The 243,793-nt window shown below is 40.1% G+C and overlaps 2 protein-coding genes across 3 annotated transcripts; one reads left to right on the forward strand and one right to left on the reverse strand.

Moving 5' to 3' along the window:
- Window positions 1–115,814: 115,814 nt before the first annotated feature.
- grin3a (glutamate receptor, ionotropic, N-methyl-D-aspartate 3A) lies at window positions 115,815–172,187 on the forward strand. Its single transcript, XM_074618840.1, has 10 exons — window positions 115,815–117,318; window positions 129,564–130,333; window positions 145,118–145,787; window positions 147,199–147,582; window positions 148,557–148,702; window positions 152,906–153,021; window positions 155,368–155,519; window positions 160,810–160,971; window positions 161,341–161,411; window positions 170,776–172,187. The coding sequence occupies exons 1-10, from the start codon at window positions 116,533–116,535 to the stop codon at window positions 171,341–171,343; spliced, it is 3,825 nt and encodes a 1,274-aa protein (XP_074474941.1). The 5' UTR covers window positions 115,815–116,532; the 3' UTR covers window positions 171,344–172,187.
- Window positions 172,188–176,758: 4,571 nt separating this feature from the next.
- Window positions 176,759–238,863, reverse strand: plppr1 (phospholipid phosphatase related 1). Of its 2 annotated transcripts, none has more exons than XM_074617919.1 (8): window positions 238,672–238,863; window positions 218,574–218,683; window positions 203,225–203,413; window positions 193,440–193,572; window positions 187,824–188,074; window positions 184,920–185,096; window positions 178,779–178,910; window positions 176,759–178,205 (listed from the first exon to the last, which is right to left on the reverse strand). In XM_074617919.1, the coding sequence occupies exons 2-8, from the start codon at window positions 218,631–218,633 to the stop codon at window positions 178,173–178,175; spliced, it is 975 nt and encodes a 324-aa protein (XP_074474020.1). In that variant the 5' UTR covers window positions 218,634–218,683; window positions 238,672–238,863; the 3' UTR covers window positions 176,759–178,172. The 2 variants fall into 2 exon arrangements, with proteins under 2 accessions (XP_074474020.1, XP_074474021.1); XM_074617920.1 differs by lacking the exon at window positions 176,759–178,205 and adding an exon at window positions 178,316–178,456 and having other exon boundaries at window positions 238,672–238,825.
- Between the last annotated feature and the right edge of the window lie 4,930 nt (window positions 238,864–243,793).

Raw genomic sequence — 243,793 nt, forward strand, 5'->3', positions numbered from 1 at the left:
CCCCGGGTGTTTAATGTCAAAGGGCCCCCACCACAAATTAAAAACACAAGCTGCTTGTAAAAAGATTGTTGGAAATTTCTTACTCTTTTATATCATTACATAAACACATGATTATGTCCCTTCATAACATATACAAATGTTAAATCCCCTGACCCTGGGTCTGTGTACAATAATCCTGTTAACCATTAATTTATTTATATTTTACGCCTTTGAAGTTTGTGCCCACACCAGTAAAAAAAAAAAAAAAAGGATGTCAAATTATTAGCATTGCTTTTCTCCATTTTCTCTTTTTAAATGCCCACTAGCAAGCTGGGGCCCCTGGGTGCACACCAAGGACACCCGGACAGTAGACCCTGCCATGATGATAGCTGAATGTAAGTGAGTTCTATTTCATGGTGTCCACGGTTAACAGGCTTAATTAAATCAGTGGCATTATTGAATAATAATCATTTATAATCAACCTTAATTAGTCGATTCGTGAACATGAATGAGAATAAATGCCTGTGTGTGTCACATGAAATAAATGACAATAATCCCATTAAAACGGATTGGATAACCGACAAGGTCACATCGACGGCCTAGAACAGACATGGATTCAATAAACCATATAAACAGTGTGTGTGTGTGTGTGCCAGTTAGTGGGTGCATGTGAAAACACCTTATAGAAGAAAGCAGAATTATTGATTGTAATGCTGCTGCTGGTGAAATGGTAATGGCCAGATTGAAAACATTGATTCTGTGAGAAAAGACTGTCCTTGGACAAGACAAGCTGAGGGACGGATCATCTGATCATCTGTCCCCGTCGCGCAGTCGCATCTGTGGGCGCGCATACTCACCAAAACACGTATTGTATTCGTTGATATACACAAATCCAGGGACATATTTTAGAATCACTTGAGGACATGAGCCCAAATTCCCCCCAATGCAATTTTGACCGGACACCAAAAAAGAAAAATAGGTCTGTAATAATTTGGATTTTTCAAATGTTATTTATTCAAGTAACTTTTCAATTTAAAATTTAAAAAAAAAATGTCACCCCAACATGGCGGTCAAAATGCTGTTTCAATGCCTTCTCCACACGGCAATAAATACAATTCTGGTGCAGAGATACTACATTTATTATCAGTTTATTTTTGGCTGGCCTGAAGGTTATCAAATTTGGTTAACACTTTATAATAACCATTATTTATAAATGGTAAATTGATAATTAAACTTAGTTAATACTTTTTTTTACCGTTAACAAACAATGAAATAATAATGTATGCTAATATTTAGTAATGCTAAAATGTGTTATTTTCTCATTAGTTTGTGTAATAAATATTTTACAAATAATATATTGTATCATAGCTGATAAGAGACGACGAAAACTACATTCTGATTACATTAGTAAACTATTAAGTTTATTTTTGCACACATAACATTTGATATACTGATTACCACATTTTAAACCTTTAATTTGAAAAACCATCTATAAACATTACATATATAGATGAACCAGAAACCAATTATTAAGCATTGACAAAGTATCATCTATCTAAATAATGTTTCTAGATGCTTTACAAAGTATTTATTAACCATTTAACAAGGTACAAACACATACACTTTCACAAAGCCTGACAGCAGAGCTCAGGGCCTCAATACAGATATAACTGTTTGTTTGATGTATGAAATGTGCACTGTCAGCATAAACCTGACATCAGATTAGATCAACTTTGTTGTCCCTTGACTCCTTCTTTAAAAAGAAAAGAAAAATCTACTTTTATGACATTTCTGCTTTATTGGTTGGTGCCCGACAGACTGAGACCGCGAGAGACAGGATGACTCAAGACGGAAAACTGCAAAGTTTTCAGTCCCAGTGCCAAAGAGCAACTCGGAGAAAGTTTAATGCCAGTTCAGTTCCTCCTGAGATGTCCAAAAAACACATTAGCACATGTAAATAATAAATCATGCACTATCTGCACAAGGACACCGGTCCGCAGCCTCAATTCTCAGAAGTCTGTCACCAACCTTCAAAATAACCACAAGGATGCTCATATTTTTGCTTTTTTTTGGACACAATCCAGATCCCAAAAATGCTAGATGATTATTTTTATTCTCAGTTCTCAAGTAGTATAGCTACCTATCTACCCTGTGTAATGTCAGGATCTTTTTTAATCTTTCAGCAACACACCTTTAGGTCTGTTTGAGCAGCGTTATTCGACACAGACTTAGTTATAAAACTGTGCTCAGAATGGCAATACACTAACTTGGCTGAAGAGACATAGCCACAGGTAAAAGGAAAGCTCCATATTAAGTGATTTTAAGTGTTTATGACTACAATCTTTTTTGCTGTAGGTGTCGTGTGGTGAGTTACTAAGATGACCCAAACGCAGAGTACAAGCAGGACAGGAAGATTTTTAAATAAAAGCGAGCTTTAATTCAGCTGACAAACTCCAGAACTAACAAAACAAGGAGGGGAACAAAGTACAAATGAAAACACACCAAAAACAAACTGAGAACAAAAACAAAAAAACTACAAACCAGAGGGTGCGAGAGTCACGGGCAGGAGGAACACTAGGAACACGGAGGACAAGGGACTGGGAAGACAAGTACGAACCAACAAGGACAGAGGGGAAACACACAGGCTTAAATAACAGACAAATTACACACAGGTGAAACAAATCAGGGCGGGGCAGACAATCAACCACAAGGCGGGAAAACAGACAAAGGAAGGAAGTAAACCCAGACAAGACACAGGAGGAGTGAATCACCAAAATAAAACAGGAAACACCGGAAATACATACAAATAAACCCCATCCAAAACCACAACAGTTCACCACAACAAGCTGGCACAGCCAGAACACAACAGTAGGAGTCACACAGATAGCAACACATTGCAAGCCAAGCTTCGGTAACATGCTGACGTAACTTTGCTGGTGATGTTAGCTTTCATCAGGTCTACATTTGTGGTCATATGCGATGGGATAAATTGAGAGAAGGATCAGAATTGTGTAGAAAAGATATTTTATTTGTTAGAAATGTTTAATTAAGGAGGATTTAGAGGCAATCCTTTCAGTGAGCAGTTGCACAATAATTAACACTCAACACCTGTGGGCTAACTGATATATTTTTTTGAGTATAATATATATGAATAAGATTAAGATGGGACAGGAGATCCATTAAATAGCTCCATGGTGGATGTAGATACTTGGCGTTGCTGTAAGGAAGAACAGACTGTACTGAAATATTGACATGTGAAGTGACCCACGGGATTCTAAAGAGACATGTTGAAGGTTGAATCTGGGTTTACTGGATGTCGTCAGGTGTCAGAAAAGCAAAAAAATGTGGGCAACACAGTGAGACTGGGTGGCGTTATTCTCAGCCAGTAACAGCCCATCACAGTCAATCAAGGCAAACCCTACACAATATTGGTATTTATGAAGAATCATTCTTAAAATCGCCACAAAATAAATACTGACTTTGATTTTGAGCAGAAATTGAATTGATTTTTATATCCACTGTGACTCAATGTAAACAAAGCAAAACAAAAAATCAGCCATGGTGGTTGCTGCTTGGTTGAAAATAACCTGCCTACTGCTAAATAAGATAAGTAGTTGCAGTGTACATCAGCAAAGGGGATAGTGCAAAAAAACATGATGCATCAGCTAACATAGTAAAAAAAAAGAGCTAAACAAAGTTTTACAAAATATGAACCATTTAAATAGAAGAAAGTATAAAAACAGGAGAAGTATTTACAGTATTGATAATAAACAGACTATTAACTAAATTGAACAAGTGGAAAATGATATTGCACAGTGAGAATGAATGAAATTCCACCTGAAAATATCAGGTTATTGTCAGTTTTTGGTGTGTAAGTGTAAGTGGTCTACTGGGAGCAGTGCTGGTTGTGGAGTCTGACAGCTGCAGGAAGGAAATAGCGCTCCTTCACACACTTTGGGTGGAGCAGCCTGTCGCTGAAGGAGCTCTTCAGTGCTGAGATGGTGTCCTGCATGGGGGTTGGAGTCATTCTCCATCATGGATGACATTTTAGCCATCATCCTCCTCTCTTCCACCACCTCCACTGTGTCGAGGGGGCATCCCAGGACAGAGCTGGGCATCCTGGGATGCCCCGTCGACACAGTGGAGGTGGTGGGTTGTAAATATAAAATGTTGTCTGTGTTATTAATAATGGAAGCTTGGTGTACTCTATAATTCAGATAATCTAGCGATAAGTAGTTTGCTGATGATGTTTCTTTTTCCCACCCCTAAACAAATCCAACCTCCTAGACCCTTCATTAATTAATGATAATTCATTAACCGGTATCTCCATCTCTATTGTGTTGGGGTTAATTAAGGGCAATTACACAACAGTGCGAGCAGAAGCTATTAGAAAGGTGTTCTAAAATGAAATACCCATGTTTATACATATTTTCCAATAACTTAGTCTCTTTTAATTAGAGATTTTTTTCTCTATATAATCCATCATTACACTACAATGTTAAATGAACGTAAATTAATACAAACATAGTGAACTTCTAGAGGATTATAAACTGTTCAAACTTATATATGTGGCAGTGTTCAAGTAGAAAATATGCCACGAGGGTCTGCGTTGGTGAGGGTGTGTTGTTACAGGTGTCGGTATGGTGATAAATTTTAAATTTTGAAAGGCCATGAGTTAGAGTCCTGAGTTTCAAGGCTTATTGGACGCCAAGACGCTCTCCAGCGGTTAATAATATAACACGACTTCTGGAAAGTTATCGCAGTGACTTGAGGTAAACAGTAGAAAGAAGCTATTGACATTTTGTCAACTGCATTTCTGGATAACGTCATATTGTGTTGTAGCAAAAGTTGAGCCAGGTTCAACTTTTTTGTTGGACAACCCTAAGTTTTTTGATGGATTTTTTCTTATTACAGAGCCCTCTATGTTGATACCACTGCTTCAACCCAATGCTCTCATTGAACTAATGCACAGGTAAGTATCACAAGTAATTATGTCCTTAATGGACGATTTGGCACCTCATGATTTGCATTCAAACCCGAAGTTCAGTTCCAACGTAGGGTGTGTGCCATAGCAAGACAGAAGGGGGTGTGGAGGTTTGTGGTGTTAGAATGGCATGTGGCAAGTTTGATTTTCTTGCAAGAGACTGGAATTCATCAACTGTCCCAGACCTGCAATTAATTGTTAAATTTGCATTGGCCATAATGATCTTTCCCTAACCTTAAAGTGGCAGTAGGCCGTATATGTTTGGCATCATTGGGCAAAAATTCCATGATAACCTTTCAGCATATTGTAATTCAAATGTTCTGAGAGATAACTACACTTCTGCACCTCATCATGGCTCTGTTTTCAGGCTTTACAAAAATCTAGCTCGTGACGGGAGACTTTGACCAATCACAGGTCATCTCATTGAGAGAGCGTTCCCATTGACTGTGCTCCAGTCATGCGACTGGAAGTTAGCGTTCCTTTACCAGATTTCACCATGGCGGCGGTGTCACAAAATTTTTCATTTTACAGCTAAACCGTGCACTACAAGATGATTCTAAAAACATTTGAGGCGAGAAATAGGCATTAACATAACATAATATTGATTCATCTTTGATCAGCGCTGCTTAGTTTGGTCGGAGTTCGTGAGTGATTTACAGCTGGCTCTCATAGACAGCAGGTGAACAGCAGACCTCCGATCAGCTCTTACTGCTTGTTTTCCTCCGGTCTGTGAAATCTTGTAGATGCCGTTAGGAGCACCGGAGGACACAGAGGCACATGAATTTTTTCAGGTTACCTGTTTCATGTACTACTGTCAGGATGTAGCGACCGTTTTATAAAAATAACTTTTTTTAATCATATTTGCTCCAATCTCGCCTACTTCAGCTTTAACCTATTTCGTTTCCTAACCCCAAACATATCTTAACCAGATGTTATATGTCATAAACACAATCTTCCCTTAAGCTTAACCCTACCAATGTGCCATGAAAGCAAGCATTTTAAAAACATTGGTAACGGACATTGAACATAATCCAGGGTACTGCAGAATTGTCCTATATTGTAATTCATGTCTGGCATTAAGGTTGAAATTATGAGGACTGTCAATGTGTCGACACAACCTTTCCTAACGTTAAAATAATTGGCCAGACTGGAAATTACAATTTGACTTGTGCAAACAAAAACTTGCCCCGTGATTGGCAATTTGTCCTATGTTTTGTTCCGTGGAAATTTGGCTGCGGTTTATCCACAAGTCTTTTATGAAAACCGCAGTCTCTCACTTTGAAAGGAATACGTGCGATAACAGAATAACAATTTTCCTGGCGAGGCTGGCAGAATGTTCAGTTTATTTGTGATCCAGATGAGGCAGTGATACTATGTTAATGTCCTACTCTTAGGGCAATTAAGCATCCCGCTGTCTTATCTCCTCTCTCTCTGCCAGCCATTTAGGCAATTATGTGATTAGACAGGGATCGAGCTGATGACTGTCTGACTGATAGAAATACTGTAGTATTTAATGACCCTTCCTTCAGCCCACATATCCACATTCAGACATGCAGAAGAATGCAAGGAAACACCCACATGCTCACAAATGCAAGCCAGTACAAAGCGCACACATACGGTCTAATGACATTCCTCTCATCGGGTTTTCTCTCAGCTTTCTGTCAATACAGCCCTTTCACAGCTACGCTAATTAGATACAAAGGCTATAACAATATTAGCCTGCTTTTGTACAGAGAGGCCACTAACACTATTAGCATAAAGCAGCTAAGAGTTATTAAAACAAGGGACCTAACAGAATTAGCGTAGGAAGGAGCAGTTTGGTTTGATCTGCTGCTGTGTAGACACTGCTCATTTAAGTAAATGATGATTTATGTAGGGGGCTGACAGTCAGCATGCACTTTATACATTAACACCCACATTCTCTTAGCCATCTATGCTGACCTGAAAGAATCCCGAATCACCAATCAAATGCAACTTTTAGGAAATATGTGTGGTTGATGATCTCAACATGCATTTGAACAATTTGTAATATAGTTTCAAGGACAATGAGTCATACGTTAATAGGCTTTGCATACAGGTACATAATGTGGTGTTGCAACACACTGGCAACATGAAACACAGTAAGAGTAGCCTATAGCCTACAGGCATTCTGGCGTCTCCGTGAGGCCGTATTATACCACATTTGCATCAAGAAGAGTATAAATAGCACGGCATTTTAAGGACATTCCACGTGTCATGATAATGAAGCTTATGCGTACATTCAGTCAGGAAAACTAGGGGTGCAATCTCATTCATTCTCATTCATTCTGGGTCTCTCTCTCATGGGCTATTACTATGTCAGCCGATTATGGGCGTCTCTCTTTTCAGTGACCAATCAGATCTTGCCATATCTCCCTAAACCAATCACATTGTTGCTGTCAAAAGTTTAAAAAACGTTCTCCTCTATGCTGTTTTCAGTGTCAGTATCAGCACAACCTGATGTGACCATCCACCACCCCAACACCTCCAGATTCATCCAATCAGAGCAATCCTGCTCCACTTCATTCATCGGATCTGCATCAATCTTCACTACCACCATCACCAGTGTCTAGACCTGGGGGGAATAATCCTAAATCCAACTACGGCATCACTTCCCCCTTATTATGTCACATTGGGTCTAAATCGCCAAAGACTGTTACTATTCATAAATTTGTGCACTTTGTAATAAATCACCATTCAATTCATACGAGTCTCTCCTGATTGAAATGTATATTAAGCTTTTTGTGTGTCATTTTCATCTATGTTAAGGAACATGCTACTGTTAAGCAGGTATAATGGTTCCAATGTTCATAATTTTAGTTTAGTGTGTATGCTTACATTTTCAAATCAGCACAAAACACATAGTGCAGCTGACGCTGATGGGAATGTCATTACTTCTACAGGTATTTAGGATTTTGACCAGATGATGCTATTTGTGGAAAAGTTAGGGGATCACCAAATTGACCTCTGTCCTGAGGGGAACATGAATGTCTGTACCAAATGGAAATCCATCTAATAGTTGTCAAATATGTCACTAAAAAACAAAAATGTCAACCTCATGGTGACACTAGAGGTAAAGCCAAGGGATAACAAAATCATCTTCTGGGCACCATGAGTGTCTGAACAAAATTCCATGGCAATTCTCCCAATAAAATACTAGCCGAGATGGACCAAAGTGGTGGACTAACCAGCAGATCAACAACATTGTGAACCCTAAAAGCCACTTTTAGGGTTTACTCTTCAATGCTGCAGTATTTAGTTTTGCTAAAAATGAATGTTTGAATGTGTTACTCCTTGTAAGTCCAAATCAGCAAGAAGTTGTCAGCACTATTAAAGAAAAACTGCATGCACACACACACATGCCTGTCAGCTTTTCCTTGCATCCTCTGCTGGAGGTGTGTGGGCAGTCAGAGTGATGGTAATCTTGACAAGGATGCCAGTTGTAAACCTCTAAACTTATTGAAATGCAAGAGACAAGGAGCAAAGGAAGAATGGGACGCTGGGGACAGGAGGAAAGGATCAAAGGTTTGACATTAAGGTAGATGCTTAATGAAGCAAGCAGGAAAGAAAAGGAGGAAGAAGAGCTGGAAAAAGGGGAGGGAAGTGATGCAGACATGAGTGAAGAAATAGTATAAAAAAGGATGAAACAAGATGTGTGAAGAAGACAGGAAATGAGAGGGGAGGACGGAGAGGAGACAGAGAAGGAAAGGGATTTTTTATTTTACATCTCAAACTTTAGAGGAACTAGGATTTGTTAAATTACCACATCTTTGCCACACTAATAACCAGTTTCCTTCATTGAGGATTTATAAATGCATTATGCACTGTGGTTTACACTCAAAAGACTGATGCAGAAGGCTGCCTAATATTGTAGATTTGTTTATCACATCTTGAAGCTTTGCATAATTCAGACACTGACTTTCAGATGGTGATACCACTCAAACCAGCAGCTATAATGAGCTCCTGAATTTGAACTGACAACTCTTTAATTTTCATAATATCTCTTTTGGCAACTTTAAATGACATAATTTTAACAGCCATTGCAGTGCATGCCTTAATAATCTTAAAATGAGAGGTCAACCTGAAGAGTCTGATTGAGAAACATCTGCACCCATGCTTCCGTTACAGGTAACAGGAGGAAGAACAGGAGGGTAGCAGGAGGAGGTGACGGCTGAGGGGAACAAAAGTAAGAAGAAAAAACAGGGCAAGATAGGAAGAATGTGAAGAAAAATTAATGTATAATAGCGGAGACTTCAAAGATCATGTTAGTTGAAATGAGAACGGAGTAAAAAAGATGATGTCTTAAACATATTAGGACAATCTCACCAGTGATCCGAGTTTAATTCTCTGCAAAGCATGAAGTAATGAAGGCAATGAACAGAAAATCAATCAGCGAAAGACTTGATGCCTGTCGAAAACAGAAGATGTAGACAGAGTGCTTTCAGGTCTGTCTTTAAAAAAAATTTTTAAAAAAAAGATCCTGACACAGAATTACAGAAAGCCAAAAAAGTAACCTTATTATAAATTTTTAGGAGACTGACAACGTTTTAGTAGAATCAATTGTTTTGCAGGATTCAGAACACTGGATTGCTTAAGTAGCTGTCTGCTTTTTGACACTTGCTTTAAAGCTATACTTTATAAATATGCACATACATTTAGATTTTCTCTGTGTTACATTTTGTTTACTTTTTTATAAGAGGATGCCAGGGTTATTTAGGAGAATACACTATTATCACAGTTACTACCTAGTAACTTACTGTACAGCTTATAATTGCCTCGGCCAAGGAGGTTATATTTTCGGTTTGGTACGTTTATCTTTTTTTGCAGGAGGCTTACTGGAAAACTACCAGCCCGATTTTCCTGAAACTTGTTGGAAGGGTGTAACATGGGTCTCAGTGATGGCAGCCTGAGAAGATACTGCATGTTTAATCATGAAGTAAACATTATATACTGAAATAAAGGGGTGACATTTATGATTTTGGCTCAATGGAAAGACGCTGGGATAGGCTCAGTCTTTGGTCAAAGGTTGTAATGAAGTTATTCTGCGTGATAGAATACATGCTGTTGTAGTAGGTCGAACACAGTTCACTATATATGTGCAGGTCACACACATGTAATGCTTTCATATGTACATACATTTAATGTTTCGACTAAATTTACGGGCCTAATAAAACCCTTAATTTATTAACCTTTTATTTAGTGTGACATTTTACTGAAAACCTAAGAGCTTTTATTTACATACTTAAGGAGCAGAGAAGCGTGTTTCCAGAAGTGACTGTGTCAGGCGGCCTGTAATGAGCTTTGCTTGCATCACCGCTGTAGAACCAATTAGCTTAAAAGGGGTCTAGTAGACTGACTATACTGGATGGATCACTAGTGTACTGATGTGTGCTTGAGTGTGTGTTCGATGTGTGTGTGTGTGTCTCGGGGTGGGGTCACATGTCATATGCTTGTGTGTGGGCAGGAGCTGTAGTGTTGTGTCAGCACAGATATATTACCCAGATTTATGCTCTCTTGTCAGAGACACACACACACAGACAACCCCCTCTCTCTAGGTCTCTCTCTCTCTCTCTCTCCAAGAGCCTCACACTCGTTTCTGCAACTGTTGTGAAATCAGAAAAGCCCAGCATGTTTCTGAAATGATCAGGGTTTCTTTGTCCTCTTATCAAAATATATCAAAAATAGTATTGCTGCTCTACTGCTCACACAGTTACAAAGTATATATATATATATATATATATATATAAATGAATAAAGTAAAAAAAAAATTAATTCAATATAAAATAAAGCATAATGACAGAAAGATCAAATACAAAATTGACCAAAACATTAAGAAAGGGAAGAAGATCTATAAAAAGGCTTGCTTATAAATATGTATTTTTAGAAGACGCTTAAAACAATCCAAAGATTCAACACACACTCACTCCAAACTCATCAAGTACCGCCATTTGGTCAATGCCCCTCGGTATTGGAGACCGACGCACGGGGTACCCCTTTTGCGTTACTTTTGGACAGGTCAGGGACGGTGTGTCAATATATTGTAGGTATATGTATAGTGACCTTTCAAAATAAACTTCCGTTTTCACAGGAAGTTAGGTTTTGCGAAACAACCACTTAGTGAAGTTAACATCAACCAAGACCGTTTCCTAAACTTAACTGACTTGCGACTCACGTAACTGCAGAGACTGGAGGGGCTGGAGCCGATCCCAGCTGACATTGCACGAAGGCAGGGTGCACCCTGGAAAGGTCGCCCAACAATTAACTTAACCTGCATGTCTTTGGACTGTTGGAGGAAACCGGAGCACCCAGAATAAACCCATGCCAACACGTGGAGAACATGGAAACTCCACACAGAAGGGCCCCAAGCCGGATTCAAACCTGTGACCGTCTTGCCGTGAGGCGACAAGTGCTAACCACTGCACCACCGTGCAAGCCCAATCTAATAGATTGGGCAAGATAATTCCAGGAATATACAGAAAGAAGACATTTAGGCAATCACTTGCAATGTTGGTGACCACCAGTTTAATTCAATAATTACAAGCAGAAGTCACATTTAGATAAAATTGATGTGCTGTGTTGCTGAATATTACATCCTCTCACTTATTCAAACATTGATGATCAGATGATGAACGTTTCATAACAGTGAGTGTGGAAGGAGTACACTGTAAAAGTGAGGACATTTTAAAAAGTCACTATCTTTGATTAACAGCCCCAGAAGGCAGAGAGCAGCGCAAACTGCTCCTCGTATATCAGCTTCCCCCAGTGCTCAGCTGGGATAGTTAAACATCACTATACATGGGCAACCAGTCAGCTAAAGCAGTTGGGAAAAATAAAAGAGGAAAGCAACCAGAAGAAGAGCAGGCTGGAGAGCAGATACGACTATAGATGGGCAGGTAGAAAGACAGGTAGAAAGACAGGATGATGGGATTTTAAATATGTATCAAGTAGTCAGGTAGTCAGACTATTAAAAAGGTTAAAACACGTTAATTCATTATATCATATATAATAATATAAATATGTAAAACGCTAAATCACATATACTGCTACGTCTCATTATGATGCTAGTCATGATCAACTTGAATGTATTAGTTATGACCATACTGAGTGATTATTGGCTCTATATACCTGCTAGTGCTCATTGTACTGTATCGCTGGTTCTGAGTGCCTAATCAAATCACTTCAAACAGACTGTTTCAATCACAACTTAAATGTCACAAAGCCACGAGTCATTCACTTGTAATGAAATAAAACATTGACCTCCAGCTGTGTCCATTCGTGATCATGGAAACGTTTCTCAACTTGACCAATCGCAGTGTGGCAAGGCAATGAGAGTGTAAAGAGGGAATGTGATGATTCAAAATCATACAGACCCAATGTATAAAAGTTGTTCTGAGTGCGGTTAGAATTATTGCTTCCTCCTCAGACGGCAAGTGTTTGTCTTTATACACTGGCCATGGTTATCTCTCTAGCTGAATTGAGGCACTTCATTAGCTGTATTGCATTTTCCATTTATCATATTTAATTTTAAATCAGTATAGATCACTCTTCCAGTCTTGCCATAAGATTCATAAATGAGGGATTTCATTCCCACTAAATAATGAATGGATTTTTTGATAGCATTGTCATGGCGATGCGTATTAATGAATATGTGCATAGAGGAAAGTTCAGTGATTAGTGCAGAGTAACATCAGCTCTCTAAGTCTACTGATCTCACAGAAATATGGGAAAATCACCATGACCTCTTAATGTGGCATTACGTGGTGGTGGCTCGTCATCTGTTAAAATGACATGCCTGTACCCAACATATTCTCATACAAAGGTTTGCATGACGTACATTTCTGCTTGTTACATGCATACAGTCTTTTCAAAATAAACTTCTGTCTTCGCAGGAAATTTAGGCAAGAAAGCTACTTGGATAGGTCCGGAAGTGCCGATTCTTAAGTGCGCAACATACGTGACAAATAAATCAATGTTGACTTCTGGTTTCACAAGGAACACGAAGGTAAGTCTCCTGGGCGAAATTCTGGTATTTTTTGACCCACCCATCCACACCGACCTCCTACCTATGCGGGATTCGCTGCAATTTATATTTCCTGGTTCACGATTACGTTAATTACACAGCAATTGATTTCATGAGATATACACAAATTACAGTGCATTACTTTTCGTAGGTATAGCTATGAACATGTGTATGAGAACAGCCTGTGGTACCACAGAAACAATGCCAATAGAAAGTCCATTAGGATTATTTGTTGTGGCGGACACACAAATTCCCAGGTTCAATGGAAATACGTTTTGGCCAATGTCTTAGGAGGTCGGGTGGAGACCAGTGTTCATTATGGTGCCATGCAATTTTTTGACGACCCATTATTCCGAAACCCCAGTTTCCAGACATTCCGTTTTCCAGACATTCTGTTATCCAGACATTCCGTTATCCCAAACAGAAGCACATGGCAAATTATTATGCAAAATACATCATTGGAAATTCCCGGTTGCAATATTTTTTCTACTATGGCGAAGGCATGACCCACCCTATTCTGCCTGTGATTGGCTTCCCCCAGATATTCTTACCCTAAACCTAACTCCTCATGCCTAAACCTAACCAGCCCAACCAACGTAGGCATTCAAGGCGATGAGTAGACCTAATATGAGGCAGAGTGGTTGGACATGCCTTCTCCAAAAAATCGTGAAGGTCGATAACCTCATTCTGCATAACAATTAGCCATGTGCCTCTCTGTTTTGTTGCACAGAGAGTGTGTATTGTCATAGAAATGGGCCTTCGGACCATGAAAGCAAATAAAAATCCAATGCCAGTATACTGTGTATACAGTATACCAGTGTATACAGTATGTGATATAGACTTATACGGACTTCCAACGCACTTCTAATATGGAACATACGCATAATGTACTTTTTGTATGGAAAATATGTGATTTTATTATACTTTGATAAATATTATAGAAACAAAATAAATGGCTAACAACATTGGTATTAAAATATTACAATGGAAATCTATCTTTCTCATCTGAACATCAAAAAGCCATTCTCTGAATATGTTAACAGTGCTGTGTTCAAATGTAGTTGTTCTTTTTTTTCCAAGTTGATCTCAACAAAAATCTCTCAAATCAAAAACAAACACAAACACAGTCTAGACATACAGTAGGTAGAGCTGTTTTTGAGTGTCTTTATAGGTGTGTGTTTATCCAGTATGTGTGTGCTGCTGTTTGGGCTCCCTACCTGAGCTCCATGCTGACACTGACATGATGCAGATACAGTATTTGTTCCGCATTAACGTCTTTAAACACCCTACCACTTCCCTCGCACACACATATTTCTGAGTGTCTGACAACAGACTGTAACATTCAGGATTTCGGGAAAGTCTTGGATGCACCAGAGCTGAACTTTCCTTATTTCAAAAGAAAAGATATTAAAATTACAAAGTCCTGCTGTGCTGTGGTGTCACCTGCTGTTTCACGGTTTTAAATCTTGGCGAAAACACAGAATTAAGAGAAGGAGACAGGGAAAAAGACAGAAAATGTTTGCCATATTTGAAGCAGTCGTGGGACCGTCTAGAGTTCAGACTTGTTTTTCTTCTTCTTTAATCCACTGCCATAAAGCAGTTTGGAGGGAGGCAGGGGGGAGTTGTCAATTGGTCCATTGGGAATTTGACCAAAAGCCAAGAACAACCAGCGTGAGCCTTGGCGGGCTGATAGCTGCTGTGCCTTACCAAATCAATTTAGTAAGCAGTAACATTGTTAAATCAAATCATAACAAAGACTGGAATATTTTTTTCATCTAAAGCAAAAAAGCTCACTTTGTACTTTTAAAGGTGACTCAAGAAAGTGTTTCTAATGCATTTCTTCCAGTATTATTTATCTTCTATTAACATCTCAGCACATACTGAGCCATGTTTCTGCAGTGTTAGTTGCTCTTCATTGCACCATGCGTTCATGTTTCTGGGTTTCTAAAGATAAGCGTTCCTTCAACCTATTGTTGTTTCCTCAGGCTCCCTTATACGCTGATTTTTACCTTATCTTATCTGTCTTAGTTGCAGATATAGTGTAAAAAATGCCTTCAGTTCTTGCTTATTCTCTGTGTCTCTGGGGTGCAGCTGCAGAATCCTTCATCCAGTGACGTGGAAGTCACGTCGTTGGGGGCAAGGAATGATAGAAGTAGACTAGTGCTACTTCAGCTTTGGTAGCTGAAAACGCCCTTGTTCTCTTCACTTGTATTGTAAACTAGTTATGTTTTCAACAGCGAAAGGGGCATCCCAAAATACGAGTGCAGAGGACGTTATGGACGATTATTTTTAAAGTGTACATTTTACAGTGTTTCGGCTGACTCGGATATTCAGCCGGAGAGAGGCAGCAGGGAGGATATAACCGGCGGGGACCCTCCAGAACTTGAGCTGCCGAGAGCAAACACCGACTGGTGGAGTCTTTACTCAAATTGACATCTGATGCTAACAGAAATGGGATCATTCTGCTGTAATGAATGTGAGCGTGGGCAGTTTCTGTTGGTCGCTGTCGCCGACGACAACGCAGAGAGAGCGAGTCATGTGTGCGTTACAATGCATGAAAAGTTTCTTCCTCACTCGGACACAGGTGTGCTGGAGACCCTCTTCAAGAACCCGAAGATTAACTGAACTACACAACCAAGACCAGCAGTGCGATTTTATGGGGAAATTTTGTCATTGGAATTTGCTAATTTAATGGTCTCCCTCCGAAGAAGAAGGGTTGAGAACCGCCAACGAGCAGCTAGCAGAACAACTGCTCGGCCAATATATTATCACTCCCAACTCGTCAAATACTGTCGCTTGGTCAGTGCCTCTCGGCATCGCAGACCGACGCATGGGTTACACCTCTTGCGTTTGGATGGCGTGTCAACATATGCTCGTTATATGCATAGTGTCGTTTCAAAATAAACTAAATAAACTTCACAGGAATTTAGGTTGAGGCAACACAACTACTTAGGTAGGGTAAGGAAACGGTCAAGGTGGAAAGACTAACCAGGTTTGGGGATTTTTAATACGATTATGTTCAGTTTGAATAAAGTGTGTTTTTGGATAAGTTAACAAGGCAGTTAAGTCTGTCTTAGTTTGGTGTAAGATATAAACTTGAATTCAGAAGGTGTACGGTTGTATTTTTCTGTTTATGTGTAAGAATATTTCCTTCATTGACATTTTGTGAGTTCATTTATCAGATGTACTGTAGCAAACTCGCCGCTTGCACGCAATGCATCCTGTTACATGTATGCACAGCCGGCACGGTTCAGCGAGCAGGATAAATCAGCTTTCTCGGTCAATATAGCACACGCTTGGGAATTAATTTCTTCAGTGGACTTCATTTACCATCAGCACTTTTTGGGCATCCATATGAAAAGGTGGCATATTGTCCCTTTAATGATACATTTCACTCACAGTGAATCATAGCATGGCTGTAGACTGTCACTGCATGTGTAGACATACAAGTGTAGGCTGAATGTAAGTGTACAATATGTTAGCACACACACATTTAATCTTTTGTCACAGGTGTAAACACATCATGTACTTCACTGGGACTTCTGTGTGTAGTGTATGGCAAGGGGATAAAGATAAAACAAATAGAAGTGGCACAAGATATTTCACAATAAGCAACCAAACTGGAATAAACATGATGTGACAAGGATATAAATCAGCTTTCTGGAACTGCAGTTGACAGTACTCTATGAAAAAAAAAAAATCAACGGAAAAAATGCCACAATCTGAAGAGGAAAAGGATACACTTTGTTTTGCACTTGTCAATGTTTTCCATATTTCCTCATGTATAATACCTGTCCAACAAGCTTATATATATTCAATGGAAAGCCAGGTTTGTGAGACAGTTGTGCTGATGAGCAGGGGAAAGTTGTGCTTGTGTTTTTAGAACTGCAGAGTCAGATGTATCATGAATCCCAATGGAAATCAATCCATCTAGCTATCTAATAAAAGTGAATTTTATTTATAGTTCAGGCTCCCATATAGTCAAATTCAGAGTGGAGGAACTTTTGATAATGTTAGCCTTATCCTGCCGATCATTGTTGAGCGCTGACTTTCTCTGTGTTGTACTCTATTCGGCATGTTGAGCTCTGTGTTGTTTTCATATTGTTAAGGTGGTGCAAAATGCAATGGCATGTTGCTGTATGCATGCCTTAGCATAGATGAGTGCGTTTATGTGTGGACAGGTATCCTGCCAACAGAGATTGGCCTCCAAAGAAAAACAGCATCAGTTGACATTGGGCCTCATGCGGCAACATTCTCTTAAATTTCTCTTTTATTTCCTGAGAAAAAATATGAGAAGTCAACTCCAGATGCACCAAACATTCTTAACCATCCAAATCTGCTCTTACCCAGGTGTGCTGGATGATGAATCCCACTTGATCGTAAATTGGAGGTCTGTGGACGATTATTAGCATAGGTAAACACTACTGTATATAAGGAAAGGTGTTGTGCCATGTGCAAATACTTTGCACAAGCCCAATAATTGGAGAGATGCCACCAAAAAAAAAGGCTGTAAGAAGAAGAACTGAGGTACTGTTAAATAAACTTAAAGTAGATATGATTGGTGTTAGAGGTAAAATCAAAGGCCTGGATGGCGAAAGCATCTAAGAGCAGTATGTTCGCCATTCAGAAGCTGAACGCACGCCGTATCATCCAAATGTTTTTATAGTCTTAATTGGGATCAATGGACCAATAGTATTTCTTTATCCCACAAATGTAATAATACAATCATTATAATTACTCTAAAACATATAATAATCTAAATTTGATTAGTGTATATGATATTAATGTTTTTTGTTTTTTTTAAATGTTCCTTCAATTTAAAACTTGTTTCCTTGTGTTGGACAAAAGACTTTTGGACAGTGAAAACAAAATGTTATTTTCCTCTTATCTTCTTATCTAGTGCTCTCAACCATGCGTACAATTTTCTCTTACCCAAGAGAAGAGGAAAAATAAGAAAACAGTGAATCCCAGAAATCAATGGGTACCAACAAAATGAGAACAAATACGAACAAAAATAAGAGGAAATCTGTTCTTATATATCACATGCACACGTCCCAATGTGTGTCAATGTTCAAATGACAAAAGAATTAGGACTTTTGTCTGTTGGGAGCAAAAAGAAATACATGTTATATAAGGTTGTTATGGAACCACAAAGCCTGCAAAGGAAGGAGGTCGGGATGGTTGGATGAGTCAACAACATGTCTGACTTTAACACGGGGGACTGCTGTTTATGTCCTGTTTCCTACTAACAGTCAACGATGGCCCAGATCAGAAGACGTGTAAATGTGTAACTCTGGAAGGCAATTCCTACAGTGTCTTTTCCTGTTCAATTTGGAGCACATGCAGTGCCAATAAATATGGGCATAGAAGATCATATATATCGTTATTCACCTAAATCAGCCTCACATCTTGATGCCAAAGAGGCCAGGAATCGTCTTTGGTTTGCTTAATGAGTGCACACTATGCAGCATGTCCATTAAATCCAAAAAGTAAATCATACAATTACGTTATCATGAGCTGATTAAAAGCGGCATGCATATATGTACAATGTTGTGTGTATGTAGTTTATATGTGTGTGTGTGTGTGTGCTTGTAATTGAAGAGATACCATGAAGGATGTGCGTGAACCACATTACTGTTATCAGGCATTAGCACTAATGGGATTTCACCCATCACAGGCTCTTTGTGATTACAGTTATCACCAATGGTGACCCTTTCAAACCTCCCCATGGCCCCCATAACACAAATAAACAAACTCAAATACACTCACACACACACATCCCAATCCGTCTAGCTCTGGGCTCTACAAACCTCAGTCCACTAAACTGTCATTGCAAGGTTCAGACTTTTTTTGACAGGAGGATGTCAATTGCAATTCTCAGACAGAGTTATAGACTCTCTCTCACAGACAGGTAGACACACAGGTAGTCAGAGTGAAAGATACAATGACAGACCGTAAAATAGGAGACAGAAATAAACAGATACACAGCAACTCCACTAATCTGACAGATACGCCAACAGACATACCCACACACCACTGCACATAACATTTAGTTTGGCGTGAAGAAACATTTTTAGAGATCGCGCTGTTCTGGAGGGACTAATTATATCACCGGATCAGTTAAATTTAGTGGATGAGGAAAGTGGAGGCACTGAACCACATCTTTTAAAAATAACATTACTGAATGGAAGACATGAACACACATTGCCAAATTAGCAACTTACTTAATAAAACTCTATATTTTGTGTAAGGTTTTTAATGTGGTGGACCCTTACAACCGGGACAAAAGCCAGCAGGATTGAGGTGTACAGTGGTAAAGTGAGCAGCAACAGACCAACCATGATTTTCCAGAGCTCGGATTTTTAATTGTGACTATGGACAAGTTACAAAAATCACAAAACTCAACAATGGTTAACAGGCAGATGGACAACAAAACTGGGTAACACGAGATTCCAGGATTGCCTTTACACTAGACCTGATCCCCCCCTCGCTCTCATACAAAACATTGCTTTTCCCACCTGGCATATATACCTGTGTTTCATACCAACAATGAAGGGCACATACCCACTCCCACAATTAATTTAACTTCAATATAACCTTAATATTTACATATACAACATACAAATACATATTACATAATACAGATTCAATAATTTGCATGATAAATGGAAGATATATCCAATGAAAGCCAATTTAACAAACAAACCCCTCCACCCAACTCCCCTCTCTCCTCCCTGGCACTTGGTTCAGCCTAACAAGCTAATTGAAATCAGCTGGAGACCTGTGGCTGAAGTTTCAGGAGGTAGGCCTCAAAGAGAGAGTTTCCCAAAATAAAAGCACAACATAATAACCTGAACTTCCTGTATTAGTGTGTTTTCTTGAAATTAACAGTCAATTGACATGTGTATGTCTTTTCAACTCCAGGGTCTGAAAAATGAAGCCAATGAGGAAGTGCCTTAAACTTGCATTTTTTTTTTAATGGCCAGCCGGCAAAAATAAGTCTGATTGTATATAAGTCGATGAGAAAATGACCCTACTTCTCACTTGATTTATCACCTCAGTAAACATTGCAAACATGAGTTTATGGTCTCAGTCGCTAGTTTCAAGTTTTCCTCAATAGAGCACATTTAGAGTCAAATAAACAATAAAGCAGGGTATGTTTTGGTGTGTGGCTACTTTGTGATTGACAGGTCGCTACCAAAGCGTTGTCCGGTCTGGGAGTTGCCCGTGTTTTCGTCTTACAACTTTAACCCTTTTACAGTTTGTTTCCAGCTCTTGAAAGTTAATTGCAACATTTTGGTCGCCTAATAATGTCTATTCAGCATTTGGTTGCACTCCACTCTCTCGTGTCACTTCTGGTTGAAAAAAAACAACATAGCGACGGCCAAAATGCAGAACTCGAAGACTTCAAAGTGGCAGTCCACAAACCAATGGGTGACGTTATACCTTATATACAGTCTATGCTTTTCCTCTAGCGTTACCATGAGGTGGACAATACTTGTTGTTTTGAGTAAATTTTCTCAGCAACTACTGGATGGATGGCAATGAAACGTAGTACAGACATTCATTCTCCCCTCAAGATGAATGGTAAAAATGTTCCTCTGACACCAGGAACATTTTGGTTTAGAGTTGCTAGCCTGGCTGTTAGACTCTTAGCCTTGTTTGAACTGTAAGGAACATGTTAATGTTGTGACTCCCAACATATTTGGCAAATCTGCTGCCACTGCATACTTTTGTTCACTTGTAACCATAGCTCCCTCTCATTGTGAACATATTGATTTTTTCAAACAAAGGTGTAACTAATAACATGATTTATGGCTGCCTTTCATGTAGGTGTGTCAGTTCCAGACCCCTGACATTTTGCATGCAGGTTCACTGGTACGGTATGGCTTACATGGCACATTGAGATGGAACGAAGCAATCATTATCGATATTTTAAATTGCTCAGCCTTCATATTTCACTTGATACCACCCCCTCTGATTATGGTGACTGTGACATGATCTCTGGGAAGGATAGAGTGAAAACATTAACCTACAGCAATGACCTCTGAACAGCAACATGTCATTACAGTAAAGGTCACTTTAAGAACACCATGAATAAAACCTGCGGGGCTTATGACCTACAGGTTAAGAACTGCTAACAAAAACAATTATACCAACATATGCAAGAGGATGACAGAATGCAATTTGAACACTACAAACTATGGCCTCTCTGACAAAGTCTGAACAAAAAAAAAATTACACAACCTATTTAAAAGAAAATGTTGTGGTCCGTCAAGTGGGCGACCCATTAAAAGTAAGTGACAGTGTTGACGGGTGGGAAACTGGTGAGGGATCATGTTCTTGTCACAGCACTAGCGACTCCAACTGCTCGGCCACAGTACCTGTGGGGAAAACTGACAGCATCTGGAGGGATAGTGTGAGCTTCTGTGTGTGTCACATCCTCCCAGGAAAGCTCCACTCTGTCAGGTGAAAAGAAGTAGCTGTCAACTCTGTGTTTATCAAAGGAGACACGCGGCTGTCCAAACCCTCCGAGGAAACAACAGTGGGAGTTAGAAATGACGACAACTCCACAGTGAACAGGGCTTCGGTCATTCCAAATTGGGAGAAGAAGGGTGGAGGATGAATTGGTTGATAGTAAGCATTTATCCACTTTGTGCAAGAAATATATGAATTTCATTGGATTTGGCAGAGGTCTATTACATAAAATCCTAAGAAGCACCAAAAATCCGACAGGTCTGGTCACGTCGTGAATCTCCTGTCTCCTTCTCTGGACGCCTTATGAACCTGTGTTAAGCCCTAATATGATGGCTCGGCTGGGGATGCAAACTGCTGTCTGTTGGAGTTTGAATGCCAGAGGGCAAGAGCCTGGTTGTGGACAAGGTATCACAAGAGTCTGCCAAAATAGATAATAAGAGCCATTAGCAAGGCGTCTGGCTAATATATGTAGTTCTAGGATAACAGGGTTGACTACTATGGTCTGTATGTGTGCACCACATGGCAGGTCATTTTGATTCAAAAGCCCCTTACTTACAATAACTGTGTATGTTCAACCTGAGCAGTCCAAATGAGAACGCTTACTCCCTTAAAGGCTAGGTTTTTTTCATCAAGCCTAATGCAAAGCGAAATAACAGCAAAGCAGTCTATAACCATACCAGTCCTCACAAATATATCACAAGGGGTATATCTATTCTGCACTCCCCTCAGTTAGTTCATAGTGTTCCAGCTACTTTATTAGACATTAAATAAAAAGTCAATGTTCTGAGTTCAAATTGTATTTATTGTGGGTGTTTTTTTCTGTTCAAGAAAAACTTCCCGGTGTTAATGAATTGACTGGTTGCACACTGAAGAATGCACAAAGCCAGGAATTCCCGTGCGAATCCTCAACGATAAATTCGATCAGACGTAGAGATGCCCTTTAAGGTAAATGTTTTCTTAAACCAATTATCCGGAGCAACAATCACATAGTGGTCAAATCTTGGCCTAAAACAGACCACTTCACTCAATTTCTTTTTTTTTTAACAATCATTACAAACTTGGCTGAGGCTTGTGAACAAGAATGTGTCCTCACACACAAAAGTTTAGTTGTGTGGAGATAGGGAAGTAGTCACTGGTGTATGGATCAGTCTCCTACAAGAAGAAAAACACAGTAGAGCACCACAGGATCCAGGTTGTGGGACGTCACCCAATCAATTACTTAAAATAATGTAAGACCATAGACTTTGAAATGCATCAATCATAATTTGTATAACGAAAAAAGGTAAATACAGGGTGCGTATATAAGCAGACTGTTCTCATATGCTGTTCGTACTTAAAGAGGACCTAATATGCCTTTGTGCTTTTTCCCCTTCCTTTAGTGTGTTGTATAGTTTTTTTGAGCATGAAAAGGTCTGCAAGGTTACAAAGCCCAAAGGGAGTTACTCTCTCCCAGAGAAACACTGCTCTTGAACTGCCTGAAACGCCTTGATCGAAGTCCAACCTTTTCTTCCGTAACGTGGTGATGTCACCAAAAAAATACAATTAAATCAAAGCTAGTTTCGAGAGAAGCTGGAGTGGTGTCCGAAGAGTTTGGTTCGGTTGACCAATCACAACAGAGTGGGCCAGCTGACCAATCAGAGCAGAGCATTTTGGGATGGTGGGCAGGGCAGGAGTTGTTGCATAAACACCACAGGTCCTTGTGCAGGCGCACTGATCGCTCATGTTACTGGACATTCGTAGGAAAATGCACAAAAAATAAAACAACTTTTTGTAAGATATCATTCAAACTGTTGTATGAGGATACATTGATGCAAGTGAAGATTGTGCAACAGATTATCTAAAAATTCTGTGAAAGTTGACATCTCTGCAACAATTTCTGCCTTTCTTTAGTGAGAGAGGAAATAAAAGGTCTTAAAGCTTTAATTCAAACAACATAATCACTTAGCGCTTGATTTAGGAAGCGTTAAGTAGGTCTGTGATAGGGACGGTTGATCTGTTCTCATTCAGACTTGGCCTATTTCATGTGTGCATTAAGGATTTTTGAGGCTGGCTTTGCTTGCACATGGCTTCATTCACACTACTGGTTGGAAATGGCCCTGGGTGGTTCAGATATATATTTTGTTCATTGATATAATTTATTTAAGTGAGAATGTTTCAGATTTTGAGTTTATCTGCCTGCTTAGGATCACGCACACATGGTCACTCTGGCCACTGCTGTGGTTAAGGTTTGGTTAAGTTTAGGGACAAACACTTATTGGTCAAGGTTAATAAATGATCTTGGTCATGGTTAAAAGTAACATTAACTGGTATTAATTGAAATGGAAATGAACAGCACCCATATCAAAGTCACACGCTTTTACTCATGCATTTAACCCTGACCTCTTCACCAAGGGGTTTCAGTGTGCCATACCCCCCGCCCCTTGTTCTTGGCATTTAATAATCATAATGCACATGGCTTCTAGAGGTCAGATAATGAAGCAGAGGTCTCTAAGGCATTTTAGCAAATGTTATGTCATGAGAACAATTTTAAAATGACACATTACATGGATGAAACTGCAGATTGCCTGATGTGTGGCAGGCATAACATAGCAGAATATTCCAGCCGCTCTCTATTTTCAAACCATCATCAGTTAAATAAACAGTTACTTGCCTCTGAGTCAACTAGCTCTTTGTTATTGGAACTCAGGGGAGCGGGTTGAGGAATGCAGCTGGATAACTGTAGCCAGCTGCATTGTGATGTGTTCCATTCACGGGGACTGTGATGTGTGTTTTTTAGGTAACACTTCATTTTACAGGTCTGCAAATTTCATGGCAATTCGGTTAGAATTAGCAAGTAATCTGTTTGAAATTTCTTTGGAATTACTGCCAAATTACCCCAATATTTACTTCAAAATGTATCAAAGATTACTTTATTATAAACATTATTTAATAATTATATTCCATTATTTCCCAAAAGCTGGTGATTTATTTAATACATTTCCAGGAAAAGAAAACAAATATGCTTTATTTCCATGTCTGCTGGTAAATAGATGATAAATAACTTCTTTGAAATTTCTTAAAAAAAATCCCTGAATCATTACATTAGCTACCAGGTTACATTTGTGTAGACAATAAGTCACACAATGGTGAGGTGTGTATCTGATCAGAAGTGTCTTCTATTAGTTTCGGTTTTCCACCTTCGATGAACAGCAGCGCACAGCTGCTTATCAAGCCTAAGGGTCCTATTTTAAACCCTTATATGCTATTTCAGCATATAAATAATAAAGAATGTTTGAGGTAAATATTGTGGTAATTTGGAAGCAATTCCAAAAGACATTTCAAAGAGGTTATTTGCTAATTATCACCTATTACCATGAAATTTGTGGACCTGTAAAAGGAAGTTTTACTGTTTTTTACTTTATTCAGTATGTGTCATTTCTGTTCATGTATACTCTTTCAAAACACACCTGATTCAAGTTAATAGCAAACCCTGTTGTGAAGTGGTGAAGACCAAAAAGGTTCTAAAAATGACTGTGTCAGACAGGAAGTGCTCTGGGGGAACACTGGTAGCTCCGCTGGTGCTGCCCCGAGTGCGTCACTAACAGGAATGCTACAATTTGAAATGGCAAAACTGACTTTTTGATCCCCTCTCGAGCATTGCTCAGCTCCCTTGAACCAAGCCTGGATGTCAGTTTGATGACTGCATGGGCAGGATATAAAGTTAGCAGTGTCAGAGGACTCTCTCCTGGATACAGCATTTTAATAACACCCCATACTTGTAAGAATTTCCTCAGATAGATTTCTTATTATATAAGCAGGAGAATACTTTCTATAATCTGTTTTTTTATACATTTTCACAGAATTTCAAACAATATGTGAGAGGACATTATCTGTGTTCTTTCTCTCTCTCTCTCTCTCTCTCTCTCTCTCTCTCTCTCTCTCTCTCTCTCTCTCTCTATTCTATACTTTGTGTATTCATTCTATGTCTGCATGAGATTTCCCATAATTGGGTGCATATTTATAATTGCTTGGGGTCTGAGATTCCTTGATAGAACAAGAGGGTTGTGAGCACTCAAAAGAGGTTCTACAGATAACACAAAGGAAGAGGAGTGACGTGAGGAAGAGGAGAGGATGGGGGAAGAATGGCAAGATGCCTTCTGAGATTGGATTTCTGACAGGACAGGGAGAGAAAATAAAAAAAGCGAGGAGGTGAAAGGGGAGAATGACAAAGTCATCTTACTGGAGAGGACTGGGTGAGCATCCTGACAAGAAGGGTCACTTGGGAATCGGAGTGAGGAAATGGGATCAGGGAAGGAGGGGGAGAAAAATGGGAGGAATATGAAGAGAGCTGAGAATGAGAGGTGAGAGGCGAATTCAGGTGAGGTGCCATACAGAATAAGTGTTGAGTGAAGAGGAAAGGGAGAAATGTGGTGGCAGGGTGCGAGGAGGAAAGACAACAAGGTGAAAAAGGGCAGTGTATGAGGAAACATTTGCATTGAAATAAACCTTTGCTGAACTTTTCTGGTGGGTTCTGACGGAATCATAGAATATATACAGAATCTAAAATAAGCAAAACAAAAGAGAAAACACGCTCATCAAGTCTCTGTCCATGGTGCTGAAACAGTTGCCCCCACTTGGTGTCCGACATTATTCTCAATTTATTACTTTAATGTTCTTAAGTGCGTTCCTCGCAAAATCATGCACTGATATATTTTGAGATTTTGGGCTATTAAGCTTCCGTCTTATTTCAGACTAGTGGAAAGAAAACACCGAAGATACACATTTAGGTGTTTACTACATTTTGTCTATTTACGTCTGTAGTTTTATTCTACATTCACCAAAAGTTAACATTAGATAACAGCTCATTTGCATATTTAAACATACATTTTCAGAAAACCTTATAATACAAAAATGATTGTCTTGATGTAAGTAATAAGCTGGGGAAGTTTAATGGTGATATTTATCAGTTATTTGTTTTTACCCTATTCACCTGTAGTAAAATCATGGGTAAAATGGAGTTGTTATGGCTGTTGACAGTATTTTCTGATTGATGGAGTGATAAAAACCTTTGACTCTAATATGTCATCGATATGAAACAATAATTTTGAACCAAGCTTTATCCAGATGTCTGTTCTGCAAATGTATGCAAATTAACACATATTTGATGAGAGAATGCCTCATTTGCATATTTAAAGATAACATTTCCGAAAACTTCAATACAAAAAGTAATTTTCTTAATGTAAGTAATCAACTGGGGATGCTTCATGGCGCTATCTATCATTTATTTATTTTTTACCTTATGAAACTTGAGCGAGTGACTTCACTCCAGTTCCTGTCTTTGTCTCTTCCTACGGAGCTGAAACATTCAAAGGCAGTCTCTGCCTTGGTTCCTCTTTAGGTAAAGGGCAGTTCGATGCTTTTAATCTTTTATCCCACAGGGAGCAAAATGTCCTTCCTTCAAATTGTGGTGCAGCTCATATGAACATGTATAACTGGATGCAAGAATACATTTTTGTCAGATAACACTGTAACAAATAGCTCACATATGTTATCGAACACACTGACGCTGATCCATTTTAAGCCTCTTCTTGTATTTATTTTGCTGTGTTTGCCATCTCTAAAATTGACGGCTTTGTTTTTTTTTTTTAAATCCACCCCACAGGAGAGTTTTGCGAGACCTTCCCGAACCTCTTCTTGGTAGTATCATCAAAACAAAGACAAAACCGAATAATGTTTCCCCGCTAACCACTAGACCCCGTATTACGTCAATGTAAATGTATTTGATGAGATCATCACAATCAAACAAGCCCCTGAGACCGGTTCCTTGGCTCTAGACAACAGTAACTTGGATGCATTCCTACAGCGTCACAATGGTCAAGTAAATACGAGTAAAAGAGTGGATAGCTTCAACAATAATAGTGCACTGACAAATCTGAATGGAAAATGTAAAAAAATAATATCCTACTATAAATGAGATCACAGGTTAAACACACTGTAGACAGAGGGTGTAAGAAAAACTAAATCAGAGGTCACACAGCCAACGGTATATAACATAAAACACACCAAAAGACATCAATAATGCAAGAAATGAATAGTTAATATATTATTTATCTAATTTTTCTTTCCTCTTACATAAAACACGTGTAGTGGACGTAGCATTTAATATGCAAACATGTCACAGGAGGCTCAGTTTATCTCTTTGTTCAAACTCCGCTCATTTTGTATCTGTACTACTGGAAGTAATCTCTCTTGAAAAGCCTCTACAACTATGCAGAAACACTAGTTCACCACTATATACAGGGCTACAATCAAGAGCCTAGATGGCTCAGAATCAAGTCCCATTTTCATTTTTTATAATTTCTTTTTTTTTTTGTCTCATTTCACTGAAATACACGTGTGTGTGTTTGTGTGTTTGTATTACCCATGTTGTGGGGACATACATCTGTTTACACAGTCACATTGTGGGGACTCGCCTTCCTTTTGGGGACAAAATGCACATTCCCATAATGTAATCATTACATTCCAGTGTGTGTGTGTGTGTGTGTGTGTGTGTGTATAAATGTGCATTTGGAAAATTCTGAGCCAAAGCAAGATAGATGCTAGCAAGATATCCTCTTACTTGCCTTTTTCTTTTGGTTTGTTTGTTTGCCGGGCGCGTCTTTGACCTACAGATGACAGTGTAATGACAAGTGTGTAAGGCAGGTCACTGTGTGATTTGTAGACATTATTTAAATTCACTTCACTCTGTACTTTGAAGCCACTGCTGAGGTCATTTGGCTTGTTTCATAACAGCAATCCACAGTGTAAAATTGTCAAAAGTGTTATGGAATTAAATACACTTGAATTAATAAAAATTGTATTTGAATTAAAGATATGTTTTCCCACGGGTAATATCGGCCTCTAAAATATGCACTACTTGTTTGGCCTTGCAGCATGTTGTTGTCTGTAACATTGCGGTGAGATGGGTGAAGTTATGAGTCCACAGGGAACCACTTTTCTCAGTTGTTGTTTCTTTTTTCTCATTATTTTTGAGATAAAAGACAAGCTGTTACTTTATCCTGACTGTGGTGAGAGCTTTATTTTAGCTGCAAGTATTTATATTTTATCTTACCAATGGAGCACTTCCTCTACACATCTGCCGAGTCTTAAACAAACAGACTGTTTAGTGGACTGAGGAAGGCATCTGATGAGGTTGTGTGCTGCAAAACAAAGCAATATTTGATTTCACTGTAAATAATCTCACCTCTCTCTCTCACACAAACACACACACCCACACATAGAACAGCTGTTAGTGCTAAAACTGCAGTAGTAAATTCCCACATCATAAATCTGTTGTTTCTACTCGTGGAACAGGTGCCATGCTCTACAGCTCACATGCATCACCACTGCAATCAGCAAAAAGCGCATCAAACACATACACACACATACACACAAACATGAACATGCAGGCAAACAGAAAAAAGTAGACGGTGCATACAGTCAACACAAATTAATTTTCCTTCACTTTGATTAGTGGAGCTGCATGCCCGTATGCCAACCTGCCACACTATAACGCACCAAATGACATTTCAAATGATCACAATCCAGCATCATTAACTTTATCCATGATAGTGCAGATATTCATAAACTTAAGGGTAGACTGGGTCACATTTTCCACTAATGGGAAATAGTTAGTTTCAAAAGCCACTTTAAGGCTCCATTATGCATTTTTAAATATTAACAGTAAATCAAATGCCTTTCTGCAATTAGACAGAAAATAGATCTCCCACTCTCCTCCTCTCTGCAGCTTTCAGCAGTTTTCAGCTTCTCTTGGCTTTACAGTTGGGATTACATGTACACTGCATGGTTTAAAAAAAGTCCAACATTTTGCTATGCTCAGAGCTAGTGACGTAGAATAAAAAAGTGAGAGGGAATGCAAATGGTGGGCGGGTCCAACAAATACAGGGCTTTCAACCAGGAGATTGGTGTCCGTGTCCCAAAGTGTTGTTGATATATTTTGAAGTAACGTTAGTGACGTTTGTGACTTCTTTTCCATGGTTAAGTTACGTTGTTGAAGTACATATTTACCTTAGTTTACATACTTATTTAAAGCCCAACCATGATGCTTTTCCTCAACCTAACTAAGCGGTTTTATTGCCTAAACTTAACTGCGGCCATAGTTTTGTTGCCTTAACATTACAATGACCGTTTCACTGTAGCTATGTGGCATTAAATGACACGCAAAAAGACATTTCACAGGGTTAAGCCCCTGTCGTATAAATGACGCGCGAAAAGCCTAAAATGCATTATAATGACACTCGGAAATGTTGTGCCATTTATACGCCTACCCATGATATTGGGTTGGTTTCTCTTGCTCTCCCAAAGTCTTTACTCTATGCTCCACCTGGATGTTACTGTGTGCCACAATTCCAGCCATTTGGAAAACATTTTGTATGGTGGATTTCTGATTGACTACTTGTATATATAGTAGTAATAGCCATTTGTAAGTAGTTCGTACAGGTTTGGTTACATACCTAGTTAAAAAAAAATATTCTATAATGCAATTCCATCTGTTTACAATCCAAAAGCATTGTGTGCATCCTTGGGGTCTGACAAATGCGTTAAGTGCATTTCCTTCCACATAAAACATTTGCAAAGCCGATTTCTGAAAATAATTCTAAATCCAGCCTCCATGATTACGAGCTTGCGTCTTCTTCATCCCTGTCTTTGCTGGCGCATTGCAAGATCTTGGCATATTAACGACATCTGTTGATCAGTATAATGCTATGAAAACATTGGCAGGAATGTGTATTGCGTCACCCATGTGCGAACAGATCCTTGTAAACAAAACTGGGACACACTCATAGAATAACAATTCCACAGCGCTTCAAGATGTCTCAAACTCCACAGGGAACATTTAATGTTCAGTAGTTCCTTTAAATAATAGCTTTAATTGTGCCTGTAAATTTGAATACATATAAACTAAGATTTTGTTAGAGAGTGCTGCATATCATTTTAAAAGCGTGCTATAAAGTGGTAATAAGTTACCTAGCTATATAAATATTGGACTCAACTCAGGCTGCACACTTACATTTTACAGGCATATGTGCTACTAAGTTAGAAAAAAAAAGGGAGGCAGTTAAAGTTCTCCTTCTAAAATAAAATCATAGCCAATGCAGATGTAAAGAAATGTTCAGGGAGTCTATAGTATGTGTGCGCTTTTGTGCATGTGTGTGTGCGGCCCATTGCCATATTGATCACTTTGAAAAAGCTGCATGATCATGGATTGTGGTTTATTTGAGTATGAGTCTTCCCTCCCATACCATCTCTCTCACTTAAAGTATGCATCTGGAAGGGGAAAAGAGAAACTGTAGGAATGGGGGACACCGTAGAGATAGACAAAATAAAAGGAAAGGCAGGAAAAGAAAAGAAAAAGCAGAAATTGAAAGAGCGGCAATTGAAGTGAAAAGAGATAGAAAGGGGGGAAAAGAAAAGAAAGAATCATGGCTTCTGAACAAGAGCCAGATGTAGAATTAAAATTCCCTGTTTTAGTGTTTAGTATGCTGAACACATCGTGGATCACTCATCACTATCCAACCGCCTTGGCACTCGGGCAGCGCTCTCTCTCTCTCGCTCCCCCAGTCTTTGATGCCAGCTGAGCTGGAGAAAGGGTTGGGACATGAGGAGGGGGCTGGGGGAACCGCACAGTGCAGATGTTAAGTGTGAAGTAGAGCTGACGTGCTGCGTGCAAAATATTTCACGAGTTTAACCCTGTGGGCTCACGTGGAGGAGGAGATTGTTGAGCAAAAGCTTGCAAAACAAGAATTGGTGCATTACTTTGCAGATGAGGAGTGACACACACAGAGACTCATCAGGCAAAAGCTTTCTGGCTTTCGAGGTGATTTGGGCTTTCAGCTTATATCAACTTGAAAGCCTACAGACAGATGCAACATGAATATTGGAGAGGGACATGCTGGCACAACGCAGAGGTCACCGGGGGCTTATTACTTTTTCTTGCATTAACATGTGGCATTTCTGCCATTTTTATTTAAAATGCTGAACTTCCTTTGAAAAATATTGAAAAAAGAAACACTTCAGAGCAACATATTTACAATTAGGTTATGGCGTTATGAATGGATGAACAGTCAGCAAGGGCTACTGCACTTCATGGTGCACAGCACTTGATTATCTACTAATCACGTCAGTTCTATGCTAAGCAGCATCTAATTAATCCTCAGAGGCACTCAAATCCCCTAATGCCCCACCATAACCAACATGATATATGGTAGCTGTCATGACCAATTGTGCTAATTAGTATATTGATGAGATGAATTCATTCATTTGTACTGTAAATATTGCACTTTTAACAGACTTGTTCCTACATATGTTATGGTATTGAACTCTGTATCTCTGTGTAGCATACTAGGTCATGTACCAAATTAGTCCTGCACAATTGGTTAATGCATTTTTTTTTAATTCAGATCCATTCCTGCATATTGTGAGAGGAAGCCAGATGGTTTGTACAAATGTGATTATAGGACGCTATTAGGTATAAACTATTGTAAATTATCCACATGTGCTCAAACCAACTATAACACCACAGAGAGCCTGGAAAAAAAAAACTGAGCACACACACACACTTCATATACTCATATTTGAGTGCTGTCACAGTGGGCATCTTCTATGGGCCACTGGTGCTATTTTAGGCCTCGCTTAAAGCTAGGGTTGATATTCTTGAGAAACTAGCAATAGTACGTTAGATTTTTAAAATGATCCAACAGAAAAAAACGCGCCCAGTGTTGCCAACTATTTCCCAATGAAAATAGTTTGCAGCACTAGCTCCAAAAGTTGCAAAATCTGGCGAGAAAGTCGCCAATTCGGCGACACTGACAGTTCGTCCCTTCAGGCCTTCCTCCAAAGCCACTCCCCCAAAATTATCATTGTGAACGTAAACAAAAAACACGGCTATTTTGAGTACTCACAGCTGTCAAGCTTGCAGCTTGCGGAAGACTCTGGTGACACGCAACGAATGCGCGCAGGTAGGCAAGTAAGTGGTAGACAGGCAGGTAGCCCGTCAAATCATTTCATTTGTCCCGAATGGACAGGCTTATTACAGTCCTGCAACTGTGGATATATATATTTTTTTTTTGTCAGAGCTTTTGATGTATTGATTGCTGTCGTGCTGAATGGTTGAGGGATGGGAGGGTGGTTCAATTTGCTCAACTACAGCCTGGGCATAAGGCTTCTTGTGATGTGCTTTTCTAATACTCCCACAGCCCAATGTGAGCCAAGCCATCATCATTGTCCACATTTCCTAATCAGCTATAAAGAAATAAAAAATAAAAAAAGGTAGTGAATCGTTTACGAGGAGTTTAGTTTCCCAGAGGGATCGTTGAACAGCTCGGTGGAGCTCAATGGTGCTAATCGGCATGGCAACAGACAAGATAAGATGGCATCTCCGCCTTGCCTGACAGCTATTATTATAACCCTGTTAAAGAAAGCTACAGTCGTGGTAATCACAGCCCGGCAGAGTCCGGAGGATGAAGATGTTCTGTCTGTGTTTTTTTGTGTGTATGTGCGTGTGCATGCCTGAATAAGTAAGACAGAGACAACACAACAACAGGGAGAAGTGAAAGAAGGTATAAGAGATAAGGAGAGAGAGAGATTTATCAAAGGACACAGACACCTGTTTATGTTCAGTCTACCAAAGTTGATTTTTCTGACAGGCTGGAATTCCAATTAGTACACAGGGGAATGCAACTATTGGTAAAAACAATCCAATTATTGTTTGCAGCAGATGTTCTTTCTAGAAAACAATACGCAGTCAGAGACTGTTTAGTCATTAGCGATGTGGCCTCTGGAGCAACAACAATATATGGTTAAAGTAAATGTCCCTAAATCCCTGCACACCCCCAGTCTATATTTCCCATTTCTAACTGCCTGTCTTTGTCTCTTACTTTTTTATTTCTTTTTTTTTCTTTTTTTTCTGTCTATACAAAGATAGCAAAACAATATGAGGCTAAAATATGAGTCACCACCGGTGTAGTGGTGTATCAGGCTCGATGTCCGTCTCTGCAACCTTATATATTGATATACTCATGAATTTCATTAACACCAGTTCATTCCAACACTCTCCCTCCAACATCCGTTTTCTAAGTCAATGTTTTAATATTTCTGTGTGATAAATGATAGTATTTAGAATAATTTTTTCACATAGAAAGTTGCATAAGACAGTGTTAACTTTTTCTCGTCGCTTTACAATTGAATATAAATATTTGTTTATTTAGATAGCACTAAGTAAGGACTACAAACTGCTTTCTCATAGCCCGATAATCAGACTCAATTGCTATTTTGTTTTCACCGCGTTATTCATTAACTGTGTTTGTGTTAGCCCATTTTTTACCCTTCAGTCCGTGGTGACTAATGTTTCCATTCCGTCAACATCATATCATATCTGTCAGAAGCTGCGTTAGTGGTCGCTAAAAGCGGTTAAATACGATCAAAGAAAGATTGTCACTTTAAGAATTGCTATTTCTGAGAGTCAATATGCAACCTGGACAGCTGAGTCAATCTCATCTCACACTTGTTGCTTTTGGATGATGCCTATTCTGATTAGCTCGGTTGGTCTCCAAGGAAACATATCTGAATTGCTGAAAACAAGTCTGAAACCAAGCTAGCTTTCTGCTAGAAGACAAAAATGACAAGATCATGGTTGTGGAAATAAATGGAAGTATTTTATTACATTTTGAGAACATTTGGAGATTCGGTTTAGAAATGCAGTTCTTTTTTTAACAATTAGGTTATTTTGTTTTGTGGTATTTCCTATGTTTATTTTTATTGTACAAATAATTTAAATGTGACAGCACATTGCAATTTTTGATATGCTGAGCCCTGAGGTAAACATCCAAAGTCTGGCCACATGCTGAGAGCATGTCAGAGGACAGGAAATCTATGATTTTGAATGGTGACAGAGAGCTGGATGACAGATAACTAGTCGAGCAAGGCTGAAAAGGGGTTTGGTTATAGATCTATGTGATGCTGTGCAGTAATGACTTTGCTGTCTCTATTTAACCTGCCTGTCTCGTGACAGACATACACACATACAAACAACAGTGCACACAGAGACAATCACACACACACACATGGTCACAGGCAGAAACAAACTATCTCGGATGTTCAGAAGAAGTGATCAGGATCCCATCTCACTCTACCAGGATTCCCATCGGGCTTTCTAATTGCTTGATACGGGTTCTAACAGGATTTCCCCTCACGGAGCCACTCCAGCTCTGATTGGTTAGGGGCACCTGGAGGGCACACTGGAACGTGGGGGTCAGAGGTGTCATCATTATCAGGAACAAAAAAGAACGGGAGAAAAGAGATGGTTTCCACTCACACACGGAGACTGGAGACAGAATGGGTCTCGTGGGATCATATTACACAGAGGGGCGAGCAGAAGCAGTGTGTCTTATCACACTGCAGGAGAGACATCCATGAATGGTCGGACTAATGATGCTTGTTTCTGTGTCTGTATGTACTGATTCATTTTTTTTTTTTTTTTTCTCATTGGTATACCCTTTGTGAGGACTGTTTTGAGTTTTTGGAAAATTTGGATATTTTTGGCTGTTCCTCACATTTTAATTTGAGGTTAAGGTTAGCAGAACGTTTAGGTCAAGGTTACAATAAGAGTTGATGTTATGCATTTAAATGTGATGATCAAGGTTAGGGTAAGGTACTAGGAAATGCATTATGTGCCTTTAAGTTTCCATAAGTATAAACCTGAAACGTGTGTTTGCATGCACAGATGTCGACATACAGTATGTGCATGCTTGTAAATACTGTAGGTATGTGTGTGAGCACATCTCTGTTGTTTTGCAACTGCAGCTTCATGTGTGTATCTTCAAAGAGAATGTGCATTTGTGTGAGTGTGTGTGTTTGTGTGTGTGTTTGTGTTTTCATCCTTGGTGCACACTTCTCAATCGATTCACATCAACATGGGAGTGGGCAAATATGCTTCCTTTATGCAAATGTATGTATGTATTTATTATTGGAAATCAATTGACAACACAAAACAATGACAAAGCTGTATGTGATTATCATTAAGTGTGCATGTCTGTAAAGGGGAGACTTGTGGGTACCCATAGAACCCATTTTCATTCACATATCTTGAGGTCAGAGGTCAAGGGACCCCTTTGAAAATGGCCATGCCAGGTTTTACTTGCCAACATTTTGCGCAAGTTTGGAGCGTTATTTATCCTCCTTTGCAACAAGATAATGACACCAGTATCTTCACTCTAGCTTTAATACTGAGCCCGCTACAACCTAAAAGTCGTTAATGCGTTGATAGCCCTAATATATATATATAGATATATATACTGTATATACTGTATTTATTTATACTGTTTATATATATATATATATATATATACATATATACATATGTCTGTCTGCCTATGCTGATTGTACATGTGTTCATGTTTTCCAGCCTGTGCATGTGTAGATGTTTGCATCTGTCTCTGGATTTGCAATAGTGTGCTCATACTCTGTACTCAGGTGTATGTGTGACTTTGCGAGTGTGCATGTCTGCATGTTTATTTTTGTTTGTAGGTATGTTCGGGTGTGTGCATGTGTGTGTGTGTGTGTGTGTGTGTGTGTGTGTGCATCTTCGCAGGCCCCCAAGTGGCAGGTCTGCTGTCTGTCACAGTGATGCAAGTTGACAGCGGGGTCTTCTTCAATGAGCTCATTGGAGCTCAGCCAGCAACCTGCTCTCTCTCCCTCAGTTAGTGCTTCTTCCTCTCTGCCCTCTTCACACTCTCTCTCTTCTCTTTCCCCTCATGTAAACCTCTCTCTTCCTCCTGTGGCTCAATCTCTTCCCCTCTCATTTGCATTCTCTTTCTTCCTTCTTTCTCTCTCTTCCCTCTTAACCTTCCACTTACCTTTTGAAAGGTATTCTATCCGGGTTTAATGAGAGTGTAAACACAGGAGGAAGAATAGCGCTTCTTTTTTATTTGCCGACCTCTGTCACACAATGTCAACACATCTAAAGGCGCTGTTCCATCAAACAGCAGCTGATACTTGAGAGCAACTAAACACTGGAACATCCCACCAAGGCCAAATGGCATATGAATTATGGAGATCAAAACGGTGATATGCTGCACAAGCAAAATCTTGGATGGATAGTTCAAACAGTAGATAGCAGGGACTGGATTAAATGTTGCGAGTAATAATGAATTACACTAAGAATAAAATTGAATAGACTGAACAAATAAATTATATTTATCATTTGTCATCATTTGTTATCAACTATGCTCACCCTGCATGGGCTGACAAGACAGCACTTATTAAAAGCTACTACTTTATTTGGAGGTAAAAACAAAGGTGAGCACACCCATGATGTTCTACAGCAACTACAGTAGGTCAAAGTTGATCCAGGAAGTGTGATGGATGTTGCCATAATTTTGACTTCTGAATAAATTGGACCAACCTGGGGGGATTTGTTTTCAACCTGTACCATCCCATCGTCTGACCACTCTTGCTTATTGGACCTATTTTTAGCCATGTTGCAGCTCATGTAACCGCAGCAGTGTGGCTGTGCTCGTCCAGCAATGTGCGTTGGCACCACTATCTTCTGTGACATTATGACATGATGCGTTTCTCATGGTTGCTTCACAATAGTTGTACGTTCCCGTACAACTAAACTGCATTCTCAATTACGTTTGGAAGGAAACGTATTTTGTCGCGGATTGTTAATAACGTTTTTAAACTGTTTAAAACTGTGACCATAGTCCAGGAGAAAATATATTTCCCTCTAAACATATTTTGGTTATGAAGTTTAGTTGTTTTGGAACGTAATTTTGGGGAAATAGAGTTGAAAATAGAAGTCTCAATGTGATCTGCATAATGCAAAGTTTTTAATATGAAACAAAAGCTTTGATTTGGCATTAACCTATCACAGTCTCGATTCTACGTGGTGAAGATTGTCAAATCACCTTGTGATCAACTTCGAACTCCACAAATATCGACAGGTAACTAACGCAACCTACTCTGAAAAGAGCTGCATTCAGATGGCATTCATTTCTCCAGACATTCAGACATGTGGTTCTCCAGCAGGTAATTTTGTTTAATTCATACTCCCGGGGGGATGTGGGTGATAAAATATGGACCATGTTCCTCGGTAACTACACTCACCCTTCCTGAGGGTATTTACGCAATGCAGGCCCAAATAACAAGACACGGTTAGTAATAAGACGTCACATTCCCAGGAGACTCCGTGAGGTAATCACGTGACTCACACCGCCAGAGGGCTTGTTAATTATGTGTAGCTTATTTCACATAAAATCAGATAGCCAATAGCCTTGATTAGAATAACATGTAGCTGACATTGCAAGAGCACATTCGATGAGCTTGCAGGGTTCCCACTCGACTAATGAGTTTTCTTTTCTTCTCCTTCATATGGGTTCACAGGTAGGACTGTATGTCATTGTAAATGGGTTTATATCCATCAGATTAGCATATTCCCAACACATCTAAAATCACAAGGTGTCGATGTGAACGGATATGCAATTAGTAGCCTACTTTAGTAGAGGGAGACAAGTCACTAAAGAGCAGGCATTCAATTCAATGTTTGGTTTAGCTTTTTTCATAAAGTAGCTTTGATCTTCTGGATGAGCTACTCTACACTTATCTTATTTAAAAACAAGTTACAATTTGTATTTCTTTACCTGTCTGTCATATCAAGATTACATGTTTCTGTAAAAACACTGATTTCAACATGGTTATATTAGAAGTCATTTGTACTGTAATGGAATATGATTTCCGAACTGCCTCTTTAATTTTGAGTTTGTTGCACTTGTGCTGAGGCAGTGAGCTTACGGAATGCAACCCACTGTTTTGTTGTGCAACCCCACTTCCTGCTATTGATCGAACCAATCAAAATGATTAACTAAGAGATAGAGATGGAGGGTGGGAGGGCTGAGGGATGATCAGGAGGCCAAACAAAAGCAAATTAAGGATGGGAAGATGGGGATGGATGAGGGGAATCGGGGGCGGAGGAGAAAAGGAGTAAGGAAAGGAGTAAGATTTCGATGCGAAGGGAAGGACGAGATGATGGATGTCAAATTGGACTAAGGAGAGGGTAAATCAGACAGATTCAGGGTAGAGAAGAGAGGAAAACAACACATTGCTGACATTTGTCTGAATCATCATTTGCTGTTCATGTCCCAGTAATCTCTATTTGTGTGTGTTTGCATGGGAAAGTTGGCCAAAGTTAGCTATTTGGAGCAAAAATTGAAATAATAATAATCTATGTATTTCAATTGTATCGGTACAGTTGGTAAATATGTTATCTGTTGTCTATAAATGCATGTCTATTCAGTGTACTAAATGGTGTTAGATAAAAATAGAAACAATCTAATCAACATGACACAAAACAACCTGTGCGAGACATCCCACCTCTGCTTTCAAATACCAAAGATCACCCTGCCAGGCTCTGTTGGATCCAACTGCAGCTAATGACTCTTCCAGCTCCACCTACCAGCTCCTGTAACCCAACAATTTGTGTTCTTTTTATGTAACATTCGAGCGACGTGTCACCAATTTGCTGCACGTATAGCAAAGCCGCTCAGCAATTCTAACGTTAAGGTAAATTGTAGCCTGCATGCCCTCTCTTATTTTTCTTTGCACCACTATACTTTACGATTTTTTTCTATTTTCTCCTACAGTATATGCCTGAAAATACAGATTATATTTAGGCCACAACTACATTTCAATTTGCTATGAGCTGTTGTAACAGTATAGTTCAGTGTTCTACGATGAAGTTGCAGACATAACATTTTTTTGTGTACATATCTTCAGCTGAATACAGGTTACAAAAATAAACATTACTGACCTGAAGTATAGAGAAACTGCATAATCAGAATTGCACGGCTGCATCAACAAGAAGACCAAGAAACTCAATGAAGGTTGACTTTTTTAAAGCACAGCTTTTCTTTTTTTTGCTGTTAAGGCCACAACATTTAAGTGTACAATGTTTAAACTACAAATTACTTTGGCTACTCATCAACAAAACTGACAGTTTAGTCATGCAAGCGGCTCTGTGAGGCTGCACTTTGAGCTGAATGCTAATGTCAGCATGCTAAATCGCTCACAATGGCAACGCTAACATGCTAATGTGTAGCAGGTACAATGTTTACCATGTTCATCATCTTAGTGCAAACTTTTGCTAATGAGCACTAACACAGAGTACTGTTAAAATGTACAGTATGTCATTAGTTTTGCAGGTATTGGTCATTAAAGTATTAGTCAAATTACCTGATGATGGTGGTAGAGGAAAACTTAAGGGATAACAAAAGTTATTAGAGTTCATCCTGAGGGGAACATGAATGTCCAATTTTCATTGCAATCAATCCAGTAGATTGTCAAGAAGTTCAACAACCCAAATGTAAAGCTTATGGTGGCACTAGAAGAAAAGCAGGGTAATCGACAACATCATTAGGATTCATCATTTGGAGACCGTGATTCCCTGTACAAAATGTTGTGCTAATCCATTAATTAGATCTTGAGATATTCCACTGGTTAAGTGAAAGCGCTGACCTGATCAAAAAGTCAGAGGATCGACAAGGTTATTAGCATTCATCCTTAGCATACCTGTACAGAATTTCAATGCAATCTGCCAAATATTTGTTGAGATATTTCAGTCTGGACCAAAATGGTAGACCGACCAATCCGTCAACATTACCATCAGTAGAGCCACGCTACCAGCAAAAATATTGTAATGTCAATATTATATATAATTTTTCTTTTTCTTTTTTTGGGGGGGGAGGCGCTGTCACTCATCCATTGGCAAATATGAAAAAATTATTTTTTTTCTTCCTTTTTTTTGTTTACACATGCCATTTTCACTCGTAATGAAAAATCCACAAAACCTCCTGCCAGGTAAGACTCTGTGTTCTTTGTTCTGCATATTGGGTCTACATCCATGGTGCGTGTGTGTGGTACATGTCTGTGTGTGTCCTTTATGTAGCTCGGGGCGGCAAATAAACCTGCATATGTCTGCTGCTCCGACTGTAGTTTATCAGTTGACAGCAGATGCGGGTAGAGACAGAATGACAGATATAGGATTGTGTGTGTCTATAAGTGTGTGTATATCCACCTTACTAGAAACTCCGTTGGCTGACAGGCAGCCATGAAAAACACACATGTATTTCTACAGTAAAGAGGAGTCACAGACAAGTTACACACACACATTGACAAATTGATTGAAATCCAGTGTTTGTGCAAACTGGTCAGGCGAGTATTTAAGGACAGAACAATTTTAAAGGTCTAGTCAAAGTCTGATGTCAAATCAGTTTTTAGTCGTTAATTAAAACTGAAAAGATAGGATCTTGCTGCTGCCCATTTTATTTCTATTTATCCTGTCTTTTAGATTCTAAAATACGTATTACTCTCCTGCCTTCTGGGTAGCCCTTTGCTTTAATACAGTGTCCGACTTGAAACTGATGATATCCACTAAAGCTGAGCCTTTATATTTTGTTACAAAAACATAATGACAAATTATGTTTCAAGAGACTGGTTTCTTCACTAAGAAGCCTGTTTATTAGCCCCTCTGCAGTCAATTGGAAAGATCTTCCTCGGGCTGAAAGCCATTCATACTATGGAGGAGTGTTAAAATCGACGTGTGAGTAAGTTGTTAAAATCCCTTGCTCCAGCCAGTGGGAGCAGTGCTGAGCATGGACTTAAACAGTTATTGCATGTTTCCACCAAGCAGTCCAGTTCAGTTTAGCTACACAATAAAAGGATTATTTTTGCGTTTGCATTAGCAAAAGTTGTAGATGGTACCAACAGAACCACTCCATTCTTGGTACCACCTCCAAGCAAGCTGAGCCGATACTAAACGGTGGAGTTTAACACTGCACGGTTTTAGTTTTGTTTGGACCCCAGAAGCAGAGACGGACTCAGGTAAGTAAAAAATTAAAACAGAGTTTATTTTCCAACCGAGAGGGAAAAAACGCACGCAGTGGGGGTCAGGGAGCTGGCCGGCTCGTGGCCAGGAGAGAATGAACACGAGGCCTGAGCACATGGAATATCTGAGCCACAGGACACACGGAAGCTGGAGCAACAACAAGGCAAGCAGGAAACCTGAGCACAGGAAAAACACAGGTAAGTAAGGATGTCACTAGAAACACTAGAAAAATAGCGAGATGCAAAAACACTAGAGAAGGTATACGCGATGCATTACCGAATGAGACGGAATTATCTGGCAGAGTATTGGAGTGAAGACCAGGCTTTTATGGAGGGGTTGTTCATCTGATTGAAACCTGGTGTGCCTCGTTGCTGCCCTTCGGAGGAGCCAGCCACACCCCCTGCCACACACATGCCCTGCCAAGAGAAAAAGAGATAACACGAGGGGGAGAGAAAACACAAAAACAACAACCAACAAAACCAAAACTAACAGAATCGTAACATGCAGACCACTGATTGGTCAGAGAGGATCGTCAAAAGTGTGAACACACAAACCCGCTGTTTTTAAATAACCAAGCTACCGTCAGTAGCGCCCGCAATTTTGAATTAACTCTTTTTTTCAAGACGGCAGCTCACAAAACTACGCCACTACGTCAACACATAACGTACACTATAGCTGCATCTCATTTCCCGATATTTTGCCTCCTCGTCTCCTCGCTCCTCGATCCTTCGGCTGTGACCCGGAAATCGGTCTCAGCGCTCCATCTTGAAGGACATCCCAATTCCTAAAATGCATCTCTAGGAGCGAGGAGCGAGGATCGAGGAGGCTTGCCGTAGGAGCCATGAGCGATCCTATCCTTCACGGAAGTTTTTTACTGATCGACACATCCCCTTATTGGATATCAGTTACTGATTGGACGCTGCGCCGATCGGACTGATCTGATACATGTCAACATCACTGGAGTTTTATACCGGAGTGAAGACAGATCACAGATTAAAAGTTTTATAGTTTAATAGTCTTCTGATTCACCATCTAGTTAAAATCTGTGTTAACTGTAAGTGTGAACAACAAAAGGACCATGTTGATGGTAAAGTGTTCCTGCAGTAGAAGGACCTGCGGTATCTCTGCTCCACACACCGCGGGTGAAGGAAGAAAGAGTTTTCTTTTCATTATCTGTTATTACCCCCGTTAACTTTTATTAAGGATACAGTTAAAGTCAGAGAGAGAAGGTGGGTCTGTCTTTTACAGCTTTTACATAATTTAATGTCATTTCCATTCAGTCACATGTGAGGCTGATAATTCCTGAGCGTCAGGTTTGATATGAGTTACATCGTTTAAATTCTCCCTGAAACATTCAGCCCAATACATAATTTCTAGTGTCAGAATATCATTAAATACAGACGCTAATATTGAATAAATAATATAAAGGCAATGTGCCAGTAGAGATGGTTCCTGAGCCTCTAAGCAGGACTACGTCCACAGTATAACTACAGACTGCAGCTGTTATGTGCAGGTGTTTGTTAAATAGGTAACAGGCTACAGAGAGAAAACACTGCTGCTCTACCACTGATAACTGTTATTTTATTAATATTAGTACAGTTCAGACATAAACAGCTGTTAAAGCCGACTGACAGCTGATCCAGCTGTGATCAGCTGCTGCTGTCATCAGAAACGGACGTCGCTTCACGTGTCGCTTCAAAAGAAAGGACGTCTCTTGTCTCTAAAAACATATTTCCTCTCGTCCTCTCTCCTCGTGTCTTTTCCTCGCCTCCTCCGCTCGCATCTCCCGTGGGCGGGACTAAGACGCGAGGAGAGGAATTGAGCCATATATAATCGGAAATGGGAAAGGCCCTATGCCATGCAATTGACGAAGTGCAGATCCTCTGTTTGGTTGCCTTTGAAATTTTTCAGCTAGTGTCCCCTTGAAGATGATGTCACGGCAGTTCCACGCACCGCCGCTAAGACAATCAGCTGAGAATCCCGCCTACACTGAGGGGGGAACCACCTGCAGTGAAAACACGGCATACAGAAAAGGACTGGTACCAAAAGTGAGTCGAGTCGACTCAAGCAGAGCACCATGCACCTGCAAGTCCCCTTTTTGGCTAAAATAAAAAAAAAATATTCACCAGAGTGTTTAGTCATGATTTTATCATGATTTAAAGTATGACCAACAGGGGACCTCCAAAATGTTTGCTGTTGGTTAAGGAGTCCCTTGTTGGTGAATGTGAAACCACGCCAAAGTCCACTGCTGGATAGGAAGGTAAGTACACACACATACACACCTAAACCAAAATGCGTTAGCATATTCTATGTCAGTTGTCAGTGATGCCCAAAGGGTGTTCTTCAGTGGGATTTTAGGTGCAACTGTAATGGAATTATGAGGCACCGTGATGCAATTATATTTTATTAACCAATATTTAGAATTAAGACTTAAGAATTATTCCCCGAGCTAAACTACATAATTTAATATGTCAGCTAATGTGAACTGCACCTTCTTTTGAAGTTATTAAAGTGGCCTCATTATTCTCATTCAAATTTCCCTATGGCTGCATCCACATTAACATGACACATCACACAATAAAATATTAGCAGTCAGCTGCAATGATGGGAATACTTGTAAAAATCATTGCCCGCTCAGCTAAACAAGAACTTGCAAAACAGTGTGTAATAGTGATTAAGTGGACTTAAAAGGAACACAATTCAGTGTGTAAACATCCAAGTCAACCATTTAATGCAATGCATGATTAAATCGAAGCCAAGTGTACACTACTGCCTGCTGAAGTGGCAGAAAGGAGATTAAGTCTAGAGAACTTAAATGCATGCACAGTCACATACGCACACAAGCTCCTGGCACTGTTTGTTGTGTATACATTTTTGGTGCCCCTTAATTTTTGTAAAGCTCTTTCTGACGAGCCAAAATACTGTATAAATATAGCTGACGTTGAATTTTGGACTTGGTGACTCCTCGCCCCTTGAAGTAAGTGATATAAATATGAATGCACACAAAGAGAATGTTTTTAGAGATGCATGATTCATCGCCAGCAGTGTCATACTGCATGAAAATGGGGATGAGACGTTGATTATTTATATTGAAACTGATGACTCATACATACACCGGACTCCAACAGAGGATTATGTAAATCCAGAAAATTGCCGTTGTGAGGTTTTAATTAGATTGGTCTTTAAAACGTGCCCATATAAGTCAAGAATGCAAATTTGCCCTAGTCATTCATTATATTTAAGGCTTGCGAGATGGAATATAAAAAGATTAAAAGTGAATTGGTTTACATATTGAACAAGTCACCATCCCAGACAAAGTACTCAATGTAAGAGCATAAATCTATCTCTTTAAGTGAAAATGTGTTTCTTAAGCAGTTTGCCAACTGGTTTATGGTTTACTTAATAATGTGTTATGTTAAATGCAGTAGACACCTAAGCTGTTATGAATTTCCCCACTGGACATCAATAAAGGTTTATCTTATCTTATGTTAAGTGTTGTCAAGAGAAACACCTTGATGTTGGAGCATTGATAAATTCAATTTCATATGCTTCTGAGTATATTAATATTGTTACATCTTACAACTAATCTCAACCAGACATTAAATGGAATTTGGATATCCCATTTATATAGTACTTTAACGTAGTATATATACATAGTATTTTAACAACATACAAAAGTTGTTGGAATGGATGTCGGTGTTAAATAACGCAGTAGGCCAACTTTGACACCGGAGACTGGGGATGGCATTTCCTAATTTCCCTGATTATTGCATTATCAGAGTATTGTTTGCTTTGTTTGATTCATCAGCAACAGAGCTGCTTCACCATGCAATTGTTCCGACAGCCCATTATTCCGATACCCAGACAGTCCAAAAAATGTCCCGTTGAACCGAAAGCCGATTTGTCTGACAGCCTGTCATCCCGAAAATGAAGGCCCATTGCTTCTAAAATACAAACTCTCCATGCAGTGAACAGAGCCACATGGCTAATTATTCAACAAGTTGTCATCCCAACTCGGCACATACCGCCACTTTGTCATGCTCCTTGGAGTCACTTTATTTTCGGCATCAAAACCACTATAGTTACCCTTGGTGTCACTTTAGGTTTAGGCAACAAAACCACTATAGTTAGGTTTAGGAAAGAACTACATGACTGGGCTTAAAACTAGTACGTTTGTACAGTGAAAATGACACAGGACGTTGTAAACACGGAGCACAAACGAACAGCTGATTGTAATGTGATGCACAGGACACCAATAGCGGTCTCCTGGATGAAAGCCTTGTGTTTGTTGGACCCATCCACCTGTGTCTTTTCGTTCTTTAAACTACATCAACATACTCCTGGCACACTTTCTCTGAGTATTTACTGTTGCCACGAAAAGGTTTACATTGTAGTTAATGGAACGCCCAGGGCATTTCATACCAGCGCAAAGGGGTGCCTTGTGCGGCGGTATTGAACGCTGATGACCGTGACAAAGCCTCAATATTTGATGCTCTGGGATTGAGAATGGGCTGAATTATTTTCGCAGAATGACGTTATTTGACCTTCTCGGTCGCAATATTTTTTATCTACCATGGTGAAGGCATGACCTGCCCTGCTCTGCCTCTGGTTGGCTCACCCCGATATTCTTACCCTAACCATAACCAATCACTCTCCTCATGCCTAAACCTAACCAACCCAACCAACGAAGGCAACAAGTTATACATGGGGAAGGTCTGATGATGTCATTCTGCATAATAATTAGCCATGTGCTTCTGTGTGTTGCACGGCTGTCGGTCCAATGGGACATTTTTCGGACTGGTTATTTCGGACCTGGTTATTCTGTGGCTATAGTGTGTGTGTGCGTGTGTCTGTGTGCAGGGCAGTGAACTCCATTACTTTTCCCCTGCTGCAAACCCCATGTGCCTGATTTGTCGTACCTTGCCTTTGCTTGACGATAGTGCTGCCTCTTTCTGCCACAGCGTCTGATGGTGAGCTGGACAACACACACACACACACACACACAGACATGCACACACATGGGAAAACAGACACAACAAACAGAAAAAGATCCCAATAAATATTCGCACAGCCAAATTTAAGACATTTGTTCAAAACAATACAGCGTCTGACATGGAAATTGAGGCATGAGTTGAAAGAAATAACTTGTGCAAAGCTGTGTGAACGCATACAGAGTGCACACACACACACACACACACAAATTCAGAGGGAGATCACAAAGTGGTGCCCAGCATGGGATGTAGTTAAGAAAAACAGGTAGACAGAAACTCAGTGGGGGACTGAAGTCTGAAGTTTCCATTCTTTCTTCTAACAAGACAGCCAGCAACATCCAACAAACGTAAACACACACATGCAGCGAGCACCAGAGCTTGTGCATCAGTTACCAGGGGCGACGCTGATATGTCAATCACACTAACTGTGTGTATCTGAATGATGTGTGGGAGTAAAGGTGTGTGTGGTCGAACTGTGCCTTTTCTCTGTCTTATCTTTTTCACCTCCAGAGACTAAAAAAAGTATTCTGTCGTAAATTCCACAAATTCTACATCAACATGAAGTTACATTAAATAACGTACCACAAAATTGGATGCGGGGAGCAAGAGGAGAGAAAGAAAATGGCAAGTTAGGGAGAGGAAGAGAGAGAAGAAAGTGAGAAAAACCATAGTCCAGATCCTGCAGTTGTAGCATTTAAGCAGACAGAAACTCTCTCAGAATTCAAAAAATGTTGCTTCAGGCAACTCACGAAACTCCCTCTCTGCTTCCTCCTCACGGCAATGACGACAGCGGATGAAGGGGAAGATTGGCTGGCTTGTTGGCATAAATGTTCCAGTGCATCCCACCTGATACTTCACAAAGAGGTAACAGCGTTATACAGCTCCACCATCCCCCGCCTTTCGTCTCGCACGTATTAGCTGCAGCAGTGTGTTCACGCTACAATCCTTGATTAAATTGTGAATTTGTGCTCATGTGATTTTGATCTCGTGTCATGTAACCAATAGCAGTGACGGTATGAAAGACACACTGTGTATTCTATGTAAAACATGTTGAGGCTTTACTTTTTTTACTATATTGAAAAGTGTCCCTGAATACCATTGTTTTGCTCCATGCAAATACTGGCTCAGACAACATGCCACCATTGCCAAGGTTATGACAAATGTGTCAGATAAGGAGCGAGACTAGGTGGCCTAGTGGGAACGCCTCAGGGCCCTGTTTTGTACATCATATCTATTTGGCCTAGATCAGAGCTGAAAAAAAAGAAGAAAGAATGCTGCGAAATATAGCACATAATGTGAGTTAGCAGAGCTTTCCCTGATCAACAAAACCTCACAATAAACAGGATCTGAAGTTTACATGCCAGAATAGATTGATATCCTGGACAGATTTTTCATATGCAGGGGCTTTTTTTGTAAACAGGGAAGAGGCACACACGCACAGCAAAGTCAAACAGAATATGTGAAAATGCGTCTCTGAATGCACCCGCTGATGAGACGACATCTGGCACCTCACAACACACACACTCTTTCGTAAGTCTGCGTTCCACCTGCAGCATCCGCAGCTTAAACGCGTTAGCTTTTTACACTTTCGCTGTCGAGTGCACAGCATAGCAAGCGCGCGTCCCGTGGGTCAGACAGGAAGGTTAAACAGGCAGAGAGGAAGAGGAGAGGACGGAGGTCACTGCAGCTTATCTTCTTTTCTGTCATTCTGTCTGCTGCCCCTAAGGCTTAACAAGAGAGCACACACATACACCCACACACACACACCTGCACACTTCAGGTCATGATGATCACCCATGAGGACACTCTGTGTGAGGGACTTATCTCAGACTTCTTGCCCCAAAACGGAAAGGCTGTCCTTCCATATACGATTAGCAACCATTCTACATGTTTATCTTTCTGCTTTTCACTGGTGCATTTTGTGTATTAGTCTTTCACTGCAGTATGTCTATGACAAACTGTAAATCCATCCTCTGCTTATCTTACTCAAGTCCTATTTACATTATATATATATATATATATATATATATATATATATATATATATATATACACCTCTATCGGGGCTCCAATGTCCACTGTGAGCATTTCAGAGGTGGAGCATCTATAGCACTCTGTGCTTCAGCATATACATTACAAACTTGTGTTAACTTGTCCATATCATAACTTCCTGTGATGAGTCAATGTTGGATTAGCACAACTGTTCCATATTTGGAGGTGGATCAAGGCTCCGTATTTCAGGCCATCTCTGTGGAATTCCTCGGTCCACATCGGGATTTTAATATTCTCATGAGTTTAAGCAAACCATTTTCTTATCCATCAGCTGCAGGCTAAGCAAGGTATTGCAGACTTCTCTTTCCCCAGCAACATTTTCCAGCTCTTTTCTGGGGGACCCCGAGGCATTCCCCGGCCGGACGAGATATATAATCTCTCCAGCATGTTCTGGATCTACCCCGGGGCATCTTACCAGTTGGACGTGAACAGAAAAACTCACCTGGCCTCTTCCGTCAAGGAGGAGCAGCATCCAGCTGCCCTTCGAAGGAAACTTATTTCGGATACTTGTATGTAAGATCTCATTCTTTCGGTCACTACCCAAAGCTCATGACAATATGTCAGGGTCGGAACGTAGATGGACTGGTAATCAAGAGCTTTACCATCCAGCTCTACTACTTCTTAACACAATGGTCCGATATAAATCCCGTATAACCGCTCCATTTTACCTCACTTGTGAACAAGACCCGAGATACTTGAACTCCCTCGCTTGGGGGAGTGACTCCCAAACCGGAGGGTGCAATCCATTGTTATCTGGCAGAGAACATGGCCTCAGATTTGGAGGTACTGACTCTCATCCTGGCGGCTCCACACTCGGCTGCAAACCGCCCCAGTGAGTGCTGAAGGTCACTATGGAGCCAACAGAACCACATCATCTGCAAAGAACAGAGACGCAATTTTGAGGTCCCCAAACCAGACAGTCTCCACCTCGGGTGGAGCCATGAGGTCCCCATATTTTTTTTTATGTATTAATTAAACTTTCTTTTTTAATGGTTTGACCATTGCCTCAGTCTTTATGCATATTTACTCTCTTCTCTTTCTCCTCTACGTCTCTGCTTCTCTTTTCTGAGATATTCTCTCTCTCTCTCTCTCCCCCTCAATTCGTGTGTGTGTCTCTCTCTCTCTCTCTGTCGTCCTCCTTTACCTGCAGCATCAGCAGGATTTGCAACAACAGGTCAGGTGTTAATGTGAAATTTCCTGATTTATATAATCTCCCCCTTACATAATCTCGCAGAGGCACAAACAGCGACAGACAGACACACCGTGATGGCTGTCCCGCTCTGCTGCTTTGCTGCCTCCGTCTGCTGTTTACAGCAGCAGGTACATGGAGTTTGAACAGCCGTAAATGCAAAGATGATACTCCACGGGCAAGCAGGTAGTCTGGAGCAGATGGCGACATTTCTTAGCATTACACAGTTTGCCTCGTTTCATATAAGGCTTTTAATAATGCAACATAGCACACCCACCACCAACAACATTGATTTAGACTGACATATTTATAGTTTTGCAAGTATTTTTGTGTTAACATGTGTTTGCATGTATGATGAGTCATTATAATTCCTGTGATGTTGTGGCAAAAAAAAATGTCAACATGTCATTTCCATTGTTAAATTTTCTTTCCACAGAAATTTCAATACAACCTTTTTCTTGGAATTGGTGTAACAGTGTGTTGCCAAAAAAAGCTTAAAAATACCAGCAGCCTTTGATGCAGCAAAGGGGTATTACTAGGTCACTGAATCTCAGCAGGCTTGTTTAAAAGTCAAAAGGATTAGAGTAGAGGGAAAGAAAGTATGTGGTGACTTTTAGGTATTTTGAAGCAAAGGTGTTCTTACTAGCATCAGATTGTATTCAGCCGATAACAGTATTAGTAAAAAAAAAAAGAAAATGCATTTTTTCCATTGGGCTGTTTAGCCTGTGGTTCTTTGACTCCGCCCACTGACTTTTCACTCAGCCAATCAGATTATTTCAGCATTTCTGCCTCGTGGAGTAGCTCTGTGCACAAGCCTGTTTATGTAACTACAAACATGAATTGTATCAGAGAATGATGAGCAAAATCCTGGAAACAACTTTCCCCTACTGCATCAGCCCATTCAAGAGCTGTCTTGTCTGTGTGTCTCCCAGTAATCCTCCAACAGGCTACAAGAGTTCTGAAATCCAACAGAGTGTAAAAAACAAAGAGTATTTCACATTAAACATTGTGCCTGTATAGAGTCTCCTGTCATGCTGTTGGATTGGTGCTTTCACAAGGCAAAACAATTTAAGAAAATCTGATTGTGTATGAAATAAACAAATCCACTAGGGATTTAACTTCCACAAATAGAAAAATACATTTCCCATCACATTATAAAAATATATGTTCAGCACTGTTTTCAAGACACCTGAGACCTGATGCTCAATACATTTTCAGCGTCATAAGCTATCACATATCAGTGACATACAAACATCTTTAAGTAATCATTAAGCAGTTCTTACATCTATAAAGTGGCTATGGTGATAATGTTCAACCCTGTCTCCTACAATGTTCCCATACAAATAAACTCCATTCTCGATTACATTTGAGGGAAACATATTTTCTCCCGGACACCGTCATACTTTTAAACTGTTTTAAACAGTAATTTGGAACAAAACAAAATAAAAAAATGCAACAAAACTATTTTGTTTGGTTTAGGCAACAACACTACTAAAAAAAACTCATATTTTTGCTTAAAATTAGTAAGAATTTGAAACAAAACACACCAAAAACGCAGTTTCTTAGGTTTAGGCAACAAAAGTAGTTGGTTAGGTTAAGTAAAAAAAAACATCACGATTAAAATAAATGAATGTCGATTTTAGTTTCACACAGGACACGAACATCGGTTTCTTGGGCAAAAGTCGATATTTGATCCATCCATCACACCATCCATAGAAATGGATTTGTAATATTTCAAAAACAAACGTAGGCTAATCCGCGACAAAATACGTTTCCCTTGAAATGTAATTCACTACATAGTTTTATTGTATGGGAAATTAATTTTCAGGAGACAGGGCGTTAATTTGTCAATAAACTGACAAGTCCTGGTGATCTGGTGCCATTGTAGATTTTAAGTAACGGGAAAAGTAATGTTAAAAATGTATTTTAACAAGAATAACTGTAATGGGATTTATGGAGACTTCGGGCCCTATTTAAATGATCCATAGCGCATGGTCTAAAGTGCATGGCGCAAGGGCATTTAGGGCATGTCCAACTCCACTTTTGCGAGTTAAGCGCCGCATAATCTGGGTGTAAAGTAAGGCGCAAAGGTCAAAGGGGTTGTATTTAGTCTCTTAATTAATTATAGGCTTGTTCTGGGCGTACATCAGAGTGTCAACTCCCATTCCCTTTAAAAGCCAGGTGCGCCTGCTCCGGGCGCATTGCTATTTAAATGGCGGACTCTGCAAATTCGAGAAGTGAGTGTTTTTTTTTGCTAAGGAAACTGAAAGTGAAAGTGCGCAAGCAGATATATGTGGTCCTTGGCCGGTGGACCCTCTGCCTCCGCAGTCTCCCAACCCTCTGTCCCATCAACCACTCCATTGGTATGAGCAAATGCACCGACAACCTATTTTTTTTAACCTATATCTACACTCGCACACACAGTGGGTGAATGAAAGGAGATGACACAGAGGCGTTTGTGATCTGTGATCTCTTTGGTCACTTTTGGACCAATGCCCATGGGCGCATAGATGGCCGCAAGCAACATGGGTGCTGGGTGTGAAAACGACAACTGTGTCGGACTGAAACTAGGCCCTCCTACTTTGCACCGGGTGTAAGATAAGGCCCTTAGTGACGTTATAGGAACTCGCCTGGCTTCTGCTGCAGTTTAGCAGAGAATTCAGGTAAGTCCAGCTTTGCTTTCCTGATCATTCTCATGCATTCATTTCTCAACATCCCGAAGCTCTGCCAACACTCTGGGGAGCCAGCAGCTTTGGCCCTGGCCCACGCTTTAGCCTGTACTTTGAATAACTCAGGAAGAAAACCAAGGATTTGATTTCTCCATAGTTCTGAATGTCTTATAAGGACAGTGTGTTGACAGTCGGGTATTTTGCACATCCATTGCATCAGAATGCATGGTTTGTATCTTGGGCAAAAAAGAAAATAATTAGGAGATTAGTGGAGTAAACACCAGAGTGGATTACACAGGGTCATTGTCTTTCATTAATTGTTTGTGTTTCCAAAAATCAATTTTCATTTGCCCATTCAGTGTCATGTTGTGAGATTTGTGTATTTGTCTCCTATACAAACCAAAGTACAGATCCAGATGTGAGATATGAATTCCAATGAGATGTGTATGACTTGGTAGCTGTGAACATTCAGTATTCCCCACACTGCAAAAGATGCAAGTGTACCAAATATCAGAACCAACAGTCATTGCAGAATCAGCCCAACTGGGAAGACAACTTTGAGATTGAGACAGAGTTAACAGAAATACATGTGTTATGTGAATATAACATCAATACAACATGGCTCTAGTTTCTTTACATTATATAGTACAGTAATGATACCAAAGAGACGTTTGCTTAATTTGCTTAAAAGTTGGATTTTTACCGAAATGTTTAAAGGTCTCATTTGTCACCAAAGTGCATTGTGTGCTTCCATAGGGCATTGTGCTCATGAAACCATTTCCCAATATCCCTAGGGTAATGAATTTGCTACAAAATCAATGCTAATAGTATAGAATGAGTGACTATATAATACTGTATACTAGCATGTTGTTGCTTCTTCTGCTTATTCTTGATGTTAGCATGTTCTTTCCTTTGACATCTCCAAACTACCACTACCCAAACACCAACTTTCACGTTATCCTCCATGATAGCCAAACTGCCGTGGTGAAACTCTAAAACCAATCCATTCAATGCGGTTCGAGACGCTGTGTGTATTCTGCAACCCTGTCTCCTAAAAATTATGTTTATATAGTACTAAACTGAATATTTCACAGATGTGCTCAGTATTGACATTTTTGCGACCTGGCAGATTGTTAATTATGTTAATAGAAAACATAATCCTGTCTGTATTACAGTGTCCTCAAAATGCATTTGCTGTTGCATATTAGTTGTGTATAAACATAATTGTTGATCAAGTTTTTTTTAGGTCGCTGCTGTTTTGTTGACAATGTTCATGCCATTCAGATTCATCTGCCACGGTAGATTATAATGTTGCGTTCACATTACCTCAATCATATTTTTAGTAACAACAAGGTGAAACAAGTTCACTTTAAGTTGCAGGACTCAAGTTGGTGTTTTTCTTCTTTATACTTGTAGGTTGTATAAATGTCATTGTTGATATTTTAATGAAGTGATTCAGCCTGTGGGGAAATGGAAATCCCACACATGCTTTTCTTTTCTGCAAATTAGTAGAATACCCTTCTCACCAGTGGGCGGGTCTCTTGACACACACAAACACACACACACACAAATATGCAAAGGGTCCTTACAATGGTTGTTTACATCCACTTCAAAGTTACTGAAAATAAAATGCTTTTAGGCAATTTAAGACTAGACACAGTTATTCTGGCTTTCAAAAATGATCAGTGGTATCCCTGAAAAAAATAAATAAAATGAACTTTTTATTTATAAGCCATTGCCGAAATGCTCTTCCATTACAAATATTAGACATTACAAAAACAAAACAAGCTATATCAACAGATGATTTATATGCATTAACCTATAGTGACAACTTCTAAAACTTTCAGAATGATGCCTTATCATGAAGTAGCTCTTGTCTTATTCGGCATAATGAATCACATAAGCTTATGTGACAGTACCTTTAGGACTTACTGTATACATACTGTACATAGTGTTTTATCATCTGCCTTGCAGTGTTCCTACAGAGCATGAGGGTCTGATCTCACTGGTAGGAATTATGCTTTATAATTACATAAGCTTTGCCTCTAGCCAAACTGTGCACAATTATTCTTGAGTGAAATGAATGCTGATAGTTCAATCTAATTTGAATTGTTTGGATAATTTAATATCACTATTTTACAGCTTGTAAAATAGATGTCGCTCAATAGAAGATATGAGCACGAGTTGTTGAGTGACGCTGGTTCACTCGAGACTTTTATTGAATTTGACGCTATAGGATTTGCTTCAAGTTGCCGATTTGTCATCAGTTGTCGGTAACGACTATTACTGGAATGCATCAGTCATAGCAGCCATCACGTATGACTGCATGTTGATGTGATGTTAATCTTCATGATTACCAGCCTCTAGTATTGCCCATTATCCTACACACACACACACACAGAGACACAGTCAGCCTTTAGCATCATCATACAAATTCAAGTTCACTCACCGGTCATGACAAACAGGCATATGTGACTTGCTCACCACATCTGCTCATAACCAGTGACACACACACACACACACACACACACACACACACACACACATACATAGCTATAATGCATAGCTGTCACTTGGCTGTGACAACCTTGGCATGGTGTGGTGGATGAATATAAATTCCAACTTGAAAAGACCAAGATATTTTTAAGTCCAGTTTCCAATCTTTAAAGTGGCAATAGAATTTGTTTTTGCTTTAACTTATCATTATGAAGTAAATGTTGATTTCACAATGTAATGACTGTAGAATAATGACACCATCTGCATTTAGATTGGTTTCCTATAAGCCACTGGGTTGTGATCTCCCGGGAAAATGAAGCGGTTGATGCCCATACTTATGAAGGAGTAATGAAATAATAACACAGAGGCTCTGTAGTCTGAACCAAGAAGGCAAACTCTTTATTGCTCTCACATTGTCAACGGCAGCGCATTACATCTACACTCCATCCGTTCTCACCTTTCAAAATAAGCCCTAGACATTATACACCGCATCACTGCTTACCAGAGAGTGTTTCGCTAAGAGGCAACTCAACAAAGTAGCTTACAGTAGCTTATCCCACATAGCAGAAATGGCAGACGGTGAAACAACTGAAGCAACGTTAACGTAAACTGTGGAAACTCTACCCGGCAAAAGAGCCCCGTTGACGGAGGGGGCAAAGAAGGTGAAGAGGGAGAGTGATAAAAACTATTCTTTCTACTAAGCTAATCAGTAAGTAACAAAATCTGCCTACGTATAAATAACTGTTTTACACAGTTTTTATCATTGCACTGAGATTGGGGTTTCCGTATAGCCGCAAGTTTGAAGCTTCATTCATAACGATGACATTCAAATTATTATTATTAACTTACAGACACATTGCTTATAATAGTCCACCTCGTCTCTCTATCTCTCTCTTACACGCAGCGATCGAAGCTTCGCTCCGTCCTCTCTCGGTAATTTTCTCATTCCGATCATTTCCAAAATTCACAACTATTGCTATTGTCTAACAAAATGTTCTGCTTCAATCCATATTTGTTGGCATTTAGCCTTTCAAAATCGAAATGTTGTACTTTTGCTGAGATGGACTATTACTGCATTGGGTGGCAGCGTGAAAATAGTTTTTGTGAAAATAGATATCATATGAAAATAGCACATTTTAGACTGTGTTGTTGGTTGTTGCTGTCTCTGAAGAAAACAAAAGCGACAACAATAATACCACTTGGAAACTAAGGGGAAGGGGACGGTTGACTGTTGCCACCATATAGCCGCATAGTTTGAAGCTTCATTCATAACTTTGACATTCAAATTATTATTATTAACTTACATAAACATTGTTTATAATAGTCCACCTCGTCTCTCTATCTCTCTCTTACACGCAGCAATTGACGCTTCGCTCCGTCCTCTCTCTGTAATTTTCTCAGTCCAATCATTTCCAAAATTCACAACTATTGCTATTATCTAACAAAATGTTCTGCCTCAATCCATATTTGTTGGCATTTAGCCTTTCAAAACCTATTTTTTTAACTTTTTGCTGTCATGGACTATTACCGCATTGGGTGGCAGCGTGAAAATAGTTTTTGTTAAAAATAGATATCATATGAAAAATAGCACATTTTAGACTGCTAAGAGTATACCAGTTTTACAGCCTGCAGTCGTCACGATGCGCTACAGAGATGGAGACCGATGAGGCGTTAATTGCCCATCAGCTTGAATAAAAGGATACAGACGCTCTTGGGCGTGGGATTTGGACAAAATAGTACCCCTACAGAGCCAGGCGGTCTTAGTGTTAAGGGGTTTCAATAAAAGGTATACTTTTGTTATCATCTGTTAATGAAACACAGCTCTATTAACATTATCACCATGCCCACTGCGATGACTCCTGGTTTCATCTGGGGTTTCCCAATCACTAACCTGTGTGTTTATATGCCCTGTGGCTGGGCAGCTGGCTGATTAGGGTAATTTGGAACACCTGGGCCCGGCGTTCCAACACATCACACTGCGATAATATGTGTGATCAAACTCACATTTTTATTCTAACCTATAAAACAGTTAAAATTATCTCTGGCACCCACTCTACTATAATCAGCTCGAGAGAAGCAGTTTATAGCAGCTAATTTTTCAACTCGGATGTTTATGGTGTCACCGAAATGCTTTGGGGCTTGATGCGCATTATTGCTTTGAGCAGGGGAAGCAGCACAAACTCAGACTTCAAAACCTTTACCTTGTTTCAAATCATCAAAGCATCTAACCGCCTCCAAAATACCACATTAATAATTCATCAGTACGGGTCATTTTTATATGCCATCTGCTTTGCTGAATAAAATCACATCCCACTCAAACAATTCCAACAACACAGCTTGTTTTTCTAATATCCCATCCTAATTGCATGAATCCAACATTTCAATTATTCTCAATACTTTGTTAAGGTTGAAAATCAATACTGAGACCAGCGGTGAAATAGAAACAGTTTCTCGAATGAATTCAGTTCAAAGGTTTATTCTCGTATGAGGGCAGTTTGGCTTGCAGGCAGGATTCACAAAAATAAATACAACAAATAACCACAATACAGTAGATATCACTTGGGCACAACTCCAGTTTTCGAATGTATATCATGTTTTAAAACCCAGCCGTAGTTCTGCGTCTACCCAGAGAGCACCATTAGCTTCCTCAACATTCTGCAGAGGATGTAAGATTCTTGTATTCCCTTTGTTTCAGAGTCAGAATTACCCCCCATTATACTTCTCACCTTTTGGCAAACACTGTGACCTCAGGGTGAACGCTGTCTGCAGTCGAGCATATAATCTCAAAAACAAAATGGGGAAAAAAGATGCACAAGCAGAAAAATACATGTCGACAATGTGTACAGTATCAAACATGTGAACATAGCCAAGGTCTTGCATCCAAAATTGATATAAGATAACTTGAAGGGAGTGCATTTGTACTGTACAGTATGTGGAATGAATCACAAATATATCAGAGTGCAGTATCACGCATACACACAAATAACACACAACCACAGATACTTGTGTAAATAAAAACGTGTATGCACCACCCAGGCACATAAACATGCTACAGCGGTTTTGTGAATCTCATCATCTCACTTCATAAATTTCTCTCTGTGAAGAAGTTTTAAGACCCGTCCCCAATAAAAGTCTATGATTCATGAGAGGGGTCAGGTAAATCCCACGGAGGCGAGCCAGGTGGCCTGTAAAACTTCAATACACATTCTCATTTTCTTTTCCCGCTCCAGATCTCCCCAAAGTCATTCCTCCTATCCCTTTTTCTCCACTTGTTTTTCCTCTTTTTTCATCCTTTCTTTCCTTTGTCTACATGTAGTGCAAGAAAAACATGTATAGGGGAGAGCGGGGCGAGTTGAGCCAGTTTTTTACTAGAGGCGTGTTTTAAGTGAAGGAATGATAGTAATGTCTCCAACTAAAACGTGTATATACTGTATATTTCATTACTTTTAGAACGTGATTAATCTCTTTGGATCTACAATAAACAGTTTTCAAAATATGACTTTCCAAAAAAAGTGGTCTCTTGGCTCAACTTGCCCCTTTTAGGAAGTTTCCTAAAGCACAAACACGTGAAATTTTTTCAAACTTCTTTATAATTGTTCAGACAAAAGAATCATGACTACTTGAACATAAAAACATCACTTTGGATAGCAAAAAATATGTTTTTTTAACCTAAATGTGCTTACCACACATATGGGCCTCTCTCCATCACAGGGTCAGTAAAATGGATGAATCTTCAAAAATGTGTGGTCACATGATCAATTTTGTCTATGGTTGCCTAGAAACAAGGGGTGGCTCAACTTCCCCACAGGCTCAAAACACTGCACTCTCCCCTTTAATCGCACATCCTGATATCACATTTTGACATCTTAGAGGGGAATTCTGAATATACGGTAAACTACGGCTGCAAAGAGCATTGATTCTTTGTCAAAAATGGTAAAAAAGCCAAAGTCCAAAGTGCCATTTTTATACTCCTTTTGTGTCTGACTAAAGATCCATAATCCAGAGATATTCAGTTTGCAATTTAAACTGAAAAAAAAAGACAAAATGTTCACATTTGAAAAGGTTGGTTTCAAGTGTGTGCTCCTTCCTTTTTAATACAAGTCACAACTTTCTCACCCGTTTCCTTCCTTATTCCTGTTGCCATGCAATAGAACAGGAAAACCATTTAGCCTCCTGACCCAGCAAGTAAAACCATTTCAAATGTATTATTTTAACCTTATATTCATGCTACCACCCTTCCACCTCCACCCCTCTCACTCGCCTCAATCCATCTCCAGTCACAACAAAAAAGCTGTTTAAAATTACCATTGTGCGACATCTTTATTACCTCTGGTCCATCTCTTTCTATTATCTTCTCATTCCTCTGTTCCGCTCCCTCCCCCGGTACTCAACTCTAACACCTTTTCTCTGCCAGCAACAATCAGGTCGGACTCATGAGAAGATGAGTGAAGCTTTTTAAATTTTGCCATTATCCCTTTCCCCCTCTGTTGCCTCCCAGATGTGTCTCAGTTTGTCATGTTGACTGTTTTCCCTCATTGGTCCCTTTGCTTCCTTTATCTCCTCCACACAGTTTGTATTTCCCTCCTCCTCTGTTTTTATCATGATGTATGTATAAATAAAATGAGCCTAGATCTGCCTCCTTGCTTGTTTGTTGCCATCAGTCTCCTCCTCCTCCCCTTCATTCCTCACATCCAATCTCTGTCACCATCTTCCCACATAGTAGCATCAAAGCATTCAAATTCAAACAGTGGATAGTGTTACACAGTCATATGAGAAAATGATTGTCTTTATAGTAACTACACACTAGGCTGCATTACAATATGTGACAAATAACAAAAAGCCCATAGTATGTTATGCCATTCAAATAATACTTTATTGACTTTAATAGATATAATCGGGCTGTCAATCGATTAAAATACATAATCGCATGATTCGGCAAATATGCTTGCTTTATGCAAATGTAAATGACACATATTGTCCGGAAATCCTCACAGGATTTGCACTGCATTTAGCATAAAAAATATGCTCAAATCATAACATGGCAAACTCAAGCCCAACAGGCAACAACAGCTGTCAGCGTGAACCCATTTTCATTAACATATATTGAGATCAGAGGTCAAGGGACCCTTTTGAAAATGGCCATGTCAGTTTTTCTTCGCCAAACTTTTGTGTAAGTTTGGAGCGTTATTTATCCTCCAGTATCTTCAAAATTTAGCTCGTTACAACCTCCAAAAATGTAATTGTGTTAATGCTTTAAAGAAATTAGTGGCGTTAAAACTATTTAACGTTAACGCATTTTCATTTGTAGCATGCTGTAAATAGACTGTGAACACACATGCAATGGGGAAACAAACAAATTATTTTATTCTCAATGCACACATACAGTAACTCTTAACAGTATCAGACACATTTGCTTTAACTGAAGATGACATGACCAGTGTTACTGTATTGTACTGTAAACAATATACAGCATATTGCAATTACAGTCCTCTAACTCTCTCTCTCTCTTTTCAATTAATGTGCATGCCAAAGAGCAAACCTGAATCCTATTTATAGTGATCAAGCTAATTGGTTACAGGTGTTTTCACATGTGCATTCTGGGTGCTTGATAATTGAGTGTGGTATTTCAATGGCAGTGTTTAGTAAACAACACGGAGGCTTTTTAGTTTTGAACGATGTGTGTCTAATGTGGATAATTGTGTTGCAAAAAAGTCAACATGAGCGAGTGGTTTCAATAATTGTGCCGCGAGTAATTGGAATGAAAGATATGATGACATTAAATGAAAACAAAATCATCATTAGACATAATTACCCAACGCGCATTTTCTGTGTGGCATGTAGGTTGTAAGAACCATAAAGCTCGTCATTTTAAAGAGCGCACTCAGAGAAAAGGGAAGGTAATCACTGGTCCCATTGACACTAAGAAATTGCAATCATCACATTCACAACACTGAGTTTGCTCTAAATCAAGAGCTCAAAAAATTGACGTAGTTATTTAAGTAGCTCAGTGTTAGTAGATTGGACTGAATAAATTGGCCCTGCATAATTTTATAGAATTAGTCCTCAAATTATCACATTTACTCTCCTATCTTTCTCTCCCTTAGTCTGCTTCCTCCCACAGGGATACATCCATTTCAACTTTTATCAGCTTTCGCTCCCTTGTACTTCAACCTTGTATGTCTTTCTCTCTGCCATTCTTCCTCCCCTTTCACCTACTCTCCGCCTTTTCCTCCCATTAATAATCAGTTTACAGTTTCAGCCGACGGTGTGAGGGTGTTTAATGTTTCATCAACGTCCTTAACATCCCATCCTCCCTCCATCCACGTCGCTAGTTCAATATTCTAGTACATTTCATTGGAATTCCCCTTATATCCACCACCTGCATCCCTTCTCTTTCCTCTTAATATTCATTCATCTTTCTGTTTTTTGCGGCAGTTTAAACTGTTGAGCAGCTGGGATAAGGCTGTTAAATTTTTTATGCCGGTGCCCTTCCTTCCCTACTTTCATCTCCTCCTCTATTGCCCTGCCTCCATCACCCTTCACCATACTAATCGTCACTGATGCACACATACTAACAGCGCAGGGTAATTAGCGTTAGTAGTAATCAGTGTAAAAGATAAGCTTTTATTATCAGTTCCCCACCTCGTTGTCACCATCCCATCCTTTCATGACTATCCTCAAAATCTCCCTGCTCTCTATCCTCTCTGGTTTCAATTCAATTGGAGCACAATCTTCCCACTGCTGCCCTCTCATTTCTCTCGCCGCTACCACCCCTCTATCTTCCTCCTCCCCCATACTAATAGTGCAGAACAATCAGTTTAGAGTTTTGGAGTGGTGATCAGTGGAACAGTTTAAGTTTTATTGTCCATCGGAATGAATCCGGTCGATACGGGTCAGCGTGGAGACGGAGCTGATAGCTGTGAGTCAGGACTGAGTCCAAATCAATAAAACTCTAAACTTTATTATGCCCGTAAAACGCATGCATACACACAGTGGTGGATTCAAACCCACCATGGCTAAACAAAAAAAAAAAAACTGATTTGTACATACATGAAACTACATTCTCACTTTCACCAAAAGAAAAGACAGATTGGATTTGGACACTTCAAAAATGATTATTTAATAAATATTTAGGCACAAATATACATGCCATCACTGAAACTGACATTCATATAATCAATACAGTGTCATGACAGTTCGTGAAATAGTCACAAAATGTAATCTATTTGATTTGTGTACATAGACATGAATTTTTTCTTTTTTTTCGTGACGCTCAGCACAACTTTCAACAATGTATTTTTCATGCTTTTTCCTACGAATGTCCAGCAACACGTGACGCGCATGTCAATTTTCTGCTCCAGTCTTTTCAAAATAAAACTAGTTAGGTTTAGAAAAACATTGACTTGGTTAGGACTAGGCAACACAACTACTTAGTCAGTTTTAGGAAAAGATTGTGGTTTGGGTAAAAATAACACCGGAAGTGGAAGAATTTAAGTACGGAAGTTACATGACAAAAACTACTTAGTTAGCTTTGGGAAAAGATCGTGGTTTGGCTTAGAACAACTCAGAAAGTGCCGTAACGTAGTACAGAAGTAGGGAAATTACGTGACAAATAAATTAACATTGACTTTTGGTTTACACGGGACACTAACACCGGTCTCCTGGGCGAAAGTCTGTTGTTTTTTTTTACCAGCAACAGATGGCGCACGTGTAAATTTCCATCTTTTAAAAATAAAACTACTTAGTTAGGTTTAGGAAAAGATCGACTTGGTTAGGCTTAGACAATAAAATTACTCAGGTTTAGGAAAAGATCGCGGTTTGAGTTAAAATAACTCTGGAAGTGGCGTAACTTCAGTACGGAAGTTACGTAACAAATAAATCAATGTCGACTTCTGGTTCACACGGGACACTGGAACACCGGTCTCCTGGGCGGAAGTCTAGTGTTTTTTTGACACACCCATCCACCCGACGTCCTCCCTACGCAGCGTTCAGTGCTCTTTATACTTCCCTGTTCAGAATTATGTGGATTACATAAGAAGTGATTTCATGCTGACCCATTACGAAAAAATGGGAAATTCATGTCTATGTACACAAATCAATACATTAAATTCTGATTATTTCCTAAACTGCTGTGCAACTGGGCTGATATAATATGCATACAAGCACACACATACACAAATACACAAATACACACACACACACACACACACACACATATATTGGCAGTTTTACTCATCCATCTGTCTTTCACGGAAACATCTGGGACGCGGCCTGACAACAGACAATGTCTCTATTCAGCTATTGATTCCTTTGCGAGTGTGTGTGTTTGCTCGTATGCACGGGTTTACACATTTTCACTTGGAGGAGATTTTAGGATTCAACGAGAGCAGCTGGCGGGCTGAGATGTGGGAGAAAAAGGACAATGGGGAGAGAGAGGTAAAAGAGGGCAGAGGAGGTGTCAGATGGTGTGGGAGGGGATATAAACACTAATAAAGGAGGAAGTTTTTTGGTTGATCCAAAGTTGGTTGATTGAGGTTTCTTTTTAAACAAAGCTGGCTCTGCTGGCCACAATACTTTCTTCCCACCCTGGGAACAATTACCGGTCTCCCTATCTTAATCTATTTGTTACTTTCTTTGCGTGATTCTCTCTCTTCTTTTTTCTGTCTATCCATCTCCGTCTGCCTTCCTTTTTTTTTTTTTTCTTCTAAGTGTTGCTTTTGTGAATCTCCCTCACCCAGTGTTTTTGTCTGGTCACATAACAGCCTCACTGTGTCTGGCTGACTGCTCGGTATTCACCGCGACACGTACTTTTTCAACGTGATGAGTGTTACTGAATACAATGCATACACTTACTGAAGAATATTGTGCATGTTTTCTTGCATTCGTGGGGTCTGAGAGAGTGTGTGTGTGTCTTGGAGTGCGTGTGCACTGAGTGATGTACTGCATGGAGTCAGAGAGATGCATGACCAGACACTTCTGTTATGACACCCGGCAATGAAAAACCACTTCTCGGCAAGCACCCGCTATTGACATCGCCTTCTTTTGCCATCCGTTCTTGTGTCAAGCAGCACATTACTCACACTGAATACACAGCGTGAGAGTAGGGTGGCACGGTGGCGTTAAGGACAATGATGAAGGCAGCAGTTCTCAACCCCTTCGGCTTCTGACATTTCACTCTAAGTTTAATGTTTTCCATCTATTTAACGTATATTCTAAATGTTTACTCTTGTTTCTCGACTTCTGAATTGCTCTTTCGCTCCCCATTCACCTCTAAAAGCTTTAGAAAAAACTGCTCCAAAAGTAGTTAATCCATCACTCTGAAGGAGAAAACATCCATTGATGTAGAGTCTGATATAACATATTTAAATACATTATACAGATAGCAAATAACAGAGGCATAATTGTCAAACAGATGAGTGTAAATTAATATGTCATCCTAATGTGACCGACTTCTGTGATTGTATGTAATGGCCTGCTTTACAATATTTTTAATTATCCGATGCTGTATTTTTCTCTCTTTAGCTTGATATAAATTTAGTACATAGCTGATACATAGTTTGGGACTGTCCTCACCTCACCTTACCAAGAAAATGCGCCCAGTTTTCAGGATTTTTTTTTGGCATTGTACGTTTCTGCAAACCATAGATGTGTTGAATGTGGAAGTTTTTGCATCTGGTCAGAGCAAATTACATAGTTTATCGACCAACCGTCATTGAAAGTTACGTGGTATGAAAGTTTTGTGGTATAACAAAGAATATAAGAAGCAAGAAAGTCCTCAAAGGGCAGATGAGAGGGTTGGTGGATGGGTTAAACGAACACGGGACTTTCGCCCAGGAGACCGTGGTTCATGTCCCGTTATGTTTTACGTAATGTTGTTAAGCTTCTTATGTGACGTTACATAAGAAAGTCAGCTAAAGGTGGTTGTTGTTTATTTACGGTAGTTACGTTACGTTGTTACTTTGTTAAGTTACATTGTTACTTTGTTACGTCGTTACACTGTTAAATTTTTACGTCGTTACATTGTTACGTTACATTGTTATGTTGCATTGTTACATTGTGTAATTACATTGCATTGTTACGTTGTGTTGTTACATTGTTATGTTGCATTGTTACATTGTGTTGTTACATTGCGTTATGTTGTGTTGTTACGCCACGTTGTTACGCCACATTGTTACGTTGTGTTGTTGCGTTGTAACGTTGTTACATTGTTATGCTGTGTTGTTACGTTACATTGTTATGTTGCATTCTTACGTTGCGTTGTTACATTACGTTGTCTCCTACGTTACGTTGTTACGCTACATTTTTCTGATACGTTTTTACGTTATGTTTTTACGCTACGTTTGTACGTTATGTATTTACGCTACGTTTTTACTCTACATTGTTTCATTACATTGTTACGTTACATTGTAATTTTGTGTTGTTACGTTGCATTCTTACGTTACGTTGTTACGTTACGTTGTTACGTTGTTACGTTACGTTGTTACGCTACGTTGTTACGTTATGTTGTACGTTACGTCGTTACGTTACGTTACGTTGTTTCTGCAAGCGTCATACAAGGCTGATATGAAACCTTTTTTGGGTTTATGTCGGAAACCTTGTTAAAACCTTGTTTAAACAACAACAAACTAGAACATGGTGAAAATACACAAAGATGTTATAACTTCCCAGTGGTGCGAGTAGAGCCAAGAAGCTTGCGGGCTGCCCACTCGAAGACCAAGTCCCCCCAGCCACTCTGCCATTTAATCAACCATGGGTGATGTGTTGATCATATTGCTCCTACAGATACACCATTCCATTCCTCCACAGTGTTGGAAATTATCAGTTAACACGTTGCCTTTCGTTGCACACAACAAGGATTCAACTCACCGAAGTAAAGCTTCATAAGGTCTCCAACACAAGCAAGTACAGACATAAAAAACAACACACTCACATACTCACACACAAGCACACGGAGCACCGATGTCATCAGAGCGGATTAGTCACACATGGCGGAAAAAAAAGACTACAGTGATGGAAGATTGGGAGTGAAGAGCATAGGAAAGAGATGGGGTACATGAAATGGAGATAAAGATGGCAGAGAGAATAGAGACGGAGACAAGATTGGGAAAGAGTGGCTTGCCCGGATGACCTGTCTTTTTTTGAAAAACGGAGAAAGTCAGACGGGGAAGAACACGACCAGGGGCATCAACCATATCTGAGATACAGAGAGCGTGAATGAGAAACAGAAACAATTATAAGCAACAGCATCTAAATCTTACCTCTATGTGTGCAATAGGTTGATAATAGGGTGATGATGTATTCTTGTGGTAAAACCGTTGTTTGATGATGCCTTCAGGCAATGCACAACTGGTTAGGGAACATACACACACACAAAAGACAAACACACATACTGTACCTCAGAGGTTTAAACTCAAGGTCAAACACACATGCACACAATCAGGAGGTTCATGTTTGATAAGGATACAAACGTGTAAATGCGTCAATGTTTTTTTTGTCAGATAGTCAGAAGCACACCAACTGACTGTCTTCCATACACTCAGTTTCATGGGCATAGATAGCCTATATTGCTATGTCGTCTGCAGACCTGAACAGTCATTGCGTTAGAGGGTAAACCTATATGGTTTCATGCCCCGAGGCTACTGAAGACGGTGATGAATAATGTACAGAATGTTTAACATCTTAAAAAAAGACAATCTTATGTGGAGAGGATGAATTGGGTTCCTTATTGGAGAGGGGGAAAATAGTGGTCACTCAAGAGTCACCGCACACTTTGACTTTTCTCTGCATCTAACCAACCAGCCTACACCAACAAACAAATATGCACTCTTTCCTTTACACACACACACACACACACACACACACACACACACACACACACACACACACACACACACACACTTTGCATGCCCTGACCCACCCTGCCCCTTGCGGGCGGGCAGGATGAATGGCTCAGCTGTCCTGTATTGACAGCAGGATTGATGTTGTCTGATTCCCAGGTGACTCATTTGACCACAGTCAGAACAGACCTCTTCTCAATGCTTCACTGACTCGCTGCCTGCATGAGTGTGTGAGTGAGAGAGAGAGAGAGAGAGACAGGAAAAGAGAGTGAGTGTATATGTTAGTGATGTATTGCAGGTCCCAGGTTTGATCAGCATTCATTAGGAGGACCACAGTAAGACAGAAGGGAGGGAGGGGGAAAGGAAATAAAGAAGTCAGAGTGAGGAAATGCTGACAAATTGTGACAAATTATGAAAGATGGCAAAGAAAAAAGTGTGTTGGTGTATTCACATTTCAAATGTTTACAGTGTTTTTTTGCGATTGCTAACACACTGAAAAAGTGAACGCTATAGACAAAAGCATCAAACCTTAACTTTTGCAACCATGCCTTAAACTATGGCAACAAAACCGCATATTCTGCTTTGCACTTCTTCAACATACGTCCTGCAGAACACAACACACTGTTTCTTACATTCGACACACACGTACAAGAATGAAATTTCTTGCAATTATTGGGAAAGCACACACCTAAAAACACTTTTTGATTACCAATCAGTCTGAACCTTAGCACTACAGATAGACCGACTTTTGTGAGAACTTAACAAACGTGTAGGCGGTGAGAATGAAATTAAGAGGAAGAGAGAGAGGAGGATAAGAAAAAAGAAGGGGACCATGGATGACATTGCTTGTGTACTACTTTTTTTGTTTACCATTGCACTGTAATTACTTTGCTTTCAGTGAGTTTACAGTAACGTATTGTATTGATTATTGTATTGCAATTCTACATTTCTTTATATTTTGTTGTTGCAACCTGCAATGGCAAAGAAATAAAGCTGTATATATTTATTTTTTTTCCTTTCTGAAGTCTTTGTGTTCATTGAAATGTGAGTAGATGTACTGTACTGGAACAATCTTTCACGGAAGCCTGTATGAGAAAATTGAGAGAGGGAGAGGTATGAAAAGTATTAAAAAGACAGCAGTGTTTGGTATACATCAGTGTGTTGTTGCTGCTCTGAAAGAATAATTCAAATGGTGCGTGTGTGTTCATCATTTTAAGTTTAAGTTTCATGACTATTTCACAAACTGCCGTGAGACTCTGTTTATTTCTATTGTATTACCTTTGGTAATGTTAAAACATCTAGCCTAATCTATTGGAAGTCGGGGATAAAGCTGTGCACACGTCACCTCTGTCTTCTAGAAATGATGTTTACTAATTTGCATGAGCAAATCATTTGAAAGATCAAGATCAGTGACTATTTTATTGACATTCAACCAAAAACATGATCTTTCCCTAACCTTAACCAAAGCCATAGTCAACATGCTGAGTACTGTAGGTTGTTGTATAAATAAGTAAACCTGAGATAGTTCAAAAAACACAAATTTCCCTGTGGAGAACCTACACGAGACAAAAAAAAACCAACATAAATCCAACTTACAGGCCAAGCAGCAAATCCCCAAACGCATACGTAAGCTTGAGTGCTAAATATTATTTATAGTTTAATAGCTCTCTTTTTATTTTCCTTTTATTTTTGGCCAAGTAAAATAACTAATTCATTCATATTCCCACATCTACACATCAGTCATGTACAATGTCACCTTTTCCACTCACTTCTTCCTCAACACTGAGAATTTCAACAGCTTTGTATTTTTTTTTTTATTCTCTACTTATTTTTTTTACTTACTTTTCAATTTACTTGGCTACAAGTTTTATATTAATGTATAAAAAACACACAACTATTACCACTGTTATGTAGCGAATATAAATATCGCATGACTGTTAATGACAATGCTCACTTGTGTTAATGCAATGTTACGACATTGACTGCAACGCTGCTAGAAAAGTAAAGACTATATATAATTGATGGGAGCGTCTCCAGTGGCTTGTTGCATATTTAAAACTCCCATCTGTTTGCTTTAGCTGAAACACAGCAGTGCTGAGATCAGCATGCATCTCCGCAGGCATCCTACATGTTTTGTTGTTTTATCATTTCATGCTTAATTAATTGCTAGATGTGGAAATGTGTCTCTGTAGGTTGCATGCCTGGCAGGCTTGAAACAATCATTCTGCACATACACGTGACGGTTTATATTTGCAGGTACAATGAAGAGAGAAAGTGATAATTTACGTGTTGGCTCTCTGCTTCTGCACATTGAAGCCCCAAGTGCTTCATTTTAGGAGCTTTAAATCAACTTTCTTTTGGGTTTTTAAAAATGCTGTCACCCTTTGACCACTAATTTCTTACATCTACATGTGATACACCTCTTCCAGGAGGAACAACGGGCCTCATGCAAGAATGTTTTCGTATTCTGGTCTTAACTTTCTTTTAGTTTTTTGGTTTTTTTTCGCACCATGGGCTCGTACAAATGTGCCACATCAGATTCAGCAACTTTAGATAACTGTTTAAATGACTTGCATAAGCATAATGAATGCCATCGGCTCTCTTTATGGTGGGCGAATGAGGAAAAAGTACCAAGCAATAATAGATTTTAACAGGTCAAAGATAAGCACAGTTCATAGTATATTTGTGTAGGTATATAGAGCCTATATTGAATACCCTTTTCCTGCCTTTTAGTAAGAGATGTTGTGAATGAGGAAATAGAGTGATTTAATATGACATCTGTGCTTTAAATGAGCGTGTGTTCATGAGAATTGTGAATTAGCATAATTAACGCCCCAATGATACCATACAAGGCTAGGCGTCCTGCCCCATTCATCTAGCTCTGCCAATATATCAGCACAATAAAAACAAACTCATCTTCTTCTTCTTCTTCTTCTTCGTCTTGTTCTTCCAAGGGCCTGACATCAAAAAGAAGTAAGTCAGCCATGATGCCTGATAACCTTCAATTAGTGTGTAATTTACGTAATTTTGCATTGATATTTTAGTATTATACAATAGCATTAATTGGCAATTTAAATTAAGGATGATGTTGTTCAGCTATGTGAAATCATTTAGAATCAAACAGGACAATATCAATATAATTATGTAGTATAATTTATGTAGGATTTTCAAACTCAAAATTGCTTCAAAGTAATGAAATATACAATCCATTTGTGAAAAACTTAGGTTTGGATAACAGTACATGATTCCACATGACTCCTACGACTCGGAAATTATTTTCATGCCTGAGAGAAAATTCTAAATACAAGAAAATTGGTGAATTTGACAAGTTCTCCTAAATCACTCGTACAAGAACAAATTTGTTCGTACAAGTGGTTCCTTGCATGAGGCCCATTGTCCGTCATTTCCGTAACTGGTACAATGGCCAAGTGTGTGAGCAAAATGTTCCACGTACAAGCGGACGCCTGATGTTGCTGCCTGTCACAATGGATGATGCTAAGGATTGTCTTCAGCCAGTACAGAAATATTGTCGGTGCTTGATAACACTGTAAGATAAAAGGCACATCGGTTTCATCTAATTCACAGATGTGTTTTTGGTGGAAAAAGTGTGTTTCAGCAAAAGAAACTTTGATAATGTGCATGACATTGTAGTTCAACCTCATGTAGGGACCACTGGATACATACTTAATATTTCCATCAATGTTGAATGCATAATACATTTCACATATTAAATTTCCATATTGCTTCTCATGCATTTACCGCTCAATTATCTGACCAATCTATTTCTTACCAGCTCTGCCCTTTTCTCCTTGTCACGCTCACTTTTTCATCCCCTCTTTTCTCTCCCTTTCTCCTCCGTCCTTTCTTCTGAAGGAGCTTCATGGGGAAATTACCAGAAATAAGATGATGCCCCCGAACCTCTCTCTCATCTCCCTGGGTGGCCTGCTCTGTCCTATACCATATCTGCCAAACAGGCTATCACACTTTTCAATTTCACAAATCCATGAATTGTTTATCATTTGCTATGTGAGCCATGGCCTTTGTTGTTAAATTAGATAGGACGTGAGTTCTGTCATGTTGAAAACAGCCTGTTTGCATCAATAAAGGGCATGTAATTATCTTAACTGTCAGTCGTAGACACGCTCTGAATATCTGATGGTTAAACCCGTCACAGTAAGTAACAGATACAATGATCTGCAGGACTTCAATAGGACTGGATGACGCCGAAGACGCTCTCCCAAAGCTTGGTGTAAGAGACTGTGGAGAAAGAATCGGGATAGGAGTACGAACCATGCCAGATTGTTTTTTATTGACTTTTCCACGGCTTGTAATTGTATATAGCCCCATGTTCTCAGAAGCTCATATCCAACTTTGACATGGACTTTAATATTGTCTGTTGGCTGGGGGAATTTTTAACAGCGGGACCCTGGCTAGTGCACTTTCATCCTCTGCTGCATCACACCACAGGGCAGCTCCCCTCATCCTCACCTTGTTTGTAAATGTTTGCCACATAAAGACTCAGGGGCGAATTCACAAAAGGATGCCGCGTTTTTTTTGCTGCCGCTAAACCTGCATAAATAAGACCAAGACAAGGAACCGTGTAATTCCAACACATTCACACTCCCAACTTGTCCGATACCGCCACTTGGTCGGTGCCTCTCTTACTTTAGACGGACCAGGGACGGCGTGTCAATATACACTAGTTATATGCGTGTCCTTTCAAAATAAACTTCCTTTTTCACAGGAAGTTAGGTTTAGGCAACACAACCACTTAGGTAAGGTTAGGAAACTGTTTTGGTTGACGTTAACTTCACTGACTAGAGATTCAGGTGACTAGCGTGGCTCACGGGACAGACAATACCGACGAGTCATGTGACTAAAGACTGACATGACAAAATTAGTCAACGTTTAGTTTCACACGGGACACAAACACCGGTCTCTTGGTTGAAAGTCCTCTGTTTGTTTGACTCACCCTGCACTGAACGGACTCTCACGCTATTAATACTACGTCACTTGCTCCGACCGTCGATTAACGCTGCGGGTGGGTTTACATTGGAGTTAGTTGAAAGCCTGATTTGTCACATACTGTTGATAAAGGGTGCCAAGGGGCGAGTTGGGAGTGAAAACAGGTTGTTAATTCTCAAAGGGTGAAATGCACTCCTAACTGCATTGCCAAACAAAGAGCGTCTCGGTGCTCCTGTGCTATTTGCACATATTTAAATTAAGTAATATGCACATATTGGTGCAAAATTTGCCCCTTTCTATACAAATGAGCCTTGTTGTAAAAACAGTCCAATGGCGCAATAGCAACATCTATACTTTGCCACTTGGATAATTTCAACCAGATGCAAAATTGCAATGGCGAATTGCACTTAGATGCAAATCTTTATGGGCGTGTTTGCGCTGTAATATCAAGTGCAATATGTTTTGTGAAATGGACGGGCTAGATAGCAATTGCAAGTGATGCGCAATTCATGGTGCTTTCAACTTTCTTCAGTTTGGTTTCTAAAAGTGTTGCTTTTCCTTTGATACCAGCTTTCTCTCTAAATGGCATTCCACTCTGCCCTCATGACTTGGCCTTGTTTGCCTCCATATACTTGTTGTATGACTTACCCACAGACTGTGTTTATCTCTCAAAGTGCAGGAGGTGGCCCTGGCTCTCTTGTGTGTGACCAACAGATTTCCATGACCAGAGCACCTGCAGCACTGTTGTAAAAGTGGTTGGATTAGGAAGATTAAATTATCAGCGGGTGTGATAGCAGCTGGCATCAATCAAGGCCAATCAGATCAACTACTCACAAGCCTTTTAAATGCAGCGCACATCACCTTGCTGTGGTGGACCGACAGCTTTGTAATGTAGAGGAGAGTCCAGCACAGATTCCCTTATGAGGGAACCAGCTGCATACAACAAATTAAAGGTACCCTGTGGAGTTTTTTTTGTAAACAAACAAAGTTATGTTTACATCCACCGTTTCTCACCAAAACACAGTGAATGTATCCTTGAGGCCTAACTAAGCTTTTAAATGTTTGCCTTCCTCATAAAATATTTGCAAGGCTGATTTAAGGAAGAAATTGAGACCTACATTGTTTACATCTAAGTTTGGTTGCTAGCGGTATTCTTCTTGCGTTTCTTTGTTGGCGCATTGTTAGATTTCTTTGGCAGTTGGTGGCAGTAAAGTACAATAGGTGGAATAGTAGGAAACTATCAGCAGGACTGTGTATCGCATCACCTGTGTGCACGCGTACAAGATGTTAACAAAATCGGGACCTTCTCTAAAAAAACATTGCTCAATTTGGCTGCTAGTGTTTACATATGAACATCGAGTACCTTTATGTAGGAATAATTTCATGTGATGAAGCACAGTGGAACAACTTTTCCAGCAGAGAATGTTTTTTTTAATTTCTATTAGGGCTTTTTAATTGCTTAAAATATTTAATGGCAAATGAATATAATTTTTTATCTGTTCAAAATTTACCTTGAAGGAAGATTTGTGAAGTCTTTAATACTCTTATCAACATGGGAGTGGGCAAATATGATTGCTTTATGCTAATGTATGTATATATTTATTATTTGAAATCAATTAACAACACAAAACAATGACAAATGTTGTCCAGAAACCCACAGGTACTGCATTTAGCATAAAAAATATGCTCCAATAACATTGCACACTCAAGCCCAACAGTCAACAACAGCTGTCAGTGTGTCAGTGTGCTGACTTGACTATAACGTGCCCCAAACTGCATGTGAAAAAGTGGGCATGTCTGTAAAGGGGAGACTCTTGGGTACCCACCAGTATCTATCTAGCTTTAAAACTGGGCCCTCTACAACCTCTGAAAGATCAAATAGCGGCCCGACGGCGGCCCATTAGATTTTGAAGAGGTTAATTAAAAATCTCAAGTTGCGTTAATGCGTTAGAAAGAAATTAGTGGTGTTCAAACAAATTTGCATGAGTGCATTATTATTGCATTAACTAATTTATACTGTATGTGTGGCAGTATTCGGCAGGGGGTATTTGTTTTCCAATGCAATTATGTCAAATTTTGAAGTGAATGTAAACACATCTATTTAATTCCTTCGAAGTGACACAGGCAATCAAATCAAATAAATATATATATGAATTAAAATATATATATATATATAAATAAAATATAAATTTATAAAATAAAACAAAGTTATGTGATTTTGCACTGGTCCATATTTGTACTCATTCACAAAGTAAAATCATAAGAAATAGCACAGGATGCAGGCTGTTTGGATTAGAACATTCCATTTGCACTTGTACTTAGATTGCTTTTTATTTTTCACTGGCACTCCTTTGTCATTTACTGCTCACATATTTTGGCACAGTTAATGCCATGGGAAAAAAAAGAAAAAAAATTCAGCTTGCAGTGAAATTACCCCTTTGCTGGCACAAGGTCATTGATCTCTACTACCCTATGGACTGGCTTACTTGTGTTTTTCATGCATATCAGAAAATGGGGAAAGCCATGTTATAATATAACTGGTTTTCTATTATGATAAAAAACAAACAAAAGTTAAAAGAACATAGCTAATAAAGGTGCAAGGAAATGAACAACCCAAGCATCTTGATTTCTATCTGCACCTTCCTGCAGTGCATGCCTCTGTGTTTGCAGGCATACAACAGTGTACACGTGTGTAAATCGGGCAATAGGTGAACTCTGGGTGCACCCCTATTCTGCTGATAGAAGAGCTTGCATCTGGCAGGGTTGGAGGGGGGGTCAAATCCCACCTGACTTGAGCTTGATTACTAGCCCTCTGGTACAAACAACACACCGGTTTACAGAGGTGGCTTATGACCTCATAAGATGTAGGGTCAGTAATCTCGGTTTGTTGGGCCTCAACCATTCAATTAGAATGCTTCACTTTATAAAATGAGGCCCATGCCCCCCATTCACCTCATATATAAAAAAAAACATCAGAAAGCAAACATAAAAAAAAGGTTTCACATAGAATCACCTACATATCTGCAGATTATGTGCAGACACGGACAGTATTTTTGAGACTAATGCCGGGTACACGCTACACGAGAATTAAGCCAATTTTGGGCGTCATCATTAATCGTCAGCAAAGCCCCGATTTCTTTGATGATTTTCTTTCCAGGTATGTTAAACCTGCAGTAGGCAGAATATTGTATGTGACATTTAACAAAAATAGGCATTACAGTAACATAATATTGATTCATATTTCATCAGCGCTGCCTAGTTTGACTGTTTGATCGGAGTTCACGAGTGATTGACAGCCAGCTCATAGACGGCAGCTGGACGGCAAGGCTCCAGCTTGGCTCTTATTGGTTGTTTTCCTCCGGTCTGTGAAATCTTGCAGATGCCATTAGGAGCACCGGAGGACACAGAGGCACATGATTTTTTTTACAGATTACCTGTCTCATGCACTACTGTCAGGATATAATGACCGTTTTATAAAAATATATTTTTTCAATCATATTCGCTCCATATCTACACACTGCAGCTTTAAGAGTGTTTTTTTTAAATCCCCCAATTGGCTCAGAAGTCCATCCTGGCCGCACCAATCTCAAATCGCAAATATTAAATATGTTCAATATTTACGATCGGATATCCTGTTGTGTGTGGGGAATCTGTTAGTATGTGGTGTGCTGTTTTGGCCAAATCGTTGCTTTCCACACACCATAGGAACAAAACTATTAAATCTAACATAACATGTCGTTATGTGTGGGGTCTCTCACATTTTCAACATCTGTTAGGATTTGAAAAATCTTTTAACGCGGGCCAGCCTTTAGATGTATCACACCCAGACGAGGAACCCATATCACCATCATCATCATCATGTTCTTATTCATGTGACAGTAATATTCATGACAATCTACCTTTGCCACATGTCTGTTCACATTGATATTCCGTCCACGAGTCAACCTTGCCCCCGGAAGTTGACATTACACTAAAGAGAGTTACCAGTAACTAATGAGGGACTCAGACAGCGTCTCACCATAGATTAGAGCCAAGGGTAACTAGAAAGGACACGTGGTGATGACATCAAACAGCTTCCTCATGTCCCTCTGGCTCCCTGTCCCCAATCGTCTACCACCCTTTAACACACACACACATCCACACTCACTTGAAAAATGCCCACACACACATAATATGCAGGAAGTAGCTTTTACTTACATAAACTACTCATTTACAATATTGATACCGCACACCGTACATGGGCTTGCATGTTCCACATCTTGCATGTTTCTCCAGTCATCTTTCTATGCCGGTTTGCCGCTTTCATCCACACACATGCCGACTGTCTCTGATGTAATCTCATGTAACACTTGATCCCAGATCCTTGATGCAGATGAAAATGCAAAGCTAATGATAGGATACAGTATGTCAAGATTTAAATATTTCCACTGCTGTATGTGCACTCTCAAAACAATTTACCCCTAAAGATTGCCTGTCTTCTTCTAAATTATATTGGTTCTCACCTGGGGAAATGTGCTCCGCATTAAGATACACCAGTGAGCCTATATTGCAATAGGGCAACATCTCCTTGACATTCTGGTGAGGTGCAAAGTTGAGCTTAGTGTTATTAGGATCTCAATTATTTCACATGGTAGATGAATTTTAAGGGAAGTGAAACATTTCCATGGTTCGAAATTGCATCTAATTCGTATTGATTTCAATGATGATAAACAGGTTTTATTGCATTGCTGATTTTACAGAAGAGTGTAGAATCTGGTAATTAGATTTCATTGTGAAAAGCGCAGCATTATGACAGATTTGGAGTCTAGACGCTGGAGGTGGTAAGAACGAATAGAGATGACTGCGGGGTGGAGGCGATATCCCGAATCAGCAGCAGTGGAATGATGGTTAGATATAGTGAAAGAAATACTGATGGCTCCTATGACTCAGGAAGAGATCTGATTGGTTAAATGGCAAAATATGAAATGGCAGCAAGATGTCAGCGTATGAAGCTGTATCTAAAACTAAACTGTGTAGTTTTTTCTACTGTTTATACATATCTTACTGTAATAACTTTCCATTGTTAAGCCCTTGCTATTTAAAAAATGCATCACATCAAATGTTGTGTAGTCTGAATGATGCATGTCTGCTGACCCATAATGATGTTGACATGGGCATTAATTTGAAATGTTGTCCATTATAATTTTTTTAAAGATTCTATTCTCAGCACCTCTCAGGGGTTTGAGCAGTTGCAGTTTCCACCCGCCCAACTCAATAAATTAACACTGTTTAAGAGACATAGTTTTACCATCAACATCCAACACCCTTACTTACTGCCTCGCTACATAAAAGGGCTAACTACTACAAAAGTGGACATAAATTGTGAGTATCAGAATTGAGCTGGGTCAACGATGTGAATTTGCATGTCAAAGTTATTGGGAAATATTGATATTATCCTCCGGAGGGCATAATGTAAGATACTGTAATCTGTTCATTCATTCTATTTTGAAAGCTATTTATACATCACTGACCCATCTCGACCAATATATCTGCTTTTGAGTATTCCGTTAAATTAATAAGTTTGTTAACGATTCACATTTAAACATTCACACATCTGCAATTCTTCTACTTTGCCAGCTGTCCTTCCTGCGTTTGGCAGCTTCAACTGTGTTACTTTTAGTCTGATTTATGTGTTTAACTTCTTTGTATTTGTCTAATATAGTTTGCTCTTCCTTTGTAAAATGTGCCGCTCTGCTGACATTAGACTTGTCCACGTTTGTGATTGGTAATATGCTGCAAACACCACCCCTTTCATGTGTACACGCTCATAGCCAGATTGACCCTGGGTTGACTTACCTCTTACTTGAGTTGATAACCACCATCGTAGGATTGCTAAGCGGGATCGCGTTTGTTAGGGTTACTTAGGCCAGATAACGGGAAGATACTCTGGGTATGTTGAACTTGCTTTGAAGCGCAGGCCTCAGGTGTATGACGATTCATTTTTGATTTTGTGTGTTATCACATTTACAGCAGATGAATTTCTTGACTCCTAACTTTAGTTCTCATGCCATACTCTGTCTGTATTAGTGTTTCACTGTTTGTGCTGTCTGCACTACTGAAAAAGTAGGATTCAATTCTGTGATTCTCTCATTCTTTCATTCAAATAAATATGGCAATATGTCTTGAATGCCCATGCACATCGTCTTAAGCGCACTCTTACTCTCACATCACACGGCTGCATTTTCTACAGCCGTATTACACGGATATCAAAAGACCAAACATAGCGGCCGCTCCAAGATAGTGTTTTATATCCACACTTAATAAAAGCCACTAAAAGCAGTGCTTTCTCCACACTGCGTGATTTCCAATAAAAGCTGACACTGAACACAGTCTTGCCAACTATCTTGGCCCTTTTCCACAGCAGCACACATACACAAAAACACACACACATGCTGATGGAGCTGACACATTCTTAGATCTATGGCCTGTCCCTGCATAACCTCCCATAGCGCTAAAGAGCAGAAATAAAGCTGTTTTCATATCATAAAGCCAGCAGTGTAACTGCACTATGCTTCTAGGGCTTATATCATTTATCTCAGTGACTTAATGAAAAGCCCTCAGTGCTCCTGAAAGAATTTGTAAGACTACAAAAACCTGATGATGAAAGAAAGAAATAAAAATAGAAGATCAGAGCACAGTGTTTGGGTATCCTCAGTTGCGGCCATGATTTATGGACTCAGTAAGGGAAGTCTGCAGCAGCTTGGGAAAGGAAAGGACAACTTCAAAACAACAAATTGAAAAGTTGAAAGGGAGAAGGACACCATAAAGTGCAGGAAGAGTTCAAAAAGAGCCAGAGGGACAGTTGGTCGGGGGACAAAAAGAGAGAGAGAGACACCCATGGGTGCACAAGTGCTGAGTGAGGAGAGAAGGGCAAGAAAAACACAGAGGTATAGACAGAGACACAGCGAGACAGAAACATGCAGAGGCAAGGGAGAGAGACAGACAGAGAGACAGATGCTGCAGGACAGAGAAAGCAGGCGAAGGCCCCCATGGAATCAGCGTGTCAACAGACTTGTAATTGTCATCTCATGGTGGACAGTCCGGGTGGGGAAATGATGTCGGGGGGAGGACGAGAAGGGAGAAGGAACGTGGCAGAGATAAGACGGTGAAAGACAAGAGGAAGGACATGGGGAGTGGCATGTCTCGTAGGATTAGGATCTGTCTGGGTTGTGAAAATACAAGGTTATCACTGCACTGAGGTGTTCACATGCACAGACACACACAGAAAGACATACTTTTATCTGCATATCACAAGTAAACAACATTTAGTCAGCCACTCTCACATGCTTACTAACACACAGAAATCACCCCCTCGTTCACTCATTCACTATTTCATAAACACTCAATAGTGAACAGGAAACTGTTTACAGATGCAGCCACACTGAATTCCCCTCCCAGCCGGCTGCCAGCCAGTTCCGAGCCAACTTCCAGCCGCTGGGAGTCCCCCCCACACCCTCCCTCCTGTTTCCTGATAGGGTGTGTCTAGATTCCACTGCAAACATGCCCATTCATTCAATTGCTGGGTTTCACCATGAGAAGGCACTTCCTTCACAAAAACACATAAAACAACTGAAGTACACTGAAGAATCATGTTTCTTTGTTTAGACCATGGTTGTATGTTTCTCAGACAGCAACAGTAGTTGCTGGAATCTCAATAATGTAGTAAATGGAGAGTGATTTTGGACACAGCCTGCATCCAAGTCTGTCTTATGTCAGAAATAAAAAAAAAATTAAAAAAAAAATAATAAAAAAAAACTGTGACAGGAGCGCTACATACACAGCATATACCTAAATCTAAGTACTCAGTTAAAGTTACCATTAAATGGCATCATTATTTTTTTTTTATTTGGCATGTATTAGTAAATCAAACTTAGAGAACATGATAGTCTTCCAACATGGAGCCCCACTCATTCAAATGAAAGTTGCTGACTGAGCACTGCAAAAAAAAACATATTCACTGTTTTAGGCCGTGTTCAGACCGACTTCAGCTCTGCGTGAAAAAAACGAAGCCCTCTCATTCATTTGAATAGAGGCTGCCTGTATTTCTACAATTTATCTTGTGATTGTTCTGTAAGTGATCTCTTTCTCAAACTGGACTTCCTGGATCGTATTTCACTGTCTCACCAATACTTGAAGCAACAAACCTACGCCAACGGAGCCCCTTTGGTCTGAACACCCTCTTACAGCTGTTTCTTTTGTAATTATTGTTTACATTGCAAAGGTGTTTTTGGCCCAATCGGTGTCACGTGACCTGCAATTTCAACTATGTCCACTATGCCAAAATTGGGGTCGTGGTACTGTGTATGTTGATGTATGTATGGGACACTTGAATAGAACAGAGCTATCATTAGTGTTAATAGTAGCACCTGTGCTTTTCCTACTTTGACAAGTCAAAGTGTCTGCTGAGAAAAAGGTCTATTACTTGAAAAGTTCTGATGGCCTTATTCATGCCTACAGAATATGATCACCACTGTATCTGAGTCCATTTCATCCCGTCTTTCAAGGAGACAGAGCAATCTCCAGCTGACATGTATCGTGTGTTATCTGGGAGGAAGGTAACAACACTGTTACACTGTTTTTTGTGACCGTCAAAATGTGTGACCACAGACAACGCAGATGGAATTTAAGATCAAACAATTTCTTGCCCTTTAAGCCATTGTGTCAGCAGATTCTGACAGCAGTCCAATGTCACTACCATTGTGATGTCAAGATGTATCCAAGAGAGTGGATCTATTGGCTGCTTTGAGATTGCAAATCGACTAATTGGTGTTGAAACACCTTTTGTGCCAACGACAATGACTGAAAATGTTGAACATGTGTCAAGATAAGAGGAAGAGACAGCTCTGACAATGTTTGACACCTAATACGTGTCCCAATAAGAGGATGTGTCCAGACTAGGAAATTTGTGTGTTACCCAAACTTTGCTTAAAATGATGACAGCATTAGTGATGAGTGGTTGTTGTAAGTAATATAATAATGTGTAATATACATGACATGTTGTTTTTAATGCTTTTTATGTAATATTTGGCTAATCATTTAATTTGCTCTTTTTATCTATTACCTCAGCTGTTTGAGTTGTATTTGTTATCATAGAACTGCACAGGATCTTCCCGAACTTCTAGATATCGTTGTCAAAAGTACCATTACATAGAAAGTAAAGGTATAAGTAGCCTAGAAAATTGTACACTTCTTAGGACAGTTTGCATCCAATTTTGCGTCTATTGTATGGAGATGCCACCACAGTAATGGCACCTTGTTTACTTCTGGCATTTCCCCAAATTTGTATATAGTCCTTTAAAGTAGCGACTGACCATCAGTTTGATACAATATCACAGAAGAATGCACTGTGTCCAGAACGAATCATATTACCAGTAAAGTAATACAGTGATTGTGGTGGTTAACTGCCATGATTATTGATGAAGACATACCCTTTTGAAAAATGCTTAACAATAAGGCAGATGTTTTTTTGATGCATTGTTGCACACTGCATATTGACTCAAATGGCACAGGGACAACAAGTACAGGCGCAGTTATAGTGAAAGCGGGAACGTCCATTAAGGGTACGTTTCTTCACAGTTCACTGAGGCGTCGGGCATATTGCATTGTTGCAGTGATTAAAGTGCTGTCTTGCAGGGTCATGGTCCAGTGTGCTGTGCTTGAAAGAATTAGGTGCTTGAAATAAATTATAAGGACTGAAGATCGGAGCAGGAGGTGTGAACAATGTCACGGTGTGTAAGGTCTCAGATTAGAGGTGTAGGCCTAGATTCAGCACAGTAAGCAGAACCAGACATCGGGAAAGTAATGGTATATTGCATATAAACAGTATAGGGAGGTAAACAGATCTTTTTACATGGCTGCAGTCACAGTAGGGAATTGTGGGACACTACAGGAGCTGGTGGGTTTATTAAACAGGTTAACGTCTCTTGAGGGGGGAAAGAAAGTTGTCTCGGATTTAATATGCTGGCACACTATGCCAAGAGAAGGCATTTGGAACAGATGGCTGGCTTGGTGTACAGGGATGGTGGCAATTCTTCCATTTCCTTTTCTACAGCCTGATGCAATGCATTTCATTTACACAGCTGACATTCATTCACCCTCTCGGCAGTGAGGGAGCAGCCCACGGAGCAGGAGTATCACCAGGTGGAACTTGACCTCAGTGAAATGGAGAATGTGAATATAGGTTTAATCACTGACTGTAAAAATGGACCATGAGTGTTTGTGACACAATAAGCTTCTCTGGTTGCAACAGGAAGATTATTTATTTCATCACTGGTGTGTTGTGTCTTACTATCAGAGTGAGAGCTCCTTCTAAGATTGTGCAAATGACTGCAGCACCTTCAGGTATGTGAGTGCTAATTAAAAACACATGAGCTTGGTGAAACGAGGTTGTTGCATCATACACACCTGCAAAACGCCTCGGTGTGTGATTGAATTCTACCAACACGATATTGGTCCACCATGGAAATCTGTTTGTCACTACGTACCCAAACTTGATGTTACCCATTGATCGAGAACCCTGAAGCAGTTCCAGACGGATACTAATGTACCCATAAATGTGATTTTGGCAAAACAAGTCTATTGCAACTCTCAATAGTAGAGTGAGGTAGAGCTAGAAACAAAGTGCTACTGTCCACAGATGGGTTGATTCATGCATCAGTTGCTCATTTGAATAAAATGTAAAAATGGATCAGCTACGGTAAATTGGCTTCGCAGTGACATGGAATCAAATGGGCCAATTTGATTTGAAATACAGAACCTATAGCAGTTGGCTCTGATTCACAAAAGGGAATAACACAAACTCCTTCTGAATTGGAAACTGCTGTCACTGCAGGCCTACAGATAAGTGAAGGAGTCAAAAGAAATCCACTATTGCAGCAAATCTACAAATACCGTATTTATCCCTGATCTCCTTAAAAAAAACATTTTTTTAAGTTGGCTAACCCTAACCCTAACCCTACATGACACAGTTGTAGGACAGCAACCTCAACCTTGTCTCCTACAAAATTACGTTCATACACAACTAAAGTGCATTCTCAATTAAGATTACGGTCGCACTTTTAAACAGTTTTAAACATGTGATTAATGTTCTAAATTGAAACAAAACAAAAAACAAAATACAACAAAACTTCTTGGTTAGGTTTAGGCAGCAAAATTACTTGCTTAGGGTTAGTAAAAAAAACATGGTTTGGCTTAAAATGACTGAAATAGGAAAAAATCTACTCTCTAAAAAAATTATTAAAATAGGTGAATGGTAACGTTTCACAAGTCCGGTATTTGTTTGATCCATCCACCACCTCAACCTCCTCCTTACATGGACTTCTGCGGACTATCATTACAAATGTATTTTTGATCAAAAACAAAAATAATCAGCGACACTTTTCGCTCTAAACGCAATTCACAATGCAGTTTTGTTGTATGGGAACATACATTTTAGGAGACAGAGCTGATGTCAGATATTGAATATGCAACGAGACAATCAGTAACATATTCAAAACCAAACAAAAAAGGTCAGGACATTTTCATTTACACGATTTTGAATATTTCGAACATTGCCATGCATAGCCTTTAACACTGGTGGAATGGTTACTATGTATGGAAATGTTATTTATGTCTGTGTAAGCAAAGAACGCAACATGCAAGAATCAATGAAAGGATGTTTTGTGAAACACACAACTTTACAGATATTTTTCTATGTTTACAATATTGTTCGAGAAAATACAAATTCCAGACGATGTTCAAAAGACACAGCAACTTTACTGTAATAATAAATCAATTAATTGAATGATTTATAGTTGATTTTATTGACACATCTACAACTAAAATTTACATTAGAAATCAAGCAGATATTTGTTAAACTGGTAACATTTAAGTTGATTTTCTCCATTCTGCGATACGTGAAGACTTGGAGGGTGACTCCTCTTCTTTACCTTTCAACCTCTTTGATCCTTCCATTATCTGCTTATATGCGTTTCATACATCCATTCCTCCTCCATCCTGTTTTTATCACTCCATCTTTCTGACCCTCCTCCTCATCAGATGAGGAATCAGAGAGTATCTATCTTAAGTGCCACTACCCATATCCATTATTCCTCTGTTCTCTCCCCCATCTCTCCACCTCTTTTTTCATCTCCTTATTGCTCTGCTGAAGTGCTGTAACTTTTTTTTCTGGCCTCTTTTCATAGGAAGTTTTACTGCAGTTTGTGGATGCTCAAATAAAATGCACCATCAACTTGAAGAGCTACAGTAAACTGCCCGACACTCCCCAACAAAAGCACAGCACTCGATAGAAACCGAGTTACGACCTCCATAAATGAACCCGAAGCCATTCCCAAAGACCACGGCAAATCAAGTCATATCCAAGACGGATAAATGGGCCGCAAGCATTGCAAAAGAATAGAATGTTATCAGTTTTCAATATAGATGTTCTTGGATAGTGATATATGCATTCAGCTGGGCATTGTAATGCCAGTCAAATAAATAAACAGCACCAAACTATGATGAGGATTAAGGGCACTGAGCGTGTTTGTTTTTGTCCTTTTGCACTGGGAGCTTTCAGCATGCAGACTTCATTGTCTGGATTTACATGGCAGGATATCCCTCCCTGGGTACGATGTCACCATTGTGCCTGAGATCTGCATTAGATCCAAGTTTATTTATCTGTGAAACAAAACTTCCCTTTGGCACCAATAAACTCAAATTTATTAGTCCCCAAAAAACATTTTGGAGTTGGGCGACGAGGCGTTGACGACAAAACAGTTTGCAATTATCTCAGCATCATTCATGCCCAATTAACAAGAAATTATCTCATAATTGTGAAAATAGATGACGTTATGGAGAAAACATTTTTGTAAAGGTCATTCAGACTACTCACTGTCCTGGCATCTATACTGTAGGCGCCGGATGAATATCAATTACTGTCAGTATCACAGAGAGAGACCTCAGAGCTAAACCTGCCAACATTAAAATATGCTTCAGGCCAAGTCCTGAGCCAGCTCCATCGCTCAAATGTTTCAGATGATTCACATCAACATTTGGAAAACCTACTCTCCCAACAAACACTTAGGTTTATCTTTACAATCGGCTCTTCATTTGTGTCCTGTTTTCACGTCAAGTCACATTTTCACTGTAAAAATGTAATTTTAAGCCTAGCCATGTTGTTTTTTGTTTAATTCACAACATTACAAACGTGTTTACTCCGATCGAAAAGTGAAGGCAAGGGGTCTGACAAAGCACAAGTATGTGACGAGTTGGGATGAGAACGTGTTTAAATAGCACAACATTTTAAGGACATCCCATGTGTCGTGATAACGCATTGAAAGCTTTCACGTGTCATTTTCACGCAATGGGGTTAATATTGTGGGGCAGATTTTTGCTTTGGCATTTAACATCGCCACGTTGTTACCATGAAACGCTCACAGTTAGGTTTAGTCAACAAAAAACAACTTAGCTAGGTTTAGGAAAAAACATCATGGGCTTAGTACATAAGTCCGTAATCTTACTAAATTACATACGAAAACGGAAAAAGTACGGAAAAAACGTCACTGACTTCAAAATAACTCAACAACACTTTGGCACATGAATACCGGCCTCCTGGTTGAAAGTCCTGTGTTTGTTTGACCCAACCACCTACCCGCCCGCTGTAAGCAGTCGTTCTCACTTTTTATTTTACGTCACTAGCTCTGAGTGTAGCATATTCAAGCAGATACATTTACATTGCAGTCACTACAGACTACACGGCGTAAAATGACACGCCAAAAGCAGCATTGTGATTGCATGCAAATTTACTTACAAAATGCTGTGTCATTCATCCACCATTGGCTTTTAAACTATCTGATATTGCTCATCAAGGCTCTTAAAGAGTGGGCGGTTTGATCTGTAGATGCAGATCTGAAGGTACAGCGTGTCCCGACTGTCAATCTCTAGCTCATTGAAGAACGTGTTCCTTTTTCAATTCCTCATGTAACCTTTCTCTGCTTTCTGTTAACAGTGAGAGTCCAGGATCGGCTGGTCAGCAGAATGGTTCCTGAAAAAAATCTACTCATACCAAATAACCGATCTTCAAGATGTGAGCAAAGCTGAAAGAAACCAAATGAATCCACTTAGACATATTAATAAAATATCCCTGCATCTAAATAGAGAAATATCTTCACAAAAAAATAATTTCTATTTAACCTATTGATGTTGTTCAGGTGGCGCTGGCCATGGTAGCACGGAAAACCTAAACAAAGAGCTGAAAGTAGTAGAAAGCAGCATGGAGCCACAGACTGCATTGGGATTCTCCAACCCACTCATCCCACGGCATACAAATAACATGGTTTTACAATTTCCTTCTTACATGCAATTCCACAGTCAAATATTACATGTTGTTGATACGCAGAATGCTAAAGCAGTACCCCCTTGACGTGGCAATGACACATGAAAAGCATAAAATGCGTTATCATGCTCTTTATACACCTACCCATGAGAACAGGTTGATACATGAGTATGAGTTCATAGTTGATTGAGTGCACTGCTAGAACTCACACTTATGATATTCCTGACCTTGAAGCCATGATATAGTCAAAAAAACTCACTAGAACTACCCAGACGCTTGCATCAACAGGCCTTTTATGAAGCGTTGGCTGGAGGATCATTTCTCTTTTCAATAAGGGAATTTTTTTTCATGTTGTGCAGTGCTGGCTGCCATTCACTTGAATAGACCTGTTCTCTGCTACACAAACCAACGACAAATTAATCAAGAACTTTGAAAAACTGGTATTTGCCGTGTTCACACTTGAGTGGGCATTGCTTTACTTCGGCACAAAAGCAAAGTTGGCACATTCTGGTCACATAATCCAAGGTGACAGACATCGTTGAATAAGATGCAGTTAACTGTGAAAGTGCAATTTTGTACAAATATAAAAATGTATTGAACATTACTATAGGAAACAAAACATGCCACCGTGTGCTCATTTTAGGGCACTTTAGTTTACTTTCTTTTTTTAAAAATTGGTCCATTAGTTGGAACTTTTTTCGGCACACAGCTTTACAATTTGTTTAATGGGAGTCTAATTTGGCTGTGAAATCTTGCAGATGCCATTAAGAGCACCGGAGGACACAAGGCACATGCTTTTTTTCAGATTACCTGTCTCATGTGTCAGGATATAGTAACCGTTTTATAAAAATATATTTTTTTAATCATATTTGCTCCATTTCTACCTACTGCAGCTTTAAACAAGCAGTTAAATTCAATATTTATAGGCCTTTTTTCACGGAGGACATTTGTCAAAGTAGGAAAAGCGCTGGTGTAAATAATGGAATCAATGATGTCTGAATTCCTGCTGCTTCGATTTCAGGTTCCTGGTTTTGTGCATGCTCGTCCACAGTCATTCTCACCGGAACACTTGAATAGCACAGAGCCATCGATAGTGTTATTAGTAACGTCTGTGCTTTTCCTACAATGATAAGTCAAAACGTCTGCTGTGAAAAAGGCCTATAGTCACTGAGTTCATCTGCTCATTAAATGATAGTGCCAACAGGTGTGCATCAATAGGTCTGTTAAGCAGTGAGTGACTGATCAGTGTCAAGTTGTGACAGGAAGGGTAAATCGGTTCTCAAGTCGGTTGTGTTCTGTTTGAGTTTGGTGCCCTCAAATGTGTGCCTGCATGCCTAGAGATAAATGATTATGTCAATAGAGGAATCTTTTGTGTATCCTATGAAAGCCTGGATCAGTCTCACTCACCCAAAGGTTACCTGAGCAGATTTGTTTCAGTTAAGTGAGGCTGAGAGGGTAAAAGGCCAGTCACTGGTCTAGTCGTGGGACAGCTTTTTTTAGGGGGGTGTTTTCCCTCTAGCCTCAAGTTGTTTTTATTGAACTTCCTGGTTTGCGTCAAGATCTATTGAAGGAGTTTGGGACACGGGCGGACACGGGTCTTGGGGTATGGGGTATGGGGTGTGACGCATGGGCAGTGTAACTGAAGCTGCGGTCGTGCGTTGCGATTGGCTCAATTTTGGCGAGTGCTGACCAGATTTTACTGCGCAGCGTTTGTGTCCTGTGTGAAACCAGAAGTCAACGTCGATATACAGTATTTGTCATGTAAGTTATGTACTTACTTAATGCCACTTCTGGCGGTATTTTAAGCCAAACCACGAACGTTTTCTAAACCAAACTAAGTAGTTTTCTTGCCTAATCCTAACCAAGTCAATCTTTTCCTAAGCTAGCTTTCTTTTTTGAACTAACTAAAAAGGAGGAAAAACTTTTTTGTAAGATATCATTCTAACTGTTGTATGAGAATACGTTGAAAAAAAATGAGAAAGGCTCTCTCTATAGAGCCAGTGTTTGGTTTGTCCGTTCTGTGCTACTGTAGAAACACGGCGGACTCCATGAAGACGACCCACTCCCTATGAAGATATGAAGGACTCCTTGTAATGGTGATTAAACACTAATGAAAACATCGTTAAGAATATTGTATTCCATTTCTGCCAATAGATCCTCCTAAATCCCGCACACTGGTCCTTTTAACATTCTGGGGAATAAACCAAAAGTTAAAATGTCAAGGAATCTTTTCAGCTGCAGCAAATGTGTATAATGAGATGACATTCACCTTCCATGAAATACACACACACACACACACACACACAAAAACAACCTACAGATACACAAAGACATAAACTTGAATCCTTGAATTTTATGCTACTTATTAAAACTTATATCTGTTGACTTCACTCTGCCTTTAAACCTCACCCTGCAGTCGTTAACCTGATATTCTGACCCTAAACCAACCTTTCCTTGGCAGACATCTTTATGTAGAGTTTTTTGGGAACTTTTGACCCCACAAGGCACAACAGACGTAGACGTCTCTCTATCTGTCCCTGTGTTTCCAACTCCTCTTTCAGCATAGACACCTCTCTTAATGACTCGGCACATCAGTTCATTCTGTCAGGAGGACAGAAGCTGAAATATAGATGGACGGTTTTAACACTAGTGTGTGTATAAATGTGTGTGTGCATGTGTGTCCCTCCTGAGGAGACCAAGTGTTTAACTGGCGGGTAACTTAATCAATATTACAGGGACATTTGCCCTTGTCATTACACTCCAAGAGAGTAGAAGCTTTCAGACTTCCTAATTCAGTAAGACGCATTAGCACTCATTAGAAAAGAAGTTTGGTAAGGTATAAATGGTCCCCATGTTGCATTTAGGGTTTTTGTTTGGTTAGTTTTCTTCACTTCTGTGCATTAAAAATCCCCTTTCACCCATTTATTATGTGTTAAAAGGGTTAGTCCAACATTTATTAAATAAGTAAATGCATTTCATACAGCACATTATAACATATTTAACATAATAGTAGTATAAGCAATATAAAAACTGTGAAAATTTTAATGAAGTTTTGTTTGAATGTGAGATTTATTTGAACTTAAATACTGCACAAACTCTCAAACTTAATCAACACTGACTATTTTGCCATGAGTAGTGGTAGTGATAATGATCAGAATGTTGCACTTGTCAGGGTTAAAGGTTTAACTCCTACTGGGCCAATCAATGCTAAAAGGTACTCAAAGGCACTTTGGCTAAAAGCATCCACAAAAGAAGAAGTCAAGATCTGAACTTGCACGATATACTCTGAGAAAGCTTCATAAAAAATCTTCTTTGAAAAGCAGAGGGAGCTCCATCCGTTCCCGTGATGGCAGCTGGATAATGGAGAGCATCGGGGTGAGCAGGTGAGAAAAGGAGAGAGTTTGACACTCACAGACAGAAATGGACGCCATACAAAGGCTGAAAAAGGTAAAAGAACAGAAAGAACTGACAGAGCAGCATGTGTATCATGAAAGGAAAAAGAAAAAACGCAAGCGAGCAGAGGGGAAGTGTGGCGTTATCAGGGCGAACCAGACCTCACCAGATATAATGTAGCAGTACAGTAACAGGCAGTATGGTGGAAACCCCATTTGCATTCAATGAGAGGCCTCAGCCAAAACCTGCTGGCTGGACACGCATCCAGATGAGGAGAAACTCACAAAAAAAAAATGTCTTTCCTCTCTGTTTCTTTGTCTTATCGATTGTGTCATTATCTGTTCCATTTCCTCTCATTTTTGTCAAAGGCACTGGTTGACAGAGATCTAATGCTACTCTCATAAAGTGGTGTGTGTAACCATCTGTGTATTAAACTCTTAGCGTTGCACCAGCATCTTCTCCTTTCACCAAACTGGGACTCCGACTGTTTTATCCCTGTAGGAGAGAGAGATGAACGGAAGTCAGAGAGGGAGAATGAGACAGAAGAAAAACCTCATAACATTTGTGACAAAGAGAGAGATGCTGGGATATAAAAAAGGTGCAGGGGGAAGGGGAAACTTCTGAAATACTGACACAAATACAAACCCAGGATCCAACATTTCAATAAAAATAAAGCAGGGTATGATTTGCCTTAAGGGACACATGATTTGAAGTATTTAACAAGGAACAGTTAAAGGGGACATATCATGAAAAACTCACTTTTTCAGTGCTTGTGCGCATACGTTTGGGTATCTGGAGTACCTACCAACCCACAAACTGTGAAACAAGACAACCCAGTCAGTTTTTTGTGGTCTGCCTAAATCAGAAAACATGTGATTCAACGAGCCATTCAGATTTGGCTACCCTTCCTATGTCACATGCAGGCTCTTTAGAATATATCGCTCCCATCTGAGTATCTCCACCCACGGTTCGAGAACTACCTTTGCAAAAATGCACCATATTTTTCTCGCAAGCCAATCAGCAGACTGGATTTTTTTCTCGGGATTTTTTTTTTTTTAACATGAACATGTTCTAGTAGAAACCCAAAATACAAGTTTGAACCTGAGAATGAGTATGCTATGTCCCCTTTAAAGGAAAAACCAGGATAGGCAATGTCTTTTCCACTGTTCCAGCCTGGTCTCCTAAAAAATTAGTTCCCATAAAACGAAACCGCATTGTCAATTACGTTACGAGGGAAATGTAGTTTCTTCCCGTTCACGTTTGTTTTTGACATATCACAAATATGTTTCTAACCATAGTCTGCATAAGTCGACATAGGGATGAGGTCGAGGTGGACGGGTGGGTCAAACAGACACAAGACATTCACCCAAGAGGCCGCTGTTTGTGTCCCATGTGAAACCAAAAGTCAATGTTGACGTATTTTAATTTATGTCCATGGCAGAGTGGGTGATGTTGAGGAAGTAGCAGGAGTACACTGGATTTGTAAAAATGATCCAGCCAAAAAAACAAGCCCAGTGTTGTCAACTCTTTTCCAATGAAAGCAGCTAGCAGCACTAGCTCCAAATTACCCTAAATCTAGAGAGCAAGTCCTCAAGCTGGCAACACTGACAGCCCGTCCCTTCAGGTATCCCTCCAAATCCACTCCCCCGCAATTATCATTATGAACATAAACGTATCATAATGAATGTGAACGCAGAACATGGCTATTGTACTCACAGCTGTCAAGCTAGCAGCTTGTGGAAGACTCCGGTGATGCCCAATGAGTGCACAGGCAGAGTGCATGCAGGTAGGTAGACACGTCCAATCATTACATTCGGGTTTTAATGAAAAGATTGGGAGTGTTTGTTATAGTCCTGCGACAGCCACAGGTACCAGACTTTTTTTTTTTTTTTATCAGAGCATTTGATTTATTGATTGCTGTCGGGATGTAATGAGAGTTTCAACTAATATAACAAAAACTGTTTCTAAAATCTTTAGACACCCTGCCTTTAAATAACGTAACAAACATACTAACTTTAAGCCAAACCATGATGTTTTACTAAACCTCACCAAGTGGTTTTGTTGCATTTTCATTTTGTTAAGTTTAAATTTTGCGTTAACCATGTGTTGCGAGCGTAAAAAAAATAAGTTTCCCTCGAAATGTAATTGAGAATGCAGTTTAGACAGGGATGACTCTCCTTTGCAAAAGGGTTGCATATGTATATCTCTGCTGTATTATCTCAACAGACAGACAGAGAACAATGAACAAGATATGTATATCATAATGTAAGGAACATATCAGCATAATTCCTTTGACTCTGTCTATATATTTGTATAGATAGATAGATAGATAGATAGGCTACTGTGCCATTAAACCAGTGTCTCATGATTAGACATCTGTTAATCTCCACACTGATTACTTACCTAATGAAATCGTTCCTGGTTAACTGAGTGAATTGACTCACCAGCCACAGCAACACTATAAACCCGATGAGCCATTCAGCAGATTTTAACGTTTCATGACACTTAAATGTTCTTCAGAAACAGATAATCTAAGAATGTAAATATGTGCATATAAAAGCGGGTCTACAGCCATCAAGTTGTTTCTCCAACAGTGTCCTGATAGGCAACTATACTCTGGATTAGAAAACCGTGTTTTACTGAAAGTGTCATCTTACCTTGATTAACGATATACGGTTGCACATTAATTATTATAAAATAATTGCGTGAACATTAAGTAAGTTGCTAAGTGCAGTTCCTGAAATGAAGTGGAACGCCAAGGTGAGTCAATGGGCACAAACATTACATATTTTTTCATCATAACTCTTCTGCCACTATTGTTTCCTAGACATTCGCTGTCAAAAACATGCACTTGAATGTGAGTAATGGTAATAACCCCAAACTGTCTTCTACGAACTGGAAACAGATTCACACCGAGCGCGAAGTGACAACTGACTGCAAATTAGAAAGGGTGATAGGCTGACTGGTTCCAAGGCCTGCGTATTAAGAAATCTAAACTAAAAACCACTTGATGCCACATCAAGGACCCACCAAGGTTCATTTAGCTCAGAGCTGAGAGCAGAACACAGTTCCACAGAGTGAAAAAGAGCTGGGAGCTTATCGAAATATTTTCATTACTGCCTGAGCTCTCTGAGGGTTGTCTTTTATGTTATGGATCAACAGGCTTCCAAAGCAAATGAATAGAAGAGGGAGTGTGACTGAGAGAAATTGGAAGGGAGGGAGAAATACACAGTAGAGGGAGAAAGAAACAGTGTACATGTTAATATATTCTGAAGATACACTGTGTACTGCTCACAGTAAGACATCATTCTATCATATTGAGAGGCAATGTCAAGTAGAGGTCAGAGGAACTCTGTTAAATACATGTTCCTTACCATCAGTGCAGATTGGACACAGTCCACCGACAGATTCCCTCACATTCATTCTTAAAGGACTAATGTGTTGCTGCATCTACTGAATGTACATTTCATACATCTCATAGTATTTCATTTTGGTGCTAGGTTAAATTCATTCATTCTTTTTTATAGACTTAACGTAACTAGTTCAGTGTCCGTTCAAAACATGCCTATTCAGAACGGGCCGAATGCTTGGCCTGTGGTGTTGCTGCTTGCAGCTTCCTTGTGAAACGCTCATAAAAACAACTTCCCAGTCAACACTGCACTTCCTTGGGTCCTGAGCAATACACCTGCCATGACATAGTTGCATTACACACCCAAGTTGCAGCTACTCGCAGTCAGAAACACAGGTTAAATACATTCTGGTTCACGGGGAAAAAAATACACCCAGGTTGCGGCTACTCACAGTCAGAAACATCGGTGAAATACACTCTGGTTCACGGGAAACAAAAACACACCCAGGTTACGGCTACTCACAGTCAGAAACATCAGTGAAATACACTTGACAGTGGTAATTTCCAAATGGGTGTATTAGTCACTTGCTTTGACATAACTACCGCGATTATAAAGTGGACTGTGGATAGATATATTGCCGGTGGTAACATTATTAGTATTTTAAGTTAGTATTAAGTCTTACACTGGGGAAATACCGTCTTAAAAACACACCCAGGTCACGACCGCTCGGGGGGCGTGGCCGTTTGGAACAGTCCGGCTACCGGTTGCCTCCCAGGATTGCTGCTTACAGGGTTGTCGGGGGATTGTGCTCGTTTGGACTGCGTGCCCGTTTGGAACAGTCCAAATGCTTGTCTTCCAGTAGCCTGCCATTATTGCTGCCCGCAGCGTTGTCAGGAGCTCGTGCTTGTTCGGAGCACGTGGCCATTCGGAGCGGACTGATCGGCCCCAAGCGAGTGCTGCTGGCAGCAGTGTGGAGAACCGCTCGTTGACTCCAGGGAAGTGAAGAAGAGCTCGGTTGTAACGTTATCCAGCATTCGAGTAGTGTATATCCAGGATCCAGCAGCAAAAGTGACCGCTGACATCCGCTGACGACATGCTTCATGCTTGTCTCAGTCTGCAGAGCCCTGAAGCCCCGACCCCCGCTGCTGAACGGAGCACTGTTCGCTTGTTTATTCAACTCAATTCAATTCAGTTTATTAATATTGAACGTGTCCCGGGTCCAAATTGCACCAAATTCGATAAAGCACTCTCTTGGGTCCCCAGCAATCCACCCGCCAAGTGTGAACTAGATCTGATAAGCGGTTCTTGAGATATGTGAAGGACACACAGACATACAGACAGACAGTGATTCCTCGCTGTATAGTTAGATATAGTGGTTATTGCATCAATATCTGTTGCTCACAAAACCACTTTCACATGATTTTAGAAGAAGACCACTACCTACAACCTGATGAACGTCTGCAAGGGTTGGGTATAGCTAGTGATCCTACTAAAAGAAAATGATACAATTTTGTATTTTGGTGTTTATGTTAAAGAATTTCCATCTTGAATGTATAAGCATGAGGGAACAAGAAATGCATCTTACTGACACTCTCATGGAGATCACTCTGTATTTTTCTATATTTACTAAAAACCAATATTTCACAGCTTACTGGAATAATTGAACGAATGAATGTGTGATTAACTGCGAGCTGTTAATCTGTGACACTGTCACATGATTGACTGTGGGGAGTTGTGGTAATCTTACATTTTCATCTATTTAGTTTCACCTCTTTGAGCTTCACCTCTTTGCAAATATAAATATGTTCAAATATACATTTTGATAATAAGAATAATACATTGTATTTATAGAGCGCTTTTCACACGGATTCTCATTTTTTAAAACCTCTCTAATCACATTTTTCTTCAGCACACTGGGCAACGGGATATAAAAAATGTGACATTTATCCCAAATTGACTTTTATTCCTCTGTGATGATTCTGACGTTCTTTGAAATTAGCACATATCATTTAACAGAAATAACAAGATGTGAAGTCTGTAATGGATTACGCTGCCAAAGTGTCCTCACAATGTAAAACTGTTGAAATGATGGATGAGGACCATCAATAGGAGTTTAAACCGAGGACACACACACACACACAAGAAACACTGCAGAGAAACACTTATATTTTTACAATTTAAATCAGCTTACCCAGACACACACAACTCTGGCTGGTGGTTAATTGCTGCCTCATTAAGTCCCTGTAAGTTTGTGATCACTCTATTACTGAAATAGACACAGCGGAGCAATCAAAGAGTGACAGAGTGGAGGATGGATGGATGGATGGATGGATGGATGGATGGATGGATGGATGGATAGATGGACGGATGACAAATGGCAAAAGGACACTCACATAACCAAATCAGTAGAGAAGAGCAGAGTGAAATAGGGAGGTGCAAATGGTGCGAGGATGAAGGAGGGAGTGATTTATGATGAGAGGAGGGTATACAGTATAAGATAGTAATGGGTAGTAGAAGAGAAACGGCAACATAAATTCCAAAGATGGGGCAGAGACAGACAGCCAGAGTGACACACAGAAATAGGGAACGGGGATTCAAAAAAAAAAAAGAGTAGCAGTAAGAGAGTAGCAGATCATTTCAGGCCAGCTCGTGCTGTAATACCTCGGCGAGAGAGCCCCCCTGCCGAGCCGGTAATCCCCTGCCTCTACAAAACAGAAAATAGAGAAAAGTTTGAGAAATGGACTAAATGCTGACTCCAGTGCCTCTTCGAAATAAGAGGGTCCAAAATATTATTGGATTATTTATCTGATTTCACAGAGAGACAGGCCGATACTGAGGGTTTTGTTCAGCAAACATTGCACACTCTGACCTGCTTACTGGCGTTGCGTTTGACTATTTCCAGCAAAAAAAAACAACACTCAACAGAGATGTTAGGAAGCTGCACGCATATAATCTACTCAGCAGCACTGATGCATTTACTGTACCTGCTTAGGTGAGTCATATCACATGCATCCTTATATTGTCTGTTGACTTCATGATTTAAATTAATATTCAACACTACCTAAAGAACAATTTTAGATAGAGTCTGACACCACAGTCCACCTAACAGAGTTGGTGACCTGTGATTATTCTGGAGCAGCTTTTTACATAATTTTAACTAGTAAGATACAGACTGTGTGAGGACAACTTGACATTCTTATTAATTAATTTCCCATTTGCATAACTGGTTCAAACTTTGGTTCACGGGAAAAAAAGCACACCCGGGTCGTGGTAACTCGCAGTCAGAAACATTGGTGAAATACACTCTGGTTCATGGGAAAAAAAACTCCCAGGTCGCGATTACTCACAGTCAGAAACATCGGTGAAATACACTCTGGTTCATGGGAAAAAAAATACACCCTAGGTCGCGGTCACTCTGAGTCGTAAACATCGGTGAAATACACTCTGGTTCACGGGGAAAAAAATACACCCAGGTCGCGGTTACTTGAAGTCGGAAACATCGGTGAAATACACTCTGGTTCATGGGGAAAAAAATACACCCAGGTCGCGGTTACTCTGAGCCGGAAACATCGGTGAAATACACTCTGGTTCACGGGGAAAAAAATACACCCAGGTCGCGGTTACTCGCAGTCGGAAACATCGGGGAAATACACTCTGGTTTACGGGAAAAAAAACACACCCAAGTCGCAGCTACACGCAGTCAGAAACATCAGTGAAATACACTCTGATTTACGGGACAAAAAACACACCCAGGTCGTGTATACTCATGGTCAAAAACAGCAATAAAATACACTTAGCTGAGGTCATTTCCAAATAGGCGTATTAGTCACTTGCTTTGACATAACCATCGTGGTTATAAAGTATTGCATGGATAAGTATATTGCTGGTGGTAACATTATTAGCATTATAAGTTAGTATCAAGTCTTACACGGGGGAAATACAGTCTTACTCGAGGGGGAAATATTCAGCAGCAACAATGCATTTACTGTACCTGCTTAGGTTAGTCACATCACATGCATCCCTATATTGTCTGTTGACGTCATAAAGGACATTTATATGCAACACAATACCTAAACAACAATGTAAGATACAGTCTGACACCACAGGCCCCCTAGCAGAGTTGGTGACCTGATTATTCTGGAGCAGCTTTTTACATAACTTTAAATGTTAATTAGAGGGGAACACAATTCTGTTGGAATTACTAATTGTTTTAAGATACAGACTGTGTGAGGACAGCTTGACATTCTTATTAATTAATTTCCCATTTGCATAACTGGTAACATTCAGTGCAGTATATCATTGTTATGGTGTGACATTAGGCAGCTCAAGTGCCTCTTGTCCGCTTTCATGTGTGCTGTGGACATGTAGTGTTGGCTATTCCATTTGTAAAGCGTCTGCTTCTCTTCACATGGGGAATTACAGTTATAGGTGAAAGTGAGGTTACGGCTGACTAATCGACTGGCTCAGTTGACCATGGAAGATAAACATTTGCCCCACATGGTCATCACAATGATCGATATAACAACCAGCTGCAGTTAAAGACCACCACGGTGCTATAAATAAAATTAAAGGACATTTAAAGATGTGATGTATTTTGTTCATGTTGAGTTAGATTTGACGGAACATTTGTCGTGATAATGCGACCGTAATAACCGTGATCCTGTGTGATCACATGTCAGCTGGTTGAAATATTTACAATATTTAGAAATAAATCTCTGCCCACCAGAATGTGTGACAGGTGCGTAGCAAGGGAAGTACAATCTTGAGAACAATGAGAAAAACTCCCTGCACACTGTCCGCTTACTGCTGTAATATTTATTAACTAAACGTTTCGGTCCGTCCAACCTTGAAGGTCAGACAGTTGTTTTGAAAATCTTAGAATAAAAGTGGAATGATGAACAAAATATGGCGTTTGTGTGATTTTAGAGAGGTTTATATGGCTGTGACTTCACCAAATAAAGTGACCAAAATGTTATGGAACACAAGTGCGGTGAGCTATTGACCAACTGACAAACTGATTCTTGGCACCAATCTCGCTGTGTGCCACTGGATTGGCATCGCCACACTGTCTACCATGTCTCCTCTCCCACTGTGGCGCATGGGAAGTCACCAAGATGCTGCCAACACCATCCCTTCAGATCCCCTGAGGTTTTTGTGCTTCCTCAAGGCCGAATCCAACTTCTGGCAAGGGGAAGGAGGAGTCATGTGAGTTTGAAGGAGACTCTTAAGGCCTTTAAGCCAAGTTCACACTACAAGACTTTCAAAGTCGTCAGATCGCTGTACTGTTCACACTACACAACTTGCTGTCTTGTAATCGGGAGTCTTTAAGTCATTGATTTTCACACTACATGACTGAGAGGAGACAAGGCGTAAAACACTACAATATCTTTCATCTTTCCATACGCAAGACACATTGCTGCTGATGTTGTTGTTGTTGGCACGTGTGTACAAAATAGCCCGTTTCCACACTATTTTTGACTATTTATTCCTCTAGGGGCAACAACAAATTTGCTCCGTGTTGCAAATGCAACACATACAGTAAGTTCCTATTGTTACAGGCGATCCCTCCTTTTCCAGGTTTCCCCTCAACCGTGTCTTGCGCTCTCATTGGCAGTCCCTGAAAGGTCCAGATATTTAGCATGCTAGATATCTGGAATGTGTCTGCGAGGCATCGGCGAGCATCTTTGAACAGTTCACACATGACGCTTGAGCGCCGATGTGCGATTGGCGAGCCAACGCCGATTTTCCTCTGATCTGGGGCTTTTGTCGAGGAGCTCCAAAAACTGTCGGGGAGCGGAAAATCAGGGTTAAAGTTGTGCAGTGTTTACTAGGCATTAGGCTGAAGAGAGAAACAGGTCAGGTGTCACATGGCAAGCTACTTGTGATAAACAGACTGATCGTATTGCAGCTGAACTACTGTATGTTGTTTGTCTTCGAAAGCCCAGAAAGCTTGTTAAGAAGCAGTTTTGGTTACAGAGAGTCTGAAATTCTTGAGAGGCAGTTTAGAGTCTAACCAAAAAACTGTTTTTATGTCACTGGATTCAAGCTTTTTATTCAATTAATCAGTTGATAAACCTCAGTGCAATTGGGTGGGGGACTTCTGCTTGGAGTGTCAGGGTGATAATATGCACTCTGATTTGAAGAGCAGGATTGCTTTGCATCACGATATTTTCCGTTTTCTTCATTGACAGTTTCAAATTATTTTAGTTTTTGGTCAGTTCCTGAGATTTTGATCTAGAAAAATAAAGGAAATACAATAATTGTCATGATAAGGTGTTAGGTCACCAACAGCCCCATGATCTTGTGTATTATAAAGTATTAATATTCACACTTCGGTCACTTGGTGAACTCACTGTGAGTGATAAGTTTTGCTAATCTAAGGATAAGAGTTTTGTATCCTTTCCATGCTCTGACCATTTGATGACCCCTCATGCACATGTCATTGAACAATACCTTCCCAATAACAATACAATTGTTTCTCCATATACTGCAGAATAAATGTTGATTATTCAGAGTTATTTTGTATTTGTTAACATTTACCTCGCCCCTAAGGATTTCAGTTGGGATAAACTTTGCCAGAAAGTGCACTCCTCATAATAACAGAGATGGTGATGTTTACTCCATACTGTATGCATAGAGTAGTCTAGTTTGCTGCTGGCTATTACCTATTTTGGTCCTATTGGCTACAAATATTATAGAAAGAAAATCGATTTAATGACTCGATGACTTGAAAAAATCGTTGGTGCATTCAAGGACACTCCAAATTCTCTGTTCTGAGATTTGAGTCGTATGATGAAAATGAGCATTCAAGGGCTGTGTTATTGGGAGAACAAACAATAACAAAAGGCACACATGGACTTTGGAATGGAATTTGTTGTTCCGTGGCTGCTGTTTGACACTCTTGAGTCTATAAAGTGAAAAATGGTGTTGATGTCGGTTTGCTTCAACAATATTTTGTTGTTGAAGCAAACTGCTTGCAGACTGACCTCTTTGTGTATTTAACCACTACTGTAAAGAAACACAGCCAGCTGTTTTGTCAGATGAGTCCTTAACTGTGCTGGGAACACAGTGAGGGATGACTCATCCGACAGTGTGTTCATTCACTCAAGTGCATATTTAAGTGTAATAACCAAAACATCCCTCTCCATCTCACCTGCTGATTGACACTTGAGCAGCTCATTTCACTCTAAATGTCACTCATCTTCCCTCTCGTGTTTGAACAGAATGTTGCACAGTTGATTGTGCAATTAATGATTTAATTAAGTTTTCCACTCAGACTTCGAGCGATCGTCACCTCAGCAACTGTTGCTGGTGAAGTGGTTTTAATTTGTGTAGACTTTGTCACTGCTGCTCTTGCTACAGAACATATGCCCCAGCATAGTTGGATTTAGCCTGAACGAGAGCTGAAAGGTTATTCTGTATTTTGAATTTGATTCATTTCATTATCAGCTTGCCTCGCTAATAAGGTAAATTTTGGTATATTTTCATCCAAACAATATTCAAATGAGTCTGTCCATAATTATTAGTTATCGTGTTATTATATCAGTTATTATGACCCTAACCCTAAAGAGTTAATTGTTTATATATATTTTGTTTTGTGTTACTAAACAGACTGTTATCCAAGAGAAGCTGAGCCCCCCCGACATCATCACCAATAAAAATTACAAATCCTCAAACAAAATCAAGCGGGCGAGCAAATAGATTTTTGACTGCAGTGAAAATGTTGTTTTTGAAAGGCTAAACGCCGACAAATATGGATTGAAGCAGAATATTAGTTAGACTTTGCTTTTTAGTAGCAAAACAATATATATTTTGAAATAGTTTTATACACATACTTTTGTATAAATCATCCAGTAAGTGTGTTATTGTGATTTTAGTTTTGTTACATGTGCAAATCTAATTTTGACAACTTCGGAGCAGACAAATCCTGGCACACGCCCTGTGATTTTAGTAGATTAAATTGAAATGCCTGCAAACACATCTTCATGATGTATCTGACTCTTAATTACAGTGTGAGTCTATGGCTTGTCGCTGGGTTTGTTTTACATCATGTCCATGTGGCACGCTATACCCACATTTGCCTCATTAGAATAAAGTAATTTAGCAGCTTCAACAGCTTACATGCAGCTTATCGCCCAAAAGCTCCTTCCTGTTGTTTACCTCATCGTTTGTCCGTTTCCAGGAGCACCTCTGTGAGACGAAAAAACAAAATATTATTTTCTGTTAAATGTGTTCCTGACTGACTGGATTTCAAGCTCAGAGTCATTGACACGTGCCTCAGATGGCGGAGGAAACACATTAACACAGTGGGGGTGAGGTAGCATAATCCTCTAACCTGCCAAATTTATTGATTAGAGATTGTGTCTAATTACTGTGTGACTGTGTGTTTGTGTGTGTAATTCTGTCCTCGCTCAGGTTTTGCATCTATTTTTGGTGAAAATGACTCAGTAATGATGAGAAATGAAATTGGGGTAGAAAATCGACTTTGCTTCCCTTGATTCAAAGGAAGCGGTGCAGTTGCTCTCCAGTGCATAGTGTGCAGAGTAATGTTTTTGGCAATGCTGAGTTATTGGCTTGTGAAAAAAGCATGTGATGGAGATATGGTAAAGTTTGGGGGTTATATTTTCACTCTCCGGGCTCTCACACCTAGAGGTTTGAATCAAGAGTACGTCAATCATTTTCTCTAAAAAAAATAACAGTGGTTGTACTATGATGGCTCTTACTATATACAGTTATATTTATATATTTTTCTAGATTCTGACACAATTATTTGTAAAAATGAAAAAGAAATATATATAAATACAACAGGTGTTTCTTTTTTCCATATTGGGATTGGGATTTCTATACATGTTTTAAGGATTTCTTCTTTTCTTTTTCCTGTTACTTGTTATATTTTTGAACGTAGGTGATTCATATTCTGATATACAGTATGTGATGATGAATATGACATGTTTATAAATAACATGTTTGATATTTAGAAGTTTGGCTTTTGTATTACTGTTTTTATGTACTTTTTCTATGTACGTCAAATTGTTAACATTTTGTAGATGTTTTATCACACTGGTGTTTTGGATGAACCACACCTGCCATCATAGAGCCTGTTTGCATCTTGTGCTTTATGTATAAATTTGGAATGTGGTTTCCACTTTTCAAACACTTTGACCTGACAAAGATCCAAGTAGGATCGAAACGTCGTCAATAAAAATATTGGGGCTTGAAGTAGTGTGAAGGCGATACCTTTTTCTTTACTGACACCGTTCTGGTAGCTTTGCATCTACGTACGAGTATAATTAATCTTCTACAACAAAGTTTGGGGGGTTGACAAAAACACAGATTGTCAGGCCTATGGCCATGAGTGTTTTGCTACACACCTCCCAAAACATGCTTTCTGTTTTAGTGTTTGGCATGGTTTGGTTTTACACGTTGTACTAACGCAAGTTCTACAGCAAAATATCTTATCCCTGGTACAGGGACTGCATATGTCTTAAGCCTTTGCATAAGTCTCGTGGTTTTACTCCGTCTCAGAGTTTACCCACCAATTAAATATTTCTGGGTATGGGTCCACAGTCTCAGACAGCTGTGTTGGTTTTAGCTGATGGGATAGTGCTTATTGTCAATGACAATCTGTCTGGATAAACATCCTCTCATTATCCTGCTGGTCACATGCAACCGCTCTCTTGTACATATAGTGCACATAAACACACCGATACTGCTGGCAGAGCATATGGAAGTGTCAATAACACAGACACTTATGCATATGCCATAACATCTGTCCAATCACCCTCCAGCCCAAGCATAGTAAGTTCCCATCTGGGAAAGATTTTTTTTTTTTTTTATCTAAAGAAAACAGTGTGTAACTTTCTCTTTATTTTGCTTTCTAGGAAAAATCACATTTTTAAATGGTTTTCTGTAAAGCAATCAAATCTTAATCTTGGCAAGTTTTCCTATTGTGTCCCAAGATAATCTTCTACTAATATTTAAAAAAACAAAGCGTCTATTCTTTTTTCCATCTTCTCTTTTATTAACATGGTTTGGTTACCAACTGGGAAAAGTTGGCAAAGTGGGCAAAGTGAGCCAATGTAAATTTGTCAAGCACTAAAAGCACTAAATAAATGACCTGCATTATTACATAATATTGAAACCCATTTCGTAGAGGGACTCTGAGTAAAAATCTAGTTTTAAAGCCTTTATTGTTTCAGTTATTCAGTTACAGTTATATTATATGTCGTGTCTACATGCATATTCCTAAATACATTGGTGCTTAAAGTTATCGCAAACTTGGGCTCAATGGAGGCCCACAGCTCATCTTAGATTTGATAAATATATTTCAAAATACTTACTTGCTGACAATTTAGCCTAGCTTTTTCTTACCTTTCTCTTTCTGTTTGTCATTGTGGCATGTGACTTGTTGCCGGAAGAGACAACATTTTTAATATCATGGGTGAATATTTAGCTAATTTCGACAATATGGATGTGAAGCGAGATTTCAGAGCGCGGCTTTATCTGAGCGAGATGCACTCTAACAAACAGACAGTCACAGTACGGCACTGTGTCCAGATGCCTTCAGACTTTTTGTAGACCGGACTGAGTTGTTTTCAGTGTTTTGGGTTGTCTGTACCGTGTTTTTACTCCTGTGTTCCTGTACTGGCTTTCCCTCCTTTGCCCATTTACACACCTTCTCTGAATCAGTCTCGTTAGTTCTTCCAAACCAATCAGTTCTCCGCCCATTCCTCGGCCTAATCACCTCATTCCCCTCACCTGAGCTTCTCCACCCATCTCTCCACCTGCACTTCGTCCTCTCGTCAGATCAGTTTGTATGTAAGTCCTGTTTTTATTGTTGGATCCTTGATTGTGTTATGAGAGTTTCAGTTTTGCCTCGCCTGCATTGGAGATTGAATTAAAATTATTTCGCCAAGTTCCTGTTGTCTTTGATCTTCTGCATTTGGCTCCACCTGCTCCACTCTCCCTGACACAGACCAGATCAAGCCAAAGGTAAGACAAATGTTTAATTTCTCAATTTAGGGTTCTTTCCATAATGTTCTCAGCCATGTATTACAACAATCTGAGCCTGTCATGGCAAAAACAAGCACTTTTAGTGGACGTAAAGTGACGGTGCCAGATTGCCACAAGTGATTACATTACAGCTTGTTTAGCGGCTGGCAGCTGCAGTGTTCTCCCTCAATACTGGACACATTTCAAAAAACTTTGTCACCATTCGTCACTTAGGCACAACAACATGGAGAAATAGGCTTCAAGTTGAGAAAATACCGAAGTTAACCTTTAACAAGCCTTTAGTCAAAAGTCTAAGCCTTCCAGTCATTTAGGGAGACTTTCCAGCATTTGGGGTTGTAATTACGAAGAAAATACACATTTTGAGTTTCTTTAAATATGTGACAACTTCATTAATAGAACACCACAGGAGTTCATAATGAGACTGTAATCTTCATCAAATATGAAGGAGGCATACCAGTGTCCCAGCTCAGCTCCATGTTTGAACAATAATGATTCGCTGTCTGTGCTCCTCCTAAAACACAGAATGCTGCAGCCGGCGTCAGCTTCAACCTTTCTAAAATCCCCTGTGTCATCCACTTCGTAGATCCCCTCCTTTGGAAGCACTGAGAGGGGATTGACACCTGCATATCTCCAGGCCATGATCCAGCCCTATAACTGTATATCTCCCGGCCATAATGTGCCCAAACCCATCAGCCTTGTGCTCTGCATTCTGACACTTCTTTTCAGACAGGCTCGACCTCTCTGCGCACTGCCAATGGTGTACTGACCTTCCCACTCTGCCTCTCAAGTATACTTTTTAGACATCTTGTTTAAGAATTAAAGGCAGAATGACAAGGGTTTTCCAAGAAAACAATGTAGACTCAAACAAAAATAATCCCTCTGAGACATCACTTATGACCCACTAGAAGTGTGTGGCAGTATCTGTATCTGCAGAGAACCTGCCCTCTGCCTGTATTTTCTTATTTTGCTGTGTTCGGGACGTTTCTGGGCATCAACCTCTATAAAAAATGGGCCAACTTTCACTGTTGTGTTTACAAACCACATCGGTCAAATTCTGCTCATTCTGCCTCTAATGATGTCCTTCTCTCCAATGGCTACTCTTTCGCCTTAAAAAACCTGCTCTACCTGGCCTCCTCAGGCGACAACCTCTGGTTCTGAAAAGTGAAGCCAATGCGAAAGTGTCATAAACATGCATTCTTTCTAATAGCCAGCAGGGGGCGACTCCTCTGGTTGCAAAAAAGAAGTCAGATTGTATAGAAGTCAATGAGAAAATGACCCTACTTCTCACTTGATTTATTACCTCAGTAAACATTGTAAACATGAGTTTATGGTCTCAATCGCTAGTTTCAAGTCTTCTTCAAACCAGCATGATTTTCATTTAGTAAATTATTGTCCCATTTAGAGTAAAATAGACCATAAAGCAGGGTATGCTTTAGGGCATGGCTACCTTGTGATTGACAGGTCGCTACCATGGCGTTGTCCGTGTTTTCGTCAGCTTAAACCCTTTCACAGTGTGTTTTCATTTCATAAAAGTTAATTGTAACATTTTGGTCGCCTAAAAATGTCTTATTCAGTTTTCGGTTGTGTGTAGCTCCACCCTCTGGTTGCAAAAAACAAAGATGGCAACGGCCAAAATGCCAAACTCGAGGCTTCAAAACGGCAGTCCACAAACCAATAGGTGACGTCATGGTGACTTTGTCCACTTCTTACAGTCTATGGTCCTGTTATATTCAGTGAGTTTATTTTAGAACTACATTTACGTCTGTCTTGGCGTACATGGATGTTTTGTGGTCACAAATATTATACTATTATACTAGAATATCACTCCGGAGAGCGCAGAGCTCCGCCAAAGCAGGTTTCATGTACATCAGGTTGAGCGGAATTATTAAAAAAAATTCTCGAAGCCGGATCTGGATCGCCATCAAAATCTAATGGATTGTTCATTGTGCCACACCCCACCCCTCCAAAAGATTTCATTCAAATCCATCACGGACTTTTGGAGTTATCCTCCAAAGAGACAAACTAACACACCAACGCCAGTGAAAACATAACCTCCTTCCTAGGCCTTCGTCCTTGGCGGAGGTAATAAGGGCATCAAAACAATTTCAACATTTTTCACAACTGAAATCAATATCTCAATCCTTCTTTGCAGAGCACACTTGATAATACATAAAGAAGAATAAATAAAGATATAGCATAAATAATTAAATCAGCCATGACAACATGCATTCAACAACATCAACAATTAAAATACTGAATTAATTCAATATATTTTCACTTTTCCTCATATTTAACATACAGTATACAGTGTGCTTGGATATTTCCAGCTGAGCATTGTGCTGGCTCATCTCTCCCAGTAGAATCGTTTGTCATGACAAGCGATCCATCATCTTCGCCAGGCGACATCACCTCTGGGGTTCACCGTGCCTCTGATAGGCCCCATCCTCATTTCCCTCTCCATGCATCTACTTTGCAAAACAATGTGTATACATGCTGTTTATCTCCTTCCAATTGCCATACACACCATTCCCAGTTCTGCATCTCATATCGTACAAAATGTAGAAACATGGAAGTGCTGGAATGTGAACTAGAGTGTAGGAATGTAGAGATTTTGACTTAGTCGATTGCTTTGCATTGAATATCTGGTTTAAGAAAGTAGTATCAGCTTTCTTTCTTCAGTTGAGAAACGTGTATTTCTCAGACAGGCATGGCTCAAATGTTCTCTTACCATACTGTTATCCATTGTCATTTTGGCCATCTCATTATGATGTGAGTTCAAGTGCCAATATTAGCATTCTGTCGTTATGAAGAGCTTTGCCCTTTTTTATAATACATAGTGACATGATTCTAGCGATTGGCATCGAAGCTAACGTCAGCATGAGATTAGCATCAGAGGGATGATGGCTTCTGGTCTGCGTCAATATTAGCATTCCCTTGTCTCTGCCGGTGTCATCTGCCGGATAAACGAAAATGCACATGAGCTAGTGTAATAAGCATCTCAGCGAGATGAGTGAAAGGTATTGATCATGAATTGCTGATGTTTGCAGAAGCAATTACCTAACACAGTATGGATCACGACGTGGCATTTTTTGGATGAGACTGCAGATTTTGAACGCTTTTTTTGAATTTAGTATGAATAAGTTGATACATAGCAGATTATTCATGGCATAAAGGTACCTAAAGGACACACACGGGCTCTAACTATGGGACAGTCTCTTGTTGCTGCAATGAAAACTATCTTCTTCCCAAACAACGTTTTTATACTGATGCCATGAAAAAGTGAAATGGGCAACACTTCTCTCTTCAGATACAATAAACGTATATTGGTGCGCACAAACACACACACTCATACAAACACCAAGAGCTTTAGTAGGTAGTGGTAAAATATAGGTAATTTCTTGCCCACATTTTCACGAACAGAGTTGAATAGAAACCTTTAGTGACTACCATCCTGTATGTGGTAAACCCTTCCAAATAATGCATAATGAGCTATTTTGCATTTAGTAAAATCCATAACGAGAGGTTTCAAGATATCATACAAAACATTCATATTTAACATTTCAACAAATTGTCCACCACCATGTACAGTATGAACATCACACTATTTCCTGCATTTACATGTTATGCATGACCTGCGCGTTAAGCAAGTTGATCGGTTGATTTATCTCTTGCCAGGATGCAGTTTGAAATAGAGATGGAAAAATTGGAAGCTGTTGAGATTTGGCCAGTAGGAGTTCAGTCCGTGGGGACTTGGCTTGGGAACCGGAGGGTCGCCGGTTGGACAACATACGGAGTGTGGTAGCTGGAGAGCTGCCAGTTTGCCCCCTGGGCACTGCCTATGAGGCAGCCTCTAGCTCTGGCATCTCTCCATACATTAATACATGTGTTTAGGTGCATGGTGTGTATTTAGGGCCTGTGTGTGTGTGTGTGTGTAAAAAAATAACAACAGAGTTTAAATAATAAAATATACCTTATTCTTCTACATAACAACAGCAACATGCCATGTCTGAGCAACTCCCTTGCACATTCGCCTGCATGCAGCGCAGAGAGGCATACTTCCATCTTAAAGGGATAGTTTGGGTGTGTATGAGTGGGGTTGTATGAGGTACTTATCCATCGTCAGTATATTACCTAGAGTAGATGACAGTCGGCACGCCTCCAGCTTGGAAAAACCGACAGGAGTACTGCTGTGGATGGGACCGGCAGCAAAACTTATTTTAGCCACCTAAAAGAGAGGCTCACCTAAACAAAATCGATATTCGTTTAAGTGCATGCTATATTTAGAATATGTTCCCACCGTCATCTGGTAATACACTGACTATGGATAAGTACCTGATACAACCCCACTTAAAAACACCCAAACTATCCCTTTAAGTGTGAAGTGCAGTGTGCAGTTTCTTTGTTAAAAGTTTTGTTTCTAAGATGCAGAAAAATGAGAAAGGGCAGACTTGAGGGGATAGGTTAAGAATTGGGTCGCAGCAGAAAATGCCCTGCCCGGACTTCATTCTACTTTCACAGACAATCTTTGACTCCACTCAGGCACTCCGACATCCGTGCAGTGTAAATGGATGAGAGGAAATGAATAATTGGGCTCATTCCCCTCATGCCCGAATCTAGCACTTTGCTTCTGCAGAAATGTATGAAGTGCTCCTTATCATCATCAAATCAAAGAGCTTTAAATCGCTCACTGAAATCTTTTATCTTCCCTCAAATTTCTGCCTGCTGAAAAAGGCTGAAAATACCACAATTTATATCCGCTTACTGTTTTGTGTCTTGAGTATTATATTATTGTTCTGAACTTCGTATCATACCTGGGAAGATCTGTGGTTTCTTAGTTTAGGGATCATTTCCAAACCGGGATTAGATCCCTTTGTTTATAAAATGGTATTACATTGGTTTTAACATCAGCGTCTGAGTCAATGGGCTTCATGCAGGAAACGATATACAAACAAATGGCTTCATTTTTGTTTGTATCGACGATTTGTACTTATTTTGTAAGTACCCATTGACTTCTGGGATTCACCAATGTTTTCTTATTTTTGCTCTTAGATAGGAGAACATTTCTACGAGTGGTCGAGAGCACTCTTTCCCAAAAAATGTATTGCTTTCACAGTCCCACAAATTGTTTGTTCAACTCAATGAAACAAAAGGTTTAACTTTGAAACATGTGTTTTAGAGTATTTATAATAATTGAATTATTCAATTTGTGGACTAAATAAATACAATTGGTCCAATGATCCCAATTAAGATTAAAAACCCTAGAATAACATCGTGTGAAACCCCATTACTGACGCTCTGGAAAATCACATGTCTACATTGTTTAAGTTTATTTAACAATACCAGTAACACTAATATAAGACTGTCTATTTCAATGCAAATGCCGCCCCTTCTTCTTCTTACAGTATTATTTGCACACGGCACAACACCTGCCCCGTAATGTTTAGGAGATGCTTTGTATGCTAATGCCTGCCCTTATGTAGTGTTTAGGGGGTGTTACCCATGCTAACAATAAACAATCGGCCACACGCCTCCAATTTACGATCAAGTGGGATTCATCATTCAGCACACCTGTGTAAGAGTTTTGGATGGTTAAGATTGTTGGAGTTCTCTTATTTTTTTTCTCTCAACAGAAAATATAAGACAAATTTAAGAAAGTGTTGCTGCATGAGGCCCGTTGTTCAGTCTTCAATAATTTGGCTGTAGTGATTGTCTTGTCTTGTGTGTCTTTGCTCCCTTTGCTCATTTGACTAAATGAAAATTGGAAAAAATGGGGATGAGCGTAAAGGTAGAAAACAGAACGTTGAGGGTAAATAGAAACAAAAATAAGACCAGGCAGAGGAGATAGCACAACAGGACTCCTGGTCTGTGTGGCACCATGCTGTCCTTCGGGTGGCCGGCTGTAAACAAGGGTATTGTTCACCTCTGGCGAATCTGGGTTTTGTAATCTGGGGCAATGGTCCAAAGGGGGACTGACAGAGACTGCCTGTCTGCGAGATATAAAACAGAGGTTTGGAGTGAAAGAGCGTTGTAGTTTAATGCTGATTAGATTAGAAAATAGTTAAAAAACAGACCTTGCCCCTTTTCACTCTCCTGCTCCTCCTCTGGAATCGGCATATGTCTCATGTGTGTTTCGTCTTCCTCTGCTGCCGTCCCAATTCGTATTCCTCAAATTATCTCTCTGCCCCTCTTGTCATGTTGTATTCTCATTCAGTCTCAACACAAATAGGAGTACGATGACTCACTCCAAACTCTCAAGGTTATTTATGAAACTGGATCCCAATCATCCCAACCTGTCATTTTATATGATCTTGTTCCTTACTTTCTTTGGATTCCACTAAAAAACAACCACTGCAGATTCACTGCTGTATTATACTACATGTGTGTTCAATCTTGCACATTTAGAGGGCTAGTTGTGTTGCATTTTTTTATACTGTGACCAAGACTATATAATTATGGCCATTTTCAAACAATGGATAGAAGTCATCTTTATACTATAGTGCTGTGTCCATACAGAAGCACCGCTGAGATCATATCGCAAATATTCTTAAATGGGTTTCTTTTCCATATTCGTCCTCCACTATTATCATGAGCGATAGCATGCATAAAATGGAATGAATGTAAATTGTTCTCCGCTTAGAGAACGGCTTTTAGCCAGGTTTTTCTATTCATGAGAGGTGCTGCGTGAGGTGTAGTACACTCTGTACATTCTTACATGTAGAATGAGCTCCTTAGTTACTTGATGTGTGAAATATGGTCCCTTCATCAGTAGAAGCAGCACACCGTGACACTTTGAGCTCTAGAGAATGAATACATGGTTCAGTGAAGATGTTGCAGTAAAAAATGCATAATGGAAACATATGGATACGCTGCTGGAAACCACTTTAGTTCTTGTTTTTTGGCTCGAACGCTTGACCTTGACAGAGAAGTGCTGTAAAAATTTTACTGATTGATTGCAAGCCAATATCAGTCTTTCATTTCTTTTATCCTTCTTTTCTGAGAGCGTTGGCTGTGAGCGAAGTGGTGGAAATCCAAATTTTGACATTGTTTACTATGCACTACATAAGTCTGATTTCCAATGAACATGCTTCATCACTCAACAAACACCTAATTATGGATTTTTCACCAACAACAACAGCAATCCTTGTTTTGCTTTCTAACAGCAACTGCCTCGCTTGGTTAAATCCCTTCATTTGAGACTCATGAGGGAGGAAAACGGCATTGAAGAAAAGTGCGTGTTTGTGCGTGTGATGCATTACAAGACCTACTTGTAACAGAAAATAAAACTACTCTGAACAATAGTGATATTTGATGTGGAAAAAATCCATATTTAGAAAGCAAAAAGTCACTTCATAAGTTATGGATTTCTCAAAAATTATATAAAGACAATCTCGTAAAGATACGTAGTTACTTATGGAGCATGTAAATTAAAAAAATAAATATTATTCAGACCTTTAAATGTATAAATAATCAATTGTTGCAAGCTTTTCCTTTCTTCAGATGCCCATTTCAGCCTCACAGAGGACAGTGGCCTGCATTTGATCATGTAAATCAATGCACCTGTATGCATGGGAGGATTTGTGGTATGTGTGATCTCTGCGTGTTGGTGCATTTAGACCCGTGTGATCAGGTGTGTGTCTAATAGTTGCTCTATCCTTGGGGTTTTTTTTGTGTGTGAACCTTCAAGTTCCATCTGTTCATAAGCCCTGCTGCTGGAGAGGGAATTGAACCGTGGAGAAACTTGGTTGGCAGGTGTAAGGGTCAGAGAAGTCTGCAGCATAACTGTACAGCGAGCGGACTAACTGAGAGACGGGTAAGGGAGGCAGAGCGACAGACGAGCAGACAGTTACACAATCATGCTGACAGAGGAGGAAAAAAAGAGACCGGTGAAGGAAATGGTCAGCAAATCAGACAACCAAAGCAGACACTACAGGGGCGTGGATGAATATGCAATCTGACAAGGGGTCAAACAGATATTCAGACAGGGTCAAAAGAGAGTGCAGACTTAAAGGTGTCCTGGCCATGTAAAATCAGATGAGCCTGCAAGCAGGGAGACAGGAAGACGTCTGGCAAGCAAAGACGGAAAGTTAGATAAAGAAATCAAAAAGTGGACAGACAGACAGACAGACCGGCAGCCAAGAAGGAAAACGAAAAAGTAAGAAAGACAAAGGCAGTGCTCGGAAAACATTTTCATATATGTTTTTTAGGTTAAAGTGGGGAACTTCTAACTGGTTATGAAACAGTCTCAGTTTAATACTGATGCCTCTATGTGACCTACATACAGTAAGTAAACAAGACTCTCAGCGAGAAGATTGTCTATTTCTATATAGTTATTCTTAATGCTCGTCATCGGTGCCATCGGGTCCAATTCCGAAACTCTTTGTCACAGCCATCAGTGTTTGATACCTCTTCATAAGGCACTCTTTAGCACTAGTATGAGACTGTCAGACCATGCTGCAGTTAAATGAGAGGTTTCCTAAAGGAAATATGGTGCTCGGAAACATTGTTGTCCACAGGGACTGCCAAAATCAACAAAAAATTCAGGGTTTTATGTAAAAAAAAACTAAAAAAAACTTAAACTTAAATCCCAAAGCCAAGGTTTCCTCATGACGAGACAATGGCATTTATTTTCCCTAAGGGATGGAACAAAAATGTCTCCAGAGAGCTGAGCCAAAGATCTGTCGGAAAGTGTCTAATGTCCTCATGCTTAGCGCTTTTGAAAAAGAAAGGGAAGCCAGCAAGCTCTTGTTTGACGCAAAGCTGGTTTGGTTTTACATAAAATATGTAGGGCCTACACAAATCTCTACACATCTGTATTACAGTTGAGCTAACTGTGGAAGAACGAACAACAAAGTATGTGTGTTCAGAGCTGATCTGAGGACTGCTCTTGAATTTCATGTTCAATTTCACGTCACTGATCAGTTGAACAGGTTAGCGACATGATGCTAAACCTGAATTACAGGCGAATTTTTAACGTCAATATACTGGTCCTATCTGCAATTTTCTTTTCTAATATAGTGAATATAGTTAAGATGCATAGTGAAACAATGACATATTCCTTGCTAGAGATAACGCTCAGTCACTAATAACTAATAACATCCACATGTATTGTGTTTTAAAATATCTAATATATTGTTTGTATAAGCTTTCAGTAGATTGTAATGAGGAAAATAAATGTAATTTGATGTATTTTAAGTAAAGTAAGTCTCACAAGGCAAGGGTGAAATAAAACCACTCTCCCAAAAATTCAGGCTACTCACCCTTGAGCAAAAAATAAAAATTACAATTCCCTCCCCCATTCCCCCCATAAATGTTAATACAGTCCCTAAAATGTCCCATGAGTGGCCCATGGGTTGAAAAAACATTTAAAATGTGTGAACTTCCTCCGCTGAGCTCAATTCAAGTGGCGGAGGTAATCTTCAACATTTGTGTGATTAAACTGTCTTTTCATCAAGAGCTGGAATTAGAATTAACACTCAGACTCTGAAGCCTTTTTGAAAAGTCCTATATGCAGCGGCTGCCTGATATCCCGTTGCTCCACGCAGTGCAAAAAATGTAATAGCAAAAAAAACAAAGGAATTGCTTTTTTGGTGCAACAACAACTATGATGGCTCTCTCAAAGATTCACTCTTAAATCTCACCTTGAATCTTTCGCTCAATGCAATTTTCCCCCTTTTTTTTAGTCCTCCCTCTGTTTGTTTCGTCTTCTTCAATAAAATACCTTTTCTCTTGTATTTGTAATACCCTCGATTCTTTAAGGTCCCCATTTCCATCTTTACCTCCTATGCTTCTCTTCTCCCTCCATCACCTCTGCCTCCTTCTCCTCGTTCTCCCCCAGGCCCCTCTGGTCACCTCCTCCTCCTCTTCTTCCTCTCCTGTCAAAATTGCCCCTCTCTGTCTCTCTCCCGTCTTTTCTCTCCCAGCCCCATCCAGTGAGGTCATGCTGTATCAGATCGATCGGGGTCATTGATCTTCCAATATCCTGGTAGGCGTGCCCCCTCTTTTCAAGACAGAGCATTAGCCAATCATTAATCTAGATCAGACCATTAACCAATCATTAATCTGGGTCGCTATTTAAACCGAGGCTGCTGATTGGGTCAATGGTAACCTCTGACCTGTGGGTAGCAACATGAGGCAGGTCGGTTAAACAATCCTTCCTTCGGCAGCTGTTAATGACCTAATTGGGTGCCCTTAGATATGATTAAATAAAACAATCTTATTAAGAGGAGGTGGCTGTCTAGTTTTGTTCAAATTGGCTGAGCACTTGCACACGCACACACACTGTTGTGTTTACATCACTTTAGAGGACATTGCGTTGACTTGCATTAATTTCCTGGAGACTTACCCTAACCCTATAACCGCTACTTAACCTAACCTTTACCGTAACCTTAAACAAAGTTGTCACCCTAAAATGTAATGGTTTACGTTATGGAGGTGTGCATTTTGTCCCCAAAAGGAAGGGGAGTCCCCATAACGTGAGTGTGTTAACAGATTTATGTCCCCAACACATGAGAAAACAGGCCTACAAACACACACACACACACACACACACACTGCAAGCCTTATCTTCAATAAATCTTACAAATCTTCCTATATAACATCTATGCATCAATGTGTTGCACAATTTAAGTTTTGGGTTTTTTTTACGTTTGGATTATGCATGAAAAATGAGCTCATGCTGCTTTTAAAACCTGCCACTCTCTCTACACATGCACTCTATAATTCATACAATTTCCTCCCGGCTTGGTGGTGACTCCTTTTTGAAACTAAATTGTGACATATGTGGAACTTTAAAGCAGCATCATCAGAGGAAATTCTGGCATTTGCAGAATGGTATTTTATGTTGTAACACAATCTGGGAACATGTGTTTAAAAAACACAGTTTAACACGTGAGATTGACCCTGGTTTCAAAAAGCTTGTTATTAGCTGAACAGTAGAGTCGCAGACATCATATTAAAGGTGAACACCACCTAAATTAAGAATTCCAATATGGTGTTTCCATCGCCTGGGGAAGTTCAATCAATACTTGTGAACATGAGCTAGTCTTTCTCAAAGCCAGAAATCAGAGAAGTAAGTCTCAAACTTGTGATGTCATAGGGTATTAATTCTGGAGCTGCTCCATTGACAATGTATAAGAGACTGACCCAAAGAATGATTGTTTTCTTTTCTTTTTTATAGCTTTATTGCAATTGTTGTCATCTATAACACCTCTCCCAATACATTGTCTATGGAGCAGTTCCACACTTTATACTCTACGACATCACAAGTTTGAGTTTTACCACTCTAGTTTTGGGATTTGGGTGAGAGTTGTTCACCTTAACTGATATTTTTGGACTGTCTTAGACCGTAGGAATAACATGTATGAATTTTGAAAATGGGTGCAGATCCCCTTTTAAATCCACAATGGCTGGGAGCAATACAGGCGCTGGACACATTAGTATGAGTACAATCTTCTACATTATATAAATGGCCCTTTTATAAAGGTTAAATTGTTATAAGCTTTCGTTGAGACTTTAACAGAAGGGTTGATTTATCTCTTTGGTGGTTTGTTAGGCCAGAGTGCAGTATTGTGTTGCATTAGGCTCAGGCTTCCAGGTGTTATATGCACACATAATGCCATTCGGAACACAATGCACATTATGAAACTGCAACCTCGGGTCAATAAAGATGACCATAAATCTGAATCTACGCCTCTCTGACAGACAGCTTTCACAAATTCTATTCTTTATTGCAAGGTTGCTGTATATGAATGCATTATGGTGTTTCTTGGTTAATGGTTGTCAAGTTTTAGTAGACCTGCACAGGTGATGTTATACTTCCATAAAAACAGCAACTGTAAATTCAACCATATATGCCTGCTATAGCTAAAGTGATTTGATCTGATGCATTAGATCTGCATCCAGGCTCCCCCTCCATCCAATCCAATGATTTGTCATTTGCATTTTCCTATACAGGAGCGTTTTGTTTCTTATGTCTATCCATCTATCTATCTATCTATCTATTTATTACTTGTACATTCATCACCTATCCTTCTGACACTGTTGAAGGGGGTTGGGTGGGGGGGTAAAGTGAGGACGGGGTTAAATCTCATTGGAACGTGCGCAGAACACCGCGCTCTCGTGCCGGAGGTCTCGCCGGCACAAGTGTCTGTACAGAGGTTGACTCGAATCAAGCAGCGCGCGCGCGCTCTGGAAAGCTTCTCGTTGTGTTTACTGTAACAAGAGGGAGAAAAAAAATAAACATTTTTTTTAATTTTTAAATCTTTTTTCATCTCGAAGTAACGTGGCTCCTGCGCTCTGGATGATAATGGGATACATTTCCTTTCGAAGCCATCAGATGTTTCCAGTGGTGGATTTCACTGTTTTGGAATGTGTTTGATGCGCATTAACGTTTTTTTTTTCTTCTCGACATTTTCCTCATCTGGGTTTTTGCCTATACACGCTCTGCTTCATATTTTTCTTCTTCTTGCCACTGGAAAAATATGTGTGGATTTTACCCGTTTTTTTTATTATTCCTGCGACCTGTTTCATTAATCTAAAAGGGCTTGAATGAATGATGCAAATCTTTTGAGATGAAAAACAGCACTTTTGGGGATCGTTTTTTGCTTGTGCGCGGCTCGTGCCCAACCTCGCGCCTCAGCAGCCTGTTGTTGTCAGTGGAGAAACGCGCAACTTTCCCTCGAGCTGGAGCCGGAGTTGGAGTTGGTGCAGCAGCTGGTCTGAGCGGCAGCGGCGCACCAGGGCGACGCGCAGGGTGCCAGGAGGGGGACCGACGGAGCGGCCCCGGTGTTCCGCCGCCGTTCTGTGGTTGGACGGTGCAGCTGTGGAGCACGGATGAGGATGAAGATGGTGGTGATGATGATGATGATGAAGAACGCAGCTCGAGCAGCAGCAGGCACCGGGGTCTCCCCACCATCATCATGTTTACTGCTTCTGTGCGCTCTCGTCTTTCTCCCGCCGCTCCCGTGCGCTCACTCGCACCCGCAGCCGTGCCAGGTGCTGAAACGCATCGGCCACACGGTGCGGGTCGGCGCTCTGCACGTTCAGCCGCGCGTACTCTCCTCCACCGGCAGCAGCATCGGCTCTGAGGAGGACTGGGACTCGGACCGAGGTTGGACCGGAGAGCGGCGGGTGCTGGAGTTGGAGAAGAAGCAGGTCAAAACAACAACAAGTGCCGGCGCACCTGGATACGGCAGCCTCAGGACTAGGACCAGGAGTAAGAGCCAGCAGGCTCGGCAGCGCGAGGAGAACAACACCTCGAGGGAGAACCGCGTGTTCGCGCCAAGAGACTCGGTGCTGCTCGCGGTGGAGGCTCTTAACCGGGCCGGGCTGCTGCCATACAATTTGTCCCTGGAGGTCGTCATGGCTGTCGGGTCCGGGCTCGGAGAGTTGCCCTCCTTCTCCTCTTCCTCCTCTACCTCCTCCTCTTCCTCCTCCGAGAGCGAAGACCCGCTGTCGTTCTTGGAGAGCGTGTGTCACACGGTGGTCGTGCAGGGGGTTTCCGCCATGATCTCCTTCCCACGGAACCGGGACGAGTTCGTCAAGTTGGAGTTCGTCTCGCTGGCGCTTCAGGTGCCAGTAGTCAGCGTTGTGCAGAGGGAGTTTACGCGCCACAGTGAGGTAAAAACAAACAAAAAAAGTTAATCCTCCTAAATTACATGTGAGCTGTTGATTACTGCACCTCTGCATACAGCTGTTGCAGATGTTGTATACAGAAAAATACTGTGACAAGTCAGTCAAATCCAATAACATGAACAGAAAGCAGTTCCACATAACTAGATATTTTTGTGCCACCAGTGAGGTAATACAAAAAAAAGTTATTCCACCTAAATTGCATGTGAGCTGTTGATTACTGCACATCTGCATACAGCTGCAGTGACTGTTGCAGATGTTATATACAGAAAAATACTGTGACAAGTCAGTCAAATCCAACAACATATGGACAGAAAGCAGTTACACATAACTAGATAGTTTTGTGCCACCATTGGTCCACATTATTAGACAGAGGCTGGAGGGGGGAACACTTCCTCCTTGGTCTTTTTCCCTCTTTATCCTCCTCTTACTGGTTTCAAATGAAGGACAGAACACATTCTTTTGTCTTCCTTTTCTTGTTCAGCATTCATTTCACCACTCTTGGTTTAAATTGAGCAAAATTAAGCTAAATTGCTGACACAATTTGTGACACAAGCTGATGTTCTTGCATCAAATTGGGGGGAGTCTGCTGAGAAAAAGCTGCAGCTGCTTCAAAACTGAGACCAAAATTAAAGGGGCATAGAGGAAGCACACGCAGGCTCTGTCCATGGTGCTGAAATCTACCAATAATAATAAGAAGAAAAAGGGACAGGGTGTCTCTTTGCAGAATAGGAGAAGAGTGCATTCTCTCTTCTATTATAAACAAGGTTTCCAGTACAAAAAAAAATGATTGAAGGCTATATGTGCACCCAGCAGCACATGCCCTGAGGTAAATATGCACAAACAAACACTTTGCTGGGATTCAGCATTCCACAAGCAGAGGTTCGACGCTGTGGAGAGAGAGAGAAAGAAAGAGAGAGCACAACAGTATAGGAAAAGAAAGTTAGTTGGAATTGGAACTCTAACCTCAAGCTGTGTTGACATCTACAGTATTGATCTAACGCCTTTCCTTACAACAAATAAATGATGGACTGCCCTTTCTCAATCAGAAACACATATCATAATCATACATTATGTCGAGATGTGAATCCCATACTTGCGGAAGCTGCTGCAGCAGCACCAAGTCTAAATTCAAATCTCTGACTAGATTCTGGCCTATACTGGTATGTCTGTACAAGAAAAACCCATGTTTGCTGAGCCAACCCATAAGCGAGAGCAAGTTGGATAACCCTTTTGGCATTTGGCCTAGTCCAGTGAATGCACACTGAATAGCACACAAGTCAACTGTAGAGAAAATGTTGAAAGCATTTCACTGCTTTTACATTAAAATCAACATTTTTCTTCCTTACCCATTCTGTTGGGTGTTTCAACTACAGTATACGTACAGTTCTCTTTTAACTAAACGTACACAATTGGCAGGAAAACATCATCATAGGAACTTAATCAGTAAGTATGATATAGTCTGACTCTGCAGTGGTATTATCATGTTTTAAATGGCAATTACTATCATATTTGGCTTTAATCAAGAGTTATCCTTATGTAAAGCCAACCTTTGACATAGTGATATGGCATTTTCTATTCAAATTAACTCTCTTGATATGTCACGTGTCTCTCTCTGTAGCTTATCTTGGTTTAATTGCTGTTGTATAATCTCTCATCCACCCCCAAAACATCAAACGTCAATCTGAAAAAAAAAGTGTTAGATTGACAACCTTTCATCTTTAAAAAAGTATTTTTATCTTTAAAATGGTTTGGTTCACAAGCTGAGGAACTTTGGGAATGTGACGTGTTTGAAGGCAACGATATCCACATAACACACACAGTAGGTTGTTGTCAGTGCCCTCCAAAAGCATAGCTGTTCCAAAATGATCTAACATTATCTGAATGTGATAACACTGATAAAATGCAGCCACGAGATGTCACATTCTCCCTCCCTTGTTCCATTGCATTCACTTCACAACAAGTCGTTGCCAGGCACTTACCGTCAATCTCAGCCATTTATCCTTTTTTTTCCAACACTAACTGACGACCCAGATATACCACGTGATACCAATGTCATTTGACTACTGCCTCACAAGCCTTGTTAGAAGCGGGAACCAAACGTCAGATATTCCTCAGAGAGGTTGCCCCGATAGCTCAGTTGGTAGAGCAGGCGCCCATATATAACAAGGCTGAGTCCTAACCGCGGCGGTCCGGGTTCAAATCCGACCTGCAGCCATTTCCGCATGTCACCCCCTCTCTCTCACCCTTTCTAAACTGCCTACTGTCCTATCAATATAGGCTTGAAAATGCCCAAAAAAAAAGAAGATATTACACAGAGATAAACAAAACGTTCATTTTGGACACACCAACATTTTTTAAATGATTCATTCACAATCATAATATATATATTATTTTTGTTTTTCAGGAAAAGCCATACTTATATTTGGCACCTTTCTAAAGGCTCTATAGAAAAATTAAATAAAAATGTTAGCAATAAGACCGTTAAGCAATGGCAACTACTTGGTCTAGGATAGGGAAAGATTGCATTCATGTTTGATGAAAATCAACCATGATGGATGGTAGAAGTCAGGAAGTGTAGCTTGGTGAATTTCATGGATTGAAATTCATGAAACTCTTGAGCCAAATACTCTTAATTGACGATTGTCTGTAGAGTCTGCAGCTGGAATGCGAGAGAGAGAAAATTAGTTAAGTGTAAACACTCTAAATTAATCACTGGGACGGTTCATCAATAACCATTCTCTGGAAAAGACACCTGCTGAGTGTGTGTGTGTCTGTGAGTGTGTGTATTGGTTTGTGTGTACGGTTAGAAATGTCTCATAAGTACAACTATAGACACTCACAACCACAAAATGATTAAATGTAACTATACACTGTAAACCTCTTTAATTGGGTGGCTCTAACAGGGCGGTTATTGCATATCAATGAGTAGCAGTTAGAGTGTGTGTGTTTGTGTGACTTTCCACGCACAACCTTCCTGGGAGGGGCAAAGAGCTTTATTGTTTATTTATTTTCTTTCCTACACACACACAGACACACACACACGCACACACACACACACACACACACACACACACACACACAAACACACTCCAACCATTAGTTAGACTGAAGGGTTCTGGGACCCTTGCCACCTACTGAGCTATAGTAACGTGTGTGCGTGTGTGTGTGTGTGTGTGTGTGTGTGTGTGTGTGCGTGCGCGTGTGTGTGCGCGCGCGTGTGTGTGTGTGTACGTGCGTGCGTGCGTTCTAATTTCCTGCCCTGTGCACAAGGAAGCATTAGGCTGTTAGCAGTCAGCAGGTGTTTAAAGTCCAAACTGGTTCTTGGAAGTTAAATAACAGGTACAGATATACTGTATAGCAGACAAACCAATAGACAAAGATCAATACAGTGATGGATGTACAGATGGTTAGTTGAATGGATGGGTGGAAAAATGTACTTGGCAATAGACAGGCAAACAAACAGACTGTGCAGAACTCGTGTGTGACTTCTGGAGCGATGGCTTAACTCCCCTCTGACCCAATCTAGTTTTACTGGCAAATCCCGACTGAAGGCTGACAGCAACTTCTACGAAACAGAATTATCAAATTGTGAAACTTTTTGAATGTCTTTAGAGGATGTCATTAGTGTTTATTTGGTGACCTTGTCTGACCTTGATTTGTTTGCCTCTAAAACTATAGGTTGAACAAAGTTCACTATTAAAAAATAACATAATGTACCGATGAGCAACCTCTGACTCTGTATCCATGCCCACATTATGTTACGTAAGTGTCGAAATGATGAGGCTGCATTAGAATTATGGACCAAAATATAAAGCGACCTCGGGGTAAAGGGACTAGTTGGGTTGGGAGTAGGTGGTGAGAGGCTTCGGAAGCAGCAAAAGGTTGAGGATTTAGCATATAAAAGGGACTGAGAGACTCCCGGGGAAAGGAGACTCCCTGGGAAAGACCAGTTGTCTCCGATAGGAGGACCGAGTTTTAAAGTGGAAAACTTAAATTTAGATAGAGCATCTTCACCCACAACTTGAAGCATTTATATATGCAAATATTGGCTGCTACTTAATCCAATTATGTACAAATGTATGCTTTCGCTTTGCATCAAAATTGAAATGTGTTGCAGATATTCCCATTATGTCGAAGGGCATATGTAAAGTACTATATGTGGAATGTGTGCAAAGTAAAGTACAGATGTTTATGAGGTATACACCATGTTACTTGTTCATTAGATACATCTTTAAGATCTAATATGATGTATAAAAGCTGTGCAATAAATGCCACTTTTGCTAAACTTACCATGTTAAGCTTTTGCAGACAGCATCAGACAGGTGTTCAATTTTTAGGGCTGTGGTTAGTGGTGCTCTACTGGACTGTGTTAGTTTTTTATCAGCTGCAACCAGCAGCTCTACGGCTCACTCTGTCGTTCGTTCGGACGGTCCACTAAAATGTCCCCACCCTTTGGCGGTCACACTTTTCACCCTTGGAGGCTGGAATTTGGCATGGAGGTCAAGTGTGTGGGAGTACGTGGGTGTTTGTGTTCATGCCAATTGGCAAAAAGGGGGTGCGGCAGCGAGAGTGGCCTTAACAAAAAGGCGCATAACTTCTAAACGGATTTGCATACCTTCGCCAAACTCATGAACCATTTGTCGTAGACTCGTGGGAGGCATCATAGCATTGCCCAGCCCCTTTACGTTAGCCCCGCCCCTTTCATAACTCAGAAACCATTTGTCCTAGACTCATGTACTATTTGAATGAATGCAGCTGAAGTGCAGGCTTCCTGTCCTCTGTGACAGAAGAGCAAGGGGGAACACTGGAGCACATGCACATAGAAACACACAACCCATTTTCATCCATGTCAGGCAGACGCTTTGAACCTGACAGAGCTAAATCGGGACTTGTGCCTCGGTATCAGACGCTGAGGTACGTGACAAAGTGGTGGTATTTGACGACCTGAACAGGCTGCACACCCTGCGTGCTGTTATTGGCTGGAGATTACACCCCCACGTGGGGCCCAAACGCTCTTTTCTGACGCCCCAGAAGAGTCCCGAACACAACAAAATAAGAAGAAAAGAGAAAAAAACAGGCAGAGGGCAGGGTCTCCGCAGATACAGACACTGCCACACACTAATCGTGGGTCATAAGTGATGATTGAGAGGGATTATTCCTGCATATTAATCCTTTTTAAGCCATGCCCCCTTTCATAACTCATGAACAGTTTCTTGTAGAATCTTGTGAGAGGCAACATTGGTCTCAGCAGAGAGTTCCTTTTTCGTTTTGCCATAGATGTCAAGTGTTTGAGAGGTTGTGTGTGTGAACGCATGCACATACGGATGTGTGTGCATACGTGGTTGTGAATTTGTGTTTGTTACAAGTGTTACTAGAAACTACAGTGTATAAAATGTTGCAGTCTGAACATGTTTTTAGCAGGACAGAGTCGACAAAGTGTAAACACTTCATTGGCTTTGGAACAACTTCATCACAGTTACTAAAGCTGTCTCACAATTGGGTCATATTGAACGCCATTAATCAGAATTTGTCAATGTCAACTATAGCAATTAGCACTTTCCTTCTACTCAGCATGCAGCACCTTTACATGACCCACCTTTGTAGTTCTTTCAATAACAAATTAAGTAAAGTCCTGTTCCATGACCATTTTTGTCTAACCTCTGTGTTGGGTGTGTGTGGGTGAGTAGACGTGTTAGCTTTCACGTGCTTCACATATCCAACAGTGAGTTTAGCCTAAGGGGCAGCGGGCTCTGTGATGGAAGGGTGGTAGTAGTAACTCAGAGATGGTTTTTGTAATGCATATTTTAACCGTGAAACAAAACACACTTGTGTTCTTTTCAATTAGATGCTGGTAAATTAATTTGCAGATCACGCTGATTAGGATATTGGGGGTAATTATGTCCTCAGAATCTATCCAGGGATAGCAGATGAATGATTTGCTTTGCTGACAAAGGGGGAGAGTAAGTGGAGTTTCTCATTGTCCCTTCATAAATAACGCTGGCAGTGACATAATGAGGCCAGTAGGATGAATGTATGAGAGCGATGGTGTTAGGGGTTGAGGCTAAGGAACAATAGTGAAACCCTTAAGATTTGAACATTTTGCAACATTTGCAAGATATATTGTTTTTGTTTTTTTTGCTAAATCAACATTTTTTTGTAAATTATTCAAAGGACGGGACAGTGTTCTATATGTTTACTTCTGCAATCTTGTAAAAACAAAATACCAGAAACCCATTTAAATCAGTTTTCACACTTTCCCCACAATGAATCATCTAATCAAGTGTAAGGGATTTACAAATGGACAGGTTTGGTTATTAGCTAATTTAATAAATAATATTCATAGAATTATTATTATTAATAAGAATTATTAATCATCATTAATAATGAACGGGGCACCACCCTGGAATCAGGGACCAATAACCAAAACGTTAATCCAGTCTCATAAGGGGATTGTTCACTCCAAATGCCAGTATTTAAGCACTACTTTACACTTAGGAGATGAACGGTGAAGGGTGAATCCGAGCACTGACTCTCATAACCAGCCGTTATTACAATATGAATGCACAATAAACACAGACAACTGCTATTCAAAATAAGACCATTTATTTAAATATAGTGATCTCAATCAACAATAAACACTCTAACAACATTAATCTAAATCAATAGTTATTACAGCAGTAATTACTAATTAACAACACTTTTAATAAACAAACGGATATTCTACAATGCAGCTCTAAGCACTAAACTAGAATTAAACAAAACACAAAGTGAGAGAGAGAGAGGATATGTGTGTGTGTGTGTGTGTGTGTGTGTGTGTGTGTGTGTGTGTGTGTGTGTGTGTGTGTGGGGAGGAGGAGCAAAGGACGCTCGAGGTGGCGTCACCACGCAAGTGGCTACGTCACGTGAGGGAGGGGTTGCTCGAACGTTACAGATCACGCACGACCGGGGGTGTGAACCCCACGTGTCCTGTAAGGTAATGGGGTGAGCCTATGTGAGGAGGCGTGTCTATGTGTGTGTGCGGTGTGGGAGGAGCAAAGGACGCCCGCGGTGGACGTCACCACGTAAATGGTTACGTCACGCGAGGGAGGGGTTGCTCGAACGTTACAGATCACGCACGACCGGGGGTGTGAACCCCACGTGTCCTGTAAGGTAATGGGGTGAGCCTATGTGAGGAGGCGTGTCTATGTGTGCGTGCGGTGTGGGAGGAGCAAAGGACGCCCGCGGTGGACGTCACCACGTAAATGGTTACATCACGCGAGGGAGGGGGTTGCTCGAACGTTACAGACCACGCCCAAACAGATGTGAAAGTCCCGCGTGATCAGTAAGGTGGGAGCGTGAGGAGGCGTATCTACGTGTGTGCGTGTGTGGGAGGAGCAAGGGAAACCCCGAGGCGGCGCCACCACTACGTGGTTGCGTCACGAGGGAGGAGTTGCTCTGGTGGCGGAGGCGCCACGGAAATCACCGACTGGTACGAACGGGAGGTTTAAGTCCCATGTGTCGGCAAAGTGTTTGTTTGTATGTGGTAGAAGTGGAGGGAAAGAAAGGCGGGGGCGCCTTAAAACAGTATCACAGTCAAAACAGTAAACACCGCAGCAGCAGGAATCCTAACTGCCGCACGAGAGATGTACTAGCTGGGTTATTATCACTCAGATGCTCGGCAGGCAAACTCACGTTAGTCAGCCGTGCACTGGTCTTTCAATAATAAACTACAGCCACAGATCTTCACGTTTAGCAGGAGCTAACATAAGGAGCACACAGTAATCAGACAGTCAACAACAGTAAACAAAGCAACATAAACAAGCAAAGCAAAGCAAAGCAAGTAAAATAAACAAAACAAACAGACGGACTCGGCGGTCCGTACGTTCAGTATAAATCAACAATAGTTATTAACTTATTGGAATATACAATTTCACTAGTCTCTGCCCAGATACAAGCCTCTTACTTGAATCGCTTCTTCGGAGCGATAGTGGAGTATATCGTCGTTAATTGGTCCGGCGGCGTCGCGCTGGCTCGGACAATAACGGGCCGTTATGGAGCTCGTCAGCTGATGAACGGCAGGCTGGACCTCCGTGTGGCAGCGGAGGGGAAAGCAGCCAGAAATGAAGGAAAAGGCGGTGCGCTCGTTTCCTTTGATGAAGAACGGTTGTCCTCGGCTTCCTTGGTGAAGCCGGGCTGTAGTCTTCCTTCTGCAGGGATGTGGATCAAAGTCTGATGGACACAACACTATCTTAACTCGTCCAGCGAGGTCAGAAAATGTGGCTCGGTCTTAGGTGAACGCCGCAGCGTTGGGTACCTCCTGGAGCGACGTGAGTCGCAGTGGAAAGGGATGAGATTCAGGTGAGCATGCCTATATCTCCTGTGAGAATAGTGGGCGTTTCACCGGAAAGACCCCACATTTCCTGTTAGCCTCATCCAATGGGAGTCCTTGTTTTGGATTCAACATGAAATCTCGCATGTAGGTGAGAGATTTCAGATTTGGCCGTTGGGTCCCCTGCTGTGATCAGGCTTCTGGTTTCCCATGTAGGCCAAGGCTCTTTGTCTCGTGAGGTCCCTACACAAGGAAAGATCAATACCAAGTAGTTTATTTGATTTGTCCACTGGGGCTCATGATTCTGCCAGTACCTGCAGTTTTACCAGAAAGCAAGGCATGCAAGTTTCTTCACGTTAACAAAAAAAAAAACTCACAGCAAATGTATTTGGGCCGCGGAAGTCACAGATTTCTGAAGAGAGAAGAGTGATGAAAGAGAGCAGAGTGACAACAAAGCTGGGATTTCCCAGTTCGGCGAAAGCAGCAGATCTCTGTATTTATGAAAGAGAGCAGGCATCCGCATTCCCTGGAAAATTTCTGCCTGTTTATTTACACGAGGAACAAAGAGGGGGTTACAGATTTTATGGTGATCACAGTGCAGAAGTGCTGCAGCTGAGAATAAATCCCCCAATCCTCCTTGGGGATGAGAGGAGGTGAGAGTCTGATGCCCGGTGGACTGCATTACCATTTCTTTCCCTGAAACAGGACTTCTAAAACTGAAATAAAACACATAGTTTTTGCGTCTGTTGGTGCTTTTGTCGCAGAAACAATCCATCTGTGAATAGGCTACACAATAAGCAGATGAATAAGAATTATCTTATTTGCATGCCCATTGGGTAGAGTGATTAATGGGATAAACGAAATTAACCAATAGATTAATCTAATGGACTTTTAGTGCAAAGCTTGTGGAAAAGTTGTAAAGTCAATTAAACAGAGATGCTGAGGGCCTTTTAAGTGTGTGTAGTTCTGTGTGTGTTTGTGTGTGTGTGTGTGTGTGTGTGTGTGTGTGTGTGTGTGTGTGTGTGTGTGTGTGTGTGTGTGTGTGCGAGTGTGTGTGTGTGTGTGTGTGTGAGTGCATGACAGATTGATTGCCTGGGTGACTGGTATGTAGGGTACAGTATGCCAAGGTACACCGGAGCAGATCTATCTGGCAGCTCAGTATTACAGGGACGACCGTGTCAACTGTGAAACGTATCAGCTCTGATCTTCTGGCTTACTGTCATCCTGTAGGTGCAATGCACTGTGTGTGTAGAGTAGGTTACTGCTCTGATCATAATGGCACTGAAGAAGTCAGTGGACCCAGTCGATGGTTTCAGCCAATTACCTACAAATCGTACACATTTTGTATTTCTGTCAAACATTTATTATAGCATACAACCAATTTTTTTTTAAGATTAATGTCCAACCTTGTAGAAAGTGAGGGTGAGGTATGAAAATGAGTGCTTGACTTGGTTTAGTCACCTTTTATTTAAATATTATTATTTTCTGTTTTTGGAATTATTATTTTCAGTTGCAGTTTGGTTAGGCTTAGGCACCAAAACTACATGGTTAGGTTTAGGGAAACCTAACTACCTAAAATATACATACATGTACATATACTTATACAGTATCGATGTGTGCCCAGGTCAGGTGCAATGTTGTTGGCTACGGACACCTGGTTGCTTGTCTCTGCCATGCTACAGTATATACTAGGGATTTGATGGTGAGGACATTTTCCCACCGGTTAATAAACTTGTGATAACACTGGTGTTACCGATTACACAGGACATTTTACAAGAAATGACAACAGTCAACATGTGCAGAGCGCTTACTTTGATCTTCACCGTCGGGTGGCAGTGTGTCTGGTCCAGCTTTCGCTGCGGGGCCGCAGGTTTAACACGGGACTGCCACCCAGAAAGCGTTGTTTGTGTCCTATGTGAAACCAAGTTAGTATTGGCTTATTTTGATTTACTTTTGTGCATAAGTTATGCAACAAACATACTTATTTTACTTAACATACATACTTATTTGAACCCAAACCACAATATTTTCCTAAATCCAATCATGTAGTATTGTTACCTAAACCTAACCAGTTCAAACATACTTAGTTTAACCCAGACAGTGATCCTTTCTTAAACCTAACAGAGTATCTCTGTTACAGAAAACAACAGATTTTGCACTGCTCGTTCGTGTTGCTGAATATTCGTAGGAGAACGCACGGAAAATGAATAATAACTTTACGTAAGTTTGTCACTGAAAACTTCCTGCTAGCGTCTGGAAACGATGCTGATGAGAGCGGAGATAGTGAACCAAAACAGTAAAGTTGTGGGTGAAAAAAAATATTTGAAAGTTGGGTAATAATTTTATTTGCTTATCATTTGTCTCCTGGGTTGATCCTCTAATAACATACAGTAGTTACTGTAGACTTGTGAAATTGGTCCTTGCTTTCAACCTTACACAAAAGATAACATCATCTCTGACCTAAAATAAATAAAGGCGATGGACTTTTCACTGCCGATTAGCTATCTCAAGCTAATTTATAGGCTCTCAAAGGTGATTTAACAAACTGAAATTAAATAAAATCAACTGTAGCCTGGTAGATGGGAAATCAATCTAAAAAGGTACTATAGAGTTTGGAAAATGGTCAGCAACAATATAGAGAATAAAGAACTTGTCACTGACGGGCTGATTCATGTAATTGTAAGAACTGCATGGTCCTTTAACAGGATATAGTCTATTGTTGTTCTCTTCTGAAGGTGGTAAAGGCCAATTTAAAACATCACTTACAGAAAGCCCCAAACTACAAGGCAAGCAAGCACTCAGCCTCTTATTTTATAATACAAACTATAGTGTAATAGTAATGTTGGGATCCTGCTTATTTCAGAATCCCAACATTATACCATATGCATATCTTTGGTGAATATACTGCAGAAATTTATGTTGGATATAAAACAGAGCATATCAAGCTTCTCATTTTAGTATCTTTGTGGAGCATTAAGCCATTCGATGGATGGTTTCATCATCACAGCACCTGACTCCACAATGGGACCACACTTTTATCATTCCTGGTCCAGGTGGAAATCACACACACCACTGCCGTTCTCATTGATCTGTCCAGGCCTCATCAATCAACTGATGAATTCATGAATCGCAAAAGCGGAGGTGTGAATTAAATGAAACGGAATTGACCAAGCAGTGTATGAAAGGCCCAGTTGAGTTTCTCCAGGTTTTAGGTGTTGATTAAATCACAAATATAATACACGCAAAAATAGATGTAGCGTGTTCCTCATGATGTGAATAATGATATTCATGGGAGCAGGTAAGTGGAGGCTGAAATCCATTATATCCAGCAGACTGTGTTTGTTCTCGAGGAACCAAATTGAATTCTAGGGTAGAAAGTAATTCTGCAGTTGGATTTATAACCTTTTCTGTCTTTCTTTCTTTCCTTCTTTCCTCCGCTCTACTACATCTGTTTCTCCTTCCTGGTGCCCCATCTTCCTATTCTCACTCCCCTCTAACCTTCCCCCCTCTTCCTTAATGTTGCATCTAACCTACTCCTCCACCATCCATCCAATGTCCTTATTTTGCCTTTTCTCCATCTCATTTTGCCATTTCTCGCAATCCCTTCATTCCAAAAAACATCCTCTAATGTTTTTCTCCTATCTCTCTGCCCTCTATGAAATCCAACTGACCCTCACCGACCTTTTGTCCTCCCCATCACTACTTGTTTATCACTCCGGTCACCCTTACATTTCCAATCCCTCTATTTCCTCCTGTTTATTTAACTGTCCCTCATCTCTATCCCAATCCCATATGCCTCAATGTCTTCCATGACTTTTACGATCTCTTAAATCTTTCTCACCCCTCTCCGTAATTCCTTTCTTTTCCCTTCCCCCAAATCACTTGCCCATTCACCCGTTCCCTTTTTACAATCTCCCCGCAGAATCCTCTCCATTTTCAACTGGCGATGCGGACCGTGGAGGCCCCGCCATCCCATCTCCTCTCTAACCTGCTGATGATGAATGGCTGGTTGGACTTCAGTATTCTGCTCTGTCAGGAATGGGACATTAGCGACTTCCTCCTCCTCATTAAGAACAATACCCGCTTCCACCTGGGCACTCTTGTCAATCTGACAACCACCGCCTCAACCTTGTCGCCAGCTTCATCTTCATCATCACACTCAGGAGCGGCATCAGGCGTCGCAACAGGAGCAGAGTCATCGTCATCATCATCATCATCATCATCATCATCGTCGTCTTTGCCTTACTTCTCCCCCGCTGCCTCATCCTCCTCTTCTTCTTCGTCCACTTCCTCCTCTAAGTCGGACCAGCAGCAAGCTCTCATGCGGCAGTTGGAGCGCCTGAGGGAACCTTCGTCCACAAGGGGAGTGGTGACATTTGGGTGCGAGATTCGCGAAGTGCGGCGTCTGTGGACGCTGGTGAGTCGGATGACGCTCCCGGAGTTTCACTGGGTTTTGGGGGACAGCCAGAATGTGGCCGAGCTGAGAACAGAGGGGTTGCCCCTGGGGCTGCTGGCGCACGGGATCATGGGGTCCCCTTCTCTGGATCACTACGTCCAAGACTCAGTGGAACTGGTGGCGCGGGCGGTGGGCAGTGCAGCCCAGGAGAATCCTGCCCTGGCACTCATACCTGGGACTACTAACTGTATGGATGTACAACAGAGCAACGGCAGCTCGGGGCAATACTTGTCAAGGTAGGGAACCATAATTTACTATCATTAGATGCAGAGAAAACATTGTTTGTAAGTTTTAACAAAGTACTTTTGCAGTAGAAGAAATGATTGAAATTGGTTTGTAGTTATTGAATTCAAGTAAATCGCCCCCGTATGCAAGAGAGTGATATGTGAACATTTCCATATGGCAGGTCAACCCAAACTCGGGGGAAGACGTTTAGATAGCACGTCATTGCAAGGAAATTCTGCTTGTCATGAGAACGCATTTTAGGCTTTTCGCAAGTGGATTTAATGCCACGCAGCAAAATTACAATAAGTTAGGTTTAGGCAACAAAACCACTTAGTTAGGTTTAGGAAAAATGTCATGGTTGGGCTTGGAAACAACGTAACAGAAGTACGTACAACACGTCGTACGTAAAACACGTCACTAAAAACATGTCACAAATGTAACGGAACTTCAAAATAACTCAAAACTTTTTGGGACACATACACCGGTCTGCTGGTTGAAAGTCCTGTGTTTGTTGGACCCATCCAGCGTATTGTTTTGAAAAAAAAATTCTCATTCAAGAATTGAGCCAAAGCGAATGAGAAAACTGTAAAATCACCACCTATAGAAGGATCAGGCATTGCAATTTACTTGCTAACTTTGTCCGTCTGCTGTGTGGAGTTGCCTGGGGATCATACAGTGGGGTTTTTAGATCAATTTTGCTGAAAACAGCTGCCTGCCGCGTTCGAAAACCTGGGTCATCTCCACCCAACCGTCCTCATTCTCCAATACTTCCCACCCCTCACACCCTCTCTCTCCAAGGTGCTGTTTGTGATTCAGCTTCCTGTTTTTTACTTTATCTCCTCTATAATCCTTTCGTTGTTGGAGACTGCTCTTCTCTCACATCATGCAGAATTTTGGTTTACAGCAATGTCAGTCTGCAACTTGCCACAGAAATACACATTCATTCATACACATCTGCGAAAGGCGCATGCATGCACGAGCACGCAGCGTATTCGAACGCACTCTATACACACTCAGTAACTGCAGCAGTGTGGTGAAAGGATAACGTGTGATGAATTGCATTTAGCAGCAGCGCCGTAATCTGCAGCTGGGCCACTCTACTTTATAGTGCTACAGTAAGATATGAGTGATGGAGAGTGTGTGATCACACACTACTACATTACCATAAGAGTCTGACCTTTCCTACTGAGATTCTCCTCAAAACACCTGAATCAGCAGAGTGATCGTCCCAGGAAGAGGATTATTTGAACGTGATGAGCTTGTTGAGGCTGGAGGAGACTTTTGATTGTGTTTTTTCATTTCTTTGGTTCATTTTAAGCTGATATTAAGTGTTGATTAGTCTGCAAGTGTTTTACATAATATCACCTTTTACCAAGTTTATAAGAGCCCTGTTCCTTGAACCTGTGAAGGCAGGGGATTTACCCATACAGGTTTAGTTTCCACTGTTTGGAAATTTGTCTAATCCAAGCTGTTACACACACCTGGGATTTAGAATAAATCTGTATACATTAGAGAGCAATATATGATATACTCTGACTAGCCGTAGATGCTGGAGAAAAGGGAAAAGGATGTAGGTTTGTATGTAACTTAGGGCTGCACAATTAATCAAATATTAATCACGATCACGATTTTTTGGCTGCCCACAATTAAATGAACATGATCGACTGCAATGTTTATGTTTAAAATGCATGCTCTGTTTTGGCTTCACTTTTGGAGAGCTGTCATGCCCATAGACTGTATAGAAGAAGTGGACTTAGTCGCCATGACGTCACCCATTTGTTTGTGGACTGCCGTTTTGAAGCCTCGAGTTCTGCATTTTGGCCATTGCCATCTTGGTCTTTGGCCGTCGACATCTTGGTTTCTGGTTGTTGCCATCTTTGTTTTTGGCCATCCGCATCTTGGTTCTTGGCCGTCGTCATCTTGGTTCTTGGCCGTCGTCATCTTGGTTTTTGGCCGTCTCCATCTTGGTTTTTGGCCATTGTTTTTTTTGGAACAAGAAGTGACACAAGAGGGTTGAGCTAGGTACACCTGAACGCTGAATAAGAATTGTTTTGGCAACCAAAATGTTTCAATTGACTTTGATGAAATGTAAACACATTGTGAAAGGGTTAAAGTTCTAAGACAAACACACAGACAACTCCCAAGCCCAAAAGTGTTGGTCCAAGTTGATTTTGCTTCTAGGAGATGCACTGTGAATAAGGACCTTAAGGAGACTTATTTTGATGCAAAAAATTCTACATTAGCAGAAATGTAGCTCAACGTGGAAAGGAAAGCAGCACTCTGTTCATGTATTTGTAAAAATGCAATACAAATATTTTGTCCCTAAAATCAATGAATAAATCGGGATTAATAATTGTGATCTCGATATTGATTAAAGTAATCATGATTATCATTTTGCCCATAATCATGCCGCCCTAATGTAAACTGCAAAAATACCCAAAATCTGTCTTTTATCAGAATGTTATTCCTTTTTTGTAAACCACTTTTTGTAAAGCTGTTGGATTGTGTGGACTGCCCCATCACATTCACGCTACAGGGATTAATAGATGTTGACTTATTGTCCTTTTTCCAATTTTCCGTGTGTCTCTCTAGGTTATAAAGATTGGCGATAAATTGAATCAGGGTCGTGATCATCATCTATTACCATTAAATTCTGTTGTGCAGTCTAACAATTCCAGTGGTTTCCTTTTCTTTCTGAAATGGACCTTAATCTGATTGTGGAGGCAGCGTAGTTTAGTTGTCAGATACACTGACCTGTCACCTGTATATTTTTCTCACCTATAACAGAGTCTGATTCCTGTGGATTTTCAATGCGGCACCACCTGTGGGTGCAAGGAGTTGTTTTACGTGTTTCTTGTGCTCACCAATAAACTAGAAACCAGTGTTTTGGTTGTCGCAAATACAGCCATACACTACTCCACACCCTATCTATTGTTTTCTACTAAGCACATGACTGCTTCATTAAGTCGTAATACTCTTCACAATGCCAGAGGGCTCACGGGGCTGGAGACCGCCTGAGGGAGAGTGAAATATATGAATGAGTCGAGGGTGCAAGCGAAAGGTCGGAGTTGACTGTCCTCCAGTTCTGCAGAGGAAGAAGCTGGTATTTGCACATGGAAGTTGCTGAAAGTCAGACATTATATATTTTGAAAGCAATTTTCACTTATTTTGCCTCAGGGCTGACATTTAGACACAGGAGAAGTGCTCGGATACATTAAAGTTTGATATCCTTCTAGAATAATGCGATTTTTATTAAGTCAGTCGGGGGACCTGGGGATGAGAATGAGATGGATGAAAGTTTGGAAAATAATAAATTGAATTCATTTGATGAGATTTTAGAGAAGTTATGAAGACCTTCAGGCCCATATTATTTTAATTTTATACAATATTAAAGCTTAAAATCCTGTTTTTCACAGTGCTTACAAGATGTTAGTTTTCCAATTGTTTCAAAATAAGTTATATAATGAAGAGATATTAACATAAGTTAGAGTGATCAAACAGGGGGTGATGTAAGAAGAACCTTTGGTTGAATAAAGGCATAAATGCATCACATCACAGTGCACAACTACAACTTTTGAAACAACATACATTTTCCCTATAGCTGCTGTAATACAGGAAAATAAGTACACAAAGATAATGGCCTAAGGGATATAGCATGGGACATTATATTACAAGAAGTTGTTAGACAAACATTTGACATTGGTGCAGTAGCACGTTTAGGTGGAGGAGTGTGTGAGGCAGTGTGCAGGACCGGAGTGAGTCTCTTTAAGCTCCATTGACTTCAAAATCTCCACCTGTTACCAGCAAATTGCTGTGGCGGGCACAGTTCTGCTGCAACAAAGAAAGTCACCGAACTAATTAACTGGTTGTTTTCACCTTGCGAGTCTATGTGTGTGTGTGTGTGTGTGTGTGTCATCATAGTGAAATGTGGTCCTGGGGACACATACTGTAGTGGGAACTACCAAAGAGGCGGTTTTGAGTACTTTGCCAGGTGTTCAGTGTTTCCCCTACCATTGCTTTGGTGGGGTGGGGGTGGCCCAAGAAAGAAACAAATCATTTTATTTACCTAATTTATGTGCAGTCGTTTCATTTCAGCTCAGTGTTTCCTGTAGCGCTAGTTTCTCTCCTTTCTCCTCTCCTTTGGTGTTTCGCCGAGGGACAGCGAGACGGCATTCAAACACTCGGCAGTCTGATAACTTGTGGCTCTCGCCTGTTGCTCCGTTTCAACAATGTTAGGCTGCAAAAACTTGCTTGCATTCTGAAATTCAACCGTGGTGCTCTGTCTGGAAATGATGTGACTTAAACCAAGTAAGATAGCAGAGGAGCCAAAAGGTGGGCGCCCCAGTAGCTCACTTGTTAGAGCAGGTGCCCCATATACCAAGCCTGAGTCCTTACTGCAGCGCCCAGGGTTTTAATCCGACCCCCTGGCCCTTTTGCTGCATGTCATCCTCTCTCTCTCTCTCCCTTTCACAACTATCACTGTCACTATCAGATTTTGTCACACCCATGCAGGATGCAGTCATGACACTTTATAGGTGTGTAGTTGAGATTAAAATGAAGGCCGAGTTTGAAGTGTTATCCAAGATGCAAGATGGTCTCTAGTTAGACACTACAATTCCAAAAACATAAGTCTAGCAACCTCCAGATCAGTTGTTATATGACTTCTATTGTTGCGCTAGTTGTATCTGCAGAAACTGAAATTCTCTTTTACAGGTCTTGTTAACAGTCTCACCAAGATTAAGCTGATTTAAGACAAGGAATCATATTGTCACACAGAATGATTGTTTCTAAAAACACTGATGATGACAAGTTAGCTTAATCCTATTGTGTAAGAAAGTAAATGAAATCAGTGGCGTTATTATAAAACTTGAAATGAAACGATGAAAGGGCTGAAAGAAGGTGAACATCTCTTGTCCACCATTTAGGTCTTGTTTTGAAATCTAGAGATGAAATATGGCATTTAAGAAAACGTTCCCCTTTTCTAGATTAGTTTCTCTCAAAAGCACTGGCATTACATTGTTAAAAAATCAAGTTGGTTAGTCATGATAAACATTTAAACTTTTTCATTTAAGAGCTTGTCGGCTCTTTTCGTCAGCAGTGGTTCCCAATGTTTTGGGTTTCTGGCCTCTGAAAATGAAGCAATGTCTATTTATGGCCTCTTTTCATAGGTTGTGACCAGTAAAGAGCAATATTTGCTTCTCAAAATGTCTGGAAGGTAAAATTATAAACTTATTTAAAGATAGTTTGTTTATAGATTTGTTTATTTCCTACCTAGTAAATCATCTGTTGAACCCTAAGATTTCTCTTGTGACCCCCACGTTGGGAACCCTCGTCTTACACCCTGCTGTCACTTTCAGCCGCTTCAGACATTTCCATTGCAGTGAGGCGACTGCCTTCGGTTTGGTATTAGAGCTGTGGTCTGTCAATAGTGTTGAAGCCAGAAAGCGATCTGACAGATGAGAAACAGAAAAGCTTTAGCGGTTCTCAAGCTAGACATTGAAACCCTCCGGGGAATCTATTGCATGATTATTATGGACTTATGGTGGCAGCAGAGTCGCTGGCCAAGCAAAAAATCATTCATAAGAGGAAAAAGCTGATGACTTATAGAGGTGTTTGTCATCAGATAACTAGAATATTATGGCAGGTGAGGTATTGTAGAAACCACCGGCTAGCTGCTAAACCACTCCCAGTATGACCAAGCAAGTTAGGAGCCAGATGTTGTTCGCAGGAATCCACACAATTAGCAGCTGCTTGAAAAATGTTTGTTTGAATGGTGATAAAACACATAAGTAAAACATATTTTCCATCCATCCATCCATCCATCCATCCATTAACTTCCACTTATCTGGGGCCGGATCATATAAACACATTAACAAAGTAAAATTGTTATTGCCCCAAAAGATTAAAAAATGCTAAAAAAAGATAAGTAGCCACAAAAAAATAAACAATCAAGATTGTAGATCAAGGCCTAATTAATTTGTACAACACAATCCACATAGCAACTTCACAAAGATGGATGATAAGTTGAAGAGCAAAAAAAGAAAGAAAACAATTTGGCCAGATATTTACGCAGATGTTTTCCTCCAGGCTATGTGGTAAAACAGGTGAGCAGCTGTCAGATAAGGGACTTCCACATGGATGGTGAATATGTAATAGATGGAGGGGGTTACTGGGGAATTTCAAATACAAACGGAGAGTAATTTGAGGTCAAATAAGTGTGTGATCCTCATTAATTAAGGTGCACCAGGCAATGTTGTTATTTGAACAAAAAACTCGAGGTGTATCAGACAAGCATGTGAACCCCCCTAATTAACATACAGTAGGTTGGTTATACTTGTCCAACTTCTACTGGTGCTAGTGTTTGTGGGTGTTTTTTTCTCCATAGAGTAAGTGGTAACTCATAACTAAGAGCTCACAGCACAAGTTGAACCAACATTACATGTTTTTCTGCTAGTATGAAAATGTGTCATGTGGCAACCCAGTCACCAGAAAAAAATGTTGGCATTGGACGTTTTTGCCAACCACGGATTGAATGTCAACGTTTCAGAATCAAAGATACATTTCATAAATACGTGTCATATCAGCCTCGTATCGCACTTGCAGAAATGCAATGCCATGTGGATAACATTTTTGAAATGATTGGTTAGGTTTAGGCAACAAAACTACTTGGTTAAGGTTAGAAAAAAGATCATAGTATGTGTATAAATAATAATGTACCAACATACCGACCTTACATAACAATGCAAAAAAAACACCATAGTTAGGTTTAGGAAAGAACTACATGGTTGGGCTTACAACTACTAAGTTTGTACAGAGAAAATGACACTGAACATTGTGTACACGGGACACGAACAAACAGCTGATTGTAAACGGTTGTTACTGCAAACGTCTTTAGCTCGATACTGTGACATATTCCCCAGTGAAATGGAATATTTGAGCGGTGTACAGTTACAAGAGAGATTTAAATGAAATCCTTTGCATGTGATTGGACCACTAAAAAGTGGGCGGGCTTAGAACGTAGCGCGATACAGAGCTATGGACAGAGGACTGTGGCTCCACACACACCTCCCTTGTCTAAAAGTCGCAAATTGATTGATGGATGGATGTCATGATATTATTGGTTAAAATTGGTTGGTACTAGCTTACGTAAGCACACGTCACACGTTACAGGAAGAAAATATGATTGGATTTGGATATAAAAAATACGAATATATTGTTAAATAGGTGCATAGTATGACCGGGGAAGCTCTAAAAGGGTTAAAAAAGCATTTTTTTCATTTTCATCTTTGCATTAAAAATAATTCAAAATGCATTGTATGCTTGTATGTGAAGAAATTGTGAACTTTTAACAATTGAAATGTTCGATAATGACTTAAGAGTGACATGTGTATGCTTGTGTGTATGTACTGTATATATGCGATGTATATAAGTGACCTCAGTGTATGGAAGATGGATTCTATCAATTCCCAACTGTAAATGGCTTTAAAGGAACCTTGCCAAATCTTTACGACTGCAGAAAATGTAAAATGTCCCAAGATCAATGTTCTTCTGCATGATTAGAATATTTATTGACAAAATATGCTGACATAAATAATGTATGGTATGGATGAAAAATTAAACAAAACTAATCTAATAATGTAGAAAGATTAGCATTCCATTATGATAAATCAGAGGTTTAATTATTTTTTATTTCAAATAGGGTTAATAAGTCATCGCCGGCTTTTCTGCTTGGCTATTTTATGTATTTATTATTACTTTCATTCCAATCTCTCTCTCCATTTGCTTTCACAGGCTTTGATCGGGCTGTACCATAGACACACTCATCATCCTGATGGTCACACTACAGATCTGTTTATTATTATTATTATTATTTATCACTTGGTTCTATTTGCTAGCATACGTTTTGGTCATTCATTCAGTTGGTCTTGTGGGGAAAAAAATCATTCAAGGCACATCACTTACCATTATATTTATAAAATAGCACAAAGGGACACTGGAGTACACAGTACATGGTGCAGTAGAGCAATGACACATTTATAGGAACCCCACTAAAGTGCACACCACACTGAAATGCTACTGGCCTTGGAAGTAACGTGGGGCTAGATTACTGTAGTCAGCAAGCTAGTTAATCTTCAAAGCTATAGGTGTGTAAACCTGATTTCATCACAACTTTTCCCTACATGGGGACCAGAGCTTCCAGACAACACACATCACTATTGTGCCTCCCAGCACAACTTCAAAGCTGCAGCGGTGTAACCCTGTCACCTTTGATGTGCCTTTCCCTACATGGGCCTTGTTTAGACTGCCAGCCCAAATCAGTTTTTTGAGAATATCCAGATTGTATCCAGATAGATTCTAGAAAGTCTGTACAGCAAAAAATAACAAAATGAAATACGATTTTTGCAAATCAGATTCAAACCACATTTGGAGTTTCCCCTTGCTCCGTCTGGTGGGCGGTGCTTAGTTTTGGCTCGACTGTTATCAACATGGCAGCTGGGTCACAAACTTTCTCATTACACAGCTAAACAGTACACTACAAGATGTTTCTGAAAACTTTTGAGGCAAGAAATAGGCATTACAGTAACAGAATATTGATTCACATTTGATCAGCGCTGCCTAGTTTGACCGTTTGATCAGAGTTTGTAAGTTTCCCGAGCAATGATTGGTCGTTTTCTTTCGGGTGGTGAAATCTTGCATTAGGAGCACCATGGGGACACACATGAACATGATTTGTTTTCACAGATTATCTGTCTCTTGCACTACTGTCATGATACAGTTTCGGTTTTATAAAAACAACTTTTTATCATATTTGCTCAAAGTTACCAACTGCAGCTTTAAAAGGGAAAAAGAACAACACGATGTATGCTATTGCAGTAGTATCTGTATTTCTATAAGCCTATGAGAGGCGCTGATAAGGTTTGCCCAGTAGACTGAGAAGCTGAGGGAGGAGAGGTAAATGGCAAAAGATATGATAACAAAGCAGTGGAAGAGAAAAACGTAGGATGCAGAACAAGAAAAGAGAAAGACAGAGTGGAAAATAAAGAGAGAAAGACATTTTCACGTTTACTGTAAATAACCCCTGGAGGGGCAGATACAGATATACTACAGGGGGCAAAAGTATTGTATGAACAGATAAGATATACAGTGGCAGGATAAATATCAGAAGCGTATCTTATTAATTTGTTCCCCCACCAGAGACAATCCTTCGTGATAAAAATAATTTTAAAGTGATGGATACCCTCCAAAGCCAAGTAATAGTACCCTGATGTGCCAGCCAGCTGGGCTATAAAGATAGAAAATGCTATATAATAAATGTCCCCTTTGAGGTTTCCTGTACCAATGTAAGTAAAACACTTTCTGTTTGCTTCAGGGAGGGATTGCTCTAACAAGGACAGATGCTCTTGGCAGACTTTTATGCTGCAAAACATGCAGCGGCATGCCCTTATATCTGTATCTTTTGGTGTTATGAACAAGATGTTTTGACACTAACCGAAAAAAGATCTTTTAATGTTGTTGATTCATTTTTTGCAAGTAATATAAGATATGAAAATGTGAGTGCATTTCCATCCCTTTTCATTCAGCTTGCTTTTTTTTGCTCACTCACTCCCCGTTCTAGTACGGCCAGTGATGTGAACATGAACACAACGTTGCGCTTATACCTGCATGAGGCTAAAAAATTGCTTTTTAGGGTGATTCATGAGGAAAGAAAACGAGGCGGACGTTACATTAAGTTAAGTGTCGCTCGCTGAGTAATAGATGTGATTCACCCAGACGTCACTCGTGACTCAAATGCCACCATTTTTCCATTCACACCTAAACTGCTGTTGTTTGAGTAGTCAAGAGAACAGCATATTCACAATCGCATTATTCTTTGAAAGGCACTTCAAAGCTCAATTTCATGTCATTCACTGCAAAATAATCAGTGGTGGAGGGTTGTACTCGGATCCTTTACCTAGGTAGCACTACTACATTGTAAAAATACTAGGGTTCTGAATAGTATAAAAGCTTCATTCGTAACGTCGACATTCAAATTATTATTAGTAATGACTTGCATGTAAAAGTCAAAATGTATAAAAAAAACAAGATAGATGTAATAATTTCCAAATATCACAGCATGTCTTTATCTAATAAAATATTCTGCTTCAATCCATATTTACTGGCGTTTAGCCTTTCAAAAAAAAAATTTTTTTCACAGCAGTGAGATAAATAAACAAAACTGTTTGCATCGAAAACATTAAACATTCAAAGGCTTCATTTGAAAACCTCAATAGAAGCTTTGATATGTAAGAAAAACAAGACATTTGGTACAGCCCTAAAAGCATAAAAAAAAAGTCCTGTAGAAATGTTAAATAAAAGTTACTTAAACCTGCAGTAGGCAGAATTATTTTGGCATCATTGGGCAAAGCAATGTACTGCTGTGGACGGGGCCGGCAGCAAAACATATTTTAGCAAAGTAGTGTAGAAGAAAGAAAGTGTAAAATATAAAACGATAATACTCAAGTAAACTTTAAATACCCCATTATTGTACTTACTTGTGTAAATGTAAATGTGTAGTTAAATCCCACCACTGGAAATGAATAACACAATTACAGAACAGGAAATAACATCCCTATTGTCTCTGCTGCTTTCTCCAGACTGTGAAGGTAATGCAACATGCATGTTTTGGTTTTCTAGACCATACCTGAATTCACAAACACCCTCAAGTTGTCACTGGCACAGCAGACCTGTGGTGTCTGCAAACCGGTCTGATTAGAGGAATTCAATAGTTCATTAATAAGTAGAGCCAATCAGGATCAAGCCCGGATGTAATTAGCACCCTGGAGTTTGGATTATGTGAGTGGAGTGGCTGCAATTTCTGCTCCACAGTCAGCGCAGTCACTCCACTCTGGATTACGCTCCCTGCCTGCTTCCCGTTCATGCATGACAGAAAATGGTCCGTCAAATCCCTTGAAAAGAATTACATGGGAAAATCCACATGTACACTCACGGTACTTATCTTATCAACATTTCTATCCATGTTTGCTGTAGCATGACATGTCTGCCACACTGATAGGATAGGGCAATGTGGAAGGAGCGACCTTTGGGTGAAAGAGTTTCTGATTTTCTAAGCGTCTTTCTGCTGCACGACTCCACTCTGCTGACACAGTCTGCTAGTATTAGTCTGAAATTGTCTGTAACACACTAAAAATCATATTGATGTCTTGACTAAACACGAAATATTAGCTATTATACTATGTGCCCTTTTAACACTCATGCAGCGCCCTCTGCGCTGTCAGGAATGTGCAAGAGCGTGTCACTTCACTCGTGTACAACGAGGAAAGAGACACACTCCGCAGGTAGCTTAACAGCTACGAGCCGCAGCGAAGACTCTGACCTTCAGACGGACTAGTTGAGCTGTCAGCTTGACTTAACACCAGTTAAAGATGTAGGAAAGCAGACAAGGTGGTGGAAAATGGATTTTTTTTTTTTTTTACGGTGAGCAAGGTGACACGAAAGGGGCATTTCGGTAAATGTCACGTCGTTACCTCCTGAAGGCATATCGGAGAAGTGTTCATCTACCTGCACAGAACGGCTGTCGCATTCTTTCCCACATCCAAACATATCCATTCCAGTGTGTTTTTTTTTTTTATTTCTGTGTGGGAGTGGGAGTGTGTGCGTCTGCTCCAGTATCTGACACTCTCAGACAGCCAGTAGCATGGCTCAGTGAGAGAGATGGCGTGATCACTGGACCGCGGCCCATCTCATCCTGTCACACACAAACATACACACACACAAACACACTCTAGACAGCCACTGAGGCCACCTAGATAATACACCTTTCTCCCGGTGCTGGTGTTACACCATTAAATTGGGATTTTTGTATAAACTAACCAAGGGTAAAATACAATCCTACATTTAAGCCCGTAAATCCTGCAGCTACAGAAATCCTGAAGAGTCTGGAGAAGGTGGTTTTCTTATTGGCATTATTGTACCAAAAAAGGCAAGCCAGCAGAAAACTTCTTTAGCAACTGTGAGTCTTGCAGTTAACTTGACTTGTTAGCTTTCTCCATGCATAAAGAAGATATGCTGCATTGATACACAGATACTTTAACTTGTATACAGCAGTGCTCGAAGTGGGCCGGTACTCACCGGTGCGCAGTACCGTCACTCCACTACATTTTACTCCTTGGTGTACCGTGACTTTTTCTTGTGCGCTTCTCACAAGCTGCCGGTACTCTTTTCTGCCCTCTCCATATCGTGTTTTTTGGGAGATTCATAATGCCGATTCATAGCGGCACAGCGCCAGCGTTTTTGGCCGTATGAACTTGTGGGGAGCATCTGGACGAGCCGACGCACGGCACGAGGGAGGGGGGTTGAGAACGAGTGTGCTGTAATATTCAATACCATATCCACATCCTTTATGTAAAATAATTAGCGAACTGTTCCTCATAACTTTTTCTTTATTTGTGAACAAATATAATGAATGAAACATTATTTAAAAGTTTTCTGAATCTGCTGTTTTGGGGCGAACATTTCCAGAAGAATGAAATGTTCAGATAAAGGCTGTGATATTTGTTAATAATAAAATAACCATTTAACTAGTAATAACAGTGGTCCAAAATGATGAAAAATTGCATAATTTTTGGTCAAAATATAATATATCCTAGTATCTTTTAATCACTGTGGAAATTCAGAATGTGTCTCTTTATCCTGCTGCATAATATGAAGGAGCATCCTGACTGGGACCTGAATGATACCCTACTATAGGCTACAAATAACACAGGAAAGAACTTTAACTATTAACACTATGAGTAAATGTACAAATACACCACCTTAGCCCTATTGTGTTCCAGTTGGAATATTATTGGAGTATTATAGGCCTACTATAGAAGATGCATAGCCCAAGTATAATAATAGCAATAAAACCACAGCTGATTATGACTGACACAGTATAGCATGCTTAAAGACATATTGAATAAGAGTATTGGTACTTACTTTTTTTCTATTTCAAGTCTGCAGATTTTGAATATAGACATCATATCCCTGTACATCCCTGTTGGGTAGTTGTGATCACTTTTTTCTCTTGTCTTTACCAGAAAAGCCTGCAGCATTGGTCGTTTGCTTTAATGCCTGCAGCGACACATTTCTACGTGTACAAAAGTCAGAAGTAGTGTGGCGTGATGTTGTCACAGCACAGCAAAGCCTCTCAGGGAGCAGGCCGCGGTGGGTCGATGAGTCAACAAAGCATGTGGCTTTGACAAGGGAGACTGTTCCTTTCTCATTTACTTCCAACGGATGTTAGTTTTAGTTTTTAACCTGTGACCACAATATTTCAGTAACTTTAACGAAATAATTCTTCTTTTAACCATGAACCACAATTGTTCCCTGATATTAACCAAGGTGTTCTCTTTTCACACGACAATCTTCGGTCTTTCTTTAGCAGCTGGTTAGATTGTTATCAGGTCATTAAATGGGCGTTATCAAGCCTCAAAGATGTGGGTCAGAAGGGGCCTGCCAATAGGTTTTATCATCTATTCACATGGATGATCACTGAAAGAAGTAATTAAGGCAGACGACAGCAACCTCTAGTGACCGTAGTAATTATGACAGGAGCAAAAGTCAGGTGCTGTAGTATAAACGGCATGATACTCAATATAGGTTTGAGGTTGGTGGTGATGGATGAGCCACAAAAGACAGGGCATTCACACAGGAGACCGAGGTTTGCCTCCCGTGGGAAACCAACAATGTGTAGTTGTCTTTGTGTTCACAACCTTAAGTTTCACTATTCAAATATAATTATTTTAAGCCAAAACACAATCTTTTTTAAAGGGACTGTTTGTAAGAATCAGAATTGCTTGTTAACAGTGACACCTGTGGCCGTTAAGTCAACGAAAGTCAGCGTTGGGTTCGCGCTTGTGCTCGCTCTACATAGTCATGAACGAGCATCGCTCAAAACAGTGAGGCGACACATGGCCAAAAAAACACAATAACACACTATATTTCACCTGCTTGGCAGTAACGTTAGCTGACCAGATGAAGGTCTCTCCATGAATCACTGCTGATCCTAGTGTTGGCTTTTCCTGCTTCAGCCTCCCGACCGCGGTCGGAGGGAGACACCGGCACCCAGTTGGAGACGATAACGTAACTCGCTGCAGAGCCCCGTCTCTTCACAAGACACGGGAAACCTCTGTTGGTCTGGAGGAGCTGCAGCATTTATTTCTGCACAAACGTCCACTGTACACTTACTAGATATTCTCAGAGCTAAACTAACTCTTCTGCAGTGTCTAGTGTGTAATGTGCGTGCATGCACGTGAGGTGGAGCGAGCTGTGAGTGAAGGCAGGCAGTTAGGCAGAGGAGCAGAGACTCCGGCCCTGGAGACCAAAGCTACAGTCTCCCCCTCGTCCTCCGACCGCGGCCAACACTGTTTTGCAAGACGGGCTTCACTAGATATAACTTTGTAGTTGTTACACTGTAACACTGTAGTTTGTGTTGGAGTCTGAGTCTGAACAGCGTAGCCACACGCATGGGACACCGACCCTGATTGATTTATACGTGTAAGAAGTCACAAACAGTCCCTTTAACCCAATGGTTTTGTTGCCTAAACCTAAATAAGCTTTTTTTTTTTGTTCAAAACGTAATGTTTCAATAAGTTTTATGTGTTAGAACGTGTTGTTTTTAAGTTTTGCTTTCACATCGTAGTAGGTGTAAATTATCTTTTGTCCTCTAACTCTCTTGTTATCCTCCTACCACCACACTCCCCCATTTCTTTTTTTTTCTCTCTCTCTCTCTCTCTCTCTCCCCACATTCCCCTCAGATTTCTATCCAGCACATCATTTGAGGGCCAGAGCGGTCTTATATCCAGAGACACTAACAGCCAGAATGTCATCTCAGAGGCCCATCACTACATCTGGTCCCTCCAGCTGGACCCTCTAGGCCAGCCAACCTGGACCCGCCTGGGACGCTGGCGCAGGGGGGAAGTTCTGATGGACCAGCGGGCCTGGCCAAGCCATCAGGGATCCGGGGGCGGAGGAGACTGGCGCCGATCCACGCGGCTGCACATGCGGGTGGTGACGCTGGTGGAGCACCCGTTTGTATTCACCCGAGAGGTGGACTCGGACGGGATGTGTCCCGCGGGCCAGCTGTGCCTCGACCCGCTCACCAATGACTCTTCGCTTTTGAAAGGGTTTTTCAAGAACCTCTCAGGACGCAACGGATCTGTTCCCACAGACCTGAAGAAGTGTTGTTATGGTTACTGCATAGACCTGCTGGAGAAGCTTGCAGAGGACATGGGCTTCACTTTTGACCTCTATATTGTAGGCGATGGAAAATACGGGGGGTTCAAGAATGGTCGCTGGACAGGATTGGTGGGTGATCTGCTCACCGGCGCTGCCCACCTGGCAGTGACATCTTTTAGCATTAATTCGGCCAGAAGCCAAGTCATTGACTTCACCTCGCCCTTCTTCTCCACCAGCCTGGGAATTCTGGTCAGTACTGCTCTCTTACACTTCTTTATTTCATACTGATTTTTTTCCCTTTGTCCCCAAACACTTTTTATATATCTCACTTCTGTTACTTGTAGTTCCATGCTTCTCCGCTCTCTGTCAATGACCTTGCCTCAACTCTCTCTGCTTGGTATGCTGCTGGTCAGTATCAATATGGCAGAGTTTTATTACTGCAAGCCCTATAGATTATTGGATTCTAATGCAATTCCTCATATGGGGCTAGACTGGTGAGTGCACAGCTTTGTGGGTGACCCTATTACTACAATTACTATACCTACTCTCACCTGTCTGCACAGGCATAGTGAAGATGCCACTACGGTGGTTTATTTACATTAACTGTCCCTTCTATTATCTGTATTTTACTGTAAGTATCTCTCTCCTACACAACTCAAACAGCAACTTTACCAGTAGATGCATTTGATAACACTTCACCGTTGGATTATGAAACAATTTTGTGTCCTCTTAATGCTAGACTTCTGAATTTGTAGCTTCACTGTGTGAACAGTTTTATATGTATTTGTAGAAAAGGGTTACGAGGGGGGATTGAAACATTCTTCCTATCCAACACATTCTCATCCCAAATCATCGCACCCCTCCGCATCACTTTTCGGTCACAGTAAACACATGCTTAATTTTGTGAATTAAACAAAAACACTTGCATAGGATTAGGCAACAAAACTACTATAGTTAGGTTTAGGAAGAAATATAGTTGGGCTTAGAATTACTACGTTTTTAGAGTGCAAATGTGACTTGATCTTGACACGAACGAACCGCTGATTGTAAAGTGAAAGTGAAACGTAACACACGGGACACAAACAGCGGTGTCCTGGATGAAAGCCCTGTATTGCTCTTTATAAAATGTCACCACCACAGCGCTTTCCCTGTGCGTTAACTGTTGCTGTAGATGGGTTTACATTGTAGTTAATGGAAAACCTGGTGCGTCTCCTACCACCGCTAAAGGCCGGCATCGAACGCCGACTACCGTGACAAAGCCTCGGTATTTGACGCCCTGGGAATGAGAACGGGCTGTCCTATAAATCAATCAAATTATTCCTTCCCATTTCATCATGGTGTGACTTTTTGTGAGACTTGTTTCAGTTCCTAGCTCAAATTGGTCAAACAAGCCTATGTATAATAATTTACTGAGTTTCTGATGAGTAAATAACCCAACATGCTGAAATAGCTGTGGCATAAAACAGATCAAAAAGGTACAGACATACATACTCTCCGATTTCTATCCACAGCTGTTTTTGATTTTCCAGTCCTAACCCTAGTAAATCATCATGGCATGTCGGAAAAAGACGACACAATGCGAGTTTACTTTGAGCCTGTCAAAAACAAATTACATCAGTTACGAAGGTTTTTTTGTGTCCCCCCCAACCCTCCTGCTCAGGTTCGTACTCGCGACACAGCTGCACCCATCGGTGCCTTCATGTGGCCTCTCCACTGGTCCATGTGGCTCGGCATCTTTGTCTCCCTCCACGTCACCGCCGTCTTCCTCACCCTGTACGAGTGGCACAGCCCGTTTGGTATGACGCCGCGTGGACGCAACCGCAACCGGGTGTTCTCCTTCTCCTCTGCGCTCAACGTGTGCTACGCCATCCTCTTCGGTAGAACGGTCGCCATCAAGCCGCCAAAGTGCTGGACTGGCCGCCTGCTGATGAACCTCTGGGCCATCTTCTGTCTGTTCTGTCTGTCCACCTACACCGCTAACCTAGCTGCCGTCATGGTCGGGGAGAAGACCTACGAACAACTGTCAGGGATACATGACCCAAAGGTACGGAAATGTGCAACACTGCAAATAACTGCTGATTCATAAGTTGACGTTTAAAGTGTTTGAGCTTTTTTTTCTCACTGGTTTAAAATGGATGATGTCATGAACTTCCTTGCACCAATCAGGATTCAGCAACATTTTGAATCAGAATATGATGACAGATTGGCTTGTTTGGTCACTGATGGTCAAATCTGATAAAACCTCTCCCACACAGTCCTGACTGAGCAGAGTAACTTAGTTTTTTTGAGTGGGAAATTTGTAAAAAAAAAATAGAAACTGAAGATATATATACTGTATATTTTTAACTTCCTTATTTAGTTATTATTGAGTCATGAATATTTCCTACGCTGAAATGTTTTCCGCGGCTGTAATTTAATGAAAAGACAATATTAATTTTTCTTTGCTTTTTTTTTGCTTTTTACTTTATCAATTAAAATTAAAATGAAGCGTTTTGGTTCCCAGATTCAAGGTATTTTTGCAGATTTTTTTTTCATTTAAAGTTTTGAAACTAGGTTTCATTTGTTTGTTCATGTTCAGGCTGTTGTGGACTGTCTCTCTTAAAAAATGTCCCTGATGTACACCTAAAAATAAAACTGCAGACCGGAGGATTAGGTAACTAAACTACATTTTAGAAGAGCCTGTATTGTGAAGTCAGCAAATAGATTATTTAATTAAACCACCTTTTGTAAGGGCAATTGGCGCAAGGCAATCAATGCTTTTTGTCAACGCACCAACTCTCTGGATCACAAGAGTGCAGGGATACTCAGAGTCAGAAAAGAAAAGAAAAGAAAAGAAAAGAAAAGAAACAAATCAGTATAGAGTTTCACACGAGCTCTCCTTCTGCATCTGAGAATTAAAAAATGCCAACTGAAGAAAAGAGAAACAACAGACTAGAGTGAAAAATATCAATATAAATCACTTTTAATGCATTCTGAAGGCATTCTAAGGGTAACATCTGGATATTTTATTTCCTGCAGTTGCACCATCCCTCTCAGGGATTCCGATTTGCCACAGTGAGAGAAAGCAGCGCAGAGGACTACCTTAAGAAGAGTTTCCCTGAGATGCATGAGTACATGAGAAGATACAACGTCCCGGCAACACCAGATGGCATACATAATCTCAAGTAAGACAGCGTTATACGTACTGTACAGTCCAAATGCACACTGTACATTCATGGTACAGTCATCACTGACCCTGGCATCACTGTCATCTGTCCTCTGATAGTTATCTCTTGCTGTCATCATTCCCTGAAAAAAATCGACTTACACACACGGAAAAAAAAAAAAACTGCATCATCTTTGAAAAGTAAAACAGAAATGGGAGTTACGTGTCCAAGGAAAGTCAAAATTTGAAGAACAAAAAAAAAATCTGTCATTCCCCACCACAAGCCCGCCTGTTTGCATTCAGATCTCACCCTCCTCTTTACCCTGCCATTGCTGTCATCCTAAGCTGCTTCGACATTCAACTGGCATCCCCGTGGAGCAAAGCAGAATATAGTGAGAAAAGGCAGCTGAATGCAAGGCCTAGGCTGGGTAGGACACAATTTGAATGGATGAAACAAGATTTTTTTTTTTTTTTTTTTACTGAGCTTGTAAAATGCTGATTAGAGGGTACAAGGGAAAATGTCATCTTTAGAAAATTACAACTGGGAACAAGACAGCATACAAGTGTGCCGCAGTGTGCTTAGGGTTTACTCCCAAAGTGACCAGGCATTAGTTATCATTTACATAATCATATAATACTAGTGCAGTGCCCCTTCGGAGCGTGTGCCCGTCTGGAACGAGCCGATTACATGGCCCCCAGAAGTTCTGCTTGCAGCGCTGTCGAGAACTGGCTGTTTGTACCCGCCAAGTGTGAGGTTATGCAAAGGGCAGTCAAACATACAATACATACACAGACAGAGAGACAGACAGAGAATACTTCCTTTATGGTTAAATGATGCTGTTACAGCACCACCTATTGGCACCCATCTTGCCACGGTCACTCAGACACCATATCTACACATGTTCACCAAATGTGGTTGCAATAGCACAAAGCATTCAGGAGATATGACATTTTGTAATATAAGCACTGCCCACAGCATTTGACTTTGAGGAGTAGCTATAGCAAAACTGTATGGAACATCAACAATCCAAAAATGTGAATTTTTCTTGCTTGGTCCAAAGATGTTCTGTACCAAATTTGGTGACGATTGCTCAAAATTTGTAGGAGGAATATCAAAAAATCTGATTTGGACACAATTCAAAATGGCAGAAAATCAGTCTAGACACAGATGGGCATGGCTTATATGGATAGAGTCATCTGGACCCACAAAATCCAGTTTCTTACACTCAAAGTCTGAAGTCAAAAGGTCAAAGGGTGAAAATTTCAGAATTTTTCAGTTTTCTTCAACTGTCATTTTAGATTGTACTTTGAATCATGACCAATGATCATATTTTAATTTTTTTATTATTATTATAACAGTGTCACAGTCTGGCTCTCTGCCCTTACATGGAATTTCCATCCATCCACCAATTGCCCTCGGACTTTCCCCAAAGAACGTATATTGCGAAGAAGTGAAAGTCAATTGCTTGTTCCATTGCAACGTCAGCGCCCAGCAGCAGAGCTACGCTTCCGCAATTTTGGACTGAAAACGACTACCAGATGCCAGTAAAAGTGCCTTACAAAAGTAAAAGACAATTATTTCCATCCTATTGCCATAATTGTAATGTCTCTACCAAAATGGCCTGTGTTGAACAATAAAAAATATTATAATTATGCATACTATTACAACTATTTACTTACTTATTTATTGAACTTTTTGCCTGGCCTCTTCCCAGAGGAGCATAAAGTGAGCAATGGACATGAATGGAAGTGTAACGTTTCTCATGTAAAAAGACCTCCAAAATCGATGTCTAATAGACCACAGACCATGGATGTAGAAGAGGTTGTGCCCTGTGCTTTTGCCTTGTGTGTGTTAAATAGCTTATAACTATATTCAATTCTGTTTATTTCATGCTACTAGCACTTCTAGTTACTGGCCGACAGTAAGTTGTTTGGGAAGAGAGACGTTAATACATCCACCACAGTACAGGCTTACAGCGTACAGCCCATGGGTGTATTATAAGATAATAAAAGTAATGAATTACAGCCTATATATCCATTATTACAGCTAGCAGGAAGCTGTGATTTCCTGTGGGTCTGATGCACGTTCATTATGCCGAGGAAATTAACTCATACTGGGAATTTGATTTACTAAAAAAAAAAATGATCCTCTGATTTACAGACATGTCTTTATACATCCATGGCAATGAACTCATTGGCATTTCTGTCCAAAATGGTGCCATCGCTACCGCAGTACCATCTAGCGGCCATTGTCAAAAAAAGTTTCTCCTCTTTGCTTTTATACTCTTTGCTTTCCCTCCTTTCCCCATCACCTGACTGCCCCACCCATCTACACACCTGTTCCCACTTCCTTCATCAGACCTGCAGTTACTTCCCCCTCTTACTCTCCCACCTGTTTCCACTTTTCCCCTCATCAGCTCTCAGTCACTTATTTTTGGACTTGCTGCACCACGTTTGGCTTCTTCCCCTGTTGCCATTCTCCCTCACCACTGTGACAAGTAGATGTAAAAGTCCATACACTCTAATCACTGCAACACCATTACTTGTGGAAATGTAGAGGTCTGTTTGCAGTTCTCTTGTTTTTCATCCCTGGACACTATGCACCCATAGTGTTTCAGCTTAATGAACATGTCTCACCACAGCAATTCCAGCCTGTCTGCTATATAATTAGAGCATTTGTGAGAAAGTGCACTGACTGGAGCATTATGAGCCACCAGACAACCGTCTTGCCCTATTTTGGCGTGCTTATTAAAGCGGCAGCGATATCGGAAATACTGCTTTTACATGCCTTAATACAGTCTAACATAACATGAGCTCACACCTGAAACAGAGCAATTTATTTTGAGAGTCTTTTTAACCTAGGTGCTAACAGGCCTTACCTTGCAATCTGAAGACTTTTCCCTGATCTACCGCAGAGATTCAAAATGAATGGAACTGCTGTGTCGCACATCACTTTCTAATAAGTACAGCCACACCACAGAAATATGCCCTGTCACTATAGTGCAGCTTTTCCATTGATGCCATCCGGATGCAAATGCATACTTTTACAAGCGTTACTGCAGGAAGATGATGCAGGGAGGCATCATGTTTTAATCATACTGGATATTAATTGATTGCTGTCAAGGTAGTGCTCTGATAAAATACATAACATTAATACTGTACTATATTGGAAAGACCAAGGACGCAAGCTGCAACCTAATTCAACCTGTAATAACGAACAGCCAGCTTTTGGGTAGAATTTAGCAGAGGACTGCAAACACTGTCGTTGATAACAAGCAGAAAAAATAAAGGGAATATCTTGAAAAAGGCTTTGCAGCGTTTGTATCCCAGTAGGCCGTACCTGTCAGTAAAGAGTTGATTTGTAAAAGCCTCGCTGAGAGTGTTGTGAATTAATACCTCACCTCTGTGTAACAGACTTGGAGTGAGGAATGTGAGTAAATTGGCAGAAACTGGCAGACATTTCACTGACATATGGCCAGTAAAAGTATTGGAAAACCAGTGGCAAAAGGTTGAGAGAAGTTTTTTTAATCATTTAGACCCCATATTTAGTGTTAGACGGCCATCTGAAGGGCTATATAACGACGTGTTCTCGTCCGTACTCGTCATATTTTGAGGCTTGAGCAGAAGCCATCCAAGACCTACCAAAACAGACTGACAAAAAACAAACTTACACTCACTATGTATGGTCATAGGTGTGACATGAGGACAAAACTGAGAAAATAATCCTCAGAGAAGCAGAGCAGGAGTTTGGAGTCATTTAAGATTGCGTCTCAGAAGGTTTTAAAGGTTAATTTGCCAGAGGGTTGCTTTGAAATGTCAATCGCAGAAGACGTTTTTTCTCAGTGCTATGGTTACATCTGTCACTACACTGAATTTGGGAGAGTGACTACAGATCAGTCTCAGTCCATCTATCTGTTTGCCTGTCCAGCCATCCGTCAAAAACATCTCAAATGCCACTGATCAGATAGTCATGAAACTTAAGGGCATAATTTTGGTCAACTCTCTTATCTTTTGTGGAATGACTGAGTGCGTGCTTGTGTTGCACCAAAATGTTTAATTAGCGCAACATGTTGTGTTAAATGACTGCTGTTAGTTTGTTATATATTAACGCTGAACCCGTCAGAGCACGTTAGCGCAACGCACACGAAAAAGTGTGACATCCTTTTGCTACATCTGCACTTGCATTGCACTTCCAGTATATTTACTTTCTGTGTGTTTACAGGGCTGACCCTCAGAGACTGGATGCATTCATCATGGACAAAGCTCTGCTGGACTATGAGGTCTCCATAGATGCCGACTGTAAAACACTAACAGTCGGGAAACCCTTTGCTATAGAAGGTAACGCATGGAAGCTTATTATAAGACAAATTACTATTTATTTATGGTTAGGAGGGTTACTTTAATGAATTCTGAATCAATTACTAATTACTTGTTAAAAGATCAACCCTGTCTTTTACAAAATTTGATTCCCATACAACTAAACTGCATTCTTAATTCCGTTTCGAGGGAAACATATTTTCTCCCGGATTACGGTCACACTTTTAAACAGTTTTAAGCCCATGGTTAACATTGTAAATTTGAACAAAACAAAAGATGCAACAAAACTGATTCATTAGGTTTAGGCAGCACAGCTACTTGGTTAGGTTTAGTGAAAAAAAACATCATGGTTTGGCAAACGGATTTGTAATACGTCAAAAACAAACGTAATCCACAATAAAATCGGTTTCCCTCGAAATGTAATTCACAATGCAGTTTTGTTGTATGGGAACGTACTTGTAGGAGACCTATCATTCTTTATTTTAAAATGTATTTAAAAAATTTTAATCCTGCTAATAATCTTCATTTTACTATGTATCGGTTATCTGATTACGTCTTTTTGTTCTGTACCTGTTAACGGAATACTGTTACTGTTTTTTTGTATCCGAATAATGCTGTTCCATGTAATCTGTTACTCCCAAAACCTGTAGGACACAAAATAATACTTATATGTGGGGCTTTTCCATCAGTTTGATTAGGGTATTGGTTGATTATGAACATTTTAAATTCAATTTTTTGTCAGTACTGGAAAACAGTAGTCCGATTTCTGGCATCACAACAGTATTCACAACTGTGTTTTGTTTTTAACAAGCCTTTCTGCTTGGCTGCAGACAAATTGACCATGAGCATTTTAGGACAGCCTGGAATTTAACAATATCAATCACTCAACATTTGCACAGCAGTTAATCGTCTTGCTTTCAACAGCTTAGATCCTCTTCTGTTAATCTCTGGTCCATTTAGCAAGCTCCTTCCTCCCACTGTGAAGACACTCCCATGGTGCTTGCTTCCATTACAGGCCACCACAGTCCCAGATTCCAGTGTTGTTGTTAATTACTTAATGCATCCTTAAGCCTTCAGGATACAATACCAATCAATCAGTGTACTTCCTACCAAGGCGAGCTACTTCTGTAATTGGCTGTTGCTGATGTTGTCACCCTTTCCTGGCATGCTAAGAAATTCTGAGATTTACTTACAATATTAACTACCTGCTTTGTTTTAGAGTGGCAATGGTGCTTTCTGCTAAGAACTGTTAAAAATTTGCCAGGACTCCCTTTCTTTCTGATCAGCTGTTATTTTCCTTTTACGGCGAAATTATATAATGAGAGCTGAAGTTAAGGCGAGGGAGCAAAACACATCACTTTTCATGCACTGGTCAATTTTGAGATATTGGGCTACTTGGCTTCCATAACATGTCTTTATCAGACTAGTAGAAATAAAACATCCAAAATACACATTTAGGTGATTAATTTACTTAATTTTGTATATTTGTGTCTGTATATTTCTCCTAAATTCACCAAACGTTAGCATTAGATAATGTCTCATTTCCATATTTAAACATACAATTTCAGAAAACTTGTAATACAAAAAACAATTGTCTTAAATTATGTTCCCATACAACTAACCTACATTCTGAATTATTCTTCAAGGGAAACGTATTACATAATCCGCAACAACATGTTTCCCTCGAAGCATAATTCACCATGCAGTTTTGTTTTATGGGAGCATAATTTTTAGGAGATAGGGCTGAGGATTTTACAATACATATCTTTAAAGGCCTTTTTCTCAAAATGAGGTTTTCCTCATACTCTGAGTCAGAAATCTCCACTTCAATAGCACTTACATACTCTAAGCTTTCCAGTTTCATTCCTATCTATATTCTGAAGGTTTTTTACAGAGGGGTTTGTTCATATATAATTTATAGCCTGATTAATAGAACATTTTATCCCTGAAAACATGAAAATGGATATTTTTTTACAACTGTTTTATGGAGTAATAAAAACAGATGTCTAAAAGTCCCACTGTTAAAAAACATTTGACTCTAATATATCAACAAAATGAAATAAGAATTTTGAACTTGGCTTTATTCAATGTTCAGTTCTGCTATGAAAATCAACACATATTTAGTTCGATATTGCTTCATTTGCATATTTATTATTAACATGTTTATTAACATAACATTTTAGAAAATGTTTTTTAATACAAAAAAATATAATCGCCTTAATGTAGGTAATCAAGTGGGGAAGTTTCATGGTGAAATCTATTAGTTAAAATATTTACCCATGTTCACCTGAGGTCTCCTCTTAAAATGATGTTGCTATTATGACAGAGAAATAATTGCATTGTGTGTTTGTTTGTGTCCATTGGCAGGCTATGGCATCGGCCTCCCTCAGAACTCTCCGCTCACCTCCAACATCTCAGAGCTTGTTAGTCAGTACAAGTCAGATGGCTTCATGGACACGCTGCATGACAAATGGTACAAGGTTGTGCCCTGTGGGAAGCGCAGCTTCGCTGTGACTGAGGTAGGAACAGAACCATCTGCTGTATACAACAGCAGTAAATGTATTGTTTGGTATGATGGAGACATTTGAATAGATGTTGGGTTTTGACATATTGTATGCTGCTATCACCACCCTTGTATATTTTAAAATATAAAGGGGTGTTTCAGTTGATATCATAGGTTTTTAGTTTTGGGAAAAAGAGCAAAAAAAAAACATTTTAAAGCTGCACTAATCAATATTTGTCTATTAACAATGGATCAAATGGCTATTCATAATGTGAAAAGGGTCGCTCATAACAAACCCAACCCACTACCTTTCTGTTTGGTCTCATAATTATAAATGTATAAGTGGTAAAATGTAACTAATAGCACCCTGTGGAAAAAGAGACTTATTGTCATAAAACATGAAATAGGGATGCACAATATATATCGGGCCCAATAAATTATCGGCCGAAAATGGGAAATTATATTATATTATTATTATTCCGATAATGAAATTATAGCTGATCAATTGTCGGCTGATAATACGAAACCAAATTGCTTTCATTGACTATACAAGCACAGCATCCACACATTCCGATGCAGTTGGCGGTGGTATGCACCTTTAACGTTGGTTTGCAATCCGCAAATAAACAAGAAGCAGCAAGAACAAGAACAGCGAGCGCAGCACGCTTGACGTTAGGATGTTTCAACACAATTGCAAATTGCAAAACAATTTTTCTTTATGTACTTTATTAGAAAATAAAAAAACAAAGAACATTAGACTCAGAACTGAAGTAGCTTTCTTGTCACTGGAAGTTTTTTTGTCCTTACCAAGACCTCCCCTTATTTCACCATTTTCCTGGCTGTCAGAACACTTGCCCTGCACTACCTCCATGTACAGTAATTGCTTTTCACTAATTCAGACCCCGGCCCCTGACCCTCCAGCTGCTAACCGAGCTGTGTCACCATAACTTCAGTCCCAAACAGCCCGGGCCCCGTGGTCCATTCTGTTCTGCTATTACCGAGCACTTAGCTCTTTTAGCAGCCTGGCCATCTCTCCGCCCAGATGTGACTCTGGAATCCCCAGAAGTGTCTCCTAGCTCGGTGCCGTCTGCACACTCCCTATTATCAAGCATGAATTGAAAACTCACCTCTTCAAAAAAAGGAGTTCATGTCCCTCCTCTGCCCCATCTTCTTCCCCGCATTTGTAATTTTCTTCTGTATTATTTATTTTTCTCAGCTATACTCTGAGACACTTCTGCGTGCAAAAGCATATAACCCTTGCTCATTATGATGTCTAATTAAGAAGCACTCACAGCGTGTGCCTTTGAATGACAGCATTACATAAACACCTAATACATAATGACCGTCTTCTGAGTCTCATATGAGTAGCAGAAGTAGCACACTGCAGTGCAACAGATTCAGAGTCGCTGAAGTGAACCATTTCCCGCTGCGTAACAGCCAGACGTGTTACAGATGCTATCTACAGTTGCAGACATTTAAATTGCCCCAGGTACAGTCGGTTTTGCAGCATCATGCCTCCACCTGCCTACGCTGACAGCAGAGAAATGTGCTTGCAGTATTTTGCTTCAGCCATTTAATTTGACATACAACCATGAGGTGCAGAAATCACGTACAGAAATCATGTGCACACTTCTAGTTCTCATATTATAGACACTGTTGTAAAACAAGTTATATAGAGAGTATGCATCCGTCAAAATGATCACTGGACAGCATCAGAGGGAAATGCCTGTGATATAAGCAATATGAATTACTGACAAGGCTGGCTCAGTTTAGTCCTGCTCAGCATTTTTTTTAGCAATCTTTTATTCCGATGAATGACTGCTATACACCCCCAGCCGCAAGCCTGGGATTCTGAAAAGATGAAAAATCTGATGCATTGGCTTCGGCGATGTCGGCCAAACCCTCTGGCGTCCGTCCAGCTCTTTGTCACCCCCAAAGAATCCGATCCCATTTGAAGTAATAAAATCAATACCAATAAATGACATATTATTCAATTACCTAACATTAAGAGGGCCAAGCTTACCTCTTTTACTTACATTACCGAGAAATAAATTGTGATCAAAGGGATGAAGATTATGAGCGTTATGCGCTTTTATTGAAGATTTTTGCAGCATTTAATCAATGAAATATAGAAGTGAATTAAAAGATCACTTTGAAAAACCATTGTTCTATACGGTTGTATACGGTGAAAAGAGATAGGCGTTGTGTGTGTTGCCAAAAGTTGGTAGAATATGTCCCTAAATGTGCTGATCCAAGGAAGCCCTTAACTGTGAGGAATGTTGGAGTGGGTTGATGCAATATAACTTAAACTAAGTATTAGATTAGATTAATGCCATGTATCCTCAGTAAGCTTGTCTTGCTGTTAAAGGATAATACCACTGTTTTATTTGTTTTCTAAGTTGTAAATGTCCACAGCAGTCAGATGTGACGCCGACTACTGTCTGTATTGCCCGACTTCCCAGGAATCATCGGTTCCCGCTCCCAATTTCATTACAGCCAGCTCGCCAAGTCACAATACTGCAATGACGAATTTAATCCATCATGTATTTTTTTTTTTTTTTTTTTTTTATACCGGCATGACTTTATAATGCAATCATTGCAGCTGCTGCTGTATCACAAGCTGTTCCATACTCAGCAATAAAAAGATTCACATCTGCAGTAGCTGCAACAGGCAGCTTAATTAAGAAAAGTGTGATATCACAATAGGAGATGCCACACTTGCAGACTGGTGATGCATCTCTGAGCGGTTTCTCCACATAGTGACACATTAAGAATGGAATGAGTGTCAATTAAGATGTGAGGGGCGGGGGGGAAGTGTGATATCCTGCATCTTATTTCAGATTCTCTTTGAAAGACAATAATGAATTCAGTATTGTACACATTGCAGCTTCATTTCACTTTAGTGACTTTACAATGCTGTTACTTATTCAGTTATCGCTTTTTCCACTTTCCATTTTGGTGTTGTTTACTTCTGATAGGAGTGAAAACGGAGTTGAAAGCCAATCCTGAGCAATAGTCTCCTAGCAGTCTTTTTTTTTTTTTGTAGAAAGCGTTTACAACCGCAGCTGCAGTGATTGTGGTGTTATAAAGACGAGTTATGGGAAAGGAAAAAAATGCACGATGCATTATATTTGTCAATGCAGCGTTTTGTCTATGCGAGCTGTTTTTAATGGAATTTTTGAAAAGAGCCAATGACTCCTTGGAGGTCGGCCAAACTTAATAGAGACAGTATGGGATATATATACTTCTGACTGTGGTGAATACATCAATACTTGTCATTTCATGGGAAATAATGGCAAAGAAAAATACAATTACTCTAATGTTATCATTAAAGTTTTAGGGCGGCTGTGGCTCAGAGGGTAGAGCAGGTTGTCCACCAATCGGAAGGTCGGTGGTTCGATCCCCGGCTGCTCCTGGTCACATGTCGATGTGTCCTTGAGCAAGACACTTAACCCCAAATTGCTCCCGGAGGCATAGCCATCGGTGTGTGAATGAGTATTTAGATTAAATCCTGATGGGCAAAGTTGGCACCTTAGTAGCCTCTGCCATCAGTGTATGAATGTGTGTGTGAATGGGTGAATACTGACATGTAGTGTAAAGCGCTTTGAGTGGTCGGAAGACTAGAAAAGCGCTATATAAGTCCAAGTCCATTTACCATTTAAAGTGTTAGCTGGAGAAACAATTTTGCACACACAAACCGAAAGCTACTGCCACGCCTACAACTGAATACAACATCTGCTTATGTGAGATAAGGATGCTCACACATACACATGCCGTTCTAGCATTGTTCTCGATTAATTTCCGTATTACAATACAAACATAAAACACAGAACACAACTAAAAAAGACAGTAGATTTCAAATAGCAACATAACATAAGAAAAGTAATCAAATAGGTTAACTTAATGACAATTAGATGTCAGTCATTGATGTGTCATTTGATCATCAGCCCGTTCTCATTCCCATGTTGTCAAATATACGGCAGCATGGTCAGCGGCCATACGCGTCAACTTTATGTGGCCGTAGTTATGGCGCGTGTAAAATAGGAAGTCAGACAATGTAGTATAAAGAGCAAGAAGTCTGTGCAAGGGGGAGGTCGTGGTGGATGAATGGGTCAAAATATACAGGACTTTTACCCAGGAGACTGGTGTTCGTATACTGTGTCAGACCAAAAGACAAGACTGACTTATTTTAAGTTACGTAGCGCACTTAACTTACGTCACGGACATAACCTACTTAGCTATTTAACAAGTGTACTTATTTTCACCCTAGCGACGATCTTTTCCTAAACCTAACCAAGTAGTTTTGTTGCCTAAACCTACCCAAGTTTTTTTTTTTCCTGTAAACACGGAAGTTTATTTTGAAAAGACAGTGTATGCATGTAACGAGCTGAAATTGAGACATGCAAACAGAAGTTTATTTTGAGAAGACAACGTAAGGATGTAACCAGCAGAAATGTGCATGTGCAGACACAAGTTTATACTGAAAAGACAGTGTATGCATGTAGTAAGTGGAAACTGAAACGTGCAAATTGAAGCTTGTTTTGAAAAGACAACATATGCATATAACAAGCGGAAATCGATACGTGCAAATGGAAGCTTATTTTGAAAAGACAGCGTACGCATGTAACGAGCGGAAATTGATCAAATGAAAGTTGTTTTTTTTAAAAGACAGTGTATGCTTGTAACGAGTGGAAATTGACACTGGAAAAGAGAAATGTATTTTGAATAGAACGTGTATGCATGTAACGAGCAGAAATTGACATGTTTAGACGGAAGTTTATTTTGAAAAGACAACGTATGCATGTAATGAGCGGAAATTGACACATGTAAATGGAAATTTATTCTGAAAAGACAGTGTATGCATGTAACAAAGTTGACAGGTGTAAAACCAAAGTGCAAATCTGACCCTGGAGAGTGTCATAGTTTGAAGCGTAGCACCACTGACTACACTTCCATATTTGACGAGTTTGGAGTGAGAATTTGTTGTTGGCTGTACATATTGTATGAGCTTGCAAAAGACACATACATAGAGCATGGGATTTTTAAGATAAAGGGTTTGATCAATAATTAAATAGATGTTTAAGTTGTCTTGTTATCTGACTGTTTTACCACCATGCAGCACAACCTGAGAGACTTTAACATTGTACTTCCCAGATAGAATTTCTCAGACAAACTACTCCTCCATCAGAAGCAATTGATATGCATCCCTGATGTCTTCTTCTCTGTGTTTTCTTCTTCCTTCTTTCCATCCCGCCACTTTCTTCCCCTGCCCACCTCTCTCACTTACCAACCCCGTGTCCCTCCAGACGCTGCAGATGGGTATCAAGCATTTCTCCGGCCTGTTTGTGATGCTGTGTGTGGGCGTGGCCTTATCTCTACTGACCACAGTAGCGGAACACATAGTGTACAAGCTGGTGATCCCGAGGGTCAAGGAGCCACGCTTCAAATACTGGCTGCACACCAGCCAGGTACTGAACTCGCACACAAATACGCTCATGCATAAACACAGTGAAGCACCCTTTTGGTCATGAGTTGGCAAAAGAACCACATTATAAGCACAATAAGAGGTTTTCTGTTTTTTAAGTGAGTGAGTTTAAGTATAACAGAATGTAAAAATAGTCAAGTATGTGTTTCTGTACATTTAGTTTGGAGATATTTGCAGCAAAGTGTACTTAGTAATGCAGTCCATATGTATTTAGACAGTGATATATTTTGTTTCTATTGTTCTCTCTCTCTCTTTCTCTTACGTTCCCAAGAAAAAACTAAATGATCGCAGAGAAACATACAAAATCATTTACATTAAGTATGTGACAGCTAATTTGTTGCTTGTTTTCCAGAGACTACACCGGGCCCTCAACTCAGTCTTCATTGATGACAAACTGCCAACTGTCACCAAGCCTGACAAGAGGTACTGTCCCTATCATTGAAGGCTGGGCTCAATTCAATTCAGTTCAGTCAAATAACTCCGGCAGACAAGTACATCACTGTAATATATTCATGCTTAATGTGATTTTTTTATGAATTTGATTTAAGGGACATCCCTTCCCTCCGGCACTGAATGTGAACTGAGCCCAGTTGTGTTGCAATTATTTATAACCCATGTAGTACATTTTGTTTTGACTTGGGAGTTAGGCTCTTTAAAACTCTTGTTACACAAGGACATATCAGAAGCAGGCTCGCCACTGACTTAAGGCAGCCCCGACATTTACGTAATGCTATTAGCTGATGTTTCCATCCAGTTAGAGGTAAACAGTTGGTGGCGCTAATCGACCTGGGGCGGCTGTGGCTCAGCGGGTAGAGGTTCATCCTTTAATCACAAGGTTGGCGGCTCAATCCCTGGCTCCTCCTGTTCGCATACTGAAGTGTCCTTGAGCGAGACACTGAACCCCAAGTTGCTTTACAGCAGCTCACTGCTCCTAAACGCTTTGGATGGGTTAAATTCAGAGGTTTTAAGAAGATTCTCCAGACAGGTGCCATTAAACCACAGCAGAATAATTAACAGCATTACAAAGACACTAAAGTTTCCATCACACCTTGTCACATTTTGCTTTTATCGATACACCAACTTCACCACCTCCAACAAGCATTAAAAGTTTTTTTTTTTTTAGTTTTTATTTCCAGTGTTTCCACTCAGGATTTTTTAAACTCAAATTAGAAAATGCTCATAAAAACAGGTGGAGTGAAATGCACTTATTTTAACATGCTATGTTCATTTTTGTTATCATGTATTTTTTTCTTTTCGCAGGGTGGTATCAAACCACTGCACCCTAAAATGCATTTTATTTCCCCAACAATTCAAATCTTAAAATGCCATAGCATAAATACATTACAAACAGAAAATTACAAAAAATGACATAGATGCCATGCTGAATTCTGGGGTATCACCAGATTATATCACTTATGAGCCCATATGTTGTAACTTTCTCTCACACCAAAAAAGTGTTTCTCGCAAAAAAGCCAATTTTCCATACTTAAACCGCCCATTGGCCAAATTATCAGGCCGCGAATAAGTGACATCAATTAATTAATCCAAGTGGCAGTTAAGGGACTCATTTCTAATCAGAAATTAAATAGAATGGTCAGTCTGTTGGAAGCTAATTACCAGTCAGGGAAATAATCTCATGCTGACGTCACGGAGTATTGTTTGGCTCAGTGGGTGAGAGAGGGGAATATAGTCAATCACGAAAGTTTCTTTTTGGTCATTTTCAGTGTCTTTTTCAAATGTTGAATGGGTGTTGTGACGGTTTATGTAACTAATCTGGACAGCCATTTTTGACACCACAACACTGCCGTGTCACTTTGGAGCTTCCTTAAGGCAAGCAGAGTGGGAAATGTATTACTCTTTTTAAGGCCTCCGAGGGGAGATCAAAAACAACCCTCGAGCTTTTGCTGAGCAAAAGAGTTCCATTTCATCTTTCTCCGTTTGATTCCGCTGTACTCTCCTTCACACCTATACCTACTTAGCACCACGCACTGTGGGGACACTCGGGTGGAGCACTCAAAGTGGGGATTAAATACACGTAATAATTATGGAGCTAAGGCCATGCGAGGGATGCCTGTGGTAATGAGGATAGATTACCTGCTGCTGCATAATCAGCCTCATTCAATCAAGCTCCTCTGCATCATGCCTGCACACTGTCTAGGAGTCAGAAATTATTACCGTCATATTGTCAGCGTCCCGCAGAAACCCTGTGTCAGAAATGTCTGTTTTGCGAGCACTGCACTGAAAAAGGATGATCTTCCCATTCATGTGTATGAGATTTTCTGCTGTAATTGGCTCTAGCTTGGGGTCGGTTACAAGAAAATATTCGTGCTGCGATTACACCTGTTTCATCAGCATAATAAAAAGGAGGCATTTTGCAGGAGCATATGGGTAAAAATTAAATTGGCTTAAAAGGACTGCTTAGGATGGAACCATAACGTATTTCATTTCCTAACCGCGCTAACAAAGATGTGAAAAAGCCTAAAGGCTTCAGAGAAGTGTCTGTCTGAGAGAATTAGGAGCCGTGTCTGTAATACCATGAAACACTCTCCGATGTCCAATTAAGATCTTGTGATTTAGTATCAAATGCTAAGTGTTAAGGTCATGTAGCTCTAGAAAAGACCTTTAACCGACACTACAGCGAGATCAATTGTCACTTATAATAGATCAGTTACAATTCAGCTGCTATACTCTCTTTGATGGAAAAATGATATGTGATAGGACCATTGTTCCCACTGTTTATACTTACGGATATTTACTATTTAAGTAAGTAAGCATTGTTTACATACATTTTTCGTTCGATTTTAAAGCAATTTAGCTCTTTTAATATTTCCTTTTTTTTTATTAATTTTCCTGATTGCCTTCAGTTCCACGTGCATTTATAATATCTGACATTTTCAAATTTGTTTTCAATATTTGGGTCTGTGTTGTGTACACCAATCCAACTGTGTGTCATTCATAAGATAATGGTGCATCCAAAATTTCATATTAACTTGCTATTTAGTACGCCAAAAAGATGTGAGATGTTTTATTACGGCTGAAATATTAGTATGAAACCAATAGTACGTGAATTGCATACTATTTCATGTGAAATATTGAAGTACGCAAATGCTGGACACTACGGTGGCCCATAATGCAATGTGGTAGTGATGACGATGTTCATAACAGATGTTGACGGACGGCTGTGTAACATCATTATTGCTTAAATTTCTCTTTGCTAGGCGTTATATACTTTTTAATTAGTTCAGACTTTATGAATCTCACACATCATCATTTGGTCACATGAGGTTGGCACAGGTTACCATGGTTACGTATCTCCAACCGGCAAGGAGGCTCTCTAGAAGTGACGACGGAAATTACTGCTAACTGCATCCGAAAATATACATACTAGTGTTTATTCACACAAAAGTATGGCGAATGAGTAAACATATTGACTATGTAGTGCATAGTATGCGATTTCGGACCCGCCAATATATACAAAACCATGCAATGTCTGTGTTGTCTAGGAAACGGTTTGTATTGTGCTTTTCATTCCTCACTTCCGAGGGGACGCACAATTTCCCTCGAGTTAAATTTTCGGGCCACCAGAGCAACTCTGCAGTGTTGAAATAACTGGGCAGGGATTGTGCTTCCCTGTGTCTGTCCGGCTGTGTAATATTGCACATCATCACCACAAATATTGAAAGAAGTGTAATCAAAACAGATAAGAGCTAGTCTACCGCAAGAAGACCAAATTTGACATTAACATATTTTCACCCCTCCACAGGGTGGCCAAGAGGTCATTTAAAGCTGCACAGACCTGCTGGTGTAGGGATTCAATATCTTGATCAAGGACACTTCAGCAGGGCGCCTGTCTTTCTGGTGCACCTGTGTCCAGCTTGTTGAAAGGACAGACAAGCTCCCTATTCACTGTGCTACAAGCTGATAGACATCTGTACTGACAGATGGGTTGGGAAATACTGATCAGTGGTGAAATATTCCATTCGTAATTCCGCAGCATAGAGGACTGCTGCAGGGAAACACGAGCCGTCCTCTTCATAAGCTGCACTTGTTGACATGAGACAGAAAAATATCTGGTGGTTATGAGCATAGCCTTGGATTTTGTATCTGGTTCGTGTGTCTAACAACTCTAGATCAACAGTAGGTGGCAAGGACATTTGTAAAACCACTGCTTAAGGAGAGAAATCAACATTCATGAATATATAAATGAAGCACTCTGGTGACCCTGCAAATTGGACGTAGGAGGGACCAGATATCACTGGAAGTTATGTGGTGGAATCTTAGAAGAGTAAATAGTGTGGAGGAGGAGAGATCTGGCCTCAGGGTTACCCTAAGCAGTGTAAATGACGGAGAAAAAAATTGTTGTGTACATAGGCTCCAGGCCTCTTCGCATACAGAATGTAAAACAAAGAGCTCTATTTCACGTTAGAAATGCAGACGCCCTCTGATGTCACTGAGAGGAACACAATAATGAGCTTTACGTTCAAAACCTTACACATGTACTTTGTCTTTCGCCATCTAGGAAAATAATGACCGCATGAAGGACATTGCAGAGTGAATTAATGATTTGTATTTCAGCACGCTTTTCATCTGCTCAACACTGCACGGTGCATAGTTCCCTTTCTGACCTTGAAATCATTATTTTTTTCTTGGAATGTCTACCAGGCAAAAAAAAAAATATTTGGTGTTTATATATTTTCCGGTGAAATGATGTGAGCGCCGTCTCAATCGTCATGTCCATTCATATCATGAAAGTTGAATGAGCTCCTCCATCTTTCAAATGGAAGTGACGCATGGACTCCTAAATGCTAAGGAAATCAAGTTAGAGGCTGGATGGAAGAACAATAATGGAAAAAGGCTTTTTTAGTTAATATGTGGGTAGACTAGAGGCTCTATACTAATAATAAGAATCATCTTTATTTGCATCTCACTTTTCAGAGCAGCCACAAAGTGCTTTCAATATGAATAACAAAAAACAAAAGATGATTCATCAATAGAAGCAAAAACAATGAACACAAAGCAAAAAAAAGAGAAGAAAACGTCAAGAGGACTCTTTTAGACCCACAATAGACCCGTCTTTGTCTTTTTCAAGGGGGTACTTTAGGGTGTGCATCATCTGAAAGCTGGGAACCTGAAGATTAATTTGAGATGCAGCTCAGCACTGTGTGTCAAATTGTTCTAGTCATGAATCAGAAATAAACATTACAAATATTAATTAAATAATTAATTAATTAAAATAAATTGTAAAAGTGTATGAGTTTAGAACGTTATGATCAAAGTATATGATGGCCATTCACATGCTCTATTATGTCTCATAAATTGTTGCAGCAATTTTTGGGTTGATACCATTTGTTACACAGATTTGGTGCTAAATTTAACAATTTTGTACCACTCAAGGAGTGATAAGAATGATCAATAATCCCTCCAAAATACCACATTAAGACACCAAGACCTTGAGGAACACCATAGAAAAAGTCATATTGTGATTTGGTGTCAAAAACTTTTAACATTTGGAGATATCTGCAGGAATTGCACTTTTCAGCGATTGGATGGCGAGCACTTCTGTTGCGTAAACTGCTCAGAAAGCTCCTTATTGTCAATCTAGCTAGGAAAGCCATCCATCCTCTGAATGCCATTGGTCTCTAGTTTGTAGCTGTAAAGCATCATGAGGCTGTGATTATCCTAGAGGTCACCACAGGTCATTTTATACAGTGAGGTCAAATTCAGCTCATTGGATCCACAAGCGTCCCAGCCTTTTTTTATGTAATTCTAAGACTATTTAGGTACCCCAGTATGTAGAAATATTCAAATACACCATTTTAGAATAGGCAGAAATAACAGACTTATACTTCATTCAAAAAACTGCATGTTTTTTTCTTTTTTGCCAAAAACTGCATGTTATTATCATAAAGTGGGCATGTCTGTAAAGGGGAGACTCGTGGGTACCCATAGAACCTATTTTCATTCACATATGTTGAGGTCGGAGGTCAAGGGACCCCTTTGAAAATGGCCATGCCAGTTTTTCCTCGCCAAAATTTTGCCTAAATTCGGGGCGTTATTTAGCCTCCTTCCCGACATGCTAGCATGACATGATTGGTAGCAATGGATTCCTTAGGTTTTCTAGTTTCATATGATATCTGTACGATCACTCTAGCTTTAAGTCTAAAGACAGTAAAGTCCGTCGGCATCGCAGGTCTCAGAGGGTCAAAGAAAAAAGCCTAAAGGCAAGTCTGTAAAGGTGAGTTTTAGGCAGTGATTTAAAAGCCTGAGTTTTCAACATTCATTGAGTACTCATGGCACAAAGGCTCAGCCAGCAATTGTTTTCAATCTATACGTTGGCACGACAACCATGGACCTGTCAGGTCATCAGGCTGCTTAGTTAGAGAACATCTATGCTATAAAGTCTTTACGCTCTAACACCAATGCATCTAAAGATGCTGACACTGGGGTGATTATTTTAAGACTTACGGCTTAAGAGATCTGATGTTAACCACACTGCAAAATATTCTCTCTTTCATTGCAGCCATGATGTAAGCACAGGTGCCTTCTTCCCTCTCTCAAACGGCGCATCTATCACATTAAGATGAGATTCTTTTTATGTTCTTATATTCTGACGTCTCATCCTTCAGCTTAAGGTCTCTTTTGATGTCAGGAGTATCTCATTAGATTCTTCTTGTCACTTCTTTTTTTGTATCACCGCTGAAAACACCTTTGATTTAGAGTGTTCTTCAGCTTCAGTTCGTACAAGGGGAATCGCTCTTCGCTACTCCTTAAATTAAATCATGGTTACTTCTCAGCTTGCAGATCTGGTCCAATGGTTTCTGTTTGAGAAAGGAAACCAAATTTAGGTATTTTCTAAGCCCCTGGTGAGTCAGAACTATCCTATAAATGACTGCAGGGGAGTTGACAGCGAGTGCAGTATATATTATATTGAATTTGTGCTTTACATATACTGGGTTGTGTTCTCATTTTCACAGATGGGAAGTACGGAGTGATCTCAGGGGCTTTAAATACTGCTTAAAGTTTATGTTCATAAAAAGTTTCTTCATATTATACCATAACTCTACCATTAATATCCAATTGTAATCTGTTTACTTCTCTACCATTCTCATGGATATCTTTTTGTCTTCACTTTTCTTGTTTTATTTGTTTGAATAAGTATTCAGGATGTGACTCATGACCACTTAAATGGTATTTAACTCACCAATGACTCACCAAATAATCTATTATGTGTTAACCAAAAGATGCTTATTTCAATAATAACCCCATATTTGGAATCAATTATCTGGACAGAAGCTGCCTCCAGCAAAACATTTCCAGGTCTGGTGAAGCATAAAAGTAAGAACACAAACTGGTATTTTCTCTGAACCCTACATGACACCAGCCTTGTGTAATATCCAATCGTGTATTTTTCACTTTCTTTTTGCCTTCTTCCTATTAAGTGCTGACCTGATGTTGTAGGAGTTTTTCATGGTCAGTGCAATCAAAGGAATTGATATGTCGCTGAGGACAACCATGGCTGGCTGTTTTTTAAGTTTATGTAGCTTTATAGCGCCAATGAAATAGCTTTGAGATTTAATTTATATATACATATACTGTATATGCAGGCATAGACTGTATATAAGAAGTGGATGTAGTCACCGTGACGGCACCCATTGGTTTTGTGGACTACGGTTTTGAAGCCTCCAGTTCAGCGTTTTGGCTGTCGCCATCTTGTTTTTTTGCAACCAGAGGTGACACAAGAGGGTGGAGCTAAGTACAACTGAACGCTGACAATTTTAGGGGACCAAAATGTTGATATTAACTTTCATGAACTGAAAACACACTGTGAAAGGGTTAAAGTTGAAAGACAAAAACTCTGACTACTCCCAGACCGGACAATGCCGTGGTAGCGACCTGTAAATCACAAGGTAGCCATGCCCTAAAGCTTACCCTGCTTTATGGTCTATTTGACTCTAAATAGGACCATCATTTACAAAATGAACATCATGATGTTTTGAAGAAGACTTGAGACTAACGACTGAGACCATAAACTCATGTTTACAATGTTTACTGAGGTAATAAATCAAGTGAGAAGTAGGCTCATTTTCTCATAGACTTCTGTACAATTTGACTTATTTTCACAATCAGAGGAGTCGCCCCCTGCTGGCAATTAAAAATAATGCAAGTTTAAGGCACTTCCGCATTGGCATCACTTTTAAAAAAAAAAACGGCGAAACAAATGCCGTTTAATGGAAACTGAGGATAACTCTGCTCCTCCATCACTCCCTGGAGCAGCACCAAGAGAAAGGATTTGTCAGGTGACATGTGTTTAAGCCTAGAGAGAACATAACATTAGTGATGCTGTGTCGAACTGACACCTCCAACCCACGGTACTGCTGCTGGCGCTCATTAGCTTAAAGGCGAGGGTAGACCTCCAGTTTGGAAAGGAGAGGTTGGCGAGGTCAGTGCTGGTGCTGGAGGAAACTAATTGGACTTGAATTAGATTTCTACCAGTGTGCCTTGACAGTCGAGGTCTTCCTTTTTTGTCTTGAATACTTGCATATTTTTGGGGGGCTATTCATTTATATTCATTTAGTCCTTATTTGCATTATACACGGCATGATCACATCACAATTCTCAACTGCACAATGTTTATTGGATGTATTTTTCTTGATCAACTAAAATGGCCATGTTCTGACCAAATAGTTTGGTAATGTGACCATTAGGCTAGCTAGTCAGACCATGACCATGAGGACTAAATAGAGATGCTAAATGCTGCTAAATGTCATTCAAGCCAGGCCGTTCTCATACGCTATTCGTAGCTACACCTACGAAGAGTAAGGCACTGTGATTTGTATATAGCCCACAAAATTAATTTGTATATAATCCACGTAATCGTGAACGAGGAAGTATCAAGAGCGACAAATGCTGTGTAGGAAGGAGGTCAGGGTGGATGGGTGGGTCCAAAAACACCAGACTTTTGCCCAGGAGACTGCTGTTCATACCCGTGTGAAAACTGAAGTCAATGTTGATTTATTTGTCAAATAACTTCTGTACATAAGTAACGCAACTTACGTAGTTATTTTAACCCAAACCACAATCTTTTCCTAAACCTAACTAAGTACGTGGTTTTGTTGTCAAACCTTCAAGCGTAGTTATTTTAATCCAAACTACGATCTTTTCCTAAAGGAAGTAAAAATTTTCCTGTGAAGATGGAACTTTATTTTGAAAAAAACTGTATGTACGTAAGGAGCGGAAATTTTCACATGTTGCTGGACATTCATCACGTGTTGCTGGTCATTCCTAGGAAAACGCACGAAAAATGAGGAATAACTTTTCGTGAGATATCACACAAACCGTTGTATGAGGATATGTTGCTCAGGGACACGTGAAAAAATGCATTTTTCATTTAATGGCACATTTAGGGAGAGCACTTATACTGCACCATATCTTGGCAAGAATTCACACTGGCTGTATTCCTCCAAGAATCTCATCGTGAGCCTCTTGACAATAATGTCTGGAACTGCAGTCTTTCTCCACTTATTCTTGATAAAGGTCTGGTTCTCCCTAAATTGCTAATTGTAATACAACATGCAGATAATTATATGTGCACCTACAATTAAGAGTGTAAGCATCATCTGTGTGTACAATAGTTGGGGAGAGAGATACCATCTGAGACGTTGGTTTTACGTAGGATTCAATCTGGAAAGATGCACCCAGACGATATGCAATCTCCCTCATGGGCATTCTTAGGAAAAAAAGATGAATTGCCACCTGATATTTCTCTGTGTATCTGTCTTATCTCCAGGTGCAATGAGGGAAACAACCAGTCAGCCTCTTGGAATCCTGCAGAGTCCTCTCACTGCAACAGGCGTCGGGTCCTTCCTCAAGAGATGCAGAATGACCTGGAACGCCCGTCGTCCCAGGAGCTTCCTTCGCCACCGCCCCCATCACCCCTGCCTCATCGCCATTCTCTTCCCCTACTGGAGAAACACCTGCCCATAGTGACCAACACTAACGGTCGCTCCGACCTGTTAGGGCGGGGGTTGGGCCAAGGACTGGGGCCAGGGCAAGGGGGCTCAGGACAGGGCATAACACGTTTGGGAGTGGGCGACTGTGGCCCCGGCCTGGGCGTGGGCCGGAACCCGCTGGTCCAGGAGCTGTCAGAACTGGAGGGTCAAATCCTCGCAATCAAGCAGCAGTTGCAGTCAGCCATGAGGAGGAAGCAAGAGCTAGAACAGTGCCAATTAGAAAACCAGCAAGCAAACCAGACTGCACCAAGTCATTCCACTACGCACCAGTCTAACCAGTTTGCTCCATATACCCAGTCCCACCAGCAGACTAACCTACACACAAACACGCTCCCAGAGTTCTGAAGCTTTTCTCCTTTGTTCTGCCCAGAGAAGCCTGGTTAGACATGGGACTAGTTTCCGAGACCTCCGGTATAGGTTCTGGAAAAGGATCCCTTGTCTGAGTTTTGGAGTTGGAACCTTCACAGATTTCTGGAAGCTGGATCCTCCGTTAGGCTCAGGAGTTCCCCCGAACGCTGGACTGAAACGTTCTCCAGGGATCCGATCCTCCTCTTTAACTCCAGTAGAACATTTTCCTGACTTCTGGAACGTGAGATTCACTTAGACGAGAGGCATTGGACAAAGGACCCTGAACCAAATCTGTTCTCACTAGCTTGTTGCTGTCACTGAAGAGCTGTGCAAATCGTCCTCTTCTTAACCCCCCCATCCCCCATTTTCTTCACCTCACTGATCCCTTCATTTATTTTCCTTTTACTTCCCCACTACTCCTTCCTCTTGTCCCTCTCATCCCTTGCCTCTAAGCCTCGTCTCTTCACTGGTACAGATATGCTTGCCATGATGATAAGCTTGATCGTAGATATGAAGACCGGTACTTAAGCTTAATGGGCTAATTCACCTGAGTCTTATGTTGAGGCTCATCGAGAGTGTAAATGACCTGAAGTTGAACCCATCCTTAAGTCTTTAAGTTAAGTCTTTATGGCCTTGTGCTGAAACCTTGTATCTAAGAGGGGGGAAGAAAAGAAATACAGGTTGCAGGTTGATTTTACCACCGATGACCTAATGTTTCTGGCCTTTGACAATGCATTAGATGTGGCTTAGGTAGTTTTTTTCTTATGCGCCTTTTGGAGGATTGGTGGGGCAGTTTTTACAAGTAAAGAACAAAAAAAAAAGATATAAAGCTTCAGCAAAACACCTCTATATTCATCGAGAACATCTGTTCGGCATCTTGTGGTGGATCATAGGACAACATTTTTTTTTAGGGATCACTGTATAATGTTGTCCTGCACTTCACCGATGCACTTCTAGTTCCTTAAAGAAAGCTGCACCTACAAGTCATCGGTTAACTTGTCAGAGTTTCACTTGTGGTCTGGGTGTTTTTTCATCTTCATAATGGCTTCGGGGTCATAAACACGGGATGTGAAAAGAAGTAATGCATTAAATGGTAATAAATCCTCTTCAGCCTTTTCAGTCAGGGACCCAAAACAGGACCTTTTTACCCACCGGTGCTTTTGCAATCTCTTGACACAACAAACACATTCAGTTTTTGGTACAAGCCCATTGTTGAATAGTAAAACATGAACATAGACCACTAGTCAAACTCTGACATCTTATTTGAATATGATGATTATTCACGGATGAACACACCGAAACAGTCCCTCTGTGATGAGACCTGTTTTCTTGCATCTTCTGTTTGCGTTTGGATGTGTTCTGTTATTAAAAACTTACCTCTCTTCTTTGCACTTAATTGAAACATTTTTTTTCTAACTACCTTACACATCAATATAGTATTTCCAGTGCATATTAGAAAGCACAATGTAGTACAGATAGTCTTTCAGCCTTGTGCATAGTTGCGTCTGAGTTCAGTTTTTAATTATTATGCCCAGTAGGTGATATGAGGGGAGATGCCATCCCACTTGTTATCAAAATGACCAAAATGCATGCCCCTTGTTAACCTGCCACCCACCTCTCTCCATCCCCTAGTAGCAGAGAGAGTGCAAGGGCGGAGGGGTTGTTTAGTTGAATATGTACATGACTCATTGATCCTTTATCTGACTGAGTTAAAACCTATGGCCCTGACCATGACTCTGAAATATCAGTAGCCTCACTCTGCTGTGTATTGATAAATCCATGGTCGTAGTCGCAGGTGAATGGAATGAACTGCTCCCCCCGCCTGTTTACAAATCGCATTATGCCTCCACAGCCCTTTCTCATTCCCAGGAGTCAAATACCGAGGCTTTGTCACAGCCGTCGGCATGATACCGCCACACAAGGCACCCCTTAGCGACAGTATGAGACACATCGGGCTTTCCAGTAACTACACTGTAAACACTCAGAGAAAGTGCTGTGGTGACGTAATTTTAAGAGCGAGAGAGACACACAGGATGGGTGCTGGATGGGCCCAACAAACACAAAGCTTTTGTTGCAACCTAGAAATATTTTATAATTTACATTTTATTGACCTAGAATAGATTTAAGTTATCTAAGAAGAAATATACACTACACTACACTATTATCTGATTTATGTTAGTATCACGAGGTCAAAGTTCAGAGTGATGTGATGTCATCAGTCAGCGCAATGTTATTATTGAAAAGGTCAAAGTTCAGGCTGTGATGATGTCATCAGTCAGCGCAGGAGCGATTAGGGAACGTGCTTGATGTTTTACATATGTGTGCGAGCGGTTCTGATTGCTTCGTGTAAAAGATAACTTCAACAGAACTGGGAAGAATAAAAGTTGCCAAAAGGAAGACGGAGTCATGTGTCTTTAAGGGTGCAACACTTTCATCCAGGGAGGGCTGACTCAAGCTGTTTTGGTGCCCTAGGTGAAGTTCAGATTTGTTAAATGAGTTGAAATTTAATTGAATTGAAAAATCCCGGAAGGTGGCACCCTAGGCAAGCGCCTATATGCCCTATGCCTTAAGCCGGCCCTGCATCCAAAACACTGCTGTTTGTGTTCCGTGTGTTAAGTTTGACATTCACGTCACAATCAGCCATTTGTTTGTGTCCGGTGTTAACGTTTAGTTTAATTTCCACTTTACAAATGTAGTCATTTTAAGCACAACCATGTAGCTTTTTCCTTAACCTAACTATAGTGGTTTTGTTGCCTAAACCTAAAGTGACGCCAAGGGGCGTGACAAAAAGCGGTGGTATGTGACGATTGGGATGAGAAAGTGTTGGCCTCCATAGAAACTGTTTCAATAGACTATTAAAACATTTTCTTCAAGGACTTAAGGGATGTGATTTCACTGTTCCAAGTTTCTAACTCTTGATGAGTCAATGAAACCAGAGGAACAGAACAATGGCTGACATCCAGGGCACACCAATCGAACTATGCATTGAGGATGTATTTGCAGGAATATATTTTTTTTTCAAGTTGGCCATTTCGATTCACCTGCAGTTACTCATTTCCTCCCATCTATTAGATCCATTATGTTTAAAAAAAACAAACCTGCAGCTATATACATAACCAACCCACTCGGTGCTTTGCTTCCCACCTTGAAAAGATATCTGGTTGTTGCACTATTCTTCACTCATATTGCCAGGGGACAGCAATTTGGGCAGGAAGGCGTACTCAGAATAGCCAAGGATGACATTTTAAAAAATACACGGCATGGTCAGACACTGCCAGACACACACACACACACACACACACACACACACACACAAACAGTCCCTATCTATTTAGCCAGTGTGTCTGCAGGCTAAGCGCAGGCTGTCACAGCTGAAATGAATACCTGACAGAGCAAAAGAGCGAGTGTACTGGCTGAGCCGTCAGCTTCCTTTGTGTCTCTGTGTGTGTATGCCTTGCTTAGCGGTGACATAAACATCACCGACGTCGCGTTGCGGTCGTGACAGGATGAATCGACAGAAAAAAATCTAAATAAGATGCTGGTTTTAGCATAAACTATGCTCATTCCAATCACTTAATCTGGGTAGCATGTGTGGTTGGACAGGGGTGTGGTGTGAAAAGGAAAGACCTGCCTCACAGGATGTGAAACTTGGATCATGGGACAAAAAATGAGGGTCATATTCATCTTCATCGTCCAAACATATGGTTTGCTCAAACCTAATCACACTGTTCTCAGAGGCGATAATATAAGGCATCAGGCATCTGCTTTCAAATTGCACAAAATAAATGTCAGTCGTGTTTTTTTTATTCAAGAACAACCCTGAAGGTGTTCTAGTCCTCCCGGAAACTTTCCATTATCATAAACTCATCGCATCATGCTTGGGTACATATTTAAAGAACATTTAAAGCAACAACGTTTTGTTTTTTTCCCCCCTGAACTGAGCCTCCTGGGCCCACTGCACCCTCTACTGTACCAATCAAATGTTTAGAGGTAAGGTCACATTACACTTCCATCCTGTTGATATATCCCTGTTCCCCATTCACTTCAATTGAAACCAGACCGCACCTTTGTGCAACTTTGACCGTGCAATGCACTCCATTTGGCGGATTGTGCACATCTGCCAATGGAACACTGATACACAGTGTTTGTAAATGAAGAAGTCATTTTTATAGCGTGTGCCATCCCCCTGTTTAGTACAATACAAGCTTGAAACTCATCAGTCTGACGACCGGTAAGCCTCCTGGGGCAAGGGGTTGTATTTCTGGGGTTCAAGTGTAGCCAGCAGATATCTGGGCGAAGACTTCCTTTTCCGTGCGGGGCTCGTTGTTCCCAGTCCAATTAGCAACTTGAGATGCAAGAGTTGGAGTTGGAGTTGAGAGACGACATGTACGATCGTATCGTTTCACAAGTAGCCAGTTTATAAGCTAATTTCAAACCAATAAAATGCAAAACCATCGTCAGACAATACGCCTGTGGGTTCTGAGATTGCATGGCGGCCAATGCGTTCCGCCTCTCTTGCCCTCCTCACAGACTGTTTACCTGCATTCAACCAAAGCCTGTTCAAACATGATTGGTCAATACTACTCGGACTACAAACTTCTCACATACTTTTTATACTTTGCCATCAATATTTATTTCTAACCCACATTGGAACCACGGCATCACAACCTTTTTACAGGGCTGAGTGAGGGTCAATTTTGTTCAAGCGAAATTGATGATATGTTAATGTGAGCATACCTTTAGGCTGTAGATGAGCCATGGTTTAGGTTCGGGATTTGTATTCAGCAGAAGAATTACAGTAGCGCTGTCTGCGAGGGACAACTCCAGGCCATACAAACATCTAAAAACAAACACAAGGGCAGACATGTTTCCCACTTCTTCTGGCAAGGCAACTTGCAAAAAAATAGGCAAATCGCATACTTTTTCTTTTTACTTTTAGTACATGCTGCAGCTGCCCTTACAAAGTACATACTGTTGCATGCAGTATGCGTACAATTGGGATATACTACTTCGTCTTAACATTGGGCCTTGAATTTTGACCCTCTTGCTCATATACAGTATCTTCTGCGCATAGGATTGTGGGTCAGAATAGCCAGAAAAGCATGCTGGCTTGCGACCAGATGGAGTAGGACTTTCTGGTATTTTTGGCATACTGCATTTGACATACTATGTATTGGGACATACTAAATCTTTTTCCAGGCCTACTAAATAGTGTGGTATTATGGGTATTGAAACACACAGTGAGTAAGACTGACTGCTCTCTGCCTCATTTACTGTATTTTGTATTTCAGTTTGAAATTGAAACAAATGTCTTTGGGACATTTTTTTTTATGATAAGAAAAAGAAAGTCACCGCTTTCATATCAGCATTCTGGCACATAATGAAAAAAGACAGGACAACACATTGTTGCTACTGACTATTTAATTTTGTGGACAAACGAAGAAAAAAATATATATATGTAGCATTTCAAATGAAACACTTTTTTTTGTTTTGAAAGTAAAAAAACGTTCATAATCACAATGGTAATGAGTATAATTGAAATCATGAATATCTATAAAACATCTTGACTTCTCTCTTCATGCTGGGCATTATCTTCCAATGGGAAATGGAGTCACAACATTGCATCACAATCCACTGGTGGGTTGGGGAAGGGGGGGGGGGGGTGCCTCAAGGAGGAAAAGTGAAGCAGGAGTCATTAGCCTGGTTTCCATTAAAAAAGGGCTAGCCAGGCCTTAAGTAAGTCACTCAGTTTCACTCCAAAGAGCATTTCTGTCTCTTTTTTCTCCATGTACTTTATAAGGATGTCTTCTACTGGGATTTCAGTTTAAATTTAATTGTACAGCCATACCAGTGAAATCTTCAGGTAGATCTGGCGCAGGCTAGCCCCACTGGACCTCTCTGTAGAAAAAAATCCTATTAACATCACAGTGAATCAGCAAATCGGGGTGAAACACACTCATAGTGAGAATTTCAACCTATTTCACTTTCATTGTGGCTGATAACACGGCACCGCAAGTGCCAAAACCCCATTTTCTGACTCGGAGGATGTCACTGACTCTTCCTTGTCGTTTCCTCCAAAGGGGAGGGGAGGGTTCGTTCCCCAAAACACCTAAACTGATACCAAAACATATCCAGGTTTACACAGCAGGCAAACAGGTCCAAATGGATCATAATAGTCATACAGATTGACAAAAATCTTTACAAAATATGACCTGACACGGTCAGTTAATGTACAGAGAGAGATAATAAAAAGAAGGATTCTGTCTTTTTTTTTCCTGTACAAATGACAAACATCACAGAACAACAACATCGATATTTTTTTTCCATGGCAGATTTTTCAGACTGAGGGGGAATAGATGTGGTGATCGACAAGGCAAGTCAACTGACAGGATGTGATGTAAAACAGAGTGAGTCAGCCGACAGGAAGTGCGCGGGTTTAACACCGTCAGGATAGGCTACAGCACTCGCTCATACAAAAATGTACAAAACACCGTCCTCTAACTACAAACAGCGCACCTTGGAGGGAAAAAATGTCCCGAATGTTTCGAATGGCTTCAAATATCTGGAAAAACAATCTGTGCTTAAGTTTGCCTTGTGATATTGTTGCCACTGTTGCTATAGCTGTGCCTTGGCAGGTTAAATTGAGCATAGCCCAACTAGATGAGAACCATTAGAAACACGGTGCATTTTGTCCCTCGGGGTGAATTAAACAGATATATCAGCAGTGTTTTTTTGTTAAGCATTCGGAGCCACGTGGCATGCGTCCTCGTCATTGTGTCTGGAAGTGCTGTGGAGACGCAAACGTGACCCGGTGCTGCCCCCTTAGTCATGTGACCTCCGTCATCGATGCTGAGTGGTTCTAAAAAGGGACGTGGGAGAAGGAGGGAGGGATGGATGAAGAGGGAATAAGGATTGACGGGGAGAAGAAAGAAAGTAGACAGGAGAGGGAAAAGGTGTGGAAATGAAGAGGTAGAGGAAATCATTGTCAAACAGTATCAGGAGTGCTCTGTGTCTGGGGTTCTCTATGTGTTTCTGTGCATTTGGGAAGGAGGACAAGGGGTGTAGTGCAAAATGTCATGCCTGTATGTTATTTCTGAACATGTGTCATTGCTTTATGTAGAAAGAAAGAAAGCAAGAAAGGCAAAGAAAGGAAGAAAAAGAAAGAAAGAACACATTGTCAAGCAAATAATGTGATTGACCCTCATTCTATGAGAATTCTGGGAAATGTAAGAAATTACTAATTGAAGCAGGACATGCAAGTAAATTACAACAAATTACAGGAACAGCAAATTACAGTATAGACTGAATTCTGAAGGGGCATTTTTGTTTTAAGCTTACGGTCTCGAGGGAGCTCTGCCAATTAATTGGGAAAGATAATGTGCATTATAGAGATTACGTTTTTTGGGAATCCAGGTTAAGTGTTTTCAGGTACCTGTGCGCTGAGGGTCTCCAGAGGGCTCTCTACACGGGGGAAAGTCATCAGAGGCAGACCGCGGTAGTCTTCGGTTTTCTGTTTAGCTGCTGCACTGTGGACGCCTTTGAAGTTGTTCACAACACATATACCCTGTAAGGCATGAGGACAGTTCGACATTAATAGCAAGGTAGGTTAACATGGAACTGGAACATCAATGATTCATTTTTAGAACGGGGAAAGTTAGCTTCATGAGACATTTTGACTGGTATTATGACTTTTACCCACAACCAGGCTGGGTCCAAATTAGGTTTTTTACATTATGTTATTTGAGATTGAGTTAATTAATCCATGACAACGTTTTCATACTGGTGCACACACAACATCTAGCCGAGTTTGGGATCCGATTCCTCCCTTCGGACAATGGTCAGCAAAGCTGTTTTTTTTTATTTTTCTAAAGATTATCTTGCCAGATATTCCTGTGGTGTGAGGTATGTTGAGTGTCAGAAAGTGTTTTATGTATGCCATCATCCTAATGAGCTCAGAGAGGAGCCACAGCGCCGTTCAGAGGCAACGAGGAACAGGTGAGCGCAATCTGCACATAATCAGTGCTCTTATAAGTAGGAGGGTAGGAGGAAGAACATTTCTCCGTATACCCTGCTACATCCAGTGTATCTAAAATACACCACTTGACGATTAAAGGTTAAGTACATCTAAATAAAGTCCTTTTTTGGCGGAATTTCCTGATCCTTAGGCTTCGTCATCTGGTGACCATTAAAGTCTGTACAAAAATGATTGCCAATCCATTGAACAGTTGTTGAGATATATCAAGTTAGACACAAGTGGCCGACAGACGGACATTGCCATCCCTATAGAGCAATGCCGCCCGCTAGCATGGCTGAAACTCATGCTTCGATAAAGACTCCATGCACCAAATAATGTTAATAGTCACACTGCAATGCAGGCTGCCCAAGCATTTTACCGGTCTCTAATCTGGTCCCTCAAGACAAATTTCATACCATTGTTAAACGAGAACGTCACTTAATGTCCATATTAAAATGACATTACTTGTATCTTAAATCAGATCGCCTGCCAACCCTCGTGTCACCGTGACATTAGGCTCCAATTAAAAGGAATTAAGAGCACCCCTGAGTTTTTGGAGAGATGTGACCATATTTTTAGCTTCAGAATATAAAGTTTATATGGGTTTTAAAGCTTAATGAAACATTGTACGAGTCTACAAAATGCAGCCATCGTTTAATGCAGTCAAAGGAGATGCTCCGGGGTGTTCATCTTTGTGGCATGGCACTACGCCCAGCAGGCACACTGAAGTGACGCCTTGTTTCTTCATTTATATGTCTGTTAAAATGATTATCATCTACAGTTACTTGTAAAGTCCTTTTTTTCGTCAGGCTTCTTTTAACAGTGGCGATACCACCAAGGTTGCCATATTTCTGTTCTCCTCCATGGACTGGTTAATCAAAGAAGGCAGCCCGAGGGTGAATCTGCCCCCAGGCCAACCATGCCCTCAGGCAGTGGCAAAGGAGAAAATGAAGCTGAAGCGGGGCGATTCTCTCTGCTGGAGGATGCTCAAGGTTTTCTTGTTTGTGGCAGTTCATGGACAGTGCTTCTCTAGTGCTCCCAGACCAAGCAAATGAATCACAGCTGCTGGGCAAGAATCTAAGGACGACAACTCAAGCATCAGTTTCATAAAAAACATGTGAATTCTTTAAAAGAAATGTTTGTCAGAGAGAATCTAAAGTTGATTTCGGATGAGTCATGGGCAAGTCAAAAGTGCACTCCTTTGTACTCGACTCTAGACTGACACTCATTACCTGTTGTTTTGACATGACTGTTCTTATCTACCCCTTAGATGAAACCTACTGTTTCTTTTAAGCTACAACCATCCTGCTTGTTACAAATACATTGGTGTACACTTTCTTTCATTTTTCCTGTTTGTTCAACCGAAGCGCAGGAGACCGAGGAAGACTGCTTTCTTTCCATTTTTTGCAACTTGTCATCCATGCTAAGACAGGCTCGGCCAAGTTGTCACAGAACAGAAAAATCAGATCTGAGCTTTTGAAAATATGTTGCATTATACTCTTGCAACCTGGTCTCACGGGAAGGCGAATAGCACGATATTACATGGACATTCCACGTATCATAAGGACGCAGTTTAGGCTTTTCGTGTATCAATTACTCTCACTTAAGTTTAGGCAATAAAACCACTTAGTTGGGCGTCATGGTTGGGCCTAAAATAAGTATGTAAACTAAGTAAGATATGTAAAGAAAGACCATAACATAAATATGGAAAAAAAATTCACAAATGTCACTAAAAAATGTAACTTACAAAACAAAACACCGGTCTCAAACACCGGTATCCTGGTTGAAAGTCGCGAGTTTGTTGGACCCATACTCCTAAGTGGTCTTTCTCACTTTTTATTCTACGTCACTAGCTCTGATCATGGCATATTTACACAGAGCATTTTCATTGCAGTCAGTACAGAATACATGGCCTACAAATGGCATGCCAAACACAAGAAAGGCGTTCACATTACACACCTAATGCCTTGCACATTACCGTGGCATTCATACACCTTTTTGTGCAAACAAACTGCCTCTTGCCGCAGGATCTAATTTTGTACCAAGAAAACTGGGTCCAGAATGAACTGACCCATGAATTAAGTTTTTTAGTTTTCAGGTCTGCATGGACTCTTATCCTATGTTGTAACATAAAATAGGTGTCAGACATTCCTGCTATATGTGGCAACTCTACATACCTTAAAAACCTTGAATTTGAGGTTTAGTTTGTAAGCCATTCTAAATGTCAAAGGCCTTTGCTTCTATCAGACCCGTCAGCCAGTCAGAATGTGCCTCTACTTTGTCTTGGATCAAGTGGACACCTCTGTCTCCAACATCATCCTGGAGCTCAACCACCAAGTGCTTAACACTGATCCCTCAATCTGCTGGCAGAGGACAAACCTCTTGTAACACCAAAGGCAGTAGCTGTTTGATGAGTCCATTCGGATCTCCTCGCTGTCAGCACTGATCGCACAGGGATTTGAGCTATACCCTCTTTCTACTCTCTTTGTACCAATTCATTTCCCTTCCCTTAGCAGTCCATCATATCGCCTCGGGTTTCAGATGACAAGACCTTGATAGGCTTCATCAGGACCATTAGGTCAGTGTGTATGGGAGAGGCAACCCTCCCCAGTTTGCCGATACTAAGGTGGAAATGAGCGGGTTAGAAACTGCTGAAGTGACGATTGACTTCCTTGCGTCCGTCTTTCCCCGGAGATCACTGACTTCAATGTCTGTCAATTTTTATAGATCAATCATTGAAAGCTAATATCCTTCATTAAAGAGCGGGGTGCTGTGGCTCCTCCTCCTCATCATGGTCCAAGGACAAGCTAAGACAAGAAAAGACATGATTGCCACTAGATCACCCACTCTCTAACCATCTATTCAGATCAAATCCACCAACATCTGAACTCCTAATGCTCACTCTTGGAAAACCCATTTGTACCCCTCATCACCATTCTGTAGAGTTGTCTGTAAATCCCACTGCTGTCACTGTTAATTGCCCTATACGTTCTTAACATCCAACAGGGTTTTAACCATTCATTTTGCACTATTATAGGACTATATCTGCACAGACATGTAAAACTCAGGCGTGCAATAAGTAAGATACAGACATGTTCAGGCAGGTTTTTCCGTATCTATGCAAATCATTGTCTTCAGCATCTACTATAGATGGAAAAAAGGTACAACTCTACTCTATGTCACATGGCAAAACAAAAATATGTTGTATGATATTGATGATGAGGATATTGAGGATGTTGTTGATGTTGATTAGGATATTCATGATGATGATGACCTTGATGACGTTGTTGATATTGTTAATGATGATGATGACAAAAAAAAATAATCTGCTTCTATTCACCCTGTGCGTAGAATTGTAGAATATGCTCATATAATTTACATTTTTAGGCAATAGGTGGTAATGATGGTCTCTCAGTCACTTGGCCCACCATTTTGTTCCACACTGCAATATCTCAACAAGTAGCCTATTGGGTGGATTGAAATTTGGTACACACATACATGTTCTCCAGAGGATGAAGGGCCCTATTTAAACAATCTGTACCGTCTGGCGAAAGCGCATTTAGGGCGTGTCCAACTCCACTTCTGCTGGTTAAAGGGTGCATGATCTGACCATAAAGTAAGACACAAGAGGCGAAAGGGTTGTATTTAATTAATCATAGGCGTGTTTTGGGCATAACGAGAATTAGACCAATCAGTGTCAGCTCACATTCCCTTTAAAGGCCAGGTGTGCCTGCACCTGATGCATTGCTATTTTAAATAGAGGTGAGGTTTTTCTGCAGTGAAAATGTTGTTTTTGAAAGGCTAAATGCCAACAAATATGGATTGAAGCAGAATGTTTCATTAGATAAAACATGTGTTTTGGAAATGATTACATTTTAAAATGCTCTGGAGTTATTGGAAATGTTTGACTCACACAAATCTGAAACAATCCTACGCAGCCACCACTGGAATCAAATTCTACAAATAGTATAATACTAATAATATTATGTAGCCTAATCTTTCTCTGCAACTGAGCATAAATACCGGGTAGTTATGCCAGTATTGCAGAATGAATAGACCTGAAAAATCTGTTTACTGATTAGGAGGGCACTCTGTTTACTGTCGCTCTCCATTGAAGGGGGAATTAATGTTGTCATGGCCTATTGTGAAGAGAAGGAAGGGACAGGTTTGTGTTGCTTGGCTGGTGGACTCTCTGCCTCCGCCATCTCCCAATCCTCTGTCCCATCAACAACTCTATTTGACTGCAATATGTGCAAATGCAACAATAACCTATTTAACTGAGGAGGAAAGTGCTGCGTGTCCATGTGTGTAACAAACAGAGTGTACAACAACAAATGTGTACAGACATTCATGGTTCCCAGACAATGTATCCTAATGACTTTTGGTGAGTTTTCCTATGAGGCTGAGGCTGCATGCAATTCATGTCCCCCTCACACTGAACGATAATAACATTGGTGATCCCTTAACTTTTATCATCAGATCAGCATTTTATTTGTCCAATATTTAGGTGTATGACAAAAAAAGAAACTGCAAAACAAATGACATTGCCATCAGCATCACATGTGAGGATTTTTCTGTGTATAAATCCTCAGTCTTCCCTCCATGTATCCTCCTCCCTCCCCTCTCTTTCACAATCCTTCCTGCTTTGGCGGCTCGGGGCCCGGCTGCAATTAACATGTAGTTAAGCCTCTGAGACTGTTAAATTCATCTTTTTTTGGGGATTTGTGGGGGGGTTTCCCTTCACCTTCCTTTCACCTCAACCAGTTTTCCGCCTCAACCCCCAAAACAACTTGAGGGTTTCAGCTGTAATCACTACCCTACATTTAAACACTCAGCATAAAATCCCATGCTGACAGAGTAATTTTAATTTTCAGCGGAAGCCACTATTGCTCACTATTTCAAACTCCCTTCAACTTTCTGCTCCCTTTTGGTCCGTCTGCCTTTCACTGCCCTTCCTCACTGAGCTCTTTCAAAACCAGAGCGACTGCTGTAGTATCTCAGCAGAAATCCAGGTGCCGCCTCGGTATTTTCTCTCCTTTCTTCTCTTCTCCCCTTTCCCCCAATCAACCAATGCATCCTTTCCCTTTTCCCTCTCTCTTCACCTGCATCTGAACCTCCTTCAAGCTCAGTATAAACCATGCTTCATCCCCTCCCTCTATCACCTCTTCACGAACTGCTCTTTTTAAGCTTCTTTACCAAATGAGTCTTTAGAAACTCTCTATGTGGCCTCTACAAACACATATTAATGTCACTAAAGATCAATATAAATGAATACTAAAAAAAAAAACATTCTGTGTATAAGAATTTTAAGATATAAATTTGCATTTAAGACGTTGAAAATGGCACCAAAACCATGTTGCAGGCTTTGGTAAGGGCTGCAGCCTGAATAATCATTTAATTACTGGTTTGGGTCAGTTCCAAAATGAAGCTAGAAATTATTATTATAATTTGAAAACAAGTCATGACCAGAATCCACCTCATAATAATCATCTTCTCTTCTCCTCTAATCCCCACTACTCCCACGCTTCCCCAAACATTTCACTCTTCCGTCGTCCTCACCAGAAACAGAGCAACGGCTGATCCCAGTATAAATCCGGCCACTACGTCCGAACAGTGGTTCCGGTACTCCGAGACTCGGTTGAGGCCGGTGAGGAAGGCCGAACAGAGCGTGCCCAGACAGAGCACAGGCTTGGCCAGGCGGCTGGACTTGGTCTTGATGGTGCTGGTGATGTACATCTGGAAAGGAGGACAGAAGGCAGATTAAATCAGACAAAATATTATGCTCTTTACTGTGTCTTTACCTCGCTTTAGGCACACAAGAACAGAGGCAATCTCAAGCAGAGCAACTGCAGTTGTTCCCACAGAAATGGAGTCAAATATTTTACCATTTCATGAGAGCACGAAGCCTCCACTGCACAGCAAAACGCTTCAAGAAAGATGTCAAAAACTTACATCATATGAGCGAAACACCTCTCCAAAACAGATTTTTTTTTTTCACAGAGAATAAAAGATTAACCTAATAGGGGAACCACTACATATGTTCTCACTTCTTGAACTTTTACCCCCCTCCCATGCCAGACTGTGGAGCTGTGCGTATCGAATCCTCTTTTTCATCAACAACCTGTCCTTGTATTCCTCTTGCTCCCGCTGATAAAATCTGCACCTCTGCTCTCTCCTTCACTTTTCAGCAGCTGAGCCCCTCCGTCACTCCGATGTCTAACAGCAGCCCTGCAAAAAAGCCATTCTTCACGTCTTGCTCCAGCCAATTTTCTAAAAATGCCTGAACCCACCCCCTACGCTTGTGTGAAACATTCCTCCGCACACTTTCAAGAAATATGAAGTCCCTTCTCGCCAATTCCTCCATCAAAGATGGATGTGCTATGTAGCATATTTTTTACAGCAAATATTCCTTCTTATTCAGAGCCTTTTTTAAATTACAAATCTAGTGTAGAACTTTAATCAATCCAGGCTAAAAACATCTATTCATCTCTGATTGTTTCGGTGTTTTTTTTTTTACGACTCCAAAATGTGTTTCCACCAAGATGTAAAATAATTACATTCAGTCCCAAATGAGTAACTCTAGAGCCACAAGTGCACTTGACATTGATTTTTAATTAACTGTGCTCATGTTGTGTTGAAAATTTGGTGGATTGTATTTATTTATTTATTTTATTTATTTTATTTATTTTATTTATTTTATTTATTTTATTTTATTTATTTTATTTATTTTATTTATTTTATTTATTTTATTTATTTTATTTATTTATTTTGTCCACACTGAACAGAGCAACAAATGCAAACGGAAAGCCAAAAAATATTACTTGTGCTCAAGAAAACATTTGTTTATATATTGCAGTATACATTGATAATATGCATGCACACTGTTATAGCCTTAATAGCCTTAACTTTATTTACCAATTACATATAGGCTACTTAGATTTGCAACAACTCAACAATTTAGACTACAAACTGCACAATTAAAGTTGTATCTTTTAATTCAGCAGATTTAATAGCTGTTAATTCTCCACAGTTTAACTGATGAGTGCCTCGAGGTTACAGACCACATTATTCTTCAAAAAAAGCAACTTTTCTCACCTAAAACCTAATGACAGTCACACATGCATGGTCTTCTATGTCTTCTATCTATATGTGCCAAAGCAATATACAAGCAAATGTAAGAAAACATTTGAGTTCTTCTAAAGTCTAAAAGGGGAAGGAATAAGGCAGAAGTAGGGCTCTCAAAGTTAACGCGATAATAACCTGTTAACGCAAATTTGTTTTATTGCCACTAATTTCTTTAATGCATTAACGCAACTTGCGATTTTTAGATTGTAGCGGGTATCCTTTTTTAAAGCTAGTTAAGATACAGGCATCATATTAAACTAAACAACCTAAGGAATCCATCGCTACCAACCATGTCATACTAGCTTGTCGGGAAGGATGTTAAAAACTGTCATTGCCATTTTCAAAGGAGTCCCTTGACCTCTGACCTCAAGATATGTGAATGAAAATGGGTTCTATGGGTAACAACGAGTCTCCCCTTTACGTACATGCCCACTTTATGATAATCATAGTCATAGTCAAGTCAGCACACTGACATAATGACAGCTGTTGTTGCCTGTTGGGCTTGAGTTTGACAATATTTGTGGCATGTCTCGTCCTGCTCCTTAGGTTATGTGTTTTACTATATTCGGTTATTAATTCCATGTTCTGTTTGTGTTAATTACCTCTCCTCTAGTTTGTGAAACTTCACTTCCTACCCTTGCGTGTTTCCCGCCTGTGTGATTACTTACCCCGCCCCTATTGGTTTCACCTGCGTCCAGTTAGACTCACCTCGTCAGTGTATTTAGTCAGTGTGTTGCCCTGTCTCTGTGCCAGTTCGTCTTTGTCTCTCGAGTTAAGCGTTCCAAGCAATTTCCTCGTGTTAGTTATCTTGATTTTCTCAACTCCTGAACTGCCTGTTTTTTACTGACCACGTTTTTTGCCTTACCCTTGTCGGCTCTGGTCTGTGTACCGAACCTGTTTTGACAAGTAAAGACTGTTTCATTGCACCTGCCTTGCTTTTGAGTCATGCATTTGAGTCCTGCCTTTTTTCCAGTCGTAACAATTTGTCATTGTTTCGTGTTGTTAATTGATTTCCAAGAATATTATATTCATACATTTGCATAAGGCAAGAATATTTGCCAACTCTCATGTGTTAAATACTTGACAAGTCTCCCTTTAATTAAGGTACATTTTGAACAAATACAAATCTGCAATTAATTTGCGATTAATCACGATTAACTGTGGAAAATCATGCGATTAATCACAATTAAATATTTTAATCAGCCCTTGTGAGAAGAGTTTAAAGAGAAAGAATATTTGTTGAAAAAAAATAGAGCATGTGATACCATGCCATATGGTACAAAATACTGCATACAAAACTGCATTATAGTGGCTAGTAGTCATGCACATTCTTCTCACCGTCAGGTAAACAGCGGAGTAAACACTCAGCGAAGCGTCCTTGGACGGGAACGACCGGCGAGCGTTTTCCACGACGACGGGGCTCCCGGTGCAGATGTTGCCGTTGATGATGAACTGGTGATTGAAACGGCACTCGGTGCCGGTGTAGTTGGGCTTGCAGACGGATAGGAAGTAGGGCGACAGACCTCCCGTCACCACCTGGCCCGCGTTGACAAAGATGTCTGTGGCGAACAGGCCGAATGCGAACACACCTGCGGCACGCAGACACACGGATACACACAATGAGAATTATAGCACATATAAAACCCCCCACGGCAAAGAAACACCTTAAAAGCTTCACACTCATTTCCGCCTTACATCGTGGTGCAATCACCTTGTATCCGGGGTTAAATTGGTCTGTGGCTATCTGGCTCCCAGCGCTGGCACATAAGCTCCCAACTGTCATTATAAGCAGAGCTAAACCCCAGAATGTTAACATTATTCCCTGAAAAAAAAAATGGACTGTGAAACTTTGAATGCAAATTCAATTGATTTTGTAATGTCCCATGTTACATAGATGTCGGTAGTTAATATGGAAAGGAAAGAAGAGTGGACAACAGGCAGGGAATGAAACATAAACAGGAAAAAAAGCAGCGTCTAATATGAATGATTGCACTGACACTTTCAGCCCACCAACCCTGACCAATGTCTGCGTCTGCATTCCTTTTGCTGTGAAATATGACTGCTGATTATCTGGCCTGCTTAGCCATGAAATTACTCTGCTTTGTATTCTCATCCAGGGGGGCTGCGGAGGGCTGAGGGGGTGGTGGGGTGCTAGGGTTTGGTTGCCAGTGAGGGGTACAGGGACACGATTGTGTGAAGGGCATCTTTGAGGGAAATAGAGAGGGGGAATTAGGGTGACAGGAGAGGAGACGAGAAGGGAGCAAAAGAGCGGGAAACTAAAAGCCTCAGTGGTTTCTACAAATACGAGGGATTGTTCGGGAGCAGACGGAAATATAAATCATGCGAGTCGCCTAATGAATCACTGATGAGTGTTTTATAAATTGAAGGGATATTATTTAAAAGTGAACAATACGGTTCTGATTACGCCAGTAAAAGTCCAGCAGACGACCTCATTTAACTGGAACAGATAGCAAAAAAAGTCTGTCAGTTTTCCTGGAGCTTTGAGGAAACGTAGCTGTACAAAAATGTAAATTCAAAAGGTTGTAGTTGGAGCTCTTTTAGAGGAGTGAAACAGGTGTGTGGGCTTATAAACCTCCCCTATAATTATTTTTGTAAAGCAGCCTGATTGTAAGAAAGACGTAGGCTGTATTCAAAACCGCATACTATACTAGCAATACTGATTTGGCCAAAATGTAGCATGTAATATGCAGTATGCAAACAAAAGCTAAATGTACAATATGCAAACAAAAGTGAAATATACAGTATGCCAAAAATACCCGATGTCATTACTGATTTGGAAAAAATCTCCAGTATGCATCAGACCAGTCTACCTCACTTACTGTATCCCACAATGCAAAGCGCTGAAATGGTACAGGCTATGGTCAAAACAACAGTGCGCCAAAAACAGCATGTTTTTTTCTTACATTTTTCGTTGCTATTTCATCACTAAATTCACTTCTGAACATTTTTGGAGCGAGAAATCAATTGTGTCGATTTTGAATATTGGCAGTTTTTACAGAAATTGATGCTAAATTAAAAATTTGCTTTAACGTTTTCAGAGTTCCACAAACTGCTGTAACAGTCTCTCTCACCGACCCCGCTATGAGCTCTCTCAAGAGACCAGTCTCGTCGTCAAGAGCCTTTTATTTCCATGTTGACGGATGTTTGTTCGTTTGTTTAAATATCACAACACAAATCTCCATTCTAAAAGTAAAGGGAACCTGTGGTTATCTTCCTTTTTTGGAGTTGAAAAGCTTCACAAGCGCTCGATCGCCAGCCGGACCGTCAAGCTCACAGACCGTCTATACAAAGCAGCAGGCGGTGGTGATGGAAGAGGCGAGGGAGAGAGCTGCCTCCTACAGGGCAGAGAGATAATTGTTGAGACAGCATGACCGTTTTTTAACATTAGTTTTAAACTGACTAGAACTAATATACTCTAATATTTATAGGGATCATTCCACTGTGTTGTTGCTGTATCTGAAAAAGCAGTTTGAGTAAATGTTGTCGAGCAATGTTTTATATTTACAGTCACCCCTCGATGATCCTGTTTGTTTTACTTCACCGTGAGCTGTTAGAATAAAAAATCTTTAAGGAGTGGTGGAGCTAAACTGTGCAGTATCCTATAAAGTAAACATTATTGATCATAAACAAAAAAGTAATTTAAGATGTCCAGTGCTTTAAGAGCTTGTTTAAAGGCTAAAGCCTGGCCTAGCATACTGCAACATATATTGATTTAACAGTTTAATACTACATACTACTGAGAAACGCAGTAGGCAGGCTGTACTGTTTGAAGTGGTTTCGAATACAGCCAATAATTTATATGTTCCCTATGATCCAACATGTTTGATAAAGATGTTCAAATTCAATTTTGTTCCAGTGGCTAATGCAGTTTTAGAGAAGCTGCAGTGAATGCATCGCAGCTGGACTCGATCCCAATTGGCTCTCTTTGCGGAAGACTTGCCAGTTTGCTGTATTTAAACTGAAAAGCCACGACCAGCAAGTTTACCGACCTAAGGAGAAGAAGTTTAAATCAGAGCAGATGACATAACCGGTTCTAATTAAGCCACACGTGTTCTCCCCTCGTCAGCGCGGGTTTTCTCCGGGTGCTCCGGTTTCCTCCCACAGTCCAAAGACATGCAGGTTAGGTTTATTGGACTCTAAATTGCCAGCAAGTGTGAATGTAATGCGTGTGTCCTGTTGTCAGCCCTGTGATTGACTGTCAAGGGCGTACCCCGCCTCACGCCCGTTGTCAGCTGGGATTGGCTTCAGCCACCCGTGACCCTTGAAGGATGAGCAGTTACAGATAATGGATGGATGTATGGATATCAAAGTGTAAACTCGAGAGGAATACAGAGCAGTCCAGTATTCTTTCCTTGATACGTATGCTTATTTTGTATATTTGTTTCCCCTATAACATATAACATGTAATGTAATTTTGTTCACACTTGATCAAGGCTGAGGTGGTTGCAACCGTTGGCCAACCGTACACAATGCCTATATGTTGCCAACTGCAGCCCTTGGATCATTTAAGCCAAGTCCATTGTCTACTGAACACACACACTGGCATCTTCGTCATCTTAACACGCATCATCACTTCAGGCTACAACACCTGCCCTACTTCCCAGCATCAATATATACTCTATCTAGTGTTTGCATGGTATGTCAGGTGTGTGCTACAGGCATGTGTGTTGTACTTTTTTTCTCAAGTAACGAACACGGAGGATCGAAATCTGACGATCTAAAAGCTGTAGTATTTGTGGACAACCTCAGTTTTACATGTTAGAGTAGAGGAAAGCTGCTGCCAACTGTGTTAACCTCATCTTCTAAACTCTCATCCTTCACTGTGCATCGACCTGCCTCTGACACCAATGAAAAATGGTTGATCCCGTCAAGTTATTTGCAGGTCGGTGATTGCTTGATGACCCTATCTGTTGGCATGTCGCTTGGCCGTTCTACTCTCTTTTGTCCTCTGTAGGATAAATTAGTCCTTTTTTTACATGATACCAGAGGTGTTTAGATTATGAACAAATTAATCTTAAACACCAAAAAAATCCTCAAGCTCTGATTCATCAGGGTTACTGTTCAAAGCTGTTGGTAGCTCTCTGCATTGGAGCTCCCCTCGCAGGTGACTGACAGCACCCACATTCAACTGTCAGCTTAGCCATGATATACAGCATGTACTGTAGCTTACTGGTTAAAGCTTACTGAAAGACCGTGAAAGCCACAGAAATCAATCCTACTGTTGCAGATGCATTGTTTACTGATCCATTAACCTCATGACACTGGGCTTATATAGTTTTGTACTAAATGAAATAGCAGAAGACTGACTGAATCCGGGACCGAGCTGAAGACGATCAAAAGCAGCACCTTGCAGCGCGACTGCAACATGAATGATGATGATGATCACTTGACTACAAACTAAACTGCACAGTCAGTGAGTGTGAATCTTCAGCCGGTTAGACTATTATCAGGTCATTAAATGTGCATTATCAGTGGTTACAAGCCTCATAGTTGTGGGTCAAAAGGGACTTGCTACACCCACTAGTAGGTTTCATCATCGATTCACATGGGCGATGGCCGAATGAAGGAATAAAAGAAGACAACAGCGACCTGTATCGACCGCAGTAGTTATAGACAGTAGAATAAGCGTCGTGAAACTCCATATGGGGTGGAGGCTGGGGCTCAGGGTTTTCACCCAGGAAACCGGGGTTCACATCCCACATGAAATCAACATGTAGTTGGCTTTGTCTAATCTAAAGTCATCAAAAGTTTTACTTTCACTTTTCAAACGCAGTTATTTTAAGGCAAAACACAATATTTTTATCTAAACTTAACCAAGGGGTTTTGTTGTCTAAACCTAAAGAAGTAGCTTTGTTTGTGTTCAAAGCGTAGGGTTTCATTCAGTTTTACAATGTGTTGAAACGTGTTGCTTTAAAGTTTCACTTTTACTTTAAATTGTAGTAGGCCCCTACTGACCAACATTTATGAGGCTGATACAGCATGATGACGCACATTTAATGAGCTGATAACAGTTTAATCGGGTGCAATCTTCGTACTGAACTCGGTGAAATTATCCAAATCAGCAAAAGGATCCTCCAGACTCCTGTTTAAACCAATTTTACCAGCATATACCAACTTCATTCAGATATTGTTATTTTTTACCCTGTATGATGAGTGTATCCCATGAGATACATATTGTAAAATGTAAAAAAAAGTGCTACAATCAAATTGAAAATAAAAGTCCTGTTTTTGCACCCATGTGTACATGTGAAAGGACCTGCACACATACACCGATCAGCCATAACATTAAGACCACTGACAGGTGAAGTGAATAACATTGATTATCTTGTTACAATGCCACCTGGCAGTGGGTGGGATATATCAGACAGCAAGTGAACATTTTGTCCTTGAAGTTGATGTGTTGGAAGCAGAAAAAATGGGCCAGCGTAAGGATGTGAGCGACTTTGACAAGGGCCAAATTGTGATGGCTAGACGACTGGGTCAGAGCATCTCCAAAAGTGCAGCTCTTGTGGGATGTTCCCGGTCTGCAGTGGTCAGGACCTACTAAAAATGGTCCAAGGAAGGAAAACCGGTGAACCGGCGACAGGGTCAGACCCAAGGCTCATTGATGCATGTGGGGAGCGAAGGCTGGCCCTAGTTGTCCGATCCAATAGAAGAGTTACTGTAGCTCAAATTGCTGAAAAAGTTAATGCTGGTTCAGATAGAAAGGTGTCAGAACACATAGGGCATCGCAGTTTGTTGCGTATGGGGCTGCGTAGCCGCTGACCGATCAGGGTGCCCATGCTGTCCTCATGTTATGGCTGATCGGTGTATTTTTAATGTGTGTGTGTGAGCGTGATGTAGTGTGTTTCTGAGTTGTCAGCTACTGCTTGGTACCATCCACATGAAGGAGCTTAGGGGAGTTTGGACTATTTGGCGTGAAAACTGTCTTACCTATGAAGCGTATGATGCGTCGGATAAGGGGGTTGAGGTAACAACAGTCTCCTGTCACGATGGTTTTCTCCTGGGCTAGGAGAGCTTCCCTCGTCGATTTCATCACGTACATGGACACCTCTCCGATGAAAATCTACACACAAATACACAAAAAGTGCCAGAAACAGGAAGAGATTCAGAAAGAACGAAACAAAGACAAGGAAGAAAAAGAAAACATGAAGTTAGGCATCCCATTAAAGGGCAAGGGGGACATTTCGCCCCTGTCTAGCCTGTGTACATAAACCACTGTGTCTTAATGCAGCCTTTCTTCAAGTCCATTATTGTGTGGACATTATATCAGGTCTAATGGAAAAACTGCTGCTGGACACACAAAATGAAACTCATTGCCGGCTGTCTTGGGTGATGCAGGCTGCTCCAGAAATAATGTGTGTGTTTATGAGCGGGAGTGTGTGCATACAGTAAGTGCGTATGTGTGCACACATGTGGTTTTGGTCTTCGGTTTGTGTGTGTGTGTCTTGTTTGCGTTGATAAAAGAGTTTGTTTTGAGCCCCAGGACAGGTAACAAAACTCCTGTTTTCCTCCATCCCTCGTGAATGCTTCAACGTGTTCCTGTGAATGCACCTCCAATCTATATCTTTCTTTTGTGGCTATGAGCGGCGAGAGTGGCTGATTTTGTGATGTTGGGAAATTCAAAAAAAAAAAGAAGAAAAGAGGGACTGACAGCAGTCACATAAAAAAAATAAAAAATCGTCAGCATGAAGAAGGCTGAATTAATATTTTCAAAAACGTCTTTTTTCCACTGACATAAAGCATGTAAATACCAAATGAAACTCTCAGAAATGCATCATGACAGAAGAATCCATCTTCTGATGTACATTGACCCAGAAAACATCTGTCTTCAAGGGCAACATAACCAAAAGAAAAAGCCTTTATCTTCAAACAGACTGTGACTGTAAAAGGCAGGCAACTTGTATCATGTAGTTTTGTTACAGCTGAGCAGTGGTTGTGACAAATTCATTTTTGCAGAGGCCAAAAAAACAGTGTAACAGTTAACTAATATAATTCCCCTACAGGCTATAAATCTGGGGTTGTTTTAAAGACGAAATTCATGATCCAAATCTTAAACTCTTAAAGGTCACCTATTATGCAAAATGCACTTTTCCATGTCTTTTAAACATCAATATCTGTCCCCAGTGTGTCTACAGGCCACCATAGTATCATAAAAGACCATCCTCTCTCTTTTTCTCCTCCTCCGTTTGTCCGGAAATGGGTGCAGAAAAAAAAATCGCTTTTTTTCCTTCTCTTCTGACGTCATTAGAGAAATGCAAGCCATGTAAGGGTTTCCTGGTCGAACCAGAGAGAACCTTCAGTAGCTGACCCCGCCCCACAGCGCGTCACTGTCTCTCCTCCTCAACCTAACTTGAGCAAAGTCTGCAAGAACCAGCAGAACAGGCTTCATGTACTCCCATCATCTAAATATAACATGTTCTTTCACAAAGGCTTTATGTAATTACACTGTTTAAACAGATGATATTTATATATTATATATATTTGATGTCATGCATGTAGCAGAGTACAGGTAGTAAATAGTGACTTGTAAGCAACACAACACATTTCTGTTTCACAGTCAAACTTTATTTGAGTTGACAGATGACAATATTAATTATTCACAGCATTTGTAATCATCTCACCTGTTAGTTAGTTATGTGACATGGTACAGGAGAAAGTCTTCAGCTCTGGTAAACTATGGTAAGCTAAGCTCCGGTGGTCTGTAGTCATGGTAACACAGAGACAGCTACTACTGTAAATAATATACCATTACTCTGATCTTCCATACATTTATCTTTTAGCAGAAATAATGAACTGACTACTGTTTCACATCTTCTATTTTCCACCCTGATGGTCGCTGTGTTTACACACCGTGTCATAGCGGTAGCATGTAGCTAACCCGTTAGCATGTAGCTACATGCTAACGGGTTAGCTCTGTATCTCCCATCTGCCCACAGCTGTCTGCTCTCAGCTGTCTGCTCTCCTCTGGGATGATTCTGTCGGTCATTTCTCACAGATGGATCTGTAAAGACAGACGTAAAACAGAGTGTATGTTTACGGTTTACAGAGTTGATGCATGAGGTAAACACTGAGTTAACTAACAGAGCTATAAATAGCATTATTTACCTGAGAGAAACCGTCAGGAAAACCTGGAATCTGGACCGCAGATGTTCATCATGTGTCGCCGATTTCTGATCAGATTCCTCCGGTAACGTGCGCTGGGTGAAGTTTCTGGTTTATAAACTTTAAAGTGGTTTATAAGCTCTATTCTAGCTGCCTCTCCCTCCACTCCTCTCTCTCCACTCGTCTCTCTCTAGAGAGCTTCTCCGGGAGGGAGGGGGAGATAGTGACGCTGTGTTGTTGAGGAAGTTTGATTGACAGAAAACGCTGACCAATCAGAGCAGAGTGGGAGGAGACAGGCTGTGAATCAGTGGTTTTCAGACAGAGGCTGAATTAGGCTCTGAGGCAGGCAGACTCAGGCTGCAGTATGAGAAGAATAAAGGGTTTTTTGAACATTGCAGCATGTAAACATGTTCTAGTGCAACATTAAAATACATCTATGAACCTGGAAATGAGCATAATATGTGACCTTTAAAGCATCGTGTATATAACATAATCAAAACAGCTAGTTATGTTGTTTGACTTTAGCTTGAAGCGTGCATAAGCAAACAGACCTACAGTATGCTATGCTATAATCTGAAATATAGGTCAGTTTTGCCATGAAGGGAGCTAAGATGTACCTTTATCTGTCAGACAGCTATATGCAAACTTTAAAAAAAAAACTTTATCAAAATCAGTTCATTTCCATTCAGGTCCTTGAAATGCTGAGAACAAGTGATTTCCGGAAACTTTTTCTAAATGACGACTTTAACATTTCCAAGCAACTAGTAATTGCCTTGAAGTATTTGTCTCGCTAGAGTCTGCCTCAGCGCTGAAAAGGTTAGTTACCACTGACTGATCGTCTTATTTCAACTCATGTAATCCCCGCTCTCCTTTATACAAATGCTGTGAAAACTGAACTGACTGAAAGAAACAAGTATCTCCAAATGTAATGTCAGAAAACTTAGGAACAACTTCAACTGAAACTGTGTGGTGTCTGAGCAAAGAATGAAAAGGTTGAAAAGAATCTAATTCTTTGGAGTAATTTACATGAAACGAAAAGAACAGACTTCTGGTTCATCTGCTACCTACATTAATAACACTGACTCATCCAAGAGTGTACCAAATTTATGGGAGCTCAGGTCCGCAATACCCTTGAAAGTCCATAAAATTCAGTACCTGTGACATTACAGTGACTGTCCACAGTATTTAGGAGTACCTTTTTTGTATGTATGTGTTTCACCCCGTTCACATTTTTATTTGCTCACTTATTAAATGTGACAACTGTCCTCTGTGGAAAACCATAAATGACTCATGGCGCAGTTTGTTCCATCATACCGACTGCCAAAAGTAGAGATTTATTGAACAATAATCAAGCATGTAGCCTGGGGCAGCAGAAAACTTGTCTTGATTGTTATACTTTACAATCTGTTAATTATGTGTGATAATCCTTTCAGATTTTAGCAAAAACAAATCAATTTGACTAGGGTTTATTTGGAAATATGTAATACAATATAAATATAGTTGGTGGCTAAAACATCCCTCAAAAGTACCAAAACAGTTGGTCAAATCATATCTCCTTAATGATGCACTAATCAATATTTGTATATAACTAATGGATCAAATATAATGTGAAAGGTGTAGTGATGAATCCAATAGAGAATTGTCACACAATTATGCGGTCACTCTCGCTCTAAGGAGTGTTTAGGGTCTTTCAGCGCATTGTTTTGGCTGGCCCGCAACTTAAAGGGCCAGTGTGTAGCATTTAGGGAGATTTATTATCAGAAATGGAATATAACATTTGGAACTATGTTTTCATTAGTGTATAATCGCCTAATACTAGGAATCGTTGTGTTTTCATTAACTTAGAATGAGCTGCATAGGGAGCGGGTCCTCTTCATGGAGTCCACCATGTTGCTCCGTCATGTTTCTACAGTAGCATAGAATGGACAAACCAAACACTGGCCTTTAGTGTTTATACATTACCTGAAGGCCACCGTAGTTCCGTAGAGTCAAAGTTGCCACGGTTTTGGAAAGGGAGGGGTGAGCGGGGGGGTTACTCGGTTGCAATCTGCCACCACACCACTAGATGCCGCCAAATTCTACACACTGTCCCTTTAACTGTTTGGTTCACTCTCACTGCTCTCCGGGCAGCTGTTTTCAGCAAAAAAGCTCTGACACTGTACGTTTCCAACCTACCACAAAACTGCTGACAGACAAAGTTAGCGATTAGCCGGTGAACATAGTAGAACATTTAGCAGCTAAAGAGCCAGATATTTCCCTCAGGCATCATTGGAGATCAAAAACTAAGCTAAAATGAGAGGGAATATTGAACTTACACTCACTGGGTGGCCAGAAACACGACTCCAAATGAATGCTAATGTTGCTCCATGTCTGCTTGGTAGTGTAAATAGGACACTCTTTGCTCACATTCACATTCACTTTATAAGGTGATAATATGTAAAGTCGGTGTGTTTACAGCTTGTTATGCTTCCCCGAAGTGGAGAGAAAAAATCAATTAATGCTCCTTTAATGTCTTCTTAATGAGCCTATTATTTTCAGTATCACCACCAAGACACACATAAAAGTTAGTGGAATTAGCCATCAAGGCCTTAAATTGGTATGGAAAAAAATACATTGGAGTTCTTCAAATTCAACACCGTCCTTCTCTGATATCTCTACACCTTTAGAGAGAGTTTATCTTGAAAAACTTCTACCGTCATTCATGGTGGTTTACGCTCGGTACCCTACATTAGTCAGCCACCTGTCTCCTTTGGAGCCGCACTTGATAGACAAGAACAACATCATGTTTTCATTATGTTGCGGGTGAATGATGGACTTTCTGATGCCTGTCCATGGATGAACAGGTTTATAGTCGGTTGCATCAAAACGACCCATCTAACCTCTACAGCCTCCCATTGGTCCGTCCATGTGGAACATTCTGAATAAATTACTTCCCCCCTTGCTAATTGGCCAACATCCCAGAGCCCTGTCATCATTAATTCTGATTGGCTGCTTCTCTGGTTTATGGCGCATGTGGCGACAGAGCGATATACAGTGTGACGCCCAACTTTAGCACCTGACACAGCACTCTCAAAGGGCACAATTAAAAAGTTTGGGATGGCATACAGATGGATAAAGAGACTAAGACCACATACTATAAGCCAATGAGAGAGAGAGAGAGGAAAGAGATGGAAATATGGGAAATGACCAGCAGTGTTAAACAAAAGTTGAACAGCTGAGACAGCATTGAGGAGCTGTGTGTGTGATCAGGGCCAAGCAGGATAAAGGAAGAAAAGATTCATCTTATTAAGATTTATTGAGTTTTACGTAAAAACTACACAAAAATGAAATCAAATTGTGTAACGATTACAGACAAAAGACCATTGCAACGTTGTACCAAGAAGTACACTGAAGTTGGTTATACTTTCGAGTCAGTCTAAAATTATATTTTCTTTTTTTTAATTCTTTTCTTTTCTTTCTTTGTGAAGTAATCAGTGCAGAAGAGTCTGTCAAAACTGCACACAGATGCACTCTAACCAAATCAGCTGTGAATAATACTGTCTGTCACATTTCCTAGCCAATCAGAGCACTCTCCTGGATTTCAAACCAATTTATTATACTCTATTGCGTGCGTGCGTGCGTGCGTGCGTGCGTGCGTGCGTGCGTGCGTGCGTGCGTGCGTGCGTGCAGGCATGCGTGTGTGTATAAATTCTTGTATATCTATCTTTGTGGGGACCAATGTTTTAGACCATCTTTGTGGGGACCAATGTTTTAGACCATCAAAGTGAGAACATTTTGGGCGGTCCTCACTTCTTCAAAGGCCTGTGTGAGGGTTCAAACTTGGTATTAAAATTAAGTTAAAATTAGTTTAGGGTTAGGGTAAGGGTTAGGGTTAGGTAATTGTGATGGTTAAGGCTAGGATAAGGGCTAGAGTGTGTGTGTGTGTAACACTGTGGACTGCTGATGCATCTGCACACCAATTAGCTACAGGAAGGAAATGCAATAGAGGATGTGTTTTACTTCTTCCATAAAAAGTGACAGTAATTCAAGTTCTACTTCAGACTAACATACCGGTAACCAAACTCAATATTTAGAGCCTGAGAGCAAAGAACAAAGTGTCCCAGATAATAAACACAAAAGCTGGGAGACACAAAGAGGCAGCAGAACAGTAATATCTCATTACAAATAAATGGGTGGCGTGTGTCCAAGAACCAGACATCTTTTACGATCACCTCCCAGATTAAGTGACTCTTGAAATCGTAATAGAAAAGAAAGTCTGTTTGGAACCTGGGGTATAAAAATGGGACACATACAGTGCACTGCTAAAAGCCTTTTCATGACAATCTGCAGTTCTTAACTAAATCTTAGATTTGCAGTGGAGCATTCAACAGAACATAACTTGCGGTGCTCGACCAAGAAAGGGACTGATATGAAGTAAGATTCAAACATCAAATTCCATAATGACATCAAGATATTGAGACATACTTCAATGGTGTAGCAGGTAATGAATAAGTCTACCATAACTACATACACTGCTTACACATATGTACACATAAAGTATAGGTACAGTACATCAAATTACAGTTAATGCATAGGAAAGGTATAGTATTTATAATGCTACAGAATAATGTGAGCGATGCAAGTGGCTGTAATGGCGCAGTTGACAACTTTGACCTGTTTATCTCTAAAGTTTGTTAATTTTTTTAACGTTCTTAACTGTTTTAGAGTTTTTCAGGAAGTCATATCATTGTGAAATTGTATTAATTGGTGAATCAAATGCTGCAATGCGATTTAAAAATAGATATAACGTACAGTACTGAATTGTAACAACACACAGCATGCACAATGAGGAAATATTAGGATGTGATGGCTCATTGGAAAAGGCAGATTTAGCTAATTAGTTATGTTTGGCTCACACAGATGACAAAAAAGTTGTTGCTGTTTTAGTGAAAATGCCTAATGGACTCACCACACACGCTCAACTTACAACTTAAAGTATTTACAGTATTTCCTTTTAACAACTGACTCCCCAGGTGACGGGTATTAAAGTCAAAGCCAAAGCTGGAATTGATTATTTTAAACACATCAATTTTAACAATCTGAACTGATGTGATGCACGACTGCAGCCCTTAACATGTATGCACTTCATGAAATACACTGAGGCCTATGGCTGAGCATAAAGCAGCAGCTATACTTCAAACAGCCTGAACCAGACTTCTGTTTCTGTATTCTGGGGATTGACTCGTCTTTTCCTTCGCATATGGTCCCATTCAAACGTGAGAAAACAAATTATAATATTAAACAGACACATACAAACAGTCTTCGGGAGGTGTTCGGAATATCTTTGACACAGGTTTATATTAATGAACTGACCCAGGGGGGCCCAGAGACATATGGCGCCTTAGTGGGTTGGTGTGCTGGGTTAGATTCAACAAGCATGGAGCTACACTGACACCTGGTGGCTGCATGTTGCTACAGCATTTGAATCAGCACTGCACATGTAATACTTGCCCTACATTCTTCCACAACTGTCACTGAGCTTTTCAAATTAACAGCTTGGACATGTCTAATATATTTGTTGGTCATTAAGTGTTCAGAAAAGGGAATATTCACACAAGATATTTTTGAAATGTCCTCGTAGGTAACACAGAGTGTAATCAATAACACTAATGAGGGCTGCACTCCGCTGTGTTGGCTCAGTGACATTGGCTGACTGAGACATAGAGCCATCGTTAACGGTTTTAATTACACTTGTAGTGTCTCCTGCTATGACAAGTATAAATACCTGCAGTGAAAAAGGTCCACTGATGCTATTAGCTACACCTGTAGCTCTTCTGCAATGACATATCAAAATGAATGTATGTCCCAAATCCATACTGCTGCACACATAATTCTATACAGTATGTGCTTCATACTGATTGTCATAGTGTGACTGTTTTAGCAGTAAATATACAAAACAACAAGAAGTGACACAAGAGGGTGGAGCAACGGAACGCTGAATAAGACAGACCAAAATGTTGATATTAACTTTCATGAACTGAGAACACACCGTGAAAGGGTTTAATTTCTAAGACGAAAACGCGGACAACTCCCAGACCGAACAACGCCATGGTAGCGACCTGTCAATCACAAGGTAGCCACGCCCTAAAGCATAGCCTGCTTTATGGTCTATTGGACTCTAAATGGGACCATCATTTACAAAATGAACATCATGCTGTATTGAGGAAGACTTGAAACTAGCGATCGAGACAATAAACTCATGTTTACAATGTTTACTGAGGTAATAAATCAAGTGAGAAGTGGGGTCATGTTCTCATAGACTTCTATACAATCAGACTTATTTTTGCAACCAGAGGAGTCGCCCCCTGCTGGCTATTAGAAAGAATGCAAGTTTACGGCACTGGAGCATTGGCTTCACTTTTCAGACCACAGAGCTGCCCACTGGTCACTGACAATTAAATCTCACAAAGAGGCTGCAACACGTCTTTCTTAAGTATTAATACCTTTTTTGGAGTTGTTTCACCATCACCTCCCACAATTAAATATATTTTTTTGCAGCTCCTCCATTTCCTTTAATATCCTTTGCATTGTGGGAGAAAAGTGTCCATCAACAGCACAGTCGAAGATCAACCATAATTTAGTATTCTTTATGTTGTCCCTTTTTCCAATGTGAATACACCACATACTCAAAATGTGCTTAGAAATAGTGTGTTGTTCTATTAAACAACAGCTGTAAAAGGACAGAGTGACATCAGCTACATTATAATTATAGGCACTGAGTCAAAGGCGACTCTACTCCCTGTTGATGTTGAAGAAGTTTCACCGATGCACGGGCGTCCCTTTCATTCAGCAGAACTAAAGGAATAGTGAATGAATGGTTCCTTCTAGCACTGGGAGCTATACCGTGGCCTGGATGACTCAGAATCTCCATGGACGTGCTGTTTAAGAAATCACACCGTAGTGCAGGAAAATGTTTGTTCGTCATATGCAGCTCACATACACTTCTCCTTGAAGACTTTCACTTGTGCATTCAGCGTGATGTTTTCGTGGTGCGAAACAAGCAAATAACCTGTTTTAGAGATTGTGTAGAGAGACGGTGTAGTAAGTTCAAAACAGAGAGCCAAAAGTTCAGCTTGTGAAATTGGTACCAAACTTAAAAAGATGTGAAAACGGTCTTCAGTCAAACATTGTGCTTTGAGTTTTTCTCCCATATTTTGAGAAAGTGGAATTTACCAAGGATAGAGGTGCAAAGATAAATAGCTGAATTTCTATTCTGCATTGATGACTTTTTTTAAATCAAATATAAAATATTTAATTCAACACTGAAGTGACTTATGTGCACTTACAAACACTGTCACAACAGTAGGTCATGTTAGGCTAAGTTAGCAGCATATTCTAACTGTAAATAAAGTCTGGCAACATTATGATACTTAGTGGAGTAGTGGTTATGTCATAATTACATTTTTGATGGTTGTAGTTTATTGAAAAAAAAACATCAATAAGAACAATAATAGGTTTCAAATGTGAAAAGCTGTAAGAAGAGAACAAATGGTTGCTCTTTCAGAGAGATAGAGCGTGAAGAAACACATTCATGCCACATCTGTAAAACACAGATAAAAGAGGTTTTTACTCACTATAGTGGTGGGAGCAGCAGCCACCACGCAGTACAGGATGAGAGGGGGGATGAAGCTGGACTCCTCCGTGCCCGGGTAGGGCTTCATCAGCTCGGCGTCGTTGCAGAAGAAGCCCTGCACGTGCACGCTGAACAGGTCCGTGCACTCCATGTAGTAGGCCAACAACACCGTGCCGGACATGATGACGAGCTGGAAGAAGAACATGTTGGAGAGGGATAGAGCGAGAGAGTAGAGGAAGTTGAAGAAGAGGAGAAGAAAAAGAAGAACGAGAAGGGGGAAAGGCGGACTTGTTAGTTGTATATCCAGCGCACTGAAGGCTTCCTCCTATACTCAATTCAGTTTTCAGTGGTTAAAAATTTCCCTAAATGATTTGTTTTGCAGCTGATCCCGCTCCTCTCTCAGCTGTGACGTTTCTAACAGGTTTTAATACATAACAACTGCATAAATCCTAAAAATAAAACATCTCTTTTCCTCTCTCTCTCTCTCTCTCTCTCTTTCTCTTTCTCTTTCTCATGCTAACTCCTCGTGTACAAGCCCCCCCACCAGCAGCACCACCATCACTTACCACCTCCACTCCTCCCTCACCCCCTCATCCTTTTATCCCTCCAACATCATCTTTTGTCTCTGGCCTCTTTTCGCTCTCTTTCCAGAATCGGCTGCAGGCATTTCTTTTTTTTTTTTATATATATATATATATATATATATGGTTTCCTTAGTCACCGATAACGAACCAAACACTGTAATATGAAATGTGAGACATTGCACAGCAAGGCATTTAATGTGGTTTCTGAAAATCAGCTGCATTTGTGTCATCCAGCCACTTATGTGTTGATGCTGGCGCCAACCTGCTGGCACTATGATCTGGTATTTATATCAAAGGAAGGTGATGAGGTGTTTGTCTACATTTTAAATTTAGAGACGCTGCCAGATAGAAGAAAGGTTCCATAACGTCACTGGAACTGGGAGGAGTAGGATATCTTAGTCAGGCAAAAGTACTGCCAGCAAATGTAGACATAAGTTGGGAGAGTATATACAGTTGTATTATTTTAGCTTTTATTATTTTTTGAGATATAATTTGTGTAACCTTTTTTGTAATTTTTTTTTTACCTGGTTTTGTATAAGATTTGTTGTGTGTCCTTTTATCCCATTTTTATTATTATTTTTTTTATTTATTATCCTTCCTGTCTACCTTGTTATATGTCACTATGGTGGCTCACCTCTTGAAAAATAAAGTTAAAACAAAATTAAAAATTGAAATGTAGACATTAATCACATAAAGGTAACATTAGGAGCTACTCAGCTGTTATGATGACGGTGAAAATGTGAAATGTGATAAAAGAACAGAATAGTAAGATGCTTCATTGATAGATTCCCATTGGAATCAATAAAGTATCAGGTTATAACAAATAGATAAGACACAGATTTGTTTGCTGAAAAACTGCTAAATGTTTTTTAACATCATATACAAGTGATAGTAGTGTTATGAATGGTTCCATGTTCTTTAAACATGGTTAAGCCAGCCATTTGTAATACTACTACCCAACACCAGGTGTCACTATGCTACCGCAGAAGGATGAGTAACACTTCAAAAGGAGGACAAACACAAATGTGTCGTGTACAACACAAAAACTACATTCCATAACCTGCTGGGACAATGTTAAATATTAAACATATTCAGCCAACTAGAACTGTTACACATTTTATTGATCTTATCTTACAAGGAGCCAAGACATCACAGACAGCACAACTGGATATTTGGCTAGATCATTTACCAGTGTAATTATCAATAACAAAGAAAAACAGCAACTAATTATGGGTCCCATAATGGAATAGAGCTTTTTACCCCAGCTATTTTAAGATGACTTGTTGTTTCTGTGGATCCATAAACTGTTTGCCTTCACTTAGGGCTTCAAACTAACAATCCTTTTCATTGACGATTAATCTGTCATTTACTTTCTGGATTAATCAATATTTGGTTTACAAAATGTTAGAAAATGGTGAAAAAATGTTGTTTCCCAAAGCCCAAGAAGACCTCCTCTAATGTCTTAAATCAGAGAATTTAGGCTTTTTTTTTTTCTTAAAAAATTACTCAAACCGCTTAATCGATTATCAAAATAGTTGTTGATTAATTTAATAGTTGACAACTAATCGATTAATCGATTGTTGTGGTGACTCAGTTGCAAAATTAAATGTTACCCAGAGTTTCTGTCAGTTTGGGGATATTAGTGTACATGCATGTCACAGTTATGTCGTGGCAACTTAACATCACTTTAGAGTGATGAGAGAGGCAACAAAATGGACAAACACAATATTTGTCTATCAATTCTTCTTCTCTTCCCTTCTATCAAGTGAGCACCCTACAATGAGCTACATACAGCCTTATAAAGTGGTACAAACAAACGATAAAAAACATCTCCGTTCCATAAAGCATAGTCCTGTACCAGGTAACCCCCATATAAGCAGGGAATAGTATCATCTTCCACAGCAGACGTTTGACCTGATGACTCAGGGTCAATTTCTGCTTTCCCCATGTTGTTAGTTTATAGAGTACATTCACACAGACCCATGCCCTGTCACACACAGACACCCAACTTCATTCACTATCTGCAGTGTTACAACTTAATTTCATTTTAAAGCTTACAACATTGGTTAGATTTCATAAAGATTACATTTCATAAATCTTTAACACCACAATTCCCATGACAGTTAAAACACATCTGTTAGATCAGCAGTCAATCACAAGTACACTTGAGCCAGTGTGGTTTTTGTTTGCTGGTTGCTATTTCTGGGCTAAGAAAGACAAACTTTTCAAAGTGAAAGGATGGTTGTTGTTGTTGGCTTTGTTCTACTGAGCCTCGAGCTTGGCTAAAAAGTATAGCACTACTCAACACATTCTCCTACAACGGTTTGTATGATATCTTACGAAAAAGTCATTCCTCCTTTTTTGTTCGTTTTCCTAAGAATGTCCAGCAACACGTGTCCATATCCGTCCGTCACATGCATACAGTCTTTTCAAAATAAACTTCCATCTTCACAGGAAACCACTTCCTTAGGTTTAGGCAAGAGAGCTACTTAGTTAGGCTTAGGGGAATGTCGACTTGGTTAGGATTAGGCAACAAAACCACTTAGTTAGGTTTAGGAAAAGATTGTGGTTTGGCTTAAAATAACATCGGAAGTGGTTTCACTTATGTTCTGTGACAAATAAATCAACGTTGACTTCTGGTTTCAGACGGGACACAACACTGGTCTCCTGGGTGAAAGTCCGGTATTTTTTGACCCACCCATCCAGCCCGACCTCCTCCTTATGTGCCACTATTTATATTTCCTGTTTGACAGTTACGTGGATTACATATGAATTGATCACTTGGGATTATACTTGCCTCCCCCAGTTTCAGAGACTTTGTTTCCTGCATTCTGATGACTTTAAAATAATGAAAATAACAAAATAAGTACACTGCAACAGCATTTTTATGTTAAACTTTTGATTTCACTTTTAACTCCCAGGGAAGAACACTGAATAATTCACCCGTCTGGTGTGAACTTGGCTTGTGAATCTCTATCATAAACTAATATTCATCAGTTTTTATTCATTTTTTGCACCTGCTTGAGTTTTTCTTTCTCATAGTTCTCTCTATTTCTCTTTCTTTCTCTCACTCACTGAAGGTCCTTTCAGACACAGCTTGACAACAGCACTACCGAACTCCAATACTTGTTATTTCCAATGGTTTCCACCGCACCACTACGGCTTTTTGCTCGTTGTGGCGAGCGAAGCTTAAACATGAACTCAAACTGATGTGTCGCGAACAGTACGGACTATACACACTGTTCAGTTCCAGAAACAGGTTAAGATAACGAAAAGGAACAAAATGTGAAAGTTTGCCATAAATCGGTATAATAGGGGAGAATTGTGACCCCGGTAGGAATCCAGGAGAGGGCTATGAAAAAGTTAGCAAGTATGCGTAGGATATACACGAATTACAGCGCATTACTTTTCGTCAGTGTATGAGACCAGCCTGCGCTACTACAGTACTATTGGTATATGCTACAGTATACAAAAACATTCATTTTGTAGCAGCGTAAACAGTGACCACCTCATGGCTTTCCCCAGTCAGACACTACAATAAAAGTAAAACACACTAGAATTGTTTTAATGAATCTCAACAATAGATCTTTTCCAATCAAATCAGTTGACCAGAACTAACTGGTATTTAATGCAAAGCAATTTTATCCACTGTAAAATATGGAGGGTGTGTGAGCCAGACTGGACAATATGACCAGTGGGGTTCAGACAGTGAAGGCAAGAAAGCGAGGAGAGAACTGTTGGCAGATCTAGTCTTGTGACAGATGGCCATGCGGAGATGTCCAGGTGTGTGTGTCTGTGTGTCTGTGTGCTTTATCGGTTTCTATGCCAAATTTTTTGAATAACACTAAGCTAGTTAGCGATATTTATCCTGTTATTACAAAGGTACCCTGCCGTGGAGAACATTTTTACACAGTTCACTTCCATCAACAACTACTGGTATGAGGAACCATTATTGGCTGCACCCCATACCTTTGCCACATCATGGTTATATACTCGTTAATAAAGGTAAAGTAAAGTGAATCATACAAAAACAGAAGTTTTCAGTGTTTCAAATTGTGCAAAAAAATCCTCTTGCTCCTTCGTCTTCAAGCAGCGTGTTGGCAAACAGCATCCAAATGACGGAGACAGACAGATAGGGGATAATTTCACGTTGTTCCGCAAACATGTTCCAAGCAGACTAATCGGCTAAAACATTATTCATATGTCTCCTCTGAAAATATGTAAATTCCTGCGCTTGCAGAAATGCCATGTAATACCTTGTGGGATCACATACAGTACGTACGGATGACAGGTTTACAAGGAAATACCTGAAAAGGGATTGGGCAGATTAATAAGGGGGGTGTACACTACTAGAGTATACACGTATCACTGTGATTTCATTTACTTTGACCTTCACCTTATTTGCATTTGGAAAAAAAAAAAGCTTGCCTCAAGCTCAATCACAACCACATTTGTATTCATCCACCAGCCTGGGTTCAGCATAGTATAGCCGGAGAAGTTGAGGTTGCTGGTACGAAGCATTGAGCTGGTCGGGCCAACTTCCCATTCATCCCAATCACACTCTCTCTTCTAGATCTCCATAAAAGTCGTATTTGCTTCTTCTCCATCACTCACCCCGCCTCCTTCCACTCTTCTCCACATTATAAATCACAGAAAGCCGTAAACAAGCAGTGAGCTATTAGATATGATAAGAGTCATCGGGCTGTGGCAAATTACCAAAACAGGCCACGAGAGACAAGCAATTTCAGCTTGTTCAGCCTGATCTTACTTTCTCGTCTTCTCTTCTCTGTCCTGCAGTCTGTAGCAGACCTTATACTTGGTTCAGGCCTATACGTTTACTTCATTTACTCAGGTACTGCACTGAAATACAATTTTAAGGTACTTGTACTTTGCTTGTCCATTTTGTGCTATGTACTTTATACTTCTACTCCACCAAATTTTGGAAATACTGTACTTTGCACTACAATGCTTTTATTTTGACAGCTTTACTTACAACTTACTTTGCAGATTCTGATTATTAAAATAGAATCAACTAATAAGTGATGGTATTTTATTGTGAATTAAGCTACCTATAGCGGTATAAGTAGTCGAAATTAGCCCCACATGAACTGGTTGCTAGTGATGCTTACACATAAATAATTACAATCCAATAATATACATTATTCTGAAATGGGTCACTCTGCATAATGAGTATTCATTTTGGTACTTAAAATATTTTTGTTGACGGTAATACTTACTTCTGTACTTTTACTTACAGGGCCAGTGTGTAACATTTAGGGGGATCTATTGGCAGAAATAGAATTTAATATTAATATGTATTCTTTAGAGTATAATCACCTGAAAATGAGAATTGTTGTGTTTTCGTTAGCTTAGAATGAGCCGTTCATATCTACATAGGGAGCGGGTCCTCTTTACGGAGCCGGCCGCCATGTTGCACTGCCATGTTTCTACAGTAGCCCAGAACGAATCGAAACACTGGCTCTATATAGGACCATTCGAGTTTCACATTTTTGCGTCGGCCACCGTCCAACACGCTTGGCACATGGGAGAGGTTTCAGTTGGTTGCAATCTACAACCTCACCGCTAGATGCCGCTAAATTGTACATACTGCACCTTTAAGTAAAATTTGGAATGTAGGACTTTTACTTGTAACACAGTATTTCTACACTGTGGTATTTTGTACTCAGGTAAAAGATCTGAGTGCTTCTTCCATCACTGACCAACAATACCGAAATGAAAATAGTGGTGCAGTGTAATCCCTGGAGGCCGGTAGCCATTTCTGTGACTTTTTTTATGAGCTGGCTTTTATGTGACAGTTCTACACCTGGACAAGTGTCCCTTTCTCTGTAAAGCATAACTTGTGGCTCTATTATATTCCCTCCCCAGCCGGCGTCATGCTGCATTAGCTGTTTGAAGGGCAGACTGACAAGACTGGCTGTCGTAAAATGCCTATACAAAGTTACTGCAGCATGCCATTATCCTTCTCCCTTGGAGGGTACAATTCACCTCTTTTACTCAAGATTCGGGCAGGGCATTTTGGTGCAGCCATCCACCTCTGTTGAGTTTTAACATGCTACATTTCTCAGTGCCTTTGTGTAAGTATATCACTTCAGAGGACACGAATTTCCTACTGCCACCATTTATGAATCAATTACTTACAGGCAAAGAAAAATATCCAGTGTGTAGGATTTGGTGGCATCTAGCGGTGAGGTTGCAGATTGCAACCAACAGAAAACTTCTTGTGTGCCAAGCATATAGGAGAACTAACGCAAAAACACAAAAACGTGAAAGGCCCTATCTAGAGCCAGTGTTGTGTTTGTCAGTTCTGGGCTAGTGTAGAAACATGGCAGCTGGGAAAAGGACCCGCTCTGTATGTAGATATAAACAGCTCATTCTAAGGTAACGAAAACTAAAAAAGACAGAAATCCCCCTCAGGAGCTGGTGGAGACCAAAACAAAGCTAAAAAAGGAGAGTGAATTTTCAATTTTCAGGTGTACAGAAACACCACTCCAAATGAATGCTTTTATTGCTCTGTGTCTGTCGGATTTGTAGGCTAAATGCTGTTTTAACAGTTTGCAAACACGTTTCCCACTCAACTTTGTAGGTGGTCTTGCGTCAATTTGTGTTTTCAGCTTGTTGCACTGCCCCAAAGTTGCCATAAAAATCAATTAATGCAGGTTTAAAGCGAGACAATGTAACTTTTAAAAGAAGAAATTAGTTTATACATTCAAGTTTGGTCTGGTACGACCAGTATAGCCTATGGCAGCTAATATTAGCTAATGTTAGCAAACCATGTTGTTGAATAAGTAACATTAAGAGTCCAGCGTCTCCCGACTAAATGACTCTACTTATGGTACTGTTAAACTATATTTTAGCATTTACCCGTGACCAAAAAACAACATAGTTTCCCTTTAACTCGGTAATGTAAAGGGTCGGTTATAAATTCTATAGTTTGTCGTATGAGTTACAGTTTGTTTTTCCCAACAGATTTAGAACCACTTGATGATATCGCTTTGTTGTATGTTTGTGAGTTCTTCCGACACAGCCAATTTCATCATTATAAAAATCCAACCCTAATTAAATTTTTACCCATCCCTCCCCTTCTCCATTGCTCCCAATCTCTTCCCTTCTTCATCTCCTTCACTCCAAAATCTTTTTACTGTCAGTCGCACCGCCCATCTCCTCCCTCACACCCTGAAAACAACCAGGAAAATGTTATATAAATCCAACGCCAAGACCTAGATTTTCATTTCACTGTCATGTTGCGTTAGTACACCGGCAAGACAAGACTGACAGAAATGGGCATCTTAGTCTGGCTTGCCCGGATTTAGACCGTGATGCTACACTTCTGTTGTCAAACTTGTCTTTACGTGACACAGAAGACAGTTTCTGTTTTTTTTCTAACATGTATTCAAAAAGCTGGTTTATAATGATGAATAGTCAGCTGTTAAATGTAAGTCTGACCCCCAAATCAAGACATAACATTTGTCTTTTGCAGTCTTTACTGAAAAGAAATTGCAAACCACTGTATTAACTAGCGTTTAAAAAGAATCCCAGCGCTAATCTCTTGATCCAGGATTATTAATATATTAAGATAAAATATCTATATTACAAATGTGCCCCACATGCAGTGTATTTATATTCTGTGTCTTATTCTGTGTCTTATTCAATCTAATTTTCTTTTAAAGGTCACCTGTCTCCTATTGGATCAAATATAACTAGTTTGTAATATTATACTTTTATGAGGATATTTCTTTCTTAGGTGAAGTTTAACTCGAAGATTACCACATTATTATCTATTTTCTAAACTTGCCAAACTCATAGAAATCATAGCTTTCTGCAAAGACCTGCCCTACTCCGTCTCTGATTGACTAGTACTCGTGGCTGTCTTTGCAGAATTTGTTAAAGTATAACTTCACCCCCACGTCTGAGCCTAAGTCCATACTGTAATTTAGAAAAATACTAAAAAGTGGGCAAGGCGCTGAGTGATGAAAACACTTCCCTAATATGAAAGCTAGCCTGGAAAATAACGATATGGGGCAGTGAATTTGATGAATATACTGTTCATCAGACCACAAATGAGACAAGAATTAGCTGGCTATGGCACACTGATTAAAAAGAAAATGTAATTAAAATTGAAATATAAGATCTCCTTGTGCTGTCATAAAGATGACCTATACGCTTATTTTCAGGGGCATAGTTGTATTTTGTGTTTCTATAAGAACATTAATGTTCAAAAAACGCTTTACTTTTCTCTTACCAGCTGTTATGCAGCAACTCTTTTCACCATCTTTCTGAAACTCTGCTCTGTTTGAGCTCCTGTTGGCCAAACTAGCCGCTATAGGCAGGTATTATGCAAATGTGTTACTTGATGACATCACCACTTTACAGAAGAAAAGGCGGGACTTCAATCAAGGCATTTTGGGCAGTTCAGCAGCAGTGTTTCTGTGGGGGAGAGTAACTTTGGGCTTTGTAACTCTGCAGACCTTTTTACATGCACAAAAAACTGTATAACACACTAAAGGAAAGGGGGGGAAATTAGAAAAGCATAATAGGTCCTCTTTAATAAATCTGAAGTTAAACACACTGATTGTGTCTGAAAAATTGGATAACAACTACAGTACATATTTGCTGAATAAGTCAATCTGGCATCTAACATTTTTAGTCAGCATGTTAAAAACAGTGATTATGTTGTTCTAAAGTGGGTCTCATGGTACTTTCAGACAGCTGTTACTCTTTGTCCCCCCGGGGAGACATAAAGCCACACACATATTCATACCAGTTGGATATTGTCCCTGTCGGCCTGACCTGCATGGTACTCCTACTCTCTAGAGGCTTTGCTGTGTGTGGGTGTGTCTTTCAGGATCGGCTCGCTGCCCAAGTGATCACCTGCAAACAATCACCTGCCCAATCAAGCCAGCCAGGATTTCCTATTTAAGCCTCAGTCTCCCTGTAGCCATCGCTGGATTATCTTGGGCTCATGCCAAGCTCGCAAGCCATTTGTTCAAGCTTTGTTTTTGTGACCTGTTAGTGACTTTTTACCCTGTTTTCAACAAGACATTGAGGACTTTGCTTAGCCCTTGCCTGTACCTCTGCATCAATGCTTAACCTTTTGATTTATTCTTACTTCTGCCTGCCCAGTCTTTGCTTCTGCCTTTATTGTTTGCTTGACTTGTTGTCATGAAAACTCTCTAAAGAGACTTTTGTGTTGTTTGTACTTTCCACTGTGTTCACAGTGTAAAAACACATGAAACAAAAGTCACCGGTGCTTTCAAATCTGATTTAAACGATATCTTGTGGGGTCCCCGATTGAAAAAGTGTGTCACAGATTAAGAATTCCCCCAATTTCAAAAGACAGAATCACCGCTGCGAGGTTCATAAATGACTATCTACCTCTCCTCTCCTGAGCCTCTTCAAGTCAAAGTCTCCAACTGCGGCCAAGGCAGATTGCAAGCATGTTTCCTGTTCAAGCTTAATCAAAACTAGCAGGTTTAATTAGGCTATGTGCTGTTCCAAAAACTAAATTTAACACGTGATTCCCCAGATAAAAGCCCCATTTTTAGAATCCCCCAAGTTAAAAATCCTATTGCGTCAGTGCAGCCAAGAAGGGAGAGACGGAGCGACATCAAAAACAAACCGCTCCCTGCGGAGATGTGTTTTTTTTGTTTTTGAAATAATGACAGCCCAGAACATTATTACACCACACTGGTAGAGGAGATTGGGCGAGATAAAAGAAAGAAGGTTGACAGTGGGAATTTTCACAAAATGATCGTGAAGAGATTGTTTCCTTACAGCCTGGTGCGGGTGGTGTTTTGAAAAGATTTCACTAGGACTCGCTAAACTTTTTCATTTTTGTACACAAAACCTGAGAAGTCTAAGTGGTCCTAGTTAGATGAATGAATGCCTGGGGCTCTGTGTATTACATAATCTCATCCAGGGGGAGGAGGATATATCCGTTCTCTCCTCATTCTTCACGGCTCACCTCCACAGCTCTGCCTTTAATTAATTTATCATCATTTTTGCAACCTTTCACTTCCTTCCCTCTATTGTACTTTCCTCATCCTCTCCATCTCATCTTTCCTCCTCCTCCTCCTCCTCCCGTGTGTCCCGTCTTCCTGTTGCACTAATCTAATTTTTATTCCCTTTCATCTCATAGTCCACAAATGGCAACAACAGATGATCATCTTGAGGTTAAGTTACATGACTAAAATAAACAAATCACCATAAATAAGCATCCTCCCTGTCACACTGCCTCTGGCTGCTGGAGCCGCACCAATCAGGACGCTTTGTTCCGGTCACGTGACGGCACTGTCCCTCTGCCTTGCTCTTGCTCGTGACAGGCAGGGTGAGTAAGATAAAGAGGGTAAAAAACGAAGAAGAAACAAAAGGAGCAGCGGGGGAAAGAGCGAAGGGCACCGAGATGGAGCGATGCAGAGGAGGATAAAGGAGGTGAAGGAAGAGGAGAAGCTCTTGTGACACCGTGAGAAATGGGAAGAGATGAGGGGAGAGATTGAAGGTTCGGTGGAGAAGGGAGGGGCGAGAGAAGAGAAATGAGGCTGCGAGGATGTGACAGAGACATCAAAGAGGGAGAGACGGAGAAAATGGGTAAGACAGGGAGGTATAGGATGCCTTTGAGAGCGGTCTGTGAGGAAGAGGAGGGGGAGTGATAGAAAACAGAGTCGTGAAAATTAAAGAAAGCTCGCTACTCAATGGGCTATAACAGCGTCTCTCTCAGGAACACTCTGCCTATGCTCTGCTGCAACATGGAGAAAATATATACATGGTGTGATCATTTTCTTTTTATATTGAGACTAGGGCTGTCAGATTTAAAGCTAGAGTGAAGATACTGGCATCATATGAAACTACAACACCTATGGAATCCATTGGTACCAACCTTGTCATACTAGCTTGTCGTAAAGGAAGCTAAATAACGCTCCAAACTTAAAATTTTGGCGAGGAAAAACTGTCACAGCCATTTTCAAAGAGGTCCCTTGACCTCTGACCTCAAGATATGTGAATGAAAATGGGTTCTATGGGTACCCACAAGTCTCCCCTTTACAAACATGTCCACTTTATGATAATCACATGCAGTTTTAGTCAAGTCAGCACACTGACACACTGACAGCTGTTTTTCTGTGAGGGTTTCCGGACAATATTTGTCATTGTTTTGTGTGAACTTTCAGTTGTATCATATAATGCTGTCATTTTACACAATTTCTGTATAATCATTTACTAATCCCAATAATTATTTCAATCACTTTGGTCATTATAAATTACTTAAATGAGTTGAATTGCATGTGATTGTGCTTATATACACATTGGGATACATGTTACACATGTTATTAATCCTAATTTCAACCATATAAAAGCAGCACTCCTGCAATTTAGTATTACACTTCCATAAAGATGGCAGACTTGTAAGAGACAGATAAACAGGAGTCGAGGCAGCAGAGGCCGAGATATTCTGACTTTTAACCTCCAACTATGCATCAAAAACATTGGATTCTACATTTCTTATGCTACAATGCATTTTTCGTTTGACCCTCCTTGTCTGGCAAACACTCATGTCCTTCAAACTCGACGTAACGCAGGCTTTCTGCTAAAAATGGGTCATCTCCAAGCTCAAGCTGAGATAACCCTGATGACATCATCTGGGTTATTTTTCAGACTTTCGAGAGGTCGCTATAGAAACGCAGAGTACATTATACAACTGTTTTCACAGGCTGAATCATACTCTTTGTGATGAGTAAACTGAACTTAAAGGTCCCATATTGTAAAAAGTGAGATTAGCATGTCTATTATAGTATAAAGCAGGTTTAAGTGCTATATAAATACTTTGAAAGTATTGAAACGTTCAATATATGGAGAAATACGCACAGCCCGTATTCAGAAATTGTGCGTTTGAAACAAGCCGTTAGGATTTCTGTCCATTTGTGATGTCACAAATATACAATATTTAGACCACGGTTACACGGTTTTAAACGTAAACATTCTTAATGTGTCCCAATTTATTTCCGGTTGCAGTGTATGTAAATAACAACAGCTGACAGGAAGTAAACATGGGCCCAAACTGTTGCCTAGCAATGCAATTCCGTTACAATTCCGTTGAAATGAGCTAAAACGGAGCGTTTCAGACAAAGGATAAATACAGGCATATTCAGGCAGACAGTATGAGGAAAATAAATGTGTTTTTTTTAACATTACAGCATGTAACATGTTCTAGTAGAAACACAAAATACAAGCATGAACCTGAAAATGAGCACGATATGGGACCTTTAATGTGTAAAATCGGTGGAGTGTCCCGTTAATAAGAGACTTCAACTGAACCTGTCAGTTTGCAGTTCAGTACATTTTGAGCTGACAACAACAGATTCATGTAAATATGAAAAATAAGGGGGTGAAAAGGGAGAAGGGTATAAAACTGTACTCATGATGTTTATTGAAGAGGGAGAAATGTTCTTATCCCGTGAAGCATTGTGAACAACATGTCAACATTTCCCCTTCCTTCATCTCCTGAGGGGTGATCACTCACTGATGGGATTAAGTCACATAACAGCCATTACTGGGATTTTAATTTTCTCATCAGACAGCCAAACCATGGCAGAGATTCATCAATAACCAATAACAGCTGCTTGCTGAGTCGCTTCATTCTGGTCTGAACAACTTTGAAGATGCACCCGTTGCTATGGTAACAGACTAGCGAAGTCTCCAAAACAGATTTTTAGATATCTGATCATCGAAATGTGATTAGCTGATGGTTTCATCATAAAACAAGGAGGACATTTCTTGTGTTTTCAGCACTACTGTGACATCCTGGATAGAGTTAACCACCTAGATGCTGAACTCTGAGTGTGGTCACCAACGTAATAATGTGTTACCCATTAAACCCCCTCTTCCCCTAATTAAACAAATTGCACAGCCATGATTAGCGATGTCCAACTGAGCAGTGCATGCTGAGTTCTAGCCAAGACACTTGAAAGCTGTAAATGAGCAAATTGCTGTACAATGATGACAGGCTGTCCAACAGCAGGACTTTCTATAGAAGATGAAGCACTTTGATGATGAATCATGTCTCAATTTAAAGAACAAAAAAAAACATTTTACAGGAGGATGGTGCTTGAAATGTTTCTGTATCCACTGTGTTTCTTATGTTAACACATTGCTGTACAGGGTGATTTCTTCTCACATGTTCTAACCTAAAGTCTGGCCCGAGTGGGAGTCAAAGTGACATTTGAATTGACACGAGTGGGTTTTCTAATATGGGAATCATAGCATCTTATGTCTGAGTAAAGGTCTTTGCACACCAAGTCTGTATTATTCGTATGCGTTTTTTTAATCCATCATCGGATAAAATCCACAAAAACCTTGCACACGGAGTCCGATGCGTTTTATTATTCTATTTGTTTCAAAAATTCACAATATGAGACAAACTGAATTAATTACATGTGCAAGGTTGGCCGAGAGGCTAGGGAACACAAACTAAGAAAAGATTCCAGTAAGGCAGTCCACAATCTAGTGCAGCAATATGTACAGTGCAGACCTGGCCAGAAAAATAAGTTAAGAAAACTTTGTTTGCAAAAAGAAATATAAAGTATGTTTTGGCTTTTGACGGATACGAAAAAACGTAGAAAATCAAACCCGTTCCAAAAACCTGTGACGGACGAAAATTTTGGATTCGGTGTGTAAACGAGATTGACACAACGTGAGGTCGTATTGATTTTTAAACATGTGACAATTCTGGATACAAAATACGGACCATGCAAAGGCTTTTATTCTTCTTCTTCTTCTTCTACAAATAAGAATAGACCATGCAACATGTACCAGTATCGTTAGTTAATTTCTATTTCCATTCCTGAGTAAGACTGAGAGAGTTAAGTATTTTTCAGTCATTCTGAGAATAGCTCATACCTGATATATTAAACTTGTGATTTGTCAAAAACTGATCTCCCTGGCTCACCCGCCTGTTATTTCTAATGCAACGAGGTGTCGCAGAGCTCAAGTGAAAAGTCACATTTTAAGGTGTCAAAGTGATAATTAGAATAGAAATAATCTCACAACGTCCTTGTTCAACAACACAAAGTTGCGTTTAAATTATTGACATCTGACTAATCAATAACTGGGGGAAGTCGTGAGTTAATGTCTCAAGATGTGTGTAAAGAAGTGCAGAACAATAACGTGATTCTTACATAAGAAGTACTGAGGCAAAAAATAGGCAATACCCCGCGAGGCTGCTCCAAAAAGCAGCAAGGTAGAAAGAACATCATGATTCAAAGGGGGGAAATGATCACATAAAATAGTCCCATTTCACTTATCTTGGAGGACAATTATATTCATTTAGAGTGTGAAAGAGTCTTACAGTGGAGGGCTGTCAGAAAATGTGACACAAAAGGTCAGTCAAAAAAAAGGCCTGAGATAAAAGAAGAGGCGTGAACTCATCTGAGGCTGTTATGTAGGATATTTCCTGAGAGAAGCGAGTGAGTGTGAAAGAGAGCGAGAGAGAGGGAGAGAGAGAAGTAATACAAGGCGTCCTGAGACATCTCTCTGATTAAGGACTTTCAGATGACATGGTAATTAAATATGGAGGAGCAGAACAATTCTTACACACACACACACTCAGCTCATTCCAACACTTTACGCTCTGCTTATCTGTGTATAATTTACCAGAAGAGGTCATTTGCTAATGGTTAAATTGTCACACACACACACACAAACTCCTCGTGTGCGTTCCCCACAAACCAGGATTAAAATTCACACACAGCCTCTCACCTCTACGAAGATGAAGCATGGGATGATGGAGTAGCTGCGCAGGGTGTTGTTGGACGCCATCTTGTCTCCTGTCGGGAGACTTCTCCTCTCGGGATTCACGGCAGCTCACTCTGCAAAAGACGGGAACATCAAGTGTCAGAGTTCATTACATGATAATGACAGAAATGAAGCGATGCCATTTCTACCTATTACACTCGATCTATGTTGATATTAGGCGCTACTCAGTGAAATGGGAGTATTGATGAGAACCACTCTGAATATTGACCGATTGAAAGTGTTTTTTTATTTATCATTGGTTATTCCACGTGTATGACCTGATGACAGGTAATTGAACTTTCTAAATGTCAGTCCATGCATCTTAATAAAGACTACAGACTGGCAAACAATGGATGAGGAGAGCTTCTCTATCCTATCAGAACTAGCTGTCATTTACTCTGCAAAAAGATGACAAAGATATCTGTAAAAATAACTACTTCTAGGAAGCTGACTTGGAGAAGCACATCTAGCCCTATAACCATCCATCTATTCAGATTTGATACTGGGTCTCAGTGGCAGAAAAAGCCAAGCAGAACAGCTCAAATTAGGGCTTCAACTAACGATTATTTTCATTGACGATTATGATTATTATCTCAATTATTCGATTAGTTGTTTGGTCTATAAAATGGGGAAAAAATGTCGATCAGTGTTACCCAAAGCCCAAGACGACATCCTCAAATGTCTTGTTTTGTCCACAAGTCAAAGATATTCTGTTTACTGTCATAGAGGAGTAAAGAAACCGGAAAATATTCACATTTAAGAAGCTGGTATCAGAGAATTTTTACTTTTTTTTCCCTTAAAAATGTACACAAAACAATTAATCGATTATCAAAATAGTTGGCGATTAATTTAAAAGACAACTAATAATTAATTGTTGCAGCTCGAGCTCAAAGAATTTGTTTCCTTGACAAATTCCTTCTGGGGGTCCCAAGAACTCTCAGAGCAGCTAGAAGATTAGATTCAATCCCTGATTTGTGTCTCACTGTTGGTCTACCCTACCCTCGGGTCTTCTTCCAGTCAGTTGTGCCCACAAAACCTCAAAACGGAGGTGGACAGCAGTTGCCACAGCCAGGCCTGGTAGTGGCACCTGCAGGCGTTCCAATTAGGGCTGCAATTAATACTCACTGTCATTATCCAGGCCATTCTCATGCACTGTTCGTAGCTGTACCCTACGAAAAGCAATGCACTGTATATATCCCACAAAATCAATTTGTATGTAGTCCGCGTAATCAAGAACCAGGAAGTATAAAGAGCAACAAACGCCGCATTGGGAGGAGGTCAGGGTGAATGGGTGGGTCAAAAAACACCAGACTTTCACCACAGGAGACCGGTGTTCGTATTCAGTGTGAAATCAGAAGTCAACCTTGATTTATTTGTCAGGTAACTTCTGTAGTTATTTCAACCCAAACCACGATCTATTCCTAAACCTAACTAAGTAGTTTTATTGCCTAAACCTAACCAAGTTGTTTTCCTGTTTATTTTGAAAAGACTGTATGCATGTAAAGACCAGAAGTTGACACATGTTGCTGGACATTCGTACGAAAAATGAGGAATAACTTTTCATAAGATATCTTTGTTGATTATGTTTTCAATTTATCTTTTAGTTTAGAAAATATCAAATAATTGTGAAAAATGCCATATGGTCATAAGGTTCCAGAGCCCAATGGCTTGATTTGTTTGAAAAATTACCAAAACTAAATTGTATTCAATTTGCAATGATATAAAACAGCAAATCCTCATATTTGATAAACTTGAACCAGAAAATGTTCAGCATTTTTTTTTGTTGATTAATGACTAAAAAGGTTAATTGATTATCAAAAGTGTTGGTGACCAATTTTCTCTCACTCCAAAAATTGATTAATCGATTAATTGCACTACTTCCTGTACCTTGACTAGATATACCTAAAAGAGCCACCAGGGTCCTCTGGGCTCACCATCTGCAGATTCAGGTTTTGTGAACCATGGTGGCAAAGACTGGCTAGTTCCCTGATGTAGATTAAACCTCTACAAAAATGACTCATGAAAGTGTCTGCATTTTTTAACAGCACTGAGTCTAAACTTGCCCTGAAGAGTTGTTGTAAACATCAGATTTTTCAGAACAAAACTGAATTCAGAGACTAGCAGTGACTGAAACTACACTGATAGGCCCGATCTCAAACACAGCATCTTAGCTTCTAATTGTCACAAACAATACCACAGCATTCCCCCATAGAGAATTAGTGAGAGTGGGAATCAAATAGAAATATGGAGAGAAAAGAAGAGGAGAGTACTAGGAAAATGAAATTGCTGTGATACATTTGCTTTTCTGGCTATAGACAAGGCTTGTCGCTCACTCGTAGCATTGTTTTCAAATGCTGAGAACCGACAGTGTAAGTGAGAGGTGTTTTGCAGTGCCAGTGGGTGTAGATTAGGTGGGTTTTAAAAGTGTTTGTACTGGAAAGCCAGAAACGCCAGTATCTGCTGTAGTAACTGTTGATTTATTGGTTTTAATCAACAAAGCTATGACCCCCCGCAGATATTTAATGGTCATAATAAATGTGTTGTGGAGCTTTAATCATGCTTAATTCCCCATTAAATAGTAACGTTGTGGCTGATTTGAGCTCTCTCTCTCTCTTGCTACTGTGCAGTTGTGACTGATGAAAGGCAGCGAGTGTGGAGAGAAGGAGGCTTGTTGTGGAGCCAAGTTGGAGAGCAAAGGAGCATTGGAGCGTTTCAAATTCTAACATTTCTTTTACCAACTGATGTTTTTTTTTGTACTATTGGTAATGCATTGTCCTTGAACAACGGCTGCTCATTTCAACCACAGGAGAGACGATCAGGCCAGGTTCGGTTGGATTTCGACACACCATATTTCTGCTCAAATGTTGACAAGATTGCCACCTTTGTTGCATTTTATACGTAACGACGTGGTTCTAAATAGCAGTTCACAGACTATAAAAGATTTAAAGAAGTCGACCTCAGAATTCTGAAACATAGACTTTTGTTTGAACAGTTATTTGAATGACTGAGGGAAAATCTTCGGCTCCAAAGACTTTTTTACTGTTACCGTGGTGTGATTTGTAACAGGCTGTTAATGGAGCTTCAAATGTAAACCACGGATTGTCCCACAATGAGTTTGTGTGTATAAAACATGATAATACAGTTTGCATTCGTTGAGCTGTACCAAATAGTTTGAAGCTTCATCCATAACGTAGACATTCAAATTCTAAATCAACATTCGAACGCTATACGCAGCTTTTTTTTTTGTTGTGGTGGCTGTATAGGATTGTATCCGACCCATGTGATCCAAACATCTCCAGAGTGTTTTTTATCTGACGAAATATTCTGCTTCAACCCATACTTGCTGGCGTTTAGCCTTTTAAAAAACACATTTTCATTGCGGTCAAAAACTGTTTGCTCTCCCGCTTGCGGCACATAAAGGGAGGCACGCACCGACGAGTTAAATTCATTGAAGAAAGTTCAGTAAAGAAACTACAACAGGGGGGTAGCGGCACTCTGTCAGTCATTCTGAAGAAGACAGACCCCGATTTCCTCATGTGCTCTGTCTATTTCATTTTACGCAATAGTCAAGTTAACTAACTTTCCTAAAAGAATAATAATCTGTTGTTTTTTTTTCTTCAGATGACATTAACAACATAACTAATAATGTTTTGAGAATAAATAAGTAAACATTTTGCTATGATGGTTGTCTTATACAGTCGTTTATTCTTGGGATCCCCAGGAACCCCAGTTGGTAGTGTTAAATATGTTGGTAGGATGAGGGTTAATATATTGTGATTGATGTAACTGTGATTTACTCTTATTGACTCTTTATTTCCTTTACATTCATGTTGAGAGAAGAGGACTTGGAATTGGTGCATAAAAATTCAATTAAGTGTCTGACTCTCAAAATCTCAAACTCCCCCGCTTGATTTGTGCCCCCCGGGCACTGGGCCATTGGCAAGTTGTCCCTTATTTCTCCACAATGAAGGTGGCAACCCTACTTGATGGTAACTACCAATTAAGGCTGTTGCTGCAATTACTGTAACCCACTTCTACTCCTCCTCAATTACTACTTCAATTACCATCCAACAGCCAAGAATTAGTGTTAAAGCAATAGTATGACATTTTGGGAGATACACTGATTCACTGCTCGCCGAGAGTTAGATGAAAAGATTGATAGCCTACCGCTCTCATATCTGTCCATTAAATATAAGGCTTAGAGCCACAACTGGAAGCAGGAGGAATCAGCTAGTCAGTCAGTGAATTAGCGGGTAACAAAATCCACCTACCGGCACCTCAAAAGGTTGCTTAGTAGCATGTTATATGTTTAACTTATATTATTTAACTTAGTTTCCTCTTCAATGGATTTCACACAGTATGATGTGGCTGTTTGATTGTGAGGAAACTCCATAACCTGACATTTAATACGATTTTGCTCAAACGCTACAGCAGCTGAACTGGGAGTATCTTGATGTTCATGTACAAATGTAGAAAAATATGAAAACTACTGTAGAGTAAGTTGCTCTCTACAGTAGCTACAGTTGCTACATATCATGAAGAATGTATTAAGCTCTGTCTATGACACTGGTCATTGTTGATGATTTAGGTATGCAGTGACAAGCAGCAATAGCGACACAAACTTCAAAGTTTCCTTCTGCTACTGAACGCCTCACAGGAAGTTCCACTGACAGAGGAAAACACTGGTGAAACTCTCATCCCGATTCCAAACCAAACACTTCAGTCTCGCTGAGTCATTGGACGAAAGCAGACAGTGATGCTGACAGGTCTAATCAGTCCCTAAGTGTCTGTCCAAACTCATTTAACACTCAATCCAGGCTAATCAAGCCGACATTAGATGGAAACAATCTGACCCTCAGTCTGTCTCACAGCTCTTCACAAAGCAAAAAAAGTCTGTTTGTGAAATACAAATCAGCACCTGCCGTCCTTGCCATGTGGTACTTAAAAGTGTTAACACCCGTGCATGTGCGACTTGTAATGACAAGAGCTGCAAGAATTAAGACTTAATCTTATATACCGGCAAAAGATCGATGTAAACATCAAATCAACTACAGAGCTGGTAGAGACTCGCTGTCCCGTTCAAGGACGCTGTAGCAGAGTGGACAGCTGTCAGGCGAGGTTGAACTAAGGTTTTTCCAGTTGATGGATGGTCTCACACTTCACTAAAACTGCGAACACCCACATTAAAAAGTCTTGCACGCCATGTAAATTTAATTGCTTTCAGTAAATCCATAAAAAAACACTACTGCAAGACATCCTTGCGATGCGTCTCAGTGCACATTAGCAGTGTAATCGGCTTCCAGTGACTTTTCAGATTATGGCAGGTAGGGAGGCATCAACCGCAGAGAGGAAATTGAGTAGTCATGTTTGTAATGTGGTAAAAAAAAAAAAAGTTAAATTAAATGACCATCATAATCACATTTACACTGTTGTGCTTTGTGATACTCCCAAGATGTGTGGCGGTTTTTTAAATGTTCTCCACTACCACCAACGGGAGTTAAATTATTCATAATTTCTGCAGCTTGCTCCACTGAGCTATGCTTTTATCAAGCCAGTCAAATGGAAACAGTTCATGTAGCCAACTGTGATTTTTTATCTCAGTGGATAATTTGATTTGTTTGAGTTGTTCCCATATTCTACAGCATTATTCCCTGTTTCTACAGCGGTAATGAACAAAAGATTATAACTGCACAATGGGATCTAATATGATATGATGCATATGATATAACAATGAGAATGTACAGCTCAGCCTATGATGCACAAGGCAAACACCTGCGAGCATAGTAGTTGATAATGAAAAAAGATATATCCCGACGTAAAGCAAAAAAATATGAGCAAAAATCAACTGTATTAATAAGCACTTTTTTGAAAACAATACAAAGGTACATTCACACCTGACCTGTTTGGTTCGGTTCAAACAAACTCTGCTGCGTTTGCACATTAAGTTCAGTTTGTTTAGGCCAGAGTGAAAGCTGTTAATCAATTGGACCAACACCTCTTAAAAAGATGGGTCTTGATCAGTGGGCAACCTCAGGGTCTGTAAAGTGAAGCCAATGCTGAAGTGACTTAAATTTGCATTCTTTCTAATAGCCAGCAGGGGGCGACTCCTCGGGTCGCAAAAATAAACAATATGTATTAGAAAATGTAAGTTATTGCCTTTATTCAACAGTGGACAATCAAGAAACGACCAGAAACAATTGAGTAGAGAGAGCGGGATGGGGATAACATGCAACGAAGGTCTAACTGGGGATGTTGCAATCGTAGTATACAGTATGAATCTTAACCAGTAGGCCACCAGACAGCCCAGCAAACAACCATTGATTTTCTCTGATCAATAGCAAAGTGTTACAGTGGTAAAACAGAAGAGTGCTGTGCTTGTGCTTGCTTCATGTATTTTGGCAGTTCCTCATTATAAAGTCGGTGAAACATGCACAACCACACAGCTGTTACAAAATGTCTCTTAATCATCTTGTTTCTACTCGTCCATTATTATTTAAAAATGAACCAATGGCACATGAGGTTCAGTTGCATTTTTGACTGAAATAATCAATAATTAATTACGATTAATTTGCATGTCTATATATTTTTTCAAACCGTTGTTTTTGTCATGAGTACTTTCACACGGAACGTAAATATTAAGAGGCCAAAAAGCGGCATACTTTTTAAAGGCATCAACCAATCATGTTGTGCGGAATTATTGAGTTGCCCCTATATTTTAGGAAACAACAACATGGAGGCTCCGTGGTTCGAACCAAGACAGCAAATTGTAATAGTCCTTTAAACTTTGACAAAGGCAGCGCAAACCAGATCTACCTTTCACAATAAAAGGCCTACATTTGTGTGTCGTTTATTCGTCATGCCCAGGGTGTGTAAAGGCCTTAAGCACAAAACAGACCAGTATGTCTCTCTTTAAATGGACCAACTGAACCAAACTACAGATTAATGTAAGTGATGTAACACTAATCGAAATATGAATGTACTACCAAAGAGGTCTATTATAGTGCAATGACAACATACAGTCATGTATGAATGCAAGAAGCCATGCTAAATCGTAAGATATATTTTATTTTGTAGTAACATGACTAGAAAAAGAGGCTGCCTGAAAAGTAGAACTTGAAATGATTGGCAAGTAATGTCTTTTTGATGCTCAGTGGCTACAAACCTTAAATCTTTAGAGACATGTGGTCTATTTAAAAAAAAAAAAAAAAAAACACTGTGCAGTGTAAGCTGTTATTTTGCCTTGTTCTGTGGGCCATGCTGCAGAGGGAATAAAACTGGCAATTTGACAGTTGGACTGTGAGCTTGATGATTTGACTGGGGGCTCTGTGACAGCTGATTCAAATCAGAAAATTTAAGGGGGCCACACTCAATGTCAAAGAGTTTACACCACATTCGCTTATTTTCTCACTTGCCATGAAGAGCCTCGCAGCTCTGAGGAGTCACGGCAGCGCTGAACAATCGGACCTCGTCACGGTAAAGTCTTAACATGATTTCTCTTTCTCTCTCGCCTCGAGACATGGCGGTTTCAAAAGAGGTTCCAAAGATCATAACCAAGGAGCGTTTTTCTTCCCATTCCAAGAGCCAGTTAATTACAGTCAGATGAAAGGTGATCAGATCGTCTTCCCAGAGGCGAGCTCATCAAACGAGCAGCCTACAGGCCTTGTCAGGATTCATCAGTCTCTCCTCTCCACTCAGCCGGCCTGTGATGACTTTGTCTAGACGTGACTGCTCTCCCTCTCTGAGACGGCGAGAGCCGACTGTGAAATATTGAGCCCACGAATATCATCTGATTGACCATCTCCTGGTCTCCAGCTGAGTTGTTCTGGCTGACTGGGACTAAACTGTCACAATGACAGAGTTGGTGATAGAGAGCTGGGGAAATCTTACCCTCAGTTACGCCGGGCCTGTTCTCTTCTCTCCTTCTGTATTGAGCGAAGGAGCATCAGTTATTCAACTATTACAAATGCCAGACTTTTGTTTCACAATTTGAACAGTTTAGATCTTTGAACCAAGCTTAATGGTCTATATGTTTTAGAAGAAACTAGTGCTGACACAAATAAACAATTAATAATCATATTCATTTATCGAGTCGCTGATTTCAGCTCGCCAAATGCAAGGATTTACTGCTATTGAACTCTGCAATAGAAATGGTCCGCCAGTGTCTACATTGATATTTTTGCTTATTATGATGTAATTTCTCTAAGTATATTCAATTGCTCATATTCATATATCTGTACAACCTAAATAAGGCTGTCCCGAATACCATTTTTTGGGCTTCGAAGCTTCGGTGAGCAATATTAAAAAAGGTATTCGCCGCACTACCGCACAAACATGCACCTCTACACACTCTGAACTAACAGCAATATCCGTCTTAGAATAACTAATAATGATTCATGTTGAATATGAGTAATGAATAATGTTGGATTATTCCTTATTTCATGGGCTATTTTGGGATTTATACTTTATTATTACACACTTATATAAAAAACTAAAAAAAGCTTTCAAATACGGATTTGGAGTTCGATTAATATGGCAATGGTCGAAGCTTCGACGCGTTCAGGTCAGCCCTAAACTTAAGCTGAGAAGTAATGTAAATCAATAAACCATAAAAATGGGTAAAAGAATTGAAATTGTGCCATAAATTAAAAAAAATTAAAAAATCTGGCATGTTTTTTCATAAAATGTTACTAAAGAAACACACAAAACATATTGATCTAAAATATATCTAAGTGTAGAAACATGAGAGATATGCTCATTTTAATGAGCAGATCGAGTGCAAAGGTGTTTTGATCCACACGTAACGTAATGCAATGACATCATCACAAGCGTACAACAGGATGACGTGAAAGACAGAAAAACTAGCTTTCCGCTGCAATAAGAATGAAGGCTCTAGCTGTTATGTTTTTTTATTTTACATCCATTTAAGCCAAACAGGATCATGCAAACAACGATCTTTAGCAGCCATTACGGGGCAATACTCAACGGTGCCAATAAATGATCGAACAGTTAATCAAAACATGCATCTATAAATCAAACTGCACATGACCACCTACAAAACCGCAAAATGACATTTTTACAACCAATGAAATAAATCATGTTAATTAGTGAGATTTACTGATGGCAGCAGGCTTGAAAGACACGAGAGTGGTATCGATATTGTCATGTAACTCTTGGCAAGAAAGTAAATAAGCATATTTCCTAAAATGTGTAATTATTCCATTTACTTTCACACTGAATGACTCATCTACTATATTTACTAATTATGACTCAAAAAAATAGCATGCATGGCCAACTTTCGACTCGCCTGCAAAAACACAGAACAACTTTCGATGACACTCATTGTGACTGGACCACACAGACTAAAAGTATGTATATGTATAAACCACTTTAATACTAGTAATAGTAATATCACCTTTGCTGCTTTCCTAAGGTTGATGTAAAGATGGTTATCATGATTACTTATCCACACAGCACACTAATTGCTGCTATTTTGAGATTTAGTTTTTTTTTTGCATGAAAACCAAGGAACAAGTTTTGCTGGGAAACACACCAACTCAGCATCCCAGTCTGCGTCCAAATCTACCCTACACTGTTGTGCCTTTTTATTTGACTACAGACAAATCATCGGTTTTTGGATGCTGAAAACGCTCCTGCTGTCACCAATGGATTGTTTCTCACATTTAGACCATAAATCGCCTTTTCCACAAGACTTCTTCCGGAAATCATAACACAGAAGTGCTCTCTCTCTCTCTCTCTCTCTCTCGCTCTCTCTCTCTCACTCTCACACAGACACAGAGCTGTCCCATGGCTGCCACTCTTGCCAACGGAGCATCTTTGTTGCTATAAATAATCGGTTTTCATACTTCCCTTGCGGCTTTCTTACATGGGAAATCAATTTCTCTGTAGAAAACAATAATAATGACTTTTCTCTCCGAGCATTTGTTGACAAATCAGTGCAACTTCTGACAATGCACATCCAGTGCATTTGCGCTGTTGTCTTGAAGAATATCATTCCAGACTTTGTCACATAGAACCGTGTGTTAACATGAAATAACGTTGTTGTCTTTCCTCTCCCGTTTTCCCTCAGAGCTTAACATCAGAGACAGTGACTCACGGCGGGATAGAGCGAAAGCAAACGGCAGCGTGAGAAACAGAAAAGACACGAGACAGACAAACAGAGGAGAGGAAAACAGACAAAATGAGGCGTAAATCATGTTTAAGAAGGTGGTTCATTTTGGGGGAGAAGAAGCTTTGCTATACCTCTTCTGGGACATGCTGCTTGTCATTTTCACTAAGAATTAGAGACAAACTCTTAATGGTTTCTCTTCTTACTGGCAGCCATAGTTCTTGGCGCCTCCACTTATCACACCTACAGTACCATATGCACACATGAAAAGTTATATTTAGGGTTGACCGTGCAGTGTATGGATTCTAAAGATCTATGCTTTGTCTTATATTTTCAAACTGAGGGTGCTCATACTGTAGCTTATACTTAATTTTGTCAATTACTTTGCAAAAAAATCAATTACCAGTGCAATTTACCCTTGTAATATGTTACAAATGCATTATTATAAAATGCCCTGAGACCTACTGTTGGCAAAGAAAACTAATTACTATGCAGAAAATATGGTTTTTACAACCCCACTTTCACTTTTAATTCACTTTCACCTGAGTGATAGTGAGCTTTTAACTTAGTGAAGATGTTCAACAACTTTGTCAGCATTAGCAATCAAGTCTAATTAACTCGCTGTGTTGACACACATACGGTGCAGAAGCAAAGCACTCATTCGTCCCCCACAGAGACGCCGCAAGTTCAAGCCCTCGAATTGGTCGCGCATTCCAACAAACACAATTAATTGCCAGTGTTCGGGTGTGGGAAGCCAGTGAGGGATCACGTAAAATGAAATTTAAGCAGCAGAACCAGGGATATCATCTTTTTTATCATTCTGACTTGTCAAAGCACACCCAAATCTCTGACTAAACTGTTAGCAACCAAGTTGCATTGTGGGTAATGCAGGCGCCAGGTTTGGGCAAGGAAGAGGAATGTGTGGGATTAAAAAGACAATATTTCTGGTTTGGGTGTGGGAAGCCAGTGAGGGATCATTAAAATCTAAAATGAAGCAGCAAAACCAGAGATATTGTCTTTTTTATCATTCTTCCTTGTAAAAACACACCCAAATCTCTGACTTGTGAGGAACCAAGTTGAATTGTGGGTAATGTAGGCACCAGGTTTAGCCAAGGAAGAAGAATATCTGGTATAATAGAGACAATATCTCTGGTTGTGCTGCATTGATTTTTTTTTTTTTAACTGTTGTTTGGTTGTGGGAAGCCACTGAAGGATCATAAAAATCTAAACTGAAGCAGCAAAACCAGAGATATCATCTTTTTTATTATTCTTCCATGTCAAAATGCACCTAAATCTCTGACTTAACTGTTAGCGACTGGGTTGCATTGTGGGTAATGTGGGCGCCTTGTTTAGACAAGGAAGAAGAATGGAATAATGGAATAAAAAAAAGACAATATCTCTCCAGGGACCATTGATTTTGAAAACATACATATTGGAAACTTGCTGTGTGTCTTTAATACATGTTAAGTGGTTAATTTCTTACTATAATAATGAAAACAATGCTAACCACAGTGAAGATTATTGTCACTTGATTGTGAGGAATTTTTTGTCTTTCTGACAGAAAGCTTCGCTGGTAAATCTGCTGGTAACAATATACAGTAGAGGACACTCAAATGTCAAACGAAGAGAGACAAGATGAGATCAGAAACACAACAAAGTCGACAGTAAAAGATCAGGAATATCCTTTTAGAAAAGAATCAAAACTTCTCAAACTAAGATAGAAAAAAGAACATTTCCCCAGAGAAGAGAAGCAAGACATGAAGAAGCAGCTGAGGAGATATTAAGCTCAGATGCTGCTAACCAGTGACTCACACAAGTCTCAAAAGTCTTCAAACACATATCTGTATTTCCACATATCAAGGGTTTGCCTCAGCTGCTGGCCTGAGTTTCATCCTTATGTCCTTTTTCCACATTTGTCTCTGAAGCTTGTTTTAGCTCATCGCCACAGCCTTGATCATTTTTGCTTCAATGTCATACGTCTGTCTGCTCTTTTTTCTCAACTGTACAAAAAAAAACTGTCAAATTTCATGATCACCTATACTTCATTATCACTATTGAATATTCTGCTATTGAATAAACAGTGTGGGGACACCTTTATGAGGCGTTCCTGTTCACTTTTGGTTTGACATTCCTTCTCAATACAATCTACTTTCATTGACTTATTATTGATTCTTCATAGGGACGCTTAAGGCTAAATATGTTTTATAATATTGTATTTCTTCTAAATTAAATGCTATACATTCATATTAAAAATCAACAGTTCTGGTTAAGCTCATGCTGTGAATTAATGCTGCAGGAATAGTGGTTGTTGCTTTGCATCCCAACAAATGCCATTAGTAAACAACTGCGAGTGCTTCAGGTAAATTTGCATATGTATGAATGTAAATTCTCAAGTTGGGAAAATGCCTTTCCAAGAGTCCCCCCAAGGCCTCTGTATGTGTGTGTGTTTTCACTCCGTGTGTTGAATGCTGAATGATGCTGTGCAAGTTTTTTTTGTCATGCTGCCTCGTAACATCTCCAGATTTCGGTCTATACTTAGATCAAACAAGCTCTTGATCTCTGAGTGTTCAGCTTTTTTTTCAGCCCTGTAACACCCATCAGAACCATCTCAGCACCGTCCTCCCCCTCTGAGATTTCTCAATATTCCTACAATATCATGCTAGTGCAGCGTCTATTCATCCTTGCAAACATTTAATTCAAAATGTGCATCTGTGTTTGTACTGTTGCTGTGTAAAGATATGTTGAAAGGCTCTTAACCTTACTCTTAACCTGTTGTCACTTTATGTCTCTAGAAGACACACAAATTGACTTGTTAGTGCAACTTTCCCATAACAGATTATAATCACATTATAATCCATATAGTTATAGGACACTTCTACAGATAGGACCACCACCAAACGTTTGCCGTCAACTTCACAAACCACTGATTCGTCACAAAAAGACAAAAGCAAAGTTCTGAAATCGACAATTTGGATGAAAACTATACGCAAACACTGACACAGCAATGACACTGAAAAGATGAAGAGTAATCTTATAAAGCCGTCCATCAAGTTAAAGTTTGTTGTTTCTGTGTTTGGTTTGTGGTCCCGTCTTAGATGCTCTCAATTTGGACTGAGTATCTTAACTGTTATATCCAACTGGATATCAAATCTCAATGTTTTTTGGTACTGACGCACAGAGCAATGACAAATGTTGAGTAAGTTTGCATTAAATGCCTAATAGACACACAGTCTTTTTAACATATTCTTCAATCAATCATAATTTTATAATTTCCATTAATAATTTTACCAATTTTTGACTGTATTTTAATGAGGCAAAACAATTTTTCAGCTGCAACATTTAACTTTTGACGATAAAAGTTTGACTCAGCTGGCCTATCGACACTATTAGCAAAAAATTTCAAACACGTACACCTCAAAAATATAGAATACAAACAGACATGGATTATGGATGTGGTGCCCTTGGGTGCCCACACTCTGTGTTCGCCCCCCTACTCCCACTTTACATGTAAAAAAAGGCAAATTTTCTACGGGGAAAGAAAACCATAGATTTACATGAAATTATAGCTAAAGCACAGGCCGGGCCCAGCGCCACGAGGGGTCTTAAGGGGGCTTAGGCTCTCAGTTATATATTTTTTTTGGCCCCTCTGTTCATGCTTTATGTATTTACAGTATAGAAAAATAGCAAAAGCTGTTTATTCAGAACCATGGACAGCGCTGTTTGTTGTATGTAGATGGTGCGTGTGTAGGAGCGGCGCTGTCCAGTACTGAAACGAAGCGGAGGACATCGATAAACAGACAGACGTCACTTAGTTTGGTGCATTTCGTGGTTGTAAATAGAATTTTCGGCCATAATTCTATGGAAGTTTTTATTGGACTTTGTTAGTTGTAATCCACAAATGTGTACCATGATTTCCAAATATTTCACTATCAACAAACATTTGTGTTGTGTAAAGTCACATCCACAAAAATAAAGGTTGATTTGCAAATACGCATAACTTACTCTGTAAATACGTATTTTAAGGTTTACATGTAAAGTGATATCCTCACATTTGTGCATCTATTTCAACACATTGAACGATATTTGCGCATTTGCGGATCGCTTCCTGTGGATTTATGGGCCACATGACATTTACAACTTTCCTCCTGTTTGTTTACAGAATTGTATTTGTATTTGTAATTGTAATCTGTGGATTACAACTAATAAAGTCCAATAAAAACATCCATAAAATTCCTTGGAAAGAGAGAGATACAAGCCACAAACAGCTGTTTCTACGCGCCTACCCCTGCCATATCAGTTGAGCAGACGTTGGCTTCCCTGCCAGCGCAAATGTTAACTTCGCTGCTAGTGCAAATCTTAGTTTCTGAACAAAAGAGTTTGCGATCGCAGGTACATTTTGAATCGTGGCTATGTGCGGTGTTTGATTTTCTTTTTCTTTCTTTTTTTCGTTTAGAACAACCGCTTAATTGATACCTGTTCATTTTTCAATTTGTCTGATATGATATAACATTTTTTCTGTGAAGTCCACTGCGTCATTGTGGACTACTTGACTGTGATTTGCAGAAATACCAGGTTTTAACAGAATAGACGGACAAAAAGGTGCCAAGCATTCGAATTTGAATTTCAAAATTTGAATTTCAAAGTTATGAACGAAGTTTGGAACTAACTCTTCACCAAACTGTCGTGGTTTACATTATTAAATGTGATGCCCTGATATTTTTCGGTGTAAACCCAAATTGGCAATGTCTAATTCCTTCTTGATATGGTCAGTTACCATGTATGTTACCATGTAAAAATACACACCCGGGGCTCTCAGCCAGCAGGGACATTTGGCTACAATTTCAAGTATTTCTCCTTTAGCTCCAACTCCCATTAAAACTAATTATATACACGAGTCTGGGCTGAGAAGCTCACGGCGTATTCTGGCAAGCTACAAATACTGGCTGTATTTCTGTCCTCGAGCCAACGACATACCACTTTTCCCTCAAATTAATCAAGCTTCCTTGTAAATATAGATGTTTAGCCACATTAGTTACTGTATTTGTATGGCTTCTGGCAAACGGATCGTAAATATTCATGAAGTGCCGCCAGCGTTCCCATTCTTCCTGCTCCTCTCTGACACCATATCACCTGTATGTATCAGCCTCCTTATAGATAAAGGGAGGGCCAGTCAGTCTCCAGAGGCAGGCCTTATCTCACCTTTAGGACTAAGCAATCCCAGGAGACTTCATGGTGACAGATATATTGTCCAATCATGCTCTAATAACACTGCCCCCACATCTTGTGGTAATCAAATTACCTGCCATCAATGGACCTTGGAAAGGGTTTATGTGTGTGGCAGTCTGTATGTATGTGTGTGCATGAGATCAATAGCCATGTCTCTGGTGTGGGAGTGGAGGAGGAGTTAGATATCAGACATCAGGTCAGAGGTCAGTGCTTCCTGCAGCCTCACTACTATATGGCTGACTGGTGGTTTTTTAACAACATAAGGCATCTGTCGGTGTCTCCCTGTCATTATTGTAATTTGTAACACATTTCGGAACGGCACCTTATGATTTTTTTCTGCCACGTGTTAAGTCCATATAGCAGCTTTGTGTGCTCCATAAGGCAGCAAGAAATAACTGAAACGTTTGATTGTAAATAGCCAGAAAAGGCATTTTCTGTATCCAGTTTCCCTGAGCACTGCACTCGCTGGTGTTCAGTTCAAGAGGCATGTTACATTTCACTCACATGTTTTGATTCATCCCTCGTGATGTGACGAGGTAATCACACACCAGAGCTGAATTTAATTTTGACAAAATCTCATGGGATGCTGCTCCACTCTGTTGCAAGCAACCTTCTCGTTGTCCTTCATTTGGAAACATAGGATGACAAGACGAGCATGTTTTGTAGCTTTATGCTAAAAGCTGGGCACGATTGTGTCAGAGTCTAAAATCACACAGACGGCACAAAGATTGCAAATAGACAATTTTGAAAACAATGACATAAAAATATCCATTAATGTTTTTCCAGGACCAAAACGAAGCATCCAAACTATCCCAAAAGATAAGCACAAATGGGACAAAGAAGAGTTGCACGAACCAGGAGTGAAATAAAATATCGACACACCTGAGTATGCAAAATTATGATTTGTGATACTGTATAGATCCTCAAAGACACTATTGATTTTTAAGTATTAGTTCACATGCAAAGATTATGGCAGACTGCACAAAAAAGTAGTGCTATGATGTTGGATGCTACAGGGACATAAATAATGGGATAAATGCAAATTCTTGCCAATACACAGCTCTAGTACGAACAGGTAAATGGAGCCAGTTTACACAGACTACAGTGACTGTGGTAGCCCATAAACAACTATAGATCCAAACTGTATCCAATACACTGTAATAAACCAACATTAGACTAATCATGACTTTTCACAGACTAAAACAAAATGTATTTAATCATTGTTAAATAAAACAAGACTAAAACTGACAATAATAAAATGACTGAAATGTCAGCAAAACTGACACATTTTTGTCAAAACACAAAATTCAAATCAAAACAGCCGGTTAGACTGTTATCAGGTCATTGAATGGGCATTATCAGTGGTTATCAGCCACAACGATCTGGGTCAGAAGGGGCCTGCTACACCCACTAGTAGGTTTTATCATCGATTCACATGAGGGATTACCGATAGACGGAAGACGACAGCGACAGCATGGAACTATGGGATGGAGGTTGTGGGCAATGAATGGGAATAAAACACAGCGCTTTCAGTTCGGAGGCCGGGGTTCGCATCCTGTGTGAAACTGCATTGTTATCTTTGTGTTTACAAGCGTTAAGTTTCACTTTCACTTTACGAAAGTAGTTATTTTAAGCCAAAACACAATGTTTTTCCCTAAACTTAACTAAGTGGTTTTGTTGCCTAAACCTAACAAAGTTGTAGTTTTGTTGCCTAAACCTAAACAAACTGTTGTGTTTGTGTTCAAAACATAACATTTCATTCAGTTTTAAGTGTGTTGCTTTAAAGTTTTGCTTTCACTTTTACAACGTAGTAAGCGTAGTAGGCCCCTACTGACCCACTTCTATGAGGCTTATAACAACGAATCGGGTGCTCAAAATCAGGTGTTCAAATTGTGACATAATAATCACAATAATGATATGGATAAATATGATGAAACATGAATTATGACAACTATAAGAGTCATGATTAGTTAAATAAAGGCTGATGTTAGAAACTGAGACCTCACATCAGAATTATTGACGTTGCTGATGATGTCACAGGCGAACGTCACTACAGTATATCACTGACGGGGCATGATGATGTCACTGTGACCTCATCCTGTTTTGCAGTCTGATTGGTCAAAAGTGACATAACCTTTCAACACACCCTACAGCAAAACAAGGCCTTCTGTATGAGCATAGAATTGGACCTTTTACACATGCACTCCTGTGAGCATTCACTTGTCTTGTATGCAAGATGCATTTGCATACTCAAACCTTCAACACACACACTGTATAAATTCACACTTGTGCCGCTATGTATAAACGGCATGGTGGTGGGTTTGTGCCAAGAGGATTCTTCTTGCGTTCGGCGGGCCATGCTGACAGCCAAGGAGAGGCTCACATGATGCCCAGCCACCTGCCACCCGTCTGCTGAATAATACCATTCGCCTGCTACAGTATACTACAGGGACGAGGATGAATACACCTGTCAAATATAAACACACACAGCACAAATGCACAAATTCACAGGTGCCCTGCTACAAATAGCTGGTAGAGATATGCGCCTCTCTGGGTGGGTGATACTATCAGCCAAGGGACTCGAGGAGGATTCAATACAGATGGCAACATGCAGACGGGCAGGAAGAGCAATATATCCCCACCTCTGTGAATGGAAGCAGATAGGGAATACTATCCAATAATTAGAGAGATAGACAATAGATATGGGCAACACTGACTTCTGCTATATCAAGTAGGGCTGGGACGATACACCTATCTCCCGATTCGATGCCATCACGATACTTGGGTGCCGATATGTATTTAGATTTTTAAGTATTGTGATTCTACAAGTATTGTGATTCGATATTGTGATTTATTGCAATTTTTGTGAACTTTTTAAACACTAGACCATGGGAAAAAGTTGAATCATACACTTCTAGGGACTTTTACTTTGGAAAATATCTAAATTAGTACAGTAAAAATGTTTGTTTTTCAGCATGTATGTAGTCAGAGATGTCCTGAAGTCAGATATATGATTTACATTGTCAGGAATTATTTATTAATTTTTTTCCAGCAAAAAAATCAAAGAATAAACACATTTGCCTCAACAGACATAGCCACACGTGTATATTTCCTCTGACTTCGCCAAGTCCATCGCTAGCTCTCCCGTCAGCTCCATTCTCTCTATACATCCATGATCAGCTCCATCGGGGCCATTTAAATGCATTTAACATAAATGTCAGAATATGGGTGCTTTACAGTTGTAGCGTCGTCCGATTTGACCACGGAGATGAGAGTGATGACTGGCTTGACCACACGTTACCGCAAGACGATAACGTTTCCTGTCCATGACGGAGTTAGCATGCAGCTTTAGCCATGATGTCTAGCTCTGCTTTTTCTGGCAATGTGTGAAACCCAAAGTGTTTCCATCCTTTACTGTATGTGTAGTGTTTACCACTTTGGATTTAAAATGTGAGAGTGCAGGTTGTATCCACATGGACCCTCCACCGCTTCCTACTTTTTCATTGCGGCCGGTTTGTTTTGGTTGACGGATACGGAACGGACATGATGTCAAGTTACTCAGACTACAACAATAAAAGCGGTAACTTTCTTCTACCTCCGCATAGACTCTAATGAAGCAAATATATCAATTCTGGCATTAAAAAAATGTATTTCAAAATCGTAAAAAAAAAAAAAAACACGATAAATAGGTGAATCGTTTTTTTTTGTTTTTTTTCACCCCTAGTATCAAGGGTCCAGTATGGTCACTGCTGGTGTGCTGAGCAATTCAGCTCATCTGCAACACCTCTCAACTGGACTCGGCAAATAATTAAATTTTGTCATTATCCAACCACAGATGTTTTTAACTGTATTGTTTGATCTTACAGTCAAATATATTATCCTCATGCATTTTGACCTTATTATCCAGAGAGCAGCTGAGGACCAAAACAGACATTAATCCCAAAAAAAAGCCCTTCCTTTACATCAGAAATAGGATTGTATTCCCATTATGTTTCCTTTTTAAGAGCACTATAAGAAGATGAGGGTTTGTCTCCTCTATTCCAGTTCTCAAGCTATAAAGGCCAAGCCTGCACATGCCATGCACAGCACCGTTTTGTGAATATGATGATAGGAGAAGCAATCAGAAGAGGAGAGGAGGATGATGACACACTGAATTAACAACCCTTATACCGCTCCATACAAGGCATCTTAACAAGCATGGCATTTCAGTCTTTCAGTGATGTGAAAAGCACCAACTGCGCCGTGCATGTCTATGGGGGGCGGGGGGGGGGAGATGATGGGCCGAATTTTTATTTTTTTCCTTCCTGGACTGAAGACACACATTTTTGCTCCTCGGCAACGAAGGCGAAACATTTTGCACAAATGTTTAGTTTTTCTGCCATAAGAAATGAGAGATGCGCAGCACTAATAATGCTCATATTACTGGGGCAGAAAATGCACATTTGTAGCTGGGCGTAAATAAGCCCTGGAGGGCGGTCACTGTTGCTGCTGGAGACAGGTGTCTGTCTAAATACCGATATTCTCTTTAAAAAACACTATTCTCCACATCTTTACGCACTGGGATCGTTTCCATCCAGAGCTTTGATTCCGTTCATATCTATCTATCTTATGACTTGATTACGATCCGAACTTGCCTCAGCAACAGACAATAGCTGCACAGTTCCTCTTATATTTCTCCCCCCACAACACATCTCTCTCTCTCTCACTTACCGCGCTGGGATGAAGCAATATTCCAGAGAAAAGGTGAATCCATTAAAAAGGAAAATAAAGGAGGAGGAAAAAAAGTAGGCGAAAGGAGGAAAACCCTGTGAGCGCTCCCGCTACTACTCGTACTATCTTACTACTCCTCCATTGGGCTCAGCGGAGCTCTCGGGTTTTTGTGATGGGGATCACGCAGCGTGTGAGCGCGTGAGAGGCTGGATGCTGTGCCTTGTCGGAGGGGGCGGGGACAAACACGCGCACTCGGGTCCAGTGGAGCGTGCGTAATTTTGTGTAGGGGAGTGCAGGGACCTTGTGTGTTACAAGCAGCAATATTCCCAGCCAGCCTGCCCTATAGACCCCCAATTCCTATAGGACACACTACTACCCTCCTTTCCTTTCATTTCCTTTACTCCAGAGAGGCTGCTTTGTGGCTTTTTCAATTCTGCTTCATATTCATGATGGGGCTTCACACGTTTTTACAGTTAGACAGGCTGAATGGCTGCTATATAGCCTAGTTACAGAGTGATTTCAATATAAAACCATTTAAAATTCATGTTCAAATGTGTTGTTGTATTTGCCCAAAAATGTTTATTTATGCAGTTTTCCATCATAATTTATCTCAGGTAGACATATGGTGCACTAAAAGTCTCTCTCTCTCTCTCTCTATATATATATATATATATATATATATATATGTAATAATAATAATAATAATAATAATAATACTGTATTCAAGTCCAAAGATACAATTTTGTAAAATATATGTATATATATATTTATTTATTTTTACAATTTATTTTACAAAATTCGTGTACATTACTGTTTTACTGATTACTGTCAAATTTATATATATATATGTATATATATATATATATATATGTATGTATATATATGTATATATACATACATATATATATATATTTGACAGTAATCAAATGTACTGTAATCAAGTCCAAAGATACAATTTTGTAAAATATATATATATTTAGACATTTAGTGCACCATTTTTGTCTAACTGAGATAAATTATGATGGAAAACTGCATGAAAAAACATTTTTGGCAAATATAACAACACATTTGAATATGGGTTTTGAATGGGTTTGTATTGAAATTACTCTGTAGCTAGGCTATATAGCAGCCATTCAGCCTGTCTAACTGTAAAAACGTGTGAAGCCCCATGAATTTTATTACTGTCAAATATATATATATATATATATATATAAATTTGACAGTAATCAAATGTACTGTAATCAAGTCCAAATATACAATTTTGTAAAATTGTCGTCAACTAAAATAATAGAAGAAACCCCAATTGTTAAATCTAAATGAAGCACATACTCACAAAACAACTACAGTGAAGTGTGTGAATGACACGTGCCAAAAAAAAAGCAATATTCAGATATCAATAAAGTTTCTACAGGCTGGTTTTAATGATTGGTTGATATTTGTCCAACTAACAGTGCAGTGATAGCCAAGGCTAATTGTGAGAGACTAATGTGGTGGCGCCTTAAAATGCAGTTCCTCTAATAGCCACTAGATGTTGGCTCCAAGACAGACAGTATCAGAATGTATTGCAATCAGTGGGCAACCTCCGGGTTCTGAAAAATGAAGCCAACACAAAGAACGTATATCAAAGAATGTAGAAGCAAAGAGGCGAAACTCTAGTGCTTTTTTTGACAATGGCCGCTAGATGGCTCTACGGTAGTGCTGCTGCCATTTTGGACTGAAAACCAAAACCACTACACTTAAATAAGCCTCATTTAATCATTATGTCCTAAAAGTTGTTAAATTAATGAATTGCCGAATCCAGAATTATTTTCTTCAGCATAATGATGAACATGCATCAGATCCATCAGATCAACTGTAAATGCATTTGTTTTTAATTGACTTGCTGATTAAATAAAGGTTAAATAAAAAAAATAAAAGACCGCCAGAACTGCACAACCCTGCACGTTCATATGACATATCCAGTTCTGCCAACTTCCTGCTAGCTGTATGCGGCCGTAATAATGGATATATTGGCTGTAATTCATCACTTTTATTATCTTATAATGAACCCATGGGCTGTATGCCGTAAGCCTGTACCGTGGTGGATGTATTAACGTCTCTGTTCCCAAACAACCAGCTATATGCCAGTAGCTAGTAGTGCTAGTAGCATGACGTAAACAGAATTTAATGTAGTTTTAGGCTATTTAATAACACACAGGACAAAAGCACAGCGCACAACCTCTTGTTGGTCTATTGTACATCGATTTTGGAGGTCCTTGACATGAAACAATATTAGATCGTTCTCACAATCTGGATTTTTCTAACTTCCATTTATGCAAATCATTCACTTTCTGCTCCTCTGGGAAGCGGCCAGGCAAAATAGTTTAAAGCAGGGCATGGGCAAAAACCAAGATGCCGATTGACAGCCTAAATGCCAAAGTCGAGGCTTCAAAACAGTCCAAAAAAACAATGGTTGACGACACAGTGACTACGTCCACTGTTTATATACTGTCTATGATTGCAATGAGTCATTATGAAAGAAAAAAACACAAAAGACGATGAATTTAGATCATTTTACCACACACTCAAGGATTTAAGGTTCAGTCCCATCTCTGTCTCCCCCCCTTTTCCACCATTGAGTCGTCGCTCTACCTCATTGCATGATAGCACAGCTTGTCTCAAAGTCTAAATCTGCGGCCCCACCTCTGCGACCCGGCTAGTCGTAGCATTAGCACGGCGAAACGCTCTGCTGCCAAAACTGGGACAGACACGTCAAAGCGCGCCCATCTCTGCTGCAAGAAATTACTGAAGAAACACTGGTGTGTTCAGTGATCTAGATTCTGGGAGCACGCTACATTACACTCTGCGCTCAGACTCCCCCTCTTCCAATCCTCTGCTTTTTCAGCCCAGTTCTTTCAACTACCTCCCCTCGTCTCTCATCGTGTGGCCTTCGGTCACATTAATCAAACTGAGCAGAAAAACTGATGCTACTGTAAAATCAAGAAAAGTGCAGTCAGCACAAGTTATATTTAACAGTATAGCGCCGAAGTGGTCTGAAGATGTGGTGGATGAATTTGGGGGTGTTGTACTGGATATTAATGGGGGCAGTGGTAGCCTAGAGGAAGACAATCAGGCTCAGGACTGGAGGGTTGTGGGATATAAATAACCGCCACGGTACTCTTGAGCCATTTATGTTACCTCTAATGGCTTGGGGCATCTGTCTAGTTGCTGACAGCAGAAGACTGTGGATGTATCCGTCAGTGCTGAGGTAGTTAATGTGTGAATGTGAGGAAGGGTGACATCAGCCAAGAGAAAGCATTGACTTCCAACAAACTCTAAGGTAGAATTTTGAACCCAATCTGAAACTGACCTTTGAAAGATCAGACACGTATAAATAGATTTTGATTAAACGTTACCAGGTCCACTCAGGATAGACCTGAGGATAATTGGACCAAAAAACTGGTCTACCTGAACAGACCCAATAGAGGGTGAACACCAACACTGGCTGCAGCAGAAGAAGTACTCAGACCTTTAATTAGGTAACAGCAGATAGACAGTACTATTGTGTAAAATCACTACAGTGCAAGTTAATTTTCATTTTAATCTTACAGCAAATGTGTTTAAGTATCGAAATAGAAGTTGTTAATATGCAGAAAACAGCCCCTCTGGGTGCTATGTTATCATAATGGATTATTGTTATTGATGCAATTTGCTGTTGTAGTTGGTTGGGGTGTTGGTAATTTGATCTGCTTCATATACGTTTGTGTAATAACACACCATGTTTTAAAACTGATCATGTGTTTTATTTATAATAAATATATATATATATTCAAAATTCTAACTATGGATGCGGTGAAGTAGAAGTAATAAGTAGCATGCTGTAAAATGGAAATATAGTAAAGTACAATTACCTTACAATAGTTCCGAAGTACCTGACTAAATGTACTTTGTTATTGTCAGTTTTCATTTCAAACTTCCTGTCTTGCCTCCAAAAAACAGATGTTACCCTGTGGAGATTATGACGATTATCATGCCATCAGAGCTTTATGATATGATCTGCTCAGGTCCACTCAGGTATTAGACATATTGATGCACAGACCCAAGACCTGTGGTAACACAACGGGCTCCAACCCGACCCCATGAGACTGCATGTTATTTGGGCCAGACTGATGGACCTGTTACTGCAAAATTTGTGAAATTGGATCTAATGGATAATTGTTTTGTCTCGATTATAGACTGTATATAAGAAGTAGACATCACCAACTGGTTTGTGGACTGCCATTTTGATGCCTCGAGTTCGGCATTTTGGCCATCGCCATCTTGTTTTTTTGGCTGTCACCATGTTGTTGTTTTTTTTTCAGAAGTGACACGAGAGGGTGTAGCTATGTACAACCAAATCCTGAACAAGACAGTTTACACAGTTTTACAGTTAACTTTCATGAACTGAAATCACACTGTGAAAGGGTTAAAGGACAACACCCAAACCGGACAACGCCATGGCAGCAACATGTCAATCACAAGGTAGCCACGCCCTAAAGCATGCCCTGCTTTATGGTCTATTTGACTCTAAATGGGACCATAATTTACTAAATGAACATCATGCTGTATTGAAGAAGACTTGAAACTAGTGATTGAGAACATGTTTACAATGAGTGAATAAATCAAGAGAGAAGTAGGTTCATTTTCTCATAGACTTCTATACAATCAGACTTCTTTTTGCAACCAGAGGAGTCGCCCCCTGCTGGCTATTATAAATAATGCAGGTTTAAGGCACTTCCTCATTGGCTTCACTTTGCAGACTGGGAGGTTGCCACCTGATTTCAATATGTTTAAAGAATTTATTGATTCCAGATGATGTGTTATGCTAATTACTAAATATGTTGTGTTTTTTTAACTGACTGACTACTGCATCTTTTCAGGACTACTTTGCCTTCTTCTAAAATACTGTGGGTGCACACTTGCTAAAGCAGTAGACAGTTAGTCTAGGTGACATGAACTGACAACCTTGCTCTAGTAATCCTGTTCTTCTACCTCTGGCTATAATGTGATCACTTCATTTCCTGTGATTTTCATGATGTTGCTCCAGAGGAGGAGCAGTAGTGAATCGTCTAGAGGAAGAAGCCACATTAATTCTATTAATGTC

Source organism: Sebastes fasciatus, chromosome 19 (genome assembly GCF_043250625.1).
Source record: "Sebastes fasciatus isolate fSebFas1 chromosome 19, fSebFas1.pri, whole genome shotgun sequence".
NCBI lineage: Eukaryota > Metazoa > Chordata > Actinopteri > Perciformes > Sebastidae > Sebastes > Sebastes fasciatus.

Excerpts from the sequence above, each read along its gene's own strand:
- grin3a (XM_074618840.1), top strand. The coding sequence starts at position 116,533 with ATGAGGATGAAGATGGTGGTGATGATGATGATGATGAAGAACGCAGCT. Across the intron at positions 153,022-155,367 it reads GAAACCCTTTGCTATAGAAG|GCTATGGCATCGGCCTCCCT; the intron begins GTAACGCATGGA and ends GTCCATTGGCAG. Across the intron at positions 155,520-160,809 it reads GCAGCTTCGCTGTGACTGAG|ACGCTGCAGATGGGTATCAA; the intron begins GTAGGAACAGAA and ends GTGTCCCTCCAG.
- plppr1 (XM_074617919.1), bottom strand. The coding sequence starts at position 218,633 with ATGGCGTCCAACAACACCCTGCGCAGCTACTCCATCATCCCATGCTTC. Across the intron at positions 193,573-203,224 it reads CTGCTGCTCCCACCACTATA|ATTTTCATCGGAGAGGTGTC; the intron begins GTGAGTAAAAAC and ends ATTTGTGTGTAG. Across the intron at positions 188,075-193,439 it reads ACGCATCATACGCTTCATAG|GTGTGTTCGCATTCGGCCTG; the intron begins GTAAGACAGTTT and ends TGCGTGCCGCAG.